General features: G+C 42.5%; 2 protein-coding genes and 2 long non-coding RNA genes across 10 annotated transcripts; 2 read left to right on the forward strand and 2 right to left on the reverse strand.

The window, feature by feature from the left end:
• The first annotated feature begins 44,598 nt into the window (after nt 1–44,598).
• Nucleotides 44,599–174,238, forward strand: HIVEP1 (HIVEP zinc finger 1). 7 transcript variants are annotated; one of them, XR_012623729.1, is made up of 10 exons: nt 85,625–88,054; nt 116,967–117,020; nt 136,916–142,869; nt 149,286–149,419; nt 150,771–150,946; nt 152,985–153,089; nt 162,244–162,761; nt 165,574–166,653; nt 169,531–169,637; nt 174,109–174,238. XR_012623729.1 is itself a non-coding variant. In XM_074828347.1 (9 exons), exons 2-9 carry the CDS (start codon nt 48,809–48,811, stop codon nt 166,747–166,749), a joined length of 8,157 nt encoding a protein of 2,718 aa, XP_074684448.1. In that variant the 5' UTR covers nt 44,599–44,669; nt 48,702–48,808; the 3' UTR covers nt 166,750–167,316. The 7 variants fall into 7 exon arrangements, 6 of the variants coding, with proteins under 6 accessions (XP_074684448.1, XP_074684443.1, XP_074684449.1 ...); XM_074828347.1 differs by lacking the exons at nt 85,625–88,054; nt 169,531–169,637; nt 174,109–174,238 and adding exons at nt 44,599–44,669; nt 48,702–48,848 and having other exon boundaries at nt 165,574–167,316; XM_074828342.1 differs by lacking the exons at nt 85,625–88,054; nt 169,531–169,637; nt 174,109–174,238 and adding exons at nt 45,247–45,306; nt 48,702–48,848 and having other exon boundaries at nt 165,574–167,316.
• On the reverse strand, nt 167,166–203,245 carry LOC141925016 (uncharacterized). Its single transcript, XR_012623730.1, has 4 exons — nt 203,169–203,245; nt 173,449–174,631; nt 172,760–173,022; nt 167,166–167,612 (listed from the first exon to the last, which is right to left on the reverse strand). It is a non-coding gene; the product is annotated as an uncharacterized LOC141925016 (long non-coding RNA).
• Nucleotides 203,246–203,573: 328 nt separating this feature from the next.
• On the forward strand, nt 203,574–208,319 carry EDN1 (endothelin 1). Its single transcript, XM_074828351.1, has 5 exons — nt 203,574–203,784; nt 203,985–204,126; nt 205,090–205,248; nt 205,546–205,653; nt 207,028–208,319. Exons 1-5 carry the CDS (start codon nt 203,721–203,723, stop codon nt 207,164–207,166), a joined length of 612 nt encoding a protein of 203 aa, XP_074684452.1. The 5' UTR covers nt 203,574–203,720; the 3' UTR covers nt 207,167–208,319.
• Nucleotides 208,320–274,336: 66,017 nt separating this feature from the next.
• LOC141933587 (uncharacterized) lies at nt 274,337–281,366 on the reverse strand. The gene is made up of 2 exons (XR_012626134.1): nt 281,086–281,366; nt 274,337–276,391 (listed from the first exon to the last, which is right to left on the reverse strand). It is a non-coding gene; the product is annotated as an uncharacterized LOC141933587 (long non-coding RNA).
• Nucleotides 281,367–288,358: the final 6,992 nt, after the last annotated feature.

A 288,358-nucleotide genomic window follows, 5' to 3' on the forward strand; every position in this document is an offset into this window, starting at 1 on the left:
CAGACCTGCTTGAGTGGGTCCAGAGGAGGCTACAAGCATGATCAGGGGGCTGGAACACCTATCCTATGAGGACAGGCTGAGAGAGTTGGGGTTGTTCAGCCCAGAGAAGAGAAGGCTCCAGGGAGACCTTACTGGGGCCTTTCAGTACTTAAAGGGGGCCTACAGGAAAGGTGGGGAGGGACCCTTTATCAGGAAGCATAGTGATAGGACAGGGGGTAATGGTTTTAAAGTGAAAGAGGGTAGACTTAGATTAGGTATAAGGAAAAAATTCTTTACTGTGAGGGTGGTGAGGCACTGGAACAAGTTGCCCAGAGAGGTGGTGGCTGCCCCCTCCCTGGCAGTGTTCAAGGCCAGGTTGGATGGGACTTTGAGCAACCTGGTCTAGTGGAAGGTGTCCCTGCCTATGGCAGGGGGTTAGAACTAGATGATCTTTTATGTCCCTTCCAACCCAAACCATTCTATGGTTCTATGAAACCAGAATTGTTCACACCTAATTATTTGCACAGAGTGGAACAGCTCCAACTGGAAATGCTGAACCTTAAGGCAGAATAGCCAGCAGCCCTGTGGTTCAGGCATCACTGGGGAAAGGCCCACATTAAAATCCCCCATTTGCCTCATTTGGAGTGGGAACTTGAAGTGGGTCTGTCTGCTGGGGTGCCCCTTTCTGCTAGGGTGAGGGCTGCTGTCCTCTGTGTTGAGGATGATAAGCTTTAGATCAGAAAAACAGGTAAATGCCCATATAATGCGTAGGAGGAAGAAATCACACCAAAGAAAGCCACAGAAAACATAGCTTCACTTTACCTCACCCCTACCCCATCCATGTCTGATCTGGCCAGTCTTTGGCTGCTGGGCTGGGTCATCCCGGGCATGTTTCCTCACTGAGCTGGGCTTCTGTTTTTGTCTCTCTATTTAGGTTCTGCTGTTCCTCAGAACAAGCATTACCTCTTATTATGGGGTTCTGTAGGGCCTACCACCATGGACACTGTTGTGAGACCTCTTAACAGCCCCCATAGAATCTGTCAGTCGCCTGTAGAGGCCTGGTGGTGTCTGAATAGGCTTGGAAGGAGATATGGTAGGAACTGCAGAAAAAAACTCTTGCTTCTTCCTGCACTGAATAGCCTTCTAGGTGTACGGGAGCTTTGCTGGCCTGGCAGGGAAATGTGATATTTGCCTTTTTCTCTTTACTGGATTTGGCCCCAAGGGGCAAGAGTTGGAGGCTGTGGTTTCTGCAGTTAATAATTAGTTTCCCAAATCACTGTCCCTGGCAAACAGGTATATCTACATATTTACTCTGAAATGTGGTGATGAGGTTCTGCTCTGTCAAGGTGCTCTCAAGGAGTAAAGACTTGCGAAATTCCATTTTTCATTTGACATTAAGGTTGGAGCAGAAATTTAATTTCCCCTTAGATGCAATCTCCATTTAAAACAAAATCTCTATGTACAAAACAAAATCCTCACGTCAGGTTCCAGAAGGAAAAAAAAAGAATAGTCACATAGTCATAGTTGTACAACACCATTAACTCTATTTTCTGCAACAGCTGAAACTTTCCAAGAGACAGCAGTTGAAGAGCTCAGCCAGATAAGCCTTCTCATTCTCAAGCATTAGATATCTTCTAGATATGTTAGAAAATAGAGTTCAAAGGTATAACTCTGTAATCCAAGAGGAAGGGAATTAGAAGACTTTCTTAGAAGGGCTAAACTTCATACATCATTATTCACCCCCCCACCATAGAGGGACGTGTGCTTATTAAATGCTTCCAGCATTGAGGGTGTTACTGTTGCTACTAAAAGGTTGAGACTTGCGTCAGAGTTTGCATATAAACCCCTTAACTAGGAGCAAGTGAAATGGTAAATTCAAAATGGCCAAACAAAATTCTTGGCAAAGCCACAGGATATTATTTTGTTTGGGAAAATTCAAGGGCACATGATCTCAGGGTGAAAGGAGCCAGAATTCCTCTTAGAGAAAGGGGCAGACCCCTAAAAGCTCCCATCACAAATACAGACAGCAGATGACTGAGCATCAAACAGCAGAAATAGTTTTCTGGACATGTTTCTATTCACAAGCTCTCCCACGATCTTTTTTTTTAATTGAAAATCTCCTGAAAAACCTGGATTACTTTCTAGTGCTTAGTCTAAAACCGCTCTGTAAGTCTACAGAGGACACGTTTGACTTTGCGAAATCGCAGCCTCGCACACACAAGGTCTCTCTCCCACCGTCACTGTGCAAACAGACGATGGAGGAGCCCGGCTGCTGGCCGCTGCTGAGTCACCACCAACGCACAAACAGGTTCTCTGTTCTCACGGGTGGGAAAATACTCGCCCCAGTGGTGTTTGGACTTTCTGTAGCTCCAAGGACACTTGCAGTGTTATAAATAGCAGCGGTGGGGCTATTAAAGAGCGTAGGGCTGTGACTAATGCTCTGTTTGAATAGCGCGCTCTCTGCGGCAGATTTATGTTTTTATTTCCAGTGTACATCCAGCATTTATAATTTTCCTTTCCTGGAGTTCATGATGGATTTGGAAGGGAGAAGATTTGCTTTCTTGTTTCGTGAACTGGAATGATCCTGGTACACTGGGCCTGTTACAGATCTCTGACCAAATGCACGGCACAGTACAAAGCGGCGTACTTTATCCCCCTCCTTTTTTTCTTGATTGCTTTAAAATGTGCATTTCACTAGACTAGCCTGAGTGCTAATTCTCTGCCAACTGTCTCTGAATCTCACCCTCCTACATGTCATTTCTGACAGCATATAGAGGAGTCTCCCTCCCTCCTGAGGTCTGGGAAAGAGGGAAGCTGAAGGGAAGAAAGCCTCTGCCGGAGGCTGTAGCTAAAGTTAAAGCAGGTGGTGTCTGATCTGCAACACGTGGCAGATCACGCTCAAGCATGGGAAGGTCTGAACTCAGCGTAGGATGTAGTGAAGCTGCTTGGTGTCTCCACAGCTGGCAGGGTGCAGGCACAGATGCTGTTGCCTGTGGCTGGGACACCTCCCTGCAGTGGCGTGCGGGGCTGCCATGGGAGAGGATTTCCCCGGCACAGTCAGGCACATGGGGGGAGGCTGGAACCCGACAGCAGGCAACACCAGCACCAGGCTGACACTGAAAAGGTAAAGCACCAGGGACATGCCAGCTCTCTGCCTCCACATACGGCTAATGTCCAAGATATCTCTTCTAACAATGAGCTCACTTGACAAGCAAAATTGGAAAAAACCCCACAAAATCCAAGGCAGAGGAGCTGATGCAGATTAGACCTCAGCATTAGGTAAAGTATTCAGCAAGAATACCCCCTGCTGGGTTAGCTTAAAAGAAGAAAAGAGGAACAAAAATTAAGTGCAAAGGAAGAGTACAGATTTCTAGATATGGATGCTTGGATTTGAAAGGCCTCTTTCTTATAGTAAGGAGGACTCTACGCTGATATGTACAGACTAAAATATAATGTGGAATACTACTCAGAAAGATATGCAGATGTTAAAGTACTTTTTAGGATTGAACTTTTTTTGTAAAAGTTTACTTATTTTTTGTAAATAAGTGGAGCTGAGAAGTCGTCCTGGCACAGACCTCATCTAGCGAGAAACAGTCTAAGGATTCCTCAAGGTTTAATGGCTTTTAATGAAGATCTCTGTCATGGTTTAAACCTGGTAGTCAAGCACCACGCAGCTGCCTCACCCTCCCCTGACCAGGGGATGGGGGAGGGAATTGGAGGCGTAAAGGTAAGGATACTTGTAGGTTGAGATAAAACAGTTTAACAATTGAAATAAAATAGACTAATAATAGAAAATACAAATAGGTAATGCACAATACGATTGCTCATGACCCACCAGTTGATGCCCAGGCTGTTCCCAGCTAGTGATCCCAGAGAGGAGAAGATCCTGAAAGCAAGAGCCGCTGCTTCCTGGCCAACCCTCATCTATGTACCAAGCATGACATTATATGATATATAATATTCCACTGGCCAATTTGAGTCCATTGTTCTGGCTGTGCTTCCTCCCAGCTTCTTGTTCACCTGCACATGGGCAGAACATGGGAAGTTGAAAAGTCCTTGATTTCTTAGCAACAACTGAAAACATCAGTGTATTATCAACATTCTTCTCATACCAAATCCCATACTGAATCCAAAACACAGCACTGTTGTCTTCCTCATCTGAGCGGGATGTGACAACTGTTCTAGCTACTAAGAAGAAAAATTAGCTCTATCACAGCTGAAACCAGGACAATCTTGAACTTCAGTAACAGGAGTGGAAATACCTGTTGGAAAACATATTCTTAACCCTCCCTAACTAATGTAGAAATCCTTGCTTCTTAGTGGGATTAAAACTATTAAAACTGGCCTTTGATGAACAACTGGAAGCAAATGGGAGTATTAGGAACATCTTTGAAAAAGCCAACAACATTTTGCCCCAGTTTTTCCCATGTGTTTCAGGTAGGCACTGTTTTATTAATGCATATGAGTGTTACCAATTGCACCTTAAGAAAGCATGTCCAGTCAAGCAGAAATCTAGTTTACATACCTTGCCTTCACCTCTCTGTGATTATTTTGCTCTCTATTAAACGGTTGGTTGGATTACTAATTAAAAGGCAAGAAAAGCCTTTCTATTTGCAATCATTTCAGAGCCTTAATTTCCTCAGAGTCTAACAGCGTGTACTGTTGACACCGCTCAAACATTCACAACTTGGTTATCCTGAAAAAGCATTGCAAATACAATAATGAACTTAACACGTGTATCAACGTGAGAAGTCAGAGAGGCCAACTCCAACCTGTTGCATTCCTCCAGCAGCAAACAGTGGAGGAACATGCCCAGCGTGGGAACATCTGTGTAAACAAACACCACCACAGCTATAGAGACATCCTGCCCCGCTTCAGCTCTCTGCTTTGTCACAAGGGGCTGCCACCAGCTTACATCGGGGCCCACAGCCTTGCAGGATGCTGAGCTCTGGGGATGCGTTGTAAGGTGGCAGCTGTTTTTCCCACAGACACAACAGGGTGGAGGAGGAAAGGAAAGCTCTGCAGTTACCCCAGTGAAACCAGCAGAAGATATTGGCAGGTGTGAGACCATTTGGTGTATGTGGCACAGAGGCTTCCCATTACATTTATCTTATTTTAAAGCACATTAGCAGCTCTGTGCATGTGTGTGAGCTCCTACCTGCTCAGCTTTCTTCCCAGTGAGCAGGCCTTGCCCAAAACACACCATCACTGCTCTGGGATATTTTATTTCCTTCTGCAGAGACCGTGATCCAGTGGCTGTGCCCACTCTTCAGGCAAACGAGTCAAGGGCTTGTAAAGTCTGGCAGAACTGAGCTTGCTATGGAGGTCAGAAGTGAAATGAAGTTGCAGGGGCAGGAAAGTGGAGTTCACCAAAGGACACTGCTCTCTGGTAAAAAAATTAGTATGCTTAATTGTGCCCTTACTCAGTCCTGGGGGTCCTCTGCCATCACACCAGAGGCTCCCAGCAAGGTACACCTGAGCTGGCTGCCCCTGAGGCCATGGGACACCCCAGCAGGGGAGGCTCAGTGGAGAAAAACAGCTGCCATTTAAAGTTCTCAGTTTCTCTGCCAGGTTCAAGCAGAGGTTGTGGGGAAGTGAGATAGGGACTGGCAACTTTGGGGGCAGACCCCAGCGCTGGGGGATTTCAGACAGGCAGCCAGCAACCTCTGCACCCCTTGTGTCCTTAAATGTGAAGGGTCCTGAAGGGGATGGGGAGTCTTTGCCAGTTACTGATCACAGTCCTCCAGCTTCTTCAGTGCAACCCATTTGTCTGACCCTGAGGCTGGAGAAAATAGATGTTTGCTCTCATGATGGAAGACAGGTGAGATCATTGCTCGGGGACTGCCAGACGGTGCTGTAATAGTCTCATATGTTCATCTTCCGAACGTGCTAGTTTTGCTCAAGCTTCAGAAGACAATCTTGTTGTCACCTCCAAGGCAGTATTTTTCCGGAGAAGCTGTTGCAAATGGCAATAAAATTTGTCTTTTGCTCTCTGCTTTCCAGATAAGTGATTCTTGGGTCAGGGCAGCACCCTATGGGCAGCCAAACACTGCAGTGCTGGACTGTGATTTCTGGCTTGAGGGCTGCCTGCCTGCCATTGCCACCAGTTCTTCCCAAGGAGGGCTGTGTAGCCCTTAAGTAACCTAGCTGCATTCAGAAAGCAACCCAAATCCAAGCTGCTCACATGCCTTCCTCACTCTCCAGCTTGGCAGGAGAAATGGAGGTGAATTATAAACAGAAAGGGAACGTATTCTGCCTACCAAGCTGTCAGAGCAGTTATCATGCTGCATGGAATAGTTATCTGCTGGCCTAGAGATAACTGTGCAAGTGTATTCACTTTTCCTGGAGAAAAATAGGCTTGTAGTCAATATTCCAGTTAATGTCCCAATATCCACGCTTCAGAGGGGAAGGCAGAAAGACCCCAGTGGTCACACGGTCACCTCTAAGCTGGTGGCTGTGGCTTCTTGGTGATGCTCACTCAGGTCCCCAAGGACTGTGCAGGTGTCCAAGATGGTGGCCAAATGCTCTAAGCCCCTGTGCAAATGAGGAGCAACAACACTCTTTCCCTGTGTGCAATGTTGAAGGGGTGGGAAGGAGTGGGAGAGATGGGATCTGCTGAAATGGGATCTGCTGTTGGAGAAACGGTCATGAGGGACCACAGTGCTGGCATGGCCCAGCCTAGCTCAGAGGCATCAGGAGTGACAGATGCTCATTTGTGAGTCCAGCCTCTATAGCATGTGCTTTTATAAATGCACATACTGCTCCCAAGTCATGGTGCTGATTTTCACCAAATTTCTGACAAAGGAAAAGGTCCTAATTGTGCCCAGTTCATCTCACATTGCTCTAGTTCTGTTTATTATTATTATACTGAAGTAATTTCTTTCACTAGATCAATTCACTTCTGCTTTCCCAAAAATTAAGAGCGTCCTGACCAGATCACACATTATTCAGCAAATAGTCTTGGTTTCGTTAGATAATTTATTTAGCATTTTTTTCATGCTCTTCAACCAGCTCCAAAATTTACATCAAGGAAATTAATTTCAAGAGCTTTTTTTCTCCCTATCTTTGAACTATTGAATGCAAATACAACTGCAGATTTCTGATTCATAAAAACAGATTAAAGGTGTAATGTGGAGTGTAACCTCCTTTGTCCTCCTAATGGAATTGTTTCATTCTCTTGTGTTTATAAAATTGCTGCCTTATACAGCAGTCTGCAAAAGCATAAATAAATCTGTGTATTTATACACATAGATGGTCACATAACTGTTTCAGAGGAAAGAATCTTCCAGGATTGCTCTGTCTGGGTACAGGAAATAACTTAATGAGTAATGCAAGTTGAAGAAGCAGCAAAATAGCAATTTTAACTACCCTACTATAAAATATCAAATGCATGTAGTAATGTGGGCAAGAAAGTAGAGTTTAATCAGTATTTGCTCCAGTGTCTTGCAATGGATGATGTTACAATATCTCAAAATATGATTGCTTTTGTCTCTGTTGGGACACATTTTATCATAGCACAAGCAGGAGTAAATAGGGCACTACAGATGATACCTTACTTTGAATTGCCAGTAACCAGCTTTACTAGGTACTTGGACATATGTGACTTCTGCTGGTCCCTGGTCAGGCAAAGGGTAAGCATAAGAATAACACTGCAGTCCTTCCGTCTGAGCTGATTTACTGCACGAGTAAGTCTAATAATAGAGCAACTGAAGCCAAGGAGAACTGTAAGGCAAAGCAGGGATTTACAGCATCCAGAAAGCAAGGATTTAAAGCAGCCAGGAAGAGAGATAATTGCAAGTCGCAGCATAATTAAATCTAATGTCGGGTGCAAAACATTAAGGAGCTAACCTAATGGCATGTGTCCATGCAGACTTGCATAAAACGCTTGCCTGTTTCTTAAGGGTTTTGTTGGCATCCACCTCAACGATCCCCAAATGCATTCTGAGCAGACATCTCATCCAGCAAGGCCCTGGATGTCCCCAAGGACATGCTTGGAGGTTGAGAGCTCTCGGCATCCTGCAGCGCCATTCTCCCATTTAGGATTGATTTGACTGCTCAAACTTCTGTTAAAAATGCTTTGTTAATAGATCCATTTGGATAGATGAGCTTTATTTACTAGGCAGACACTCCTCCTGTCATAGGCACTTTCTTAGTTTATGCATCTAAGCTATACTGGCACTGAAGAAAACCACACTTCGTGGAAGATTTTAAAACAGAAGAGTTATTAGTAACTTGGAAAAAAAGCGCCATTTCAACAGCCATTTGTCTTTCAGGACTCCATTGTCACCACTCCCTGTTACTTAGCATCAAGAGAGGACTCTCTTTGTAACTTTTATTCTGTATTATGAGCGCTGAATGCGGGTTTCTGATCTCTGGTGTGTCACTGCTTGAGGCCACTGGCTTTTCTGCTTTGGATGATCCATGCTTCAATTTGCTGTTGTGCTTGTAAAGAAACAGCCTTTAAATGTGTTCCCTTTTCTCCACCTATCTTTGGGTTTTCTCTGTTTCTTAACTATACATGTATAAAAGCAATAGCATTTAGCTTAATTTTCTATTAAGAAGCAAAAATTGTTGAGTTGTTGTTGCTATGCAGGGGCAATCTGGCTACTACAGACTGAGGCAAATTTAAAAAATATTTGCAGGTAACCTGGCTTGAAGAAGCATTCAGACAAAGAGTTAGAGAAAGAAAGAATAAAGACAACAGAATAACAATGTGTGGACTTAAAAGCACAAAATCTATCTCCTTAAAAATGTTTGCTACTTTTAGCACTAAAAAGATTGTTAAAATAACAACTCAACTGCTGTGCCACCGCTGGCCTCAGAGGATGGTGTGAAGGGCAGCATGCATCGTGGGGAACGACAGGGCACAGGACCAGGGCTGTCGTCCCCACTTGTATTCACTCTCTGAACTCAAGTGGGTCAGTCAAGCCTAAATGTACAAACCTGCCTTAGAGTCAAGCCCCTGCAGCCACACGTGAGAGGTTGATCTCCAGAAGAGCTGAGTCTTTGCAGCTTCTGTGGAAATCTGCTTTGTTCTGGTGTAAGGCAATCCTATACTTGCTCAGTGGGGCTGAAGTTACAGATCTATTTTTGTTGCTGCTTTGCGTCAATCCCTATAAACTATTGAGTAGGGTAGAAAAATTTTCTTCTTGGAAAAAATACTCAGTTGCCCATTTAGATGCATGAGAGCTGTGTCCTAATCTCTGATCTAGCGTAGTCCTGTTTTGCTAATACCAGGTCTAGTCATAAAAGCTGCTGAAATGAAATTCTTGCTCAGATGTATCAGGCCATGCATCAGCTGGTGATGCCCTAACCAAAACATATTTAAACGATTCTCTCTGTGTCTCAGAAATTATTAATTTTGTTAAATTAACCCCTCAGGCAGCATGCCATGTCAGCGTTTCTGGCCACACAGACTTTATCTAAATACCTTGGCAAACCAGTGCTTAAAATGTTGCTATGTCAAATCTTCACCTGGTTTAAATAGACATGATTTTACCTATTTTAAAACTATGCTATTTTACACCAGCCCAAACAATGTCTTGCTCTTTCCAGCAAGCAATCTTGAAAGCTTTATTAGATTGAATTTACCTGGGATGTACATCCCAGATGATTTTGCAAAATCATCCACTCTATCTTAATCCAGAAAGCAGTTTTACTGCCATTGTATTAAGTTCTTTTGTTTTTATCTTCTTAGAGCGATTATTTCACTTGATTATCATACAAGAATTTCATCTGACATTGAGTTTAGGTGTACCTGAATTCATTATGCTGTCTAATTTATATTTGATATAAAATGACAATAGCTTGAAACTGTATTGACAGATCTTTATTGAAGATAATTACTCAACAGGATTCATTCTGAATGAATTAATCAGATTGAAAATTCCCTTCAATTTTACAGCACTCCAGCGATAAGAAATGTAACTATACACATTTCCTTGGCTAAATTGTAGCTATAATTTGTTTAAAACTCTTTGAATTCTTTCAGGTAAATTTCAGCTCCCCAGAGAAACCTGTAACACCTAAGCTCAACTTCTGAGATTTGATTAATTCGCAATTCAAGATGATATTGCTACAGGCAGATGTCTCACTCGTTTCCCTGGGATGGCAGGTTGTCACTTGTTTCGGGGAGACAGTTTCGTGCGAAGGGTGGGAGAAGTGGCCACCTTCCCTGCTGTTACCAGGAAGAGGGTTTGATCCCCATTTGTGGAGCAGGTGGGAAACTTGCCACTGCCATGAGTGTGTGGTGGTGTCTTTCCCTCTGCCCAACCCCAGGAAGGAACTAGAGGACCCAGGTTGCACCCCTAGCCCCTCTCCTCTAATTATTTCACTCATCGACCTCCATGGGACCAGCCGTAGGCTCACATTTGAGCATATCTGCATAACTTGCTTTGGTATTTCAGAGGTCTTATGCTCAGCACTTTGCAGAATTGATCCATAGAAATGAGAAATATTGCTTGTAACTTCCGTGGCTACACACATTTTACCTCAATATTTTGCAATAATTTATTCTCTCAATTTTGATCTATGTCCACTAAAAAGAGTTGTCATAAATGGAAACCTAAAATATGCTTTCTGTTTTCTTAATCTATTAAAATTTATTTGGAAACGTAGGTCATATGTGTAATATAATGGTTGTTCTCCATCTTGTATCCTCTAGCTGGAAAATGGTATGTATGGAACTGACTTTCCGATAATTACCTTCTAGAGAAATTTTCTAGAAACTGTATTCAGCCAGGGTATAAAACAGCAGAAAGGAGAAAAAATTTAACAGTGAACCATAGCTGGGGAGGGAAGAAAGATGAAAAATTGGCAATGCATCTGAGATATAGCTATAGTGTGTTCACACAGAGAAGGCATTCGGCAGCCACAATAGCTTATATATATGCTTGACCTAGTAAGTGGTGTAACTGCCACTCAGACATATTGAACTAGTATTTATTTCATGTCATATTTAAAAATAAGTTGAGTCACAAAAGTGAGAAATGAAGAATAGTGAAGACAGGAATATAGATGTAGAAGACAGACAAAGAGGGAATGATCATGCTGAGAAATCATATTGAGAGTGAGTATGCTACGGATAAGTTAATTCTTTCATAGACTATTAATTAAAGGTTTATTTCCTTGTGTTGAAGCCTCACTGTCCTAATGCATTTCGACAGAGAGGAAGAAAAAGAAAGGATGGGGTGGATGTAATTCACCACCAGGAGAGGAAAGCCACTGCATGTAACGCAGTCCCTCCTTCCACATGTTCTGTCTCTCTCTCCTCTCCCAGTAAAATGTTTTTAGATTCTCCTTGGCATCTTGGAAATCATTTATATTATTGTGCTTCAGCTGGTTTATTTGTATTCATTTTCCTCTTAGCCAAATGGGATTGTTTATTGGGAAACATTACAGCACATCACTCTGTATTCGAGTTATTTTAGTTTGGCTGTGCTTGCTTCCTGCAGGTCTTGAAGTCTGCCAGCTGTTTGTTCTAAGGGTCTGAGCCAGCAAATTATCAGTATCCACCTTAACATTGATTGCTAGGACTTTATATGGTTCTTCACAGAAATGTGCACCAAAGGCTGCTGTACTTTTCATGTTGTTATTCATATCTACTGTACCAGCCCTGCAAGACTCTTCATGAGGGACTCTACATGCAAGGCCCTATCTATGCAAGGAAGAGAAAGTGGTCATTGCCTTAGAGGTCATGCAAATGCCCTTTTCTTGTTCTTCACCCCCAGGATGCTAATGGGACAGCTTCTCCTCTCTAGTTTTGGTCTGCTGGCTCAAGTGAGGTTCTCCTGATTCACTCCATTGTGAGAGACAAGAGGAACACTGTCTTTTAAATACACAGTGGTACTAATCCCCCTCTTGCTAGCACCACTTAGATGGCTGTATAATTCTGTTGATTTCAGCTGAATAAGTTGATTGATGTTGATTTAGGTGAGAAGAGAATCAGTCTCGCTACTGCAAAAGTTGCTAACGGGTTTGTATTACCTTATATCAGATTTATTTTCCTGTCCCTGTTATGACATTCCTTTCCTGATTTAATATGGTTTTGCAGAATTTCCAGTAAACCCTGGTAAACCACAACTGAATATACTGTGCAAATTTGCTTAGTCTTTCTAGGAAAATAAATAAAAATATTGTGTAGGATAATGTAAAGGATTTTTCCATATATGTAAGCTAAGCACAGGTGTAAAAAGTGGAGTCTGCTGTGAGAATCTGGCTCCCTGCTTTTGCTTGCTTTCACAACTCTAATTACAGACCTGTGAATTAGATGCAGGGGAAGCTAGATTTCTCAATTGCGCTGATGAACTCTGCATCAGGTTTTACTGCTAGTCAAGTATTTTCACAGAATCACAGAATCATTCAGGTTGGAAAAGACCCTTGGGATCATCGAGTCCAACCATCAGCCCTACTCTACAAAGTTCTCCCCTACACCATATCCCCCAACATCTCATCTAAATGACCCTTAAAGGTGGTGGAGTCACCGTCCCTGGGCAGCCTATTCCACTGTCTGACCACTCTTTCTGTGAAAAATTTTTTCCTAATGTCCAGTCTGAACCTCCCCTGTTGCAGTTTAAAGCCATTCCCTCTTGTTCTATCACTAATTACCTGTGAGAAGAGACCAGCACCAACCTCTCTACAATGTCCTTTCAGGTAGTTGTAGAGAGTGATGAGGTCTCCCCTCAGCCTTCTCTTCCTCAAACTAAACAGTCCCAGCTCCCTCAATCTCTCCTCATAGGATTTATTCTCCAGGCCCTTCACCAGCTTCGTTGCCTTCCTCTGCACTCACTCCAGCACCTCGATATCTCTCTCGTATTGAGGTGCCCAAAACTGGACACAATACTCAAGGTGTGGCCTCACCAGTGCAGAGTACAGGGCGACTATCACCTCCCTACTTCTGCTGGTCACACTATTTCTAATACAAGCCAGGATGCCGTTGGCTTTCTTGGCCACCTGGGCAGACTGCCGGCTCGTGTTCAGCTGTTTGTCAATTAGAACCCCCAGATCCTTCTCTTCCAGACAGCTCTCCAGCCACACCTCCCCAAGCCTGTAGCGATGCATGGGGTTGTTGTGACCCAAGTGCAGGACCTGGCACTTGTCCTTGTTGAAGCTCATCCCGTTGACGTTGGCCCACCAATCCAATCTATCCAAGTCTCTCTGTAGTACCTCCCTATCTTCATGCAGATCGACATTCCCGCTTAACTTGGTGTCATCTGTGAATTTACTGATAATACACTCTCTGTCCTTATCAAGGTCATCAATAAAGATGTTGAACAGAAATGGTCCCAACGCTGAGCCCTGAGGATCACCACCTGTGACCAGCCACCAGCTGGATTTAGCTCCATTGACCACCACTCTCTGGGACCGCCCATCCAGCCAGTGCTTGATCCAGCAGACTGTAAACTCATCCAGGCCATGAGCAGCCAGTTTTTCTATGAGAATCCTATGGGGAACTGTGTCTAATGCTTTTCGAAAATCCAGGTAGGATTTTCACACATGAGTTATTATATAAAACCCCTAAACCACCTGAAGGAGAAAGCAGAAGCCTCACTGGAAAAAGGTGCATGTGTGTCAGCCAGCTGTTGTCCCACCAGGAACCAATTTGCTTCTAGTACCAGTTTCCATTGTAAAAATTAATTTGGAAGCTGCTGAACTTTTTATTCATGTAGATTTTGTAAATAGAAGGTAAGAGCAAATGGCGCACAGTTCAGCAGATGGACTTAGTCTACTCTGTGGAAGACAGGAGCTGGTGGAGAAGTCTTAGACATCTTAAAGAATAAAAATAGTAGTCATAGTCAATTAAAATATTTGGCATTGCACAGATACAGTGTAAGTCTGGCTTCAGTAGATCTGCAGGCCCATAAACTAATTGTGTTCTACATCTTTGGGCAAGGAAATATATCCTGGCTTAGCCCGGTAACATGGTATTTTTAGAAGGATGATTTTAAAAAATGAGATAAAAAGCAAAGAAATTTAAATTTTTTTAGATCCTACAGAAGAGGAAAAAAAAACAAAAACAAAAAAACCCCCACCCAGAATAGAATCTTAGAATGTAGGAATATCACTGAATGAAAAAGGGAGCATGGATTCTAGGATGTCTAGTACACAAGGGCCAGGAGGTTATTTCAACTAAACTATCAGAAAATGAAAATTGAACTGTATTAAGCCAATAAAAATAAATTAAATTACAGTGGGAGATATGTAAGGAGGAAATCAGAAGAGCTAAAATGGAAAGGGCAAATGGTACAGATGTTTGAGAGGGGAGGAAAGAGCACAAAACTGAAAAACAATAGTAAGAAGTCCTTGGAGTGTATCAGGATGACAGAACTTGGAAAAGATTTGGATTACGGGTAGTTAAAAGGATCACTTCAGAGACATGGATGTCACTGAGCCATCGAGAAGGCACCTACTCAAAAGTGATTTATGTTTCTTTTTTTCTGATGGTGGCTAGAGGTACTATTCAAAACTGCAGAACAAAATGTGTTGAAAGAACTGGACAAGGTGAAGAGTAGAAAATCTCTAGAACTCTTAAGCCTGGTGAAACATAAAAATGACAAACGGGCTGAGTTAGTAGTAAGACCATTCATCCGTCATCCAAACAGGCATTATACTGGGGTGCTAGAAAGTGTTAAATGTCCCTGATGTTTGAAAGTCTCTTCTGAGGAGTAAGATGACTTCAAACCACGAAGTCTTATTTGTGAACTTGCTAAGTTAAACCACAACAGATCACAGAACAATTGGAAGATATGGTAATCAGATAATTTGACAACCAAGTAGTGAGATGGTATTGTAAGCGGTGTTCAACAGGAAAATCATAACTGGGTGTAAAAGGTAGATAGGCAAAATGGTGGAGAATAAGTGGAGAGAATGGATGGATAAATTTGTTCTTTGAGAAGACCTTTGCAAAACAGTTATCACTATTAGGGTCTAGAAGCTAGGCTTTTCAAATTGTCTTTCTTTGTCTCTCACTGTTTAAACCTTTGCTGATCTACCCTTGACAACTTCAACTGGTCTGAGGTGAAGAAGACTAAAAAGGAATATGGAACTGTAGTGAAAGAGAATTTGTAGAAAGACTGAAGAAAATCAGAACCAAGTTAAGGTGACATTCACAGATGGTGAAATTGTGCTGGTGGCTTCCCCTGGTTTTGGCGTTTGGTGAAAAGAAGCTCCAGAGAACCTAGAGTACTTCAAAAGATGGACAGGAGATCTTTTTTAAATAAATCTGTACTTGGAAGAGAAGACACAGCAGATGACTGCAGTTTTTCATTTTCCCCATGTCTTACATGTTTGTAATAGCATTCTATAATAAGTGAACAATTTTAAAAATTAGAGTGACTTTAGAACAATGTGAATGATGGATATGCCTTCACATGGGACATAACATTGAATTTTAGTTACCCCTTGTCTGAATGGATACAGCACATAGATTTCAGGGAGAGAAAGAAAACAGCTGAGTTTTGGCAAGAATATAGATTCTTCTTCAAGACGTGAGGGAACATCTGACTGCTGGAGCTTTAGAAAGAAATTCCTGTAGCAGGAAGGCATCCCTTAGTTGTCCACCACAGAATTTCTCGTGTGTCCTGTGACACTACTCATATCGTGGCAATACAACTTCCAGCAAAGGAATTTTGATGGAAACTTTTAACTCTGCATGTTCTCACTGAACAATAGCTTAGGCTGCAAAGAAAGTACCGTGTGACAAAAAGTAGAGATTCAGATTGTACCCTTTATTTTTATTGCTCAGTCTGTTCTACAGCACTGCCCAAGTCAAATTTGCAAGATTAGGCTCTGAGTTACTCACACTTTATGATAAATCCGAGACTAGCACTGAGGTTTAGGGCTTTCATCCTTTCGCTAACGTTCTTATCTTTCAAGGTCTGTGATAAAAAGTTGGACTTACCCAGGGTCCCTTGCATCACTATCTGTGTTTGAGGCAAGTTGTTCTTGGGAGTGCAGATATAATTCCACTTGGTTTCGGCATGAGTTTGTCTCTTGTTTTTATTGGAAAGAATGATGGAATTGGCTTATATTCTGAAACATTTTATCATGTGGTTGAAAACTGGACTTTTGAGTTGCATATATAGTTTTGCTTAAACTCATATCACACTGTACGTGGTCTTTCTGAACTAATTTTTGTGGATGTTTTTTAATTTACCACTTGAAACAACTAACAAGTTAAATCCATGAGATGCAAAATTATTTCAGATGTTGTCTCACAGATAAGGAAGCTCATACTGGAAGAATTAAAGGTAATTTGAGTAGTTTAATTCTAGAAAACTGTAACTGGCAACTAAGTCACTGGCGTTGATTTTATAGCGTGCTGGGCATGCAGTATTTCTCCAGATTGTTGTGGAAGTGTTTTCTCTTACCTTGACTTGTATAGAGATATTCCAGGAATTGGAGGGCTGAAGGCCAGATGCTGAGATCAGATAATATGAAAGATGTGTAGCTACTGCACAATAATGGCTTTCATATAAAATAGAGACTTATTAAGAGACTGAAGAACATCTGTGCTGGAAATGTCCCATGATCTGATCTTGGTTTATGGTACAGCATAACGGGTTAACCTGCAGCTTTTTTTCAATGCAATTATGCCAAATTATCAAAATGAAGTATACTGTTTAGTAGCAGTAGTCAGACAATGTACTAAAGATGTACCAGCACTGAGAAGTGTAGTCCATTTAAAAAAACCCAAACCCAACCAAACCTTCTCAGGGACCATCCCCCATGTTCCTTAAAGAGGTAAAGTCCTTTATTTGCCCTAACTGGAGTAAGGGCAAACTGCCTAAGTAAGAAATATGGGACTGGTTTATGTATATGTTATCAACCACTCCCCACCCTGCCTGAAATGATCCAGTATCTCAGCTCAGCTTGTCTGGTAGCAGAAACTTATGAGTCATTTTTGCACTACTTGACCCCGACACCAGCAAATAAATCCCACGGCTGTAAGGGACAGTTAGAGTGAGAAGAATAAGAAAACATGACCAGATCAAGAGATGTGTCTAGTTTGTAATCTGAAGAAACACACCTTCAGATTTTCCCTCTTGCTCTGAGAATGCAACTCCTAATCTTCCTGCTGCCACAGAAAAGCTTGGTCACCCTTCTCAGATAAAGCAGTCTACTTATCTCATCAATTCCCACTCACCCACTATTTATTTCACAAGTTAGAAAGCTGTCAGCATTGCGTAAGAACCATCAGCATGAATATTTGATGACCACAGCTGCCATAAGCGTAACAAATCTGATACACTGCTAGCAGCCATTAAATATTCTGTTTACTCCATAAATGTATCTTTTTAGAAATCTATTGAGAGACACTGTCCAAGGAGATTTGAAGCTGGGTATTTATTATGAATCTTAGTTTTGAATATAAATGATACACTTCCCTGAGAGTCTAGTCAACATTTACATCTTCAGTGCATATTTCTACGTTTAATGAATGCTTAGAACACAACATCATTTTTGCTTCTGACTATTCTGCGATGAAATGCAATAGCTTTTTAGTTTACACTCTACTGGGATCCATTTGAAAGCCACATGAATGAGCCCGTGCTTTAATAGGCACCAGTATTTTAAAAAGGTGGACTAATTTTAAATTGAATTTTATGCAATAATTTGTTGTAATTGCATATCATTGCAATTTTTAATCCCGTTAAAACTTTAGCAGCATTACCTTTATGCAAGAAAATCTCCCTGGATTTGTAAGCAGACTGCTTTGTGTTTCACTATCTCTGTTTAATGCAGCAGAGATTTCATTTATCTCTGCTGAAATGTACAGCTCCAGCTATTTATACTGTGAATAACACCAGCTCTTTCTCTGAAGTTTGGAGTTGCTTTTAGATATTAAAAAAATAAATTTGCAACCTGACTTGGATTATACTTATTTTTAATACAAAACTCAAAAATTGGTTAATGGTTCCAACTAGAAAGCCAGTCAGGCGTGTTTGTTAGGGACCAGTACTCAGCCTGTGGGATAATTAAGTGAAGATGTCAAACTGGGGCAATTGGGGGAAGAAAGTTTGTCACTCAGTAGTTCTCCCAGAGAGAATATGTTGAGCTTTTTTCAAAACCTAGCCATTTCTTTTAGTAAAGATGTTGGGTACTAAGTATTTCTGAAAATATTTTCATTCTGGCCCCAGTTTGCACAGGAGTCTGGGACAGCAGGGAATAAAAATGGGCAGCATACAGTAAGGGGGCCAAAGCAGGCAGAGATGGTTTTCCAGAAGTTACCAAAATGAGCACCACACACAAATTGGTGATTTAAGGTGATGTCCACCATTTCTATGCCCATGGAAAGGGCAATAGTATTCTCTGATGTTTCTACATTTTTTCCCAAAGGCTACAAGACAGAAAGGAAAATCAGTCTGGTGATTCTTAACTTGCAAGTTTTACCATAACAGATGAAAAGCCCCTTCAACCAATATTTTTGTATTTGCAGATTCCAGAAATTGTCAATTTTTCCAGAAACCTCTGCAAACATTTTAATTGTCCTCACTGCTTTGCATACTTTTACAGAATTTTGTGGCAGTATTTATGATAGACATTCTTCATCTGATATCACATATTTGCGTGACTTTTATGTGAAGTCTAATTTGACTAACTTGAAATTAGATGTACATAGTTTAACAGCCCCAAGCAATGAGCAGAATTACCTGCACCTTATTCTTAGCACTCAATAAGAAATAAAAAGTTCCCTGGTTCAATTATGTCTGTCAAAAACCAGGGCAGTGGTAGCAATCTGGATCTATCATGTTGTGTTGCCTCTCAGGAATGCAAGCCTTTTCTTCTTTGCAAAGACTATGGATCTGATTGAGCTGTATATTTTAAATCTGCATATTTAAAAAAACTATACATTGACACCATTTTAGTAGACAGGGAAAACAATGCAAAACATTCAGAAATAAAAGTGAAGTATCAGTTGTACCTTTTAAAATGTTTTTTCTCCTCCTTGCTAGTGTTTCTAACATCGCTCTTGGAATCTGAAATTAAACCATTTCCCTGTTGATTTGCGTTGGCTTTTTCCAACTGGAAAGAAAGAAAAGAATATGCTTTCCTTTTTTCTTCTTTTCCTAGCATTGCAAAAGCCCTGCAAGGATTCTCTTCAAAGAAATCTGACCAGTGATTTAACACTGTATAAAATGTTATGTAAAAGCACTAAGAAATATTCTCATAGAAGCCATTTGGGAACAAAAAAGAGACAAAACCAAACGTTTCAGCCAATGTTTCCAAAGGAAGATCTATCATTTTTATTATTATTATTTTTAGACTCAATTTTTTTCCTCATTCAAGCATGAGGAAAGTCTATGAAGAATAGACTTTTCATGTGTCTTGTGCCAGAGCCCAAGCTGGGAACAAGGTGTCTGTCTGCTCTTCAGCATTTGATATGGTGGAGTTGAGGATCCTGAGGGGAGGCAACAAGGCTAAAAGCAAGATTACAACCCTGGATTTCAGGAGAACAGACTTTGGACTCTTCAGGGATTTGCTAGGAAGAATTCCACAGGAGGTGTCCCTGGAGAGAAGAGGGATCTGGGATAACTGGTTGATTTTCAAGGATCACCTCCTCCCAGTTCCAGAATGGTCCATCCCAATGAGCAGAAAATCAAGCAAAGACAGCAGGAGGTCTGCATGGATAAACAAGGAGCTCCTGACAAAACTAAAATGTAAAAACAAAGTATGCAAGAGGTGGAAGTAGGTGTAGGTGACCCAGGAGGAATATAGAGACACTGTTTGAGAGTGCAGAGTTGGGGTAAGAAAAGTCAAAGCCCATCTGGAGTTGACCCTGGTGAGGGATGTGAAGAGCAACAAGAAGAGCTTCTCCAGGTACATTAGTAGGAAAAGGAAGACTAGGGGAAATATGGGCTTGATGCTGAATGGGGCAGGAGACCTGGTGACAAAGGACATGGAAAAGGACAAAGTTCTCAATGCCTTCTTCCCCTTTATTTTTACTATAAGACTGGACTTCAGCAATCCCAGTCCCCTGAGACCACAGGGAAAGTCCAGAACAAGGAAGACTTGCCCTCAGTGGAGGAGGACTGGGTTAGGAAGCACTTAAGCAAACTGAACACAATCAAGTCCATGGGACCTTATGGGATGCACTCAGGAGCACTGAGGGAGCTGGCTGATATAATTGTGAAGCCATTCTTGATAATCTTTGAAATGGCATTTAGGAGAGGTTCCTTATGACTGGAAGAAAATAAATGTCACCCCCTGTCTTCAGGAAGGAGGATCTGGGGAACTACAGGCCAGACAGCCTCACTTAGACCCCTGGGAAGATGATAGAAAAAATCCTACTGGAAATAATTTCCAAACATAGGAAGAACAAGAAGGTGACTGGTAGTAGTCATCATGGATTTAAGAAGGGGAAACTGTTCTTGACCAGCCTGATAGTCTTCTGCAATGAAATTACTGTCTCAGTGTGTTAGGTTATGTGATAAAGCTCATCTGCACACCCACAAAGGAGCTCAGGGAGACAATGGCAGTGGGGGAGCCTGAATAATATCCTGCTGTTTTAAACTCAGGGCCATTGGCCCATCAAAGGTCCATCTGCACAAGTCCAGAGGAACACAGGGGCACAATGGCAGGTGGGACCCCAAATTGAGGTCTCCTGAGGAACAATCAGCTTGTCTGGGCGCCTCCCAGGGCTGTACCATCAGAGTCCAGGCATGAAACCTATCATCAGGAGCACCTCTCTGGGTCACCTTTCAGACTCAGGGGGTTGCTATCTAGGGGTAGGACATTTTATGAGATACAATGGGAAAACAGTTTGGGATAACACAGGACTTTTTATGGAATGTTTGGGGGAGGAAAAAAAGACAAGGCAAGGGAGGTGTTTAGATGATTTTGGAAGGAACAAGAGTGGGAAAATAGGGGGATAAAGGTATAGAAAGGGCTGGTTGCTTGTAAACACTTGACTGGTCAGTATGGTTGTCTGGCTGTGCCCTGCACGTGCATTCTGTCCTGAGAGAGCTGGGACTGTTTCTTCCAGAGAAAAGGCAGCTCAAGGGGGATCTTATCAATGTGTATAAGTAACTGAAGGAAAGGTGTAAAGAGCCAGGCTCTTTTTAGTGATGCCCAGTGACAGGACAAGAGGTGATGGGCACAAATTGAAATACAGGAAAATCCGTTTAAGCCTAACTAAAAGTTTTTTCACTCTGAAGGCGGCTGAATACTGGGACAGGTGCCCAGGGACATTGTGAAGTCTCCACCTTGGACACATTCAAAACCCAACTGAACTTGATTCTCAAAAACTGGCTGTAGCTGCTCCTACTTTGAGTAGGGAGGTTGGACTGGATGATCTCCAGAAGTCCCTGCCCTTCTCAACGGTGTTGTAATTCAGTGACATCAATGTAGCTGTGGTGCAGCACAGTGCAAGCTGGGAATGCAAAACATCGTCTCCTGTACTGTCACCTACAGCTGCTCCACTATTGCCAAAGGAATTGGTGAGCAAGTCGCTTGCCTCCGAAGGAAGGAGTGGAAGGGGTAACAAGGAAGAGCTGCAGCCTGCCACCCTGCCTCAGCCAGTAAGCAGTGGCAGGGATGCTTCAGTTGTGCTCCCAGGCTTCTTGGCTTACGCATGGGTGCAAATCCCCTTGCTCTTGGATGGGTTAGGGCATCCAGGGGTGCTGCAGTAGAAATAAGACCCAGGTGCGAGCAGCTTCCCCACTTTGCAGAAAGTGATGCAGCTAGGAGTGTTTCCCAGACAGACGCCAGTGTGGCAGCTGCCCTTCCCTGGCCATGCTTCTTGCTCCAAAGGGGCAGGTCAGTTGTGAGGTTCTGGATGTCCTTCACACCCGCTTCCCAGACACAGGCCAGGCTCCTCTCTAGAGGCATCCCACTTTAGCACAGGGTAAATATTATTTAATCTAGTAAAATTCCTCAAGATAGCTCTAGACTGTTATAAAAAAAAAAAAAAAAAGGCTGCCAGCTAATTTTGGGTAGTCGTTACTGAGAGTTAAAACCGTGGGGAATTTTACTGGCCTGCTGTGATACAAGTTAAATATAGGGGCACCAGGAATTTCCCTCCAGGCCAGATAAGTCCCACATAAAATATTTGAACTTTGCAGGCATGCACACCCCATAAGGCAATGCTGAGAATTTCATCCAAGTAATAATATAAAGAGAGCCTGCTCTCCAGTATTGCAGCAGCCCTCTGTGAGAGGCTGGCTGATTCCTTTTGTCTGTGTTTTATTCTTATGCTGCTACGCATGAGGTCTGTACACCATCCTCCTTACTCCTGTCTGTGCATTCCTCTTCTTTGATCCTTCCCAGCACTGTGGAACCTAATTCACGCTTACTCCTTTGTGTGGAATTACTTCAACAATTTCACCTGGGTTACTCCAGCATTTTCACCAGCACACCTGAGAGAATTATCAGGTTATTCACCTATTTTTTAAAGTTCTGGAGTTTACTCTCTCATTCCTTAAAACTCCATGGGAGGTGTTTATTTTGCTTGGTGTAAAGTTAAATTAAAATAAAATAATAAAAAAGAAAGAAAATAAAAGAGAAATTAAAAGAGAAAAGAATGGCTAGCTACATATTCTGCTCCTTAATGAAGCAGCTAATTGGTCTGTCCTGGAAACACTTCTCTTTGGATAAATCACAGACCTTCACTCCCTGTGCAAACACCTAGAAGTTTGTGGAGAAACGTTACTGTTCCAGTGTAAGCTACGACTCATGTAAGTGCTCGTGGACAGCTTGCAGCCTAAAGAGGAAGGGAACAAAAGATGTCTGGTATGAAAGAGCAGGTCAATGGAATTATTCCTAGAAACTTTTCAGATGTTTTTAAAATGAGCTCACTGTGTTAATTTCTGCCTTTTTTTTTTTTTTTTTTTTTTTTTTTTTTTTTATGGCTGTGCATGCCATAGGTAGAGTAGAGGAGGGGTGTACTACAGCCAGGCACTTGCGTTTTTTGTGCCTTAAAACCTTGGCTAAAGAGAAACCAACTCCTGAATTTTTTAATAGGTTATTTAGGGGTTATCTGAGATCCCAGATTCCACTGAAAAGATATGTATTGCTCCAAACTGTACCTGTCTTGGTAGCAAGGTACTAAGTGGATTAAATATATAACGTTTCCCAAAGGAAGGAGTATGCTTGTAACAAATATGACTCTTAAAACCTGATATTTCTGGGGGATAAAGGAAGACAAACAGTTCCCATTAGTTTTCCTCCCTCCAACACATACATGTCACTGTGAATGAAAGTTTGCAAGTAATTAGATACCATAAGGATGAGGTGAAGTTCCCAGAGAATATTGATTTTTAAGTAGTGAACATATTTTCTTGCTTACATTATTCAACACAGATTTCCCCTTTTCTGACTGCACAAAATGTTGCTGGAAGCATATTTTTACTTGCCTTGGCCATACTGATGTGAATGGGGTGACACAGTAGAGAGGTTTATGCCTAATGCAAGTGCTCCATTTGAGGATGGGCTGCAGGGCTGGGGCTCTCAATATAAAACTGCATCCAGAAAAGGAGCGTTGGGGCGATGGAGAAGGGGGGCTGCTGTACTAATAAACACCTACAGATTGACAGATTTTAAACAATCTGGAACATTTTGTCATTTGGTGTCTCAAGAAGAATCTTAAAAGAATCTAAATTGTAGTGTGTTATTTAAATAAAACCTGTGGGAAATCTGTGCTCCCTGTGCTTGAGTAGCTCAGAGGAAGAGGTTGTGCTTCAGTTCCCTTAGATGGGGAATTCCTTCAAGGGGGACCCATTTCTGCTCTTCTTTGGGGTGAATGTTGTCCACTTTGTTGTCTCTGTTGGAGTTAAATGAATTAATAACATGAACAAATAAGGAAAATCATGGCAAGCTAGCAACACCTACAACAGAAAGGACAACATGTACATATAGTTAAACTTGGGATTTCTTCCAGAGGTGAATATACAAAAAAAGCCATGTTTGTTTTGTAAGCTGTATTTTTTTGAAACACATCACTTGAAGTTTATGCTTATTCTCTTTTAATCTTCTGGTAAAATAAAAAGTAAAAATATTTTAAAACTCTCCTTGTGCCTCCAGGTTTTGGTACTTTTAAACTTGGTGAGTTTAAAGTAATCACCTTGTACAACATAGGAAAAGTTGTATTGTCTCAATCACGTCTTGGAGCTTTTCTGTTTCAGAAATATTACTCTGCAGCATTCTTGTGTGCCTGCAGATATTAATAACACTGTGTTGTTCAGACCAGAGTATCAAACGAATTTACCAAACTAACTGCAAAGTAGCATTAATTGAACCTTCCTCACAGTTGAGTATCTTATCATCCATACGCAGTAGGTAAGTTGGGCAACTGCTGTAAAAACTGAAGCCATATGCGTGTGTTTAATGGTGATAAGCAGACATAATTATTGTGCAAAAACATTTGATGCAACGTTCCTTCATCTACAGAATTCCTCCATCCTCAGTTTATATTTCTTCTCCACCTTAAATCAGATACTTTTACTAGTGAAAATACCATGATTAAAAGAAATGAGTAGACTAGAAAAAAGCCTGCTAGCTGCCTTGCAGTCACCTTGCCTGCCTGCTTGCTGATCAGTGCAAGGGGACACATTGCAAACTTCCTGCAAAGTACGAAGCAATTGACTGCTCTGAGCTGAGCAGCAGCACGTGCTACCCAAAATTACTGCAGTATTGCTGGCTGCAGTGTGAAAAACCTCAGAGCCAAGCGAACCAGGTATGTGTACATGTGTTCAGTGGGAAATAGACTCTCACCACAGTTTAGTTGTATCGGACACACCAAAAAAGGGAAGGTGCAGCGTGTGAGAGTGACCTCTCCAGAGAAAGGGTCAGATCGGCATCAGCACCCACCACATCGTATGACGTTTTGCTGATGCTGTGCCCGACTCATTTTCTCTCTGCCTTCCTGCAAAACTGCAGACGTCAGTTTTGCAGTTAATTGTGTTCTTGGAAGTGACAGACCAGGAAATTCTGATTGAAACACCCGTTTAGGAGGCTCTTCTCAGTTACATGCAGTCTGTATCAATCAGTAAAGCTGTGCCATGAAAAGTCATTTCATTTCGCAGAGGATTTTGATATTGCAAAATCTGGTTTTGTTCCAATTTGGAATGAAACCTAAATTTCAGTATTTTCCATGAAAGGGAAAACCCTTGGGGTCACTGCATTTCTGGCAGGCTGCTGGAGAAGGGAGGGTGCTGGAAACCCTCATTCTCTCATCCCAGGGCTTTCCATGTGACTGGCAGGACTGGGACATGTGAGCCTGAAAACCACAGGGTCTCCCACATTCCCGGGGAGCTGCAAGGCTGTGAGCTGGTGATTCAATTCATCATTCTCCAGCTGTCTGCATGGAGATCTTTGAAGAGCTTGGTGCTGTAGCCCTAGCTCTGCTCACCCTCCTCTGTGTGTGAGTTGGTCCAGTCTGCTGCATCTGTTCGCTTCATCGCTTTGGATTTCTAGATGCATTCCCAAAGTGCAGACCCTCTCTGAGCATCCCCTTCTGAGAACTGAGACCTTGGTATCCAGCTCTGTAGGGGTTTTGGAGTTGAGTGCCAAGTTTACGTGCAAAAACATTGTAGCTGATTTGTCTTTGGTGCCAGCTCAAATCTTTGTCGGGGCTTAACTTGACCTCCATGTAATGGTTTGCTGTCACTGATGCAGATCCTGACACTGGTGTCAGGTCTCAGAAACTCCCTGATGGCTTAATCAAACCCTTTCCCAGAGCTCCAGTTCTGTGGGTATTCTGGCAGATTGCCTCCTCAGGGACACATGATAGCTGAAGTGTATACTGCAGCCTTTGCATGAGGTTTCCAACCACACCCCCGTCACCCCCTTACCACCCCCTCAACACTATTTTAGGCAGCACAAGAGAAACATGGACCTAGGCAAAACAATAACATATCTATGTGCCATATCATGCCTCAGTTTTCTCATCATACTGGACATTCTTGAGTGCTTTCTGGGGCCGTGCTCTTGGGAACGCAGAGCCTCTTCTCTCTGGACCTGACCCTACAACATGGACCACAGCAGTTTTCCTCTCCCTTTTATGAGCTCTAACTGTTTATTTCTTCCAGCATTAACAACAGACAGTCAAAATTATGTCATTTGGCACTATTTTCTTTAGCACCTACATCGCACTGTCTAAAACTATGGAAAATGTCAATGACCCATCTAGTCCCTTACCTAAGATAGACCTTCATCTCTTGATCACATATATACATGCACACTTCATCCATCCATTGCCTAAGCACTAGCCCCAGGAAAGGTCTCTGAAAGCAAGAGGTCACATAGCAATCAACAACTGGACATTTTCCGTAATCAGAGTCTCTTCAGAGGATTCAGAGTAGATGAGTCAACATTCTCCAATAGGCAGAAAATACTTCCTTCAGACAGTTTCTGACCGCAGAGAACTATTAAGTGCTGTACTTGTGATTCACTCCGAGAATGAGCATGCCAAGTTGAAGTGACTGGAAGAGGGAAAAAGGATTGTAAGGATGTGAAATGTTGCCACCATTCTCAATTTTAGATGTGCCCGAGGACATGAGGTGCCCTGTTAGAATATCGTGTGAACGCAGACATGTTCTACACCTACCTCAAGAGCCAAATCGTGCTTTTAAGGGCCTTGTCTGAGCATCTTCAGCTCCACCTGAAGTCGATGAGGGTTGATGGTGCTTAACATTTCTGAAAAATAGGCCTATCATGCACTGGGTTGTGTTCTTTTTAGCCAGGAGCTTAGGAAGTACAGTCTTTTCTCTCCCTCTGCAGCTTTTGGCCAATCTGTTTTCTTGCAACAACACAGAACAGTACTAAGAATTCATATGTTTTTTGAATGGTGGCAGACAGTTGATGGAAACCTCCATATGTAGGTCTGGATACAGGTCTGCTTTTTTGTTGTTTGTTTGACCATCTAGAAACTTTCTATGGGAGGAAACCAGAAGAGTTTGGCTTGTTTACCTTGTCAAAACCCAGGCTGCAAGAGGTTAAGGGAGTGGTGTATAAATACTGGGTAAACAGTGGAGAGATCATTGACACTGAAGGACAATGTTAGCTAAGAAAAGCTTGAGCTGGAAATGAGGTGTTTCTAAACGGACAGTATCTTTTTAGGGGAAATAATAGAAAGAGTTGTCTACCCCCTTCTTTTTATAGACAGAGCTTTATCATTTATTCAGATACAGTATGTCTGCCAGCCACAATAGGGAACAAAAATTGGACACCCAGAAAATCTTCCTGGCTCTAAGGTCCTATAAGTATCCTTTCTGCAAGAGCCTGTGCTATTGAACTGATAGAAAGCTGCCAGAAAAGGAATGCTATTTGAGCCTAAGCCTGCTCATGGTGAATTCATTTGAAAATTCAAGCAGATGATTTCAGGGTAATTATTATTATGTTGCTTGCTTAGCTGCAGCTGTGATTTCCTTTTTGCATAGTGTAGACAGAGCTTTACAGAATGTTTCCCATCACCTTCTGTGATAATTGACAGCTATATGTAAACCCTGCCTATTGTTTCAGATAGCACAACATGTTCTTAATTGCATGTTTCAGATTAGAAATGGATTGAAAAATGAAAAGACAAATAAAGCAATAAAATCTTTAGAATTTGCTTCACTCATTTACTTTTTATATATACTCTTGGGATATTCTCCTCCTGACACATGCATGTGAACCCAGTTGGTGTTTAATGGAAGCTTTGTGAAAAAGCTGAGAAAAGACCATACTTCTCCAAAATTCAAGTGGTACTTTGATATCGGGTTGTACAGGAGCATATGAGAGACTTTTTCTTTCCAGAGAAATATTCTCTGTCTTATTTCTTTTGCCCTATTATCTTTGGAGATTATTTATGTTTAATAAGCTGATAGCATCAAAAAAATGTAGGGCTAGATTGCACTACCTACACAGAACAGTGTGTAGAAGTCTAATGACTGTTTTTCCACAAAAAAAGGTCCCACAAGCATGTAACCTGCCCCCAGATGACCCTTGCTAGGATGAAGGCTGAAGACACATGAGACCTCTGCAGAAGGTTTGCTGTAGGAATGAGAAGGGCATGTAGTTGCTTAAGGCATTAAGCTATAGGAGCTAATGAAATCATGGCCTCTAGTGAAAGAGAGAGAGACCTACAAGACATAACAGCATTGACCAAGATCCATGCCCAAGCTACACCGCCTCAGCAGCAACTGCATAAGCTTACCTCACTGTCATGGCTAATCATCACCCCACTTAGCCACAATATATAGATGCATGGAAGTAGTGCAGAGAGGAGACATGAGGAGTGGGTGGAGATGGCAGAAAGAAAGATTTGGATGCTGAGTCCCTTTCTCCATCAAGAGAATTCTTGCAAAACAAGCTTGAACGGAGTATCGAAGGACTTATTTTTTTAAACTGGAAAACAAAACAAAATTTGAAGCACCATCAGTAACCCAGTAGACCAGCAATAATCAGAAAGCCAGAGAATACTGTATGACACTGGAAAGGATTTTATGCAGATGATGTCATTCTTTCTTTGAATGAATGCTATTAATCTGCATCTGAAGCATAAAACCATGAGGTAATGGAATACATTAATTGCTGCAAGCTGCCAGTGTCTCTAGGCCAGTCGTTACCAATGTTTTTGGAGGGAGCTTCTTAGCACTTTTCCTCCCAGCCCTTGTCCCCAGTGTATAACTTCCACCCTTGCCCACAGGTTCCCATTTCAGCTTTCCACCAGCCAGAGCCTTTGCTGCTACTTCCTCTCCCGAGCTCCTGCTGCTTTTTTTTACTGCCAGCTCCAAGGACAAGACCACAGACCCCAGCAGAAATTATTCACTTGCCCCCTGTGCTCTGCTGAGCCTCACCTTCAATGTGGACATACCTCACTAGTTGGGAAGGGAAGTTCTATTGTTGTCTGAATTGCTCCCCTAGCTCAAGGGCAGTGGTGAAAGGGAAGGTGAATGCAGAGAATCTGTGTAACCTTTTTTCCATCGCAAATTAAACAAGTGTGTGGGAGCTCTTTGGTTCAGGTGGGAGCTCATCATTGCGTTCTTCCAGGTACTTGGCTTTTGCTCAAGAGGGAACCTTGGGGGATTTTCAGAGCATTTGTGTAAATGACCTTGCAGAGCAAGTTATTAGCATTCACCAAGTATGTCCAGTAGTAGTAACTTATGCTAAGGCAATAGCACTTCCATTTGTGTTTGGGGTTTTTTTGGTTGGTTTGTTGGGGTTTTTTTGGTCTAATTAGATTGTACATCCTTTGGAGCAGATTCTTCCATGTCTAATATAAGTACAGGCAGATAACTGATACTCAATACAGGTTTTACAGTAACGTATTAGAAGGATAAAGATAGTCCTGGCTATATTTATAGTGGTAAAAGTGCCAGGTCTCTGACACCAACGTCTGGCCTGCCATTCCCTGAGGACCAGAGCTGAAACTCTGTATCTCAAGTTGTAAGCAAGTAAGAGAATTCTATTTGTGCAGCTGACATGCTAAGGTATTTAGGTGACTGAGATCAGGTTAAGATGAGCTGGGACTATCTGGGCAAGGAGGGAGGAGGCAGAGAATTCATCTGGGGCAGGGAGACTGTACAGTAAGGGGATGCCGGTGAAGAAGAAGCACCTAGAGGAGGAAGAAACTCAGCAAGGGGAAAGTGTAGTTGGGCAAGGAGACCGGGGGATTTGCAGCCCAAAGTAGGGAGGAAGGAAGGGAGGAAAGAAGGGAGGAAGGAAGGGATTTGACTGGCAAGGAGAAACGGATAGAGCTGAGAAGTGCACCGACAAAGAAGAATCAAAACAGGAACATCATAGTGGTGTGGAACAGAATCAATCAAACTTGGGAAGGAAAAGCAGAAGAGCATGTGCCTCTTGTAGCACGTATTTCTTTGGTTCATTCTTTCCAGTGTCAGCAAATAGCACTGAAACCCACTGGCAAACTCTGTGTGTGCATGTGTGTGGTACACACACACACACGTACACAAACATGCACACACAGAGAGATCCTGTCAGATATACAGGGCAATGGTCAAACACTGGTGGAAGTTGTCCTTTAGCTCATGTGGCAGATGTCTTCAAGACCACTATGCAGGTTCCTGTGTATTGGGGTACTGAGAGACAACAGAAGCACATTTCTGGGCTTTCAACGTGCTTTTATAAACCTAGGAAATAACAGTCATGTAATTTTTGTTTTTTCCTTCATTAACATTTAAAAAGTTCAAGTCCTTAGTCATTGGGCAATGCTGGAATGAAGGTTGCAAAATCCTCTCAGCCATGAGACTTATAGCTTTAACCGCATCATCATACATACTTTTTCCCTCAGGACTGTCCTTTGCTGACGGTGCAGGATAGATCTGCTCTGGGACAGATCCAGGGTTTACAGGGTGCCCTGCTTTGTTCATGATAGAAACTGGCAAATTTCTGAGACAAAGGACTGAGGAAGGAGACTAGAGATTGTCAGAGCTGCATCTTGCCCTGGAAAATAAAAATCTATCCTTGGTTCTGCTCTAATTCCTATATGATGTTAATCAAGTTTTGACAGTTTGACAGCTTATTTAAGAAAGTGTGTTTCTTATATTCTATATTCCAAATTTCAGGTGCTGATGCTTATGTTTGCAACAAAAGTCAATGTAAGATGTTCCCTGATCATGTAAAGTGCTGTATAATGCTAAAGCTTCTGAAAAAGTCAGACTGGGCATTTAAAATTAATGAACAAATGGGTATTTGTGATACTACAGTGGTGGGTGTTATAGATATTAGTAATTCTGTCTCCACCACAGGGTTTGAATGGCACCATTACTAAGGCTTTGGTACCATGCCTTGAGCAATATGGTGAAAAAGAAATATTGAACAGGAGCTCATTAATGGTGCAATCAGACACAATGTTCTGGCTGCAGCAGATCCTGTCTCATGGGTTGCTGACCCCTCAGATCTGCTGGCAGAATAGCACATCTCGCTGTTCCTCAGTTTTGCGAAAATGATCTTGCTTAGCGGGGGCACTGTTTTGCCTGCCCTTTAAATGCATATACACCCCTCCTCCCCCCTCCCAAAAAAAGATCATTTGACAGAATTTGAGTTAGGAAATGACTACAGATGGAGCTGTGCTGGCAGATCAGACAGTGTGATTATATCCCTGGCAGAGAAGGGGTGATGAGTAGCTAGTGGTAGGGCCAGGGCAGTAGACTCTTACTTGGGATGAGCTGTGATCAAAACATATCTGACCCTGCTTCATTGGAGTCCCACCTTCAGCAACACGCGGTGCATGGGGTGGTCTCACCCAGAGCACAGGAGCATGACGTTGGTCTCCAATACTCACTATACGGGACTAAACCTTTCTTGTGGTGCATCTTAACTACTGAGCAGTGAACTTTACAGCCTGAATAGTGTTTTCTGAGCACATTTTTGTGTGTAAGTGCACATGGAAATGCATGTTACATAAAATGTATGTGTATCATGCATATGTATGACTTTCCACAGAAAAATATATTTTTGCTACCTTTTCTTTGTGGTGCACTAGGAAATACTCAAGGGACAGATGAATCAGTCCTATGGCACAGCCAAAATCACAATGAGTCTATCAAGTGGACCTCACAGCGAACATTTAAATCCCGTAGGTATTTTAGAGACACTTAGTAACTTCTGGTGCTCCTTAAATATTAACAGCTGCTCTGAACTGTTGGTTGAATGATAGTTCGGAAAGCTTTCTGTGCAGATCCATGACATAACTGTGTCTCAGTCAAAGAGGAATGCTTCCTTTAATCAAATCATTGTGTAACATGCCTGATTCACCATGGAGTTGCTAAGTAGTGTGTCCATAGTCTCTGCAGCAGATACAAGGCATAATTTGAGGGGGGGAGTAGAAAGGGGAAATGCGTTTTTTTTAAGACATGCTCATACTCTGAATCTTAGGCCAGTGGTGGACAGAACCAGTTTCCCAACTTAAATTGGATTCTGAAAGGTTTGATTTGTGCCAACTGCTGGTGACCCCAAGAACAGTTTGAACGGAGAAGCAAACAGGCTGAGTGCAGCAACCAAACATTGACTGGCAGTGCGGATGAACTAGTCTTAATCCTTATGCCATCCTCAGAGGAGATATAAGGATATATAAGGTGATCTGCTAACTTTGCGATAGTGAGTTAGGCAACTCCCCCAGAGTGAAGCCCAATGGCTTTCAGGATATTTTGGGTTGTCTCTGTTATTCCAAAAGCCTGCAGAGCAGATACGTGGGCTGAGCTGGGAAACCTGCCCCTCTGCTGTGGTGTTTCTTGAGTGATATTTGTGTATAAAAATGCTTCTTTTCTGATTGAGGAGGATTTACCAGCTGAAAGGAGGTTTAACATTGTCAGAACTATAATTTCCACCAACTGGTACGGCTTTTCTGCACTGAAAGAAGGATTGAAAAGTAGTTACAGCTCAAGATCCATTTTATGGAAGTTTAAAAGACAAGAGGTGCAATGCTACACTGACATGGGTGTTGTATACAGGTCTTGAAATCGCTCACAAGACCAAGAGGGCCTGGGACACTTTACCAGCACCTAAACCTAACCTGAGCAAACTATTCTTCTTTGAAAGAGAAACAATTAATTTAAAAATGGAAATGGTCTCCTGATAAACAGTATCATAAAGCTGAAGAAAGCTTCCTGTGGCATGTTGGATGTGATAACCTGGAATAAATGTCAGTTGGTTGAAGGATCTATCCACATGGTAACCATTCATGCTATGTACACTGGTACAACTGATTTTTGTAATTCCAGACAAAAGTAGACTCTTCTGAAGCTTTGTCAGCCTGTGAAAAACTTCCAAAGACCAAAGCTGCTGCTGAAAAGCCAATGGGGTGGCCAGGTTCCAGCTTGGCATCTGCTGCTAATGTTCCATCTACCTAAAATTGTCATTATAACATAGTTAGAAAAGGCGTTTTTCGTTTCCTGCTCTGCACTGATGTGTAGAGTTACTGTGTGCTGTTAGCAACTAAGTGCTGGTTTTCACTTCAGAAACAGATGCCTTTTATTGAAGGCTGGATCCTGGCAGCCCCTCCATAACTACAGAGATGGAAAAGGGTGCTAGAAGCTGCCTGGACACAAACATGCATGTACGGTGCTCTTTTCGTCAAGCTCAGTTTTCTTTTTCCACTCTCCTCAGCTTTAGTTTCTCAGATGTGAGGCTTCTCTCCTGATATGACCACGCTCATGCAGTGTGAAGAGGAACACTCACTGCATCTCTCCAGCATGAGAGAGCACTCCTGGATGAGCTTAGCTGCAGTCCCTGCCTAGATCTTCTTCCTATGTGAAATTGTTGATGTAAAAGCTATGGGCTGCTCTGTAGTTTCTAAAATATTCCAGACCTCCTGCATTAAAACATGCTATGCAGCCACCAGTCTCTACAGATTCGAGCATGGTGGCCACTTGTGGTGGCCGGAGTTCAGTGTGAATCCAATTCACTTTCTCTGAAGCTGTTTCAGAAAATGAAACTGCCCTTGCCCTCTCCCTGGACAATCCCCTCCTGCCGGTAGTCGTGAATCACCCTTGAATAACTCTTCCACATAGATGGTTTTGAGGTTCTATGGAGTCATCTGTGCAATCTAGGAGGGTTTGCTGTACTCTGGCTCCACACCTGCGTTTTCCAGAACAACCCAGAGGGAACTGCCCTGTGCGACTGCTCGCAGTGTCCCACAATGCTCACATGCAGTACCATGCACCATTCTTCTTTGTCACCCCCACCTCTCTTTTCAAAGCTTAACACAGCTTTTGCAGCATTCTTGCTTTCCAGATTTTAGCTGAGTCAGGTCATAAGCACATGTTTACTTTACGACTATTTCTGCTGGTTGAAGATACTGTTACCCCAAGGTATTGGTTATTGTTCCTGTGCCCAACATCACCATTCCCACTGATCTGCCAGCAGGTGGAAATATGTTGCATACACTATTTGCTTCTTTACAGAATTAACTCAGTTAACTTAAAATGCTAAAGCAGGCAGTCTGAACTAGTCCACATGCAGTGGCTTATGGAGTGTCCATGCAACCTCTTCTGCTGGCAAAGCAGGAGCTGTAAACTCCATGTGGGATGCTAATGCACTCAATCGCAGCTGAAAAAGTAGAGCAAATAGAAGACATTTAGCCACAGCCTTGAAATTCAGCTGACTTCAACCTGGACCACTGGAGGTGATGCTAGGGCATGGATGGGATTTTAAATATTAAAAAATTCCAACATAAACTAAATTAAAATCTAATTACACAAATTTGCAATGAAGAGGGAAGAATAAATGTAATATCTGAACTCTGTTAAAGGATTTGCATTTGTATGGGAACATTTGCAAAATTAAATGTTTTAAAAATTGTTTCACATGATTTGGCCAGGAATAATTATGGCATAAAACCAGACTGTAAATACAGAGAAAACCAAATTAAGCTGGAACATGAAGTAAAGGAAGTTACTCATAATAATAATTGTTTTATATTTAATATACTTTTTTTTCAGAAGCCCTGAAATGTCTTACTGCAGGATAATTAGAATATAACCTTGTCCCAGGAAACCCAACAGTTGTGAGCCCAATCCTCTGTGGGTGCATGCATGTCTGCCTGTATACTGCTTCTAACAACCTGGCCAATGGCAAGGGCAAATCCTGGGGAATGGAAACTTTCCTGAAAATTCAGGCTATTTCAGGATTCGGTGTGAGGTCTAACCTGGTGTCAGATACTTGCTAGTGAGAGCAGAGAGAAGGCAAACAGCACATGAATTAATTTTTCAGTTGATTTTGAACTTAGGAGGGACTACAGGTGCCACCGAAGACCACAAATAATAGAGAGCAACTTGGAAAGGTTACCCTTGTGGAATGCAAAGACCAAAGAGAGAATCAATTTGGAGAAAATAGTCTAAAAAGTGAACATAACAGGTAGTAGTGGGAGTAGAAAGAAGTAATGCAAATAAAGAGAAAGGAGGTAGGAAGGATGTAGGAAGTGCAGAAGAATTCTTTCCAGCTTTATAATGATTTGTAGCCAGGCAAACTAAAAAGTCCTTGAAGAGATGGATGTAAATTTGAATGCAGGCCATATTATTTGCAGCTAGGAGTTTTTGTTTAAAAGTACGTGCAATCTCTTTATTGCAGCTGTGGCTTTCTTTAACTTTTTAATCTTCTGCTTGCTGTGAGGCATCAGATATATTTTTAGAGTTAAGGTCTATTCCAAGCCTTAGAGGATCTAAAATCATAAGCCAGATGCTGGGAAATGAAGCAAGGGGGCTTAAGAAAGAAAGTATTAATACAGAGACATATACATGTTATATATACAGACACATACATGTACACATATGTGTTATATATACACAAGTATGTTGTGCAATTTTTTTTGCTTATTCTCTCCATCTGCACCCTGAGAACACTAACAGTCCTTAACGGACCTGACCAGCCTCACCTAGGACCTCTACCCACTCACCTTAAAAGGGCCTGGAAACCCTTTTAAGATCAGCTGGGGAGCATTAGCCCCTGCCTGAGCTATTTAGAGATGTACTGGTCTCCAGCTCAGCCTGGTTAGGGCTGGTTATTGTGTTCTTTTCTCTAGAGCTCAGTGTGTGGACTGGTTTTCCAACCTGAACCTGGCTCTGTCTTGTCACTATATCCCTACCTAGACATCACTAGACCTGACCCACAAACTGGCTTCCTGGCTTGATCTTGGACCTGCCCTATCACTATGCTTTTGCCTTATGGTCTGGACTCTTGGTTGGACCTGGCCACCATTTCTGGGCCTGTCCTGTGTGGCTCACTTGGGGTTTTGGGGCAGGCTATGGGATCACCTCAGCTCCTGGATTGCCATCCCTTAGAGAAAAGACCTGCTGTTGCTGCTCTCTGATACTCTCTTCAAGTATGTATGTGAGTGTGTAGAGGTGAGCTACTGTGGCCACTGCTACCAAAATGACAGAAGATGGTGACTCCTGTCCACTCCGCAGAAGCACTCTAACTGAGGTCACCTTTTTGCCTAATGAAGAAGGAGCTCTCTCTAACTGGCTACTCTGCAAGCAGGATAGTAGCAAAAGGTGGCAGAGGTAAGGAAAAAGAAGTCTCGGGGAGCATAACTATAATATTTCCAGCACAGGAGAAAATCTAGATAACACTTGTCTAGGTAAGAAATGTGCACTGATGTAGTTCACGTGAGTGTTTCCAGAGCTTGGTGTTTAGGTCGTACTCACTGTTTCCTACCAGTCAGACCAATGCACTTGCATTTTATAGGTCAAGAGGACTGGTACTCTGCAGTTGATGGTATTTCTGCAGTAGACTTCCAGAATCAGCTTTTGTTCACTTTTTGTGGAGCTGACTGGATGCAGTGACAATATCAAGGAATGTTTTTGGTCTCAGTAGTGACAGGAGTGGGCAGCTGGTCCCAAATTTGAAAACAAGGAGCACCCATTTGCACCTCCATGTCCTCTCGTGCTTCAGCTGGGAGCTGCTTAAGAGGTATACACCAAACAGTCAGCCAAGGTGGAGGATGATAGAGGAGTGAGTGAAGTCCTTCAGTCCTTCCTCTCCTCACCTACAACTTCTCAAAAGATTCATTCAGGCTGGGAAAAATACACATAAAGGACACGACTCTTTATGCAACCTGGGTAGGGAAAAGTTGCTTTGAAGCTGAGAGAGAAGTAGTGTGAAGAACAACTGGATAAAGAGACAAAACACACAACAACAAGATGGGCCCTGGGAATGGGAGTAGGGAGTGAAGAAGTAATTAAAAAGTGTAAGGTGAAAAGGTATTAGAAAAACCCACAAAACCTCAAAACCCAAGCAAACAAAAAAACCAAACAAAAACTTACAGGCAGCTTGCAGGAAAAAGGGGAGATGCAAAGATGGGTACCATGAGTTTGGCCTCCATAAACCAGACTGAAATTATCATGCTTACTTCATTCTACAGTCCATAGCAGTGGAGCGAAGTGTTTCTGCATCTCTTGGTTTGTGTGATTAAAATGTTCTTGGCATCAGCTTTGGTTTTAATGTGATTGGTTTTTAAACATAATTAGAAGGGTTTTTACAGCTTTGTGTATTTCTATTTAAGAGACAACAAAAGTAATGCACAGTTGTGTTTTTTACCAGAGAAGGATATCTAAAGCATTACACCAGAATGGCCATACAGTCTTGATAATAAGATCATTCATGGTGAGGTATTGCAGAACTGATTATGAATTTTTGCAGACAATGTCTCTGACTCAACAAAAAGTGCAACGTGTGGTTTATTAGCCCCATTGATCTCGGTGCCTTGTTGTGCAAGCTGTTCACAGGGTCAGATACGCAAAACTGAGCCTTAGATGGGAGGAGGAGGGGTTCAGTTATGTTTCAATTCTCTACGAACTTTTTCGATTAAGTAACATTCACTTTCTTTTTCAGTTTGAAGTTTACTGCGGAGGCAACAGTAAGATCATCAGGGACGCTAGGCATGAGTAGTCCCCCTAAGCCAAGGGGATAACTCACGTGCTCAAATGGTGCCTGTAAAACTTGATACAAGAAGCCCTCAAGCATATGCTCTGGATTTCTGAGAGTGCACTAGTGGGACTTAACAGACATGCAAATTTTTTCCTGAAGATAGGCACAGGAGAAATTGCTTCACAAGGGAAATACCTCTCTAGAGACGGATTCACAGCTGTGCTATGTACTCTTCCCCCTCTCTGCACTCTGGTGCCTGAAGCCTTTGGGGAGCTGAGCTGTTCTTTGCAAACTGCTCTCCTATCTGTGCTCTGCATCTGCCTCATGTAGCTGGGTCTCTTTATCTCAGCAGGCCTGGCCCCCGTGCTGGATTTCTTCTGGTCAAGTATGGACCTGGGCTTTTGTCACCGCTGACAAAGTCAGTATTTTTAAGAAGTGAGTGCGTGCCATGTTTGGGGTTTTACGGGCTGGCCAGCCACTCCTCCTGTAAGATTTCTATGGCAATAATATAATTTACGTATCTCAGAGGAACTATGCCAATTTAAGCCAGTGGAGGATCTGATGCCTTAACTTTTGCTTTTCCTTGTTTTGCCATGAGCTTATCTGCAAGCTCAACTGTGCATCAGCATCAGATTCTCCTCTCCACAAATGCACGCGCATTTGATTCATCGGTATGACTGTTCCACAGTTTGATCAAAATAAGACATATGTCCTATTCTTGTAATGTAGAAAAGGCCTTAACACTTGCTGTGAAAACAGGGCTGAGGGAGGATTCACCTCTGAAGGAAATAGTGTGCTTTTTTTTGTTGTACTATTTCTTAAGCCAACAAACAGCTTTGAGGCATGCTGTTGTACCCTACAGAATGTTTGATGTTGCCTTTCAAGACATTACAGTGCTTAAATAAAAGATATAGTCAGTTGTGAAATCTCTTATCCCTTCTTGGTGAAAAGGGTCTTCAACTGGAATGCAATGAGCCCACGGCACAACTTTCTGGAAGGGGTACAATGTGCAGCTGGACCTGGAGAAGCCCAAGCAGAGGTTGCCAAGCCAGCCTGGAGCAACAGCTCAGCCGGTGGGAAACAGGACTGGATGTTGGCTCTCTGGGCTGCCTAGCAGCCTTTGGTCAATCTGTAAAAAATCAAACCCAAAATATTTCTCTCCTTACTGCAGTGAGAAGCCGGACTTAAACCAGGTCTCTTATTTATATTGCTGTTGCTCTCCTACACCTAGTTTTCCTCTGTCTTGTACACTGCATGGGTAATTGTTTACTGATGTGTGAAAATGGGTATAGGATGCAGTCATGCTGCTGTGATAGGATTTTGGAAAATGAGTTCCATGGCTTTTACAGTGTCGGCCTTGTGGAATTTTGGGACAGCTGCAAGACTGCAAGTGCCGTGTTTTTAGCTTGCATTGGTTCGCTAAAGCGTGTTTTGAAAATTTTCTACGCTCCTCATTGTTGGAGCCTGACACTTGTTAGCCTTAGTTTAAAAACATTTAATAAAATCACTGGCCACAGCTAGAGGAAATATTTTTTTCAGGAGACCTCACAAACAGAGATATTACATAGCAGGATTATTAACAGAAAGGCACCAAGATCATTCAAAGCAAACCCATATATTTAGTTATTGTTGTAGCCGTTTGGATTTAAGGGGGACTGAACATCTTTAAATGATAAAAATAGCACAGCTTACAAAAGGTGCTCTATGTCTGACTTGTGATGTACCACTGCAAATCCTCCATATATTCTTTGAATGTCACTTCATAGTCAGGGGGACAAAGCTAAAGGAACATGAAGTTTTGTTGTTGATCTGTGCCTAATGATCTGCAATATGCCTGGCAAAGTAAACATCCCAGTAATCAAAGAAATTTGAACTTGTTTGAGATTTTTCAATAGAATGGGGATTTTTTTTTTTTCCTCTTTGTGTATTTCTTATATTCACATCTGTACTGGGAAGGAGGAAAGGGAAAACATTTCCAGAGAAAATAATGAGGTTCTGCTTATTTCCTTTTAACCCTGCAACCTTTGAACTGCCAAGCTAACTTAATGTGCTCAGAACACGATATTTAAAACGCCTCTCTCATACATATCTGTGGCAAACATAATACTAGAGTGCCATTGAATGGCAAAAATACTTGGGGAAGAAGGCACAGGATGAAATGCTTTTTAGTCATTCAGATATGTTAAAAAGTTTATGGTCAAATCTAAAGAAGAAGCATACCACTGAAAACATCTTGGCAAGGTGCACTTGTGTTAAGTGCATATGTGTCTCTGTTTCTTTAACAGATAAAATAAAAGGCTTAGCAAAAGATGCTGGCAAACCACACCGTATTTAAATGAACAGTTCAGAACCTAGAGCTACTGAGAAAGAAAGATCAGAGTGAACTGGCGAGCTGAGGTGAAGGGAAGATGCAGTGGAAAATATGAGCAACTTCATGAAAGAGTTCAGAGATGGCAAGAAACCGGTCTAGCTCTGTTAAGAGTAAAAATACATGAGTGCAAGGGAGTAAAAGGGCTGTGAAAGCACAGAGCCTGCTGACTTACAGAGAAACAGTTCTTTCTGAAAAGATTGAAGCAGTTTTCAGTGGAAAGTGAAAAGCTCTGGGACTTTCTTTTCATGGCTACATCTACGCTAACTTCAGAGCACCGGCCCAAGCTCAAACTTGCCTCGTGTTTGGACACAAGATTGTGCTCAGGGCCTTGGGTGAGCTCCATCTCGGGGAGGAGGAAGGGAGTCTGAGCTGGCTCAGCCTTTTAATATAACCCCAGCAGTATCATATCCTGCACTGCAGTTGAGCCTTTGCCTTCTCCCAAATTCTCCATCCCAGATCTCATAATTCTATGTGGCAATTACCTCCCTCCCCGAAGAGCTTAGTGTCACATCTCACAAAGCCCCGCTAGATGTGCGGTGTGCTGAGTACAAGGCATTCATCACATGGTGGTGGTCCAGCCAGTTCCTCATCCTGCTCAGTGCAGGTTGGCAGCAGCATGGGCATGGCCTATGCCAGCCACGGGGGCTGCTTTTTGGAGAAAAAGGCAGCACTGGTTTAACCAGTCTGGTTTTAATTTTTTTTTTTTTTTTTCCTCCTTAGACTTTGGCATGCCATCATGGAAGGTTTGTCTGGGCAGGGAGTACGGCCAGACTGCAAAGTGCTGCGGATGAGTCTCTTGCTCTTGGCCTCGTCATGTGTCTCTGCAAGGAGGATGCTGCACGTGGTGTGGGCACAGCACTAGTCTCGCCAGAGCTTGCCGGCAGGAGGAGACTTCAAGAGGACTCTGCTAGAAGGCGTTCTCCTCAGCGGGTGCTTGGCTCTGTGGCCCGTCTCTCGTCCCATCTCTTGTCCTGTGACTAGACACGTGGTGCCTCGTGTGCTGGGAGGAAAGAAGGCTGATGTCAGGCTGTGGTGGTGGTTTACGTAGGGTGAGGGTTGCTTCCCCTGCCTGGAGGAGTTGATGCTGGGAAAGCTCTCCTGTGATTACCCCTGGGGGAGCACTGCAACAGCTGGGGCTCTTCCAAGGAGGGAGAAGGACAAATAGTCACCGAAACAGTTTTCAGCATAGCGTCTTAAACACAGGTATTCTTGTCTGAGATGCTCTGATATCAAGATGAACATGGTGTAAATAACTAGATAGCAGTGATCATGAAGTTCATAGAAACATCTGGTTAATAATACCTGGAAAAAAGGTGAAGCTCTGTCAGTGAATTGTGCCCTATATCACTTGATGAACCTGAAGCTGGACATATTTTCACCCCACGCAGGAGTCCACACCAGTGACCACCACACAGAGCTGCAGTGTATATATGCAAGTAAAAAGTAAGGTTGGGCCAAAATTCTTCAATGGAACATGTTTCCATTATATAATGCCAGTTTCTCCAAATCAGAAGGAACTGATTCAACTTATGGGACAACATAAAAGCGACCCCCCTTTAAGATATCCTGCAAGGGGAGGAGATGCAAGACATTGCCATGCAAAATGTCCCAACCAAGACCAGGTCGTTGCTCAGAGCAGCAGGCTGTGGGGAACGAGACACAGCCAGGTCCCTGGTGCCGTCTTTGCCTGCCTCCAGGAAAGCATCTGGTCGTGGTTGACAAGGGAGAGTGGCAAGTATCTGGGGCGACAGTTACTGCTGGAGAAAAGGGGAAAAATGACCTCCCCTTGCAGCAGCGGTTGCTGCCCTATCTCTCTGGCCCCACTGCAGGAGCAGCAAGCCCTGGAAACACTCTGAGCGCCAGGTAAGCCAAGATACTCTGACTTTCATCTGAATGGCGCTGAATGAGGAGCCTCAGAGCACAAGCTAATAGACAGCAGTTCTTTTAGCAAAAGCTTTATGTTAATTCAATACAGACTACTTACGGAATTTCCCTTCTCTAAGAAAATCTCAACTTCTGGAGAGAAATAGCGCTCAGTCTTGTTTTTTCTTTTCAGAACTTCAGAAGTTCCCTCAAAAATTCCCTGAAGCCTTAATAATAAAGATTCTCAGTTGCGTGTCAGGATGTAATGTACGATATGAAATTTTCACATTTGATGCTCGGTATAGTTAAATTTACCACACTGCTTCGCATTCAATATATACCAAGAATTCTAGCAAAATCACACGCTGTTCAACTACAGATTTATCATGGGGTGCTTAACAATGAATTATTTAAAAGAACCTAATGTATCATGGTTTCTTGAGAGCCTAATGTGTGTATGTGTATATATTTATACATAAAATACCTGTGAGCCAGTACAGAATACCAGTTTCTGAGCGTAGGGGTTTTGAGTGTAAATCTAGAGGATGTTTAAAAATAGGTGTCCTCCTGAAAATGCAGTGGAGTTTTAGAAAGAAAAAAGCCTTAATAATTTTCCCATTCAGATATACACACAGTCATTTAAAGGGAATCTGTATCCTATAGGGCTCCTTTTAGATGAAAATTTAAAAGTATCTACATTCTGCCATGAAGGATTTTTTTTTTTTTCAATGTGCATATTGATGTGGCATTTTAGATCTCGCTGAAAACTTTTAAAGAATTTCCCTCATTTGCAGGTTTGAGAAGCTTACTATGTGCCTCCTACTAGCAATCATCCACAGTACTTTGGGGAAAGTACTTTACTGAGTGGGTATGCACTTCCTTTTCACTGATGGAAAAACAGACAGAAAAAGATGAAGTGGTCTGCCTAGGATAAACAGCCTGGTATGCCACCTTTTCAGAGGCCTCAGAACTGTATTTTCTACCTGCCCAGGGTGGGAACCTGCTGGAGCGACACGGAGCTGGGCTGGAGGGGTCTCTGGCCCTTAGTCCGGCTCACTGGAGGTGAGCAGGCTGAGGAGCGTTGCCAGCATATTGCTGCTTCTTCGGACGCTTTTTCAGATGGCCGTGGGAATAACCTCACAGGGCCAGACTTTCAGTTCTGTGTTCTGCCCTCTGACCCAAACTGATTTTGAGATGACTGGTTTTATGTTCAAGGGTGGATCAGCTGGCACCATCTGACATGCCCCATGCCTCCCTGGGGACCTGCCTCCTCTTTGACACCTCATTGAGTCATTCTTGTAAAGACACTTGTGCTTGTTTGCAGAGGAAGGGCACCTATTATACTCCTGCGTGTATCCATGTGGTGAGAGGGCTGGATTTTCAGGCTGCTGGGTGGGACACAGTGTGACTGCTTTCAGTAGAAGAACAATTTTCTGCTGGCTCCGGGGGATTTGCAGTTGTCTTTCATTTCAACTTGCACATTGGAGCATCTGTCTTGAACTTATTCAGGTCCTTGCAAAGAGACGGGTGACCTAGGACTTCCTTTGGCACCAGGAGCAGCTGTGGTGGGTCCTTTTTTCTCAGGCTTCTTGTGAGGAAGGGCCAGCATGTGATGCTTCCTCCCTGATAACTCTGGTGACAATGACCTGGAGCTTTCAGACAGTGAGTGGCAGAAGGAGGAGCTGGACGCCATGTATCACAAAGGCCAGCAGGACAGACTTTCAGGGACAGCTGAACAGAACAAGTAGAGGTCCAGACCTAGTTTCAGAGGTCACTTGATCTCAGGTTTGTGACTGGTCAGACTTGGTACACTAATTTTAAGCTTATGGCACCTGCAGGATCAGGCTAGTGTGTTCAGGCTTATGGCAATTCTGCTCTTTAGCAAGTCAGAGCCCTAAGTCTGAAAGCCAGAGGAGGAAGACAAGCACAGTCTAAAACAAAAGAATCATCACTTTCTTGTCTAACTGGAGTGGTAGAATACCACGTTTCTCTTGAAGACACTCCTTGAGGGTCTGTTTTTTCCATAAATTGCTAATTCTGTGATGAATACCATCTCTCACCCTAACTGCCAGGTTGCAGACTAGCCAGGCAATGGAAAGGCAGGTCGTACACCTATTTTTGCCTTCGGTGTAGTGAATGCTTCTGTTGCTTCCAGGCAGGAGGCAGGACAGGTTACCCATGGCAGTGAACCTGCTGCCATTGTCAGCCATCAATGTTTTCAAGGTATAATTTAAGTGAACTCAAGAGGAAAAACAGCCCAGAGACAGCACCTGTGGCCAAAAGCTCAGACAGAAGCGGTTTCGTGTCAGTACACAGCTTTGCACTGAGCTACTCTGCATCTTCCCCGCCTTGGCTTCTCCCCTGTGAAATGGGGACGAGAGTACTCATCTGCCTTGTGAAAACCCGGTGTGATTAAACGTGGTTTGAAAGAAGGCCCTGTGAAAAAAAAGGAAGACTCTGGAAACGGTGGTCGTGTTCTCTTAGGGCAGGCCCTGGTCAGGGTCTGGTCTGGATGCTAAATTTACAAGGGAAGGATGTAGCATGGCCAGAGAGCTTCCAGCTGAGCCCCAGGGCTGCCAGGGGAGCGCAGGCAGAGGAGGAGGAGGAACAGTGAGGTGATGCAAGAAATATTTAATTGGGTTTATTTGCTAAAGACATCACGTGCTGGCTCCAAACGTAAAACCTGATGGAAAACCCAAGCGGTAACGAAAAGCAGCCAACACCTCTTTGTCAGGGAGTTTGGATTAAAAGAATTAAACCAGAGGAGCCCCCCTCCTCAGCGCCAAAAGCCCAGCCCAGGCCCCCTCCCCTCCACCTCGTCTTCTGAGGGGAGGCACGCCGGTTCCCGGCGGCGGCCGTGCCTCCCTGCCCGGGGGGGGGCAGCCCTTGGTCGGGCAGGGTGACCCCGCACGGAGCGCACCCCCCCCCCCCCCCCCCCCCCCCGAGCTGATGCAGGAAGCCGACCGCCGCGGCACAGCCCCCACCGGCAAAACCCGCGGCCCGGGCCAAAAAAGGGGCGCCGCGGCGGAGAGCACGACGCGCCTCCTCCTCGTATTTCCTCCCCCGCCCACTTCCAGCGGCGGAGGGGCTCGCTGCCGCCGGCTGCCGCCCGGCATGAAAAGTTGGCCGCGGCGGGATGCGCGGCGCGGCGGTGAGTTTCCCCGGAGGCGCCGGGCCGGGCGGGCGGCGGGGGCGCGGGGAAGCCCGGGCGGGGGAGGGGGGGGGGAACCTCCGGGATCTCCGCGTCAGCCCCGGCTCCCTGCCTCTGTGTGTGTGTGCGCGGCCGGGCGGCCGTGCCGGTGCCCCGGGGGCCGGGCCGCGGCAGGGGGGAGCGCGACGCGCACCGGCGCAGCGCCCCGAGCGGTGACGGGCCGGGCCGGGCCGGGCGGCGGTAACTTTTGCCCTCGGAAGAGGCGCCGCTTCGTGCCGGGCCCGGGCGCGGCCGCCGCGCAGGACCCCTCAGGAGACATCCTCCCCCCCGGGGCCGCGGCGGCGAGGGGCGCCCCCCCCGCCCCGGAGGGTGTCGTGGGGGTGGGGTGGGGTCCCGCCCGGGAGGCGGCGGCGGGGACACCGGCCCGCGGCGCGTCTGTTGTGCCTCGCGCTGCGCCGCCGTCCCTCCCCCACCGGGCCGCGAGGAAACCCCCTCGGTGACCCCTCCCCCGACCCCTCCCCCACCCCCGCCTCCCCCCTCCCCCCCGCCCGCCCCGGCCGGGGGAGGGGGGCGGGGCCGGGAGACCCGGTGACGTCACTGCTCCGGCCCCGCTTCCTGCAATAGAAAGTGAGAGAAGGTAAAACACCCCCCGCCCCCTCCCCCCGCGGCCCGCGCCGCGCCGCGTGCCCCTCCCCCCGCCAGTGACCGGGGCGCCGGGGGGGAGGGGCGGGGCGGGGCGGGCAGCGCGTCTCTCCCCGAGGGGAGCCCGGCGGATGCGCCGAGCCCGCCCGTGCCCGCCGGCCCTCCCCCGCCGGGCCCGCCCCGCCCCTCCCGCCTGTCAGGGGAGGCTCCCTGCCCCCCCCCCGGCCCCCGCTTTGTGTGTTCCCGGGGAGGGGGGGGTCCGCGGCCGGTCTGCTCCCGTGTGGGACATGGGGGAGGGCGCCCGGAGGAGGGGTCTGCCGCGGGGGGCGGGCGCGGCCGGGGGCCGGCCGGCACGGCGGCGGGGGGCTGCGGAGGGGGGGCCGTGCCGGGGGGCGGCGCCTTGGCCGGCCCGGGGGGACGGTGCATGGAGGAGGGGTGGGTGTCGGTGCCGGGCTGTGCGTGCGTGTGTGTGTGTGTGTGTGTGTGTGTGTGAGCGAGCGCGCGCGGGCGCGGCGGCGGCGCTGGGTCATGTTTGTGTTTGAGGTTGTCAAGTGAAGGAGGCTCCCGGCCCCCCCGCTCTCCCCCCTCACCCCCCTCCCGCCGCCGCTGCCGCCGCCGCGCAGGGGTCGCCGCGCTCCCCGCCGCCGCCATCAGCCGCCGCCGCCGCGCCGGCCCCTCCGCCAGGTTTGCAGCGGGCCCCGCAGGGGATTGGGGGGGGGGGGGGGGAGCGGGGGGGGGAGCGGGAGGGGGGCTGGGGAGGCGCCGAGGGGAGGGGGGGGTGCGGGGCGGGACGGGCGCTCCCCGCCGCCCCCCGCCGCCCCCCGCCGCGGCCGGCGCCCCCCTCTGCGCGGAGCTGCGGCAGCCACAACACAATGTGTCCTCCGCCGGCGGCGGGGGGGCGGGTGGGGACGGGGAGGACCGCAGGCCCCGCTCCCCCCCCCCCCCGCCTCCCCCGGCCGGGCTGCCGCGGCCCCTCCGGGACGCGCGGGGACTCCGCGCCCCGGCCGTGCTCCCCCCAGGGTTGCCGGCTGCCGCCCCCCTCCCCCGCCCTAGGCGGGCAGCGCTCGGGCGGTCTGTCCGTGTGCTCCCCCCGCTTCGCAGCTGGGGTTGGCGGGGGGGGAGTGGGGGCCGCGGAGCCCCGGCCCGACTCCTCCCGCCCCCGGGCCCCGCCGCCGTCCCCGCTGGGTGCCGGGCTGCGGCCGCCCCCCCTCCGCACACCCCCCCACCCCCCCGGCATGTGTGCAGCGCTTTGTTCGGTGCGGCGTTGCAGAGGGGTTTTCCCAGGCTCCTCCCTCTTTATTCATTCATGTTTTTTTTTCCTCTCTCCCTTCCCCTTCCCTTTGCAACCCTGCTCGCACATACCGACGGCTCCCCGGGCCCCGGGGCTGCCGCCTCCCCGCCCCGCTCCCTCATCTGCATTTTTTTGGCGGAGGAGGGGGGGGGGGTGGGGGGGTGAAGGATGTGACCGCTGCGTTTGCAAAGGCCCGTTTCTCCCTCTCCCTTTTTGTTCAAATTAAGGAGGGAATGACTTTCCGCGTGGGTCCTGCACGGTGTTTCTGCCGTGGCTTTCACACGGCCATCTCTTCCTCCGAAAGAATGAGTCCTGCTGGCGAGCGGGGGAAATTGGTGGTTTTAAAGCGTAAATAAGATGTCATTTGTGCTGCAGGGCAGCATCGGGAGGTGCTTATGATTTACGGATACCCGGGGGATTTCAAACTCCTGCTCCAAATAACTTGCGTAAAGAAGTGACGGTGTTTATTATAATCTTTAAAACCCTCAGCCCAGCAGCACCCGGAGTAGAGGGGGACTGGGGTTCAGGGAGTGCTTGTTGCTTCAAGCGATACAGCCACTTCTCTGCATTTACAGTTTGTGTCCAAGACCAGGAAAATGGACCTGTTAGCATAAGGTTTTATTTAATTCCTAAATCTTTCTGTTGTCCTTGAAGATAGAGTGGTACGAGCGAACGACTTGACAGGCTGTGTGCTCTGTTTTGGATTTTTCCTTGTTTTTCCTTTAACGTGCAGTTATACCCGAGTGAAGAACCATTAGTCAGAATAACATTTTCCAGCCCTCCTTTGTGTCAGTTGCAGTCAGTTTCTTCTCCTGTTTGGGTCCGTTTATGCAGCAACAGACAAAAGAAACATTAAAAATTGATGATTATCTTCCTCAACAGTCTGTAGACTGAAGGGGTGGTTGCAAGTAGTCTATTTTAAGTGGGCTTGAATTCCATTTTTACAAAACCATGGTTGTCTTAAAAACAAACCCCCTAAATTAATACTTACAACAAATGCTAAAAATTCTACATACTTCTTCCTTCAAGTAGCTATCCTTAACCAACTTTTTCATATTAGGGGCCATTCTGAACTTTATATGAATTTTAAAAATTTCTTCCTAGTGTTTACTAAAAAAAAAATAATCTGTTAACATGAGGTAGTATACCATTTAAAAAAGTGAAAAGTGGTTTAGTTTGATTAGCTGGAACAGTGGAATTACAGCAGTCATTTTCTTTTTTAACGTGTGTAAGTAGTTTGCCATAGTTCTGTGGGAGATTTCACATCCTGTAGAATTTCAGAAACTAAACAAAATGCTTTTGAAACTGGAAGCAAATCATAAAAAAGTTTGAAAAGTAAGAAAGTTTCATTAATCTTGAAAAAGATGTAGGTTTGGGGATGCAAAAATCAGGTTTGTGCCAGTTTAGCAGCAAATCTGTGTGTTAGGCTGTTAAAAGAATTCCTTGGGCTGTGGGGTTTATCCGTACTGGGGCTTTGCTGGCTGCAGCCTCCTGTAAACGCAGGGGCTGCTGCAGCCACGCAGAACCACGTCAGGGCAGAAATTTGCAGTGCAACAGCTTGCAGGTGGGTCAGGAGCTGGTGTGATTCTCTGCTGTACACTGATATTTCGGCCAAAGTATCCCATGGGGAGTTCTTCTGCGCTTGCGTGCTCCCTGTAAGGAACCCAGCGGTAGCTGATGTTACAGATAGGGTGGATTATTGCTGATTCAGTGTGTGTTTGCCCTCCACTCTGCTCTCCCCCTACCCTGAGATGAAGATCTGTATCTTAAAGCCTGATGTCAAGTTTTATTTAGTCTTCTGGTTTTATTTGCATGGGACACAAGTAGTTGGAAGACGTTTTCTGGCTAGAAAACAGCTGACAAATGTGGAAAAGTGTCTTAGTTTTCTCATGTTTCCTGAGTAATCCCAAAAGGAGTTTCACCCTCGTGTAGTTTTCTTAAGATATTGGAACATTTCAGTCCGTAAAAGGATAGGTACAGAAACATTTCTTGCTCATCGCTGGTTTCCATAGCCGGTTGAGGATGAAAGGGAGCAGATAGGTGTCTTTGTTTTCCTTACTAATGCATAGATCTCATAACTCTTCTTTCTCTTTTTTTAGCATACGGATTAACTGACCCCTTTGACAAGTTTATGGAGCTGCCATCTCTCTGCTTGCTGTACTTTCCATTTCTGAGAGGAGAAAGTGGTGTATGAGATTAGAGGAAAATGCCTCGGACAAAGCAGATACATCCCAGAAATCTGAGAGGTATGTAGCTCTCAGCTGAGAAAGAAAAGCTCTTGGGAAACTCGGTTGTAGTTTCGATTACGAGGTTAAATGAATATGTATTTAAGAAGTCTGTTTTGATCCATATATAGTTTGCAAGCAAGTTTTAGGAGTCGTCCGTGAGACAGCTCTAATTTTGAGAGAAATAAGTGGAATCTGTTCTTATTCCTGCCGTCTGTGTGCTTGACAGCATTCTTGATATCCTCCAGCTTACAGCAATAACCAGCATGAACTTTGAAAATGCAAAGGAAGATGTAGTTTCTTTACCAGAGAATTTACAGTTGAAATATACAGAGAGGTGGGAAATGTGTGTAACATAGAAGCAGCGTGAGATCTGACAGCCGGTAGTTGTTTTTCTTAATAGTAATCAGTTTGGCTTGCTTTCGAGGGCATCAAACTCTCCTCCCATGCATGCCTCCTCACTGTTTATCATCTGTCACACACGCTACCTCGGGCATTGCTAGGTTTGACCTTGGTCTCCTTGCTGTCCTGCCTTCACACAGCCAAATGGGAGCTTGTTGGCTATGGAAAGGAGCAAGCAGGCAAGCGACCTGCTCCACAAACTGGCAAGCTTACACGTTCAGGCGTTTCCTTGAACAAAATCCCAGTGCACTGAACCGAGCCCAGGACTGGCAGACGGACATGAGGAATCTGATCCTATGGTTATGTGTTGCTGTCTTGGTAAAAGTGGCCCTGGAGGATTTAAATGAGGGGAAAAATACAGGTCAGTTGATGAACAGACGTCTGTGTCAAGGGAGAACACGCTTCTATCCCCACCCTCATGCGCAGCTTTTGGGAGAACATGCTTCCACCTGCACCCTCACATGTAGCTGTCATCGGCTTTTTTAATGTGAATTTTACAGTTGTAGCATGGAGGCATCCCTTCAGAGAATAAACGTGATTATAAAACCACAAACATCAACATAAAGTTTTAGGGGCAGGAACAGCATTTGATTCCAGTTTTAACTTTTTATGCCAAAACCCAACAAACATCCTCATGTGTTTCAATTAGTTTACAGCTGAGAGGCTCTCAAGCGCTAGTGCATACAGCTGTATCCAAGACCTCGTGTTTGTGGACTGTTATCACTGCTACGGCTGACAGTCTCTGCTGGAGAAGACATTTTTGCAGTGTCTTTATTCAGGAAGTGCTGAGTAGCATTGTTCGGTGTGATGGATAAACCTCCATCACAGATCAGGAACTTCACGTTTAGGTGATGCTGTTTCCCCTTCTTACTGAACGTGAAGCAATTAATTAGAGCCCAATTTTAAATATTGCTGCTTACCAAGCTACTGACATAGCTGACTTATGTTTTCTGATCAAATATGACTGTGATCTAATTTTAGTAGTCTGTCTGATACCTGCTCTTGTATTGCTTGAAACTTAATAGGAGTGAAGTCTATTGTAAAGCTTTCTATTCACTTAAATAAATGCATTTAAAATAAATAATCTAATTAAACTCTTAATTGTGTAAGAAATTAATTGCCTTTTTTTTTCTTGCGTAATTTCCCCAGTCATTTAGCTTTTATCACCCCCTGTAACAGCAGTTTTCATCAGTTCCTATTTTTCCACAACTAATGGAGTTCTTGAATGAATTAAGATAGGCTTAAATGTTGAGAAGGGAAATAGAGGTATACTGTGAGCCCATAATTTGGAATGATGTTGGAATGGTTAAATGATTGTTAAAACTACACAGGTGCTGCAAACTTCAACACATTGTGAGCATATATTGCTACTATCATGGGTTATTAGAGGTGAAGTGATTTGAAAAATCAGTTTACTTCTCATTAGTTATGCCCTATTTCAATTTTTAGTCTAGATAATGAGAAAAACTGGATTTCAGTTTCTTTAGTCATTTGATCAGTCTCTGAGAATATTGCAGAAAATATTTCCTTAAACCCTCAATTTTTGCTGGAACTTGAGGAGGCTGAAAGATTTCACAGGTCTTTTTTCTGACAGCTTATTTTTATGTATGCAAGGTTAGACCCATCTTAAATTGATGCTCTTAACCATTAAAACTTTTAAAAATGTGGTTTTTAACACTGTGGTTTAATCCATGGTAATTAGTACCAATGATAACTAAACCTTCAAAAAGAATAAATGCCTGTGTTCGAAGGTGAAACTGCAAACTCATGTTTTATAACTTTTGGAAGACAAAGATGTAAGATTAAGTAATCTGTATTTTTAGGTTAAAAGGTATTTTTAACTTGTCTAAACCTGATTGTCACCTTATTATGCTATGTACGAAGAATGCTCCATGGCCCTACCCGGCTTGTCCCTCCCTTGTCCCAACTCCTCTCGTTGCACTGTAGCAATCAAATTGCCAACAGCTTTAACTGCACTTGTCTAGAGTACATCAATGTTTAACTTTTTTGAGAGATCACTGTTGAACAACCCTTGACACCATCTATCCTGTCATCCCACCAGATGAGTTACTTGGGTTGCACTTCCAGCCTAAGTCAGCCTGGAGAATAAACAACCAAGTCCAAGAACCTAAAGTATTTTCAGCTAGAAAAACCCTAACACAATCCCTCCCCTCCACCCCACCCCCCTCCCCAAAAAAACCCACACAGGAAAAAAAAAAAAACAAACACCATAAACACCCCACCCACACACTCCCATTCATTAATTTGAGGTTTGCTGCAGCATAGGAATATGGTTTTTTAATACCGCCTGTGTTTACCATAAGCAACCTTATTGTCTGGGGAAAATGAAGTAGCATTGTTTTATATAGAGAGCTAAATTTAAGATTTTGACAGGAAACTTTAAGGTGGTTCTTTTTGTGACATGGCTTGATTTTACTCATTTCGTATGCTTCTGGGAGAGCTGACAGCCTTTGGCACATTAGCAGTGGCCCTGAAGTATCAGGATCAGTGAAGATCAAATTTATTTTTTGTGGGGTTTCTCTTTGTGCTGAGGTCCTCTCCCCTCTCCCCCTTCTTGGCTTTTACTTTCTGTTTATAGATGAGTCAGTATAGTGCTATACTAACCTGATTTTACAGCAGGAAAACAAAACTGTATCAAGAGAACAGGATACGGGAAGCATTATTTTGTAAATAAAAAACCCCACCCTAAATCAGTTGGCCATTTGTTTTCCTGACTACATGTTAGTGACATGGTTTTAATGCCTGACTGTGGCTGAATGAGCATGTTGTATCTGAAGGGTACCAATAAGGCATCTGTTGTGCTGCTCTCGTTTCATTATGTTGTTTTGTCCCATCAGCCTTCCCTGCTTCTCACTGCAAATATGCCCTTACGTGAAAAACATTACCATCACCAGTAGATTGCTTTGGTAAGAGGAGTTGTGCACAGTGTCAGACTTAGTCTCCTGACTAACTTAACAGTCATGGTCATCCCCAGCAGCAGGGATGAGTGGATAAAATTTAAGAGAATTTACAGTTTTGCAGGTCTCAAAAGAATAAGGATTGGATGCGTGCAAGTTGTGGAAAATGCTTAGTAGTGTCAAAGGCGAAGGCCAAAGGTAGGCCTAGGAAAAGCCTGGCATGGATTACCTGTCAGCTGTGTGACTGGAAGTGAGTTTATAAGCAGGTGTTCCTGATGTTGTCTTAGTGTCTTGAATATTAAAGATGTGTATCATGTTGCTAATCAAAAGCATCATCACTCTCCCTCCAGAAAATAAGTGTGTTGCAAAAGAGGAAAATATCCGTCTTACACATCCAGAGATTGTCTTTTCTTAATTAACTTCATACAACAAATAAAGTTTTAGCTCACTAAAACTAATGAAAAGACTACTTTGCATGCAGTCACACGCTGTATTTACATGGCCAATTGATACACAGGTGTAACAAAACATTTCATAGAAGCTGTAATGTATTCCCAGAAGTACAGTTACATTAGAGAATCATGCTTTTAGCAGGGCTGAGTGGGCTTGGTTTGTTGTCAGATGGTTGTGAGGATATAGAAGGAAAAACAACTCATGTTTTTGTTTACTTAGAAGTACCCGGTTGTGGAGTTTAAAATGAAAACTTATTTATTATGTGTGCAGTGTTTAGCACAGTGCTCTGATTCACCAGTACAAAACTGTAACAGAAATATTTTGAACTTGGTCTCTTTCTAGATAAGCTCTCTGTTATTTTTAAGAAGACAAGTTGTTGCTGTTTCTGTTTTCCTTCGCACTCAAATATTTCTATTTGAAACAAATGGTGGACAGGCCCATAAAGTTCAACAGCTGTCTCCAAATTGTTTAACACTTTGCATTTGATAAGGAAATGCCAGTACAATATGAATAGCTTTGCTCAATAGCTTGATAGTTTTGCAGTAATCTGAAAAGCATGCTTAAGTGTGCTGCAAAGCTGGATACATTCTGGGCCTTACGATGTCCAGAAGAGCTAGGCATCTACTGTGTCTTAAGTGTGATTTAGCAAAGGCTCTTTGAGTTGTTTTAAAATTGTAATGTCCTTTCACTACTGAAATAGGCCTGTCTACAGTGAAAGCGGGCAGGTTGATACTTCTTATTAGTGTTGGTCGTGTAGTCTGTAGAACTTGAGGATCAATTGGTGTGCTGTGCTTTAGTTCATGATTTGCATCAAATAACTTAAAAAAACTGCTGAGATTTCTTAAGGCTTATTTCTGTGCTTGGTTCAAAAGAAATGTGCAAGCACGTTTGACTTCTGGGTCTTGGTTTCTGAGACAAAAATAATGCTCCATTTTAGGGTATTTCTGAGGGGCTGTTGATGCAGTATTGGTACATCAGGAGTGCTAGTGGTCCGTGCTCTGTGGCAAAGATGCTGCATATGTATCCTGCTTAAATTTCTGGAGCATGTGTGAGACATGGGTAGAACAAGAAGTCAGAGTTTTGACTCAGTGACTTTGTTATAGAAATATCCCTTGATTTGGCAGCAGTTCTTGTTTCTGTATATCAGATTGTTTTGTATAATTTCTTCTATAAACCAAATTTGAACCCAAAACCTCCCTCGTGAAGGTAGAGAGAATGCATGGCTCTGTTGGTGTATCATCAACTGGAGTATCACCAATGCAGTGAATAGACTGCATCTCTTGTAGACCATGGAAGTACTCTCTCTGTGCCTCATATTTCTCATCTGGGACGTGGAAAGTTTCTCCTTTTTTGTTTGCTTTTGTTGTTTAGAGTGTGAGATCTGTAGGCTGTTTCTTACCTTGCGTATGGTCCAACATTTTGTATGTCAGAGACCATCTTGGCTGCAGCCCTTAAATTTTATTATAATGTGAATAGTTTATATATTTACATGTGAAAAACTGTCTAAAATACTCTGCAGTGTAAGAAAGAGTGGATTTAAATATGTAATTTGCCACCCTTTCCCATCACCTGTCCTGCTCCTGTCTTGTTGTTCCATGTCCCTAATTTTGATGATGTCTTTTCAACAGGATCTAGTCCTGTTCACTGCACAGGACGGTTGGGACTTTTGTCAGCGGCCACAGGTGATGCACAAAAGCCTGTTGAGAGTGGATTGCAAGAGGGCAAAGGATGCTAGGGTGGATAATGCTGTTCAGTGTTGCCTTGAGACAACTGTGTTTAATTCCTGCCTCTACCACTGCGTTTCTTGTGTGAGACTGAGTGATTCTGTTACACCAAATCTTTGCAGCCAGCCGCTAATTGCATGTGCTGCATTTTGCCTGAGCTGAGATGCCTAGGAACAAATTCCGAGTTTTTGCAACTGCAGTCGGTCCACTATGGCTACAGTTTGGATGCAAAACACTGCAGAAGTGCTAAGTACCTTTAAAAAAAAAATCTAAAAAAATCAAGGTCTGAGTGACTTAAGGTGAAGATCCAATATTAGCCAACACTTTGGGCAGATCTTTTAATGTCTCTGTGCCTCTGTTTTCTTCCTGTAAATTAGAGGTACCAGTACTACGTCAGCTTGTAAGGGCTCGGAAGATGAAGTTGTTAGTGTTGTGAAGCAGACGCTTGGTGGCTAAATAATGGAAAACATGACGAAGATACTGATAGTAAACAGAGCCAAGCAGTGAGCACAGCCCGTTTTGCGCACTGGCTTAGTTTGCGTAAACAGCCTTACTTTTGGCATTCTCCAGCTTATTGCTGCTTCACTTCACAATCTTAACATTTGAAAGGTATTCTTAAAGGTTACTTCCTAGCTTTTAAAATACCAAACTGAAAAACCAAGAAATTCCACCGTATTGAATGACAGTGCTTCTCATATGAGTCATTGACGTGTTGGGACCTCATACTGCAAGGCCGGCTTTTGCTGCGCAAGCCGTGCAGCACGCTGACGTACCCCGCATGGACCAGGCATCGGAGAGCGGAGAAGGAAATCGCTCCCACTGGTGAGCGTTCATCATCATGTTGCAGGGTTTCGAGCTGTTGCTGAGAAAGCCCCTGCAGCCAGGAGGGAATACTCGCTGCAGGAAACATCCCTAGAGAGGAACATCTTTAATGTCATCATTTCCCAGTTGGTTTCGAGACTGATTTAAGCCATTGCTGCTGGAGGAGGAGGAGGAAGTGAAGCGGTCCTGCCTTCCCCCACCTCAGATGTTTGTTCCCCATGTTGCGTTGCCCTCCTTGCTTGTGTGTTCGTTGGCCCTGCAGTGGAAGAAATAGTGGTACCCAGAGTGAGATACGCTGGTGTCATGGACAGAGGGTAATTTTTGTGCTGGGGTGGTTGGTTCCTTGATGCTGTACCCCCTGCTGCTGCTGGAGCCGGTGGCAGTGGCAGTCTGGGAGGGACAGCATAGGGACGGGGCTGTCTTGAGCCTCTTGCTTGAACTCACTGCGAAACTATGTTGGAAATCTCTATTTGCCACGTGTAAGCAGCAGGCTTTTTGAGCTTCTTTAATTGCCCATAGACAGATACAGATTTTCATAAGGATAACAAAAGGCATTTTCCTAATTTCTTCTTTCTTTGCTTTTCCCTCCAGAACCCCTTTTCTGTTGACAAATTTCAAAACTGGGAAGTGATGGAGGTTCTTAATGGATGATTTGAAGAATTTTGTTGTACTGGTAAAACAGCAGGAAACTGAACTGGTCTCAGCTGACACCTTAATTAAAAATAAAACACTCCCTCTAAAATTTGGCATAGAACTTTCATTCAGAATAAACAAAATTTGGCTAAGATTTAAGCAATTAAAAAGAGGTCCAGAAAACTGAACTTGATTGTAGCTGGCACTGTCAGCTTTGAATATGTATTTATAGATTTCTGCATATGCATGCTAAATATTAGGAAAAGAAAATGGGGATAATGCAAAGAGAGTCTGCTGGATACAGACAGTGGCAAAAATAGGTGCTTTCAGAGGGAGTTAAAATAACATGGAGCAGAGGGATAAAAGAATGGTATTTCAACTAACAGGATTGCAAAGAAATACCTGCAAGAATGTTGATGAAAGACAAAGGATGGAGGAAGGTGCTTAGTTCTGTTCTCCTGATAGTAGAAAACAACAAATTGTATCTTATGGAGTATAAAATCATTATAATTGCAGTTAGAATCAGGCTTGAGCAGGGACAAATTGGTAAAGGGTAAGCTTAGAAAAAAATGAATTCATACAGAAATGAAAAAAGCAGCAATGAACTGGGGCTTGAAAGCTATGTATAAGCCAGTTAGATTTCTTTCAGAATACAGTGGAGTGGAAACAGTGCAGAGCTCTAATTCTGCCTCACCTTTACATCCTGTATCTTCTTTATTGCTAATTGAGTGTGGAGCAAGAAATGCTACAGAATCTGGCATTTGCTGAAGCATGAACTCCAGTGTGCTAGGAAGATCATGAAAAAAATTGGAGCTGTGAAAAGAGAAACAAAAAGTAAGATTTCAGCAGTTGCTCTTTCAAACATTTCTATTACAGCAGGCAGTTGGCTTTAGGATCAAACTGGGTCCAGTCTTTTGAGCCCAGGAACAATTACATTTTGTAAGAGTCCATCTTTCTTATGAGCATTTAGAAGAACATGACTTTTTTGTTTGTTTGTTTTTTAAAATCCTTGCATCTCAGAATAGATTTTGTTTTGCTGTGAGTATATATGTAATTTGTGTAAGATAACTGTTTTAATGGGGGAGTGGGGTGTGTGTATGTCTCTGTGTGTGAACTTAAAACAAACAAACAAAAACCCCAACGGCCACCTCTAATATGTAACAATTAGAAATTAACATGTAAATAGCAAAATCCTGGATAGACTTGAGAAACTTGGTTAAGAGAACCTCCTCGCAGGTGTATGGTCATCTACGTCTTTAATGACTGTTACGAAAAAGGTTAAGGCTTATGGTCACATGTTTTTCTTAACTGTCTTTTTACTGCTTTAAAACTACGCAAGTTTCTCTGTTGACACTCCTGTCACTATTTTCAAACTTTGAAGGCATCAGTCCACTAGATTTTGCAGTTGTGGGCTGTGTTACTGCACAGTCTTACATCTAGCCCAATAGACTTTCCAAGGACCATTGTTACCGTTTAAAAATACCTTGTTGAAATCAATTCTCTTTAATAAAAAAGATACCAAAGGAATTTGCAGCATAGTACTGTTTCCTTCAGACTTGCATTGTGCCTGTGTTATGGTGCTTGAAAGGGTTTGTGTGATAAATACTTACCTGCTGCTCCAGGCAAAGACTCTTGGGCCGGTGGGAAGAATTCCTGATGCTTGGCGGGGTGGACAGGCGTGCAAGACCTTGGGCAGGGAGCTCAGCAACAACACACAGTTGTCTGCATGTTAGGGGGTAGTGCATGACCTACAGTTTGCAAAATTGCTGAAGAGGTGAAAACTATTTTTTTCTAACCACAGACAGTTGTTATCACCAAAGCAGTCACCCTGTAGCGTACCTTGATGCACTCAGGAAGCTTAGAAAAAGACTGTTTTGGGGGTTATGTTGTTTTGGTTTCGGTTTTAATCCTGACATTATTCCCTTTTGTGGCATCTATTTTGAATTATTTCTTACAATCAGACAATTTGATCTCAAATTGCAAATTGCTGTCAATATTGATGCTGGAAAATGTAAAGGACATTTCCTAGAGCTACACATTTTCAAAGAGCTGGTTATAAAAGTATGTATTTCCTAGGCTTGTTCATTCTTTACTATGTTGAACTTCTGTAGTAAGCATTTTAATTTGGTAATGGCTTATGAAATTATGGAGAAACTCAGGCTCTTACTCATTGGAAAAGTAAGATTTTCCTTGCTATGTTAAAACAGATGAATAAACTGGACTTTAACTTTCCAAATTAGATGAGTTGGGCAAAATGCAGTCTTCCCCTCCACTTGTTTAAAGGTATCATAACTCAGAATATTTACATTAAGAAGTGGGGGGGGAAACCCCCTACAGCAGATGTTTGGAGCCTTCAGTGACGCATTTGTGGGGGAAGTGAGGAAGCTCTAGTTCAGTGGGCAAGGCAGTACTGTTTGTTTATATGCAAAAGCTTTTTTCAATGCCCTTAAAGCTTCTCTCAGAATGAGGCTGCTCAAAGAATATGCTGACTTAGTGATTCCCATATGACCTTTGATGGCAGACTGAAGAAGAAATGTCTTTGTAATGATCCACAGGTTGTGAAAAGCAGAAGGAGGATTTTTGTTAAGGCAAGGTTGAAAAAGTCCGTGTACTTGAAAATTTAATCTTTGACTTAAGACTTTGTTGATACTCCTATAATTGAATCTGGTTAATGCAGTAAACTGGATTTAACATCTTTGATTACTAGCAGAAGCAGCAAGTAGAGAATGCATGTTTGTATGTTAAATACCCTGTAAACTATTTTCCCCCTGAATTCCTGTGTGTTTAAAAGATAAGTTCCCACCAAGTCCCCTTCGTAAACCCCATGGCAGACCTCCCGGGCTGAAATTGCAAGAAGTTTGGAATGAGCTGCGGGGAGGAAAAGCAGCGGTTCAGCAGGAGCCTGTGGTGTAGCGTCGCTACAAAACAACTGTGTGTGTGTTCCTAGTTACCTATGAAATATGTGGCTTACACCCCGCCAGTGGTGGTAGTCATGGAATATCCAGAGCACACCACATGATTTCCTCTGATTTTTGGCCTAATGTCAGGGGGTGGGAAGTAGGGTAGGTTAATGTTGAATGGCATTGTTTTTAACTACTGAGCTCTGTTAAGTCAGATGGGAGATTGCACACTTGTTCTTACCCTAAAGGTTGCAATGCAGACACAATACAGAGCCAGGAAACACAAAGTGTTTAGAAATGGCACTTAAAATACAATTTCTGTGACGGTTTTGCTATTCCATTACCTATAAGGAATCTCTAGTCACTGTGCTTTTTGAAGAGGAGTGCATGTCTCGCACAGTAGATATACAGATTTTACCTTTCTCCCTGCTTCAGGGTCTCTTACAGCAAGACATATTTCTGTCCCAGATCTGTGAAGGAAGCACAATGGTGTATGTATTAATGGTGTTTAAAATATTTCATTCTATAATTTTTATTAGCAACATACCCAATATGCCAAAATGTTCCTGTAATTCTCAGTTGTCAAGAGGCAGAGCTAAGTATATACATTGTAATAGTTTAATGCCTTGAATCTTAAAAGAGAATAGCCTTCTTCAGTGTAAGGGCAATGCTTTTGTGGCTAAGAGGCAGATTAGGAACTGTGAAAACACAAAACTTTTATTACAGGAATGATTTAATAATTTTCAAACAAATCTTTATGTAGTGTACACAGCAGTCTTGCTGAATTTGTCTGAAGTATTGCATTTGTTAGGGGGCTGGGATAGTACCCGTTTTCGTGATAACAATTTATGGAACATTTAATTATGTTTTCCCTGGTGTTTTTTCTTTCTTTTAAACAAAGTATATTTCTGTGCTAATAAAATCTTACATTTATTTTAGAACACTGTGTATGTATGTTATGTCTAGGTATATGTGTTGATTAGCATGTTTTGAAATAGTGTTTTCTTTACATGCTTTTTCCTTTTTTTTTTTTCAAAATTCTAGAATATAAGCTGAAACAGTGATGTAATGTCTGGAGATAGCAAAGGAATTGCTGTTCTGGTACAGGATAATTTTGCTTTTGTCAGACTTGTGAAATGCAGTATGTTTTCAGTACCTCTTCAGCGAGGTTTGGTACCAGGATCACTGTAGAGCCTGACTGCTATCACTGTTCATGTACATGAAATCCATTGCCGCAGTGGTACAAAGCAAGCCAGTTTTTGCTGTTTGGCTGCTAAATGCAGATGTGCTCCCCTGCTGAAACGGTCAATCTTCCCTCTCTTAGGCTCATTAATTAGGCTAGTCGTTAGGCTTGCTCAGAAGCCCTGCAGTCTTAACAGTTTATGGTTTTTTGAAGCTTTGAGTTGTCTTGGTATGTCATCTGCATATGCAAGAGTGCTGTCAGGGCAAACTCTGAAATTCCCTGATGGAGCAGGTTGGGATCTCCTGCTTGGGGCCTTTGCCGGAGGGATCCCATATCCTAGAGTGAGCGGGCACCACAGGCAGATCGAGGCACGTCCCAGAGCTCGTGGGAAGTTTTCACAGGCATCCAGGCGAGATACGGCCTTGGCACAAAACAGGTTTTAATTATTAATGCTTTTCCAGTATCTTATGGCTGGCTTTTATCACACCTTTTCAAAAATAAATGAATAGCGCATTCCTTTTTTTTTTTTTTTTTTTTTTGCAAGTGGTGTTTCTCTGTCTTTTTTATTTCTCTGTGCTTTTTTTCTTTTCTCATTCTTTTTCTCCAGAGTGACTTCCAGTTCTCACTATCTATGGATATTGCTTTTCTACCATTCTGCCTGCTAATGCAAATATAACCAACAGTTCAGTGGGCATCTAGGAAACAGGCAAACTCACAGTGTCATCTTACTCGTCCCTGATTTTTCCTCCTGTTCTTAAGTCTTGCAAACCTTTGATATTGCTAACATCTTACATGCTTCAGTTTGCTTCCTGAACAAAGTTGTAGGTATAAAGGTATTTCTACTGAAGCAACCCAGAGTTTACGTGATGAGGCCTTTGAAAAATACAAAGTATGTTCTTCAGGAATAACATCTTCACGGTGCTTTGAGAAAGTAGAGCAAGAAGTTGGTTATAGAGAAGCATAGTGTATTAAGAATCAAGGTTCAGAGGTTTGAAGAATGTGATATCTGTCTGTAACACGCTCAGGAACCAATGCCAAGTAATGGATTTATATGTCTATCTGAATAATATATAATAAATAATAATAATGTATCGGTATAATATATATAATGTATATAATATATATAATAAGAATATATCTGTATAATATATGTATATCTGAAAACTGGCCCCATTACTTTAGGCAGTGTTTCTACAGTGTCTCCAAGATGAAGGAACAATTGTGTACATGGTTGCATTTCTCATAGGTCTATATAAACATGTTTAGGACTGTTTGGAAGTGCAAAAAAAGTTAATATTGAAATGTTTTGCCAACTTTTACAGAAATTTTTTGGCTTTTTTCCTTCTTTTTTTGGGAGTTGTTTAAAAGTTCTTGATTTCCCCATTCTGTAGGAAATTGACATTTTAGAAGCTTTTCTTTTGAATGCTCAATTTCCATGCTTTAGTAAAATGCTGTGACCAGATTTGCACAGTAGATCTCTTTACCGTCTTGGACAGTCAAAGGGAACTTCAGTAGAGAGAGTGTGTGATGAGCAGACTGGTGTGCCCCACATGCCTTGCAGCCTTCTTTCCTATGTGTGTTTGTAATATCAGGGGTAAAAGATAGATTGAACCCATTGAGATATTTTCTTCTGGAGCTTACTGTGTCACCTGTGGTCAGGTATTAAATGCTTATAAATGCAGCTTGTGAATTTCTGATTTTCAAATTGGCTGAGAAGTTGCAATTTGCACAGCATGGCTGATGACAGTCCTAGCTCACTGATGTTTGCCTTCTGTAGTTGGGATGTATTAATTATAAAAAACTCTTTAAAAATACTTAGAAACAGGGAGGAATCTGAGTGTTATTATATTATTGGTGGAAAAAAATGGCCTGGAAAGGATGTAGTGATAAGTGTTTTCTGTAGCTGAAAGTTTCTGGTTAACCATGTATTTCTGCAAGGACATTCAGAAATTTGAAATGCTTTAAAATCTACTGATGTGAGGAAAAGGGGCAGAGGAGACAAAGCCTGTTTTTTAAGCTAACAGAAAGGGTTAATGTAGAAGCACAATTATGTACCAGTTACCTGCACGTTAATTTCGGTCTCACATTTCTAGTAAACCCTGAGGAAACATGTCTCTTGAGCCAATGTTACAACTAATCAGCTTTTTCTCCAAGAGGCTTTAAAAACACAGTTTTGGCAACGGTAACTAAGACGATCTTTTACAGAAGAACCCCCAGTAAATAGAAAGAAAGCTTGTAATCAGTTTTGATTAACGGATCTGCATTCTGTTATTTAAATGTTTACGTCCTGATTAGCATGTATGCTGCATTTAAATATGCAATTTTACTTTAGCAAAATTTGAGGCATGGAAAATGGAGATAATCTTTCAGATGATAAAGTCTGGGGATGTGAGTTAAAAAACGTGCAGGAGATGCACCCACCTCCCTCAGTCTTGTAAAGTGATACTTACGTGACTGATATTTTCACTTAGTTGTGGGATTAGGGTGTTTCTTGATCAGATATGGATAAAGAAAAGTGGGGGGGCATTGGTGTTGTATTGGGTTTTTTGCAAATTCTACTTAGTCTACAACAGACTGAAATCTAAGTTTTAACTGAATTATTAAGGTTTTTGTTTGTGAATGAAATGTCTCCTGCTCCTCATTTTCTTAAAGGCAAAGTTGAGCATGTACGAAATTTTGTGAGATTTTTCTGGATTATATTAAGAATTGCTGATTTATGATAGCATCTGATCATTTAAATCTGCGTTTCCATTGTGATATTTGCTTCATGTATGTGTGCAGAATAGTTTCTTATGTTGTTCAAATTTTTTTTTTTTCATGTAAAAGCACTGATTTTGATAACAGTTGTTAGGTACCAGAACATAGTGGTTTGCTTTGCCGACTCACTTCTGTTGCAAAGTTCAGACTTTTGGCCAAAAGAGCATGTGCATCTTTCTGGGTTGCAGATCCTGGCTTTGTGAAAAACTGACTGATTCAACAGAAAGGTTGGCCTGCCACGTAAGCACACCATAAAAAACGAGCATCTGACAGCTCTGTGGCTTAAAGTAGTGGATCTGACACAGGCATATGGAAAATTCATGCAATGGGGATACTGTATCAAAACAGTTTCTGTGGAGAGGCAAAACTGAATCCTTTCCCTCCCTTCCTCCCTCCTTTGCTTTCCCGTGACTCTGTTTTTACATTGTTTGCTTCTCACCTTTAGACTTTTAAATGATTCCCCTTTAAAAATCAACATCTTACATGAGGATTGAACAGTTCCTCAAAGAATTTTTAGGTAGAACGATTGAACTTTGAAGGGGAATATTTACATGGAGATAACATCAGGAAGGTGGGACACTGTTGAAAAGCCATGGTTTTCTCTTCCACTTAATGTGACTGTCCAAAAGGAGAGACAGCATACTGCACTCATGCGTTGGAAAGGGAATTCCTGCGCAGAATAATTTGACTCTCTTCCAAAGGAAACTCGATATTCTTTCTGTGCCCTCTGATGACACAAACCTTTTCCCCGCTCTGACCAGTATATTTTTGTTGCATTAGTTTTGATATCTTCTGCAAAGTTTTCTATTAGTCTTCTACCTGGGCTTGCAGAGCAAAGATCGCTGTTTACACAGAAGGACCTCTTGTTGTTGTTAAACTGGCAGAGGCTTTGAGAACTGTGAAGGGATAGAAAGTAAACATAGGCAAGCAACAAATAGAACAAGCACCCTTCTCTCATAGCAAGCAAGCCTGTAACTGATCTTGCTGGCTTATTTTGTTTTGCATTTTCTTTTTTTTTCCTCTCCCCTCCTGCCTCAAAAGTTTTTAAAACTGTTAGACATAAGCAGTACCAAACCCAAGTAATTTGCAAGTGTCAGTTTTTCTGCATAGGTAATACCCAAACGACTTGGTACTCTGTGTTTTTACTATTGCATTGGTGTTGGAGTACCATTAATGTAGCCAGTTTTCTGCTCTCTGTGCTAGAAGAAAAATGAAGAAAATAGCTGGAACTGACTTAGGTGTTCATCCTGTCGTTTTTTGCTATCCTCCTTGAAGTTGTCCGATAGTAACTTTTCACTGTCATTGGGGCTTCCGTATTTTTTGTCACGCTTCTTTCAACAGAGCTTTCAAAATAAGGTATTGCTGTTACAACTACCACAAAGTCAAGAAGAGGAGGCACAGGAGGATTAAGAGACAGGTTAACCAAGGTGCATAAGCACCTACTCTCTACTAAGGCCAGAGGACCTATTGCTCCCAAGGCGGTTGCTGGAGCAGGCTCTGGAACAGTTGTTTAGGGTCATGCTGGGGGATGAAGCCAGGTCCTTCCTGGTTGCCCCAGGTAGCAATGGTCACCACTGACCCAGTGTTTTCCAGCAGAACCCTTTTCTAAAATTTTTGAGCCGTGTGGCTCTCTTCACAAGACTTCCCCCCGCCCCCCTCCCCTGTCATGTATTTGTTCCTAGCGCTACAGGGTGTAGATTAATGAGCTATAGATATATTTGTCCAGGGGCCCGTGCCATGCTGTGCTGGCAGGACATGATTCTGAACAGCACCAGTTCTAGGAGCTGCCCAGTCTGCTCTTCCGTCTTATGAGTTTCATCTGATGGAAGCTCTCCTCTGTGGTGAATGAATTATTGAAATGAAATGCCTGAAGATACAGTTCATCCTGAGAAGTAATTAACAGCTGGATGTCTCACCGCTGAGAATTAATTCCCTCCAGTAGTGGCCAAGTCCTCCTGTGTGCCCCTGCAACTACAGAATCACAGAATCATCTAGGTTGGAAGGGACCTTGAAGATCAACTAGTCCAACCGTTAACCTAGCACTGACAGATCCCAACTATACCAGATCCCTCAGCGCTATGTCAACCTGACTCTTAAACACCTCCAGGGATGGGGTCTCCACCACCTCCCTGGGCAGCCCATTCCAACACCCAACAACCCGTTCTGTAAAGAAATGCTTCCTAATATCTAGTCTAAACCTTCCCTGGCGCAACTTGAGGCCATTACCTCTCGTCCTATCACTTATTACTTGGTTAAAGAGACTCATCCCCAGCTCTCTGCAACCTCCTGTCAGGTAGCTGTAGAGGGCGATGAGGTCTCCCCTCAGCCTCCTCTTCTCCAGACTAAACAACCCCAGTTCCCTCAGCCGCTCCTCGTACGACATGTGCTCCAGACCCTTCACCAGCTTCGTTGCCCTTCTTTGGACACGCTCGAGTAATTCAATGTCCTTTTTGTAGTGAGGGGCCCAAAACTGAACACAGTAATCGAGGTGCAGCCTCACCAGTGCCGAGCACAGGGGTAAGATCACTTCCCTGTCCCTGCTGGCCACGCTATTTCTGACTACATTTGTGTGTCTTCAGCTGGGCTGTTGTAGTGAATATGGCAGACATGCCTCTGAACATGCAGATCCATATGTACGGCAAGCCTGTGCAGTGGACTGGGGCTCATACTCTTAATTTCTGAAGTGCTAGCCTAGCACATTCAGGGGAGTCTTGCCCCAATTATGTACAGGCTGTGGACTTCTGATCTGGCTGCAACCTCTGTGAAGCAGCAGACTTCATGCCTGGGGAACTGCACTAGCCTAGGAACCACAAAACATGAATCATGGGGATTAGAGCCTCATGGCAAGATAAAGGGAATAGACTTCTGGCTGTCCAAAGGTTGGAAAACTTACTCTCCATCACTGTTGCCATCTCTGTGCCCAGGAGTGCTGAGGAACTTGGCGTGACGATGTGTGGTGAAAGTTGACATGGGTTTATCCTTTATATGTGCCTGCGTGAGAAAAGTGTGATTGGTAAACAAATTTTAAAATGCCTGGTTTGTTCCTTCTGCTTCATATGTAAATCCCAATGTGGGAATTGCATATATGCTTACTTAACATTTTAAAGTTGTGGAAGGCTAATGATGCTGCAGCGTGGGTGCGTGAAGCCAGGCTGTAGCTTTTTGTGTTGTATCAGTGACCAGGTGTGTGCAAACCATTCAGGAATCTGCTAATGGGTGGAGGAAGAGTCTGTTGCTCTCCCTGCACGTCACTCCTTTGCTCCCCTGGTAAAGTTCTGCCTGGTACACACAGTGCTTTGCTTATTTTGGTGCTCTTGCAAGCTGTACTAAATAATTGTTACAATAACAACGCAGACTTCTAAGTAAAAAATCCATTGGAAAAAAGCTGATTTTTTTCCGGAGACTAATCCAATCGCCCCACCCGTTTTCTCTCTTCAGAAACTGGAGCTCAGGAATTGTTGCAGTGGTTGTTTCATCCCTACTGAGGAAGTACAGCAATGTCCCAAGCTCAGTGTGTACAAAATCCTCCATACAATCAAAAAAAAAAGTATTAGTTTGCAGTAAAGTGGATAAATATATTGCCCAAGGAAAACTTCGTCTGTACCTGTCAGTATCTGACACTAATGTTGGAGTATGCAGCTGAGAGGAACAGGGGGGTAAATATTCCAGCTGAGTCATCTTTGCTTCTTCCTGATTATCCCTTTCCATTCATGCTTGATGCCCATGGAAATATTTTTTCCTTTGAGGTTATTTTATTTGTTTTTCTTTTTTTTTTATCAAGAAAAATGGTATACAGAGTATCTTACCTTAAAAACTAGATTAAAAGAACATATTTGTGCAACTAAGACAAGAACTGGAATCAGAAAAGCTGTTTGTGGCTTTTCATTCAATATTGATTCATTTTACGTGTACTGTCCTGTATTGAGCTGAGGCTTTTACTTTGCAGAAAAAGAGAAGCATGTACTCATGTCAAGAGCATAATTCCTAGTTATTTTCAGCAGGTGCTTAAACACATTTGTAAATTCCAGCTTATAGCTGAGCAATTCACCCTCTAGCCCCTGTATGTAAATTCATAGCGGAGGACACAATGAGGGGTTTGAGTGTATAAATGATACCTTTTTTTCAGTGTGGAATTCCCATTGAGAGGCTAGGCCTAAAAATGCCAAATGTTTCCACAAACAATTCCTGCGCACTGTGTGTTGAGTAATACAGCTACAACCAAGGAGAGAGCTTGTGCTGACAGTTTCCCAAATGAATGCAGGAGTCCAAGCTGAGCTAGATTATATATAGTTTTTATTATTGGTCATATGTTCTTAACAGAAATCCAGATGTGCTTGAATCATGCAACAGGTTAATGACACAAAATGACTGTGGCTGCAGGATGAAGGGGTTTTTTGTGTACCATAGAGGATATGGTAACTTCCAGTTAATGACTTCAGATATTTTACAGAATGCAAATGAGCAAGTTAAGGCATGTAAACAGAAGTTGTCAGACTTCTTTTCAAGGTAAGCCTTTGAACTACATGCTATTGAAATGTGTGACTTGATTTAAGGAAATAATTTTGTGTCAGTGCTGTCCTTTTCCAATAACGTGTTTCAATAAATAAATATTTTTAAAAAACCAACCTCAAAACATTCTCGGTAAGTAAAAGGAAAATTCAAAAGGGAAAAGCCAAAGGGAGTAGAGGAACTTTAGAAGGCAGGCAACGGTCCTTCTAAAATAATAGAAAATCTTGTATAAGGAAACCTGAAGTGCTTCATTTTAGGAATGTTTCAACATAACAGAAATTTTTGAGTGGCTGCTAATTTGAAATATGAAGTTTCAGCATGAAAGTTAGTAAGCTTCTGAGTTCAGATATTTCTCAGTGCACATATGCAGTAGTTGTATAGACATGTTTATGCAGCATCAAAACCTTAATTTTTCTTTTTGTTGTTGCCATACTGTACTTTCCTTGTGAAAAATCGTGGTCCACTGATTGTGGAGTTTCATGTCAAAGTATTCTCTCTTCAAATTAAATCCCTGCAGAAGCAGGTGAATGGCATAGGGAACCTGTTCGTCATGGCTGCATTCACCAGCCACAATTTTTCTTGTTGCTTAGGGTGGTAGAGGCAGGTCTTTTCACTTACCTGCACCATTTACTCATTTGTTTGGCAAAGAAATTGATTACTGATGCTGTCACTGGACTCGTTTCACCAGTCTCTTCATTTATATCAGAATGGTTTCAAGTACAATATGTAATTGGAAGCAGTGTGGGAGAGCTCAGTAGCCCTTGTGGAGTTGCAGAGTTTTTATCTCAGTTTTGGACACAGTTGAGACCACCCCTGACAGTGACTGAGCAACCTCTGCAGACCCGTCAGCTCTGCCCATTGGCACTCAAGTCAGTAACTGTGACTCAGAGTCCACTCGGGTCTGGTATTTCTACTCTTAACAAATCTGGTTTGAAACTAGCATCAGGCACTACACCAGCAACTCTGGTAGTCCAACATGTGCCCACGAGTGGCTGTGTTTTTCATTCTGTGTATTTACAGTCTAAGCTGGAACTCTTTCTGAGCTTATTTCCAGCTATTTTTTGGTGGAGTATTTAGATTATTATCATAGACTGGGATGGGCTGCATGTTTCTTCTGTGTTGTGAAGCTTTCACATAGTGACTTTTTGCTCACCTCAACTTCTGTAGAAATCCACTTCTGAGAAGACGGTGGCATTTGCACCAAATTTTCTGCATCCTTTGGCAACACAGAAGGAGGAAAACATTTTTCCTGTTAGTGACTGGTCTAAGTATATTTCTGCTTGCATGAGAATATATCCTAAATTTATGGAGGGGAATGTAACCTGAGAAATCTCAATTCTTTTTTTTTTTTTTTTTTTTTCCTGGCAGTAGAATTACATTCACTGTTTCTCCTATTTCAAATCTAATTTCTAAACACTATGGGAACTGTAATGTAATCATCTCCATGAAATGTCAGGTTGCCATTCATAAGAGACACTTTTGGGGGTTTTTGGGTTGTTTTTTTAGCCAATGGCCCATCTAGGTTGGAGATGAGTGGGGCTTTTGAGCCAGAGGCACTGGTGGCGATGTTGGGGATGGTCAGGTACCCTTTAGCCTTTGATCATTGTGGTAGTTAACGCTATTCTGTTTAATCCTGATAAAACTTACTGAAAATAGTCAGACGTTTGTGCATAATAGCATTATATTTTTTTTCTAAAGGTAATAAGGATGCTGATAGGCATTTCTTTGTTCCTAAGGCAAGCTTAGTATTGATACAGAAGTGTTTTCTTTTGGGACATCAGAATCAAGTCTGGTTTAAGTTATTTCTGTATGCATACCTGTCCTTCTAGGCTTGTAATATTCTCTGGAATTCCCACAGTTTTCTGCAAACAGCTTTATTATTACATGTGTGCTTTCTGAAGTCTCCACTTAGGTTATCTTCAATATCATCATGATATTGAGGTCACACCTAGCAGCCAGACAGCCCAGGTCGTATATATATGTGGGGAAAAGGAGAGGCAGAGAGGGAGCAGGGGCAGAACAAGGGGTTATGAAGGAAACGGGACTGTATAATTTATTTACCTGTATGGGAAATGTCTACATCTAGATATAAATGAAACTTTCTTAGTTCTTTCCTCAAACTTGATTTTTTGTATTTGCCTGAAATAAAGATAGTCGAGAGAGAGAGGACATTACCAGAGACTGTGGAGCAGACTCTCATAGGAGTATAGATTATGCTGTTCTGGAGAAGATTAGTTTTTAATTTATTGATACGCTTGAACAGCAGCTCTGAAAATATGTAGAAGAAAAGGTAAGAATGAGGATAGATGGTTGGTGCAAAAAACACCAATGAAATTGGATCCAGATGGTGGAAGTGGGATCTATGTTCCTGAGCTATGGAAAGGCTCTCCCATGCTTTATCCCTGTTTCCCATTATTTTCAGCACAATGTGAGGAACTCTATGCTACATTTATGTATTGGAACCGAGAGTAAGAAAGTAGTAATGAGTCTGTTGTCGGCATGTTGTGCTTTCTTTAATTTACAGCATCATCACTGTGCTGTGCTACCATGAAGGACAGAATATAGCTTTTGTCCCTGCTCAACGTTAGCAGAACCAAGAATGATGCATGAAGTTGGCAAAGCCTTCAACAACAGAGTCCCCATTCATTGCTGCAGAGTAGTTTGTTTTAGCAGTGTTACGTAACCCATTTGTGGTATAACTCAGGACATTGCACAGAATAATATTGGGCATGGATATCCATCTGTTGTACTAGATATTGCGAAGGGGGAAAAGATACCTTATTGCAGTCAGTTGCTGGGATAGGCCTTCAAAAGCTGGCTGAATTGAAGTGTTATGACCCATTCCCTTAGCGACATCATATGATAAGTGCTAGAAGCAGTATTGAGCAACTGCAATAGATGTCCTACTTGCACAAAAATATTCAGTTTTACCCTCAATAAACGTAATGCCAGCTCATGTCTTTTGTGAGTTAGGCACAGACTGGACTGATAAGAGAAAGCATTTTCTGAAAACACTGCATGAGTTACAACCTCATAGTGTAACAGTGATGTGGGGCTGTAGGAACTATAAAGCCGATAAGATTTTTGTCACTGAGTTCTGCCATTAGATAGTGTTTCCTGAAGGTAAATCCACCTGTCTTTTGTAGTTAACATTCTGCCCAAGAGTATGTAAAATATTATTAAGTAGAATGTTTTTGCTTAAAATGGAAAGAAGGAAAAAGAGCAGCTGAAATACATCAGAAGTTGGAGATACTGAAAATATTGCCTTGACATCCTGAATATTGTCTGACAGAGAAGTAAAAGGCTGTATAAAAGTCTCTTCAGTTAAAGTGATGGGTCTCTACATTTTGTTTTGGAGGACTTTTTAAAAAAATAAATAAGTGAAAGCAGGCATTTCCCAGAGTCACGGATTGCCTTTGTCTTTGTTTTGTCTGCCCTGTGCCAGGGAGGCACTGGATATTACCTGCTTGGCAAAACATCTCGCTTTTTCTTGGCTTTTGATACCACTAATCCTCAGTGTGACCTTGCAAAGGGACTAGAGATGCTGAAGAAACTTCAAGCAAAAACTAGTTTTATTTCAGCCAGGTGGTGGGTTAAGTTCTTGATTACTGAGTTATCACAAAGAAAAAATGTAAAGTGTAACAGCAAAATACAGACTTGGAGACTGTTGTCATATATTGTTCAACCTGTTTCACTAGGATTTTGTCCAAGGTGTTTTATAGCTACAGAAAACTGAGGATCCAGCTCTGCGTAGGTGCTCCTTGCCTTTATAATGCTCCCTTTCTAAGGGGGAGCCCTTCCTAGAATTAAAGGAAGAAAATTTCACATCATGTTTCTGTTGATTTTTATGAAGCTCCTTTTTTTCTGTTTTATTGTCTTCAGTTAGGTGGCAACCAAGATGCTGGTCGTATCATATTCTTTAAGCTTATCTGGGAACAGGTCTTGCTGATGAGGAGGATCCTTAAAATTCCTGTGTTTTACCTCTTAATAATTCAGTTACATCATGAACTAGAAGAGTTTTATTGAATCATGTAGCACTTTGTCTTCTAGAGCTATAACACTTTATTGCAATTATGTATGATATTAACATGCACCGTTAGTTTTACTTAGAGACCAAACCTGATGTATTAAACTGATGACAGACTTGGCCTTGGGGGATGATATTTCTGAATTGTTTCCAACTACTAGCCTGTTCTAGAGTTTGTCAGTTTTTGGGGCTCTGGCCATCACAATTGAAAACAATTGAGAGTCTATTGTAACTATGGATTTTGGTACTCATAAATATATATGGGGAAGTGCTGATAAAAATGCTAGCTAATTTTTCATGGTTTTGGGGGCTTCTTTCAATTGGCTGTAAAATCAAAAATAGCCAGTTGAATCAGCTTATTAGAAGGCAGCATTCATTCTTTATACATATAAACAAGTCTTCTGTAGTTAGGCCATGCAAAAAAGAAAATGGGGACTTTTTTGCATTTGGAAACTAATTTGAATTTAAAGGAGGTATAAATGTAAAATTCAGGCAGTGTTCCAACTCTGTGGACATACTTATTCTGGGACAAAAAAAAATGCTCTGTGTCTGTTCAGCTTTACCCATTTTTAAAATAGAATACTTAATTGAGAATAGCTACTAGCTGTGCATAGCTACGCTTTGAGTGTATGAAATTTCTGTGTGTCTTATTTGGGTTCCTAAGGAGGCATTGCCCAAGTATTATTTCAGTATCGGATTTCAGGCTGAATATTTTCAGTCTGCTTGTTTTGCAAGCACCTAAAATTACTGTAACTGAGAGAAAGGAAAAAAGTGTAGTTTGTGCTTTTGATAACAATATGTATGTAATCAACACCTCCTGGTTAATGAATTAGTTGGCTGTTTCTTTCATACAGCAATAGGAGGGAAAACTGCTGGGATAATCAGCAACTATTGGCAAAGGGATTCAGCAACGTATATATCAGTATTTCCTTTAAATAGTTTAAAAGTAGACTAGATCAAAATTTTGAATACATCCCCCTATGTGTATAATTATTTTCCAGAAGCTGGGGAAAATGAAGTATTATAAACTGTACAGTATTTAATTACTTTTTTAAACCTCAAGAAAGCACAGTGAATGGTTTTATTTCCCTTTTATAATGCAATCACAGTCTGCAGAATAAACTCTTAATTTTGATTTTAAAACATTGAACATATTTGAAGGGTTTTTTTTCCCCCAAAGAGGTCTTCTGTATTATCAGTAAAAATATCTTTTTCTTTGTAAATGACGATAAGGCTATGTTCTTTGTACATTGCGATTGCAACGTATTAAGTACTTTGGGCCCAACTGTGCATGCAGAAGCCCTGTTACAATCTAGAGTTCACGGTTTACAGCCCTCCCAGAATTCAGGTATTAAGAAGTAGACGCATCACCAGAGAGTATCTTTGGTGATGGCTACTAAACCTGTACCCTCAACAGTGTTATGTTCCAGCATCCAGACTTGTCTTTAAATGTCTCTTACCAACTGGACTGAAAAACAAGCCAAAGTGGGCATGGGGCCATTCCCTGAGCAACAAAGAGAGGACAGTGTGTGGCTGGCCACCAAGTGATGGCCATCCCTTCTGCATGGCAAGAGGTGGAGCAGTTTTGAGAGAAGAAGCAGCGTAGGAAAAGTTACGGTTGAGGGGAGGTTGTGCTGCTGGCCTTGGCCTGGTGCTTCGCTTCCGAGCCCTGTGATGTTCTTCAACGCAGGTCTGCTTGTGTGCAATACCATATTTTTGCTTGAGGAGCTTGTGCTCGCCAAAGCAGGGGAGGGAAGCACTGGTGAGGAGGGGAACCACACAGCTCCTGGGACAGGCTGGACTTCAGTATGGATGGGGAAGCAGTCTTCTGGAGGGAACGCTTGCAGGGGATGTTTGGTGTGAGATTCCTCTTGTTATCCACATTTAGATAGATACTCCTGCTGATAGCAGAGGTGTAGTGGGTTTTTGGGGTTTTTTTTGTTTGGTTAGGGTCTCTCTTTTTTTTTTTTTTTTTTTTTTTTTTACAGAAGCAACAGTACATTTTTGTTTAAAATATGCCATAAGCTTAAACTGCAATTCTTTCATCTTGGCTATAACAAAACCAAAGAGAAAACCAATAAGGCAGTCACCTATCTTGGAGCAGATGCGTTTTTCCCAATTAGGAAGCCTCATCACTACCATAATAGCTTTGCAGAGTTTATTATTTGCCGTACATGAGTGTGAGATACAGATTGCTTGTTCAGTCATGGCCACTGTCACCTGAGGATGCCAGGGCTGGGGAGTGGAGGCTTCCCTGCTGACAGGTGGGCTTGTGCCTCCGCTGGGGTGCCCTGTCAGAAAGCTCATACCCGGCTGAGCAGGGAGCCAACGTTCATGAAGCGCAAGCAGCTTTGATGGCTGTGGCTTCTGGGAGGATCTGAGACCTCTGTGCCACTCTGATGTGTGAAGGTAATGTAAGTAATTTCAGCATGACCTCAGGGATCTCTGTCCCGCTTTCTGTTGGGTGGTAGAGACCAGGTCTCGATGTGTTTGGTTATTTGGTATGACCACTTTTCCCTCTCTTCTTTATTGGAAAGCCATTGATAACTCATCTATTATTTTCTGTTTACCAACCATACTGTCCTTCTGTAAGAGGTTTGGTAGCAATGTAGTGAATTACAACAGTATTTTTGTCAAATGTCCAGTAAAAATAAGTTTCTGGAAGCACTCAGAATTGTGGGAAGGTGTTTTGCAAACATCATTTTCTAGTACAGTAATGCTATAGCTAGAGGAAACCATGCTATGTGTTTTGTATTAAAAAATAAGGCCAATTTAAACTACAAATAACTGTAGAAGTTGGGATCACCAAGACAAAAGAAATGGCCCACACAAATGACTTAAAATTTTGAGTCTGACTGTGTTTGTACTCTTCTCATGTCTGAAGGCTGCCAAATTCTAGATGCTGTCTTTCCTGGGAACTAACCAATGCTCTCTGGCATGATTTTTACTTCCCCTTATGTCTATATTTGAAAAAGCATATGTGTAGTCCCTAAATGAATATAGTGGTTAACAAGCTATGGATTACAACCCACAGAACATATTTGCTAAAGTAAGTTTCATAATGCCTAATGGTAAACAAATACCAGAGCTACTAAAACAGGAATATTGCTATATATGCATATATTTCATATTTGAGAAGAGCTGAAGGAAAAATCCCCCTCTGAGTTTTTCTTGAGCATGCTTCTTCCTGTTGAATTTAAGTTACTGGAACTCTGGGGACAGAACTTGGTTCTTTGGTACTTATGAATGTTTTCCCTGGTAGGGCGGGACACCACTATACGGCAGGAACAGGTACTTACTGTCGTTACACAAGCAGTAGTTTCATCCTTCATAGTTACATCCTAAGGAAGTAAAGGCAGTAGTGTCCCCCTAAAGGAGCACTGTTAAGAAGTCATTCTGTAGTCAGTAGCATCTCTGTTCCTAGAATAAAAGAGGCCATGCAAACTTTTCAAGCCCTCTATGATGTCCGTTGTGCGCACGGGATGTGATGCTCGAGCAGCTTAGCAAAGGACTGCAGTGTTTGGGGAAAACCCTGCCTTGCAACTAGCAAATCACTCCCAGCTGATGAATGTTCTTGGGACAGGTGGGGAGCAGACCCCAGCTGGGAAGCAGTGGGCTAGGAAAGAGCAAATTTTCCCCCTGGTCTTCAATGGCAGGTTGCCACGGGTGCATGCAGCCCTTGCTGCCCAACTCGGGTAGCACTGAATTGGGGAGCTAATTCAGCTAGTAACTGCTAGCTTGAACACAGCACAAAATTAGAGGTTTTGATTACAAAGCACTAATGCTTAGTAGTGTTCTTAACCTTGGGTGCTTAGTCTTGAGCCAGAGCTTCCTGAAGTTGGCTTAAACTATTAGATTTTTTAAAATTAAAAAAGGAACTTGAAACGTATTTACTTGCCTTCTTTCATCTGGTGCTTCACATTGGCTTCTTCCACATGATTGCACTGCTGTGAAGGTTAGGAACGTAAGCAGAAAAACAGATTTCTGTAACCTTTTGCTTCCTCTATCAAATCCCTTAAGAAATTATCAAACACTGCCAAGGTTTATGATGTAATTAAAGACTTACTAACACCTTTTATAACTGCCTAATGCTCCGAGTAGAAGAAGAAACTCAGTTATAGCATGTTGTATAACCAAGCTCACTAGCTCATATCTTCAGAAACAGAATTTAAAGTCTGTTTTTTCAAATGAACTTTCAGATGCTTATATAAATACACTTAGTTCTGGTAAGATCAGTGGAAATTGTTAGATGGACAACACTTCTGATCTGAACTGCACCTTTGTTTTGGTTTTTTCCTTAATTTTGGTCATTAGTTTCTCAATAGTTTGTTGATACTACTGCACTTTTTATTTAGGAAACAGGAGGTAACTTCCATATTAGCTACCTGGTTTTGGGAAAGCAGCTGTTGCAGAATGTCCACCCTACTGCCTGAGTTTAGCCCATGAAGTTCTCTATTTTGTGTTTAAGAAAACAGCTTTGTACATGCATGTGTATCTAAATATATATATATATATAGTATTCCCCTAAGCATATTTGTTAGTTAGCTGCTGTGGGAACTTTCTGTGGTTTTCAGATAACCTTTATACAAACCAGGAAGAAGTGGCCTTTCTCATTTCAAACTGAGTTGAGGCATGGCTGCTAGGTACTTTCCAAATGAGTGCAGCATGAGATCCCCTGTGGCTAGCCCATAAGAACCTCGCTCAGTCCAGCTGTTGTTACCCTCTCACGTATGTCTCTTGAAGCCAGAGGCCGTATCTGCCGTGCACTTGCATAAGGTTTTGGCTAATTCAGAGAAAAGGAGGATTGCTGTGACCGGTATAAATAAAAGTATGACCACGGCTTAACTCTCTGTTTATTTTCCTTAGAGTTTGGAGCATATGTGCGTGTGTGGGATATATACACATATAGGAACTTTCCATCAAACAAAGCCCAGTATTACAACAATCCTAACACACCTCCATGGAACAACAAAAGGAAATAAACTTTTCAATTAAGCACCCTTGGTTCTGGCTATACAACAGAAAACTAAGTGTCTGCCCAGTAATGGTTCTGATAAATTGTCAACAGCTGCTATAGTTAAACTCAGCAGTTGCTTTGCATGAGATGTCACTCCAAAACAAGTTGCTGAAACTTAGTTATGCACGTGCTGTGGACAAGGCTTTGCTAAGGGAAGCGTGTGTTAGTAATGTAATTACCGAGGTGTTCAGCTCTGCCTGAATTGTTTTCTCAGAGAGCTTCAGTTCTTAAAACACTGCCACTTTCTGTGTTGCTGGTAAAAGGAAAAGCCAAAGGAACACGTTATGTGTGGTGTCTGAGATCTTCACCATGAGTGCAGTCCTGTCAATTTTCACAAAAAAATCTAGAATGGTTTTAACGGGATCATTCTCATCTCCCTGGCTTGGAGAACGTGCTTCAGCCCCTGGGCTCCTCTTGCAAAGCTGTGAGGTGGAAGTCAGGATGAGTGTGTCAGGGGGTTCCAGCCTTCAGGACACAGCAGTTCATACACAATGGTCAGCATAAGCCAGGTGGGCTGCAGGCATCCAGGTCAGGCCAGGGCCCCTCCAACCCCCACAGCAGTCCAGAGACAGGAGGACACAAAACGTTTTTGAAGCCACACCTGTGTTGTTCTCTGACCTGTGCTTTGTCCCATAGAGGCAGAGTGGTTTCTGTCCCCTCATTTTTAAGACATTATTGCAATGCCTTTGTTAAGTGTTTTCATTTACCCTTTTTTTTTTTCCCCAGCCCAAGGATTGAAGTTGATGGGGATAAAAAATCAGAGTAATTTTTCACATCCTTGCTATAGGGTGACTGTAACTGTAACTTTTCCATGGGTGCTTCTGTGCTACCCACAAGACTAGCCCAAATTGTGAACCTCTCTGCATCTTCAGTCAGTCCTTTGGGCTTTCTTCTTTTTTCCACCCTCTGTATATGAAATATTTCTTGATTTAGTCAACCTTGATATGAGAGCAAAATCTGATGTTGCCCTCGGTGTTTCAGTATTAGTCTGTAGTGTTATTGCTGATGGATCAGTGAAGGTTGGAAACCTTTGCTTTTAAATGTTTGGAGAAGGAGGGCACCAGGAGTGTCCCCATTTTACTGTAGCTCAATGTCCTTGTCCCACTGCTTTTCTTCCACTGCCTTCTACCCTGTGGTATGGTGTAGAGAAATTAGGAGCGGCAGTGGAGAAGAGCAGCTAGTAGAGAACAGAAAAGGTTGGAAGGAGGAAAGAAAGAGGAGAAGAAGAAAGAGGAAAAGAACAGATAAAAAAACATTCCAGAAACTTATAAGAAAGTTGTAGGAGAAGAGGGAAAAAAAGTTACTTCTTTAGATTGTAGCTGTAGCTAAATCACAGTGAGGTGGGAGATGCAACTTGTTTGTTTGGTCAGCTGATGGGTCGTCAGTGTTTATAATCAACTGAGAGACATCCCTGGTCTTGAGGGAGGGTGTAAATAAGTAAAATAGTTTTTACCCCAAACTACTAATAAGATACACATAGGGAAAAGCCATGTATTTTTTTTAGAAGCAGGCTGCAGGGAAGCTGATGTCCTCAAATAATACGCATCATGTGCTGGTACAGTATATAGAAGTGAAAGGTGGTGTTCCAGCAGATTTTTGCCCTTTCTTTTTTGTAGACCTCTTAGCATCTGACTGCAAACCCCTGCTTTTATTTTCTCTGTAGCTGATTGTATGGACTTTGGGTGTTTTGTGCAGTTCAGGTGACTTGCAGTACTTCCATGGCTATGTCATCTTTTATCATTCTGCCTTAGACTTACTGTTGAGGGGCAGGCTGTACCTGACCTTTGCTCAGGATTACCAGGGACAGCAAGACTAAAGCCCCTCTTCTTTCTGTATTTTAAAGTAAAGGGACTGCTCCTCTCATAGGCCTCAGTGGGCGCTTGATGCTGGGAAAAGGGTGAGGTGGTTTGCCTGCATGCAGAATCACATGGCTGAACTGGGTCCTTGAGAAATGATCTAACCCACTTACCCTAAGCCAGGGTTAGCAAAGTCTTGGTCATTTCCAACAGCAACTAGCATCTTTATACATATATGTTCTCATTCTACTAAAAAGATACAATATACATGAGATAGATATATATATGATGTATATGTATACATATATATCATATATTCTATTCAAGTGCTTTTCTTTCTGTCAGAAAGCTTTTCTTACTGTCTTGGTAAAGTCTTTCTTTTCATTTGAAAATAAGTTCCTTTCCTCTTTGCACCGTCCTTCTGAACAACTGAAGACTGTTACCATGTTTCCCTTCAGTTTCCTTTTGTTTAGATTAGATATGTAATCCGTCCTTTTTCTACTCTTCTCTGAATATCTTTCGACTTGTCCACGTTTCATGAAGTGCAGCAGTGAAACTTGACCAGAATGCTCCTGCTGGCATCCCAGTAATGGTGAGTACAGCAGAAGGCTTTCCTCACAGACCTCTGTTGCTGTCTGTCTGTTCCAGCACAACATTTGCTTTTTTTGCAAGGGTGCGATATTGTTGATGCATATCTAGCTTATTGTGTGCTGTAACCTCTAGTTCTCTTCCACAGAACTCCTGCTTGGCTGCGAGAGTGCAAGCTGGGCGGTTGATAAAAGATTGAAAACTGATGGTGAGGCTAGGATGGGATAATGAAATAGAATAAGGGAAAACAATGTCTTAGAGGAAATCTGCTTGACTAAAGAAACTGTAAAAACATTTCACTGGGGGAAAAAAAAAGGACAAAACTTGGAATATTTTTTCTACCGTTACTAAATCTGATGCCGAAAGGATTTTGGCAATAAATGTGCTGAAGTTCAGTTTGGGTGTCAAGGTTATAACCTGATTGAGGCTAGAGATAGCCAAATAAATCTGTTTTTCTTGTATATGCAAGACAGTGTTATTAATAGTATTGTTATTAATGCTAACATTTGCTTGCTTGCATTGGGGCATGCTGAAATCTGTCACTCTGCAGCCCAAGCTGCTTTTCTGTGTGACCTTTTCATATTCTTTGTGCAAAAAATTTCAGTTTAAGTGATTTCTATATAAAGCATTACATAAATTCAGTTGGTTTTGTTTGTATGTAATTTCTTGTAACAACAGTAATTTTGTAAGTTTGAAGAAGTGGTACTTTAAGCTTTTCCGTAGTCTTTTTATCCCATATTTCAAATGGCAGGGTTACTTGTGCAGTGTCCAGGGTGGACATCTATGCAGTTATGTAGGATGGTTATGTAGGATGTGCCACACATGCACAGTGAGTTTTTCCTGTCTGAAAAGAGGGGAAATCCTCACTCATTGAAACAATTTGTCTTCCAGATTGGACAAAAAACTGTGGGTCTTTGTAGTGGGCTAAAATCCTGCAAAATTTCACCACTGTATTTTTTCCAGTAATCCCAAGATTGTTTGTTCAGCTGCTTTTATTCAGTGTAGCACTTAATGTGAGTATTTGAAAAAAAGAGAGGTAGTTAAAGCATGGAACTTTTTTTTTTTTTTTAAAGTTCTTTGACATATACTTGTTTCAAACTCCTTTCCATGTTCACATTCTTGATTTTGCGTGCGTGTAAAGGAGTGTGCTCTGTGTGTGAGCACTCGGGGAAGGATGTCAGCAATCTGTAGTCCTGAGTCAGCAGAAGTTGCTGGAGAAAGGACAGAAGTGTAGTGACTAGTGCGTCGAATGCCGTGGTTCATGTTGTGTTGTCTGACCCTGATTATGGGCCTTAAGCCCCTACTGACAGCCGCAATCCCCTTGTTTATGAATCTGTTTCTAAATACTTTCTTTCGGAGAGTCACACAGCTATGACTGTACCCTGGTTCGTTTCAGCATTTCCTCATTAGCCTTAAGGGAACTCTCTTAAAACCTGCTGCCCCACGCGGCTTCCATCCTCAGCGTGAAAGGGGATGGTTTCACAGAGCTGTGCAAGGACTCGGTGCTCGGATGGATTTGGGAGCAGGAGGGAAGGGAGCTCTGTGGTGGCTGAAAAAACATGTCGTCAAATACCGGCTGTATTAATTTATAAATTCTGACCCAACTGTTACTGAGTTGGCCAAGGACTGGGTTGAAATCATACAGGAATCTGGGAGCCTTATTTCTCCTTTGGCCTTTCACTTTGGACTTTTTCAAACTAAAACTTCAAAATAAGAATAGAAATACATTATTTAATTTAACATATTTATTTTAACATATTTATTCCATTTACGCTGTGGTCTGGGTTAGGGGTTTTGGGTTATTTTTTTGTTTTGTTTTGTTGGGTTTTTTTTAAGAAACTAACCAGCTGAATCCACAAAGTAGTACACAGTAACCCTATGATGCTCCTATCCTTGAGCGTGTGTGCTTCTATGAAGTGACAGTGAGCTGTAGAATTGACCTGTGCTTCATCTCTCAAGGCCTGCACATCAATGACTACATTATTTGTTGTTTAGCATGTGCTGTGATTGGTGGTAAAATTTGAGTTGCACAGTTTGCAGAAATGCTGAGTAACTGCTGTTTTCCTTTTATTTTGTTTTAAATAATTCAAAAAGATGCTTATACAAAGCTGTGGGCGCCCTACTGCATAATTAATAATACAACAAAACCACAGCAGCATTAAAATAATTAGTCAAAAAGGAGCTCTGCCTGTCTGCTACCTACAGAGAAAATTCTGTCCTACCTTTTTATCACTCTGGAAATGTAGATCTAGGTCTCTACAAGCAGTCTAAAATAGATAGCTTTTGCTGAAGTCCCTTTGTTGAAATTTAAGGAGGAGTAAAAAGAGCAGGAGCAAAGAGCTGACATGCCCCTGGAGAACTCAAAGGAGAGCACTCCAAAAGGACCAGTGGATACGAGGGGAAATCAAGTCTTTGCTCTCAGGAAGGTGGGATCTGTATCCACAGGTTTTAATAAAGGTCCAGTAGGGTTTGAGCTGTGGGTGAAGCAGGGTGCGATAAGGCGGGTGTTGGGGCCACCCTGGCAAGTTACACAGCCACCATCTTTTCCCAGATCATTTTCAAAAGAACCCAACGTGAGCTCCGAATCGTGCCTGAATTGTGAACATTTTTGGATTGGTTCACTAAATACTTTTGATGCAGAAGTTGGAAGTTAATAATGATTCCTTTGTATAGCAGTCCCTTTTGAAGTAAAGAACCCTGTATCTACAAGAAAACATTATGCAGAGGGATAAATTCTGCTTTTAAGTCTGTATTTTATACATAAATGTCTTATGAATCTCTTTAGCACAATATATGTTAACATGAATATTTACATATGAAAAGGAAATAGGATTTAAAACTATTTAGTTGAATGTGTAAGTATCCCTGTCCTTGTTTGATATCCCCCCCCACAAAAAAAAAATCATCACAGAACTTCAAGGCTTTGGCATTTCACTCCCTTCTCACAGTAATTTCAGTCCTTCTTGAGTGCTGATACTTGGTTCTGTCTTAGCTATTTGATACTAAAGTTTCTCCAAAAGCTTTTACATCCATATCCACTGGTCAGAAATTCCTTGGCTGCTTTTTTGAAGTATCCATTTGAATTTCTATCACAACATTTCCTAAACCATTTCACATCTTGTTTTTTCAGATAGAAAACCAGTGGTGGTCTCAGCCCTGGCTGAAAACCCTGGTGCCATAGCCAGCAGCCCCGTGGCGGTGCTGTGACCTGGTGAGCAGCTCTGCCCGAGGCTGGGCCAAGGACGTCAATAATGGTGATGGTCACCTCTCTTGAACCCTGTTTAGCACCGAGCACAAGGGAAACACCCATGCTGTGCAACCGCAGCTGCCTCCAGCCCTTCGTGGGCTGCGTTGTCTCGTGTCATGCAATACTGTTGTTGCTTATTAAAGGCATCCTCTCATGTTGGCAGCCTACCGGACTATCTTCTTCTAGCTGAGCCTCAAGGCTTATTCCACCACAGCTCAAGAGAGACGAGCGTGCCTTAGCTGTGTGCTGATGCTGTCAGTCAGGCAGGGTGGTTTGGAGTAACAGGCCACTCTTGATCACATATTACGTGCCTGACTTAAGGGCTCCAGCAGGTCCTTGTTCAGGAGAACAATGTGTACGGCTGCCACTGGGCGACGCGGTGAAACCTCAGCCTGGTGACAGTGCAAAGAGGTACTGTTTGCTGGGTGCCCACAGTTGGACCCATGACAGTGGTACACCAAGACCTTGTAATGAATCCTATGAGTCATGCCATTACGTGTTGATGTATCCTTTAACTTTGTGCTCGGAGGGAGCCCAAACACCGCCCCAGAGCCTTCTCCCTTCTTCACCTTCACGTGGAAGGCCCCTCTGTGTGGTATGGGCAGGCAGGCCACTTGTGGGAAAGAACCTTGATTTGGACCACCTAAGGAGCAAGCAGCGTAGAAATCCATCCTGGAGAACTGGCATTAGTGTAGGGTGAGCAGCCGTTCTGTTGTCATCTTCCATGACAGCTGGAAAGTTGTGTCATAAATACTTGTGGCTCTGATCATCTCTGCAGAATATGCTGTGTGACAGACAGCCTTGCTTAGGGGTCTGTATCTTAGGGATTTTGTTGAGTCATACAGTTGATTATTTAAATGTAAATAATAATTGACACACGTTAAATTTTGAATTTCATTAGGTGGAGGTTTTTAGACTTAGGCAAATGACTTTTTTTTTTTTTATATATAACACTGCAACATGCTTACTAGCTTTGACAAAGAGTTTTTTCCCCCGACACAGAAATACCGGATAATAATAAGCAAGCAGACAAGGTTATGCAACAAGGGGATATTTTAATCATCTTTGTTTTGGAAAAGACAGGCCAGAGTGAGGTACCTCTTAGAAATAATCTATTTCACTGATACTTTGCTTCAGCAGATTGACAGCATCTCAGAAAAGAAAATAAGTGTTTGCTATTCCTGTCGTAGACTTCTTTCAATCACTGCGACAGATGTTCCAAGCATGTTGTTCCTCTGTTAGGTTTCTTCAGTAGTTACTGCAGTCTAAATATAGTTTAAATTGGTTGAGGTACCTTGTTTGAATATGATTCAAAATTGCATTATACCTGGTTTAAATCATAGTGTAACAGGACAAAACTATTGGAAAGACTATTTAAGTTTATTTCAAACCCAGGTAGGAACTTTTATTCAGTCATTTTTAAAGTGTTTCCAAAGGAGTGCTACCTTTTTCTGACATCTTGCAATCAGACTTGGGATGAACACTAGATAGCATAGTGAACTCTTCTCCCCCTGTTCATTATTTGGAATTACCTTAGATAAAAATGGAAAAAATACTTAGTTAAATAGTTGTCTTTTCCTGTGTCTGCAGTGTTGTCTCTTGTGATAGCTGTATGTTATAAATCAGGAATACACTGATTTTGTTTTCCTTGTTTTTTTCAGTTGAAACGAAGTTTAGCATTCAGGAATAGTTGGAGTGGCAGAGATTAGAGAGAGAACCAGTACTCATGCACAATGTACCCATTTTTCCTTAGGGGAATTTGGGAGGTGAGAAGGCTGTAGCCCTTATGAACCCCCCGCCCTGTGCCAGTGAGTTCCAGTTGAAAGCTCTTCTCTGTCATCTCTCCTGCTCATTTGCTCCTGGAGACCGGTGAGAGAGCTAACAGGATGATGCAGGCTGAGTTCTGCTGAATGTGTTGGTGGTACATAACTCCTCTTTTTTATTCTTTCTCCAACCCCCCATGCATCTAGATGACTGGTTGCTGTTCATGAGACCACTGGGTTGGGAGTGAGGCTGCCTGCCTGGAGTTGGGTCACAGTGGTATGCCAGTAACTGCCCTGGCGTCCCTTACGATTACAAGTGCGATTCTGGTCAGTGACATTGATCGGTGAACGCTCTCATTTGGACACTGGCTGGCTGAAGCTTTCTGCTCCCTCTTTTTGACATCAGGCATCAGGACACGTATACAGATAAGGTTGCTAAATTGTAGTGTCTGGGACGAGGTGCTCTTTTGTTTCCAAAAATGATGAGTAGGGCAACACTAGGACACAGTTCAAGGTTTATTTCGTCACTTGGACTTTCACTCCAGTGGAATAGATTGGGATTTCAACTTTAGAAAATGGAGATCGTCAGTTTGTAATCTATTTTTGTTTCATTACTAGTTAATTTTTTAATAGACTTAAAATACTCCTCCAAGAAGGAAGTGTAGGGAAATACAGGTGCTGTGATCTCCAGCCACTAATGACTGAAAACAGTTAGCATCCTTCATTTTGTGCTCCTTTTTGGGGGAGGAGAGAGAAGCTCGCATGGTAATCACATGCTGCCAGGTCATTGCTGTAAATTGGGTGGCAGTAGAAACAATCTCTTGAAGGTCCCGCTTCTGCAGGAAAACTCACTGGTAGTTGACTTGAGCATCCAATTTTGAGCCTTCACAGGAGAGAGCAGTTGTCTTTAAGCCATTTGGGCCCTGCTATGATCTCATGTAAGGAGACATTTTCTTCTAGGTTTGTTTTTAAAAATTTAGAGTTAGGATCATTCATACTGATCTTTCTTTTTCTTTGGTTTCAAGCTTCTCTGCACAGTGATGATTGTAGTTATTTACTTATTCATTTCTTCACGTTACTTGGGTTGATTTAGTGACCATAGGTATTTAAGCTGTGAGAACAATGGGACAGACTTTGAACATCTATTGTCTCCCCCTTTTTGCAGCATTGTTCTTGTGATTAAACAGAAGTCCTATAGCATTTACCTCAGGAGGCGCTTTATAAAGTTCACAGGTAATTTTCCTATCCATGGACAGCTGAATAATGCACTTTCATTTTTTTGCAGCATGGTCATGGCCTTCTCTTATTTGTTTTTATGAATGTTTGGTTTTTTTTTTTTTTTTTTTTAAATGAAGATCATTAACCTACCTCTTGGGTTTGCTTTTCTGTTTGAAGAGCTGAGTGGGACATAGGAGGACAGTTGTGGCATTTGGGCTTCAAACTTCATCTCTGTTGTCCAGCTTGCATGCCAAGGTATAGGAGCATGGTGAGACCTTTATTTCCTGAAAGATAAATCGGTCATTTAGGGGCAGACATCTGAGATTCTTCTTTATTTCTTTGTCCTTACCCATTTATAACAACAAGGTTTTGCAGTAAGATGGTGATGTCTTAGCTCAGGATTTAGCAGGGGAAATTACTGCAAGTGAGGAGAAGAGGTAAACTTTCTTGGAGGTGAATATAGTAAAGATGTTCCTCCCTGCCCATAGTATTTGGATATGGCTAATAAGGATGGGAAACACCTTGGCCTTAACATAACCTTCTGCCCTGGTACTTTGCCATCTGTCTCAAGACATGGAATAGATCTGACTGCCTCTCACAAGCTCTTCTACCAAGATTCTCTTCCCAAAAGGGAAACGAGTTACATGAAAATGTTTTCCTTCAGAACTCTGTGTTAGAGAACTCAACCAAGAGCCTGATTTTAGCTCCAGTAGAAGTCTAAAACTGGCACAAACCATATTCTAGCGTCCATTTTTCTGTGTGTATAAAGAAGGTAAATGAACCCATAGTTTAGTATGTAGGGCAGAATATTCCTAAATGACAGCAAGGAGAAAAGCTTTCAGAAAGAGCCACAACTGCCGATTCACAAGTTAGCGAGGTTTCTTCCTCCAACAGGGGATACAATTTCTTTGTAAGAAATCACCAGCTGAGAGCTCTGAGGAGAGGCGGTATGCTGGGAAACAGAAACTAAAGCAGTTGCAGACATGATACTTCCCTGTTGAACATTCATGAACTGTAGCATTTGTATGTAAGTTTTGTGGCTTGTTACATATGCTTAGCTTGTCAAAAGTTTCTCTGGGCATTAAGGGCAGGCAGTGTCATTTGTGCAGTAGGCAAAACCTTCTGCCTGGGGATGTAACAGTGACCTTACTTGAACTGATAAATAGCTGTCTTATCCATGACCTTTAATAGCTGAAATATGTTCACCATCTACAGTGTTTTAAGGTTTGCTTCCACAGAGATCACTGAATAAAGCATATGTATGTATGCATTGCTCTGTGTGATCCTTTCTGGCTTGTAACACTGCATCAAGGGAATTGCAGAGTTTAGGAGTAGCAGGGCAATCACTTTTCTGTGTGCTCACTTTCTTCCTCGTGAAGGGTGCTCGTTCATAGGGATGCATGGTTTTCTGCAGCCTGTTGATCTTAAAGAAAAAAAAACCACCCACGACAGAGTGTAAAGTTGGGTTTTATCCTCTTAATGTAAAATAAAACTCATTTTCTGTTTGCATTCTCCGATTTAATTTGAAAGAAGACAGAAATGATATTAATACATAATGAGGGCAATTCATTTTGTTGGTTCACAGTGGCTCAGATTTAGAAGAAAAAAAAAAAACCTTAATCAGCACAGTACTTAAGGGCTCCTGTGTAAGAACTTATGCTTAACCTTCAGCAAACGCTTATGGGCTGCCCTGAATAGTAATGGGTTTAAGCACATGCTTAAGTGTTTTCCTGAAGGAAGACCTAAGTATCTCAGCAAGTGTTCTATTATGGCTTCATTTACCTTTATCATAAATCCCAGCACCAGAGGCAAACTTTTCCTGCATCTCTTGGCAGATATCTGGGTGTATAGATTTTTCCACCTCCGTTTGGCTTGCTTTCTACAGCTCTCTTGGTGCAATCTGATCAGCCTAGGCTGACCTTCGGTGGTGCTCCACATGGGCTGGGGGGCCTGCCCGCATGGATCCGATTGCACGATCAAAGTCCACACCTTGCCTTTCATCTGCCTTCCCGGGGTTATTAATTTGAAGAAGTGAAAGCACACAACCATTTTCTGCTGCACCCAGTAACCAGCAGTAGAAATGGGAGTTGCATGTGGTTGAACGGCTTTGCCGTAGTCAGTTTTCCATGGTGGGAGAGGGGATTGGAGTGGGTTAAATCTGTTTAACAGCCAACGTTGGGTGTTGGTTGGCAGTGGGAAATGCAAAAAAAAAAAAAAAGGGGGGGGGGGAGGGGGGATTAAAAAAAACAAAAAAACAAACGAAAAACCAAACCAAAATATGCCCAAAACAAAACCTCAGAAAACCCCAATGCACACACGAAAAAAAAAAAACAAAACAAAACAAAAAAAAACCAAAAAAACACACCACAAAAACCCCTCACAAAACACAAAAAAACCCCACAGAACCTAACCCGCAGTCTTCTTCAAACTCTTGCCAGGGTAAGGGGGAGCGAGGGCCGCGCTGCGGGGCCCGCCGGGGCGGTGCGCGGATCGCGCTGTGGGGATGGCGTTGCGCGGCTGGCCTTGCCTTGCGCGGCTGGCGATGCGCGGCCGGCGGGGGGATCCGCGGGGGCCGTCGGCCTTTTGGCAGGGCTGGGCGCGCTCCTCTTGCGTAAGAGGCGGGGACCGTCTTCCCCGTAGCTGCCGTTGCCATGGCGAGATGGCGGGGGAGGATTCCTGGGATCCGTAAGCCGGGGAGAGAGATTACGTCTTAACCCGGCACTCCGCTGCGCCTAACGTGATGTGGCGGGGTCGTCCCAGGTGTCCCGGGGGGGGACCCGCCGGGTAACGGGAGCGAGCCAGCAGCCCCCAATTGTTGCAGGCATCATTTTAAATAAAATAAAGCTGGGAGGGGTGTGGGGGTGGTGGTGGCAGCTCTCAGGGTAAGAGGATTAGATGCACTTGCATGGGGGCTACGTTGAGAAAAATATAGCAAGACATTAGGGGGGGGTTGGTTTGAGTATGGGGCTGATTCCAAAGGAAAGGGGAGGCATACGTGTTTATCAGTATTTCTAGCGTCTGCTGAGAACCGACTGTCATGTACTAGAAGGGGATTCTTTTAATTTTCATCTGCATATTTTATTGCAGTTAGTTGTTACCGTTTTAATCGTAAACTGTGCATATAAGCCTATCCTGAAAATCTGTAAGCAGTAAGCAAGCAGCAAGTCTAAATATTAGCCCTATGCTGATATCTAGTCTAGATCGAGTCATTGACAGATGTCTTTAACATGAATGGAAAGAATGACGAGGAAGACATCAGTGTCTGCTTTGGTAAGTTTTCTTTCCGTTATCTTCAATTATTAGTGTTTTACTCCATCTCTTGCTTAGTGTCAGAATGGAAGCAGTGGCCACTGATGGGGTCTTTTTGTGCTTTTGAACTCTTTGCTACTCTTTGCTCGAATTCCTAGAAGCAGGTGAAAATTTATTGAGTCCTGTCACTGTGGTCACTTCCTTTGTCGCTGCAAGGGTATCATTAGTGCAGACAAAAACTTTATAAATTCTGATGTTTGGTTTTAAGTTTGGAAAAGATGATGTATTGCCTAGAAGAAAGTATGAAAAATACTGTGCTGCAAGATACTATGTTGTAAACATATTTCTTAAGAGAACAAACCCTACCTGCGTTAATAATAATAATCGTTGCCAGAAAACAAATGTGTGTGTGGAAAAAAATCGTAAGTAAATTTAACATTCTTAAACTGTTTTGCAGCAGTGGGCTAAGAAATGTGTTAGGATGTAAGAGAGTACGCTACTGGGAAATGAGCTTGCATTACACCCACAGAGCATTTACTGTACATTAGTTATAACCCTGTTGTTTTTGTTGTCTGCAATTAATTGAGTAATTTCTTCCATGACTGAAACTGCAGGTTAAGCACGTTTGCTTTGAAAGACAGTCTTCTGAATCGAGACGGCTTTTGCACTTACCAAATTAACAAGCTCTTGCAAAGTACATTTTGTGCACCGTGGTTATGAATTCCTGAAAGGTATCGGTAGGGGTTAATTCACTGTTACATAAACAGCCAATAACAGCATTTCATTGTACTGGAATTGCTCTAAAATAGTTATTAGCTTCCAGGCTATTACAGGGAAAAAGGCTCTGTTTCGTCTACCTGAACAAAGACATTTTGCTTTTGCAAATATTATTTGTCTGAAAAAGACAGAAATGGACTGCAAGAACTTTAAAGCATTAAAGTAAGGACACTGTTATATAAATAGGCAAAGCCTAACCTTGGGCTGTAGTGTAGCTTTATCATTGGGTTTTACAGTGGTGACAAGATCTTTATTTCCAAGTTGTACTGGGGGAAGGGGGGAGCCCAACAAAATCACAACCAAACCAGTTTTCCAGGAGCCAACTATTTACTGTATGAAGACATTTGAGAAGAGCATCGTTGCTTTAATTAGCAAATCGTACCTGCTACCTGTGCGTGTGCGCACAGATGTTCTAAAAACGTAGAAGTCGGAGCTGGCAACACATAAAGCTGAATAATAGAGCCATAGCCAACTGTGCAAGCACAGGGGTAGCACAGGGAGCCAGCAGGTGGGATTTATTGCAGCAGGGTTATGCAGTGGTTCAGCACACCCCAGGTGGTGCAGGAAGGAGCTGACAAATGGTTTCTGAGCGGCTGGGTGCCTGCCTGTTGCTGGAGGGTGGCAGATACGCCTGCAGCCATTTCTGGTGGCTTCTGGTTTTGAAACTTCCCATCAGGAATTTGCTAGATGCTTTTGTTGTTGGAGTGTTTATTGAGCCCAGCAGGCCTGGTACCTGTTGAAGGAGCCTGCAGACCTGGTGCTGTCTTCTTTGGATATGAGCAGCTGTTGTTTGCTCAGAGAAGTAGAAGTGTTTGGCTACGAGAACTCTGCTTGCGTTCAGCCGTCCTCGGTTGCCCCCGGACTAGCTTACAGCTGTTCTTTTCGGGAACTGGAAATATTGCTTCTGCTGCATTTCTATAAGTAAAGAGTACAGCGATGGGGTTTTTTTTGGTGTGTAATTCAGCTGTCTTTTGCATATGTCTGATGTTTATTAATATTGACAACTACTTTCCAAGAGATAAAGTAACTTACATTTTGGTTGTTTCAGCTACAGGGATTTGACTCTTGTTTATTTTAAAATGCAGTCTTGTTCTGCATCACCAGCAGTTATTTATTTAGGCTTGTAAAGGCAAACACATGACTTTGCATTAACCTTTCTTTCCCTCCTGTCTCCCCTGACCCCAGAGTAGTTCAGCCTGAAACCTGATAAGTTAATCACAGTTACCTTGGCAAAATTAAAAACAAATGAAGATGGATGAAGCTTGACCTTAAAATTATTTTGAATAGGCTAGGCATATGCAGCCAAAAGCATTAATTGCTGCTGTTTTGGCAGCTACCTTTGACAGTGTAGGGTTTCAGTAAATGCTTCCTCCCTGAAGGAAGTGAGACATGCCCTGTCGTCTGCTTCGCTTCTGGAGCCTTTCTGAAGCTCGCTGGATTTATGAGTAGTCTTAATCGATGTCGTGCAGATATGCCTTTCAGATATTTTCACTTCCCTGACATGGAACCAGTGTCAGCTTAGCTCTGTATCTTTATTTCGGTATGCGTATACTTGTCGCAGGGAATTAAGTGTTTGTGCACTGTTTAAAAATGGCAGACCTTTACTACAGTCAATATAATTATAATGGAATTAATGAGATTTTAAATTAAGAAGAATTTTTGCTCATTTGTCAGTTATGTACCATGATTTGATTATAAATCCCAGCAGTGCTGATGGCCCTGGAGATGATAGATGACAGGATACAGTACATACTGAAGGATCAGCTATTAATATTGGTTCATCCAGTCCTGGCTTGTACTGTGAAAAGACATTGAGGAGGCGCCTATAACTCAACCATGGAATTTATTTCGAGAGAGGCTCCAAAAAACCCAAGCACAAATCTTCTCATTAATATATTTGGAAATATTTTCGTGATATTAAATCCAACGATATAAGTTCTTGTAGCATATTTTACCAAAAGTGATCCTAAACCTTTGCAAGTTGTCTTTCATCTAGAAAGTGGATAGTACAGAGAGATTGAGAAGCAGGGATAAGGCTTTTGGATCTTAATGAATATCATTCTGCTAGCCCAACCAGAGAGGAAATGTCAGGTGGGAGGCTGAGCTGGTTTTAAAGTAACACATCTGGGTTTTTTGGTGTGGTCTAAGTGTCCATTTGAGACACTTTATGGATGTACCATACTGTTTCAGTCTTTACTGTTTGGGCTTTGTATGTTATAAAGTGTTCGGTCACAAACCAGTTCGTGCTGAGCACAGTAAGATTTTATTCTGGTTGAACATCCGTGCTTTATTATGCGTCTTTACTGCCATTGCAAGATAAGTAGCAGGTTTTTATTACTTATTAAGTTTTATCTTTAAAGATCATTTCCAAAAGATTGAAATGGGTTGTTACCTCACCTAGGAGTTATGAGTGTGATTGTCAGGAGCACTTGAAGGTTGAGTTAGATGAACACTGTTTTAATTGGCAGGAGTTTTGCCATCAGCTTCTGTGGGAAAGTTAGTCAAAACCCATCACCGACATCGTAGTGCCTTTGAAAATTCTCAACTACATTATGAAAATTTTTGACTTTGGCATTAATTGATACAAGTTGGAAGAAGAGGCTGTTTTCTAACTAGCCTAATTTTGCATTGTCCGTACAATAGTTAATTTACACTGTATTTAGGAGATGCATACAGAAGTCACGTGTGGTTTTGCTGAAGGGTTTTAGGCATCTAGCTTTGTGTGAGCCCTGTCTGAGACAATTTAGCAGGGTCTGATTTCCAGAAAGTCCCTTGCTGAAAACCAGGCTGATTTAAGAGAACTGTGGTTGAGGCTTTGACTCATTAGCTGCTTTTTAAGTCGTTGGTCTGACTATTTAGTATAACCTGTCAGAGTGTGTAAGGACAGGAGGAGTTTGTGTCCCCACCTTGGATGCAGTAGTAATATATGATGAAATAGCAACAAATCAAGCTGCCTTTAAATTTTTGTGCGCCATTGGAAAAGGCACCAGTAAATGAGAAGATATGCTCAGGAGGGCATCTAAGGGGTTAATTCAAGAGTATGTTCTGTGTAAGTAGCTGGCAATAAACCATCTAAATATCTCTGTAAGACTTAATGTGTACAGCAACTGTGTTCCTTAGGAATATAAATTATCGTTCCAATAAATCCTTGGACCAAGGAAACGTTGTTTTGTGGACTATAGCTAAGGCACGCAGGAAGGTTGTGGTGGGTGCCGGTACCGAACTGGTATATCCCACAAAAAGTTCCTTAACCCTGAGACCCGACTTTCCCCACCCTGTGTAAGTAATTCCCTGTGGAGTTTCACCTGCACCTCTCCAGCATCGTCCCACATATTCTCTTCTGCCTTCCTATCACTGAGCCATGTGGTTGAAAACAAGCATTCCCTTCCCTTTTCCCGCTCATCACAGAAGAGGGAATTTTGTGCTGCTGGTAGGCATCTTCCTACCTGCTTTTTTTTATTGCTCTGTGCCTGGATGCTTTCCAAGGCAGCCAGTCCTCACTTTCATCTACGCCCTGGGATTCCAGAGGAGCGACGAAGAAGCAAACCTTTGTGTGAGATTTGGCTGGTTTGCAGAGTCGCTTGCCACAGGGGAATGGAAGTCATAACAAGGGAGTTCCCACAGATAGGTGGGTGTTGTGGGGTTGTGCCAGGAAGTTTTGGTTTCCTAATAAAACTGTAAGATGAAATTCTGGTTCTTTTAAAAATCCTTAGGAGCTTTATAGTCAGCCTAAGCATGGTCTGAATTTTGGTGAAGAAGCATGGGGTTTTCTGGGTTAACCACTTTTTTATATTTAGGCTTTCCACTGCTCTGGAGGTGTTTAAATTCAGAGGTTGGGCTCTTCATCCCATGTCCTCTGTTGGGTAGCATATGGGTGGGGGAGTCAAATGCTCACCAGAGTTTGGAGCATGGGGTTGGGGAAGGCACTTCAGCTTCATGTAATTTCTTCCATGCAACAGAGAGAGATTCATCTGTGTGTGCCTGCATACCATTGTAAGGGATAGGTGTATATATAGCAAAGAAAAAGATCAGCATTTTGAGATCCATCATCAAATTTGTAGCTTTACAATGGATACAATGTTGTTTGTGCAAAAAGCAAAACATACCCCGATTGAAATTACCTAAACAGGAGTATTTTCAGAATGAGTCCTCTGAATGGTAGTAAATTTGTTCATAGATTTGAGTGAACAATAGATATTAAATCCATACTTAGTAAGTGTATGCCAAGCCATTCCTTGTGGGTATGTCAGATGATCTTCAGAGTAGATTTGTATTCTACTCAACCATCTGCAATTAAAGCTCATTGAAATTAGATTCATAGGTCATTGTTGACATTATTTTTAGAAGTGTGCCTTTGTTTTCCTTTATAACTTGTATTTAATATCAGAAAACTCAGAACATGTCAGATATCTGTAATTTTTCTGGAATGAAAGAGTGTATTAAATCAGAGTTTCATCATTATAAATTTTTAATACTTTGTTTGGAATTTGACTTTTCAAAGTCTGCATGGCTTTTCTTAGTGTAAATTAATAAAAAATTTGAAACAAAACTTTGAATATTTTTTTTTTTTTTTCTGAGAAAAGATGAATCTGACCGTGCTAGAAAAGATTTTGTAAAACTTGCTGAAACTCATCCGTTCCACAGGTGCCTTAGATTTTGGTAATGAACAATTTTCCCGGGGAAGCTAGGCATCAGTCCAACGCAGGACATTTTAAGCTATAGAAAATTAATCAACTAGTAGAGCCAAACAATGCTAGCTGTGCCCTTTGGTAATATTAGAATGGGAGAAATGGCCAATAGATCATTAAATAAAATTTAATTTAGGGTTTCAGAACACTGGAATATCTTAATGAGAGTCTCAGTATTGTCTCTGGTGTTAATAAGGCTCCATGTACCTTAACAGTACATTTCCTAACCGTGATGTGTTTCAATTTATTTTGCTCAGATTTTGTGGATATGCGTTACTTGTTTTGGGGATAATTGTGAGAATAATGCACCATATAATGCATTTTACTCTCCAGTACTAACAACCTCATTTCTTAAAACCTAGTTTTTATGTGGGGAATTTTAAAGGACAGTATGTGGTTTGATATGCTTCATCCACTTCTTGTTACACAGGATTTGCAGTATAATGCTTAAAGCCCCTTTGATAATACAGCACAGAGAGTCTTACCGGACTGTACAAGGTATTCCCAAAGTGCATTTACTGGTGTGGTTTACTGCAGCCTTCTCGTTTTCTTTGGCATTATGCCTTAAGGAAGCTTTACTGTTACATTGTTTGATTTCAAGTTTTACTTCTTAAATAGAAATTAGATGTGATAAATTTATAAAGCAAAAATTTGTAAATTAATGTGGCCGGCCATCTCAAATCTACTAGAAATGATGTATTACAAACAAAATTTTCGTTTGCTTTGCCTAAGTCTTGTTGAATAGTATGAGATGAGAGGTATCATTTCCCACTGCATATCTTCAGCAATCAACAGTGTAACAACAGTCTGATTGGTTATTTACTTTTTATTGTCTCTCCCATAGATCTTACATCAACAGCATTCAAGTGAAGTGTAGCATGGTTATTTTTAATGTATCTTTTTTGGTTGCATAGATCAAAACATGAACAGTTTTGTGGAGGTTGCATTTTTACATCCTGACAACTTCGTATTTGTTCTTGTTCCTATTAAAAGGTTTAATTTCCCTCAGACAACTTAACCATTTTCTTCCACTTGAAATAATGACAAGGACAAATATTTGTCAACATCCCTTCAACCTGATGGTTTCACTGCTCCTTCAGTGTCTTGGGAGGTCTGGAAAAGCCTTTCCGCCCCTTCCCGCAGTGGACAGGGGGCCAGATGTGGGAATGCTCCTGTCTGCCCCTGTCTCTGCATCAGCCCTGGTGGTGATGGGCAACTGCCGGAGTATCACCTCCTCAAAGGGCCACCTTGAGAGCTTTCCTTACTCACCCTTGCAAGGCCCCAGGTGGCTGAGGGAGCGTGGCGAAGAGCAGGCTGCGGGTCGGTTATGTATTGCATCTTCCTTTCTCCTAATGTGACACTATTGTACCAGACCTGTCAGCTGTAACGAGGTGTAACATGGCAATGAAGCGGGGAAATTTTACAGTACCTCCAAACACAATATGGTTGTGAAGTTCCACTATTTTGCTTTTGGATAATATGATTAAAAATGGTGTTTTGGGTGAAAGAATGAACGATACCTCAACTGCCACAATGACTTTGTCAGAATGTTTAGGACCTTGGGCAGGGGTACAGATTTTGGAAATCTGTAATGCTTGTGACATAGAATCAGTATTTTTTAATAGTATATTTAAGTTAAACTTCCTAGCTCTTTTCCCCCCTTTTTATATGTGTCTGTCACACTGCTCGGTGGACAGGGTCCTGATCCTTCACTAGCAGACTGTCATAGGAACACCAGGGGAAACCAGTGGTTTCCCCACGTCACCTTCAGACCTGTGTGATTATAATCCTATGTCAGCATCAGGGTGACTGGGATTCCTTCATGCTTTTAACTACTCGAGTTGCCAGATAAAAAGGCCCATTTCTACTTACAAGTGATCAAAGATCTCTGTCACACTCTGCCTGGCACAGATCTACTGATGATGGATGTGACTGGTACCTTCACAGCACATTCGTGCTGTGTCTTTTCCTGAATGTGTGCCCAAAGGGAAGGTTTCCACGGTTTTTGAATGGCCTTTACTGAAGACTTGTTCAGGAGGGAGAAGGTATTTTAAGGAAACTGTGGCAAGTACAAATCCTTATAATAAGGCTCTTGTGATCTCTATTTGACTTCACTGATGGCTATTCAAATGCAGAGTTCAATTTTCTAGATCTTACTGCAGCTGAGTGTGCCTTGACTGCAGGTATCTCCCCACACAATGTTCCATTGCCTTTTCATGGGCAAATACTCCCTTAATTGTTTGTATCCTGCTCTTTGCCACTGTCTTTCTCTTGTAAAATGAGTTAAAGTGTTTCATTTAGGAAGAATACAGTCAAATATTACTTGCTGTGAAATGGCAGAAAGGGCATTTGTTTCTGGTGGTGGGACTTGCTGACGTAGGTAGCTGTCTTCTGTGGCTTTGGGAGGAATGTTCAGCAGATACTTGATGACCCACCGTAGGAGGAAAAAGGTGCACAGGTGAAAATGGAGGAGGTTCTTGTGAATGTCAAGGTCTCTTGCAAGTCTGGAGCTCAGCCTACGTTCCTGTACATAGAGAGGGAGATGTGCTGCCAAGAAATTAACGTCTACTTTATTGGCATACTGAGGGTCTCGGTGCACCACATTCAGAGTGTTTCTGTGGCTTTGCTTGCAGACCTAAGTTTGAAAAAAAAAAAAAGGTTCCAGCTGGAAAGAAACTAATTTTTCTTCAAAAAAAAAAAAAAAAAAAGCGCGCCTTGGAGTGCCTTGGGTGTGTTGGGTAATTGTGTACTCAAGAAATGAAGTTACATAAGTGAAGACACTCCTGTAACCCTAGCCTGCCAGGAAGAGAGGCGCTGCAGAAAATCCACTCGTCGCAGAAGAACTCCAGTAGGTGCAAAAGGGGAGAAGCTTTATCCTTTGCACTGTATTTGTTCACAAAGAGAAGTTGTCTTTGGCATGTCTGTTTGGCACCAGAGGAATCCCGGTTTTTATCCTGTGGAGCTGCTTTTTCTTGTCGGTGTTGTGGTAGAAATTTCCTTTTCTGACGTGGAAGGGAAGAGGTGGGTATTTTCCGTAGTTCATCACAAGGCTTCGCCACTGCCAGTTGAAAGAGTCCAGGTAAGCTCCTTCTGGAGACAGGATGGGAGTCAGAATGGTTTGAGTTGGAAGGGACCTCAAAGATCATCTAGTTCCAACCCCCCTGCCATGGGCAGGGACACCTTCCACTAGACCAGGTTGCTCAAAGCCCCGTCGAGCCTGGCCTTGAACACTGCCAGGGAGGGGGCAGCCAACTTCTCTGGGCAAAGTCCTGGGCAGCAGCTCTGGTGGCTTCCATCCCAATGCTGTTTGATGAGAGAGGGGAAACATGTGGAGGGATGTAGAGGTGGCACACAGCAAGCAGAGCACAGTGTGTGGGACATTGGTCTGGGTTTCCCAGTTCAGTAAGAATGACCCATGCAAGTCCTAAACAGTGGACGATGCTGTCCAGATCTACCTTTCATGCTTATCAGTATGCCTTTAAGGGATGCTTTCTGGGCAAAACTAAGCTATACTGCATTTAATAAGTATGCACATTTTCAGTTAACGTAGTTTATGAAATGCATGAATGGGCCTTACTGTTTACTTACATTGCTTACAGTACAAATGTCAAATTTAAATGAATATGAAACTTTATTTCATATATTTATTTCAAATGTAATTTGAGTTTACTGTGAAAACATTTCATGAGTTGTTTGGGATGTGCAGCAGAACAGCAAAGATATTTAATACTCTGCTTAATTTAGAAAAATGACCTTTCAGAGGAAAACAGTGTGCTTGTCAAAAATATACTGATGAATTAATTTCTTATGATGCCACTGTGTTAGTTGACTTTTGAGAGCAACCTTATAGATAATGAGTTTTATTTTTATCTTAGATCTGCCTGATTGTAGTGCCTCTTGCAAGTCAAGTCACTTTACTGGTTTTTATGGTTATAAATACATAGCAAAATTTGAAAAAAACAAAAAAACAAGGAAAAAACCAAAACAACCCAGAGCTGTCTGACCAGTGTGGATACCTGGAATTTTAAACAATATTGCAGCTGTAAGATCAGTACCCCCTTTCACACACCCCACCACCCCCCCCAACTCTCCCCAAACCACCCTTGTACTATCTGGAAATACCATACTTTTATTTTGATTTTAAATGGCTCTAACAGAAGCTTTGTTGCATGTGATAGAAATGTTGTCTGGCATTAGAAAATATTAACTTTGTTTCCACAGACTAAGTCAACGACTTTCAATTTGTAAAAATCAGCAAGGAATTTGAAAGCAACTTCAGTACTCCTTGTAGGTTTCTGACTGCTTAAATTGATTTATGTTTAGAAGCTAATCTTGCTCACTTTGACAAAGCTGGCAACTTCAGTGGGTTTATTTGTGCAGATAGAGTGAGAAAGATTCAGCTTTTGATATAAATACTTTAGCTTTCTGGTTTCTGGGAACTATTTTCTTACAGTTAATTATGCATCCTTAAAAATGTGTACATTCATACGCATATGTAGAGGGAGAGATGGCAGTTTAGTTTGCAAACTATTGAGCTTCGTTTTGCCTATCAATGTTTTTAATTTTAGTTTGAGTCAGAACAATCTCCAAAATGTTAAGATAGACTCAGATCAAGAGAGTTGCAAGTCAGGTCACACATATTGTCACGTGTTAGCATCATATACTGTATATAGGTGGCTATTACTGGAACATCAGTATATTCCAATGTATTGCTTTAAAAGTTACTGCTGGGTTGGTTCAGAGTGGTCCTTTGAGGTTCATCTGGGCAGGGACAGATGTCAAAACAGGAAGTTTGAGTACTTACAGGCCATGGGCAGCTGTCAGGACTTGGGGCAGGTAGCGGGTAGAGTGCGGTAGATGGCTAGGCATGGGTGGGCTTGGGAACGGGTTTATGGAAGCTAAAATACTGCAAAACAAAAATCCCTTCCCATGCTTGGATTCTAACAATTAAGATGGTTTTAGATGGAGTGGTGCCAACTTCAAAGCAAACAGCTTGCAAGTTTAAAAGTCTGTGATGTTTAAAAGAAATATCAAAGAGTCAGTGGTCAGGTATGCTTATGACTAGGACTGAAGTGTCAGTATCAGCAAACAAGAGAATCTGAGTTCAGCAGCCTAAAAGGTTGCAATTTGAATGAAATGCCACAGTAAAGCTAAAATGCATGATAAAATCACGCAGTTTTAGCCTCATCATAAAGTTTTAGCAGTACTTTAATGTTGTTGTATTAGAAATGTCTTCTTAATGATTTGGGTTGAGTATTATATTTGCTGAAAATACGGTTAGCTTCAAGTTGCTGCTGAAAATAGAATGAATAGGAAATATTGCTATTTTGATTGCTGTGTTTTTGCTGGAGTCAGTGGGCAGTGAGTTACTGTCATGTTTTGGTGGTTACAGTCAGGCATTCCCAGCTAGGCTTGGCCGAACATTTTTTGTAATATCGCAAGTATACTCCAACTTTGCAACAGCAAACTTACTGTAAATCTGTGTTGATCTCCTTTTGGGTGGTAGTTTCTTAGAATAGCTTTAGTTATTGTTGGAATAGGGGCAAGTTTAAAGGGTATTGCATGCATGTAATGGTATTTCATCTCAACCAAAACAAAGGATGTTAGTTTCTAAAGCAACCAGAATTATTTTTAACTCTTTCCTCATTTCTTTAAAACAAACCCAGAGTGATTCATCAGTATCCTGTCTCGAAGTGGCCCTTGCAAAGTGTTTCAGGGGGAGAATAACAAGTGGTTCAGTGGGCAAATTTTGCAAGAACTGGCTGTGGACCATGGCGTTTTGTGGGTTTTTTTAACCTTTCACGCAGTGCAATTAGTAGCTGGGTGGTGTTCTGAAAATCACATTTGATCTTCATCAAGAACATCTGTTTGTCCATACTGGGGTGTGTTCTTCTTAATAATGTGAGTGTTGAGATTCCCCGGTACACAGCCTCAGTTATTTCATGCCAGAAGTCCAAGAACTAATATCTCAATGTGCTTAAAAGGATTTCTCTGAAATGTTTTCTAATGGAATTGATCAATGAATTCATTTGCAGTGGGAAAGCTAAATCTCAAACAGATACATTTTAAATATCTGCCCGAAATCAGGGAGGAAATGAGAGCTGAGATAAATCGGTAAAACAAAAGCAGTGACAAGTTCAGCTCTTAAGACCTACATCTTGATATTAGAAGTAAGAATTACGAGGTTTCAGTTTGGTCTTTTTTTCCAGCAGCGCTCAGTTTGACCTTCCCTATAATATTTATTATTTAATATACTGTATTAGGTCAAATATTTTCCACCTCTCTGTAAATTAAACTGCTGTAATCTTTTAGATTCTTCTCGTACAGAATCACCAGCAGGCTCCTAAGTATTTGTATTGCTCTTTGAACTTTTTCTGTTTCTGAAATAGTTGTACTATTATTGGCTATATTTTTCCTGAAGCAATGCAGTATTTTATCTGCAAACACTGCCCCCTCCCACAAAGAATTAAAAAAATAAATCAGCAAAGTGCCCAGGAATGAACCTTGTGCACTATGTGGTTATTTTCAGAGAATCATCGAGACCTGCAGGGTCAGTTCCTCAGTGCCGCACACCAACAGGTCATAAATTGAATGTATGAGTAGTTTAAACAGTTACAAGCATTTGACCTGTTTATTTCTTTCTGTATTTCACTGCTTTGATCATGGCTTTTTGCCTTAGCATGCTTGTCATAACACAGCATTCCAGGTACAAATGCTCTTCCATAGTCCACAATTTAGGCTGCCAATTTTACTGGTTGGGTTGCATTGCTCTTGCTGTCCTATGAGGAGGTGAATCCTAAGGTGTCATATGATAGACTGTAGTTAAACTGTGAATTAAGCCAGGAACTTAAACTATTTGCATGCTCAGAACTATATCCTGGTAATAATTTAAAAATGGTATTTTTTTTTCCATATTTCAATCCCAGTTTATAAGGGTTTTTTAATGAGCACATTGGGTTTGTCCCTGCCTTTGTGCTAAATTTGGAGTAACAATTTCCAAATCTTTTGTTTAGCATGTAAGGTAATGAAATTGCAGCCACCAAGATATTCAGAATTATCTACTAGGAGTGTGAATGTTTGAATTTTATCCAGTTGATAATTGGTAATTAAGGTCAAATTTGGTTACCAAATTCTGGCTTGAATTGTTAATGAATACTTGCCGAGTATTCAATTTGAGTAAAACTTAATTTCTGGAAGTTTTTAAAAATAAAGCTGTCACAGTTTAATACAATTGGAAGTAATTACTAAATGGGATAAAACAAATGAGAGCTAAGATATTTGAATACCCAAACCATAAGCATAACATGAATGGGGGGTGTTGCTGGCTTTCGGGGTGGGGTGGCTTTGGGGTTTTGTTTTGGTTTGATTTTTTTTTAAAGTGTTTTATCCTTAAAATTTATTCTGAATTATAAAGCTGAAAGCCAAATACCTGACTGCCTATAAAAAAATTGGTTAATCCTGCCTCAGGATTAACCTGAGGTTGTTTGGATTGTAATTATGAATTGTAACTACTACAGAGAATGAGAAGCTGGACAGAAAGACTGCCAAAGATATGAAAGCATCAGGCCATCTGCTGTATGAGTATATATTTTAATTAAACTTAGTCACCAATAAAATATTGTCCAACATTTATTTACAAGAGAAGAGACATGGGAAATCATGTGTTTAGTATTTTCCTACTTGCTGTGATTTCTCCTAAGTAGAGTCCTCAAAGAATGAACATATCTTCTCAGGAAGGGGAAAGCAAAAGGAGAAGAAAATCATTTCAGTGCATCATTTCTACAGCATAGACACTGTTTATTGGCTTTGCATTGTACTTCATGGTTTTCTTCCGTACTTTTATCCTGCCTTTGTTCTCCTGTGTCCACCCTCACCTTTTTCAACATGGAGCAAACTATTTGCCTCTATTTTTGAGAACCACAAAGAGAGGGAGAGAAATGCTGTCTGTGCTTTGTGCACAACCCGAAGTCTTCCCCAAGTCGGGGGCATCAGAAGCCTTTGACCTATTGCAGTTCACGTGGGGAATACCAGATATGTACATTTAGTGGATGCCCACGTTGTTCTACCACTCAAAACCTTAAATGTCAGCACCGGGTGAATCTGGTGACAGTAGAGGGGAGCAGGAAGGTCTTGCTGATGTGCTGATGTGATCCTTGGCATAGGAGGGATTGGCAAGAGAGAAAACCTGGGAGAGGTTGAGGAGCACCAAGCCCAGCCTTGCCTCTGGTTTTTCTGCACTGGAAAATCTAGTCATTACAGCAGTTCTGTGTGATGGTTTATAACAATGAACAAGTGAATCTGGAGAAGATATAAGCATTAGGGAGAAGAATAAGTATTCAAAGAAGATTAAGTATTAGGGAAGCAGCACTTGTTCCTTGGCAGGCGATCACTAATGATTTGTCAAGAAAGTCCAAGCAAAGAGCACCCAGAGAAGGTGAGCACCATGAGATCTGGCACTGACTGCCCTCCTGCTCCCCAGGTGGGTGCCCTGGTACATCACTGCAGGCCTGCCTGAGCTGTGTGCATCAGTGAAAAGTGATGCATCTCTGTCTTCCATTGCAGGATACCATCAGGAGAAAGTATCAGATTGACAGCTGTGGACCTGGTATTTCCTCTCACCCCACACCTTTCACTTTCCTTGTGTAATGCCCTTTCGTAGGGCTCTCATAACCTTTAGTGAGAAGTTGGCTGAGCCTTTCCCTTCAACACAACTCCAGGTGCCTACGTCAGGGAGACTCAGTGGTTTACTGAGAACTGTGAACCTCCTCAGAGAAGAGAAATTAGAGATCAAGAGGTGTTGTCCAGCTGGCCTCGTTCTCCTCCTTCCGTTCTTCGTGCATGCAAAGTTTCCAATGTTATTTTCCTTCCTATTAGCCATGCACAATTTGTCTCAGTTACCCTTTCTCTGGCTGGAAATGTGGAAACTTTGAGCAGAAATGTATTTTAGCTGAGCTGTTGAAAAAAAATTGAGAGAAATACTTCTGTAAATAGGTAAGATATTTAAAACTGAAATAAACAGATTAGGGTATATATGGGGAAAATGTCATTTAAAATCTTAATATTTTTGGAAATTTGGGGCTGATTTTTAAGTCATTCATTTTAGTGCTACCAAGAGAATGTCCAAGGCATGTTAAAAACAAAACCAGAAAGCAGTTCCAGGACGTTATACTGGGTTTGCATTTTCATTGTTTTAGTCAAGTAGCACATTCTAATGATTTCTTCTCCCACTCACATATTTTCCAGAAGTCATTGTTTCAACAAAACAAACCAGAAAAAAATCTTACTGTAAATGAGTTAATAAACTTGGATGCAAGTCTTTCTACTCTGTTGTGTCTTCGGGTCGATTTGTCTAAAATCTTTTTGTTAAAGGCAAAAAAAAAAAAATCTATTTGAGGACTTGAAGTCCCTGGATGCTCACTTCGGCACATCGCTATTGAAGTGGGCTCCCTCCAGGCTGAATTGTTCACTTCCAAATGCAGGATGGGATGGTGTGTGCAGCAGCTTGCTGTGTCTTTCTCCCACACGTTCCTCACCACCCCCTCATCTTCAATCAGACGATGCAAAATTGAGCATGAATTCTAAATAAAAAAGGAAAAAACACCAGGGTGATGTTCAGATTGCAGAGTGCCATCATTTTGTAGGTGTATAAGCAGCAGCTAGTTAATTATCTTCCGAAGCTTGCAAGTAGAGAGAGGAATTTCACCAGTGAATCTAAAAAAAGTGGGGAAGAGGGCTAGGTTTTGGGTTTGGTTTAGATTCTTTAAAGAAATCATAATAGTTTGCCATTCCACAGCAATAGGAACTGTACTTCTTGTGGGATGAGGTGAATGTGAACGGATCTATATAATTTTTGCCTTTTTTTTTTAAAACACTGTTTAGCATATTAATAATAAACTTAATTATCTGTATACTACAATATTTGTTTCTTATTCCTTATTTACTCAACAAAACTTTCTCAGAATCTTGTAATTACTATTTTTTTGTATAAAAATGAATGAACTAAATCTGCAGTGTCAACATTGCAGGATTTTTTTTTTTCAAGATCTTATTTGTTGTTCAGGGGTCTCTTACAGATAATCAAAAAAGGAATGCCAGTTAGATACTTCAGCCTACTTTCTTTTATTTCTTAGGGAGAAATTTATTATGTTTCTTGGAGTGGGGGAGGGGGGAGAGAGAGAGTGTGCATTTCAATTTGTATTCTTGAGATTTGATGCTGATTACCATCCAGGGCACACAGCAGATATTTAACAGCAACCCCCACAAATAAAGAAAAAGAAACAAATTTTGACCAGAACTCTACTTCGGAGGAGTCATTAAAGATTTCACTGTTTTACTCCAGTTCTCTGTAAATTCAACCCCACAAAAGACCTTCAGGGGCTCTCTTGCAACACATTTTTGTTTGTCAACGGTGCTTATAAATCATGCTGGGTTCTTCGTCTCTGCTCCCTCTTATTGTATTTGTGTGATCTGAGCAATTTTGTCTTTTTTACAGCGGTCAGGGACAGGGCAGTGCTGTCCTTTACAGGTGAACTGGGGTGGGGATGGTGCCTGCAGGTGGGACTGGGAGTGGGGACCCAGCAGCAGCGGTGTCCCCCGCAGCCAGAGCAGGCACGGAGGAGGAGAGAGACAAGATGGGAGCTGGCTGCGCTGGAGACAGGTTTTAACAAGTGCCTTGGGACCAGCACAGCCCTGCTCTGAGCGGAAATCCTTCGTTTTACGGGACTTGGGGAAGAGGAGCGGGGGAACTTGAAAATGGCTCGTGCGGTTTGCAGGGTAACCAGGTAGGTGCTTAAAGCTGAGCACAGCCTTAGCAGGCGGGTGTGTGGTTGTGACCAGAAAATAATCCCTTCATAATAATGTGGACGTTTGTCACTTGGCCTCCTGTGACAGAAGACTTCAAGTCCTCTATTTTTACTGAAGAAATGGATACCTGTTTAGATGGGAGGTTAATAGTTGGCAGGACATGGGCTCAATCTGGCTCCCAGGATGTTTTCCTCCCCTCCATCCCCTCTCCCTGGGGGGGGGGGGGGGGGGGGGAAGCAGTTGTTTTGTAGAGTCTTACCTTACAAAGCTTATCTGCCACTCAGCCCCTGAATAAGCAATCGAAATAGTGGGACATCTAGGTTTTTACAGTGCCAGAGGGTTCTGGTGTAGGACCTGTTGCTGTGTGCTGTGGGGCACACTGCAAGGTCAGGTCTCAGTTCCTACTTCAGTTGATGGTTAGCAACTTACTAACTCATGTTTAACAGTTCTTTAATAGTAGTAAAATAAGAAAACTGCAGCCCTGCTTGTAATTTCAGCTCATCCCAATTTGCTTGGGAGTGTGTTGGTGAATATATGATCCATTTTTATTTCCTTTTGGTACAGAACATCTCCCTTATGTGTCTGCTTTTCTCTTAAACCTGCCTGCTGAATGGCCTCTTCCTTCCCAAAGTAGTAGCTTGGGAAGTGCCTGGCAAATTTGGAATATTGCAGGTAATCAACTCGCAACTTCCTTTGTTTAGGGTTTGCCTAACCATGTGTAGGGTGTGCATGGTTTTCAGAGACATGGTTTGTCCTTGTTCCCACCGTCTTTGATGGGAACAGCTCAGGGGCTTGGAGCACACCAAGTGCTCAGTGAGATACTGGACACCTAGTTTTCATCTCAGGTCTTGGGGGAGGATGGGAGCAGGTAGAGGAGAACAGAAAAAGAATTCACTGAAGTGAGGTGTTGACTTAATATTTATGTTTTCCACCCTCAGTTTGTGTTTGCCTTGAGAAGAGAACATGAACTGCCTAGGGCTGTTTTGTTTGTAAGCCTCTTAGAGTGGCTAAGCCCCTGTTCATGGCTGGAGCACACTGTTAACAAGAAAATATCCTATCTTTATGCCTTTGCTTAAGTTTTGTGTTTCAGGTACACCTAGTCCCACATTAGCTTGGACTGACTAGTTTTTCAAAGATGTTTTTCTTTTCGTCAATCCAATTTCTGTTGTTGTTTTTCACTTTAAAGCTGCAGCTAGTGACATTTCATTCAGCGTATAAAAAAATGAGGGCAAAAATAGAAGATTACTGTGGAAAAATGAACTTGCAAAGTCCACAGAGCAAAGTTTAGCATAACAAGTTAATTGTGGATTTTTAGGGTCTTGTTTTTTTAGCACTAAGACCCACTGATGCCATTATGACTGTTCATATGTTGGACCGTGTTCACACGCTTTGGCTTGTAATATTAAGACCTATTAAGTTCTTGGAATAATCAGCAAGCAAAAAATGAGATGCCTGAGTTGAATTAATGAGAAGCTTTAATTTTGCATTTAATGTTTAGTTATACTAAAGAAGGATTTTGAATTTGAAGGCAAGTGTGATTTTCAGCCCTCTTCAAAGTGGATTTATCAAATAGCATAAAATGGCAGCTGACCATCAGTCTGGAAGAAGTCCTAAGATGTGTGCTAGGATCGGTCCTGTTACAAGGATGATACATGAGGATGCTCCAGCGCTGGCAGGAGCTGATGAGGAAGGAGTGGGCAGGGTGGCTGGAGGTGATGACCCAGAGGCACATTCTTCCTGCTACATGATGAAGGGACAGTGGTGTTTGGGAAGGCTGTGTTTTAAAGACAGGTTGAAAATAAGGACAGGGTTTCTAAGAAGAAAGACAGAGTATTGAATGAACTCCCCCAACACACCCCAGAAGAAAAATCTCTTGTGTGTAAATTTATTGAGAGACTGATATTTACACATTTTGCAGTCAATACCTGCTGCTTAGCAGACAAACACTGCCTGCCGTTTTACAGTTAATAAAAATGTGCCTCTGTCAATTCCCGTTCTTTTGAGTGATCCGTGAAAGAGCACGCATAGTGAAGTGGCAGTGTTGCTGATTTGATGGAGTTATCCACGGAGGTGAAGATGAAGATGCAAATGAAAATGCAAAGGATTTCAAAATGACATTAGGTTGCTGTGCAACCATATTATAAAATGACAAATGAAATTCAGTGCGGATAAATGCAAAGTGATGTCCACAGGAAAAATATTCTAACTTTTCATTTAGATTGAGTTGCTTCTTAACACTCGGGCATGAGATCTGGGGGTCATATATTTGTGTGAAGTCAACTGTATACTCAGTAGCTGTCAAAAAGCAAATAAAACATTAGGAATGTTTATGGCAGTAGTAAAGAGAAACATAACTGTCACAGCAGCATCTGTGGTGTGCCTTCATCTTGAACCACAGAGGGATCAATTCTGACATCTTCCTCCTAATTCTCTTTCCCTTCTTCACTTCCATCTCCAAAGAGGTTAAAATAGTACTGCAAAAGCTGCAAGAGGTCGTAAGTCTATTGAACAGCTTTTGTAGAAGGAATGACTAAGTAGATGGGGCCCTGCAGTTTGAAGAAGAGAGATGTGAAAAGCTCACACAGATTCAAAGCACATTTCGAGAAACTTGTGTAGGAATAATCTGTGGGACTCATGAGGTTCAAATACAGTTTCTGGGGCTTGCTTCAGAGCAGCATGGTTTTAGAGTCTGGGACTTACCGCGTGTCCTCTTCTGCTTTTTCCTCAACTTCTGCTCTTGGGTGCTGGAGGCAAGACGTTGGGCTGGACTTTTGGCTTGACTTGTAGGCTTTTGCTTTACTTCATTTTTTTGTTAATGTCATCAAAAAATACTTTTTTTTCTTAGTCAGCAGTACTATTGTCCATCTTAATATCAGGTAATTATAAGAGCTTCAGTATCTAGAGTCCTACTGAAGATCTAATCATTTAAAACATTTCTGTCAAGATTTTAGGATCTCAGTAAGGAGATAATTTTTAAGGTATATGCTAAGCTTAAGAAAATTAATCTGTGTTTACACAGGGTTGTTGGTGCTATAGGTTCCTAAGTGCTGAATGTATCTACTTGCGTGATTTGCACCTTGTAAACTCGGTAGCGTTTGAGGAACTCCAGAAATAGAAGAAATTACAGAGTAGTTTGACCCCTCAGAGAACTTGCAATAAGCCTCTGCTCTTGTCTCAGGTGATGAAACACCAGCTCTTGATGTTGTTCTACCTGCTGAACCAGTTTTGTGTCTTTCTGTGTTGGGTAAGCCCTCCCTCAGCAGCCTTACTGTTGAGGACGAGTGCTTTTGGAGTACCAGAAAGATGGATGGGAATTTTTTTCCTTGTTTGGCTGGGGAGTGGCTGGCCTGACTGTTCGCTGCTTTGGTATGGGATCTGTATTTGAGAAAATACAGACATTAAAGAATGTTTTGGGCCCCACATGTTGCTATTTTTACATATGTTTCTGGTGAGTGGAAAAGTTACTGGATTTTTTATAAAAAAATGCTTGCAGGTATTTCACTGGCATTTCTTTAATTTCTGTGTCAGGCTTTAAAAACAATGAATAAATGAAAGCCACGCTTTTTTCTAGTTTGGGGACATCCGATCAGAGGCCAATAAACCTACGAGGGGGAGGCAGCCAGTCTCAGTGCAGAAGGTGTGAAGGTGCTCACAGCAGCAGCTTGGAGAAGGGGGTGAACTAGAGCAGCTCACAGCTTTAATATTTTGCTTTAACTTTTAACCCTGATACTGGGTTAGGTATAGAAAAAAACAGAAAGCCAAAATTAAGCCTGGAACAGTGAATGCCCTAGAGGCTGTTAAATAATTATTAAGCAGATTTTAGTGATAATAATCACCGTCCTAGGTACACAGCTAGAATTTGGCAGTTGGGGCAGAACAAGGCTCTAGCCATCAGCATATCAATGGTGTAATTACTGTGCTAGGTGGCTGATTAGGAGCTATGCAAATGGAACTGCTATCAGTACCGTGTTTGTGCTTTGGTACAGGATAGGGGCAAGGTGTAAATGAATTATCTCTGGTGGCATAGTTCCCAGCTCTCAGAAGTACAGGTAGGATCTAGGATCGCCCTGCTTTGTGGGGCAGGTGGAAAAGGGACTAGCCGTGGAGAGTGCCACCCTTGTACAGTGGCTTACGCAGGGTGAAAACATGCCAAGCAGGAGGTGTTTCTGACGATACTTCACCTGCACTTCAGAACCTTTGTGCTTGGCAGCTACTGTACCTGTCCCCAGAGGCACAGTATATAGCTGTTTGCTACATCCTTCTGTAAGGCAACAGCCATCCAAACATCCTCTTCCCCTCTACCCCCTCCTGTGCTCAGTTTTTAGTGAGTTTAAAAGCCTTGTCATAAAAATGCAAATCATGTAAACAAAAAATTTGAAAGCTCCTCAATCATAAATTGATGACACAGTGACTGAGTTTGGGTTCATGTGCAAAGTGCTTATGTAATTTATGCACATACACCTTGTCAACCTCATCAAGAGCCCCTGACATGCTTAAGTAATACATGTGATGGCAAGGATAAACCTATTATATATTTAATTTATATACAGCCTCTCCATTGACTGTTTTGTTGCATATGCAGTATAGTTGTTCATTGCTGATACTAATTTAATCTGCAGATTACAGATTTTATTTTCAAATATGCAAGCCTCTTTTTTCTTAAAATGAAGAGTAGTAAGAGGAGGATTTTTACCTTTTGTTTTCAGCAGAGTTATGTAAAGTATTTTTAAATGCAAATAATTATATATGGCAGGGAGTATTTTGAGCATTCAGAGTTGACATTAAAAGGAAAATGCATAAAATTTTTATGAAATACTGATCAAACAGGTCATTAGTCAAGGTTATAATGAGTAGTAGAACATTTTAAGGTGTTTTAAATCTTAAGATGTTTAAAAAAGTAGTTGATAGTTTTTAAAATGACAACTGCTCCTGCATCATCCTAGTTGCGAAGAGCTTTGAATTCACATAATTCTTAAGAGGTCTTTTCTCCACCCCACCCCCCTTACAGCTGAATGAGCAATCTTCAAACTGGGTAGCATCTGACAGAGATTTAATGTGTTTGACCTTGCATTTTTGGTAGGCTGAGGACATCCTTGCTATCAGTTATCAGGCTCAGTGTTTGGCAACCCACTAAGCTGTGGTGCTGTGATTCTCTAAGCCCCAAACTGGAAAGGAGAAACCACAAAACAAACTGTACGCCAGAAAGCGTCAAGTTCCCACACTGTAAAATTACAGAGAAGATGCAGGGACTGTATTTCTTCATCTGATCCCTTCCTTTTAATCTTGAGCATTTCTCATTACATTAGAAAAGTAATGGGGACAGAAGAGTGGTTTCTAATTAAAAGTAGATTTAAATTTGAGTGAGAAGAGTGCCTCGTCCTATGGGTTTCATGAAATGGCTTTTTGCTGCTGTGAGCCAACTTTGTAGGTGTTCATTTTGCGCCAGGAAGGCAGCAGTGGGAACTCTGGGCCATCAAAGGTGTCTTCAGGTGCCTGGGTCTGCCAGCACTTGGACCTCCTGGCCGCAGGGTCCCCTCCTTCTGCAGCAAGGGATGCTGCCGCCGTCCCTCCTTCCCGCTGTGAGCCTGGGGTGCAGTTGGGACCCGCTCCCCCAGCTCTGCCGCTTGGGTTTCGGGTTTGGAGGCTCTCCCACCGTGCGGGGAAGCCTGCGTGCAGGGGCCTGCCGAGCTGCCGCTCTTCCTAAGGGACGGGCAAGAGGCAGCATCCTGCCGACTGCCCCACCAGCTGCGCCGCGCTCCCAATTAACCTAATGGGCTCCTTGTACAGACAAGACTCTTGCTTCCCCCCCCCCCCTTTTTTTTTTTTCCTAATTAGCTGGTTAAAGGAAGTCTTGGGATTCATCTCAGTTAACCAAAATGCATTAGGACTACGGCACTCTTGTTTTAGCAGGTTGTAAAGAGCCTTTCCTTCTCCTCATGAAAGGGAAAAGCCAAGCATCACAGCCCCCTTGCCATGGGGCTCGGGTGCTTCTGCATCCTCCCCAGCCCCTGGCGGGTACCCCCACTGCAGGCAGGGTGCCTAGGGATTAAAGGCTGCCTCTGGTGCCGAGGGAAGAGCTGGCAGGTGCCCCCTCTCAGGGCAGACCCGCCACCTTGGGAATTGCTCCCAGCTTGCACCGGCTTTGCGCCGTGTCTGCCCTTCCCGCCCTGCCGCTGCCTGTCGGAGCACGAGGCTTCCCTCAGGGGCAGGTGTGAAATGCCTCAAGTGGGACCTGCGGTGGGCTCAGGTCTCTCCGTGTCAAATCCGAGACCTCCTTCATATGCTGTGCCGCTCTGCACCGCCCATCTGATGCTTGGGATATTTTTATTTATTTGTTTGTTTTTTTAATTATTTAATAGTAAGTGCTTTCAGACACACTTCTCATCCAGTGAAATGCAAAGCACTTCGTTATTGGCACATTACTCTGGTGGGTTTCAGTAGTCAGAGATGGAGATTTCTACACAGGGTCACTTGTGCTCTGAATTTAAGAAGTGATGGAAAATCCAGTATTTTGAATTTTCATCAGTCTTCAAGCTGTGCATCCCCCTCCCCCCCCACACCTAAAAAAAAAACCCCACACCCCACCTACAGTTTTGTTTTCAGTAATACTGCCCAGTGCATATAGACTGATTGCATTAATGCACATCAGCTGAAGAATATTTTGTCACTGCAGTTCTCTACTAGTGATCTAGATGATCAGTGCAAGAAAAATAGTTAAAGTCTCTTTGTGTCCGTTGAGAAAACATACAAAGTGGTTTTTAAAATTACTTTTCAAATGTCTTCTGAGGCAGTAAGGTGAGAGTGCATTTTTTGAGAAAGCAAGAAGAAAAACTGTTGCCATCTGAAGCTGTTTTGCAGGAGGTATTTTTAGGATGACTCAGGCATAAGGCCTGAGAATTGTTCTTGTCTTTAACTGAAGGAAAAAAAATGGTGACATTTTCCTTCCAGCTGTTTTGGTTAAATATTTGAACATATAACCCTAGCCTTTCAGACAAGATATGAGCTTGTATTTTTTAAAGTTTTGATGAAGTAGCCTGTTCTTGACATGCAATGTGGTATAAATCTGCTAATTTTTCACTTACCTACAAACAGAGTACATGAGATTTAAAAAAAAAATAAAAACAAAGCCCTTTTTATTGTTTTAGAGCAGAAGATTTGCATCTTCAACAAGAAGCTAAAAAAACCCCTTTTTACAGTGATACAGACGTATGCAAATATGTAAAATTTAAAATACTCCTGTTTGGGCATTTTGCATAAGCGTAATGAACATTTCTCACCCATCACCCCCATGTAAGCTTTCCTAATGGTTTAAGAGTAATCCTCCTCAGTGACTGCTTCTTCATTCCTGTGTATGTCATCACTGTACAGGGCGACTTGTTCAGCAGGACGAAGTCATCTCATTACACTGGCATGGGGACTCTTGTGAGCAAAAAAGAGATGGAAAAAACAAGAACAAAACCCACAAATGGAAGATTTCTTTTGCTTCAGCTTAAATTGGTGTCAGAAGTCATATTTTGCAAACCTCATACTTTTCAGTATTTCTGCTTTCCTTGCGGAAATTCTTAAACCTTTATTTTCTTTCTTAACTGACCATATAAATAAGGCCTTTAAAGTTTTTCTTGAAAATGTCTAATACATGTAAACATGTTCAAGTTTGTATACTTTGATATGCTGATATCTTTAAAAAAAAAAGGTCTAAAGATCTTTATACCACAGATAAAATGTAGTTTATAATTAAAATCTTTGAGGTTATATCACTCAGTGAAGATCAAAAATAGAGAATGTAAAGCTGTTGAAAAATCTGGGTTATTTTTTCGTTTAAAAACCCACCGTATCTAACTCAAGAACTGTTGGTATCCATTTAATGATCTATCGCAGCAGGAGGCATGTAAAACAAGAAGCATATTTTACTGCATGCCAATCTCCTTCCTTGCGTTTCTAAAAAGCACAGTTACATTATATATTTAAAACCCCTAGGAATTTGATGGTATTTCCATGCAGCAGATAACCTGCTGGGAGAGCTGTATTGGACAATAACGTGAAAAGGTTTAAGACTGGAGTAAGAAAAGCCATTGCACCCATGTCGTTTCATTTTATTTATACACACATGCATGCATACATACATATATAAAAGACTATATATGTATAATATGTATTATATGATGTTACCTGTGGTTTGCTGTTTTGTGGTATGCACCTGCCTAGGCTAACCAAGAGCTGGCTCTGTGACTTGTGACAGTGCTGTCATATGGAGTCTCCTCTCTGTACAGCAGCATGTATGATGATTTCCTCTTTTACTGCTGCTCTGCCTTTTCCCCTCTAGTAAGCACTTAGTGAGAAGTGTCCAGTCTTAAATGAGAGTGAGTCTGTCACTGTCATCATTTGCTTCTAGATGTGTGCTACTCCAGAAGGCTGTCTGCCAAAGGTTGGGGACGTTAAGATAGGTCTTGCAGCAATCCAGTCATCAAGATATGTACTATTCTGTCATTTGATGGGAAATAAAGAGGGTGCTGTGCCTGCCATGTATTAGAAATTTCCATTAGTTAAATCATTTTGTCTTGTCCTAGTAAAAGTAAGTAATATCCCAGTGATAAAGAAATGTTTCCTTTGTAAAATTTCCAGATTAGACAGTATCTTCAGTATCACAGGTTTAAATCTGAAATAATACTAAATCAAGTGAGTATTGGATTAGATAATATTATTTGCAATTAATAGTGGACTTTGCAGTTTTCCGTTCCTCCTGGGTTTTGCAGATGATTTTTGTGTAATGCATTTTGCTCGTAAAGAGTTTTCGAAGGTGTGTACCGTTAGAGAATCTGTAATATAATTGTGAAAGAATAAGGTACATTATCTGAAATAATTTGCCTTAAAATGTTTCACATATGACTAATTTAATGAGACAAAGGAGAAGGAAATGACTGAATAATATAAATGTGATTTTAGTTAGCAAGTTATTGTTAGCGTACATGGGAGTTGTCAGAAGAAGCAGGGAGACTGCATTTCAGTGTCACTGGGGCGAGGGGTTCACAGCCTGCTCTTCCTGCCTGCTCTGTGGCGGCTCAGGGTTACCCGGTTCTTCCTTCCAGCCCGAAACGCAGCAGTTTGTAAGGTAGTTGCCCATATAGGGTCTATAGTTGTAAAATGCAGCAGGCTGGGAAGCAGCTGCCACAAGCTTCGTACGATGGTGTTAAATATGCCTCTGTGTAATCACAAGAGCAGGTAGCTGTGTGGTACAGGGGGTTACAAGGATGTGGTCCTCAATGAAACGTTTAGCAAGCAGACCCATGTTAATATGCATGCCTCATTTACGGTCAAAATCGGTGCACTGAGTTTCCAGAACCAATGCTGAAATGTATCGGTGTTCACAATGCTTGAATCTGTTCTGCCCAGAGATACCTCCATAGGTATGAGGACATATATGCAACAAATATATGTCGTTGGGGAAAAGAGATGCAGGAAGTGTAGGAGACTGTCTGGCTGTGTACCAAGCACATGTTTACCTACTTATTATTTCTGTTATCTGTGGTTCTTTGGGATTACAGTCTGACAAAGAAGTGGTTGGGAATTTCTGATAGGAACTCATTTTTTTAAAAAATAACAGCGAGAGAGAATTCAGCTAAGGAGATCAAAGCATTCAGTCTTTCTGGCAATCTAATGTAGCATGCTTCCAAAATACTTAAGTAATTTTTCTCTGTAAAATTGGATGATTGTGAATTTAAATGCATAAATTTCTTGTAGCATTTATGTGAAATATGCAGATAATTCTTTTAATAATGAAACTGCAGTTGTCTGTGTACTTAAGTGTAAATTTTCACAGAATCACAGAATCATCTAGGTTGGAAAGGACCTTGAAGATCATCTAGTCCAACCGTTAACCTAGCACTGACAGTTCCCAACTACACCAGATCCCTCAGTGCTATGTCGACCCTACTCTTAAACACCTCCAGGGATGGGGACTCCACCACCTCCCTGGGCAGCCCATTCCAACGCCTAACAACCTGTTCTGTAGAGAAATACTTCCTAATATCCAGTCTAAACCTTCCCTGGCACAACTTGAGGTCATTCCCTCTTGTCTTATCACTCATTACTTGGTTAAAGAGACTCATCCCCAGCTCTCTGCAACCTCCTGTCAGGTAGCTGTAGAGGGCGATGAGTTCTCCCCTCAGCCTCCTCTTCTCCAGACTAAACAACCCCAGTTCCCTCAGCCGCTCCTCGTACGACATGTGCTCCAGACCCTTCACCAGCTTTGTTGCCCTTCTCTGGACACGCTCAAGTAATCCAATGTCCTTTTTGTAGTGAGGGGCCCAAAACTGAACACAGTAATCGAGGTGCGGCCTCACCAGTGCCGAGTACAGGGGTAAGATCACTTCCCTGTCCCTGCTGGCCACGCTATTTCTGACACAAGCCAGGATGCCATTGGCCTTCTTGGCCACCTGGGCACTCTGCTGGCTCATGTTCAGTTTGTCACTCATTTTGGTGACAAATCTTTTAGATTCTCTCCAAAGATAAATACTGTATCTTGTGTGTTAGATATATTTCTAAACAGAGGGGGAATGAGTTTGATAGCCAATCTATAGTTTTGATTGCTTGTCGCTTTTTGGTGAATCTTGCGGCTCCATTTACAGGGTTAATTTGTTGGTGTTTACTTTTCCTGTGTTAATGTATTTCTTCAGCTGCCATGCTACTTGTAAATTGCTTATTCTATCTTCTTTCTGTAAAGCAATAATCTGGGAAAACAGTATTAGATACATTTTTCTCTAATAACATTAGTGGCACGAGTATATAAAAGATGCTTTGTTTATGTTTTCTCGTACTTTTATTAGAAATGGTTATTTGCAGCCTGTTGTATACAAAAATGTATAGATACATACAGTATTTCAGCTGTAGCTGAAATCCAGGAAGATGTTAAATATCAAGTCTTCAGTGTTTCAAATAAGTCTGCATAGCTGATTTGGTAAAGAGCTGGTGAAGGGTTGTTCTCTTTCTGAGTTGCTTGTGTTTGTCTTCAGCAGCCAGTAAGTCAGTACAAAAGAAACTGTATAAAACTTCATTTTAAATATGTATTTATGTCTTGCTAAACTCAGAGAAAGAAAGATGTTTGGCTTTTAAGGTTGTGGTGGTAATCTTTCTTGTTAGAAGCTTCATTTGCTCTGGCTCTGGGAGTCTGGGAGGTTAGCATCCTTGTGAGATGTTTTGGTGCACTCTCTGGGACAACAAACGGGAGAGAAATTATTAGGCTTTAGTGAGAAAGGAGACCTGGTACTAGTTTGAAAGGCCAAAATGCAGAACTGGAGCGAGCTGAACAAAACTTGGTCTTAAAACCTGCAAGAAAGGTTTGTTTCAGTTATTATTTTTTGATTCTACTGAGAAAATAATTGGAAAATGATGTCAGACTTCAACTCTGAACAAATGGTTCCAATGTACTTGAGTGGTTCAGCTTATAAATATTAGAGAAGTCATTTAAATCCACTGATTTAAGTCTGTTGAAGAAAGGACCATTTTCTAGAAACCTTATGTTGTATAGGAATGGTGAGAAAAAGTCAGACCAAGTAACAGCCTCCACACTCGTGAGGAAAGAGGTGGGGACTTTGCAGAGCTGTCCTCCTCCTTCTCTGTGTGGCAGCCATGAAGGCTGATATTTCTTGAGTTGAACTAGTAGAGTATGTTCTATTCTTTCAATTTAATTTTATAAAAACTGTCGCGTGTCCCGTGCCCCCCCCGCCCCGCCCCCCGAAAAAAAGAAGAAAAGCTTTCACAGATATTTTGGAAAATGATCGGTTATATCTGAAAGCCATGTTCCAAGCTCAGATCTTGGTCGGTCAGGGCATAGTTTAATGTACAGCTCAGCCTCTCTCAGTGCTGCAGCTTCTTATCAACACAACCTCTTATCCTGAAGCCACTCAGAAGACTGATACCAAAAAGAAATCGGTCTCAAGTTTTTATTCTTTCCAGTTGCCCCTTTTCTTGCTTATTTCTCTGCATGTGCAAACCCACACGAGTGCAGAACACGGTCCCCCCTTCCTGCGGGATCTTCTGTGCGACAGTGGCAGAAACACAGCTCCCTTCCCCACACCTGTGTGTTTGGGGGGCAGCAGGCCATCTGCAAAGGATGGAGTGAGAGTAAGGACTGGAGGCCTCTTTTTGCTCCTGCTGCGTGTGTGGGAATTTTGCGTCGTTTCACAGAGGAATAAGCACGGGGCTACCACTCACCCCAGCTACTCCTGTGTGACAGTATTTGCTCCATCACTTCACGTAGCAAATCCTGTTTGATGCTTCCATCGCCATGTTTTAATGCCGCATTGTCTTGTTCTAACAGCATTTTCCAAAAATGTATTAAAATACTCTGTAATGCACCATAATACCCCTCACTGCATAAATTATTATATATGGTACAAAACTATGGTGGGATTAGCAGTTGACTGCAGATCCAATGCCAGTGCTTTTCTTTCTGCAGTTCCGTGTAATTTAATATGTCAATAGCCTCGCTGGTAAAACATGATAAAATTTTGTACGGCTGTATTACTAATAATATACTACATATTTACATGTGAATGGTATAATTCCTAAATATAAACAGATAGTTCAAGAGAGATTTAAGTAAATGACTTTCTAAAATCTTGCTTTTTTAATATATGTATTTTAATAATGACTACTCTTTCTTGCAGACAAAATTGAAGAAGCACAGAAACAACTTAATGGAACGGAAGACCAACAGAGAGGTAATAAACCCAAAAAATGAAATAGAAAAAAACACACCGCGATGCTAGAGGCTGATCCAAAGCCTTTCTGCATCAGTGAAAAGACTCTATGCGCTGGATGAGGCCCCTGGCATTTCTGTCGGCAGATCAGGGGCTGTGTCTGTAACACCTCAATTTTGCTGAGACACAGGCTTTGTTTTAACCACTTGAGTAGCTGCCTTGACCTTGATGAGACTGCTGAAGCTGTAGTGTTAGGGATGTGCACAAGTTATTGACTACAGCCTGTGCTAACCATTGGTTCGTGATATGATTTCCCTAATCATTAATAACCAGATTTGGTTTATGGCAAGCAATATGTGATGATTTCTAACAGATGCTGAAGGGGGATTGATCATCACAGGTTATTTTAAGAAACAGATGACCTGTGACAGATTAAATCTGTGTGTTAGAGCTTAGAAAGCTGGTGGAAAGTTGTTGCACTTTAAGGCTGGCTGACTGCAGTGGTACCTGTTTGGTTGTGTGATAAAGCTCATCTACACACCCGCAGAGATGGCCAGAGAGACACTGCGGGGGGACCCCAAACATGACTTTGCTGGCCTACTACTGGGCCCATCACAGGAGAGCTGTGAAAAGTCCATCTCCACAAGCCCAGAGGAGCACAGGAGCAGACAGAAACCCAAATTAAGGGCTCACAGGAAGGGAGAGCCTGTCCGGTCCCCTCCCAGGGCTGTCCCCACAGAGTCTCAGCCCCAGTATCCAGGAGTGAAACCCGTCACCATGAGTGCTTGGGAGCAGCTCTCCAGGTCACTTTTTGGACTAACAGTGTTGCTAGCTGGGAGCGTGGGACACGTTGGGGGATGTAGGGGAGAAGCTTTTGGGGGATTACACGGGATTTATTATGGAATATCTGGGACATAAACCAAGGTGCAAAAAGTGAGGGATTTAGGTGATATGGGAAGGAGCAAATGTGGGAAGTAGAGGGATAACTAAATAAAAAGGTCTGTTTGCATGCTAGCAGGGGCTGGCCAGGACACTTGTCTGGCAGTGCCCTGCACCTGACCATGACAGTCTGCCCTGTCTTCTCATTAAACTCCACCTTCGACTGTTTTCCAGTAAGAGGCTCTTTACTCCCTGCATGTATGTGGGGGGGGTCTGTGGTGCAGCAACTGGAGCGAGTATGGGTGAGACTGCAAGCAAAGATCATGCCAGACAAACCAGCGAGTAGGTAAAGTGGGCTGGGGGCCAGGATGGGTCTGGAGGTCTCTAAGGGCCACCTCTGGGTCTGAGAGTGGCTGCTGGTCTGTAGCAGTGAGAGCACAGGAGGGTGGCTATAGGGACCAGGTGAGTCCTGGACAGCTCTGGCTGTGTCTGTGATGCTCTGTACCAGGAATTGGAGTGGGGCCGCAGCCTTGGGGGCTCTCATGTCCAGGTGCAGCAACTGGGGAGACTGGGTTCCAGGGGTGTCTACTGGGCAGGCTGAGTTTCTGAGCCCAGCTGCTTGTGGGGTCCACCTTGAACATGTAGATATATTCCCATTAATGGATCTCTGTCCTGCTCAGCCAGATCATGGGGCAGGATGAGGTAGTTAGTGTTGGTGTGAGTGCTCAGTGTCCATCTGTGATCTGTATGTCCAGCCATATGTATGTGTGTATGTGGTGTATATGTGTGCTCTGTGTGCATGTCCCTGTTGGGAAAACATTTTCAGCCTTGCTACTGGTTGTACCTGGTGGCGTGGGGCGGCAGCAGCAGCCTCATTTCTTTTGGGCTGCCAAATTTGGCATGAGATATTTTCCTCTAGCAGAATCCTATGAAAGTGCTTGTCTTGTTCTGGATAGGCATTCATCTTTCATGGTAGTGAACTGTCCTTCTGGCCTATGACACATCTGTGAACAGTGTTGTAAATTGTTAATGCTCTTACCTGGAAGCAAAGTTTGTTATCTTCTGTAACAATGAACTTCAAAACTTTTTGAAGATTAGAGAACAAGAAGAAATACCCAGGCAGATCTCAGCAGGGTCCATCTGGCCCAGCATTCAGCCTCCAACAGAGGAAATAGGACATACTGCTTAAGGACAGCATATAAGCCTGGCCACTTTCTTCAGTCCGTTCCCCTCATGCTGACCACAGACATTGGATTAGGGATGTCTGCCCTATCCCTTTACTATCTAGACATTTATGGAGCTCTTATCTATGAATCCTTTTGATTAAATGCTATCTGCATCCAGCATTCTCTGGCAGCAAACTGCAGAAGTTCACTACCAATCACATTAAAAAGTACATTATTTTATCTTTTCTCCCTCAATTTCCAGTTTTGCTTCAATTTTCAACAGGTGTCCCCTGATTCAAGCATTGTGCGATTTGTTAAATAGCAGTTCTACAGTCACCTTATCCCCTGCCTTTGTGATTTTATAAATCTTGTCCATATCTTGCTCAGCTTTCTTTTCTCCAGACTCATGCTAGTTCAGTTTTTCAAGGGAATGTTTGATACAAACTGTCTTGTATGGGCACCAGGACTGTGGTGGTGCTCTACATAATTGTACAAGGTGGAAGAGAAAAAAAAAGAAGTGGCTAGATGGTAATAGCAGTCCTTCAAGCATTTACAGAGACTTTTCAGCAAAACAGACCTTCTCCTAAATAGTTTTGACATATTTTTTTTAGTGGAGTGTAGATAAGTGGTATTGTCATCCAAACGTAAACAACGTGGCATGTAAAGTATGGCTGTCTGCTCTTCTTGATGTTGGTCTTGCAGAAGTAATGTTGCTCTGGATTATCTTTTGTGATGGACATGTTCAAGCTAAAGATGATCTAACCTCTGCTTTCAGGCGTTTGTTCTCACATGTGGCCCAGTAACATCTTTGTAGAAAGAGAAATTTTCTAGTGTAAACTTAACAATGTACTCTGAAAAGGGTGGGATTGCAAAGCTTTATGTGGTGGTAGCACTCAGTTTTCAGCATCTTGGAATCAAGGAGATCACTGCTTAATTTTTGGCTTCTAACCTAAATTCATATGGCTGGCAATTGAAAAATAAATTTTTACATAGAAAATTGATACAGAAATAACTGGGATAATAAGGTTACTCTTTTCTTTTCAAATGAAAAATGTCCTCTGCCATTTTTTTTTAGTTTCTTAAATGTCTGAATAGATAGATTTATTGGTAATATGAAGTAAACAAAATTATTTATTTGAATCTTTAGAGTCTGAAGGCCACTGAAAAAAAGAAAATATATGTTTTGAGCTCAACAAGTAAACAAAAATGTGCACATATTCACCTAAGTTATTTTAAATCACAGTCCAGTGTATACAGATTCGTGTGAAGTATGGTTATATATTTTTCCTCTTTGTTCATTTATTTTGTCTTTCAGCTCGTATAAATCACTTCAGATTTATTTCCTATCTGAAATGAATAAGAAATGTAATTTTGTGGAATTTTTCATAAGTTAACTACTGCTTTGTCAGTAGCAGACCTGTCAGTAACACAGCATATTTTTGCATATAACACAGGGAGAAATTTTTCAGAAGTTTCATCATGCTGGGTTTCTGCTGACTTGCATTGTGCATTGATCAGTCATAACTTTATACATGTGTGGGATTTAAGTTAAATGTAATTGACTACAAAAAGATATTTATTTAACACCTTATTTTGCCATTAGCTGTAGTAATCCAGTTTAGTGTAAATTGGAATAGGACTCTATTAAGCACAGAGGAGACAGTAAATGAGCAGACATAGTTTTCCAGTTTGTGGACTTTGGTTACTTAGTATAAAGTTGCAACTAGAAGACCTACTTTTTAATTTTTGGAGTGCCTTTCAGTACACCACAAAAGTCCACAAATACATTCAAATTCTGGATATTCAAATGGTCTGCCATTGGGACCAGAAACATGTTCATTAGGGACCATGCTCACCTTCCTGCTCAGGGAGTCTGTAAGGTGGATAATTCTTGTGTCATTTCATTTTCTCTCAACCGCCCGATTGCTGCTATGAATTTTCAGTAGGAGAAGCTGTGCTTCTCTTTAGCTTTGATGATATCTCCCAAGGCTGTTTTACACCCTGGGTGTGCCCCTACTTTGGGGTTGAATTTCATCTTCTGATGTATGTACAGGGTTTTGTTAGTGTGACAGAGAAGGCTTTGCTCCCAGCGATTGCTCCACATGGTGTTCTTTAAAACCTGGAAGGGATGGTGAGCTTGAACTACAGAAAATTTCTCCTTGAGAAGGCAGTGGAAGTTCCTCTGATGTGGGACCCAGTGGGTATCGTGGGCTGGAAAGCAGTCAACCAAATCCAACTGCTTTATCTTTGATCTACCGCTGGCCATCCTCCTAAGAAAGCCATCCCAAGAAAGTCTCTCTGTCTTCTCCCTTCCAGACTGGTAAAGTCAAGTCTTCTCAGATCCTTGTGATTACCACAGAGGCTTCTGATTTGGTCATCCCCCGAACCAGTTCAGCCACTGAAGGCCAATATGAAGCGCTGTAAGCATTTGTTTTCTTCTTTATCCGTTGCAGCGGTTCTCTGCCTGTCACAGCAGCCTGGGTCCTAGGTACATCAGCTCCACCAGCACGATCATTGCATTCTTTAGGACCAGTGGAACTAACTTGGTTATCTCCATACTTGGTACCAGCAATGCTAAGATTGCCACCTAAATCTCTGTCTGCTTCTGAAACTGTTCAGGGAACTAAAGTTGGTGACAACTCCAGCAACACCAAGATTTGCCATAAAAGGATAGCAGATCCCCAAAAGAACCATCTCATGGCGTGATGTATGTTCTGCATTGCCCACTGATCCTGGGGTCTCTCTGGCTGTTAGGAGTATTATCCTGGACTCAACCACATCATTGCAGGTAACTGCTTCTTGCCATGTCACAGCCAAAAGGATCAATGATAAATGGCTAAATCAGATGGAAGATGGATTTCCTCATTCTACTTCTCAGTTGTGGTGTTTGCTGTGTCCTCAGGGTATAGGGTGGTCTGGCCTCATTACAGTTTAGACTTGCAGACTGTCATGGTTGATGGTCAGGTGTGAATTCATCCCTCTGAATAAGCTGTTCTTGTTTGACCAAGTTTTTGACTTTCTGCGGTGTTGTGGTTTAACCCCAGCCAGCAACTAAGCCCCACACAGCCACTTGCTCACTCCAGTGGGATGAGGGAGACAATCAGAAGGGTAAAAGTAAGAAAACTCGTGGGTTGAGATAAAGACAGTTTAACAGGTAAAGCGAAAGCTGCACACGCAAGAAAAACAAAACAAGGAGTTCACCACTTCCCATCAGCAGGCAGATATTCAGCCATCTCCAGGAAAGCAGGGCTCCATCACCTGTAACGGTTACTTGAAGTCAAACGCCATCACTTTGATCTCCCCCTTCCTCCTTCTTTCCCAGCTTTATATACTGAGCATGACGTCATATGGTCTGGGACCCTTTGGTCAGTTGGGGTCAGCTGTCCCCACTGTGTCCCCTCCCAACTTCTTGTGCACCTCCAGCCTACTCCTTGTCAGGGTGGCATGAGAAGCAGAAAAGGCCTTGACTCTGTGTAAGCCCTGCTCAGCAATAAGAAAAACATCCCTGTATTATCAATACTGTTTTCAGCACAAATCCAAAACCCGGCCCCATACCAGCTACTGTGAGGAAAATTAACTCTATCCCAACCAAAACCAACACATGCAGGAGAGGAGCACGTGGGTAGACTGTACCTATTTCTTCAGTAGGTAAAATTTTAAAGTTTACTGATTGTCCCTGCAAGCTGTATGCAGTATGACAAATCCATCCTGAACTCAGACTTCCAGACCCTCTAACGGCATGCAGGCCTCTGCCAGTCTCCTCTCCTGATCTCTTCCCAGGACTGGCAGGTATCTCTCTGTCTAGCTTCAAGGAGAAGCCTGTTTTCAACCTATCTTATTAGGGATCAGAGGCTTTGTATTACCTGCTGCCTCAACAATTGCAGCTAACTTTACTCAGACAAAGCGTGGGAAGATTTACCTCTTGAATACCACCTTTCCTTCAAGATCTATACTCCATAGCATGGACCAGGAGGATCCATGTTCTGTTGGCTCTTTTTGTTACAGCACTCTTGGTCTCACCCCCAGAAAAGATGATGTTGTAAACAGCAGAAAGGAATAAGCTGTCAGTTAAGTTTCAGATCAGTATGTTATGTTGGTCCCCTCCAGTTTACCAGTTCTCATTTTGGAGTACCCACTTGAGTTGAAGGGAGCAGGTCTATCCTTAAACTGTGTTAAGGTCTATTTAGCACCTCTTTGAGTCTGTCATTTGCCTATCAACCAAGCTGCTATACTTTCTCACTCCATCATTTTCACATTCCTTAAAGAGCTTTTTCAGTTTCTTGCCTGCGGCTGGAGATGCTGCACATGGAATTTGAAGACAAAGCTGTGTATTATCCTGCATCCTCAGTTTCAGATCCTCAGCATAGCTGTTCACTTCTTGGTCTGTGAAGATGGATTTCTAAGTTGCTCTCACTTCTTTCAGAAGTCCAAGCAGTTGTGACAGATCTATCTTGATGATAGAGTTCCCTTCCAGAGGTACCACAAGTTTGTCTCTAAGACTGCATCAGAATTTCACCAGATCAGTTCTCTTTCCAGAGTCTCGTGCTTCGATATTAGTAGTACCCTCTTCATTTGCATCCTAAGATACAGAAACATTGTTGGCAGGTGCAAGAATTTTGTCTGACGTGATCAGTGGTTGTTTAAATGGCAGCAGGCTCTGCCAGTATTTACTGAGAAACCACCAAGACAGAACCATTCAAAGCCCTGGTTTGGACTCCAGCAAGGTCCAAACAACTTCTGGGGTGCTGTTGAAAATACCTTTATTTCCAGCCTCTGTCATGAGGCTATCTAAAGCCTCCATCTGCACTTTCAGTGGGTGCTGATCTGTCTCTGAAGCCTCAAGGTTGGCATGGCATTTGGTGGAGTGGCTCTATATATAGTCACTGCATGCACTGTAAGACTCTCCATTTGCTTGCATAGGTCCACGTATAGCTGTGGGGAACCACCCATTGCGTGAACGTACATTTGAGCTATCGTGGAAAGAAAGAGTAAAGAAAGGAGAAATTACATTCCAGCAGCAAATATTCTCTGAGATGCACAATCCACATGCACATATGTTCCCCTCCCACACTTGCAGTCCCTTCAAAGTAGCGTGTTGGCATTGAGGAGAGGCAACTGAAATTAAATGCCCTTTACCTTGTTTGCCCATCTGCTGTTTTTTTAAACAGAATATTATTTTTCTAGTAAATTGAACGGCAATGAGATTTAGGTGAGGGAGTTTGTCATTATAAATGGAAGCATGAAGACTTTAGTTCAGAAATGTAGGTTCTGCTGCAGATTCATGGTAGACATATTTTGTGTCTTCAGAGTCCTTCCAAACCCTCCCTACCTTATCATCCCTCTTGTTAAATGAATGCATGTTGCTGAAAAAATTATAGAGGGAGTCATACATTATTATAAATATGCCAGCATTCTCTCTAGATAAACAAAATATTGCATACATCTTGCCTTAAAGATTGATGCCCTTTTTGTGTTGCCATGTCCCAGCTTAGAGACGACTCTCATCGGCCCACCATCTGGCCTCAAAGGAGCAGCCAGGTCCCTTCCCTCCTCTCCCCTCCCTGCAGGCACTCCCAAACCCACTTCCTGCCACTGCACCTCTCTCTGCCAAAAAGCAGGTGGGAGCACTGCGTGCTGGTGGTGTACCCCGCTCCCTAGGTCATCAGCTGTGCTCAATACTGTATTCTTTCCTTCGAGGGAAATAGTAAATTGAATGAGAAGGGGAGAGATCAAACAAAAATCTGGAAATGTGATGCTAAACAATTTCAGCATTTTGATTTACCAGCTTAGAGTGATCTCATCTTCCACAGATGTTTCCCTGAATTTTTCCTGTAGGTTTGGAAGCATGTGAGCTTTCTGGATTCTTTGCTGCTCTGGTACCCACATTCTATCATTAGTCCAAAACACTTCCTTTCCATTTTGTATTTGTAGGAAACTGTGCCTTACTTTTTGGGCAAGACGTGTAACCAAGATCCAAAGTTTCATTTGATTCTTTTCATCTTTCTGGCCTTATCTTCAGCAACCATATGGGCTAGAAATACAGTTGCTCTAAATGGAAGTATATAATCTTCAAAAGTTACAAGTTACAGTAGTGGCCTGTTTGCTACTTAATGCTGGTGAGAGGATTAGCTTTCCATTTTATTTTTCTGTTGACATACACCAGAGCTACCTACCTTTTACTTCCCAAATGTTCAAACCTACAAGCTAGCGATGATATTTCATGCAATTCAGTTTGCATTTTCCTGATGTCTGATTTCATAAAGTGTTTGTATCTACATTAAAATATGTCAATACATGTGTCTGAGAGGTAATTTATTTAAATTGTTCTGTGTACGTCAAACTATAAGGATTTAAATCAAGACTGAATTATCTTCCTAAAATATTTACAGCAGCTCAGACAGCCATGATTGGCTTAATACAGGAACTATTCATGTCTGTAGCTCATGTCATACAAGATCTCACATTTTCATAAAGTCTCATCTATTCTTTAAATCTCTGGTGTTTTCCCATTGAGGGAACATTGCATGCTGCTAATAACAAGGGTGACTTGAAAGGTCCTTTTTGTCTTCAGGCATATTCAGTGCAGAGTTTTATGCCCATGATGGACAGTGAGAAAACTCTACTGACTTCTGTGGGAGCAGGAATAGTCTCTGATATCATTTAACCTCATTTTCCATTGCTTTAATCTTCAATAGTTAAGTACATTTTGATGTCCTCATTTTACCTCAGTGGGGGCAAACTGATAAATACGGAGATTTTTACATGTTCTTTGCTCTGAGAAACAATGTTAGAATATGGGCTTAACCCAGGGAACTTTTCTGGCTCCTAGGTTATGAGTCAATGTCTGTATCTGTTATTTCTATTTTAATTTTCTTTCGTTAGTACATTTAGTTTAGACTACTAGCAGCTGAAATCTGCTCAGTAAATCCACTGCTGGTGCTAGACACAGCAAGAGCTGGTATTGTTTTGACAGGCAGACAAACAGATTTACAGTTTTAAATTGAACATTTCATCCTTTGGAGCTATTATGAGAACTTGGTTAAAGCATTAATGGGATGTTAAAGTAATAGTATTTTGACTTTTCCTGACAAGTATAGCAAATTTTTTGAGTGACAGTTCAGCAAAAGAGATTCCAACCTGCAAGTAACATTTTCAAAGGGACATAATACAAATTAACTTTGTAAAACAATTGTTGAAAAAGCAACTTCCTGATGGTAAATGGAAAGTGGCTATTCCAAGTCACAGTACAGTGCATTGTTAAATCAGTGGCTGTGTTTTCAGACGCAGTAACATTTTGAGCTTGACCTCACTTTAGTGAATAGAAGGACTTCTTGCAAGTTTCTAAAATCTGAGGCCAGAACAAGCTCATTTTTGTGCTGGGAGGATGCTGAGCTAACGAACTAGCTAATTCGAGAGGCATACCTACGCGCGTGTAGTAAATGCAATAGGTTGCTAATTTTAGCTGATGTGAGCTGGGAGCGAGCCAGTTGTGGAAATGTGAGATTTTTTCACTTGTTAGCTTCCTTGTAGTCTGCCTTGCATATGAGTAATGAGTATTTTTTCCAGATACTCCTTTAACTCAGGGAGTTGTTAATTTCCTTTGACCTTCTTCTAAAAGGAAAATATAACATAAATGGATGGTGAGTTAGATACAGTGTACCACTCCCTGGCAGTTATATGCTATAGACTGACCTGGATGGAGTCTTTTCTAGGAATCTTTTTTAGGAATGGAGTCTTTTTTAGGAATCTCCTAAAAAAGTGCACGTGTCTATGTATGAGAGGGAGAAAAAAGAGACTGGGGACAACTGTGCAGAAGGGCAGGTGAGGATGGGGAGAGGAAAGAGCTGTGAGTAGCTCAGTGGGACCTCCCACTGATGCCATAGCAAACCTACCCTAGGGGAGATCCTCCTTCCCACCTTAAGCACACCAGACCAAGGTTCCATGATTAGGACATCCCCAGTGTCTAGATTTCAATCAAATCAACTTCTTCAGCTTTTGTCATGTTCACAGCGCCATTTAGTCCTAAAAAACAGACGTGCTGTGTAAGACTTTTCCTACTTGCTTTGCCAGAGCTCCTATTTCTTTCTCTATTTTTAAATAGTATGGTTGTTAGGTCTGAGCTCTTTGCTGCTCTTCGTTTCTCTTCAGTTACTACAGGCAGTATGGAAATTGCTCCATTTGATCCCCGTTTTTCAAATGGAAGATTATATTAAAGAAATGCAGAGGATATGACTAAGGAGCTTGTTCTGTTTGAACATCATTAGGTGCAAAGAGAGTTTAGTTAACATCTTGTTCCTTTCATTTCTGTTTTTTTTTTTCCCTGAGACTCATGTTTGGGGATTTTGTACTCAATATCTCATCAGACCAGATAGCAGTTGCTCATTGCTGATAACCCATGAGCCATTCCATAATTCTGTTTTAATGGCCTTTCTTCTTCTGTGTGTTAGGGGTAGAAGTTGTTCTAATGATTTACTAGTCAAATCCTAACTTTCCAGTAATAACTGATAATCCTTAAATTATAAACGGATAATTTAATCATGAAACTGTTCACAACATTTTCTGACATTCGAGGAAGATTCACAGATGTCCCTGAGGTATTTTAGTTAATTTCTGGCAACATACTTTCTCTAACTGGTTATGTTTAAACAGCTTTATTCTTACATGGGTAACTGGGCAGAACTGGTTTCTGATGAGACTTTGACTTGAGAGCTCATTAATTTGCCTTTGCGGACGCATCCTGTCTTTTTTCACGTCCTTGGAGTGCCCAGTGAGGAAGAACAACTCAGACTGGGCTGGCTGGTGATGTTAGCTGTCATAATGTTGTCTGTCCACCTGCTCATAGTCAACGTGCTTTATCTTAACAGCTCTTAAGCAATGACTTGTTTTCTTAGTTTAGTATTGAGGCTCCTGCGTAGATTAGAAATACAGTGTTGTTAAATGGCTGTAATGCAGAGCCAGTAGATAAACTCCATAGAGCTACATAATATAGTAAATATTTTTAATTTTTGAGCATGTTTATAAAACTGTACTGTACACCTTTGCTGAATGTTCATATATTGACATTTTGTGTGAGCAGTTAGGCATTAACCATAGACTGTGTGGTCGGTATTTGCCGTTCCTGTATTGCTTTTCCTCTGTCTTTCAATGAAATGCTCAAGTCCTGTGAAACTTTACAGTGGTTCAGTCTCTGCTGGTTTCTTACACATGTAATAGTGGGAAATCTCAATCAGTATTGAATGTCATGTTTCATTTTATATGTTTCATGCTGGGCAGGAAATTAACTCTTTTTGGGAAAAAAAATTCATTTCACTTTGGTCAGAGATTTTCAGATGTGCTGAAATGTTGCATTTGATTCCTGTTCACATATGGACATTGGCATTTCTCAGCTGAGGCTCTAGTGTTAGCTCAGTGGTCAAATGTTTATTGCTGTTTGATCTTCATGGTCTTCCTCATTAAGCACCTTGTTTTTATGGCTAAAAATCTGCTGGTTGTTACTTTCTTCACTCAAGCCAGGAAGCTAAATGCACAAAATTAGACCAAGCTCTTACAGAGATCTTTCTTGGCCTCACTAGTGTAGGCTAGTTATGTCCTTACAGCCCATCAGAAGTCTCACTCAAGGTTGTCTTGATGTGTAGTAGCCATAACTTGAAAAGAAGCTGTCAGAAAGACAGCCCGAGACTGCATCTTGTCATTTGCTCTTTACCTATCCCAAGGCCAAACAAGAGTTGGCAGCCTCTCATGTCTGGGATGAAACTGTATCACAAGGGAGCTTCCTGATAAGTCCAGGCTGTGTGCCTTGGGGCTAAGGTGTCTCGCTTACCTTATGCTAAGGTGTTATTGCACAATTTATAAAGCTAATCCTCTCTGCCCTCACTAATGGTGCAACAGTATGTCATCTAGTGCATGAGGAGTAGCCCAGGGTGCGCCTCTCTCTGTGGCTGAACGTTTGCTTTATTTCACTTAACGAGGTTGTAAATATTCTTGATTGTCGGGGAAGAAGCTTTTATATTTTGTTTTAATGAGTGCAGTATTTCTGTCTCTTCACCCTATCCTCGGTCAGTCCAGAAAGTTATTCTGTCCTTTCATCTTTTGTGTTGCAACTCAAACACCTCTTGCTCCCTCCCGCACCAGGTCTTGTCTCTCAAGCTAGTTTGAAATACAGGCAGGCCTATTCTTTCAGGACAATGTTACTCAAAGGCAAGAAATACTTCTTCCTTTCCCCAGTGTGACCTTCAAAATGACAATTCACTTAATACAGAATTAGTGGAAAATGTAGATTGTATAGTTTAAACTTTACCATTTGTACTTTATTAAGTAATGTTTGCCTGTTCTTAACTATTACTTCTGGTAACCAGCAATATGGGTATTTCTTGGAATGTATTTAGTTGAAAACCTATAAATTGCATACAAATAGATTTAGATATAAAGTAATGCCAGCCACATCTGTAGTGATGCTAGAGCATCCTGTGGAACAAACTGAATGCTTTTAGATTGCGTTGTTTTTGTTGAGGTGCTTGTTAGTTCTGCCGTCAGTGAGATGAAGTGTGTGCAGAATTTACTAGTGTGATGTGTTTGATGGTGGAAGTTGCAAATGGGAAAAAGAATTAAGTGGCAAGAAAAGTAGAAAAGCAGGATTCCTGGGGGATGCTATTCCCCTGTAGCCAGAGAGTATGTTATTGGTATGTTTTCTGATCCAGATGACTTAATAAGATGAAGACCTAAAGAAGCATGCAAACAGTGTATTGGTTATAAACGTGAGCAAAAGTACTTTGCAGACCTTCAGCTTTATATATTCCAGTCTCATAACAGTAGAAACTGATGAAAACTGTGATAAAATGACTATGATAAAATGGCTTCTATTATAGTGACTAGATTTGTGGACAAGGGGAAAGCAGTGGATGTCATTTTTTACCTTGACTTCAACAAGGTTTTTGACACTGTCTCCTACTATATTCTTGTATCCAAGTTAGGTGGTAAGGTCTGGATGGGTCGACAACCAGAGGAGTAATAAGTCTGGTTTCAACAGGTACAAATGCAAAGCCCTGCAGAGAGACTGTCTGGGGACTGACTGACCAGGGAGCAGCTCTGTGGAAAGGCCCTGGGGATGCAGTGGACATCGAGCTGGGCATGAGCCAACAGCACGCCTGGCAGCAAAGGAGGCCACATCCTGGGCTGTAGGAATGAAAGCATGACTGGGAGATCAAGGGAAGGGATTATCTTCCCCTACTCAGCAATCCTTAAATCACATTTAGATCCTGTGTCCAGTTTTGGGTCCTCCAGTGCAGGAGGAACATCAAAAACCTGGAGGGAGTTCAGCACTGGGACAGCACAACCGTCAGGGCTAGAGCACTTGTCCTGTGAGGAAAGGCTGAGGGACCAGGGCTCATTCAGCCTTGAGAAGAGGTGGTTTCGTGGGAGGTTGTTATGAAAGTGGAGCCAGGCTCTTCACAGTGGAACATGGTGGAAGAACGAGAGGCGGTAGGATTAAGTTGAAACGAGAGGCACGGACTGGCTTGTTCCCCACAAGGACAGTCAAGCAGTGGAAGATGTTGCTCACAGAGGCTGTGTAGAGTCTCTCCTTGGAGATTTCAAACACCCTACGGGACAATCCCTAAGGACCCTGCTCTGATCCCATAGCTGGCCCTGATTTGAGCAGGAGATTGGACTAGAGATTGCTGAGGTCCCTTCCCACCTGAATTACTTTGTGATGTTATGAAATACTAATTTTTAAATTTGAGAAACTTAGTGGTAGAGGTACTGGGTATGATTTCTTGGTGTGTATATCAATACACATTTTCTCTACAATTACCTTTAATATATGAACTTGAGATATACTGATTTTTATGGGCTTACCAGGGTATGATCGTAGAGAGCATTAAAATTTAATTTGACTTTACAAAAATGTATGCTATCATTTATGTTAATGGCACTACTCAAATGAGTGCTGATACCACATATTAACACAGGTGCACATTTTCTGGAGCTTGTGTTAGTAGGACTTTTGCTATTTTGGTTAATAATGAGAAATTATGCTAATAAAGTAGTCATTCCAGTATGAAAACCTGGTGTGAAATGACCCTTAAAAGGGGATTGGGGAACCTCTTTCTTGCTGACAGCCAATACAATACCTTTGATGGATCACACAGCAATGCAGAGCTTGGTGTTGTATGTTAAAGACACCAAGAAAAATAATCATGTGTTTACAGGCAATATGAAATCATGTAACCATACTTACCTCATCCATGCCTTATGGAATGGTCCAGTAATTGCTGATATGAACACAAAAACAGATGCTGGTATGGATGAACACTTGATCCAATCCCTATCAGACTGCTTCAGCCTTTGAAGTCAAAGCTCCCCCCCCCCGCTTTTTTTAATTAATGTCAAATTGTGCTTTACATATGGATCAGGTGGTTTTTAAGGGTCCACTCTGTCTATGTTTGGACTGGTGTTCTCAGCAATCAAAGCTTTTAAGCATAGGTTAAACCTACTGACAGAGGTTTTCAGATATTGCTGCTGACTTGGAGTGCCCCAAGTTCTTTGACTTTCCTTCTGACTTCTGAAACAGGGAGTGGCCACCCTGTGACCAACTCAAGAAATCTGAAGTTAGACACCTGAAATAAGACTGTTAAAATTGTCAGTGATTGACTTTAAAATCCTCTCTGTTTGTGCTTAAAATTAAGCACAGTGCTTGGGTTAATCTTGTTCAAATCTTTCTGTTGACTTTTGACTATGAACATTTTCATAGTTGTATGTGTGGTTTATGTTAATCAAGGCTTTTTTGTTTGGATTTTTTTCTACGCCTTGGGAAAACTATAATTTTAGGAAAAATATTTATGGTTGTATTTAACATGTAGGAGGCAGTATGAAGCTAAAGAGGTAATTTAATAAAAAATGAAAGTTTAGTTAGTCCCTACTGCATTTAATGTAAGTTCTGGTGGCCATACATTTGCTGGCCAGACATTTCTTTATCTCATAATTATGTTCTTTACTTATTCATGGAAACAGACCCAGTGGCATGATTCATGCGTATTTTCGATAGTTTCAGTGAAATCAAAATTAAATAAGTATCAGATGTCAAGAATTAGAATATTTTGAATATCTAAAGATACTGGGAAGCTCTAGCTTTAATCAGAATAAGATCCTTAGTGATGGTGTCTGTCTTTTGACAACCCTTCCATCTTTGGATCACGACCATTATTATGTATCAGAGCAACCTTTTAACTGTATGTTTAAGACATCGGTTAGTATTTGAACACTTTCAGAAGAGGCTTGATCTTATTTGCAGTGCCCTGGGAGCTGAAGTACAGATTTAGGAGCTAAAGTTTAGGCGCTTGGATTTGAAAATCTGGTCTCTGTAAGTAAGCCTACAGTGATTTTTTAAATTCTGCAACTTAAAGTGAGCACATGAAATGAAAATTGTTACGTACATTGGACTGTAGGGGCAGGTAGCGGTTGCTTGCTCCGTGTTTCACAGGGTAGCACCGAGGGAGAAGGGAGCTTGCTGCTTTGCTTCATTTCCCTCTTATTCTCTTCCTTTTTTTATAAGTGCAAGCACGTAGCTCTATTAGAAGGGAGAGAAAGAGAGTGGGTGTTATAATAACACGTAGGCTTTGAGACAGGCAGTTCTGGAAGTTACTTAAACAAAACCATTGAGATCATTTTGTCAAGACACTGTCTAGTTCACCAGTAAATGCTTCAGAAGAAAAAATCGGATCACTTATACCTTTCCTTTATTTGCTGCATGAGTTACTCTGCCAGATTGCTATCTATACCATCACCTCTGTGTTCTTTTGCTCGATTTCCTGTGCATAGAGCAAAGTGCAGCAGAGAAATTATAGGTGAACAAAGTCATGTTTAGAAACATAATTTTTTCTTGTTATGTTTTGAGTGCAGAATTCATACCGAAGCAAAAGAATTAAAGAGAGAATCTTGATAGCAAAGCAGGACAAAGCCAACCAGGCAAAACACAGAAGAGATGCTCCTGCATCCATGAGATGTGAAAAGTAAGGTGCTGAGCACAATGGCATTGTTACCTCTTCTCCTGGGCTGGGTAACTTAATCCTACTTGGTGTAAAACAACTTATGAAGAAGATACTTTTTAGACATCTGATTGAGGTGACAGCACTTCTCAACAGCACCACTCCACCACCTGAGAAAAAGGGGAAAATCACCACCAAACAATGGGAGGGGCTGTGAGATGAGGTGAGGTGAGCAGAGCACATGGAGTGGCAGGGAGAGAAAGAGAAGCAGATCAACTTTTTTTTTTTTTTTTTTTTTTCCTCCACAGGAGGTTGTTTTTACATTCTCTTTGTTCAGCGTCAGATTGTTGTTGTGGGTACATGGCCCTGGCGAGTTACTACACTTCTGAAAGTCTGTAGCCCTGAAAGGCAGAGGAGTGTTTAGCATTCTGGGACTGATGCTTGCCACCAGTTTTGTTGTTGCCTCTGGAAATACTGATGCAGTTGATCTTTGTGCAAGCACGTAGCTGTAGGTTAACAAACATGCAATGGAATAGCTTCAACGTAAACTGGGAATACAAAAAGAAGACTTATACAAAAGGAATGAAAAGCTAGAAATAAGTGAAACAAAGTTGCCAGGGTTTTCTTTCTTACCCAAATATGCTAGAAATTTGGTTGTTAGCAAACCTGAGGTGAATATTTCCATTAATAATGGAAATAATACTGCATTAAATTATCCAGGAGTAAAATAGAGCACAGGACTTAAACTATTGTTAAGCCTTGCAAAGCCATTGTCAAGAAAGAACATTGTACTAGATGGGTACACTAAAACAAGCCCGCGACTCCATCTCTGGAATCACGAAAGATGTAGAGTCGGAAATACAAATAAGAAGCTAGTTCTCATGATGTCTGTAGACTGGAATTTTATTGGTATAGAAGTAGCACAATTAGTGGTTGTGAAGACTAAAGAAAATGACTGTTTCTGTATGTAATGCAATGCATAACTTGCCTTTGTTTATTCTTTTTTCTTTCCTTTTCAATTTCCCAAACAATTTTTATCGCTTGGCATGTGTTGAACAAAAAAGTAAAGCGGTAAATAGATTATGGAAAATTCTGATCTTGTATTCATAATGAATTCATATTTTTAATTGCTTGATTGGTAGATTAGAGATACATTTTTACGTTCTTTAAGGCTTTTGTAAGCCACATTACATCTTTCAGCTGTGTTGGTTTCCAGTTTGCTAGCATAGTGCAGGTTGAGTATGCACTATATGGTTGAAACCCAGGAATAGTAGTTATTTAATATTCTGAGACATCAGGAAGCAGTACATCATTTGATTGTTCAATTACTGCAGTATAAAACACCTTAGTCTTTTTTCTGTATGTTTGTCTGCTTGGATGTTCACAATTCCTGGCACTCTTACCTTCCCAGCTATGTGTAATCTGCCCAGCTCTTCCCATAGCGCTCCAGTACAAACACCGGCAGTGTGATCCGTGTGGAGGCGTGATTGTGACGGGATAAAAGCTGCAGTGTGTGCATAAAAGGAACCAAATTACTTACACTCAATTAACGTGGCCATGCTTCAGAGAGATCACCAAACCATGGCTAAAAGCACCCTTTTATGTAATTAACTTGTTATTTTCTCTTTGATTTGTGTAAAATTGGTTTTTGTTGTTGTTGAAGAAAAAACAGTTGCAGTAGACTGAATTTTAAAGAAACCACCATTAATAATATTGATGATAACTTATTAGTGTAAGCCACTCATTTAATTGTGAAACAATGGAAAGTGCAAAACATTGTGATGGAAGACTGCTTGACTTTGAACGTGTTAAATCCAGTCTAATGTGAATAGGTTTTGGTGACAAAAGAAATAAATGCAAAGTTTGTTTAAAGGTTAAGTGAATGATTACTGCAGAAATTTCTTTCTGGATGCACAAGAGGAGCACGAAGTCCCTGTAACTAGGATTTGGAGCCAGTAGTTCTGGCAAGGGATTCAAGTGTCTCCTTCATGGGGCTGCTGAATGTGACAAAACAGCTTCTTACTCTTCACAGTTAAACTTCCTCTAGCAGGGCTGAGAAAGGAATAGATTGGGTTCTGCAGAACTTCCACATTTGCAATACATTATGTGCGATGTGTAGTCTTTAATCTTTCAGTTCACAAGGAAATCTCCTGAATATCCATTCACCTTAAATGAATATATGTATACATTAAGTTGGCATCAAGTTGGAAACAGGATTTTGAACTTCCAAGTATCTGGCAGTAGCACACATCCCAGTTGGGTTGTGCTCTGGCATGGAGAAATATAACATCTTGCCTTTCTTTTCCTACTGGCTACTTTGCATTCTCTTCTGCTAGACAAGCTTTAGGCATTGCTTGGATTTCCTTTACATGGAGCAGGATTTTCACCCTGGATTCATCAGCTCCAGTATCTCTTGTCAGATGCATACTATGCGTTGGCTTTCCTCCCACTGCAGTGTAGAGGCAGCTGGTGTTTCTGCAAGAGGATAGTCTTCATGCCACTCAAAGGGGGCCATAGGGTTGACGGGTACTGGGAAGTCTGAGCTTTCTCCACTTACCTTCTTGTGAAGTTGACTGTGAGAATTTTGTCTCTTTATACGTTGTCTTAAGGTTTTTCTTTACCTAGAAGTGCACATAAGCCTCTGTTCCTGAGTAGCTCAATGTGGAAGTAAACATACTATGTGGAGTTACTCAGTACTGCTTCACAAAATGTGTATGCAGCTGAACCTTTTCAGAGACGTCAGCCCTCTAGTCACATCAGATTCTTCCTTTGCTTTGAATATTGGCAATCAGACGAATATGGGTTTGGCTAACAGCCTAATTAATGAGTTTTATAAGAAAATGGATTTACATCCACTTAATATTTGGCTTCCTCTGCACTAGCAGTGATGGTAGCTGAGGCAGTGGCTATGACTGAGTGTATGTTAGGAAAGAAGTAAAAAAAAATTTAGCAAACAGATTAAACAAGGGTGTGTAACATCAGTATCTATTAAAGAAAAAGCCTGTAAGTATCAACACTGAAATTCAGTCTATATGTATTTTTTGTTATAAAGGAAATTGAACGCTGTAGAAATACAAGCACTTGCTACAAAATTACTCTGCTGAATAATACTCCAATTCATTTCCTCTTCACTACACCCCTAAAACTCTGCGTCCATACCTGCTTAAAATCAGCAACAAGTGTAGCTAGTAATGAAATAACTCAAATTTAGTTTATTTTGTTTCATGATGCACAAATAGAAAGTCATTTAAGTGTGACTGATTTTGTTCATCCACAGTAGTTGCTCATCTGAAATGCTATTGAAGTTCAGTAATTGGAGCTCTGAAATACAGTATTTGACAGATGGTGTGGGTGGTTGTGCCATTTCCATGATAAATCTACTTACAAATATAACCGTGAGGAAGTTGTCTTCATTCCTTGACTACGGCAACATATAGATGGAAAAAGTGACAAACACGACATGAAAATGAATTTGTGTCTTGGTTCTTCATTTTCCTGCTATAATGATTTGAATTTTTAAACAAGTAAAAGAGAGAGGTTTCTTTTTACTTTATCTGAAAAGGAGTTGCTATAAATGCTAAAATATTCCTTCAGTAGCCTTTCTTTTCTTACATTTCTTACATTTCTTTTGAAGCTTTTCCTAAGTGAATTACTTTTGTAATGTCTTACAGCATCACTTAGAAAGCATTGCTCCTTTTAGATAAAAACAAAATAGATCTTTGCTAAGATATGTTTACTGTTAAAAAAAATACTGGAGGCTGGAGAGATGGACAGGCCTGTTGCCCCCGGGCTTACTGTTGAAACTTAAAGATGGTAAAATGATATAAATAAAAATATACTGCCTTATCCAGTTTGAATATTCTTTTTTATTCTCTTTGTGTTTTAACAGAAATCACTGATGCTGGTACTAGAGGAACCCAAGATACAATTAAAGGTGTGAAAAGAAAAAAGATTGTGACTGAAAACCATCTAAAAAAAATACCAAAATCGCCTTTGAGGAGCCCTGCCGAAGCCAAGGTTAAGCAAAATGTAGACCCTTCACCACTAAAAGCTCTTCCGGATGCTTCTGAACACGCCACAGCACAGGATCACCTACCCATGCAGAATGGAAATCAATGTACCAAACAAAATGGGGGAGTGCTTAGTAGTGAGATAAATGTTGAAACAACCAAATCTGAGACATCAGTGCACACAAAGCTTTCATTGACGCATCAGTCCTTAGATTTGGGTAAACAGACAGGGGAGGATACTGATGCAAACCAACTGAACTCACCAGAGAAGAAGTGTCTCTCAAACTCCTCATCAAGTAAAACAAAGACTGACAGTAATGAATGTACTAATTTTGTTGATTGCAGTACGTCATCCCCATGTACACATACTGCATTCGATGTCTTATTAAAAGCTATGGAGCCTGAACTGAACACCTTAGCACAAGAGTGCCCCCCTTATGGGATGCAGATAGAGAAACTGAGACCAAATAAAACTGTAAGCACCTCTTCTAGTGTCACGTCCAATACAATGAGCGTCCAAAATCAGTCAGCTTTGTCACAGCATGAGTTTGCAGCTGGACCTCACTATTACCCACATACGTTAAACAATGTGCATGTAGCAGCAACAGCCAAGACTGGACAAGCGCAAGGCCAATCAGTTTCTCATTCACAAGACCTTATTACTAAAACCAGTCAACAAAATCACCAGGTTGTTATGTGTCCAAGTTTCACTAGATCGCTGGTGCAACAGCAGAGTCAAGAAAACCCCAAGCTCCAGCAGATTTACAGCATAGCAGTAACTTCATCTGTCGTTCACACCTCATCTTCCACTGTAACTCAGGTTTTTCCTCAAAACCAGTTAGTAGCTAGTTCATCTTCACCTTTGTCAATTAGCACATCGAGTTCAACACACTTGTCTATAGGTCCCATGTATAATTCAGCCCAGATAGCATCAGTTGTAAACCATGGTGTAGAACAAATATGTAACCTCTTGAAAGACCAGAAGCCTAAAAAGCTAGGGAAATATGTCTGTGAGTATTGCAATCGGGCCTGTGCCAAGCCCAGTGTTCTCCAAAAGCACATTCGATCCCATACTGGAGAGCGACCGTATCCTTGTGTGACATGTGGGTTTTCATTTAAAACCAAAAGCAATCTGTACAAGCACAAAAAATCTCATGCACATGCTATCAAACTTGGACTTGTCCTACAACCAGATTCGGGTGGCCTCTTCTTATCTCATGACTCGGACAAAGCACTTAGCATTCATTCAGATGTGGAAGAAAGTGGTGAAAGTGAAGATGAAGGCACTGCTGATGAAAGACAAGATGATCAAGAACTGGAACCCACACAAATAATGAAAGTCATTTCAAGTGCAGAAACGTTGCGAAAAGGAAGCCCTATTCCATTAAGCAACCCAGATTGTATACCAGGTGACTCTTCATTACATGATACAGAACCTCAAGTAAGGGCAGCTTTACCAAAAGTAGTAGTTCATCCTGTAAATGTTTCTCCATTAAGGGCCGATAGCCCAAAAGTAACAGAACCAGCACCCGAGCTTGCTGCAGCACAGAGAAAAGGAGATTTTAAAGTGACAACTCTTCCGTCAAATTTATCACATACAGCCTCATTCAAGGAGAATGACATAAAGCAACACCAGAAGGTAGAAATGGGCCTATTAGAGGAACAGCTAGGATCTGCAGTAGGAGCAGTGCATGCTCAGCTCCAGAGACAACAGGCAACCGATGGTTCCCAAGATCAGCAAGGAAAATGTCTTTTGAGTCCTAGAAGTTTAGGTAGTACTGATTCTGGTTATTTCTCTCGTTCTGAAAGTGCCGATCAAACAATGAGCCCACCAGCTCCTTTCGTAAGAGGATTGTTGACCTCTGAGAAAGATCCAAATAAAAACCTGCCCTGTGTGCCACGAGCAAGTGGCGTGGTAGCATCAGTAGTACAAACTGTTTGTGCCGAAAAAAATCTGATTCTCTCTGGCCAAATGCGACCTCCCATGGCAACAAAAACTCTTGAGGAGCGTATCTCAAAACTAATTTCTGATAATGAAGCTGTTGTGGATGACAAACAGTTAGATAGTGTGAAACCAAGAAGAACATCTCTTTCGAGGAGAGGAAGCATAGATTCACCAAAATCCTACATATTTAAGGATTCTTTCCAGTTTGATTTAAAGCCCATGGGAAGAAGAACTAGCTCAAGCTCTGATATACCAAAGTCTCCTTTCACACCCACTGAGAAATCAAAGCAAGTTTTTCTTCTTTCTGTACCGTCCCTTGACTGTTTACCTATAACACGAAGTAATTCCATGCCTACTACCAGTTACTCAGCAGTACCTCCAAATGTAATACCTCCCTCTCATCCTCTTCGAGGAAGTCAGTCATTTGATGATAAAATTGGCTCTTTATATGATGATGTTTTTGTATCAGGACCTGCTACTCCACTGAACCAAGGCGGACATCCTCGGACACTTGTTAGACAGGCAGCAATAGAAGATTCTTCTACTGGTGAAAGCCAAGTTCTTGGACCAGTGCGATCTGTAGAAGAAAGTTATCTGGGATGTAATTTATCAAATGAATCTTTATTACAAAGGAGCAAGTCCCTGGCACAGGGATCAAATTTAGAAAAAACAAAGAAGTCCCCTCAGGTGCGAGGAACAATGTTTGAGTGTGAAACCTGCAGAAACAGATATAGAAAACTGGAAAATTTTGAAAACCACAAGAAGTTTTATTGTTCAGAATTGCATGGACCTAAAACTAAAGCAGCAATCCGAGAGCCTGAACATAAAACTGTTCCAAACAGTACACAGCCTCAAATTCTACACTACAGAGTCACTACTTCAACTGGTGTCTGGGAGCAGACACCCCAGATAAGAAAAAGAAGGAAAATGAAAAGTGTTGGCGATGATGATGACCCACAGCAAAATGATACGAGCATACCATTAAAGAACACAGAAGGCCAAAGCAAGCCAGCAAATTCTTCCAGTCTGTCAAAACACAGTGCAACAGCAGTGGTAGGATCACAACAGCCAAGCAACCTTATACTTCAGAGTTCCCAAATTCAGCTTGTGGCTCGAGGCACAGATCAGACCACTGAGCCAAAGATGGCTCCACTCATTGAAAAGCAGGCAAGTTCAGCTGTGCAAGAAAAGGTGGAGTTGAAAAGACAAGGGACTGGCATTTCAGTAATACAGCACACCAATTCACTGAGCAGAAATAGTTCATTTGAGAAATCGGAATCGTTTGAAAGAGTATCACCCGTTTCTTCTCAAGAGCCCAACAAAGTTGCAAAGCACCGCTCTTTGAATACAGTTGTAATCCAAGAGGATAGACACTCTCATCTGAATACTCCCCAGCATCATCAACCCCTGTCATCAGAACCACCTAGAGGGGAAGTTCAGGGAAGCCAAATAGTTTCTAATGAGAGAAGTGTACCTCTTCAGCCGTCAAGACTTGTTCGCCAGCATAACATCCAGGTTCCTGAAATACTGGTCACAGAAGAACCAGACAGGGACCAAGAAAACCAATGCAGCGATCAGGAAAAGACAGAAAAGTTTAATTGGCCACAGCGCAGTGAAACACTGTCAAAATTGCCAACAGAAAAGCTTCCACCAAAGAAGAAAAGAATTCGCTTGGCTGAAATGGAGCATTCATCTGCTGAATCAAGCGTTGACTCCACGCTTTCCAGAAGCTTAAGTCGGGAGAGTAGCTTGTCTCATGCCTCCAGTTTCTCAGCTTCACTCGATAAAGATGAAGCTTTGAAGACTGAGAACCCTTCCAAAGCAGAGCCTGTCAGTAAGTCGTCAGAATTCCTCATGATTCCCGCTGGCTCGCATGCACTAGCTCTGCCTGGACCGCATTACCGGGAAATGAGACGTGCCGCCTCAGAGCAAATCAGCTGCACGCAGCCGTCAATGGAGGTTGTGGACTACAGGAGTAAGTCTTTTGACTGTGGAAGCATGTCTCCGTCAAAACCTGCCCCACTCGTAGAGGTAGCCGCTCCAAAAGTGTCATCTGCAAATGGAGTTACTGGACATGTGCCTCTGCTAGAAAGGAGGAGGGGGCCATTTGTAAGACAAATATCTTTAAATATTGCTCCAGAAAATCATCAGCCTCAAGTTAAATCGACTTCTTCGTTTCAGACAGCTCATGCTACGGATGTGCCCACAGTGCCATTGCACAGGCTGCAGACATCCGGCAAATCTTCGGTGGAGTTTCCTTCAAGTACTCAGCATTCACAGACTCACTCCAGGCCTCACTTGGCAATTCAAAATTGTAATCCTGTTAGCCTGTCTTTGGTTCAGCAGCCTCTAGATCATGTGTTGAATAATCAAGGACAGCCATCCTCAACTCACCAGCTTTCCCAGTCATCTACTAAAACATCAGCCCAAGGGGAGCAAGGGAGCACGTATGCACTTTCTTGTCATCCCGATGAAAAAAAGGATTGTTTTGCTCCAAAGTATCAACTTCAAGTTAAAACATTACATATAGGTCAGCCATACTCTTCTAAATTGCTAAAAAATACTCTATCAACTCAGACTGTTCCAAGTCAAGTTGGAGTAGACCAGAATACATCCTCCTTTGAATTGCAGACTAAACTGTCTGACATGTCTAATCCATACTCTGTGCCTCCTCTAAAGCAAATTGTCCCTAATAACTGCAGCAGTCAAATACATCAGATTTCTCCTTTTGTGGTTCCCGTCCGTATTCACAGCAGCATGCCATCCTATGGCTTTGCAACTGTTACACCCCTTCCTCACATTTTTGTGACCCAGGATCAGGTAAATCAATCTGTTTGCAAAACAAATGTTGCGACAGTGCCAATGCTTGAAGGCAAAACTCAGCTGCCAAAATCTCACAAAGATCATCAGAGGACTTTGCCAAATTCATTTGAATTTGAAAATTCACAGCTAGAAAGTGGAATCAGAAATTCACCTTTGTCGAGCTCTTTGAATATTATTCAGAAAGTGCCAGTTAGTGGACTCTTCCCTCAACCAGAAGCTACAGCTTCAAGTAAACGAATGCTTTCCCCAGCCAACAGTTTAGATATTGCCATGGAAAAACAGCAAAAACGTGTTAAAGATGAGAGTGGAGCTGCCTGCATGACAGATGCTAGACCACTGCATTCACTGAACGTTAGATCTAATGATCCTGCCAGTAAGCAAAAGAAACCAGTTTTGGTAAGACAGGTTTGCACCACAGAGCCTCTTGAAAATCACCTCTTAGATCCTGATGGTGTTGCACAGCATGAAAAAAGCATCAAAGCTAGTACTTCAGACCTGCTGTTGCCTGACCGTCATTCAGTTGACACTGGGGTTTCAGAAACCCTAAAGGAGTTACCAGAATCTGAAGACCTTAAGTCTTCAGCATTGCCGGTGTTTGTAGTTAGAAAACCGTCTGAATTGTCTCCAGTGAATAATCAGAGTTCTCTTCTCAATGCTGTAAGTAGCAGTCAAGAAAGAAAGTCCCCAAGTAACAGTAATGAGAGCAAGCACATCAATAGCCAGGGCCAAGCAAAGCCTGCAACTACATTGACTGCGATGAACGCAGGAGAAATGCAGAGATTGTCATTTCCAAGCCTCAAGACTACAACGAGTTTTACCTGGTGTTACCTTCTGAAGAGAAAACCATTGCATCTGCTGCAAAACGATCAGAAAATCTCAGCCTATTCTACATGGACCATTAGCCCCAACAATCCCAATCCACTTGGTTTGTCGACAAAGGTAGCTCTCTCCCTCCTCAATTCAAAACAAAAAGTTGAAAAACCGCTGTACACTCAAGCAAGAACTACTCATCCCAGATCTGATGTACTGGTCTATTCAAGCAAGTGGAAGAGCAGCTTAACCAAGGTACTTAAATTATGTTTGAGGTATACTGATCATTTACAGAGGAATTGCTTTGGAAATCATGCTTGTTCATATTTTAGAGAATGTAATATACCTGACATGTATAGTACATGTGCTTATGTATTTTAGTTATGCTGAATCAAACTGCTAAAAAGATCTTAAGTAATCCCATTAAGAAACCTGTTCAAAAGGAATTACTGCTTTTCATGGAAATTAGTGCCTAGATTTAAATTTGTATATGAAGTGTTTATCGTGGCAGGAATGTGTTTGGCTATTTTTTAAATGCAAAGGGTAGAACAAAAATAGTTCTGACATAAATATTTTTTAAACACTTAAACAGGTTAATTTAAGATCATAACTGCATATTTTGCCTTAAAAGTCAGCTGGTATTTTCTGTTACAAAAGAGTGCTCAGCCTGAACAGGTGTCCATGGATACACCATGAAAACATTTTTCACCATCACAGATCATCTAACTGTGAGCAGAGCAGCATGCCATTTCCCTTTCTCCCACCTAGGTTAATCGGTGGTGTGAAATAATGATAAAAATAGCGAAATTGCAGCTGCCATAAAACCACTGACAACTTCTTGGATCGATATGGCTCCAAAGATGACGTTAAATCTTGCGCAGTGGAATATACTCCGGGCAATGTTTGTGACCCACAGAAAACACTACATTATTTCAGAGTCAGATGTGGCAGAGCAAAGTAGTCACTTGTTATTTCCTTAGCTGTTTTGGGGCTGCACACGTGTGATCAGGATTTCACTCACTGGACAGTTTTGTTATGGACAGGACCAAAACTGTGCTGGTTTGCACTGGATTTGGTGTTCCTTGGTGACTGAACCATCTCTGTGAATAGGTAAAGGTGGCTCTCTGCCCTGTAGTATGGGAGCAGGTGTCCATGTCTATTTAATGGATCCAGTACTAGCTTTTAGTGTCCCATCTAGTGAAGCTGTAAAGCTTTCTGAAGCATACAGCACTCTTCTCTTTGCTGTGCACACCATGTCTTTGATGCCAGACTTCTCTTCGAAGCTGGCAAAAATGGGGGTGTTAGCTGCAGACATCCCTTTCTTCAGAATCCTTCAGGACATAGAAATGTTTTTGGGGGGGGGTAAAAGCAAATGTAACTTGTCCTAATCTTGCAGTCTGCCATCAGCAAAACTTCTCGGGCCTTGGGCTGGGAATTGGGGTCCGTGTGGCCAGCAGTCGCTCTAGAGGAGACATACCACAGCCTTTGGAAAAGACACGTATTTCTGCGGATGTTGAGTGACAGAGACTGTTGCTGTCAGAGGTCACCCTGGGATGTTTCTGTGTTTGCTAAATGTTTTGCTAAGATGTAAAGTTGTCAGCGGGGAAAAGAGCGATAGGATAACAAACTGTGTAAGAGGAAGAAATAGTTTCAGAATTACAGGGGTGGTCAGAAGATATGCTGAAACCCCAAAGACCAAAAGAGCATTAGAGTAAAACCTGGTCCTCCTGAAATCAGTGGGAGACTTTGTTAACATTTATAGTGGAGGTCAAAACTTTATCTGTAATGTTTCATGCAGAAAATACATACAGGCTGCTGGCCTTGTGCGAGTGCTGTAATTGAACTGAATTGTTGGTTCCATATTAGCATGCTGCCTTTGTTTAAACTCTTATTACCTTTTTCAGCCTGCTTCCTCATACATTTTATGAGATGTTGTAGTGCTAAATTAAAAAAAAAAGGAAAAGGATTCGAAGGTCTAGCTTTTTTCATTGTATGTAGTTGAGCAATTCTTGCTAAAGCAAGTCTCATCAGTTGTGTCATTGACTCATGTTTGGTTTATTTTTAAAGAACAGCCTATCAGAAGAAATTCTCTGATAACAAAGCTACTGCATGCCTTGTGAAGAACAAATTTTGTCTACAAACAAATTCTGTTTAGAATATAAATAATGGATAATAATATTTTGAAAAATATTTTGACAGCATCCTTTTAAACACCCTAGGAGTACTTAAATGCTGTAATAGGCAGCTGTCAGGTACATTTACAGTGCTTCTGCCACAAAAGAACCACAGTTACTAATCTTTCTTCAGTCTTTTTTGCTGATGTTTTGAATGAAGTGCACAGGCATGGTGAAAATGAAGAATTCTTAAGCTCTGCTTGCGGTTGATTTATAGGCTTTACCCAGAACCATTATGGAGGAAGAAGGTGCAGCAAGTAAGCACCAATTAAAGATTAATTGGCATCTCAGATTATACGAGCAAGGTATAGGATGGCAGAAATTAAAAATTTCAAAGACCTGATGGGTACTATGACCTCACACCTCCAGAGTTTGTCTGCTTTCCCTTCTAATGACTCAGGCAGCATGATTTCAGCCGCTTTCCAGGATGCTGATAATGCTGATGATGCTGTTACAATATAGCTCTGTCTTACCAGTCTCCAGTTAGACCTGGTGATGGAATAGCCAGTTCCAACTTGGAAACCTCCTTACAGAAGCCAGGTTTAAAGAAAGCAAAAACTGAAATTCCTCATTCAGTTCAGGCCTAGTAATTATACTGTTTTTTTCTGGTTGAGACTGAGGATGGAAAACATTGGAGGTCCTTTTGGAAATTAATATTCCATTAAAAAAAAAAACAAACAAAAAAACCCAACAAAAAAACCCCAAACAAAGCCAACAAAGATTAGCAAATAATTCTCAAAAAAAATGTGATTGTTTTTCTGCTTAAAAGCTTGATGGGGTCCTGAGTTCCTTCAGAAACCACAGGTTAGATTGCAAGTCTCTGGGGGTTGTGTTTGCTCAAGTGGTTTGCACCTTTTAACCCTGACCTAATGGAGAGCTTTAAGTGCCACTATAATCCAATTTATAAATAATAATAAAAATGCATCACTGCTATGCCTCACCTCTCTCAGTCGTGGGGCTTTAACTGCTGATCATCTCACCAAGATAGAGCAACTTGCTGAACTGAGGGGTTTGCCCCTAGAACTGAGTTGTGTTTACAGAGATCTCATGCTGCTGCATAACCACTACTAATCACTGTCACAAAAAAGGCAATTCTTTCAGCAATAGATACCATGGGAAATGAAGAGACATGTGAACAAAATACAAACAATAAGGAACCCCAGGACTTTGTTTGCTCTTCACAATTCACTGCTCAGAGGCAATAGGTGAAGTTGCCACGTTCCAGTGATTCAGAGAACAAACCGCAAAGTTATTGTGAAAGAAGCTACTGGAATGAGTACAGCACGTTAAAATGTAACAGGAGGTTCATGGAAAAGGGTTATTTTATCGCCCTGCTCTTTTTATTTTATTGTTCTATTTATTATTATTTTTCACCAGTTTTCCTCACCTAAAGTCACTGCTGTTGTATCAGGAGCCCTTTCTCAAGCCCACACATTGATCTTGGCTCTCCTCTCTAAAGTGAATCAGTAATGCATGCAGTATTCCAGGGTGAAGATTTTTTGGGCAAGAATAGGCTGAAGAATGGAAAGTTTTCCTGAGTGGAAAGCTTTCTTTGCTTGGATGATGTGCCACAACAGTCCAGCTCACCACTGGAAAGTAGTTAAATGCAGAAGATTTTTATGTGTAAACTAGTAAAAGTTTAAAGATATTAAAAACATTTTCCTCAAATGACTATATGCCAATGGGAAAAATGTTTAATGAATATTCTAATCTGAAATTTATAACTTCAGTGATTCAGGCTGCGAGCATGGTTTTTTTTTTCTGAGGGATGTTGTAAAGTACCAGAAGTATCTATTGAACTCTGGTCTCTGGGCAGCCCTAAGAGCAGGTTTTTTTCCAGTTTTATAACAGTAATTGAAGACAGTGGAGTTAAATTGCAGCAAAATGAGTAAAGTAGAAATGAATCATGGACCTTGTCTCTATGGGAGAAGAAAGAGAAGACTGTGTTAGAAACAGAAGGCATAATTTTTCCTACACTTTCCACTGGTACGTGTGGAGTTTTGGTGGATTTTAGGTACATTAAAGGATTTCCACACAAGAAACCCATGCTCCTTAAAGACTGGCTGCTCCTTAAAATTTACAGAGACCCAAGTCCTTTTCAGCATCAATTTGAAATTTTTCATAAAAGCTAAAAAGACTGCTTTTTTCATTGTCAGTGAGCATTTCTGTAGATTTCTGTGGCAGAAACTCAGGGTTTCTATTAGAGCATCTCTGTGATAGCAGGATTTTGCACATTTAAGACACTGAACCAACTGCTAAAATAGCATATAACCAGTAAAATAAAGTACATCAGTGGGAGGTAAATAGTAATTTGAACACCTATGTTGAGCTATCCTATGTCTGTACATAAACATGTGTGTTAAAAAAAAGAAGGGGGGGGGGAGAGAATCCAGAGGTATTTGGCCTTCTGTTAGTTTTTGCACTCTTATTTTTGTGAATATACAATTTAATATAACGCTGTTTCACTGTAGTTTGGATAACAGTGTGGGCCAAATACTTCTGGAATCTTTCTTTTGTCTTTTCATTCTTGAAAATTAAATCTAGAAAGAATACTTAGTATTTAGGATTGAAAGATCAGGCACTTAAAAATTGCATTGTTCCAGCTGCTGGGAATATTCATGTGGTATTGGGTTTATTGTATGCATTCTGTGTTTTCCACTACTCTTTTCTTGTTACATTACAAATGTCACCTTGTTACTCTTTGTTTGCAGTGGAAAACAACAGCAATTCATGTGCCAGGTAGTGTATAGGAGCTACAACATGGCTGAGTAGCAGTTACTGGAGTAGGCTCCACTTTTGATATTTCTCATCCAGAACATCTCCTTTCACCTTGTATGAATGCTGTTAAAACATGCAGGGTGAAATTTCTTTCTTCCTACACACAGACAGAGTTGTCATGTGTGCTTTGGTAGACCTACTCAGATATTTGAAAATCCAGCCCAATTCAATCGGAGGGCTGCATGAAGGCAGACAGATTGGAGCAGTACTTGCAGCCTGTGCCGACTGCTAGGGCTTTGAATTGAATAGGAAGATGCTTTTCCTCTGACCTATGTTAATTCCTCATCAGCCACATTCCTCATCAGGTGGGAAGTAAAGGCGGTGGCTGAGACTGTGTGGAGGACTTATGGGCAAGGACCAGGTGCCAGAATGATGTCACCCTTCAATATATGTAACGACCAGTGTAATTCATCAGTCATTTTAAGTCAGCCAGTGAAGTCATTCCTCTTGCCAAGAATTCGCAAGCTTACAGCATTAAATTTTATAATGAGTAGAAAACATAAGGCCAGACTTTTTTTTCTCTCATAATTTTATTCACTTATCAATATGAGCAAATGTGGTAAGTGTGCCAGCTACGTGGGTAGAACAGTTTATAAATACAGCAGTAATAATTGCTGGCTAATTGGATCATTGTTTCCTATTTTATAAATATCCTAGACTTGGAAGGAGTAGATTTTAATTGGTATATGTTGGGGGAACTCATCCTCCTTTTAAAGGAAAAAGAAAAATTCCTTAATTAATAATCAGGGAAAATGTATTTTTGTTCTGCTTGACAACTGGTATGCTTTTTCCTGTAATTTGATCTGATGGTGGGAATTAAGTGTGGAGTCCTGCTTTGGAAGGGTTCCGGAGCCCCTGTTAATAACCTCACCGAATTGGGAACAGTCAATTTCCACACCAAAAGAGGTTGTGGGGTTTTTTTTAATATTAGCAATCAGAAATGCTACCTGTTAGTATCTTCCCTTGGTACCCTCCTCCTTCCCACCCTTCTCCTCTTTGCTGTGCTGCAGGAAAGCAGCTCCTGCCAGTGATGAGGCGCTGCTGGCTGGTGGGTTGGCAGTTGGGAGTTGAAACCCACAGCTGTGGGACAGTGAATGACCAGGGAAGCCTTTCCCTCCCCCAGCCCCAGCCCTGGCCCCTGCCCTGCTGTGGTAGACACCAGGCAACTAGAGCTGGGAATGTGCTACTGAAACTTCAGGGCTTGAGCCGTGGGGGAAAAGCACGGGTAACTGGTTGTGCACAAAAGTTTCCCCCTTTTTGTCAAATTTTGGGGGGCAGTGTATCACGCAGCTACAGAGCCCTGTCGGCATGGTCCAGTTGCTGCGTCGAGGGCAGAGAAGCGAAGCTGTAGCCATTCAGGAAGCAATTGGGTTTGATTGTAAGCATCTTTTCTCTGTAGAAGGCTATCTGTGAGCTAAAAATCGTCACCTTCACCTTCCCAGAAGAAGAAAGAGGCATCTCCGACTGCAGATTCAAAGCATTCCTGGTTTCCTGCAGTGCCATAATCTCCACATAGATTTACCAGTCCACAAATAGTCAATGCATACTAGAAAAGAAGTTTAGCAAAAGATCTTTTTTGTTTCATGTATCTTAACATTTTTTTTAAAACCAGTTATTATAATTGTGGCTTTTATGATGCTTTTATTCATCATAACTTACAGGTTTGAATGGCACATGAAAGATACTAATTTTAATGATACACATCTCATTTTCTTTCAGCGAGCATTAAATAGAAAAAAAATGGCTGCAACTGAATTCAGCAATAAAGAAAACTCTGAATCAAGCACTGAGCATGATAAAGAAAATTCCTTTATCAAAACTGAACCAAGAAGAGTTAAAATATTTGATGGAGGGCAAGTATTGTACTTTGTATATTAGATATTGTTGGGAATATATTTTTTCCTTGATTCTAGACTTTGCAGAGATGTTGCTTCCTGTTTAATTTATTTTAAATAACAGTTCCCATACTGTGGTCTGTGGATGTTGGTTTATGTTTCCAGGAAAAATGGAAAGTCATCAGAAGTATGGAGCCATGAGAGTTACGAGGGGGGGTAATGAAATAAGGAACAGTAGGTGGTGCAATTCTTTTTTTTTCCCAAAGGACAGACATTAATCAGCAGTAAAGGCAGCTAGATACAGCCATAGATGTAACTTCTTCTCCTGTATTTCTCTTACATGATAAATAATACCCGTTCTGCAATAAGGCTGTGTAACTGTAGCCAGAGAGGATATAGTCCAGGGGCAAAGCAGCAGACTGCGGTACAGTCTCTGTCTGGCAGTCCGCTGTGGCATACGCAGGCTGGAGAACTCCTGATTTGAGAAGTGCCATGGAAATACTTACTGAGAGCCCTCATCCAGTCACTGTAAGACTTGAAATCGGTTGCCTGATATGAATAACAGTTGCTTTAGTCACAGGGTTGTGCTGCGTACAACATCTTATAAACCAGATTTTTTTAGTAGAAAAGTGCCAGTCACACTTCTAAAAATTTTGAGACCAAATGGTGCATGTTTTATTGTTCTTGTAATTGGCGGTGGGCTCTAGGGCTTTCCATTTATTGGTTCCTGGTTTGAATCCAGTGTAGGCCAGCAGTTAAGCCATCAGCTGCCCAGGTAAAACATTGCTACGTGTCTCTGCTCAGATCCAAACGTTGCAGGGACCAGGTCACAAAAGCTAAGCGCAACCTCTGGTGTCCGTGAGTGGAGATATGAAGGGTGTAATTGAATCTGCATGACTTTTTCCATCTAGAGACCATCCCAGTAGGCTGAGCCCAGAGCACATTGATAGGCAATTTCAAAGACTTTCCCATAACTAATGTTCCTTTCCTGCATCCAATGCAGAGCCTCAAAGATGCTCTTCCTCTTGGTGCCCAAACCTACTCCCAAGAACTGACACTTTTAAAATGTATGTTCCTGTGTTGCAAAAAGGAAATTTGAAATCTTTAAATGCTTAGTATCAAATGGTATCTTCATTAAAAATCATAGGCCATTATTCCCTAAACAAGTCCATGATTACCTAGTGAAAAATCTAGTTATGAGTTTAACAAATAAATGCAAAAGTTGAGCAGAAAAAGAGCATGATTTGTTTTGTCAGGCATTCATTTTCATCTATTATATTACTTTTAAAATTTGAACAGATTAGGGTTTCTAACTAGAATTATTTTGCCATTACAACTAATTGCCTTACTCTTATGGTACTGTTTCTAGGTACAAGTCAAATGAAGACTATGTGTATGTTCGGGGGAGAGGAAGAGGAAAGTATATCTGTGAAGAATGTGGAATACGTTGCAAGAAACCCAGCATGCTGAAGAAGCATATTCGCACACATACAGATGTCCGTCCTTACCACTGCAATTACTGCAACTTTTCTTTCAAAACTAAAGGTAGGGGTACTTTTCTGTGTACATTTTCCCCCTTTTTTCTTTCTACTTTAAAGTATAATTCTTTTCTTCTCACATTTGGCTGTTCGTAAGCTAAAGAAGTTGCCTCTCCATGGAGTTTTTTTGTCGAATGCTTCAAATATTTGTAGTTTCTGATTTCCTTCTTTTCCTTTGTCTTCTGTATGTTTATTCAGATAAACACATATTGGTATGAATGAACTTCATGGCATGCCACGGTGGGTGAGAAATTGGAGTGGAAGAGGGAAATCATATGGGAGTATCATGAAAGTTAGGTGAAGACAAGTGAGCTGCTTAGCTACTCATCCTAGATCGGGACGGGAACACAGAATTTTAAGTCCCTAGCTGTGATCTTTTGGAGGCATGACATTGACATATATTGTACTTCTATCAGCACTCAACTAATTGCTCTGGGAAAGAAATTGGCCTTTATTAAATTACTATATTAAATGTTTTTTATACCCTCAAAGGACAAGGTTCACTTTCTATTTGACCTCCTAAGACCCAGAGATGGACCCCTACTTTTTAAAGCCTTTTTACACCAGATACTTAAATGCATCCTAGTTTAAGCAGGCAGTATATTAAACAGTGGTAGATCCAGGACTCAAAATAAGAGAAACAGACAGGAGGAGTTCACAGCCAAAATACTTTCAGCGAAAAAATTCTAAGCAATAAAATTCTTCTTGGCTTTGAACATCATTTAGCAATAATTCCCCCCAGCTGTAACCTCAGAAACATTTGGTTTTAGGGGGTTCAAAACTGCTCAGCAGTTGGGTGGAAAACTTCCAAGAAATAACTCAGTGCTGCAGAAAGTGGGATGGATAGTCTTTAGATGTGTCAAAACTGCTGCATCCTGACACACTGGGTCATCATGCTGCCTTTCAGATGAAATGCCAGAGTGTGAACCCAGTAAACTCTGATGATGGTTTTTGCAGAGTAGGCATGCTGGCCAAGTTCAAGTAATTAAGTTCTGCCCATTTGAAATTCTCCCTGGTTTCAGTTGTAGCAGATACTTTTACTGGCTTCCTCTTCTGCAGTTGCTATGCCCAGCTGTTGCCATTGCTGCTGGCAGAGTCAGTCACACAGTTGGGTGCTCAATATTTGGTAAACCACCCTTCATGACAGGACAGTGTAGCCAGTAACTTCATGCAGTATGGAAAGCCGGGATATTTGCTATTTGTGAGTCAATATAGTCATACAGCTTCATAACAATTATTTCAAAACCTGGGGTGAATTACTAGCTTCGTTTCAAAGCAGGAACAAAGTGCTCCATAGCCATGTCACCATTTCACCCAGTATAATTTCTCCCATTGAAATACCTCAGAGAAACAGTTTTTTGAGAGACAATGAGTTTTAATTATAAAATGAGCAGTTACTTCTAATAACATCCATTTCACAAATACAATCATTTACAGATCTGTGTCTACTCTTAACCTTTTCTTGATGATATTTGCCATATTTTCTTTGGAAAGGAGAAGGAGAGAGCATCCTGTGGGGCCTCTCAGCAGTTATTCATTCACTTTTGAGATTCAGATCAAATAAGTTCATGCCCTGATTTTGAATAAAATTAATCTGTTTGTTTAGGTCGGCAGTGAAAATGATTACACTAAAAATAGAATCCATCAAATACTAAAAGAGCTGCAAGATATGAACTTTAGTTTCACACAGTAGTTTTCTGTCAACCTGACTTTGAAGGCTGAATCAGCCTTTTTTATACTTTACCATAAACAAATGGGGGATCTTTTATACCAGTGCAAAATATATCATCATCTAGGATTTCCACCCTATTCTATTTTATCTCAGTAAAGAACTTCATGAAATGTAGCCAGAGCTAGTAGCATTCTGGATGGTGAATATGCTGCAGCCGTTGACAGCTTGCATTGAGGGGCAAGGTTCTATCAAGTGTGAAATCAAATTACACAGGTGGTTGTAAATGTAGCTGAATAAGATAGACTTATTGAGCATATATTTGTATACATTTGTATAGTCACAGAGCAGTTACTTTTTTTCAATTTTTCTTAAGGAAATTTAACAAAACATATGAAGTCAAAGGCACATAGCAAGAAATGCATGGATTTGGGAGTCTCGGTAGGCTTAATAGATGACCAGGATGGAGAAGAAGAATTTGGTAAGAAATTAAAATCTTCTTTCTTTACTGCATTTTTGTATTTATTTTGTCATCCCAGTTTCTTACCCTTTCTTTTCCAGAGCTTTTAAATTATTGTACAGGGAAAAGATACAGAGATAAAAATCTTAGAAGCTAGTCCAAAGGAGCAAGAAATACTGGAAAAACTTTCACCAAAAGAAATTACAAGCATATGCTAATGATAAATTGCTGCTGAATTTTTCACAAAGTGTTATGCAGTTTATCAGTTTCACAGATAAATATGACAAGACTGAAAATACCAAAAAAGCCAGCTGTTTGCCTAGAAAAAAGGTGGTCAAATGTAGTGCTTCTTTGAAAATAGTTGTTCATGAAATTGTCAGTTTTGAAATGCACATTTCATAAAAATTGTATCACTAACATGCCACTCAAATCACAAATACGTTGCTTAGTGCTTAGCCAAGGAGGGTAATCATCTTCGAGTGTAGAGTTCTGTCGTCCTCCACAAATAATTGGGCATAAATCAGCAGATAGATATAATTTAGAAATTATGAACATTATTCATCTTGACCTGTTCTACTTCTCCATTAGTGATGAAAGCGTTATCAAAATGAATATATTTGCTAATGGGAATTCTGCACTGTCTGCATCCCAAGACGGCTCTGCTGAAGAGGAGATGGGATTGAGGACAGTCAAAGAGGGCCAAACCGTGTTCATATGGATTTTGCTCAACATGATAAGAAAGATGTAGCTGCACCAGACAGAGTGAGATGGAGAACAGGATTGTGCATTAGGACTGCTTCGGATCTCGGCATGTCTCAGTGCAGTGGTGGCAATTTCTTCTTCCTCCTGTTTCTCAGAAGGGAGATGAATCGTGTTGCCTTGCCTTGTTGTATTTTTCTTCTTTCAGCAGAATAGTTTATTAGATTGCGGGTGAGATTTTGAGAAAGTAAAGCAGTGGGGATCTTTATTTAAACAGTAAAGGGCAAGAAAGATGAATGCACTTGCTCCCATATGACAACGGCTAGCAGAATAAGCGAATCAGTTTGAATCTAATTCTAAATAATGCTGGGAATATGACTCAGCTGGTATGATTCAGTGGTGTGCTAGGTACAAAGAAACCTGCGTTTTCCCTTTTTTGGCATTCTTCAATATATTCTTTTTTGGTAAGCTAAAAACATGTCGCCCTTTGCAATTTGAGATACCAAATAAATAACACAGAAGATAAGCGGCAGTACAAATTACTGTCCTTTTCTCCCAGAGGAACAGTTTTCATTAACATTTTCAGCCTCCACATGACAAAAAAATCATCACAACTTTTTTAAGCAATGTTCTGTAGCTTTTGGCATTTTATTTAGCTTTATAAACTACAGCTGAACAGGTATTTCCATTTACTAGGAGCTGAAAATATTTTATTGATCGATAAATCGATATTCCAAATTGCATACATTAAAAACTGCATTTGTGGTTATAATGTAATGGGAAATGTTTCAAATGTTAACAGAGTTATCAGTAATGCCCAGTAGAAGTAAGGCATTTTAAACATTTGTTGAAAGATTGCTTTTCTTTGGCTCTAAGACAATTTAATTGAGAGAGAGACTCTCTCTTTTTACATACCATGTACAGGTGTGTGTAATAATATAATAAATACATATTCCTGAAATATGTTCTTTGTTTCAGCACAGTAATTACTTAATAAAATAAATATTCTGTTTTGGAAAAAGGGCAAGACAAACATTCAATAGGATTTGCTCTATAATCCATGAAATTCTTCCAGAAATTTAAGACCTCAGTGTTCTGGGTCACGCATCTTTCTTTAACTAAGAACCCCAAAGCAAAAACCAACTTGGTGATAAAATCCCTACCTTTTCTAAACGATCTGGCTCAGGTACTCATAGCAAAACCAGCTGTGCATCCCAGAGCTCAGCACAAGTCCCATCCAAGAAGCAGGTTAATTAAGCCCATGATAAACACGTGTTTGCTGCAGCCAAACCAGTCTAGCCTCTCCAGTTGCTGCATAACACAGGGCATTTACAATTATCCATGTAAATTCAGTGAGTAACTGTACACTTTAAAAGGGTGATTTCATCTCTCAGCTCACCTAGCCACGCTTGAAGGTATTTCTCGTGATAGTTCAAAAACTTGCTGGTTGGCCCATTTTTAAGGCAAAGAGTCAGGAGGAAAGAAGAAAGGTGTGAAGTATTTGCTTTTTAAAATGTAGGTGGATCTGTTGGCCTCTCCAAAATCCTGTGCATGCTAATATTTTGGCTACCTTTGAATGTGATTGAATTTATTTTTTTGAGGTGTCTAGGCAGTCTCAGTTAACAAAATGACTTCGACCTCCTCTTTGGCTGCCCTTTCCCAAGGGCAGCACAGCCCAGCTCGCATTCGGGGCCAGCACCCCTTGTGCCAGGCCTGGACTCTAGGGACAGCCCTGTCAGCAGTATATCACCCACAAAGGAAAACGTGATGGGCCTTCAGTATTGAGCTGCACTGGTGACGTTACATCTTTCACCCCTCCTCCCTCTGAGGAGGGAGCTGGTGGGTTTGTGGTGTGTTTCCCTTTGGTGCTTTAAAAATCATCATCTTTAAAGGTGTACATTTTTTACTTGAGGAGTTGTGGTGTTGTTAAAAATGATCTCTCTCTTGGAGAGTGGTCTGCCCACTCCCATCTCTTTCCTCAGCTGGAAGGCAATGTGAGATACTGTAGAGGAAGGTGCAGAAAATCTGATAAGAAATAATTATGACCTCAGAAAAAAAATTTCTTCCTCCCCTAGGCCTTGTGAGATTGGCCTGTTTCCTGACCCGTAGAATGTCTGTCTGTCTCTAACTAATTTGTTATCCGGACATTTGGAGTACTGGTTATTCTTATGGCAATAAAAATGTCTGCACCTTTGCTTAAAATAACCAAGCTGTATGTCTTCCACCAGACTTTGGATTAGAGAATCAGCCAGAAGTTTTAACAAAGCCACCAACCTTTTATTTACTAAGGAATTTGCTGGTTCTATTTTTATGTAGTTTTTTTAAAGCATAGGCAATCGTGATTATTTGAATATATCATTTTTTAGATTCATATGAGAGGTCAGCTTTGACCTGATAGCAGTTCAGATTAATAGTGCATGCAGATTGAATAAGGAGTGCAAAATTGTGCACAATCCTGAACTCAGGCATGCACGCGCGTGCACACACGCACACACACACAGAGCCTGTTTTTTCAGTAATCTGAGAAGCTGAAATTTTGTTGTGCTGTAGTGTCTAGGGAAAAAAGGAAGAGATGCTCTCTGGCTGTTTGAGACTATATGTGATTAGAGCTTTTAACACAGCATTCTTTGTATTTGGACTTGTCATCATTTGGGTATTAGTAAATACTTTCTGGCCTGGCTTTTTGTATTCAAAACTGTTCCCTCATCCATTTATCTTTCATCTTCTGCTCTGTGGAATGTTCTTATCACCAAAATGCAGGGTTACAATGTAAGGAATGTTAATATCTGAATTAAATTGTCAGAGGTGAACTGTTTAGTGTGACAGACTGCAACTGGGGATATCCTCTTTGGCCATGTTGCCTTAAAAACAACAATAATTTGTCTTCAAATTAAAACAGTTATGAACGTTAAACCTGTAATATTTCATATGTAAACTAATGTATGAGTTGTATGGTACGCCTCAGTAAACTTGCACAAGATAGTTATTTAATAATGAAATCAGTAGATGGACAGAACTTATTTAAATTGTCTCTGGAGACATTTTATCCCAAAGTGTTCTTTACCAATCAAAAGACCTAATTGTAAGTTTCAGATATGTATTTATATGTATACATGCACACACATACATATATATAAAACCACTTTCACTTTCTGCAGTATTAAATAAACCCTTCTAAAGATACAATGGTTCTAAGTTAATTAGCTATGTATTACTTATAGTAGATCTTAAGTGAGTTTCCATGGCTCTTCATTAGCTTAATCATGACTCAGCCTGTGTTTTCATTGCACCTACATTTAAGGAGAGAAAATAAATGAAAATCCTTTCAGTAATATCCTCCTTTTGCAAATAGAATGGAAGGCTGCATCTGTATAGCTTACAAGAAATTTTTTTTTTTTTATATCAGTGTCTAATCTTCAACTAGGTGTACATTAAGCATGCTGGAGCCCTACACCTACAGCCTGGGAATAGACTACCTAGTGCTAGGGTTGATATACAATATACAGGTTACTCAAGAAGGCTTAGGTGTAAATAATTTCTTTAAACAGAGGGTACTCTTACTTTTTTGGTTAGTTTTACTTTGTTACTTCCCATACTCCTAGGAATGAAAGTCAAAAACCCACAGTTTTTTTCCTCGTTTCTCCAGAGCACTGGCTATTACCAGTCTGAATTTAACCCAGTAGATGTCACTGTGAGTCCTGTTTGATGGTGGTGAGCAGTGGACAGTAGCTGAAGCAAGACTGGTATCAGTCAAGTAAATCCTATGAACAGACTTAGAAAGACAAGGAGACAGCAAGTTTGGGTATAGATGCTAGTGTTATCTCACAGTCCTTTGTTTTACTCTTTTTAAAATTTGTTTGAATGGTTGTGGAACCCCCTATTACAAGACTAATTCAACAGGTGAAAGGCAAGTCTAAGCTTGTAATTATTCAGAAAAATAGAGAGTGCATTGATGACATACAGACCTTACTTTCAAGTTTATGATAATATGATGACATACTAAAAAGTATTTATGCCTTTATTGCCATAGTATATATTTTTTCTTGAGTTTGGAGAATATATAATACAGAACAGATGCTTTATATTTAAACACTTTTATGTAGATATTAAACCTGAAGATACTTCCACAGTTTGAGGCAATAAACACTGCTTTGTATTACTCAGATGCTAAAAGCCAATAAATTTAGTAAATTTAAATTTAGATGGGAACAGACCAATGGATACTTAGTAAGCTATGTCTTTAATCTGTATAAGTAGAGCTAATAGCAGTCCTACAGTTACCTACATAACTGTCCATTTGCTTAGGAACGTGTAAAACTTCAGCAGTCTGGACTTACATTTTCAGGTCTTTCTTGTCTTGCTGACAATGAAAGACCAAAAGTGAACATTTTGCTCTTTATGTGAAAATCTACCTGAATATGATTAAGTTATAATCAAATATGGCTAAGTTACAAGCCGTTGAACTTTATCACTAGATTTGGTGCAGAAATTGCTAAGTCTGTAGCAGGGCCTGATAAGTCAGGTCATGTGATGGACTAATTGGTGATAATGTCGCAATTAAAATTAAAAGCTGTAAATTGAGATTCTGAAGATCCTTTCTTTCAGTACTTTGCAGTACGATGATAATTAGATGGCCATTGTTAAAACCATGTACAGTAAGGATTCCGGTAGGAGAAACTTAAAATAAAGAACTTTAAAGTACTTAGGGAGACCTATTTCAGTTACCTAATTCATAGCATCACAACTGGAAGCAGCAGTGTGTGGACTTAACAGCCCCAGGCACTTCTCTAATGGACATATTAGGATGCTGATAATTCCAAGTTAATGCTGTTGTGCAAAAGAACTTGAAGCTTTTTCTTTCCTGCTTTGGGGTAAAATGTCAGTGTAACAGAGCCCTAGCCAACAAACTCATTAACACCAGGAACACAACACAATACAGAGCTGATTAACTAACTGAGGACTCACAGTAAAATAAATGAAGGACTAAGCTGATTTTTGCTTATGATTTGTATATGCTTACTTCAAGACATAGGATTAAAACCTCAGTTTTATTAAATATAATTATAGCTCGTGTGCGAGCAAAATCTCCAATCAAAAGTTGCGTCCATGTTGCTATTACACCTTTATTTCCAGCTGTTCCTGATTTTTGCAGAATTCAGGTCTGTAGCCAAAAGTTCCACTTTCTCCTGTGAAGTCCAGGAAGAAAAAAGAGTTTTTCTAAGTGTTTAAAAGAAAAGATTGCAGCAGTTGACAGAGGATGAGAGACATCCCCTACTCTTCCAAAAACACTCTTTATAAAAAATGGAGGCAGTCTTGAACAGTCTTTCCGTTAAAATGGTGAGAGTTACAAATTTGAAAGAGAAGTAGCTTTCATAAAGCCTTCACTTAATAGTGTGAAACTTTTTTCCTGTTTTCTTTTTTTAAAAAAATCCTGTGAACTTTCATGCCAAAAGTCATTTCCCCATATGCTAGTGGCCTTTAAATTTATGACACATCCTTCATTCTAAAATATCCCACAGTGCTTTACAACCTCATACAAAGTTAAACACAGAAGTCATTTTGTTCCCTTTGGAAATTGAGTCAGTTCTAGTTTTATATATATATATATATATATATATCAGCTACATAAGCATATGGTTATAATTGTGCATAGTTTAAGATAGGAAGCGAAGAATTAATTTTTCCCCAATTAAAACTGCAAGGGAACTTTAGTAGGCAGCGTACCATTACCAAAATGGATTGGGGCCAATACTACTTGGTTAACAAGACAGTGCTTGGAAAAGAGTCTTTCACCACAAGGAGTGGTCACGGCCTCAGCTTGACGCCTCATTCGGAGAAGACCCATAACCTGCCTGGGTCTTCCGCCAATTAAAACTCCAGCATCTGATTCTCTCACAACTCTACTGATTTACAGTGATGCTTAACGCGAACACTAATTATGAAAGCTCAGGCACCTCTTCTTTCAGCAAACATGCACGCAGGTATAAAAGCCAGAGCAGAGCGTTCCTTTGTGCATTACCAGAGGAAGCAAGTCAGGAATAGTTTTTTCTCGTCTGATGTTTCAAAGCAGTGTGGGAGTGAGGGAACCACATTCATTGCTGTCACCTCGCCTACACTGCAGGCTCTGGCTCCAGGTAACCACACTTAAATAGAAGCTGGCAAATGCACAAAGGGTGGAGGTAAACAGGGAAACAATAGAGGGAAATGTGTCCTGCATGTAAGGAATCTGTGTCCCACACATGGTTCTCCTTTCCCTTTTCATGGCTTTATTCTAGAAGGTCAAGATGTATGCAGAAGATTTCTACATAAGCAGCATTTGCTAGTAAATCCTGTAGTGTTTTTAACTGTTGATTTGAAAAAAAGATATTTTCTTATTATAAATCAGGGCATTGTTTGAGCATATGTTTTCCTTGCTTTACAAATGTGACAAGTCAGTCTAATCACTTCAGGTAGTTTCTCTTGCCAGTGGAGACAGTCGTTCGTGATTGGCATCAACTTTCATAGAAAATGTGATTCATGTGGAGAGAGGGAGGAAAAAAGAAAAGAAACAGTAGGATTTCCCAGAAAATAGTTACGTGAAGTTGGTAAATAAACCAAAATTAAGAGGGAGTCCAGACTGAAGCCTGAGACTTTGCAATGCGCCATGCATTATTTAAAGAGTTGCAGGAAATGTATGGGTCACCCTTTAGATGTAACACATGGCAAAGTCTTTGAGATCTGTTACAGAGGCATTGAGGGAAGTTATTTCCATTCAGAAAGGTAACATATGTAGAGCTTCTAACGTTTTAGATTTGTTTGCTTTGCAAATTAATGATGAAGAAACTTACTCTTTGTGTGAAGAAGAGAAATGACAGGAGGATAGAGGAAAAAAAAAGTTGAATAAGTCCATGTGGTTTTCTTAATAATATTTTTAACAATCCTACTTGCCGTATTTTTGGAATGGGTCTTACTGAATTAATTTTTCCACTAAAATGTATTTTCTTTGTTGAACAGCTTTGTCAGTAGATGAGAATTATAAATTAAGAGTATTTAAAATTCTAAAAAATATTTTTGTTAGCTTCGTTCCAATGACCTCGAGGATTTAGGGTATTTTTAATAACATTTCAGTTTCATGTCTGCTGTAGTAAATGTAGAAAATCTATAGTTTCCATATTTAGTTAATGTACAAATTACTGTGTAGGCAAAGAGGGGCAAAGTCATTATAGAGGGATTTTTTCAAAGAAGCTATTAGTCTTGTTCCTAATTGCACTGCTCATTTGAAACCATAAAGGCTTATAATAGTGGGTAACTTATTATTGAGAGATTGCTCAAATAAACCCATTTATTCTACCTGGAGTTCAGGATGCTTATTTTGGTTTTGGTAATGTAGCAGCTGAAGCATTGGTAGCACATTCAAATTCTTTTAAGGGTCTGGTTTTTTTTTCAGAATTGTTTATTTTGCTCTTAAGTTGCCATGTGGGTTTCCTTAGAACAGGATCTCTGAGATTTTAACTAACCGGTCTTCGTTGGTTTTGCAGAGCCAAATGATTTTTACACTGTTATTTTTTTTGGAGAGCTCAGCAGACAGACCTTTAATCGAATATGAAATATTAGTGCATTCAAAGCATTTTGTCTTTTATAAAATATGATCCCAGACAGTCTGGCTTGGAATCAGGTACAGCAGATGGGATTTTCTGTCTCTTTATTAAAGACGATTCTTTCTTTCCAAGTTATGATATAAAAGAAGGTGAAAAGCTGCAGTAGAGCTGTATTTTGTAGAGAAATTCACCACTAGACTGCAGTTTGGCTTTAAGACTTGAAGTCAGGAGGGGTTCTTCATGTGAGCAAAGTTTCATGCATAGGTAAGTTTTGATAGGATTAGGCCTTTCTTGCTCCTAGGACATCTTGGGTGATTTGTTAATAAACCTTTCAAAACATTAGCAAAGTGAAGAAATCTGGTAAGGTCTAATTTTGGTCTCTTTTGCTTGTTAACAAGACAGATTCCTGACTAACAGCCTCCAGTCTTTCTGTTTGCATCCTTCAAAAACCTTTGCAGCAGTGATTCATATTAGGTACAAGGACACCCACTTATGAGTCAGAACCAGCTAGAGAATATCCCATCGCTAAGGTTGGCAGACCAGCTTCATGTGTCGTCACTGGGGGCTTAATGAACCGGGAATCTGCTTGCTTCTCCCCAAGCGAAAGAGTGAAGGGTGACTTTGAGCGAATGGTTATAAATGGCTTAAAAGAAAACATCCAAATCCAGAAGGTTAAAAACAAAACAGAAGATGAAAGATTATGTAGCTATATAATTAAATACATACGCTGGAAAATAAAAACAAAACTGGAAGTCTTCCCTTTGCTTTGATGCAATAAGGTGTGACTGAAAGATGCACGTGCCATGTGGTTTTCCGGTGGTTTTAATTACTCCCTCCCACCTCCTTCCCAATCAGTTAGGGACCTTCATTGGCTTACCTTCTACTTCCCACTTTTGCAGGTGAGAAGCAAAGATTCGGCTATGACCGGTCAGGATATGATGTGGAGGAGTCTGATGGTGCGGATGAAGATGAAAATGACAATGAAGATGATGATGAAGACAGCCAGGCTGAGTCAGTCCTATCCACAACCCCCTCAGTGACGGCCAGCCCCCAGCATCACCCCTCTCGACACGGCCTGCAAGATGCTGCCAGCACTGATGAAGACATCAGACTTCCAGACTGTTTTGCCGGGGTTCACACGGACTCTATGGATGGTCTGCCAAAAGCTCTGCTGACAAAGATGACGGTCCTTAGCACGGTGCAGTCGGTTAGCAGGACCTCCAGGTCACCAGCAGAATTCACCCATCAGGAAGCACATGAGGATAAAGCCCAGGAGAGAGGAGCAGGTCCCCGCGCTGCTAGTGCAGCACTGGCCGACGTCGCTCCCACATCTCCAGGTCGCCAGATGTCTGTGGATTACCCCGATCCAGAAGCAGCCTTGGGCCGCTCCTTAATATCAACTGCAGCTCTTACAAAGGTAGGAGTGTCTGACTCTGGGGGAGAGAGCGGGATTTTAAATCCTCCTTTTAAAGATCTTTTTGGAGATTTTTCAAAGGTCAAAATGTTTGCCTTTCCCTTCATTCTTAGAGTTGTTGGCTGATGAGTCTTTAAGAAGAGTTGAAAGTAATCGAGGCACAGATGTGTAGGACTCTAGAAACAGCAATGTTGTAGGAGCACTGCTTTTCAAATTCTTAGTTTTGACTGTATTCTCCCTGAAAGGATTAATTGTAATATGGTCATTTCAGCTGAATTTTGGAGCTGCTACATTGTATTACAAATAAGAAGGGATATAGCAGATATGTAAGAATGAACATATGGTGGTGGTTATGAAGTTTTCAGAAGAAAGTGATAGAATTCAGAAGTCATTTCACTCTGAAATATGATGATAGAATCATTGGTAATCCCCAAGGAAATCAATCTAGTCCCAAAGGGGTTTTTTTAATCACTATAAAAAAAATGTGCAGTTGCTTATCTCTCCTCCAAATATGCTTAGTAGCAGAATTAGAAAGAGCACCAGATGTTCAAGGAAACTAGAAGATTGCCCTTGCACAATAACAAAAGGAGAGATGAGCGCAGAACTGAGACCTGAGTTCCCAGCACTCCCAGTTTTTCTCCAGGCTGAAAGAACCTTTTAATCAGAGAAGCATCAATTTTGCCCATGCCTATTCTAGACACACAGCTCTTCAGAGCAGTTTGCAGAAAGATGAGGTCAGTCTGCGTGCAAGGCTGCAGAAGCATTCCCTAATTTTGGCGACTGCTGTCTTTAAAACTCTGTGGAGGAAATCACAGAGGGGAACTGGCAGGTGTTAAGCCTTTTATAATTCAGCAATATTTTAATGGACTTTAATGGGGATGGTACAAGTCACGTACCTGATGGACCCTAAGGCTAGCTCTTGAAAGTTTTGCATTCTTACTACAGACTGTGAAGGGTTAGATCTTTCCAGATAACACTCAGAAAAGTGTGATGCAAAATGTATTTTATTACTGCCTTCTCTGTGAAGAATGCAGTATTTACAAATAGTATATGCATGCAGTTGTAGAAAAATAAGCAGCAGGAAATTTTCAAAAGCATAAACAGTAAGTAAAAATTTCATTCTGGTTTAAGTACTTACTGGCTTGTTTTTTCTTTGAAAATCTGTACTACTGGATTTATTTTTTACAAAATTTAAGATAATGAACTGTTGACAAGGAGAAACAGTAAAAATTATTGCTGCATTTCATTGTTTGACAAAGGTTCATTCTTGCTTGTAAGAACTGTGAGTCCATGTGGTAAATGCAAATTGGAGCAATTTTGTAATATGTCAGGGAGTAAAATGTAGTGGTCTGTGATCGTTGTATATACCTGCCACAAAAGGGGTAGGATCTTAATATTTGGATTTTGGGTTTCAGTTGTTGCCAATAGATACTAGAAGGACATTTGACTGAGTTTACTCCCTCATCGAACAGAACCACTGAAGCCTCAAGATAATATTCACATAATTAAAAATGTTGAAAGGTCTTAGCTTTATTAATTGTCTACATTAACATGCATTTTTTAAAAAGCACGTAAATAATACAAGTAATTCCTTTCCAGACTACCTCCTCCTTTCGCAGACCAAAAGAATTGGCAGCTGTGTGCCTGATGGTTAATCTACAGTCTGTTTCTATTGTGAATGGTTGTGGATCCCACTACTTGCAGTTGAGACAAGGGGTCAAGCCAGCTCAGGAAGGCTGTTGTATGTTCCTTCAAAAGCATCCATACCAGTTTATCAGGATTTCTGGTGAGGTGTCAGACAGGACTTAATTCTGAGAAAGATGTTGGCTTCCTTCTCACACCCGTCTTCCCTTTTAGACTGGTCAGCACCGTGTAGTCAGTAAATCATATTCTCCTTTAACCAGTACATTTCCTACCAGCAGTTTTCAAAAGCATTTCTGTTAGTGCTTTGGTTTTGTGCCTGCTCTAGAGACTTCTTGAGAGTTTTGGTCAAAACCACAGAGTTACTGTTTAGGACTATATAAACTAAATAATGTTGTACCATGCTTTATGTGTTACGAATATGCCTAAAACTAAAAGATACTGCAAGATTGCAATTGCAGTTTTAAGATTCTTGGTTTAGAAGTTTTTAGGAAAGGAGTTGCCAGCCTTGGTTGGTAACACAGGCTATATGAGAAGAAATGGGAGCATATAAATACAATTATTGGTCCAGGTTTGAGCACCAAATCACGGTAAGCTGAGGCAGCAGTGGGATGTGGGTCCTATGTCTCACTCTGGTATCTGCCCATCACCTCCGCTTCTGTGGGCACTGTAGTTGTCATCCATCTCTTGTCATTGCTTATTACTCATCTTCCACATTAGAAGCACCTACAGACAAATGTGCTGCGATGCTGCCTCTGCCTGCCGGAGGCTGTAAGGGCTCCAGGAGAGCATCAAAACTGCCAGTTTATGCTTATTTAACCTATTTGCCTGAGGTAATTTCCACAGAAAACAGTTCTCCAAAGCCGTCTTGCTCCTTAAAAAACACATACAAAGGATATTCAGCAATATTTTCAAGTACTAGTGTTCAAGAGAAATTAGCCAGGGTAATTAGGAGGGGAAAATTCAATTAGTGGGTGAGGAAGGAGCTGGAAAAAGAAAGAAAGGAAATTAGTTCATTGTTCAAGCTGGGCAGTATACACTGTGAACCAGTTTGTTGTTGTTTTTTCTTAAAAGGGAGTGTGGGAAGCACTCCCAGCTACCTCGCATTTTCATTTCACTCAAGGATAGCAGTGGCCACCGCGTTAACACGCCTGTGTGTGTTGTTCTCTCCCAGAGCACGCCCTCCGTCAGCTCTCCCTCCCCGCCGGTGGACCGCAGCATGCAGACGACAGCACCGCCACCCTATGCCGAAATCCCAGAGGAGAAGCTGGCCGGGTGCCCGCAGCGCGCCGCCGAGCCGAGGGCTCCCCAGACTCACCTCTTCAGCCACCTCCCCCTGCACTCGCAGCGGCAAGCCAAGGCACCCTACGGCACGGTACCGGTGGGGGGCATTCAGGTGGTCCCCGCTGGCCTGGCCACCTACTCCACCTTCGTTCCCATCCAGGCGGGGCCGGTGCAGCTCACCATCCCTGCCGTTAGCGTGATTCACAGAACTACCAGCGCCCTCGGCGAGACGGGCGGCACGGCCGCCGGCGCCACCGCAAATCCCATGGGAGTCGCCGAGGTGAACAGCGTCGTGCCGTGCATTCCCATAGGCCAGGTGAGCGTGCCGGGCATCCAGGGACTCGGCACGCCCGGCCTGCAGCCTCTGCCGCCGCTGGGCATGGAGACGGTGAACATCTTGGGCCTGGCAAACACAAACATCGCCCCGCAGATGCGCCCTTCGGGAATTACCCTGAATGCCGTTGGCCTCCAGGTTTTGACCGCCGGCGCGGCCCCGCAGGGCAACCCCAGCCCGCAGGCCCACATTCCCGGCTTGCAGATACTGAACATCGCCCTGCCAACCCTCATCCCTTCCGTCAGCCCCGTCGGCGCCGAGGGGCAAGGAGCCTCGGAGGCGCCCGCCTCGAGCAGCAAAGCCTGCGAGGCTCAGCCGGAACCGGCTCCTGTCAGCTTCCCCGCGGCCGAGGTCGGCCAGGCCGGCAGGGCCGCTTCTCCTCAGGCAGCGGCCGGCGGCCAGCGGTACGGTGGGAAGAGCCATGCCGAGCCCGCCCCGCTGACCGACTACGAGCAACCCAACGGTCCGGGGAAAGCAGATCCCGAAAAAACTGACCTCGCGAACCCCTCCAAGCCAAAGCGCGACGTCCCTTCCCTCCAGGCGAGGAGGGCTGCCCCGGCAGAGCCCCGCTCCAAGGCGAATCCCGACGCGTTAACCAAGTCCCCGGTCCACCGAACTGTCTCCCCGGACAGACAGGTACACAGGCCAGCCGCCTTGCCCCGGCGGCAAAACACGGTGCAGTTTAGCGATGGCAGCAGTGACGATGAGGATAGACTTGTAATAGCAACCTAGTTTTTGTTTTTCATTGTGTTTTTATTTTTTTGGGTTTTTTTTATAACACTTACAGGTTTCTTTGCAAACCTTCCTTTCCTTAAAGCACATTTTTCTGACACAAACCCATTACTAATCTTCGTGCAATCATGAACTCTTGACCAATAATTGTTGTTTCTTGTCAGCTCCAGCCATTTTTGTACATGTTGTATAGACGATTGTGCCTTTTTGGAGTTTTATGTTTAGAAACCTGTACAGATTGTTGAATATATATATATAAAATATATATATATAAAATATGTATATTAAAACCAGGTAGTTGCTTGTGTTTAGTAAGTAAACATCCTATGTCAGATAAATAAAGGATTAAATTATATGTTGCACTGTTAAATGTAAATTTTTATGGCTGTGGGACAAAGTTTCTGTGTACAGATCTAGTATGTAAAACTCCATATTTATTGTATCCATATTAGTCTTGGAAAAGGGTCTGTCCATCTTTCTTGTGTAAGACAGTAGCTTTACACTCAAAAGAGAAATACAGTATCTGTGTTATGAAATATTACAGTAAAATTTTGTTTACTGACTTTACCATTGCTTATGTTGTGCCTTCTTGATGCAGCCCGCTAGTTGGAGAGGCGCTTGACTCGTCCCTTTTAGTACCCTTCCAGCTGCGTTCAGCTTGAAAGGATCCGGTGGTGGTATATGCCCCCGTGGTTTCACCTGCCACGAGAGGGAGAGTACGCTCTGCAGGCTTCCTTGGAGCAAAACCTTCCATTTCAAAACATCCAGTGATGGCAAAGCAGGGAGTCCTTCAGCTATTTGTAGAGCGAGCAACCATCCACCTCGTGTTTTTAACACTTCCTAACTAAAATTTGAAGACTTCCCTGAGGGAAAATAGCAAAAGGGTCAAGATGAAGTATTTTTTTATTTGTAATCTTGAACTATAAAACCACTTTTTATTGACATTAAAATGTTGTTACACAAGAAAGGAATAATTCTTTGTGTGTTCTTAGTTGCACAATCTGCCATACAGTTGGTGAAAATGCCACTGCTGTAATGAGGATTTGGCATTACCAATTACCATCAGCTTCGTATGACACTGCATTTCAGGTGATTTTCGTTTACAGGTAGACAAAGCGGATTTCTCCCTACATATGGCTTTGTCTTACTCATGCAGGGAAAAAAAAGGGACTAGAGGCTTTACATATACAGTTAATGTGCCCTTATACCAACGAACTCATCATTATGGGCATACAAGACATGGGTGGATCCTAGAACTATGAAATTTATTAAAATTCTGTTTGCACATAGTAAAAACAATTTAAAGTTACCAATATAGTAAAAACAATTTAAAGTTAACCAATAATTTTTTTTAAGGGGTTCAACTACTGCAGGAGACAAGTGTCACATGTTACAGGGCTACACATTCCTGAGAGTTTCAAATTGACCTGCGATTCGTGCTGTAATTTTTAGAGTTGGTTTTCTGCTGTGTCCTTGTATCACATTCTTGCAGAATTTTATCAAACCATTTTAACAATGAAATTCCAGTAGAAAACTGGAAGATGTAAATAAAAGCATGATCACCTTTATGGAAATAACAGGGATGAGCGCATATAAAACAACTGGAAGTAAAGGGTGGGAAGCAAATCTTGAAAAAATACCAGGAGTCAACCCGAATGTGAGCTGGGCTGCGTTGTTCACAGATTAACTCCTGTACCCAACTCAAAGAAGTAATTCATACCTTGTACTGCTCGTATTCAGGAACAGCCCTATCCTAGATCCATTTTTAACTTTACATTGGCTTTTGTACTATACTCGCATTGTGCTCATTACATTATTCCATTACGGTGTGTTGTAAAACTGTAGGCGATGTTGAGTGAGCTTTATTAACTTTCAGAAAGAGCACTTCACTACTAGAAAATCATTTATATTACTGTGATTATCAGCCAATTGTACTAATCCAGCAATTAGAAACGCACGTACTAGAAAGGAGAAATTACTCTTGGCTCAGACATGAATGTTGGTATAATTCCTTACTGTGCAGAGCCTCACTGAGGGCCTGAGCACCCGAACCACAAAGCACTCTCAACTCACATTGAACTTAATGAGAGTTAAGAGTACTTGGCACCCCACTGCGCCGGACTTCAAGTTTGTGAGTGTCTTATGTGCAACCATTGTGTAACATGTCACTGTGCATTTGTATGTTCCTTTTATGAACATGTAGTGATGTCAGTGTGTCTTATATCATTACCATTTATACTGAACATGTGAAATTACCTGAACCAGCCAAAGTTGAAAAAAAAAAAACATTGCTGCATTACATATGCTTCGAAAGCCTGAAACTTTTGCTAGTGGAATCAGGTGAAGGTTTATTGTTAATGAACTCAAGAAACTTTGCATTAGTTTCAGCTTCTTTAAAATGGACACTTACCAGTAAACTAGAACTATGCTATTTAATTTGACCATATTTGTCTACAGCATGCCAAAAAAAGATGACTGGATCAAATAGGTTTACAGCAAAGTAAAACTTATGTCAAAATTTTGAATGCTATCACAAGTATTACTATTTATCCGAATTTTATAAGGAAGAAGTGAGTAATAAGTTGCTGTTCCATATGGCCCGAAGTCCTGATTTTGCTAACCATTTAGCAACTCCAGAGATTTACTGTATACACATCTTTACTTGACTAGCAATTTGTGGTGTGCTCATGTTCTAAGGATTAATTCCAGGAAGTCACTAATTTAAAAGAAAATTCAACCTGGTGAATCAGGTGATCTACATGTGTCTCTTTTCTATTCTAGGTGTTTTAAAGCATCAAGGTCAAAATACGGAAGTGGTATCTTCAAGAATAAGAATGACAAGACAACAGATATGTCATAAAGAGAAATGTTGAGACATGTGTCATTTGGTAAGTTATTAGTAGGACAATAAAGGACCAAGAGAATGGGTACTGTTGAGTAGTGAGTAATCATCACACTTAGCCAGGCAAAGCAGATGAGCATTGTTTGAAGCAGGATCTCCGCTAACAATGAAAAAATTAGCAGGTAGTTGCAGATATATCTAACCTTGTTCAAATGGAGTTGGGAGGAAAATCAGAGGAAATCACACCCTTCTAGAAGACAGGTATTTGTGGTCCTGAACATTACACTGTTTCCGTTCCCATGTTTCCAAATGGATATTCCTTGAGGTGCCTCTACAGCTTGTGCAACATGAAAAAAAACCAAACTAGGAGCATGACCAGACCTGAGAGAAGGCCAAACTCCATACCTCTCCTCTGTTAGTGTCTATCAGTTTCATTTTAATCATGCGTGTAACCAACATCTATATTATATGTGAGTGTCCTGCATCAGCACAAGCCTGTCACCACTGTTGACAACTATGTTTTCATTCTGAATTATTTTTATTTTAAATTGTATCTTTATTCTCTTGTCCAGAGTCATTAGTGATGGAACAACTGCACTCTTCTTGCCACAAGGTTCCTTCTGTTCAAGTCAGTAGCAAATACCTCAAGAGATTTGCCAGTGCAGGATTAGGCTGCATTTCAGATGGTATAAATTATCGCAGCTGAATTGGGGTAAATAGCACCGTGGCTGTTTACTCAGGGATCAATTTTTAACTGTCAGACACCCTCTGGCAAATCCAGCACAGCTGTTTAAACATTAAAAAGCCAGGGCAAGTGTTGCTCCTCAGTGCACCCAGGCATAGTCTGGCATCTTTCACACAACCTCACTGAGGGGGTGCAAGCAGGTGCTAGCTAAAGGCTGGGTACAAATGCAGCTACAGTAAGGACGTGGCATGGTCAACTTCCGTGAGACCCATGCAGATGCTTCCCTGTTATCTGCCAAAAGCCCTCACTAGAAAAAGAATCAACCAGTAGCCTGTAGCTCTTCTCTTTCAACTCAAGACCTCAACTGATTTCTCACTGCAATCCATGATGTTTCCTGGTGATGTGGGTATCTGATTTTGCAGGCAGCATTTTCCCCTGCTGTCCATATAACATTGGGTTTGGAATGTGGACTCTATTAAATGTGTCTGTGTTCCCTGTTTGGGCTTTAATAAGCTACGGCATGACCTACCTGTCACTTCTTAGGCCAAGACCTAAACCAGAGACAACCATTTTTGTTGTAAACAGGCCTCAGATCTCTTGATCTGTAGCATTACATCCCCAGACGCAACTCCCAGCTTCTGGGCCATAGCTGAAATAAAACAAACTTCCTAGGTTCAGGGATGCCCTGTCCTGCATTGATTACTGCTGCTGTTCACACTTCAGCTCCTTTCACTTCTCAAGTAACTCACTGTAGCTTCAGGTTGCTGTAAATTATGTTCTGAGCCCACAGTTGGTCCGTATGGGCCAGTCCCCCACCAGAAAGTCTGCCAGCAGTGTTTTGCATACAAGCACATTCAAATGCACATCACATGTGTTTCATCTCAGACAATGTACTGAGGCTGAACACAGTCTGGCCCACCCCAAATACAAAGATATACCATAAAACAAAGACATACCATGCTTTACACTTAGCTAAACATTCTGTATGGGTTCTTAATAAACAGCTTTATCTTGCCTCGAGTTTACTGACACGTATGTTAAACAGAATATAAAATGAATTTGTCACTATACAGCTTATTCCAGAAGTCCTCATTTTTGCAGGATAATCCTCGCTGAGGTTTTATAAACACTTTAGTTTAAAACCTGTAAACTGCCCTTCAAACGTGTTTAATATGGGGATGGTTTCATCAAAACAGAATAAAAAATGCTCAGCTCTTGTGTGACTTGCCAAAAGCCAGGCAAACCAAACAATCTACAAGTAAGAGTGCTTGCTCAAGATAGCAGCCTTCAGCTGATCTATCTGACCAGGCACTGCTGCTGTTGCTTTTGAAAGATCCTCTGAGAAAAGCTACATCTCATAGCAGAGAATCCTTACCTCGCTGTCATGGTTTATAATACGAACACTAGGTGTCATCCGTCCTAGGTGACCGTTGTGGTCAGTCTCTAGTTGTGAATGTTAAATTATTAATGTCTTAAAAAAACGTGTCTAGAATTGTCTTTCCATGTCTTAAGGAATTTTCCTTTGCTTATAAGGGGTCTCAGCACCTACAGATGACCATTTTTAATGACACATAATATACCAGAGACTTACACCACATAGAAACCATTTATGGTTTATGTCTTTGAGGGTGAGACCACTGTCTTAGGTCTAGACACGAGCTTGTTAACTCAGTTGCTGGCTTAGGATAAAAACAAGCTACTTTAAAAGACTTCAAATTGATTATTAGGTAATTTTATGTGGAACGTCTGTGGGTGGATGAGCAAACAGCAACAAGGATGTAACAGCATGTACTTAATTGATTTGATGTTCATATTTTGCTCCAGAAATGCTGAATCAAAAAAAAAAAAAAAATCCTTATGGCAAAGGTGCTGCTGGTGTTATGTTTGTCCCTTCACTTCTCCTCTCTATTCTGGCCAGACTACTCAAAATGTTAAGAGGTAGCTGGTGATTTTCAGGTATTGCATGTGTGGTCTGAGGAGACCATGCTGGCTGAAAGATGCCAAGGCTTTACATTCCTACGGTTCAGTCATGGAAACGAAACTTGTCCTAAGATGAGTCAATTAGCCAGGGACGCTTAGCTTTCTTTGGTAATAGTAGGCTTGTTTTTCCCAATAAGGTCAAATGTTAAGGCCTGTTTGGTTTTGTGGCTGTACTCTTCAGTGTATTTGAAATCCATTACCATGCATGAGGCATTCGTGCTGGAAACAGGCCAAAGGAAGGCTGTTTGTAAAGTCAAATACCCCTAGCATTTCCTCTTTTTGTTAAGTTAACATGGTTACAACATCCCTTTGGGCTTCAGAAGTTCTATTTGTGGTTCATTCAGGTCTAAGGTGCTTTGGTGTTGGTACCTGAATACCTTACAGTTGGATTCCTCCCTCTAAGAGACAAAACATTTGACATAGGTGACAGCGGCATCTCATATAGAGGAGGCCTCCAGTAAAATCATGGACTGTTAAGAGTTGTTCCCCACCCATCAGCTCACCGCTCCAGATGCAGCCATGGAAGTGAGTTCGCAGCCCACTCACAGCACAGGGCTCGTTCCCATCGCAGCAGCAGCGGTGGCCCTGCTTTTGTGAGGGGCTTTCCTGGGGACACGGGTCCGAGGCAGGAGTGATTGCTGAACGTGCACACGCAGTGACAGACTAGCACGGAGGGAGCATCACCGTGAACATCCACCTGTGTCCCAGGGCCATGGCACACCAGTAAGGATTTTGCTCATCACCAGGCCTTGTGCAGGTGCAAATTCTGAAAAAGGAGTTAGGCATCATCAACCTGAAGCAGCTAAGTGGAAAGCTACTATCTTGAGACTTCCCCTTTCCCATCCCTTATGACCAAGGAAGGATTAAAGCAAAACAAAGGATTAAAAGGCACCTTTTGACATAAATTTTTGACAAACCAGAAGGAATTTTGACTTAAAGCCAAAATTCCCTGTTCAACAGAAAATTGCTACAGCTCTGTTCCTGCTAAGACTCAAAAACTCCCTAGCCTGCTCTGCTGCCTTTCTGGCACCCAGCTCTCCTCCACAGGATCTAGCAACAAGGTAGTTTGTTCCTGTGAGGCACTCCATGCCTCAGGCACACTGTGTGCAGAGAGATCGTATTTTTATACAATGTAATTACAAGGGCTTAGTTCTGAAAATGTGTGTGAGAAAAAGGAAATTATGATACCCACCTCTTATACGCTCGGGCACCAATACTGCAGCAGTGGCACCCTCTGCCACTCATCTCGAGGAGTGCAAGGAAGGATGCAGTCACCATCCCCTCATGGAAGACTTGAAGTGCACTAGTGCTGCACCAGCTCCCTCCTCATCAGCCAGGGACTACGTAGCAAGGGAGGTGATGCCCCTCAGCTCCCCTGTAAGTGGGCACCTTCATTAGTTACGCCTCCTTCCCAGGAGGCTGCTCCAAGCTCCTGTGCTCGAGCGTAGGCCAGTTGCAGGCACTCGCTGGCAAAATGAGGCCACAATACAGGAGAGAGAGAAACTGGGCTGCAAGACAGAGCAAGCCGGCAAGAGTACCGCACTGTAACCAGGCTGTTAGGTTCTTCAGGCACAGGAAGGCAGCGTCTTGTATTTCAGCCCTGTTACCCAGTGTTAGGTGTGTCCCTGGCTTGCAAAAACAGTCGAGGAGCCAGAACAGAAGCAAATGTTGAAACAGTGCCTCTCTGCAAAACAGAAGTCATGTTTTCATCTGGACACCAGACAGTTTTGCTCCACCACAAATCAAGTGGGTGGTTCAGAAACCATTTTTGACACTTAGAGATTTAAAGTGTGTTTCTTTCTTTGTTTATTCCCATACCTATAATCATCTGTGACTCTTTTATTATTTACAGTGTTTCAGAGCAAGAGCTCACACACCTAATGCTGATTAATTCCGCTGGACTGGGTAACTGGCTCCCCTGTGGATATCCTGTTTTCCTGTGAATCATCATTCCTCCTTGAGACATCCTCCAACTCAGATCAAAGATTCAGAATGTATTAGATATGAAGACATCAGACAGCTCAAACAGATTAGAAAAGACACACGAAGAAATGCATCCCAGCTTCTCCCTCCTGTCCTGCTGAAAATTGACATGGTGAACACAATTCTAAACACTTGTTATACAAGAAACAGTAGAAAGACAAAAAGAAGAAAAAATGAAAGAGACTTTGGAAATTTAGTTTACCCAGAGTCTTCTACAAATCACCTTTTCTAAGTATTTGCACTTTTGTACTTACTTACTTCTCCCCTGCAGTTGGAAACTTTTCAGGCTAGATCCCCATCTGATGGAAATAACATCCATAAGCTTCAGCAAGAGCTGCACTAACAGCATCAGTGGAGGACTTGGTACTGTCCATTTAAGTATTGAGCCTTGCCTACAAACACACAAATTAAAGGAACATAAAAACAAGTGGTCTGTTTTTTCAAGTCTATGCAGTCTGTTGTGTTCTTGATGGTTTTATTCAATTTTCCATTTAGCTATATGAAGAACTGAAAAAGTTCTGTACCAGTGAAATGCCAAAGCCTAAGGTCATAAGGTCAAACTAGATTATCTTAATAGTCTCTTCTCCCCTTGCAATCTTTGAACACAGGTTTTATCGGACAGAGCAGTTAAAGTCTTTATTTCAGCAGTGTTTGATCTTCAGGATTGCACAAATAACTAGTCTTTTAAGATTCTGAACTTTTTTTTAAAATAGAATTTTAAACTCTCCTTTTAAGGATGCCTTTTAATCCTTAAGAACAAGAGCTGTGTTTGATCTAAGACAATGGACAATGTGTTTGGATAGTCAGAGAGACCATTTTTATGGGAGTGTTTGAACAATATATTGTGTTTTTTCATGAAGGACCAAAGGACTATCCTTTTTCTGTCATTAAGCTCATATAAAAGGAAGATAAAATGTGCTGCTCTTACACCTTAGAGTGGACTGCATCAGGCTTTTAGTCCTAGTCTTCTAAATCTTCTGTTAGCCTTCTGCACTTGGAAGGGAAAAGAAACACTTTTAACCCTACGCACTGTGAACACTCACTTGAAGGCAATGGAAGAAGGAACACCCTGCAGGAATACACTCTGCAAATACTCAGCAAAATCATTAGATCTGCATATTCTTAATCAATGAGGTTTTGGCAGAATTAAGGGTGTTTTTTTAAGCCAGACTATAGTTTGTCCAAGTCCCAGTGTGGAGTTCAGCTGATTATGTTTTCTTTGAGGAAAAATATCAGCAAGGTCTGATGATGAGTTGTTCTCTGCCTCAAAAAAAGCCCAGATGTGGCAGTATCAACATGCAGCACAGTTGTGAGAAGCATGTGAACTGAGCCCAAAGTTTGCCCCTTGCTGCAGCTTCCCCAGCTGGGGCAGCCGTCAGGGCCATCACAGCTGTCCAAGGGAGGTGGAACTGGGTTTGAAGGAACGAGGGCCAAATATCATGAAAATTATTTGCCTTCTGCACAGAGAGAGAAACCTCGTTGTCCAGTCCTCGGGACAAACGGATAATCTTTTTGATTTCATAATCCGTGGTATTTCTGTTGTTTTCATGACCCTTCCCCCCTTTAATTGGACCCATGTATGCAATACACACGTAATTAGCAATGCACTGGAAATGATGACCGATAACATCATTTTCCAACATTTGAGAGAAAGAGGAGGGGGCAATTGTTGGTCTGTCCAATCTGGAACGTGGTCTGTAGGTGCCAGGTAGGCATGCCAGAGCATACGCTTGAAACTTCACTGGGCATGTCCAACATTATACCTGATGCTTTGCCTCCTCAGGATTCCTCCCTGTCAGTTCACCCAGGGCAGTGGTGAGGGAGCTGAAGACTGCTGGCTTTTGAACCAGATGCTAGCTAGTGCCTCGAAGGAGTGCAAACTCCTACTTCATTCTGTTAGGGACCATTTACTGACCACATTTTGTGTTTTGTGTGTGTATGATAATGCAGTTTTGTCAGTCCCATGCTGGAGTACTGACCAGACAATAAAGCTGTCTGCATAATGACCGTGCCAAACAGGGGGAGGGGGGCAAATCGAGCTAAAGCTAGGTTTGTGCGTTGTCCCTCTAGGAATTATTTTGTGAGTTTCTGGCACCAGCATAAAAAAGGAAGCCGTCTGAGAAGGGACTGGACTTTGGTACTTTGGAGGGTGAGGGAGAATGCTTTTAAAGTAAGTGTTTGGTCCAGAAAAATTAAGACAAAGCCTGGCCTCAGTGTTATCACAAGCAGTCTCCTACGGCCTTCAGGAGGGCCAGGATTTCACTCACGTATATTTAAGGCTAGAGCATGGAGAGTATCTTACAACAGAGCATGGGTATTTCTGGCACAATGGGGATTGCTGTTAATGACACCAGAAAGTGATTTTTTTTCTTTTTTTTTTAACCTGGCATTGCTCCTTCAAGCAAATTAAAGTCTGATACATTTGCATTTCTATGTGTCATTAACCCAGACACCTACTGCAGGGCCTAAAGCTTGTGTCTGCTGGCAAGACTAAATCCTACTAATGCGCTTTTCCTAACGCACTGAGGGAATCTGGAGTCTCTCCTTTTGAAGCTGACTTGCTATTTTGACTAATTGCTTCTGGTAACAGTTAATAGCATTTTGCAAAGGCACTTCATCTGCTGACAGCAGATTGATGTAAGGAAGGGACACAGTTCACATTTCCAAAGGGAGCATTGGGAAACCCATTACCAGCTTCATTAATCTGTTAATAATAAAATTAAAGTACAAATAAAATGTGACAAATTGGGTTCTGTTGTGAAAGTCACTTTAACAGGAGGCTCTGAATAAAGGTCAAAACAGACTCTGATTTCTGCTGTGTTTTAATAGTAGAATCAGAGGAGAGCATTGTAGAAACACTGTAATTAATCTGGCAATACTATAATTGTCCCCAAACGATACAGAGAGTATGACAAGTGATTTTTTTTTTTCCTTGAGAGCATTTACAAAACCTGGAACACAAAGCTTTGTCACACAACATTTAAGTGCTAATCCAATTTCACAGGAAGCTTTCAACAACGTGGGTACAGTAGATAGCCTTACTTTCGCTTGCCTGCATACTTGCGGCTGCTACCTCAGTCAAAAATCAGGTTCACCCAGCACAGGGGCAAAAGAGAGAAGAAAAGCCCTGCAGGTGTAGATCTTCTAGCAGCAGTCACAGAAATGAGCCTGACATTGGAAAAAGGCTTCATCGAAGAGTCAATAAGCCAGATCAAACATCCCTTTTCTGGCAAGGATGGGGCTGGCTTGCCAGAAGCCCTTGTTTAAAATGAAAACCATATAAAATCAGCTTACTGTCCACCCCTTCTTTTAGGACTATCCCCCTAACCTATTGGTCCCCCCTGCATCTCTAACATTAGCCTTCCTAGCCACATCCTAGGTTGGTGGGATATCTTAGTCTAGCCTCTACACTTAAATAATCCTCCTGCTGTGATCTTCAGCTAATACCACAGAAACAAAACTGCAAAGAGTGAGACCGATTTCAGCCTTTCCGAGGCACGGTGTTAATGGGTTCGGTAGAAAAACGTCCAATTTATCTAAGTTCCTGCTTATTACAGTTGAGCAATTGCCCCAAAAGCAATCAGTCGCAGAGCATAATTTGGGGACACAGCTGCAACGAATGGAGGGCTTCCTGCAGCCTGGCAAAGCAGCCGTCTGCTGGGAGCACCTGAACCAAAGGCACACTTATTAGAGAACCCAGCCAGGCAAACAAATATATAAACATGTTAATGTGAAGTATTTGAAGAGAATGGCTCATTAAGTCAGGCAGGATGACTATATGGAAAACTGATAGCTCTATTTTAAAAATCAGCGGGAGGAAAAGGAGACGGCTGTCCTTTTGGTTTATGCAAGCCAAAAGGAGTCTGTACAGCCTTCCCCGCCTCCAGTCATTTTAGGGATAATCTCACACCCTGAAGAGACCACATTTCCAGTTTGAGAAGCACCATGTGGAGTTAGTTATGTCAGGAAAGAAGCAAGGGAAGGGGGAGAATAAAGAGGAGGGGAAGGAAGACATGCTTGTCACCTGGTCCCCAAGAAGAGTTCACAGTTACTTGAAGGAGGTGTGAAGTGTGGTGAGGAACTGCCCCAGTGTTGATGGGCTGGGGGCCTGGGAAAGGCAAGAAGCCTGGAGCAGATGCCCATCAGTGTGAAAACATTGATAGACTGGAAATCAGATGTAAACTGGGTCTAGAGGCCAGGAACTGTGTGGGTTGTGTGACAAGCTACTAAGCAGAGAGGCAGAGTATGGGAGGGAGAGAGGGGAGCAAGAAAGAAGCCAGTTCTGGATGGAGTAACCTTTCACTAGTGCAGCACCCTCTCAGAGGAAGGAGCGGGACAGAAACTCACACAGATGAACAGAATTTTTGATACAACATGTAGCGAGAGTCCTTCTTGTACTCAGCCTGACTTTAGCTGCTTGCTTTATGCTCAGTTTCTCATTTAAGATCTATTTGTTAATAATGTCAAGTCAGATCTCTAATTCTTGTTCTAGGGATTTGAGCTCTAGAAGTGCATCTATCAATCCAGTTCAGTTTGTGTTCATGGAGAGCTAAATTGTCTGTGCCTGAGGGAAGGTTTTGGGCAAATCGATGACAGGCAGGTCTAGGACGGCAGCTGCTTTGGGAGCTAGGTGGTTGCTCGATTTTAGTTAGTTGAGGACTCTCTGCTGCCTTTTGTCCGCTCAGCCAGAACTCACGGAGCACTGCTCCTGCTAACAGAGTGCTATTTCCTACCTCCTTTGTCCCATTTCCTATGACTGTCCCTTTTCCTATCCTCTGAAATGGGCCCTCTCATGCAGTGTTTGTACAAGGGGAGGAAGCAAGCTCCACTTGGTTTCTCTCTTTCCTCCTGCTTCTATCTCTTCTGTCCAGCAGAAATTTGTGTGTACTTGACCCAGCATGAGCCTGAGGAGGATGGTCACAACAATTGTAAAAGATCAGTCCCAGGGCTGTTTGATACCAACCAGGTTGCTGAGTCTTCCTCGAAGTCTTTGCTAGCCCCATCTGCTGCATCACAAGTCAAGGAGCTTCAAACTGCTATTGTTTATGTATAGGACTCTGCAGCTGCCTGTTGTAAACGCAATCATGCCCCAGGCTTTTCTTCTGTTCCTTTCTGTATAGTATACGCCTCTCTCATAATTGCTTTCTCTTTCTCCTCCTCAAAGAGTTCTCCCTTGTAAAATATTAGAGAGAACAATCCTATGCAGAGAATATCAAATAGGGATGACCTCAGGCCGGAATGCCCAAACACAGCTGCTGTAGTCCAGTCAGTACAGTGTAACTCTGGGATCAGCGTTTGCTCTAGGTAATTCCAGCTCTGTATTTTAATTCTTCAAAGGCAGCAATTGTAATAGCAAAACCCTGGCCCTGATTTTTGGGGTGCCTCTACTCTTTTGAACAGATCTGTTAGAATGTCAGGAAAACAGGATGAGCTATAACCAACCCAAGAGAAATCTGGCATTAACGGTTTCATTGCCACCTTCTTTGTCTTCCTCCTTGGACTGTAAATGTTGACTAAAAGGCATTTTTAATCAAGGTTTATGTATCCTGTCACCCTCTAAAATACATTTTTGCATAAAGATACAAGAAGATGCCAGGGAAAAACTCTGCCTTTGTGTTCAAATCCTCGTTGCTCATGGCCAACAGCGCTGAACCTCATTTCTTGTTGTCTCTTCAGACAGTGAATAACAGAGCACATGTACCATTCTGCACGGAGGATTGGGATTAGTATAAACAAAACAAAGAAACATTTATTTCATATTGAAAAAATAGGGATCAGAGTGTCTATTTAGAAAGTTAATTGCTTTTTTTGGTTTTTTGGTTTTTTGGTTTTTTTAGCAGTAGTAGGGTCTCAGCACTGTGCCCATAATGCACTTACAGTTTCTCTCTGTTGCTCCACACATACGCTCTACATAAAACCAGATCCTTCCTGCTCTCCAGATTTCTCTTTCAACTGTGCCATGGAACAGCAAGGGACAGCAAGGTGACATCAGGTCTGGTGGGGTTAGGGCTTCGCGGATGGGCAAGAGGTCCACTCTCACAGCCCCAGGCACGGACAGCAGGGCAGGCCCAGGGGGGCAGCCCAGATTCCAGGTCACTGGACAAGTCCACAGCATCCAGACAGGTCCAAGTTCAACCCAAAACATCAGCCCATGGGTTGGAGTCAGGATCAAAATGGTCCATGGTCAGGCAGGAGCACAGCTGCAACCTGTGCAAGTGGGGCCGAGCACCAGAGCCTCAGCTGAAGATCAATGTCCAACCTAAGCATTTACATGCACAGCTGTTGTGCCAGGCTCATCTATAGGACCAACCATCACAAAAATTCCCATACAGTCTAAATGTCTGCTGTCTCTCCTCTGAGAGGCTCTTTTTCAGCTCTCCAGGGCCTCTCATGATTAAACAAAATAGTGGGAATAGTAAATAAATAAGCTTTTAGCAACAAAATAGTAGCCTGCTCAAGGAAGAGTAGAGAGAAGTATAGCTGTTGGGAGTTTGAAAAACCAAGGAAGAGCTCAAATGAGGGATTTGGGGGGGTGGGGACACACAGCTATTGAATCTGGCAAAGAACAAAGAAGCAGCAAGAGTAAAAGCTGGAAGCTTAAGCAAGACATGTGCATTGCTACAAAGATAGAAGGCAAATGAGGATACATAGCCAATATGAGAACAGTTTAATATGGGATGTTCCCCATTCCTTTCAGTCTTATGTCAATATTTGGATAACTTTCTCCATGGCTCAATCAGAACTTCTGAGCCTGATGCAGAATTTGTTCAATGAGACTCTTTGGCCTGTATTAAACAAAAGACAGAGTAGACAGTCCTAATGCTCCCTGTGGCTGCAAAATTTATGAGCATATGAATTTATGGGACTGGAGTTTACTTTTAAGATCCCAGTCACTGGCTGGTTGCCTGGCGGGGGGGGGGGGGGGGGGGGGGGGGAGGACCTATCACCTGAAAGCGTACGCATTGGACACCAAGTCATTACTGCTCTCAGGGCACTTAATCTGTCACCAGTATCCTCAGCCGAGAGCTGGATGCAACTGAGTATTTTCAACACATTTTCTAGGGGAGAGCTTCTATCCAAGCCTGAAACCTCCCATGACTTATGTGCTTGACACACTACAAGTAGTGCCACTGAGAGGCACTTGGGGAACGGTCACCAAGTCAATCGCAAACCATAAAATCAGGTGTATATCAAGTCAAAGGGACAACTCACTGCTGCTAAGATGAAAATTCAGCAATATGAGTGAGTCTTTGAAGTTTCAAGGCCTAGAAGGATCAGAACAAGTATAGACGAGAAAATAGCATTGAGCCCTGTTTTGCAGTGGTGGGCACTGCTGTCTCATAACCAGTTTAAAAACATACATTATACCTTGATGTTGGAGGCTTAAGGGGAGATACATTGTGAGGAAAGATACTAGTAACTGCTGGATGGGCTTCCTCTTCATGAGTGGAAGGTAGCATCTCCCAGGCTTGGCAGGAGCCCCTGTTGATTTCCCCCAGGCAGTAACACAAAGCTATCAACTGGGACATGGGGACAGGCCTGTGAGGAGGGGACCTCCTCAGAGGCCTGAAATGCCGGTGTCCTTGTGCCTGGAAGAAGGAAGGTGTCGTAAGAGCCAGGAGTGTGGCCAGAGGATGGAAAGAAAGGTGGGACCTCTTGGGTCAAGAGCCCAGGGGTCAGCAAGCCTGGACATTTCAGTGTGAAGGAAATAAAGGCCTTGCATGTTCAGGGAAGCAGGACTTTATAACCTGTCTCCTCTCTGTAAGCAAGGTCACACCAGAGACGTATGTGTATTTATATATACAGGTCTCTGCCTCAGCTGTCTCCTCTAAGAAGGAAGCAAGCCAGGCAGGCCCCCAGATTAACAAGTGCTTTGGCAGCCCAACGTCTGCAAGAAACATACGGCTGGGATCCAACTATTAAGCCTTCGCTGGGACTGTGAGACCATCCCTAATGGGATTCTCTTCCCTCTTCCCTTCCCTCTCCTCTTACACTTGCCAGTCTTAATTTCATTTTAGCTATAAGAGTCTCTTTGCTCCTGACATTTCTTCATGTCTTCCCTAAGTAAACCTATGTTTATGACATTAAATACATTCACTGTGTATTGGTATCAAGCAATCGCTTTTAAAAGATAATCTTCCCCTTTCTGTTATTACCCCTTTATTTCCTTTGCTATTTTTCTTGGCAAGTTATATGGGGAAGAAATTACTGCTATTTTGTCTCGAGGTTTCCCTGAGGAACCTTGTCAAAATGAACAGTCCTTTTACTAAGCTTTCCTATACAGATTGAGCAGAAATAAAACAAAATAATTAAATGGCTCCTGAAAGAATTCAGTGCCTAAAACCCTGGGGAAAAATAATGGTTCCATCTATGCCATTGTGAAAGCCTTTATTGCAGCACAGCGTTTATGTTCTGCATAGGGTCTTACAGTGTCATCACCATCACCATCAGATCTGAGTGCTTTACAGGCATGCAGTTAAGTGACATGACTAACAAGTGTCATCTATTTGTTCTCGCAGCCTCTCCCCGCTGGGAGAAACCTGTGTGGTTGAGAGCCTTGTTTTGGAAGTATATTGCTTTTGTTTGAGGCATATTTTTATTCTTGTTTTACTATACTTGTTATCATCTGTTTGTGTTAAAGAAGTTTAGCGGCACCCAGGGAAGGAGCATGCCTCCTAGCTGCCCGTTCCCCTGAGTGCTCTGTTCTTCAATAGGAGATTGAGAAAAAAATGAGTATTTGGAAAGTTTTTCTCAAGTTAGAAATAAGAGGCTGAAGGTCACACTAGTGATACACATAATTTGTGCCTACAAACTGGCATGATGAATAATGTCTTGGCTCGTTCTGCTGTGCAAAACTATCCTGCATCCATGCAAAGTTATGGTTACCACAGCCCCAAGCATGGTTGCGGCACAGAAACCCTGAACTCTCCACTTTGTCTTTTTTTTTTTTTCCTTACAAAATGCATGAGGGTCCCTTGACTTTGGAATTTGCCCTCCTTGTTGGATCAAACAGTCCGAAGCTGTTTAGTTTTCTGGCTCGTCTGTTTCCCCCCTACTTCTCAGAGAGTGAGAATTAATGGGCTCAGTCCTGCAAGAGACTGATCTTTCTGGCACCGGTTCAGCAAACCACTTATGCAAGTGTTTAAATTTTAACCACGCATAGGAGCTGAGTCGCTGAGGTTAATGGGACTGTAGAGGGGACTGCAGTGGGATCATCTTCCCTGACCCCGTGGCCTGACCTGCCGACATCCCTCTGACTCCCGCGCTGCCATAACTTGGAGGTGACCTCAGTACATGTTTGTTTATCCTGGAGTTAAGTGAGTATATGGGGACTTTGCTGGATCTGCCTTAGACTGCCCAGCCCTGAAGTTCAGATTTCTACAGAGCAGTCACCAGGGAAAAGCAGATGGGTGGGATTGGTTCCATGATTTTGTCCAGTTGCATCCAACTACCTTGGCCATGAACCCCTGCAGGCACCTATGACATGGGCAACCTCCTGGGACAGCACCATCTTTCTCACTGACCCACTATATTTTCTGAGGGTTTTTTTGCCTTCCAAATGGGTTTTGTGGCACAAGGAAGGGAGGCTGGCACTGTGGTTTGGGTTTATGGGGACCCAGACCTCAGTGGTTTCCTCCAGTGCCATGCTGTAATGGTGAGAGGAGAGGCCACTACCCTGAGCAATGCCTGTGGCATGAACAGGGGCTCTCACGAGTTCTTTGTCCTCTATAGAAACAACAAAATTCATCTTAGGCATGATCACTCACAAAACTTACACCTTAAGAGGCAGCCAAAATTGACCCATCCTTTTTCTCGATAGGGGTGGGGGAAACAAGCTCCAGTGGTCCCAATTACTCTGTTCGCTAAAAAGAATATTTTCGTGTAATGACCTCAGTAGGGAGTAAGCAGCTCCTTTTGTGTATTAAATTAAAATCTCGGGGGGGACATTAGGCCCTGTAATTCGTATTTCTGAGATGCAATTTAAGTCTTTCATCAAAAAACTCCGTAATAACCGAGCTCTGTGATACCCAGTAGATTCATTTTCATGTGAAGGATGAAAATAGCCAGCAACGTGTTAGCAAATTCCACGGGGACACCAATTGTAATGACAAAAATAATCTGACGTGGGCATGAATTTGCAAATATGCTGTTTTATGGTTTGCTGAAAAAGAAAAGGCTGTCTTAAACACTTTCTTTATATTAAGATACAGGTGGGGAAAAACTCCCTAACCTGCTCATTAAGAATGGAGTACATAAGCAGTTTCCAAAGAACAGAGGCCCAAAATGATGCACCTCTATATCTTATTTAGAAAAAAATCCCATGTACCAGGAAGACTGCTTGCGTAAATAGTCATCACTACTGCTGCATTAAATTGACTGAGGAAAGGAGAGGTCTGCATGAGTAACAACTTTCATATACCGGTAACTGCAGTGCAAATAGTTTCCTGTGCAAATAACTGATGTTGGATGAAACCTCATGTTTTGAGGCGCACATGTGTAATTTCCAAGGTTTTGGGGCTTTTCCAAGAGTTGCCTGTGAGTGTAGGAGAGCCCCAAGCCTCAAGATGCTTCCTCTGCTTGCATACCGGGAGAGCGCTGGTATGTTAGGAAATGTCAGCAGAAATGGGCCTTAAGACACAACTTATCCCCTGGGGTGGGTAGGCATTTTCTAGTAGGAAAAGCAGCATTCCTCCCCCTCCAGCTGGAAACTTTATCTCACACCCCTGCCTATTAAAGCACATTGATGGATGCATGCCTCTGCAGTGGTTCACCTCCTAAGGAGAAGCAGAGCCTTTGTAAGACTCTCAGCAATACCACTCAGAGTGGGGGGGTGTTTCTGTGCAGCCATGGTCTGAATGTAAAGCTACAGGCTGATAGCCCAGGTCAAGGAGAGGGGGGATTATGGCTGGACATAAAGAGGGAGGTGGGAGAACAGAAGAAAATACAACACATTATTTATCAAAATAACAGATATAGTCTTCACACTACATTGCAGTTCAAGTGACAGTAAAACATCTGGCAGCCTCAGAGAAGGATAGTGGCTTTGCCAGTATAATAGCAGCTTTGCCTAAAATAATTTTACTTATTACTTTAAGCATAAAAACTGTTTTAGCAGGATTCATCATCTGTTGTTGAAACATTTTCCGCTGGAACCCTTGGTTTTTGCATTCCCTAGATATTTACTGCTATTAAAGTAACACATGAAAAGATGCTTATCAGTCCCATCCAAAACATATTTTATTGCATACAAATGCTTTAGTCTATTTTTGTATATAATCATTTATAAATAAGCAAACTAAGACCTAGTCCCATAGTACACACGCAAGTCGTGTATGTACATCAGGTACTAATTTTCAGCACACACTTAATTTGTCAAAAAAAAAAAAAAGAGCAGAATAAGCTTCCTAAGCCCTGGTTAGTTAGTAGGAAATCAGACTGAGGCAGAGTACAGTTACAGCAGCCTATGAAAAGCAGAGCAGGAGATCAGACCCTTGTATATTTTTCCTGATGGAGCTGTGAAGGACAGAGTTTGCAAGGAGATATGTCTGATGAATGATACAGCTACACTAGAAAAATTACCTGGAGTAGACATAGCTGTAGAGCATGGGCTGCAGCCAACAGGTACAGCTTATTTTCCTGAGATAAGTTATACTGGCAGAAAAAAAATTGTGCCTCTGCTAAAAGTGTTTTCCAGAGATAGTACAGACCGAGAAGACCTAACACACACACAGGCAAGGCCAAAGTTATGCAGTTAACCCTTTAAAGAGAGACCACGACTCACCATCATTCACTCCTTATCTTTCACAAGGTAGGGAGTGAAATTATTTGTTTTACCAAATCCTGTCAAATGACTTTATACCCAGAAAGCTGTATGGAAAACCACAGAGGAAGTGTAACGGGCATGTCCACAGGCAGGGGAGAAGCCGGCTCCTGCCTGCTCAGGCCAGGCCAGCTGAAGCCACCAGAGAAATAAGGGGCAGATTGTTGTCACACTGCTAGTACTGATAACAAGTTCTCATCTTCATCATTGCAAGGGATATTAGCCCTTTCCTCTTCTACCTTAATGTTGAGTTTATACAACTCAGTTTATGCAGAGCTGATCAACAGGCTGTTCCTGCTGTCATTCCCTCCACCAGCTTGTACTGTGAGAGCACCAAGGAAGAAGCCCAAAGACCAAGAAGGAGGTCAACTGGCAGAGAAAAAGGCCAGTGTGTTATATAGGAATTTCTCTGGAAGCAAGAATATTAAAAGGATGAAAATCGATTCATAATGAATTCAGGAGGCGCTCTCTACGTATTTTAACTGCTGGGTATTATCTCACTGAAGAGGCACTCCAGGCTCACTAATGTACGTTGTTACATAAGCAAAGTACTCCAGCATTGATTTTATTCTTGCAGAGGATTATGAATCATGATTTAAGCAACTCTATGGCTGAGAGTAATGACCAGCCCCTGAAAGTTTACCCAAGCCCAGGAACTTTCTGGACAGAAGTGGTTTTGTATCAGTGCTTTTAATTATATTTGAAGACATGGATTGTCCCTTAATATTTGACCTCTAATTATGTTTTTAAGAGGTGGCTCTATTGAAAAACACTTATATCACGAAGATGTGTGCAGAGGCTTAAACCAAAGCAATTTGTTTCTTTTCCCTCTGAAGCCCTTTCAGGAACCTTTGCTTGAATAAGCAGATCTGCTTTTACCAGAAGGCCAGCGGGGCCTAGCACATGCACCATCACTCAAGTCTTGGGGGCTTGTGAACCCGATGGGGATGTTGTAGTTATATGTGCTACAAAGGTCTAAACTAAAAAGCAAGTAGCTGCTGCCCTGGCTTGCATCTGGAGACACTGAAAGGATGAAATTGCAAAGTGGTAGCTGTGAGGTGCAACAGCCGCAGCAGGCTCCGCTCCGCCTGCACGCTGCACCCCACCGCTTTCCTATCAGCAGGACTGAGCAGAAGTTGCTCCAAGGCATCCAGCACCTGCCTGTTGTGCAATACTTCTTACTTAAGCAAGAAGGGGAAAAAATCCTCCCTCCACAGATCCCCGAGGGCATAAATACAAACTGTAGCTATGGAGTGAGCATTTAGTGCTGGAATCACAAACAAATTTCCTTGGCCTTGCACTTCCCGCTGCGGCAATCAGCAGCTATTTGCTGTCTGTGATGACTGCCAAATTCAGTGACCGTTTGGACAGCAGAGAGCCAGGCAGGGCTCTCCTGGGGCTGGCGGAGTTTGTAGTTCTCTCTCCAGGATCCCACTACCTGCCCCAAGCCCAGAAAACCCTGAGTTTCTTTTCTGTTTGTCTCCTGTTTCCTCAAAACTCCCCAGTCTCCGAGCTGTCCAGATGTGCTGATATCATCCAGCGGGCCTTGCATAACTTCCCTCTTGAACAAAAAAAAAAAAAAAAAAAAAAGTGCTGCAGTAGCAGTTCCTATGGAAATTTATTATTTTAATAAGATCCTCTGAAGCACTCAAAACCAAACTAACAGCTGTTCAGAGACCAGTTGTTTCCCCTGAATTCATTGAATTTCTGGGTGAGCATGGACATTTGGGATATAAATTTGAACATTTCTAAAACTGAAGCTCAGAAAATATCCAAACCAGAAACAGTATTCTGATGAAGTTGAAAACTGAATTTAGCATTCAGGTCCCTGTTTTCTTTTCCCTCTGCTTTATTGCTCTGTTACTAATGGCACCAAATAGCTTTAGATGTAACGTAAGGAAATCTCTTGTGTGCTATTTAGGGCCAAATTGTGGGGGTACGCCAGAGGTTGCATTAAGAAACCGCACAGCCATATTCTCTTCTGCGTTTCCTGTACAGGCTCTGTATACTTCACCATGTTACTTCTGACTTACACCAGCACAGCAGAAAGAGAAACCAGTCCCAGTATGGCAGACAGGAGTCTATAAAGTCCTGCATGTCAGGAAGGAGGTGTGTAAGGGTCCTCCATGGCAGGAACTAAGGATCATACATCAACAACCAGGCAGCAGATTTGAAATGAACTAAAGGATATGTTTTCTTCACACAAAATACAAGCGAACCATATAAATTGGCCATGAGAAGTTGTGAACACTAAAGCTCATCTGTTTTCAGAAAACTCGGTAACTTGGTGGAATGGGGATTCCATGGAGGACCACTAAATTCAAAAGCACCACCTCTGGCTTAGGAAGCCTTTGAGTCACAGATTCATGGGGGTGTCTCAAGCCATTACTTTCCCTGTTCTTATACTCTTTCCTAGGATTCTGCCTGGGGCTGATGTTGGTGGCTTTTGGTCTGACGCAGCACAGCTGTCCCTGTATGTGGCAGCACGATACTCTTCCCTTAACAAAAAATCCAGGCCAGAACAGGATGCACAAGGGATCTGAACGGCTGCACAAGGGATTTGAAGAGGATGCAGTGTAGCATCTGGACCCAGGGAGAGGGTGAGCAAGGTGAGACAACCCTTTGAGGCAGGAGTTGACCCAAAATCTCACGCACCTTTTTGGTTTCCCAACTGCTAGTTGACACAGACTCTCCAAGATCCCACTGAGGACCCCTATGGCAGCTCAGCCCTTCTCGGGTTTTGACTTCGATGTACAAGCTTCAAAGACTTGCCAAAATTTCAGATTTTTTTAAAAATGCAAACAGTGCTTAACTGTATTTGGTGCAGAGACTGTGGAAGTTTTTTTCATACACAGACACCCTTAAGAATTAATCAGGTTATTTCCCCTACTGCCTGGAAAGAGCAAGAAGCATCCTGTCTTAGGACCTTTTAGTGAAGATTTTTTCATGTTGTTCTTTGTTTTGTTTTTCAATAAGGCAAGTTGCTGGACAGCATGACAGACATGAAGAGGCTGTTTCCTTTACACTGTACTTTCAGATGGAATTCATTTCCCTATGTATCACATGTGATTAAGCCCAAAACCTTGGTCTTACAGCAGGTCTGCAGTATAGTTGCCATAGATCTGTGCCATCGTCCTTCACAGGTATGCAAAGGAGTGTGAGAAGTGGCTACTGCCCTTGCTCACATAGAAAGTGACTAGTGAGAGCGTATCTATTCAGAAACGGTGACCCTGACAGCTTTATTTGTAGAAGGAAAGTGGGCAAACTTTCTGGGCTGTGTAGGGAAATATCTGTGCCTTTTCAAGTCTGGCAGTGGTGTCCTTGTGCAGGGGTGTGGGATGAGCTACTGAGATAACTGCTCGTCTGTGTTCCCTTGGGTGGCTGTCCCTGTTTTGGGTTGGATTGGGCATTGCCTTTCTCCTTCTCCATGTTCGGCTATTGCACCATCACACACTGAATACAGAGCTGTGCAGCTGCTGTCCTCAGCTTTCCAACTCCCTTTCTGGGTGTTCCCTGTTCAACAAACTTTCCCTAGAGAATCGGAGAAAGCCAACAGTCCCCAAAATGCTGACGGAGTGCCACCCTTGTCTTATCTAGAGCCAAGAAAACACCTCAGTATATTTTGCCATCTAGTAGTCAGCCTACCAGGAAGTCACTCTGTTTTGGATACGGTAATTGTGAGTGATGGGGGAAAAAAGACTTTTCCAATTCCAGTATGCTCAAGCCATCTTTCTTGAGAGAAAAACTTGAGTATATACTTAACTTTAAAGGCAACGTTCATTCCCAAGGACCTCAGATAACTATAAGCCTTGCATGAATTTAAGCAAGGCACTGCACAATTTTCTTAGTAGTCCCTGCATTTCCTCCACACAGGAGTTTGAAGATGAACTGCAGAAGGAAGCATATCAATCTGTCTATGTAAAGACCTAAGCCCAGAAGAGTAAGTATGGACTAATTATTCCTCTCCTGCACCAGTGTGAAATGCTTTCAAAGAGCCACTTAAGGTCCTCTTGTTTCAGCCACCAATGGCAGAGGAAGCCAAGGAGACAGCAGGACCCGGCTGGAGACAGAGCATGTACCCATCTTTGGGAAAAAACACAGCATGTGCTCATCCTCTGGCTGAAGCCAACTGAACCTCCCTATGGATGTGCCATTACTAGGGTTGCTTCCTTCAGGGCCTCAAAATTATGTAGCTGAATCAGGGCCTGTAAAAGACACCTTCACGCAGCTTTTAGTGGCCATATTTGCAGTGGTTTTAGGACGTTTGGCATCTCCCCCACACTCCAGATCTTTAATATTTCATCTCAGTTACGTGACCACCTCCGCAGCCATCTCCCCCCCAGGGCCCTCTCCAGCTTTCTTTTTTTCCTCCCTGTCCCATCTGCACCACAGCTATATCTGGTCTCAGTTACCAGCTGTAATTTTCTTTTTTTCCAGGTTTCTTTTCTTCCTCTTTTAGAACTGCGTAATCCTTTGGGTCTGCCAGCTACAGTGAGGGATGAAGAAATTAATATAAGGGAAAAGAAGTCAGAGACATTCCTTATTATTTATCATAAAAGCCTAAGTTTGGATTTAGCCCTGAAAAACTTTCAAATTGCAAGTCTAACACACTCGTCAAGCAGCACCCTGAAATAAGCATAGCCCCAGGTACAGCCCCGCGGGAGGAAAGAGCCGGAGCTGCCAGCTAATTACCCAGCCCACCAGAAAAGCTGCTGCAAGCTCTCAAAACATGTCCGAGGAGAAAAACAACAAAAGACGATCTGGTGGGATGGGGAGGAGGGGAAGGAACAGGTTATTTCAGAAGGATTAGAAGGTCAAAGGACTCGATGTGGGGAAGTCTGCCCAAATCCACCCAAAGCTGTTAGCATGGGATCATCTGAAAAACAAATCCAAGGGCTAATCCTTTTAGCCTGTTCAGGAGAGCAGTGCCTGTCAGAGAACATGTTCCCCCTCCTCCCGCTGGGCATGTCCTGCTTCAGGGATGAACTCATGTGATGACCCTCCTCAGATGGCCCTCCAGCTGTGACACCACCTCCTCCTTTGTCCCAGGTTTGCTCCCTCCTTAAATGTAAGTACATGGAAACGTGTAGGGGCAAGGAGGAAGCCCAAGGGCAAATTCTTCTTCCCCATACCATATACAGGGCACTGTCATTCCTCTCAAGAGGAGGATACAGCGGGAAAGAAAATAGCAAGCCTTCCAAGATAGCTCCCATCTTCCCAAGTAGGAGTCAGGGAGCTGTGTCATTCCAGTGTGAGCGGGACGTAGATAAATGCACCCCAAGTAGGTGGGAGCTGGGGTGTCTCGGCCATGTCAGGGCTGATTTGGACTTTGCACGGCTATGCGTCTAAATAGTTTGCTCCAAAACAGAAGGTGTGTTCTGTTTCCTAGCTGCGTAGTTGAAAAAGAGGAGACATGATGAAGAGTTGTGCTGCCATCACCCCAAGGCTGTGAACATCCCTGGTGGATGTCCCTCACCTCAGAGTTGTAAAGAGAAATACCAAGAATTGCTTTCTCCACACCTAACAAACCCAGTGTATCTTTCCAATTCCAATCCCTAATATTGCTCTTCCTCACAGCTGAGGATAGGGAACAGCTCTATACCATCTACTGGCATCCTTTGCTCCACAGGTGTTCCCAAGAGTTGCTCCTGCCCCACACACAGACTTGTCACACAGCCCAGGTTAGCAAAATAGGCTACAGAGTGGGAAAAAAATAGGCACCCGTTCCCACTGATGACCCACGAGCCTGCCCATTTCATTTTTCTCTTCTAACACTTCCTTCTGAAGGGTATAAAATTGGTTACATCTCCTTACAGACAGCAGTTCTCTAGACAACAGGGCTTTCCAGCAGCCTAAAAGCAAAGCAACTGAGTTTTCTTTGGGATTAGGGGCCTGACCCACAGCGGCTTTAAATGAAGGTGTGTCAGTCAGCTCTGGATGAAGTCAGTATGTGGAGTCTGGATGAACTGCAGATATGTCTGTTGCTATGGGGGATCCCTCTAGTTCTAGCTGTGGCTCCTTTGCCTAAAGCAAGTACACTTTTCTAGCAATACTTTGGTGAAAGCAAAGTGATTCTAGCAATACTTTGGTGAAAGCAAAGCAGGCAGTCCTGCTGAGCCCCCTCTGCCCCCCCCGGGAAGGGCACGGTGGGTGTTGTGACGGCTGGTATCACTTGCTGGGCAAAACCCAGCCTGAGGCTGCTGCTCCCCAGCTCCTGGCATTAAACTTTAGAGCGAGGCACCACCTAGAGGCATGAGGGCTGTAGTAAAGCTGAAGGAGACAAGCACGGTCAGGCTCCAGCTCTTTTCGGTGACAGTAACAGTGTAGTACGATGCGTATCAGAAACTAAAAGCCTCAGCGTTCCCATTTTCCTGTTTTTATCAAAACAAGTTGATTAGTTTGAACAATAAATGCAAACCTGGAAGCCCTCTGAGAGAGCAAGTTGTGGTCAGATGGTCTGGGAGGGGAAATTCAGCCAACGGCACAAGGAGTCCAGCGGGATGCTTTAATTGGGGTATCTACATAATCCAGGCAAGATGTGCCCAGTTTACTAGAAATTTGGTTTAGGCTTTTTTCTAGTGAAAGTCCCAGCCTCAACTTTTAGCTATTAAACAAATGCAGTTTTTTTGCAGTTGCTTGTTGTCATCATCCACAGTATCACAACTTTTTAGTCTTGAGTAGCTGAGCCTCTCCAGGCCAGGATGGACCAGGATTATAGCACTACTGAGGGAAAGAGCTACTTCTCTCTTCTCCTCCAATTTCCTTTAGGACCTTGATGCTGAGTTGAGGTATCAATTCCCTGCGCTGAACCACCTGTGCTTCCCTCCTTCCATTCAGATCCACCCTGCCGAACCTGGGGAAGAAGTTCCTTCAGAAAACAGATCCATATGCCTTAACTTTCTACAACATTCTCATCTTCTTCTGTCCAGGTTGTCCTTGTCCTTTTTGCAGCCTCTTTTCCCACTATAAACCTGTTGCTGGCCTCCCCCAGGTGGGAACTTAAAAAATAATTGCTAGGTCCATGAAGGGAGAGTTGGTTTTGTTTGTTTTATGCCATAGGGTATGCGTCACAGAGTTTATTGCACCACTGAAGTCTGTTATTATAATGAAGTAGGTCTCCATAATAGTAACTGTATCACAACTGGAGACTAGCCCTGGATCTTTCTGTGCCTCCAAGTTGGTATTTTCCTACACTTGGTCTCCCTGTCCAGGGAGGAACTTTGAAAGAAATGTCAACGGCCACTTTTAAAATCCAGAATAGTGGCCTGTGGTAATATTTCTAATATGCCCAGACATGTGGAAAACATCACTAAATCCTTGTGGTGAGAGAACCACACCTCTGACAGAGCTGAATGGGGAAAAATCCCACAATATTCCCTGAAGCCCCTTAGACTAAGAGCAAGCCTCCTAAAAAGAGAAATGTCCTCTGCTCAGCGAAGCTCCTGAGGTTTGGCTTTTATATGCCAGGGGCGCACTCCACAAGAGGTAGGTGACCACAGCAGGGTGACCGTATGCACCCGTGAGCCCAGAAACATGAATTTCCTTTCTTAGTAGTATTCACAGGGATGCAATACCTCCAGAGATGTTTGAAATACTTCTGTCACCTGCACTCTGCCGTGTGCTGGCACCCATCAAAAGGAGACACATCTGACACTCACTCTGCAAACACTTGATACCAATGTGACCAGTGGAATTGGTCACATAGTTAACACCTGAGCACAGGTTACATGTTCAAATGAGCCCAGCAGTGGGGACCCTGCAATTTTGGCAGTTGCATGGATCTTCTGTTGGAAATGTCTCTCTTGAATGGCCCCCAAAAATGCGTATTTCTTCCTCGTGCCCTGCCTTAGGCTTGACCCCCTGAGATTTTCATCTTTCATGCCTCTTACATGGTTCGTGCTGCTGTGGGACTAAGTTAAACGTCAATGTTACATTGCATAGAGGATGCAGCACTTTGTCGTTCCTTCATTGCTTAGCTGTATTTCTTATGCAGTGGGCCAACACATCTGCTTCAAGACTCTGGGCTGCCAAATAACCTTCGAGAAAACCATGCCCTTGGTGATAAGACCAAAGAAAGGAAAAAAAAAAATTTTACTTTTACAGAACAGCAGTTTAGATTGCATGCAACTAATCAGCACCTTCTTTTGCTACAGTGTACTTTGCTACAAGGAAATGTATGGCAGGTTCCCTATCTCAAAGCAGCAGTTCACCGTAACTGTTCTTCAGGAGGAGGACAAGGAGACGGGGCACCAACTCCAAGGGCTCCTCTGAACAGCTTGCACAGCTGCCCTCCTCTGGGGAGCCTTGCACTGCGGCCCTTCGCCATACAGGTTTCTCTGCACTCCCAACAGCATCTTTGGAAACGGGCAATGCTGGCCCCACTTACTTATTTCCCAGAATTTCTCCTAGCACAGTGCCATTTGCAAGGTCTGAGAAGTCAGCCAATTCACCCCAAGTGAGTTTCCACCATTTATTTTCTGTACAGCACATGTGCCTACCGCAGCACACGCATAGCACGCAAGGTCTTAGCTGAAGATGACTGTTTCCAGTAAAAATATCTCTTTCCTAAGAGTCTTAGAAACCCCACCTTCTCATTATAAGGAGTATCTTACACAATTCTGAACAAACTGCAAGGAAAACAGGATGCTATTTTCATTCAAGTATCACAACTGGTATTTATGGAGAGAGAAGTGACAGAATGGAAAAAGCTGCCTCCTTTTCTCATAACAAGGGCAGTGAAAGAAAATGAAACAGGCAGACGCTAATTAACAGATAGTGTAACTTCTCTAGAAAAAGGAAGTGGGGATTTCTGGTTTGCCTAATCCTGAACTGGTTTCCTCTGAAGATAAGTGAGTTTTGAGAGGGTTACTTTGCCTTGTTGCTTTTGACTTCCACTTTGCCAGGGAAGCAAGCAAGCTGCAAATAAACAAAGCTTTAAGCTGCGTCATATGGCCCCATTCAAAGAGCAAGTATCAGCAAAGGAAGCAAGGTGTTTTATTTCTTTTTGCCATTATGCAAAATAAAACATTTTCAAATTTAGTGCCAGCTCTTCTTCTGGGAAAAGATACAGTTCTGGTCAATGGTGGCTGGAGAAAGGATAAAAAACCTGGTGTCAGGAGAAGAGCTCTTGAGAATTGAGGCCTTTGAATCATACCCTTGCTGTTCCTTGTGTTCAGCCTGGACTTTTAAGTAAGTTTCATTGTTCTAGAGAAAAGTGTGATTCTAAAGCCATTTTAGAAACTAGGAACAAACCATATGGATAACTCACTGCTGAAATGTACTGAAAACACAATGCTAAACTTTGTTTCAATCAGGTTTGGACTATTCTGCCCTCCTAAACTAAAATTAAACCACTTCCACTCAGTTTCAGCTGGTGTGAAACTAGCTTAGGTTTTCAGAAAGAGCCTTTTTACTGGAAAAAAAAAAAAATATCTGCAAGAATTCGAGGAAAGCTGGTCTGCTCTGTTAGCTGATGGCTAGAACTCTACTGTGTGATATACACAGTTCTTATTTTCAGAAGACTCATCCTAAACCCTGTGTAAGAAACAGCTGTTTGTGGCTGTGTCTGTTTAAATTGAAACTAATACTACAGTTTTACACCATAATCCTGTTAGGAAAGGTGGAATATGTTTGTCTTTAAAGAAGAAAAAGATGTCATTAAAAACTGTGAAGAAATGATAAATGTTGAGAAAATGACATTAGGGAGCAATTCTTAAGGCACTAGCTGCTCACATACAGTGACACCAATGGTAGCAGGGTAACTACAACTCAGAGTTAGCTAATCTGAACAGGATTAGTCAAAGGACCATAAGTACGTTTCTGCATGTGCAGTACTAACGGTGGAAGAAGTCTTCATCATCCACAAACTATTTTTGTCAAAAGCACAGCCCTGCATTTGTTCTGCACTGTGCTATACCAGTCCATCAGAGCAAAGGTCCTGCATGATACCTTTCCCACTGAGGCTTCCACCACTTCAGCTGAATGTCTCCAACTATAATGCTGAACACATACAGGAAACTGAGGAATTTGCATCGCCTTTTTTTGTCATAGCAAGCAAATCTGCTTGGAATAGCAAAACCAGAAGGCTCTGGCTGCAGGCATCAAGCCTGCAGAGGGGTTCACAGTGGTACCAGCTCAGGTTCTGCTGAGTAGCCAAAATGGAAACAGCTGGTGAAAAATTCCTAATAGAGACATGCCTCAAGGATGCTTAGTGAAAGCAGCCAGAAAAGCTGGCCTCATTCCTGTATGTTGTGTGTCATACATGGCAAGTGTCGACATACAGCCCTGTTAGGCATCCTGGATTTTTAGCTGCTCACAGGAACCTGGAGTCATATATAGCCACTTCTCTTCCAGTGGTTCCTCACCCCCTCGCATTTCCCAGGCACATCGTTGTGTGCTGGAGGCAGTGCCGACGCTGCAGGCTGCATGCCCACTTGAGAACAGGCTCGTTCTTGCAAGTGAATGCAGGGGGTGGTGGACGTAAGGTGATCTTAGCCCAGTGCTAGGGCATCGGCAATTCTCAAGCTGCTGTTCCTGTTTTCCTGGCCCTCACAGGTAACAAAATCTCCTTCTTGTCAGTGTCACCAGTGAGGAATTGCCATAACAACCCCTGGATCTGTGTGGTCTGTGTTCTACCTCAGACACAGAGTAGATATCTTAACCTGTATATGTCCCTTGAAAAATAAGAGGGTGTCCCTCCTATTGCCCCTTTAAAACTAAGAAGGAGAGCTTCTAAATTTTATTTCTTTTTTACTTGCTGTGTCTACAGCTTCTCTCCTCTGACAGCTTTTGGTGTAACTTGTTCAAGCTGAGACTGGGTGCAAGGAACAGCTGGAGCATGTTTAATGCAATGCTTCCTCACAAAGCTGCCTTGTCCTGGGAGAAACAAGGGCAGATGAAGACTAGGAACTGCAGCTGGAGAGAGGCGGTCAGCATTTCTTTGGTCAAAAAAAAGACAGACACAAGCATCTGCCCAAATGGACAATGAGTAGGTCTTTAATGCTAGGAGCATTGGTTCATATGTGGCTGCTTTCCTATACACCTTCCAGGCAATGACACATGGAAGCGTAGTGCTAACGAATTTAGGAGCAAAGCAAGTATCTGGAATAAGTAACCAAAGAAAAACAAACTCATACCTATGGCTCAGGCCGCATCTAAACCCATGGTTTTTCTCATCTAACCCCAGGCCCAAAACAGAGGTGGCAAAACAGTCACAGGGGGGTACATGTGGTAGCAAAAGGGCTGTGCTGTAAAGAAAGTTCAACACTGTTCTTAGAACAATGCGTTGGCTAATTACCTTCATTTCAGCAAGGCTTTTATGCACTCAGGAAAGGGTAGAGCCATGTAGCTCTCAGCCATCTACTAACTTCAGTCTTTGGAGACAGTCTCATTCAAAGGCGGAGCAAGCCACATTGTAGGTGAAAAAACTAGGCATGAAAAGTCAGTTAAATTCATTAATTCGAAGAAGTGTCTCTGAGCGAGCTGCATGAAATGAAGATCTCACAAGTACCTTTTCTGAGCAAAGCAACATAAAACCCAAGAGATGGACAAATCAAAAAAGCTAAAAAATCAGTTTTGATAAGCAAACCTCTGTATACTGGAGAGGGCTGATAATGTAGCAGGCAGGTTTGAGGAACTCAACTAATTTCTCCACCCTCCCCAGCAATTCCTCACAGACCCTGGGCAAGTCACCGGCTTGGATTCATCCCCAGCTAACTCTAGATGTTAAAAAGAGGACGGTACCTAAATTTAGGTCTGTCAACACTTTAGGCCCCTTTCCAAAGTCTAGAGGGCAATTCAGACACTAGGTGAGCTAAGACGTTCATCTAATTTAGAAACCGTCACAGAGTATCTACTGTTAGCCAGGATGTGTACTGACCTCCTTGCTTCAGTTTCCAACTCTGGGCACTGGGATGGCATCGTTGATTCTTTGCCAAGACTATGGGAAAGTGGCATTTACTAAAGAACATGAAACTCTGAAATGCGCTGTTGATAGGAGCAAGATGATCAGTCAGAGCTGTGTGCTGCTCTCAGTGATTTGCTTTGGAAGATTTTCTAATTGGATGTGTTGGGTTTGACTTCCTTGCAAGCCAGACTTGCCAAGAAGTAAACAAACCTGATAAAGCACATTTTCCACTAACTGTTATTGGCAAATAAGTATTCTATCATATGCTGCTGTATTCCTAGAAAAGGTTGTATACAGAACCAGATCTGGTTTTCTACAAGTGACACTTTCTGTTCCGTATTTTCCTTTTCTTCACCAAACCCTTCTGTTGCAGCCTTTGCACTAATCTCTTGTATTTATTGATGGTAATCTTTGTTAAACTCTTACTTGCTCAACCCATTCTTAAAAGGCTGATTGTACATGTGATTGACACACGTAACCTTTTACCATCTTTTCACACTTCTAGAAGATGTAATTCATACTGCTTGTATTTGGAACTTAACTGATGGAATGGAGCTGAAGACCATGCAGAAATACTTTTTTTTTCAAAACAAACTTGGAGTCCAAGCATAGCTATGAGAATATATCACAGTCCCATGGGATCAGACTATCCAGCCCAGCATTTTGTGGCTGAGGTGGCGGATGGTGGATGTGTCTGCAAGAGCACAGGGATAAGACACATTGCTCCTTCTCCAGAATTTCCCCAGGCTTCACAATTTGAGATTTTCTGGGCCAGAAGGGAGGTCTTTGCCTTATAACATCTACTAATATTGCCAGTGACATGAGAAAAACTCAGGTCAATTAAGAAATGAAATCCAATTTAAGCACCACAGGAGAAACTGTCTATAACACCAAAGGGCTAGGGATCTAAATCCTTCGGGGTGTCTGCGTGCAGGATCCTGAGCTACCTGGCCGAAATAACGATCTGCCTGAGCCTGCTGGTGAGGGCGCCATCCTGGCACCACGCAGGGCACTCCCTCGGCAGTCCAGGTCACCCCTGTCACTCACACAAAGCCTGGGAGGGAGGGCTCCAGTCGCCTGCCCCGTGTTACACGCACAGAGCTTAACCTTTTGCCTTGCTCCTGATCCTCCGCTTGCGGCTCCTGCACAAGAGCAAACGGAGAGTAAAAGATGGGAACAGGAGAAGCTGCTATGGCCAGCTGGAACAGGGGATGGCCAGGTATCTCCAGCACCCCCGTGGCTTGCTGCAGTGGGAAGGGGACACTGTCTCCCATGACAGCCAGGCAGAGATGGGCAGTAAAAGAAAGGGAGAAGTTCCTGTTAACTCTCACCTAAAAGTTAGGTGGATTCTTTATTCCCAGACGATTTAAGCCTTTTCCCTTTTCCTACCTGATGTTTCCCCTCATTTAAAAATTGGCTTGGCTTCCAGCGAAATGTTTCCCTGATGCTTCCAGTTCTTTGTTGTGGAAAGTACAAGCAGGGGGAAGGTTTCACAACAGTACCTCTGGAACTCGAGTCTTTGCAAACCGTCCTTCTTCTGTTTCCGGTAATAACAATTTTAGCCCTGGGAGAAACTGTGAACTTTGCTCAGTGAAGTTGATTTTCTCCTCTATTTAAGCTCTAAGCTGGGTTTGATTTCTGTGTTTTAAATGGTATCTAGTCACTGCCACCTGGTGCCAGGACACGCATGGCCTGCAAGAGCTTTCTTTCCTCATCTGATGGTGGCTCTTCTGTGCCAAGCATCATATAGCTGCCACCTTCCTCCCTAGTTTAACCAGGGGTTTGTATGTGGAGTGAATTTTGGAAGGAAAATGACTGCTGGTGGTATTGGGCTGGGGAGACGATCCATCTGCGTGCTACAAGCAGGTGGGGCAGAGGCTGCTGGGGAGCAGCTGACCTTCCTCCTCTCCTCAGCACTTCAAGAGGTCCACAAGTGCAATGTGAGGCAGGCACTTTAACAAATGTCACTAACCGGAGATGGGGCGAAATGGAGAAAGTTGGCTTGCAAGAAATCATGCTTCTGCCCAAGGACCCTCATATCCGTAAGGGGAATTCAAACCATTGTGGGCTGGTTACTGACAGACAACAGTAAGGTAATTTCCAAGAAGCTTTAAACTAGTTAGTTCTTTAATTTGTGTGTTATGTAAATATAATCTCCCCCCCTCCTCTTGTGTAAGAAGGGGAACATGCGGACTGGATGGCCCCTAAGAGGAAAGTAAGGTGCAAGAGGGGCAGCGAGCAAGAGGGAGAAGTTATGCAACTTTCACTTAATTGAGAATTGTGTTTCAAATCTGCAGAAAACAGCATGTTGCTCCCCTTGTTCCTTAGACAGAAAGGCACAGTTTTACAATCTCCTTTTATTGTTTTGCTGATAAGCAGGCATTTCACATTTCTGACACTATACAAAATGTCCTTTAGAAAACTCAGTCAGTGCCATGGCCTTTTCCAGCTGGAACACTAAAACCAGAGCCTGGCTGGCCAGCTAAGTTTTCACCCCATCACGCAGTGCCTCAGCTGCGGCTGGCCAAGGTACTCCGGCTCAAAAGGGAAGGAGCCCACTGCAGGAGCAGTCAGCCTCAACGCCTGCTTCCACCCTCGCCCAAACAGGCAGCCTTGCAACCCCAGCGTAAACTTCCCGGCCCTTGGGGCAAGCCAGCTTGGCGTGCGCCGGGGCGACTTGTTGAGTACATGACTTTGTGCGATCGCCCACGACTTTGTATTTCCACTCTGCAAACACTGACTGCTAGCCAAAGTTTAGTCCTGTTCTGCTTATTTTATAAGAACTCTACTGTGACCCACACTGTTACAGACTCCTGCTATAAACAGCTACAGAGTGAGCAAATCTTCCTTCTTTGGCAAACCTCCCAAAGGGTATTTCTGCATGGCACAGACCTGCCCGCTACCTCCCAGTGTCCAAGGAAGGGTCAGGGGGTTACCCCTTCCCGGAGAAACTCACCTTCTGGCCTGGCAATCCCCACGGCCTGAAATGACCCACCCGGGCCACTGGCAAACGAACATAAATTTGTTTTTGCATTACTCGAACAAGCAACAGGAATAGCTTGATTCTGGTTAGTCTCAAGATCTGTAAGTAGAGCTATCAGAAATCGCTGAATCAGAGGATATGGATCTCTGACAACAATAATATTTGTGAATCCTTACCAAAAATTGCTGAAGATGTTTTTGTTTTTTCAGGAAAAAAAAAAAAAAAAAGCACCTTCAGAGGTCCCTGCGATATGTTTGTGCTTTGTTACTCAAAGGAAACATGCATGACATTTTTGCCAGCTAACAAAATACCTTCTAACAAGGCATTTTGACAAAGCTGAAAATATCTTACACCGATGTGAGTCATTTTGGCTTCAAATGCACATCTTTGAAAAAGGAATCTCAGAAAAATATCTCTTTTAAGTAAGTGCTGGCATGAAATACAGTCTTTAAGTGACCAGCCTGGAAAGACTATGTATATTTGTATTCTATACAGAAATGATAGCTATCTTTCGACCCACACAACTCCTTTGTGTTTCTTTTTTTTTTTTTTAACCACCAAGAAGCCAAGGAAAAAAAAAGAGAATCTAATTTTTTTCTCAACTTTTGGATACTGATAAAGTCTATCACTTCGGTGGGCTACGATTACTTTTAATGTGTAGCTAGGTGACCTCTGCTGGTAGATTCTTATCATAACGGCAACAATTCACACACAACAGGTACAGGTACATTGGTATTCTGATAAGTGCTGCCCTACATACACAAGAAAACATAATACACAAGAAGATACAATCCCTGCTCTGAAAAATACTCCCACGCTGGAAAGGTGTGAAAAAAACCACTGTATAACCCAGCTTTCTCCACTCACAGATGTTTTATAGGGCAGTTTTTAGAGAGCCTTTGATAAAAAGGTACGACCACCTCAGAATGGGGCCACTGGCATTTATTCAACCTAACGGTCTGAATACTTGCTGTTGCTCGGAAAGCCCCCACACTCTATCCTGTTAGAAGCAGAGAGGTTAAACCGAGGAAAGGCTTAGTCTCCACTTGCATTCCTTTCCTGTACTCTTTCTCGTACCATCTGCCAACAGCCATTGTGGGAGAAACGATACCAGCTAAATGGACCTTTATTCTGACTCAGCACGCTTGCAGACAGTCTGTCCAGTATGATACAGCAGCACAGTAATTCGATACTTTAAAAAAATGGCCATTCACCTGCGAGATTACAATGCAACTTGCAGTTAACAGCCTTGGTCTTTGTGATATCCAAGGTCATTTCTATTATTACAGCACAGTGCACGGAAATACCACAAATACCATGAGAGTCTTATCTATTTATCATAGGTGAAATTGGCACGCTTTGCAGCAGGACGGCTCCACATCGGATCACAGGCATTTGAGTTCACTTGAGTTTATATTCAGAGCCTGGCTTTCTCAGTTAGGAGCTCAGCGGATTTCGTGCATGCATACATTTGTGATGGCATTGCCGCGGCCATTTCTCGACCGTCCAGCTTCCACGCTGACAGCTACCGCGCCTCGACACAAGGCAGCAAATATAAACGTGCCGGAAAAAAACCTCACCCTGACCTTGCCAGAGGTAGCGGTAGGAGCCAAAGGCAAAGGCCAGACACGGGTCTTTCCTCCTCCTGCCCGAACATCCCCGGCTTTACGCGCCTGCTGCTGCCGCTCGCCCGGCCCGCACCCCAAAAGGCGCTGTGGCGCGGCGCCCTGCCTTGCCACGGAAGAAAAGGGGGGTCATACCCCGTCTCACCGCTGCTGCCAAACCCACACCCCCCCCCCCCCCCGGAGCACACTCGGTTGGGCCCGCGGAGCGCGGGCCGGGCACACCAGGCCGCGCTCACCCCCGCCGCTCCCGGGCACCCCCTCGGCGCGGCCCCGGCCCTCCGGCCGCCGCCGGCAGCCCCCGGCGCCCCTCTGCCGGCTGCCTCGTCGGCTGGGGACGGGCAGGAAGGGCAGCTCGCCAAAGCCTTTCCCCGGGGCGGCGGCGGCGGGAGCAGCGGGCAGAGCCCAGAGGAGCCCGCGCCGGGCGGCGCAGCCGCTCCAACGGCCGCCGCCAGCCTGAAGGGCGGCCGCGACACCTCCACCGCGGGCGGCACCGCGCCTGCCGCCGCCCGGCCCGCCCCGCTGTTATAATACCAGCACCAACAACAACACCACCACCACCACCAACAACAACGCTGACAATAATCACAATAATTACTGTTGTTGCGGCGAGGGCGATGCTGCCCCGCCGGGCCCCGCGCGCCGCCGCCAGGCGGCTCAGCCCGCCGGTCGCCCTCAGGTGCGAGGCGCGGGCCAGCAGGGCGCCCCCTGGCGGTCCGCTGGCGGCGCGGCCCGCGGCGCCCCCCCGCCCCGCCCCGCCCCGCCCCGCCCCGGGTCGCCCCCGGCCCCCCCCGGCCCCCCCGCCGCCGCTCTGAAGTTTGCAGGCGATTTCCTTTCCAGCCCGGCCTTATCTCGACCCGCACGTTGCCGCGCGGTGACTAATAGCAGAACAACATTGTCTCGGGATAAAATAGCGCCGGGGCTGTTTACCCGCTCCATGGGGGTTCGCTATAAAAGGGCGCCGGGGACCGCCGCGCCAGCCAGACGCGCCGGGGCGCACCGAGCCGCTGCCTGCCCCCGCGCCGCGCCCCGCCGGGGACGGGACACCGCTCTGCCTCCCGACGCCGGGAGAGATTTTTCCCCCTTTTTTCTCTTTTATTAATTTTTTCCCTTTTCCCTGCCCCGTTCCTTTTGCTCTCCGCTGCCTGCTATGGATTATACCCAGATGATCGTCTCGCTGCTCTTCGTGCTCTGCCCGGGGCTGCTGCCGGCAGGTACGTGCCGGCCCCCAGCCGCTCGCCGCCGCCCGGGTCCGGCCCCGCGGGGGGCTGCCGGGTGGCAACCGGGCTCCCTGGGGGGCGGGGGGGGAAGCGACCCGAGGAGGCTGAAGGATGCGTCGGGAGGGGCTGCCGGCCGAGCTTGCGCGGGGTGCGTGGTTGCCGCGGGTGCTGACCTCTGCCGCTCCCTCCCGCAGCCCCCGGAGCCGAGGCGGGCGCCGCGCCGCCCCCCGCCACCACTGCGCACCGCCGCGCCCGGCGCTGCTCCTGCTCCTCGCTGCTGGACGAGGAGTGCGTCTACTTCTGCCACCTCGACATCATCTGGATCAACACCCCCGAGTGAGTGAGTGTACCGGGGGGGGGGCTTCGGCAGGTGCCGAGCGCTGGGTTCCGCTTTGGTTGAAAAAAGGAGAAGGAGGGGGTAGAAGGAGAAAAATTAAGAACCGCAGTCCCCCCTGCAGCAATGGGACGGGGAGGAAGGAATAGTTATTTGCACAGCCTCTCCTGTTACCTTTCTGCCGAGTTTAGCAGCGAGAGTGTTCACTGGGAGAAAGCAAGCAGGGTTTGGTTATCTAGACTGAGCAGATAACTCCTAATAGCCCTAATGCACCTGCCTTCCTAAAATCTGGATAGGAGTATTTCCTTTGGGTGCTGCTCAGCAAAGGCTGTGGGATACTTTTCACTATGAATCAGAAGCAGACAAAATGCCAAAACCACGGTTTTGCCAGCCTGATTTTGTCTGGTTTTCTTTCCAACAAGTTAGGAGGCTGGAAGGCTTACTTTGACATGGGGTGGCTCCTCACCGCCTCTTGCTGCTCTCTGTGCAAATTAATGCATCCCATGTGTTAATAGGGTTATACACAGTGTCCATTTCAACGCTCTCCCCACCAAAAAAGTAGTGAGCCAGAGCCTCACCTAATGCTACAAACACTGACTTTGTGATTTGTTCTGCTGCTGGGTTTCCTTGGAGCTGAGAGGATCTGTTCCTCACTTCTATTGCTTCTTTCTCTGTTGCCAAAGTTCAAAGTGATGAGGTTTTATTGCTTTCTATCATACAGGGAGGCACAGCAGCTTTATGAAATCACAATTAAAAGGTCATTAGCTTTGTCAGTAGCCATGCTAATGAATATGTTACAGGATCATCAGAAACATTTTCATGGAAACTATGACCAACGAGGCATTCCCAGTCCCACAGCCTTTACTCATGCAATCAATCCCATTGATAAGATTGCCCAAAATACCTTGCTGTTTTGAAGCCACAGAATTATTTGAATGACTTTCATGTTGTCTCTTTGATCATAGGAAGACTGTTCCGTATGGTCTCGGAGGCCCTTCTCGATCCAGAAGATCGCTTAAGGACATGGTGCCAGAGATGCTCGCTGAACCTAGCAGCAGATGCCGATGTGCCAACCAGAAGGACAAGAAATGTCTGAACTTCTGCCAGATGGGAAAAGATCTCTGGTGCGTCTATTGTTGCTACTCTTTAAAAGGCAGTGCATGTAAAAGGGATGGATTGTGGTAGACTTACTCATTCTGGCACTTGCTGAGTGAATAATCTCCCCAAAGCCTTGCCTCCTACCTGAGTGCTCCCACTGCTGTGATACATACTATGGTTTGGCCCCGAAAGATCTCTTATTACATGCCTTGAGAAGTGGTTGATGAGATGCCTCACCTTGTGGACTGCAGACTTGTTGGGTTTTTTGGTTTTTTGTTTTTTTTTTTTTTTTTCTAACAGCAGCACCTTTTCACTTTTAACAGGGCTCAGTCCACCATGGAGAAAACCTCACGTCACCGCAACAAAGCTGGTAATTGCATTGGTCCTAAATGCATGAACCGACAGCTTGTTGACAGCAAGAAAATGAAGCGGTGAGTTTCTTCTCATCCTGTTGTAGTTCCCCGGAGTAGCAATAGAGAGCACAGTTCACCTGCCTTCGGGCCAGTGTGGGCTTAGCTGGTGATTTCAGTTTAAGAGTTACAGAGGAATCAGTGAGGATATCTTGAGGGCTTTTCTTCATGCAGTGGGTTTTTAGCTTGTGAAGACATGGGTGCTGAGCTCTGCCTAGCATCCTCCATTTACTTAGAAGAAGCAGGCTTAGTACACCAAGCTTCAAAAGAGTATGAAATCATGAAATACTGACAGAAAGAAATAGAGCCTGTCATTTTAGTGTGCTCATGCACTATCTTAACTACACAAAAATACAATGTCCCAGCTATTCTGATATGAACTTGAATCAGAATGCCTTTTTCTTAGATACTTTACTCCATTTTACTGGAGGGGAAAATAAAGAAGATTATTGATCTATCTGGATTTTGAATATATCATTTCTCCTGACAGGTGTGGCTGGCTTTTTAGAATGCAGGAGGTGGATTTCTACCTGCCTTATCTCTTACATTGCTCAATAAACCTCTGTTAAAATGAGTACAGGATGTTAGTGATGGAAATGACTGCAAAAAGGCTGAGGAAAGGGAAAATGAAGACTAAATTAATATTTGAGCCCAATTTAATGTTTGAGAGTAGGACTAAATTTCAGAACTGCCCTTTGAGGTCCATGCATAGTAAATTGAGCAGCAGTAGGCAGCAATATCACTCCACAGTGCAGTTCAGGGATGCATGCATGAACTTGGTGCAGCTACAAACCCCACAGAGGTGAAGTCAGCTTTGAAGCTGAGTGTTAGTACAGCTAAATCGGCTCCAGCGTTCAGTGTTTGGCCTGTGTAAAAAAGTATGGTATACAGAAGTTTGCCCATACAAAAGACGACTCTTTAGTGCTACTTTCACAAGCAGAACAAGATTTATGGGAGCAGTCAGCCTGATGATTTTGAGTGAGACTTAGGCCCTGGAAATCTTTAAACCATTTTTTTAAATGAAGCTTGCTTGCTTACTTACTTGAAAAACGCACCCATTCATTGGAACCAGGAAGAGGTTTACCTAAAAGAAACAAAACAGCCAAAAAGAATAACACTGAAGACCTCTTGACTCGATATGTGCTATTTAAGGAACTCTAGAGCATCTATATTTGAATATTTTAGCTTACTTCAATGTTTGCATTTAAATTCTGAATCCAATATTTCAAGTGGCTTTAGTTAGTGTAATTCTGACAGAGTTATAGCAATCAGCAGTTACTGAGGCCCATGGCAGAAATCTAGGCTGAGGCTTGTTTAATCAAAAACTTAATGTCTGCACAGTGGAGATGCATCTTGATTATTGTAACCATAAATGTATATTTCTTGGGTTTGCAGGCTGGAAGCCATTGGTAACAGTATCAAAGCTTCCTTCAGTATTGCAAAGCTGAAGGCTGAGCTCCAGAAAGGGCGGAAGCTGAAACATAACAGGGCGAACAAAAAGCAAAGCATCTGGGAAAGCCTGAAAGCATCTTAGTGGGAAGATCACCTGAATGTTTCTCCATCAAACTTGCTGACAAAGTGTCACCAAAACTCTCTCTTGACTTCTAACATTCCACGGCAGCGAAGGGCCTCTCCGTCCAAGTGTTTGTGCAGCAAAGTAAATCACTAAGAAAGTCCCGTGTTTGGAGGTATAAAAGCAAAGGATTTCATCATTCTAGAATTCAGATGGATTGGTAGAGGAGGTGAAGAGGAATCCACAGTAACGTACATGAAAAGCCATCTTTCTGAAGAAACATTTGAATATTACTTCTGGAACGTTACCTATCAATTGAGCAGCTTTCAGGGTCTACATCAAAAGCATCTTGCAAGGAAGACCTCACAGGTGTGCTTAGAAAGGACAGAAGGCAAGATCTTAGTGGACAAACTTCAAAGCAAAAAACTCTGCCTTTTGATTAAAATGCAAAAATGAAAGCCACGGAGCTACTTTAATCAGGACTTACTGCATATATACATGTCTACCTCGCGTACTGTTTGTTGCACTCCTGCTAGAGTATTTTTACACCTTGTTATTGCCTTTACTAATCAGCTGCAACCCTTTGCCTATTTTCAGAAGTCTAGTTTACTTGTACAACCAGAGTTATCTGAATGTGGGTTAGACACTGTGGTTTGTTTGCATAGTCGAAGTCCTTTGGTTTTGGATACCAAAGGACTCTTCAACATAAGATAAAAGTTAAGAGGACACTACTAGGTTTCCCATAACAAGGATATTTGGCTAACTGAAGTTCTAATAATAGAGGTTGTTGTGTCTTACATGCCACCAAAAATGCACTGAAGTGGGGATGTACCAGCGGCTGTTGTAAGATTTATTCAGTGCCTTGTTTGGTGGAAATTCATTGAGACAAAGGGTTGTTTTGAATTATGTCAAAAGGCTAATATTGGGTGAATGTTTATAGCAGTAAATTTGTTCACATTGTTGAATCTGCTGACAGGTTGAATCTTACATGCTTATTTTTTGTGTTTTGTATTTATATTCACACAAGTTCTTCATTATATTTACCATGTTGAATACACATTGAAGTAGGCCATATTGGTCTATGCATGTTTTATGTATTTCTGTATGAAATTGGGAAATGCTTTATGCCTATCAAGGTAAATATCTTCAGAAATAAATATTTTTAATTTCTGTATGGGCTTGTTTTTCATATATCCTGCTTTTCCATGGGCTATGGCTCCATGATCATGGTGGTAGATTGCCCCATGTTCAAAGCTGACCTAGATGAAGTGTAATTACTTTTCTGTCAGATTAGCCAGATCACAACGTGGAGGTTTGTGCCAAGTATGAGACAACAGATAATACTTGTTCTAGCTTCAAGCTTGCTCGTCAAAACTTCACGGCAAAATTTGATTTGGCCAAATGAATTTATCCTGGAGCAGCATTCTTACATAGCTGATGTCTTTTTCATCCAATAGTACAAATTCTAATGCTGGATTTACTGTACAATTAAAAAATGGCCAATAAGGGGTTGGATATAGATGAACTAGAGGAGAAAATGTGTACAATGGGTGCTTTGTGAGCTATATTGAACTAGGCAGTGTTATGTTACTTACTACCATGCTATCTTAAAAGTCTCAGTCCAGCCCATGCAAGTTAAAGATGAACACCTCAATGGAGCCTGGCCCAAGCCCTGAAAAGAGCTAGAGCAATAGTCAAACTTTGCATGTCTCCAAACATTGGCCTGAAGTGGTTATAGCTGGAAAGCTGCTTAAAGCAAAGAAAGGGATTTAATCATATCTGATCCTATAGCAAAAAAAAAAAAAAGCACAAGAGTTAGTCCATGGATAAAACTGAGTGTTTGGGGTTTGCTTTTAAAAACAGACTTTCACAAACAAATGCAATACAAGGTGTGTGACACTTAAAAACACTGACAGCAGTCACCATTAAGAATATCTGAAGTTGAACTGGATTTCTTGTCAATATTCATTTGTTTGCAGCATTTTTCACACCCAAACATCAGAAGGCTAAAAAAAAGCCTATATCATGTTTCTTTCACACTGTTCCACTATGTTTTAAGGCAGTAATTCAGGTGAGAGATGGCAGTGCTGGCAGCCAGGATCCAACAGGAGAGCCTGGCCCAGGCAGCAGGAAGGAACCCGGAGCCCCTGTGCTTCTGCAGGGCAGGATGCGCCCCCCGGAGCCGCCATTTGATCTCTGCATCATCTGCTCTAACTGCTTGGGATGTGCATGGATCAGTGACCTCTGTCAGGTGTGAAGAGACCTCACTAACACTTACTGGTTTTCTATTTCTTTCCTTACTGGTGGTTGCCTTTGGCAGGTAAAATAAACAAGCAAGTCACTGAGGCACTGCATCTCTCCCAGCCGAAGCGTTGGGAGCGGGTGGTGTGGGCCCCTGCTAGGGAAGGGGCTGTGCATTGACATCCCTGTCCCAGTTGCTCCTGTTTTCTCTCCCAGGAGAGAGCGGGAGGAGAGGAGCGCAACAGCAGCACTTGTGCTGTTATTGAGGCTGGCTACCTGGATTTTGTAGGTGATCAGGCTAAATGGTGCTGTGGGTGGGCTTTAGTAGCCAAATTCCTGGCCAGCTGCTTAAGGATTCTTGAGAGACCATCCTAAAAATAAACCTGTTCCTTCCAGGGTTTACTCTGCTCATGCCTGGACTCAAAAGCTGGCTTTCATCCTCCTTTCCTTCCCCCTAAACTGAGCCTGCTGCTTGCTCGTGCTGCTGCTTTGTGTAGTGATGGTCATCCACTGGCCTTTGGGGGAAGGCATGGTCCCCAGAGCTGTGCAAGGTCGTCCTGCACACCACTGAGCCTGAGCGGCAGTGCAAAGAGCACAAGCAGGGTGAGATGCCCTGATGCCAGGGGCTTGAAGGCTTTGGGAAGAGTGGCTGAAGCCATTTTGTGCCGCCCAGCCTGCTCCAGGGGCCTGTTCACGTGCAGCAGGGACAGAAGGGGATGAGCTCCTGCCCCTGACCCCATGCTATTTACCTTCTGGCATAGGATCATAAACTGCAGCTTACCCTGGTTTGCATTAATGAGCTGGACTGAAAACCGGAATTTAACAGTCTGTTTGTCTCACTGAATAAGCAAAAGGGAACATGAAGCATTTTATCTTAAGACTGGCTCACATACAAGTACCAGGGTCTGTCCCAGAGGTTTGCTCCTTCTCAAAGCAAGGTCCACGGCAGAAAGAGATTCAATAACTCAGGCCAGAACCCCCAGTGAAAATAGAGAGGCATGGTATGTGCTGGAATTTATGGCACTGAACACAGAGCAGTGTAAAAGTACATTCTTACTTATAATAAACGACCTGAGCAAAAAAATATTCTACCTGAAGCCAATGGAAACATTGTGCTGACTGCAGAGGCAAGGCTGCAGAGTCAGGGCTCTCATTCTTCTACCTAGAACTAATCTCACTTCTTCTCTTAAAAAGTAAACTTTTCATGGCCGTGTTCTATCTCGTTTTAAGTGAGAGTTTCTTCTCATCCAGGATGAAATCTGAGAAGGTCAAAGGAAACCATATAGAGAAGAGGGCCATCACTTTCCAGCCTCGACATAGTCTAATGGTCCCTAAATACACCTGACATATGGCTGAAATTCCAGCTTGGACCAAGAGCAAGGAAAGGCCCCATTCCCTTATCTGTATCTCCCTCCTCTGATTTTTCTGGGTTTGGCATGGCCATTTCTGAAATTGCGAAAAGTTTCACAGGAAAAGACAACTATTTCCCTCCAAAATTAAACTTGCTGTACTTATTTTTATTCAGTGCTGTGTGTAATTCTTTCTTCTCAGCTGGTTTATTTTTACTTTCTCTGGATAAAGGCCGTTTTGACTATATATCAAAACAACATATACAATAAAACAAAGCTTCAACATGTGAGTCAGGCTTCAGGTCAGGAAAATACTACAATGCTACTGAAATTCTTTCCATCTTATCTACATAATTCTGACCTAATTTTTCCAGAAATGGCAACTCTAATCTGTATCATGTTATCATGAACTGCCCCAAAATAATTGACACAGGATGTCCTAATGTTGCTTATAGAAGTTACCAAATACCAGCCTCTTTGTTCATGTTTCCTTACATTAGGATAAATTTAGCCACCACAACACACTTCTATATTTACAAACACAGAATGAGCTGGATAATCTGCTGTTTGTATGCTATCTGATGTTTACTTTCTTCACACTCAACTGTTTGCCTCTGTGTATATAAAACCATATCAATTTCGACTTTGCCTGCATCATGGCGCTATTATTAGGTTCCTTGGGTAGAAATCCAGCTTCCATGCTCAGCAGATATCTTTATTTAATTTACTGTTCTTCTTTCGTGACCTAGGAAATAAAGGGACAGAGTTTTTGATTAATTAGAGGAGAATGGTTGGAAGCTGCGATGGTGAGTGTAAGTATGCAAAGAGACAGAGAGCCACAGATAAAGTACAAAGATAGCGGCAGGATCGTTTTTCCTGAGGTAAACATCGTACGAATGACATTTTTGAAATTTAGCCAGAATGGGTGTTCATGTCTTTCTTTATTTTATATCTCTGATCAAATCTGATCTAGGTGAAAAATGATAGGGAAGCCTATTTTGCTATTTCTCAATATGGTTAAACAATCGGTTGGTATGTCTTAGCGGTGTGCCTGGGACAAGTTCCTCTGCTCTGATCAGGTCAAGGAGACCTGAATTCTGCCTGAAGTCCACCGGGTCAGTTGGTCAGCCAACAATTCCCTCAGCTTTAGAGGCATCGTTTATGCCAGTGAAAATGAGAGCAGAGTTTGACCCAAAAGGCTTTGTTCTTTCTGATATTGCCATGATGGGGCAAATGGACACTGGTTTGCTGATGCTGGCACAGGGCTCCAGAGGCTTTTGCTGCTCTTGGTCTGGGTTTGGTTTTTTGTTTTTTTTTTTTTTCTCCCCGCAGGCGTTTGCTAGTAACAAATTAGATAAATATCACTTTGGTAAGCAATGGGGCAGTTTGACTCTGGCTCAAGAAAGCTGTGTTAAGAAATGGATGAGCCCCATGGAGTTTGTGGTTTCATTGACCTCTCCAACTATTTTGGGGGCTGCAGGAATGATTTGAGTTCACCAACTGTAATTCAAGCCCACACTGTTGTTGTTGTGTTTTTTCCCCCAAGGAAATAATAAAAAAATCCAACCTTAAACCTAACTTTTTTTCTAGCTAAAGGAAAAATGTATGCTATGTGCCAGTCACTAGAAACAAAGCCAGCCTATAGTCTGGCAAGAAGAAAGCAGCACTGTATTTTGGTCATATATATTGGATTTACATTTTCCTCTGCTTTCTCCATCTCTTTTCACAGACACAATTCAGCCAAGCACTTAGTGAAGTGTCCATTATGAAAAATTGTCCAATGCCCTAAGAACTTCTTGTGCAAAGGTAGCCACATGCACTGAATGTTTTGATGGACCAGAGCTTCTCCTCTTGTCATCTTTCTTGTCTCCATTTCAGTCCTATTGTTTCCAGAGGTCTGTTTTTCTTTTGCTTCTTATTTTCCTCTTATTTCTAACAGGAGTATAAAGCAGTGATATTCACAAACTAGACAGCAGACTGAAGTGGACAGAAAAATTGGGCAAATGGTGTATTCTTATCAGAAATCTGCAGGCCTTTAAGTTGTGTATTTGCCTGTGGAAGGATTTCCAACTAGATAAGACCTCTTACAAGTGATTTAACCAACAAGTCTCAGCCCTGCAAAGAGTTAAACTCTGTGGGTGTCAGCTGCTCGTGAAAATGGGATCATGTAAATGTGCACAGACTGCCTGGGAGCTTCAAAGGATCCAGGGTGCTTGATGCTTTGCAGGACCAAACTGCCTCCTCAAGGAAGTAAGAACCTCTCCTGTACTTTCTCATACCCTGAACTTGCTCACCTGCTTTGATGAGCATCTCTCAAGTAGCATAAGTGAGCACAAGACAAGAACCATGATATTATCTGCAGGAGAGGTGCCTTGAGAGTGCCCTCTCGGTTCTTCTCGCATGACTGTACATCTTATCTGGCCTCAAGGGAGACATTGCTTTCCTCACACATGGGCTGCCCAGCACATCCATCAGGCAGCTGACTTCATTATACAGCAAGGCAAGCAGGGATCAAAGAACCCATGCTGCTGAAAAGAGTGATCATTGCTGGGCTGTGCAGAGCCTACCCTGCGCGATGCTGCTGCCAGCAGTTCCTCGGAGGATGGGAGAGAGGGTGGCTGCAAGTCACAAGTCACAGCAGCAGCCCTGTTCAGTCCCCTGGAAATGTAAACCACCCTTTCCAGGTGGCTGCGGGTTCACCCTGGGTAATGCCATGCTGGCTGCTTTGCAGTGGCAGAGGCTCTTCCGATAGGTGTCATCTCAAAATGACCCTGCAGATTTTATCAGTCTTTTATAGCAGATTTTTCTCAGAAAGCATCTCAGTTGGGAGAGCTGTCCACTCATCCCAGTTTCCCTATGGTTGGACAAAGCTGGCATCATTCTGGTGAGTTTGGAGGAACACCACAGATTTCACCAGCCCAGAGGTTTTTCAGCGTATCAGTCATGCAGCAATAGCATATGGCTGTGAAATCCACATACACCTTTACAGAGGTCCACGTTTCTTCCATCTAATCATAAGAAGAATCTTTTAATAATTTTTCCAGAAATTTTACTCCCCTATCTTTCTAAAATCTTACTGACTTGGCCTGCAGTTTTTCCTCCTGGGCCTCTGCTAACCATTACATCATTCTCTTTATACATCCAGCTGGATGCTTTGCAGAGATGTGCTTTCCAGTGGCTTCCAAATAATGTGCACTAAGGCTGTTAATTTCATTTTACTTCACCCTGAGTCTGCTTCATCATAAGCACAAGGATGTCTTTCACCTGGCTGAAAAGCGAAGTGCCTGTGAGTGCCATCCTTTGCCCTGAACTGGCAATGGATTATGGATTGCTTGTTCCGGTGCTGACCCTTTAAGCAAGTCAGAAAGTTGGCTAGCTATTACTATACAGTAAAAATTTATTCTTTGAACTAACCACTTTCTGCTGAGTAATTATTTTTCTCCACAAACATTTCTATAAAAGTCTATACATGCACAGGGGTCAACTTTCTAAGCAAAGTACAGCTTTTCCTTCCCCACCCCCTTATTTTTCTTCTCTCAAGCATTTATGTGCTGTTTCAGTGACCAAACTGAGATTTTGTGAGCTGCTTCTGTATGAAGCTGTGATCATAGCTGTTTTTTAGCCTGTGATCAGTGAACATCTGAAGAGTCATGAAACATGGTTAAGGGATGCAAATTCATATGTGCTTTACAACAACCTGCATATGTGAAATTCCTGGAACAGTTTGCACTCCCACTGGAAAATTTTTGGTGGTCCACATTACAAATTAATTAAGCTTGTGTTTTATACATGGAAAGTAGGTTTGAAAAAAAGTTGCAAAACGAAGTTGTCAACATAGGAAAGTGCAGAATTGAGTCCAGCCACATAGCAAATAAGAAAGGTAGCGTTCTGATAAAAAAGGATGTGATTGTATAACAACATTACCAGGTACTGCAAAGTGTGTGTGCAGCAGGGTACATCGGGGAAAAATTGAAGCATTTACCAACTCTGCATGTGTACTTGTAAACGTGGAAGTGTGTGCACAGGTAATGTTGTCTGATGTTGTACAACACATTTTGGATCAACTTTCCATTGTCAGAAGACTCAAGGGGCTCTCTGCCTTGATATGTCTTTTTTATTCCCATTTAATGTGGTAGAGCTCTGGTCAAGGCAGCCAAATTCTATAGGTGCCCTTGCAAAAGATGAAAGCAAAGGGTGCTGCTGTTCATATTACCCTGCCCAGGCACTGCTATGCAGAACAATTGCTTTTGCCCAGGCTTCTAGTCCCTTCAAATAAGCTCATGTTGTTTACACAGATTTTTTTACTATGAGGTCTACAAGAAGAGAGTATATTTGCTGTTAGTTTTCCCTCTCTGAACAGCGGAGTTGGAGAACTCTGAATGGTTTACAGGCTAATTAAAAACAGACCACAGGTTTTGGTTGGGTTTTTTTTTCTTCTTTTTGCTGCATTCCAGTTTGTTTAGCTGCTCAGCAGGGATTTGACAGGGGCATTGTTAAGGAGACAAAGATCCTCTGGCTTGGGTGACATTAGTGTGCTAAGAGATGCCTTCTTTTCACCTGACAACCTAACCAAATTGGATCAGGTATCGGAAAGACTGACAAAACATTGAAGGACATGAAATATTTAGCAAATGGCTGACCTGCACATCCTACCTGGCTCTGGCTACAGTAACAACTTTGCAGGAGAGCTGATGCAGAACTGCCCTTCTCTCTCCACCTGACAAACTCAAACAGCTGATAAATTACCAGAACTAATTGTTGCCCTGACAGGCCTTTGATCCCTGGAAGAGTCAATTTATAAATGATGAGCTCCTTTTACATGCCACCACTGATGGAGCTGTTGAAATAGTTATAAAATCAATAATCCCTGCAGTCTGGGGATCCTTTAGTTTTCTCCCATTTATTCAGGACAACAGTTCAAAGTGTCTGCAAATGCTCATTTCCATCTCTTCCCAGCGCCCTGCCCAGAAAAAGTCAGGCATTGCTCTAGGAGTGAGGCTGGGTAAGGAGAGAGGGAGAGAGAGCATCTGAAAAGCAGACCAGTCCAGATGAATATTGAGTAGGAAGCCAGACAGTCTCCAGATCTTACTCTCAGCCACTTGGCATAGTCTCTCCAGGAAGAGAAAACTGTCGAAAACAAGGGCAGAAAGACAAGGTGAGAAAATTTTGGATGATAAGCAGCATCATGGGGAGCAGCAGCACCTTCAGGGTGACAGTGGAACAGAAATCCCATTTATGGCTCCCAGTGTCCAGACTCTACAGGGAGTCCAGCCGGCCTGTTCCCAGGGACACACTACCTCTCCCAGAGGCAGAGCTCCCGACAGTCTGCTGGCACATGTCTCCTTCACCCATGGCCATCTGGTTACAGCTCAGCAGAGCGCCAAGAGCTGGGATACAAAATTCTTCTATGGCCTCATCTGCATATGGCTTTAAGTGGCCAGAGTCCACTCTACCCAGCAATGACGGTACTTTCTGGTTTTGTTCAATGTGAGCCTGGCTTCTCCAATCTGAAGGAACAAGCCAATATTTAGCCTAATATAGTCCCTATGGGTGTGATCTCATGTGCAGAATTTGGTCCTAGATCTGTATTGCAAGAGCATATTGTGACCACCACATGATGGAGAACCCAGTGAAAACTTGTTCTTGGGCTGTTTGAGCAAGTTGCTAGCTCTTTTATAACAGACCCCTTTACAGAGCAGTCAGGATACTCTAGAGGTCATGTTTCTCTTACACAGTCATTTGATGGCTTCCTTTTTCTCTTTTTTTTTTTTTTTTCCGTGGAAAAATTATACCTAAGTATAGAAGGTTACTTAAATTAAGAGGGGATCTAGGAAAGCTGTGTCCTCAGCTCTCACAAGTCAGCATAGCATCAGTGATTGGAGCTTGATGGACCTCTAGCAAGAGGCAGCACCAGAGCAGAAACAGTCCTCCCATTCAACAGGCCTTCCCTGAGCAAGAGGCTCCCCTGAGGCCTGCAGGTGTGAGAGGGACAATGGCTGCCAGCAGCGGTGGCCATGCAGAGACAGAGGCCATGTTTCATTTCAACTGGAAGAAAAATTTAACTGAATTCTGGTGGGGCCCTTCACAGTAATGCCTGTCACTTTTAAACAGGAGACAGAAAAGGTGACACTCACTGCTCAGTACCCAGGATTATGAGGACTTGACTTCCAGCAGCCCAGCTCCCAGGAGTGTCAGCATCACCACCAGTGTCACCTGGGACACCATTTTCCTTGGGCCATTAGAAGCAAAGGACAACTTAGAAGAAGAGTGCAATAATTGCACTTGGATTTGAAAGAAAGTCCTTGGCCAGTTCTTGCTGGTGTTTGCTCATTTTCCAGCTGTGATAACAAAACAGGAGCAGTCCAACAAGTACTAGCTTACTCCTGGGAACACAGTTTGCAGGCTTGGACCCAGCATCGTTACCACTCACCGATTTTTGAAAACACAGCCTAGAAGCCATGAGTCTACCTCGTATCTGGAAACCTTATTTACACACAATCCTGTCTTTCAGTACAATCACTTTTCCTGTGCCTGATTATTCTGATGAGAGAGCGCTCATTAGAAAAATGAAACACCACAACCCAAGTGCATGCATGAGGCTGGAACAACAGGAGGTGCTGAATGATGCTTCACTTCCCAGTCTCCGCTGAAAGCTGGTACACAAATGGGAGGTTTTGTAATGCAGTTCAAAGTGGTTACTCCAAAGCTGTCTGGAGCCTGGCCAACAAGGCTTGTCCTCACCACAGGCAGAAGAGGTGCTCCCTAAGAGTGAAATTCCCCTCTAGTGTCCTCCAGACTGAGGAACACTTGGACTGAATCACAGCATCCATTACAGAAAGAAATAACTGAGATGTTATTAACTGTTACTAACTGAGTGAAGGAAATGGCACATGCACATGGTTTACACAGTGAGATCCTGCTCTTGCCCAACTTAGTTCTTCACTGTCTTATCAACCTTGGAAGTTCTCCAGACCTTCAGTGTGGGTAGTGCACACTTGATCCACAGGGATCTTTTTCTTCAGGCCACAGGAAGGCCTTAGGGCCGGGAAATAAACATGTCAAAGTTCCTTAGTTAATGTTGAATGGAGTTAGATGCAATGTGCAGCCTTCCACTGGAGGGAGAACTGAAACTTTTTGTAAAGTGAAACGGAGTTTGGGGATAACTTAGCAGCACCAGCTTCTGTATAAACTGACAGGAAGCTTGTGTAAGTTGACAGACCCAAGGGAAAAGAGGAATCTACCACAAAAACACAGCTTCTGAAACTAGGTCTGGAGGACAGCCTTAATCACTGTGCACTCTAAGGAGCTACATCTTGAAGAGGCAACAAGACAGAGGTAGGAACAATGCAAGAGAGAAATGAGACTGAAGAGACTCTGTCTGTACAACCTTTTGTTGCAAGTTACTTTCTGACCCTAAAGAGTCGCATGGGACTCCCAATGAGAAATTGTCTTCCAAAACAGGAAGGGCAACAAGAATGCACCAAGATGAGCAGAGCAGGGTGATCAGCTCGAAGTTCTCAGCCTACTACTAATTTAGTGGCAATTCAATACTGAGCAATTTATTCTCATGATGCTATTCACCCTGAAGTACCAGTATGCTTCCCAGCTGAGTAAACAGTTCAGAAGCAGACACTTTTTCAGATTAGTTAGCATCCGCTAAGAAAGCAATGAGGGTGGAGTAAATAAAAGGTACAGCTGGCCTAATTTTAGGACAAATGGTTAAGTGCAAAGAGTCTAGGGGATCTTCTCCAAGGAAATGAGATTGCTGCCAGGACATTATGCCATGTGTAGAAGATGAAAGAGGTGAATATGGGCCAGGAGGACAAGTTGATATGAAGAGGCAGAAATAGGACAGTGGGGTAAATGTGCAGGAAGGATCTACTGGCAATGTGGAGAGACAGTGGGTAAGAACTGCCTAGTTTAATCCTACCCAATTTACATAGCTCACTGATACACCTGAACGGAGAGGAGTTTTCCTCTGGAGGCATCTGACTTTCTCCCTTGACCTTGTGGAGGAGCCTACCACGGTATGGCAGTCACAGAGATGAAGTTAGGCCACATCCACCTTATCTTCTTGATATAACAGCTATGCAATAAACTGAAGGTGTGGTGAAGAAAATAGCATAAAGAAAGCTCTTGGCAGGAGAAACTCATCTTCTTAAACTGGGTTTCTAGGATAGGCTTAATTACCATGAATTAACTCTAGGACATCCTGAAGAGACAACAAGACAGAGGGAAGAAAGAAGCAAGAGAGAAGTTAGGCTGAAAAGAATTTGATTCCCATGAAATGTTGAATGAGGCTAGCTCCTGCAGCCTGGCCTACGTCACATAGCTGGGCTGACTCAAGAGGAGGAGATGACTAGTTCTGATTATCATACTGCGAAGAAAAAAAAAAAGAAAATTTCTTTGTGCTCTTTTCTGACTTAGTCAGCTATTTGGAGAGCCTGTCACACCAGGAGATGTTATTTATATCGTATACTTCCAGGATTATCTTTCACTGGGAAATCTTCTGCCCTGAAAAAAGGGGAAGGGTAAAATAATTAAAGGACGCAGTTCAAAAGTAGAATTATTGTGAAGGGGTAATTTCAGTGTCATTAGAAAGGATGTAGAAACAGCACTGAAACTGTTGCTCTCAATAGCATCGGAGTACATGCCAGGATCTCAGTGAAGATCAGTTCTCACAGTACTCGCTCCCAGTTTGAAGAAAACTTGTGAATGCATGCCATGTGTGACTACAATCAGGAAGTCAGATCATTTAGACAGCACTGGCAGTCCTTGACAGAACTAGTTTAAGCCCTGTTTCTCAATGTGAGTTTGACTGGTGAGAAAGTCAAAGTCAGGATGGGTCAGCTGAAATTTCCAGAGTGGTAGCAAACATGAGGACTGAGCAGGTCCAGGCCCACTACACTTTGCCCTGAAATATCTAGGTGACCTCAGCAAACAGTTCCCAGAATCACAGAACCACAGAATTGTCTAGGTTGGAAAAGACCTTGAAGATCAACCCAACATTAACAGTTCCCATCTACACCATATCCCTCAGCGCTATGTCGACCCAACTCTTAAACACCTCCAGGGATGGGGACTCCACCACCTCCCTGGGCAGCCCATTCCAACGCCTAACAACCCATTCTGTAAAGAAATGCTTCCTAATGTCTAGTCTAAACCTTCCCTGGCACAACTTGAGGCCATTCCCTCTTGTCCTATCGCTTGTTACTTGGTTAAAGAGGCTCATCCCCAGCTCTCTGCAACCTCCTGTCAGGTAGCTGTAGAGGGCGATGAGGTCTCCCCTCAGCCTCCTCTTCTCCAGACTAAACAACCCCAGTTCCCTCAGCCGCTCCTCACACGACCTGTGCTCCAGACCCTTCACCAGCTTCGTTGCCCTTCTCTGGACACGCTCGAGTAATTCAATGTCCTTTTTGTAGTGAGGGGCCCAAAACCGAACACAGGAATCGAGGTGCGGCCTCACCAGTGCCAAGTACAGGGGTAAGATCACTTCCCTGTCCCTGCTGGCCACTCTATTTCTGCTGCAAGCCAGGATGCCATTGGCCTTCATGGCCACCTGGGCACACTGCTGGCTCATGTTTAGCCAGCTGTCAATCAACACCCCCAGGTCCCTCTCTGACTGGCAGCTCTCCAGCCACTCCTCCCCAAGCCTGTAGCGCTGCTGGGGGTTGTTGTGGCCCAAGTGCAGCACCCGGCATTTGGCCTTATTGAAACTCCTACAGTTGGCCTTAGCCCATCGCTCCAGCCTGTCCAGATCTCTCTGCAGAGCCTCCCTGCCCTCGAGCAGATCAACACTCCCACCCAACCTGGTGTCATCTGCAAACTTACTGAGGGTGCACTCTATCCCCTCATCTAGATCATCAATAAAGATGTTAAACAGGAGTGGCCCCAAAACCGAGCCCTGGGGGACACCACTCGTGACCGGCTGCCAACTGGATTTAACTCCGTTCACCACAACTCTTTGGGCCCGGCCATCCAGCCAGTTTTTTACCCAGCAAAGCGTGTGCCCATCCAAGCCACGAGCAGCCAGTTTTGCCAGGAGAATCCTGTGGGAAATGGTGTCAAAGGCAAGGTAGACAACATCCACATCCTTTCCCTCATCCAATAAGCAGGTCACCCTGTTGTAGAAGGAGATCAGGTTTGTCAAGCAGGACCTGCCTTTCATAAACCCATGCTGACTGGGCCTGATCATCTGGTTGTCCCGCACGTGTTGTATGATGGTACTCAGGATGAGCTGCTCCATCAGCTTCCCGGGCACCGAAGTCAAGCTGACAGGCCTGAAATTTTCCAGATCATCCTTCCGACCCTTCTTATATATGGGCATCACATTGGCCAATTTCCAATCTGTCGGGACCTCCCCGGTCAGCCAGGACTGCTGGTAAATGATGGAAAGCGGCTTGGCGAGCACCCCAGCCAGCTCCTTCAGCACCCTCGGGTGTATTCCATCTGGTCCCATAGACCTGTGATGCAGTAGGTCACTGACTATCTCCTCCTGGATTGCAGGGGGGGTTGTTCTCTGACTCTCTGTCTTCTGGCTGAAGAGGCTGGATTCCCTCAGTACAACTAGTCTTGCTATTAAAGACTGAGGCAAAGAAGGCATTAAGCACCTCAGCCTTTTCCTCATCACTTGTTACCATGTTTCCTCCTGCATCTAGCAGGGGATGGAGGCTCTCCCTGGTCTTTCTTTTGCTGTTGACATACTTATAGAAACATTCCTTGTTATCCTTGATTGCTGAAGCCAGATTAATTTCCAGCTGGGCTTTAGACCTCCTGATTTCCGCCCTGCATAGCCCACCCTGCTAGTTATGCTAGCTTTGATCCAGGTGGGTACTCAAGTGAAACCTGATGAAGCGACTTTCTGTGCTGAAGATAGAGAACAAAGTTGTGAGATGAGCCACCTTGATTTGAATCGATTTCTCATTCATGTTTGACAGCAGAGGGTACTGCCAGCTGCTGCAAAGAACTATTGTAATGGCAAAAAAGTGTTCTTCTCAGGTCTCTAATATTCACAGCCAATCACATGTGAGATGTGTGTCTACTGTTACTTTAGATAAGCAGAAATGTTGTTTTTCTCTTCACTGGATGAGATGATCAAAATACAGATAACTTCTAAAGTGATGTTGACCTTTCACTGCAGATGAAAACAAGGGAGAGGACAATGGTCTTGCACTCTTATGAACAAGTACACATAAAATTTTGTTGACTTGTCTCCTAATACAGAGACCTCTACACAGATGGAGCAAGCTTAGCTTATCTCCTGTTTATTTAATGAGCAGTTTACCTGGTAGAGATGCTGCCCTCAAGTCACAGGGAGTTGTGTTTCGCAGCATTGCAATGACACAAAGAGCTCTGCTGAGGTACAGGGAACTGAGTTATTCATTGTTGGTGGCTGTTGTTGAAAAAGTTGAGGCAATGCCCATAGACTTGAATGAAGAATAACAGTAAGGGTGGTATCTGCTAGAATTGAGTTTTCTGGTCAGGCATCATCTTCTAGCACCTCCCAGATTAGTGGTGGCACTAACACTAAAAGCAACAGAAGGTGGTTAGAGGAATAAAAACCATGGTCAGTATTCATGTCTAACCAACCCAATTTCCAAATGTTTATGTCTATGGGAAAGAGCAGAAGAGAAAGGTAGACAGGGAGGGCATGAGAGTTACACACTGAGATACCAGAGGAGTTATGAGACGTCCAAGGTACAAGGGATATATGCTGGCTGTAAATAATGGGACTAAAGCACCACATTATACAGAAAATATATCAGTCTGGAAATCTTGCGGGAAGCATGTTTCTTTTGAGGTTCAGAGCAATGCCTTCAAGTTCTCATTCTTCCTCTAGGGTTTCACTGGGTTGCGTCACAACAGATATATTTCATTATGTAATTTTGCATTCAGACATAGATGAAAACTGATGTGCAAAGCTGAATGAACTGAAATGCTTCTGCGTTGCATCTCCAACACATGATTCTATTATAGGAAAAAGAGAACTGGTGAGAAATGGACGCTATCATAAAAGAAAGATTTCAATACCACAGTCCTTAATTTGGAACAAAGTAGTGCTGACATAAGACATAAAAATATTTTCCATTGAGAATCAGGTGCCTTGGCCAAGTCTGGAAAGATCTGAATACTTTTTCTCTTTATATTTGAAAATGAAAAAATGTACTGTTATCAGGACTTGACATAAAAATAGAGGCATTTTATTTAATGTGTCAGCACTCACTTCTACAGCTTTGCAGTGTTCTGAATGTGTTTTTTTCTGACTTGCTAACTAAGTTTCCAGTGCAAATGAGTTACAACTCAAGAACTTGATATTCAGGGTTGCTAAAATTTTGCAATTTTGTGATATATGAATGCACTATCTCTTCTTCCTAATAAGTAGTTATTTTAGAATTATATTTTATATGGTTTCTGCTATTCTTTGACAAAGAGCCTAGGAAACAGTTTAGTAAACTCTGACACACCAGACAGAAATAACTTCAAAAGAATTTTGATGTATGTTTCCCTCCAAATACAGGAGTACTCAGTCACACTGAGTTATTCATAATATATGTTGTTTAGCAGATACTCACATATTTAGAAAGTACAGAGCTTATTTTCAGTGGTTTATTTAACATGCATGATTTTCAAACAAAATACTTTTCATTAGATACTGAATTTGGAGGAAATAAAAAAATATGCCCCAAGGTTTAGTTTCCAAAATATTTTGGGATTTTTTGATGACATGGAAGAAACAGGCCTTTTTCTTTCAGGAACTCCCCCTATGTCATTTGTTTCCTCTATATTCTTTTGCTACTATTTTCCTGCTTTTTCAATAATGAAATGATTAAATGTGGGAACAGTAAAAGGAAAGAATAACAGTTGGAAACAAAGAAGAGAGAAAAGTTTCAGTCCTGGTTTGTTGTTAAAAATAGGCCAGTCTGTTACAATGATCATCTCCCTTGTTGCAATTACTGTTGTAGCAACAACAAGCTTTTAGAGAACTGATAGGAAAAAGTCGCTCTATTGCTACTGTGCCTCAAGGACTCTACTCCTATTTTAGGTCATCTTGATAATTTTGCTTAAGTAACCAGAGAGACTTGGGAAGTTTGATTTGGAATAGCTATGCAAAATTCATCTTTCTGAAGATCTCAGTTTTCTGAGAAAATGAAACAAACTAAGGATTCGGTTTTGCCTCACCCTTTTTTTTTCAGCTGGCTGTGTCTCTCTCTCTTGCAGTCTTTGGGAGGGTACCATCTCTCCCCTACTGCAGTCTTCATCCTGTGCTTGTCCGTCTGTTTGGGACAGAGGAGGCAACATATGACTGGCTTCCACCTTGAGAAACACTCTTGCCCACAGGCCCTCAGGGTTGCTCACAGCTGGCAGGACCTGCAGGCAGCCCACCACACCAGCAATAGGAACTGCTGAGGTCACACTTCAGGGACATCAGTGGGCTGGGAGGTGTGTAGAGGAATAAATCAACAGAGCTCAGAGAACTGGAGAAGTGAGGCAGGGATGCAACATACCCATCTGCAGATTGAGTTGCAACACTGATGGGAACCGGAGATGAGACACTTAGGAAAATGAGGGCATGGAGCATCTATCAGTCTTTCTCCAGCTTGCCTGGAATATGTCATTTCCTACTCAGCCTGCCATTTCACAGCTGTGACTTTTTCATCATGTTCTTTTCAAAAGAAAACAGGTCTGGTCCCTAAAGAAGACTTACCACAGTCCAGCCCCAAGTGCCCCCCTCTAGCTGCTCTCTCTCTCTTCCAGCTGTCCATCTCTTGGTTTTAATGAACTGAAGCCATAACAAAGTCCGGACAACACAAGGGCAATTCAGTACTGGATTTCTTTCAACAGCGCTAATTCCTCTGGCCTTTACAGGAGCATTGAACCAGAAACACACCTCAAATGGGTAGAGGGTAAAACAGCCCAAACAAACAAGTAGGGGAAACAAACTGGAAGGTTAAAGAAAAGATAACCTGTGCCTGTCCTTGGGAAAGTAGAGTGTTTTCTTCCAGCTCAATTCACCCTGTGGACAGGCAGGTCAGGACTGCTGGTACTGGGTAGCTCACCTATGAAAACAAATATTCCCCTGTTGGATAAAGTGCCACACTGTTGATTTTCAATGCCTTTTCAGGTTTTAAGGCTCTCCAGACCAAGTAAAAATCAGTCAGGCTAATTAGGTTGTGCAAGTCTTTTGTCTTGGTTGTGTTTTGTGTACCAACGTACATGTAAGAAAGCAGGACCTCCAGGAGGGTGCAAGAACATGCAAAAGAGAGAGAAGAGGAAATGAGTTTGTGAATGCACAGCAGACAGATGAGTGTATGTATATGAGAGACAGAGAGACCAAGGAGCCTTTGCTTATCATTGAAGATATATTAGAATATTTCTTCTTTTTGAGGAATGACCAGAATGACACATGAGAAAGAAACAGGGATAACGAGGCATTTCATTTATGTAACTCATTCCACTGAACTATATAAATCACGTTGCCTGTGCATGACTTCGTCTGGAAATGATGAAGAGAGATAACAGATAAGAGCACAAATCAGCAGCTTCTGCAAAATGATACGCAGGGCTGTAGATTTCCTTCCAGGCTGGAAGTCAGGTATGCCAAGAGACACTGCATGTGCAGCCAGAGTTGTTGTCTTACCTGGAGGAAAAATGTCACCAAACACAGCACAGTTTGAGATTTAGCAGCAAAAGTGCACTGTCTCCCTATGTGCAGCAGCTCCTGGCTCTCACCAAATCCAAAACTGAGCAGAAGAGGGGAGGTAAAAGCTGCCATCTCTTACAGACATCAGTCAGAAAATACAGTGACTCACAGCTGATTGCTGGCCCTGCTGGGTGTTCTCCAAAATCTGGCCATCTTTGGCAGTCCTTGTGGCAGGTTGTCTGCTACAGCAGGGAGTTAGCTTTGGACTACCCATAATTTTTGGACAAGAAGTGACTCAATGTTAAGAGATGCCTCTATAATCTGTAGGAAATAAAGTGTGAGATATTGTCCTTGCCTGACATCATCAATCCTGTCTACGTAGTCCGACGAAGAGCTATTGGGATAACAGTTTAATTCTTTCTCAGTTCAGTTTGGACCTGACATAGTATCATGTAAGGAAATTATTTCTAATGCCACTGCTGGGTTTCTATTATACTCTTTCTTGCCAAAAGAGGACTCTTTCAGATATACAGGCACAGATTATTTTACGTGGATCAGCAGTTTTTTGGAAGACACCACATCTCTTCACCAGCGATAAAAATCTATGAGCTTGTCTACAGACTTTTTAGGTGAGTCAGTGAATCTAGAGAGCTTGAGAGCCAGTCTACATACAAAATAGAAGGAAATAGAAAACAAAATCAGGTTATTATAGAGCAAGTCTATAGCTGAAGAAAGGCTCTAAGTTCACAGGCAGGGTTATTCCCTCATGCCACTTACTGCATTTCTGAAAGGCATACACTGACCAAGGAAAAAGAATACATCTAAAAATAGGAAGGAAGCTCTTATTCCAGAATGAAATACACTATTTTGATGCACCTGAAATAAATATAAAAAGTCAAACCGAGTGCGGAGAATCACTGAGGCAAAACAGCATCCATGTAGTTTCTGAGAGAAACAACTCAAGATGTTAGTTAAAATGGCTTGATTTCTATCAGTGATAAAATCCTTAAAAAGGTGTGTGTGCTGGACTTGTGACCCCCATGACATTCCAGTCTTACACATTGCATGCTGACATAAGCCTGCTCAAGCAGGGTGAAAAATAAAGCTTTTCATACCCAGCCCCAGGTTTCTACACAGTTGGCTCAGACGTATGATACCACAAAATAGTAAGGGCCATAGCAGGGGAGACTCAGACCTGTTTCTCTCCACTGTTTCTCTGGGATGTGTTTGATGGGCATGTCCCAGATGAGTTTGGACTGAAACACCAGGGCTGGTTGAAGGCCCAGCTGTTTCCTTGCCTTTTGCTGGCTGAAGTGAGGCTGATGAAATTACTTGGCCGTGCCAATCAGTTGAGCTGCGAGCCTGCTTACCATCAGGACAGCCAAACACAGATATGAGATCTGCCTGGAAGACAACTCATTACAACTTCCTCCTGTCAGAAGCCTCAAACCTGAAAATCTTCTTGCTAGGGGAAGTGAGGAGGAGTAGCTTTTGGTTTTATTTCCCTTCCTATGCAACAGTGACTTGACTCTCCATAACAAGATAATTATACTTTGTTGAAATGCTGCCCTTAAGTGGAAGCCAGTGCTGTCAAGACGTACAGGGCATGTACCTAACCACAAACACATGCATAAATACATTTGTATGTATTTATACATACTTAAGTGCATACATATATATATGTATGTATATATATTTTGGGTTAACATAGCATTTAGGGATATGGTGTAGTTGAGAATGGTCAGTGTTAGGTTAATGGTTGGATTAGATGATCTTCAAGGTCTTTTCCAACCTAAATGATTCTGTGATTCTGTGTGTAAAAACTGTATGCATTGGACCTGACCATCCATTTACTGAAGGAAAAAGTTCTGTGTCTCAGAATGTTACTTGCAGTTATTCTTTAGACTACATCTGGACCAGGATTCAGGCACTTTCCCAGCTGTAGCATGAATTTACTAGTGACCAAGGGTTTATAAAATAGCTAAGACAGAGGAGATGAAGTGCAAAAGACAGAAATAAACCTGTGATCCATAGTATTAGCTTCATTTTTAGAAGGAAAATTAAGGCTTCTTCATCAGAAACATATTTTGCCATTCCTGTCCATCAGTCCAAAAGCAACAATGAGGTTATTTAAAATTTACCCTGTTTTAGGGGTCTGCTGTTTGCCAAGGATTCAACCATGTCTCCCTGCTTTGTACACAGTAACAGTGGGACACTTAAATAAACTAACATCAGACTTGTTTAGCTTCTGCAAGCAGACAGTATGATGGCCACAGCTATTTACTAGGAACACCAGTACTAATACAGTTGTTTCCCCTCTTGAAGGCCCTGCTCCACTGTTTGTATGGATTCAGTCTTTAGCAGAAGTCATGGTGAAATCAATGGATGCTTTCCTGGAGCAAGAAATGTAGTAACAAAAGAAAGGGCCTATTGATGCTTAGTTATCCAGTTATTTCTGCTCTGTAGAAAACCTGGCATAACTTAAGCATCAGCTAAGCACATACCTGGCCCACACTGTAAAAGGTCACTTGTGCCCTGCACCACAAACATAGTAAGAATGCTTATATCTTCCTGTATCCAAACTGGGTTTATCCTAGTAGAAAATAAGTACACAAAAAAAGAAGCGGAGAAGAAGTAGAAAAGAATTGGAACAAGGTACTAACTGGGAGAGCAGAGATTTGCATAGTTTACGCCCTTCTGGGGCCTCCTAGCTGCTTTCTTATCTTACTACTTTTTTCCCCTGTATTGTTGCTAAAAACTAAAAGTTGCATGCTAAAAGCTCAGCCAGGGCCCTATTAATGGCATTGAGCAATTTTGGCTCTGCTTAAACTTCAAATTCTTCACCAGAGGAATTTTGTTCATTTTCAGACGTGACAAAATGTCATTCCTGATCAAGGATACAAGTTTCAACAAATGTTGGCAGGAGTGTTATCCCATGCGAATGGCATACGAGAGCCTTGCACACTTTCAGTGCTTTCTTGTCATTCTGCTCTATTGTGCTGTTTCTAAGAAATTTGTTAGCTGTCAATACGGAGCTCAGGTACCTTGTTAGTCTCACCTGCGTGGTTGAAAGAGCTGCTGTATATGGTCTTCTGCAGGAAAGCAGCACATCCGTTGGTATTTTTTTCCTACTTTGCCAGAAATTGAGACTTTTCACCAGCTAACAGTCCCTCCCAAGAAATGTTGTCACAATTTCCTTGTGGATAGCTTATACATACAACCAGTGACCTAGTCAAAGCTTTCTAGTTCTGTTTCACACCCTCCCCCCCCCGCCCCCCAAGTATCCTCAACCCTGTTCTAAATTATACCAGTTAGCAAAACCCGCTGCTACTATGTTTCCAGGTAGTTTGACCCTTCCTTCAACACTTCCTTTCTCCCCATGCTGCATAAGGCTCACAACACAGAAATATCTTTCACATCTCCTTTGAGGAATCCCCATTTCAGGAAGGTCCCCAGAAAATTGCTTTCTTAGCTGGTGTTGCCAGAAGAGCCTCATGGTACAAAAAGGGAAAAGCAGAGGTGGGATTCTTCTGTGTTTCTGGCTTTTAATGCAAGAAGTCATGGTCAAGTGACTCAGACATCACTTTGTACGATCACCTTTTAGATAACTTCTGCCTTACAGTAATTTAAAAAAAAAAAAAAATTCTTTGTCCAACAAGCAACAGACTTCCACAAGACTTGGTAATCTGGGAAATATTTGTGACTGTCATGTATGACCTCAGCAGAAAGCCTTGGGGAAAGTTACCCAAAGTTATTATGCTGGGACTTGCACAGGTAAAGAGCCATCTCTTCTCTCTGTGGGAGGTCTGAAATGTGTTGACTCAAAGTCTGTGATGCAACAGCCTTGAGGAGGAGCAGAAAGCATCCTGCTCGCCTCCACCTCCCTGCTCTCACACGGATCACATTCCACTTAGAGAGCTGAATCCAGAAAGGCACATAGTTACCCTCAGACCAATGCGGAAAAAACCTTATTAGCTGGGACAGCCTGAATTTGAGTGTGAGCCTTTTGGCATACATTCATCATAATAACTGTCTGGTTTTCTGGCTTTTTCTGTGCTGCTTCCAAAATAACACAGGTGACGTGTATATACAGAGCTGACTGCCTATCATTGCACTCAGTGATTTACTCTGAACAGGACATGGTAGCTAACCTGCTACTTAACAGAGTAATGTGAAGCACTTTTTTCAGTTGAACTTACTAGGGGAAACTTGGTATATACAGGCAAAGCATGGTTGCTCGAGTTAATATTTAGCTTAAACCCCAACAGGACCAGAGGGCATCCCTGTATACCACTGCAGTTCTGTTGGCTTCACACACAGATCACCCTCAAGGCAAGTAATGAGATATCAGCAACAACAAGGAGTCAGAATCCATTCTGTGTTGTATTTTACCTGGAAGATGGCTATAAAATAAGAACATAAACTTGTCTCATGCAGTTAGTCTATCCACTCAGTGTGGCCAGCAGCAAATGTTCAGGGAAAGAGTATAGAACCAGGTAAGTACACGGCTATCTGCCTTCCACAGTGGGATGCTCCTACCTTCAATCAAATCAGTTTATGGTTAAATAGCAGGATGCATCTTCCAAGACTTCAGTATTTTGTGAACTAGTTTATACCTTTGGCTGTCACAAATTCTGGAGAGGCAAGGAGCTCTAGAGCTTGGTTATGCTTGTGTGAGAAAAGCATTTTTATTTGTCTTAAAACTCCTGCTCGGTAAATTGGTGTAATATCTGATAGTGTGTCAGATACAAGCTCATCAAGGAGTCTCTTATGGTGGTTTAAACATCATAGACCATTCTTCTAGGTTCTACCCACAGACAGGTTTTGCAATCTGCAGAGTACATGTTGGATGCTAGAAGTCGGTTTGTTAACGTGCACACACGTGACTGCATCTGCTACACTGACTCATGAGTGAAAGAACAATCAAAATCCATTGTATAGTAAACATTGTGTAAAACAGAGGTGAACATAGCCAGTCTTTTGTCCAATATAATTCCTTGCATGAATCCCTACTCCAAGCTGCTGTGTCACTGTGCTTTGGAGCCTGGATGTGGTTGGGATAAATTTAATTTCCTGGGAATGGCAGACAATAGGATAGAGTCCACACCTGGGAGGTTTTGGTAAAAAGAGCAAAGGCAAGCTTGCTGAGGTGAGTGCTCTGCTCTGAAAAAGTATTTTTCCCTGTCCTTAGACATCACTACCCCTAAACACAGTGGTTGATAGCTTGTCAAATACAAGATAGGTACACCCAGTTAATCATTGGTTGGTACAAATATTACAAAATACAAAAATAGCTGAGACAGCTCCATTAATTGTTATAGACTAACAATTTCAGAGAGCTAGGGTAGGGAGTCCAACGAAAGCCTAGCACAGCAAAAAATACCCACCAAAGTCTGGGGAGATCCTAGTGCACAGGCAGAGAAACAATGTTGTCATTAAAACAAATGCCGTGGTGCTTATGACTTACATGGTGTCTGTCCTCACTTTGCTAACTGCCAGTGCCTTGTGCACCAGGGCTAGGGAAAGAGGGGTGGGTGAGAGCTGATTTGTATTTCCTATCTTGTCAGATACATCCTGAGTGCCTAGATATGTATTTTTTTTATTTGTGCTGCCTATGCAATGCTCATCTCCCCAGTGAGAGGGAAGGAGTGCTCACCTTCATTAGGTGCCATTTCCAGGGCCCGTGAAGACAAGGCATGCACTCAGTAGTCCTCTCACTGGTATTATCAGGATCTCCTGTAGCAGAGCTCATCAAAGACTTTTGTGCTGGAGGATAGAGAGTGCTGCTGTGAGGCTGTGTGCTCTCAGGCTAAGCTGCTCCTCACTACAAACGAGGAGTGGTGCCGACAGGGCTGGTTTCCCAGCTGCTGAAATGCAGAGCTTTGCCAGTTTACATAGGAAGAGAAGACCAGCCAGGTCCCTGTCGTCACAGACAAGCCAAGCAGTAACTGTTTAATCTCGACAGGGCCCTAGAGCATCACCTCCATATGCCACTGATTGTTAGAGGCTTCAAAATAGTTTCCCAATATTCTCTGACAAATTAAGACCTATGGTAAAGACTAAGAGCCAGTACAAATAATACGGTATGTAAAGGGAGAAGAAGAGACCCATGGGGAGCCCATGTCCAGAAACAGTGATGCAGTAGGAAAATTGTTACTTAAAATCTGAAATAGCCCTAGGAAGCAGGTTGCATCTCACACACTACAGAAGAAAGCAATAGTCCTCTCCTTGGCCCCAAATCAAGTGATTGGCTTAACTTGGACATCATGAACAAATACTCCACAAGACTGATGTTTACATGCTGCCATGTCAGTATTTTACCTAGGACCTCAGCAGTTTCATATGTTTTCCCAGTATTTATTTTCAGCACTTCTCTAGCACCCTACTGACAGCATTTATGATCTGAGAGAAGTGGAGATGCAGCATGTCTGGAAGGGCTCAGACTGCCTGGGCAACAGGCGTGTGAACAATTCAGCCCTTGAAAAGCCACTTCTGTTGGCATTGCATAATCCTAGGGAGCTAATCCAAAATTAATCTGAACAACATACTAGGTCTCTGTTTCCAGTCCTGGAGAATCATGGCAGGGCAGTATGTGGTCCAGTGCTTTCGCAGGTGGATGTTCTTACAGGTGGACATCCCTCTTTGAAACCTCTGCTGACTATCTGGCAGGTCTTTATAGTTTTATTCACACTCTTGGAGGTGGTTTAAAAAACAGGTCCAACAAAAGCAAAAAAACCACACAGATGCATGACTTGGTTGCATGGCAGCATTATACACCCCCTGTCTGTCCCCCTCACTTAGAGCATGGGGCAGAGGACCTGCCCATGGATCTTGCATTTAGTGGTCATGGCTCAATTTTCTGCAGTGAGTGATCAATACACCGTGTCTGTGAGGCCATGAAGGTGAAAACATAAAGGTGACCCATGAAGGTGTCCCCACCACAGATGCCTCGCAGTAGTAGCCCAGGATGGGTTTAGTCTGTTACTTCCCAACTTTTAATAAAGAGCTATTCTGGAAACTAAGACTTTCCATATGCTTAGCCCAGGAGCACCTTGCAGGACACTGACCTTTGCAATGGCTTCCTCTCCACAGTCTTTCTACAGCTGTACCTTCCTTGACTTCAGGTGTACCTAACACTGCAATCCATGTCTTTACACCCAGAAAAAACTATCACTGAGCCAAGAGAAATCAGGTCTCTAACTCTGCCTCATCTATTTTCAGCACTTTTCCTTTTTTTTTTCAATTATGTGAGACCAAAGTTAACACAGGCAAAAAATCTGCTGACATCTGGGAGGGGTTTGACTGCTGTGTTGGATCTTCATCTCCTACTGGGATTGCTTCACTGAGCGCAGTGTTTCCATGAAGCTGAAGACAGGGCAGCTCTGCTAACTCACACCCACTGTATATTAGATTTACACAATGACAGCTTACAAGCTGGCAGGTGGCTAACTTCACTGTACCTGCAATTAAATCCGGAGTTCATTAGTATTACAAATGATTTCATAGATATACTTAGGCAATTTCACTCACTTGCCTTTTAAGACAGATTTTCTTTGCTTTCTATGTGTATATCCATCTGAGAACATCTTTATTTCTTAAATGTAGAATCAAAGTCTAGATTTTAATTTGAAGTAAACCTTAATTCATCTCTCAATTGGAGCAAAAAAATATCAAACCAGCATATTTTCTCACATATTGTTTGTGGGGTTTTTTTTCCAGTCACAGAATTTGCTTTCTAACCCTGGGGTACAATCACTGTGTGGAAGTCTACTGCTCGTTACTGGTGAGGTTGTTGGCCACTGACTTTGTCCAGTATGCATAACCATTATGCAAAGTGGTGCAGCATGTGGCAAATACAAGTTAATCTCAAGTGCAATCCTCAGAAGGACACTTGGTTCCTGTGACTGTGGACTCTCCTGACTAAATTTCTCTTTTCAAATAGTGATTGAATGAACAAGACTAAATCACTTCAGTCTGTCATCTTCTGCAGTCATTTGCCTCTGGGAAAGTTGATGTCTTCTTCATCACAAGCCATTTCTAGTGCACACCAGGAAACAGCCCATGTCAGGAGACACCTCACTTTACTTTTTATGGTTACTTAACTCCAGACTTAGGTCTGGACATTTCAATGGAGGAGACAGGGTATGTGGGTAAAATGGACCACTGTGTCATCTATATGCTGTTGCTTATGACAGAGAAGAATCATGGGTGCAGTATACCTATACAGAGTATAAATGTTAGAGAAACAGTTCAGAGGCTGTGCTAACTTTCCTCAAAGGCATGCATTGCTACAGCTGCTGCAGAGCATGGGGCTCACTGTGGTGAAATACAACTATTCTTGCTCTGTCCTGAACTAAGAGAAGGACAGAGTAATCCATACTTGCAGGATTGAAAACAAAACAGAGGGAAAATATGACAGAATCAAAATTCCCTGTTCATTTTCCTTGAGTGAAACCAGTATGTCCTCATTAACAGCTGATATTATTTTGCACAGCAACAGGTACAATAAAATGGACCGAGGCAAAGGAGAAGCCAAGTACCATGTAATGATGTTTCTGTGGATCACATGCAGATTTGATTCCATCATGCTAATTATTAAAGCTGCTAAATGGCTCCGCATGCCGGCATTGGCAAAACACTGTTGTTTCTTTCAAAACAGTGTCTAGCAATTGGTGGTACTTGCAGTGAAGCACTGTCCAAAGACTCTTCTTGGGACATGGTTCAGTACCTCTCCACATGTGCTTGGTATCTTGGCTGCAGAACAGCAGCTGGGGACATGTGCACTGCACAGCAGGAGGCATTGTTTCACAAGACAGATTCCAGCCTATAAGGAACTTCTCCCATGTTGGTTAAAAGAGTATTCCTACAAGGCAATCTTCATCTGCAGGGGCAATTTTGTGTTGGAAAAAGCAAAGAATGGCGATGGTCTCCCCAGGACTCCTGTGCCATCTGCTGTATTTCTCTGCTCCTGCTCTTCCTCAGCTGGCCAGGGCCGATGAGTAAGTTAACCTAGGGAATGGTATGTACTGTATGCCAACCAAGTCCTCTTCTGCATCAACACCTTTCACTGAAATAATATCTATGAGGAAGAGAGACGCAGTCATAGAGTTGATATAAGTCTTTGTAAGGATACTCAAAAAGAATAGAAATTTTACAGTTTTATTTACAAAATGCCTGAGCTGGGAGAAAGTCGCAAGTAGTACTTTTCTTTTTTAGATGGGAAGAGAGAGAACAAGTATTCCCTTTTGTGCTGTATTCACAGTCCATCTAGATTATCCTATAGTCCCTGCCTGTTAAATTCAGCTTTGGCTACAGCAATCCCAGACCACAGTGATGGGCCAGCAAAGGGCTTGAAGACAGAAGGCAGGGTATGGACACCACCTCCCACAGCTGATGTTAAACCCATGCCTCATCCAGCTCCTACTGAGTCCTCTCTCTGCCTGCCCTTTTGAAGATACTGGGGTCCATGACAACTCCATGACTGCTTGAGAGTAAATAGTCAGTCATCCCCAGCCCATCATGTTGGCTCCTCCCCAGAGGTGTTAAAAAAAACAAGTCAGTCTTAACCATGATACATTGCTGTGGAATAAATATCTTTAGAGTGAAACCAAGACACAGTGGAAACCATTATACAACATTTGTTTCAATGGAAGGCTGTTTGCCATCTGCCTACTGAAGCATGCCTTAACTTGCTCCATGTTTGACCTGGACCTGCATAAAATTCTTATAATGGTGGATTTTCAGATATGCTGGAACCTAGAGGCCAGAGGGAAAAGCTGACCAGTGGCAAAGCCTGAAAGGGACCTGGAAATCTTTTAAAAGATATTTTTTGTCTTTGAAGTGATCTTTGCAGTGAAAAGGATATTTTTTTTTCTTTTGGTCCAGACAATTTAGAGATCTTTCACAATGCTGGGCATTTTTGAAAATATGTCTTATACTACTTTACAAAAGTGACATTTCCACCTCAGCCATAAAACAACAGGGAGGATCCTCAGACCACTGGATCCTCTGGGACATCTCATCACAGTGCACGGTCTGAGGGTAGGTATCACTTTGCTCCATATCCATATGGACACCAGATTATGTTAAATCACAAGTATGATTTTTTTTTTACCTTAGTTGATGGCCTTTCACATTTTAGAGTGACCTTCATTTTTAAAAAATCATAAAACCTGGCACAAGATCAGTTGCAAATAAATCAGAACAAATCTGAACAATTACTTTAGAACCATTACTTTTAATACAAAAATAGGACCAAAAAGAGTCTAAATGCCCAATTGTATACTTTCACAGTGAATATCTGTAAGATATTTTGTACTACAAGTTCTCTCAAATGCCTTTTCCAGTGTGCTTTTCCAGTGTACTGACCTGTCATTTTTGATAATTTACTGGTTCATCCCAAGATCTTTCTTTCATCTTTTAATATATATGTGAATTTCCTGGATAAAGGCAAATCACTATTAGATCATTGTCTATCTCCACATCATGAAAGTAAATTCCTTGCCAATGCTAAGCCAGCATTAGTTGTCCACAAGCCATTAATCCAAAAAGCTTAGAAAAGGTCAATTTTTTAAGCTAATAGAATAAAACCCACATAATATAACATTCGGATAGAAAGTTTAGGAAGTCTCTTTTGCAACTTAATTTAAATCCCCTGTAGACCAAAATGTCTGGATAAAGCCCACAAAAGATTAAAGACACTGGAGGACCTGATTTTCTAACCCATTGCATTTTCTATCCCCGTGCAAATCCACACAAATCTTTACCTCTTTGAAGTCGCTAGCAAATCTCTTGGTCTTTTCAATAGGACTTACAACTTCACTTCTGGTAATTACATCAGCCTGCCACTGTGGAACATCACTCCTGGGAAATGTTAATAATATAAAGCTGGCCACTGCCAGATCCTCTTTGTACCAAAGCCATTTAATTTTAAGTATTTTTTTCTTTTCCTTGTTGAAGACGCGAGGATGTTACAAGCTTCACAAATGCACAAATCATCTCAGAAAGGGACAGGCTGATCCTTTTAATAAGAGTTTGAACCCTGACAATATGTTTCAGAGAGCAGATCGTGGCTGGGCAGTCAGCTCTCAGTGGATCTTCCTTCTCCAAGGCATGGCTTTCCTCCACCTGATGCTCTCTCTGTGAACATGCCTGTCATAAAGCTGTTCTGCGAATTGCTGCTATTGGCTACCTATCTCTCCCTACTTTGCCCTAGGACCCATGTTTGTGCCCAATGAGTCCATGGGGGCTCATCAAACCTGCCAGTCTGTGCCCTTCCCCCACCTGGCTCAGACACTGTCTACATCTGACACGCTCCTGGGGAAGCTTTGCCTCTTTCTGTGCACCCTGATGGCTCAGCAATAAATGGAATACAAATATGGCTGGGTAAGAAAGTAGGTCACCTTTTGTCAGGAGCCTGGGCACCCTGATAAATCTTTCCTTTGTGAACCTCTGCAAGTTAATATGTTGCAGTGGCAGATTATGCTGGTTGAGGAGCTCATGCCTGTCCAGGGGTACTTCCCATTGCTCACTACTCTGTGTCCACATAATGAAAGGCCATCTTCTAATGGCTGCCTGAAGGGCAAGGAAAGGGAAACAAGATGAAAAACAAGCTGCAAGGAAGAGAAACACACTGTTGAGTCCCCTTGTTTTACTGATTAAGCTTCCAGCCAACATATTCCAATAATGGAAGCATTGTGCTTTGCTTTTTGCTTGTTAGTTTTGTTATATTTCTCCCTTAATTTAGATACAGACACAAATGCACAACAGAAAATCAAGCAAAATGAACCAAAATGTTTGACTAAAATTCTGGAGTTCCTGCTGGATCTTGAGAAAGTTAGATTGCAATCACTGAACTCTGCCATGTCTGTATCACCAAATTGTTGTCCAAGGTGGAATTCACTGTAATCTCATTGCTGAAAATTGCCCAGAGACTCTCTTCTTCAGTAACAATGTGCCTTCCTATTTAAAGTGGCACGTTTTTATGCCCTGGCAGGTTGCTAAAGCAAAAAGCTTCTTGTGCGCTGCAGGCTGCTGTAACTATTGCTGTTGCCATTTCTTTTCTCTATGGGGGAACTGTTGACAGAGCAGATGAGAAGTCAAAGCCCAGATGATGATCTGGGTGTTGACAGATAAGATCAATGGGTTTGTTGTCTCAACCCAGGCGCTGTTTATCCAGTACAATGGTGGGCTAATTTCACTGGCACTGGCTCTATGCTAATTCCCCGCCATAAAGGAGTTATTACAGTTCCACCTGAAAGCCGACGCTGCTCCTCACTTTCCCTCTCCCTCCCACCATTCCTCCCCCTCCCTGCCAGGTAAATGTCAGCTGAAATGCCAGATGCAGAGATTGCAGGCTCCATGGTTTGTTTTGACCCATGTGGATTTGCTTGGAGTATTAAAATTATGCAAGTCTGCTATTGTATCAGCTGCAGGTACTCCTCAATGAACGAGAATCTCTGTTTGCAAGATTTAAGGCATATCGCTCCCTAGGCATCAGGAAAAGCATACGGTGACAAAGTAGTATAATTTGAGGCTGGAATTACTCTCAATTACATATTAAATCCTGTCTTATTCCAACACCTTTGATGACTTTACAGTGGAGGTAGGCTTGTGCTACTGAAGGTAAAATCTGGCCTGTTTTCTTCTCTTTAATCACAAACACAATCTTTTGGGAACAGCAAATCATTTGCATGTCTGCATGACAAAGAATTATTGCACAGAAGAGATAATTAAAAGCATCACTTCATAGTTCTCATTTGAGTCACTTAATTAGTTTTGTTCCCAGGTGCTAAATGAGAGCTTTGCCAGGAAGGAAACAGTGTTTTCTTACTCATCACCATTTGCTGAATTATGTCAAATCTCTTACAACTATCTTCTTTGACAAGTGCTTGTAATTTCTTTACTTCCCCAAAAGATATCTCCCTGAAATCATCATCACGAGATAAAGTCTATTCCTCAAGTGCCTCCCTCACACCTCTCCATTTATCACATGTCTCTGAGATTTATGCCCTTGGCAATAATCCCAGAAAGATGCTCACTTCTTAATCTCAGCATCAGAAATACATCTGAAGCAACGTCCAATCACATCAGTGGTGACATTGATTAGGAAGTAGTTGCTGGAAAGTGATGAATATGTAGACGTACTTTCTGTAATGATTACAAATCATAATTAGAGCTGAATGGAAAATGTAAGTAGCTTGCCGAGAAGATGAATTTGCATTTTCTTAATGAATTCCCTCTGATGGTATCTATGCTTCTTTCTAATGTTTGTGTTGCACAAACACTTGATTGATAAGGATTTTTTTTACCCACACAGGCCTAGGGTTGGTGAACCAGGTTCAGCGTTGCTCCTAATGTCCAAAGAGGCTGAAGGGGAGGTGAGAAAAGTGTCTACCTCTCAGTGATCAACCCCGCTGAAGGGGACTGGGCTTCCAGCCACTGTGGTGGCAAGTGGCAGCTCCAGACAAGGTACAGCAGTGAGTTACATATAATCTAGCAGCCTTTAGGGCTCCTCTAAATTACGCAGGACAATCACCTGGGCAATTGCTCTAACAGGTGAGATGCAGCTCTCCTGCATTAGGTCCTGTGTCCGTTCTTGTGAACATTACGATAAGCAGAGCAGCCTAATTTTATGGGAATTATGTCCTTTAACTTGTGCCATCCTGTTTTAGATTCTATGAGGCATAATTGTTTTAAACTCCTAGGATAAGATGTAATGAATGCTTGTTACTGCATGGTTATCATTAATGCTTGCTATTTTATTTATAGAATTATTTTGGTGTAACTTCTGGTAAACCATTTCCCCTCTTTTTATGAAAAAAATGGAAGTTGAGTCTGCCTATGCTAAAAATCGTAATGTCCAGCTGTGTTGGTTTTTTGTTAATAAACATTGCTAACTGGAAACTTAAACTTCTTTTATTTATCAGATTGAGTCAGAACTTTAAAGCAGAAACTAGCTTTGAAGTAGGGCCCAAAGTAAGAAAAAAACACAACAAAACCTTTAATGTTTTATCTGCAGGTTTGCTGACCAAATCCATCTGCTTTATTTGACAACTGATAAAGACTGGCAGGTGCTCTAATGAGCCGGCTTTGGCTGCACTTGCAGATCATCCTTTTGAAACCTGCAGCAATGTCGTTCTCCAAATAGCTGAAAGACATGATTGACCTCAATGTCAAATGTCTCAGTGGATGTGTGCATGACCATTCTTGCGAGTATGTGTAAAACACCCTTCTGCACCCCTCTTGCTGCTTCTCCCTGACCCCTGCTCCCGTTTGCCCTACACACACGCATGCCCTGCCACTGTATTTTGGGTTTTCCCTCTTCCATTTTGGGTCCAGTCTTCCCAGCAACAGGAACTCATCTGTAACAGTCCACATCAGAATGAAAACTTGCAAAATGGCCCGTGCCACCCCCGGGTCTGTGCTACAAGGGGAGAAAGGAGTTGGCCCGTGCCCTGGTCTCTGGCTGTCGTTCTTGTTTAGGCAACAGAGCTTTATCATTAAAAAAGCAAGATTTATGGGAAGAGGCAACATAAAATCACAGATCCCTAAGAATAACTGAGGTTGGAAGGGACCTCTGAAGGCCATCTGCTCTATCCCTTGCTCAAAGCAGGCCCAGTTAGTGTCTTCAGTATCAATATTGTCTGAGACCAACTCATACACCTTCATCTCTCTGCTTTGTAGGTACCAGCTGGGAATATCTTCTCTTTCTCATAGTCTAAGTGGACAGCATAATCAGGTTAAATTTAGAGCAATTGTTTCCAATTTGTATCTAGCTTTTCAGCTTCTTCTATTTTTGACTTGAAGAAGGACTTCTGTACCCAGACGTTTGTTTGCTTTTTCAGCTATATCAGCTAGTCCGATAAAAATATTACCTCCTCCTGCAAATCTTGCTGGTATTCTTAGACTCTCACAGCAAGAACATTATCTTCAATGAGAGTTTTGTCTCAGCAGTGACCAGAGAATTTTTGTCCCTGAGATTACATACATTTTATCTCACACAGCTGCTAAAGCTGTTATTGTAATAAGCAGACTAATCCTTGATTCAGTAATGCTGTCATCTGAAGACTTAAATGGTATACAAACTAAAAGAGAAACTGAAGTAAAATGGCCAGTGCAAAACCAGTGATTCTTTGTTTTGAACATAGTTTGAATTCATTTGTCCCACTTATCCAGCCCTTTTTTTGATGGGGTAATAAAACTTCACACTTTTTTGTTGCTAAAGTTGACAGCATGTTTGGTGTGCCATTTCAAGTGATAGGGGGGAAAAATTAGGAGAGCAGACTGAAAGAAACGAGGTTGGGTAGACATGTCAGTGGTAAGATGTGCTTTGCCTAAAGTTCACTTAATTATGGTAAACTATTAAAGGACATTACTTCATTCTAATCCCTAAACTGACAGTTTCCTCTTAAAAGTAAAAGCTAAACAGCTGACACAAGGGTAATGCAATTATCTTTAAATTAGTCTTCACAACCAAAAATAAAATAGGAAAACCTTGTCAGTTGTTAATTTTTACTGGGAATATTATGAGAAGCCTGGAGTAGACATTTTGCTATGTAGTCCTGCTGTTCGTGACATGACTGGGCACACACCCCAAATTTTTCACTGTAGTATGATCTTGTTGTGTAGAATCAAGTCAGAAACTTTAAAAAGCTCCAACCGTATCACCCTGAGCAATCCTTGACCCTCACAATTACATTTTCAAATGCTTGGGGAAAGAAAAAAAAATGAGGATGAGCTGTTCAGGCTGCCCCGAAAGGAATGCAGATTCCATCAGTGTCCATTTGCATCAGTCAGTGGAAATGACCCCAAAAAAATGTTCTCAGAATTAATTGCTCGAGCTTCACTTACTGGATTAACCACACTCCTTCCTGGTGCCATGTTACTATTGGTTATGATTTAGACCAGTGGATCCATTCATCATGAGCACGAGTCCATCCTCCAAGGAGCTCTCAGTGTGAGCACAAGGCAAATAAAGGACAGGAGAAAGGACATGTTATTGTCATTTGTAGAGGGGGACGTAAGGCAGAGGGGGAGATTGATATCTTGAGGGGCAGCTTGTGACGGATTGGAAAAAGCACAGCATTAAACAGGCTTGTGTCACAGAAGGAGAATATGATAGGGCAGAAATCCCAACTTCTAGACCTCTGTCCTGTGCCTTGCACTGCGAGTAGCTGAAGCAGCATCCCTGCTCCTGGAGAGAATCTGGTGCACTGGGCAAAGTTACTTCTCAGCCACAGACCTTCCCTCAGGACAATATCTCTTGAAATATCCCATCACAAAGGCATGAACACCAGCAAGGAAATGTTTTAGGGGCTGCAGCAAGCCTAAAGAGCAGGCAACCTGCAAGTTCATGGCAGGATTGTCAAATAGCGTTTTATTGCATATGCTACCAGGTACCATCCTGCTTCATGGTGATGGTTGCCTGTAGCCTCTCTTCCTTCCTCTCCTTTTTGCCCTAACTCCTCCCAACTAATGCTGACAGGGCGGCTTAGACTGAAGAAACAGGAAAGGAATTGTTATTTGCCAGATTAATGCTGGAGAATTTAGTGAGTTGCCTCTTGGACATTAGAGTTCACAATCTGAAATGCTGAGGGACAAGTAAGAGCAAGCAGGGGAATGGAATTTCTTCCCCTAGTTTCCCCTCCCAAATATTAAATTTAAATATGCCAAATAAATGGAAAATTTATAATGCAAACTCAGTTACAATCCTGAAGGACAAGGGAAAACAAAACACAGTGTTGTTCCTGGAAAACTTATGTCTGAGGTCTGGCCAGATAACCTAACAACTTCCACTAAGCCATTTGAGCAGTCACATTCAATGTCTAGAAAATTCATCAGCTGTAAGGTGAAGAGGGGTCCCATCCATGAAAAATAATTCATCTCAGGCAAACAAAGCAACCAATGAGGAAATGGGTGGCTGAAATCCCACTGCAATAAAAGTGTGATTATACTGCTATGGCTTTAATATCTATGAATATGATCATAGACTGTATTTGTCCAAACAATGGTTGTGTTCTTCCCTTCAGGTTTTGACTGAAAAATCTGCTGCAGGCCATTACTGTTTTGTGGTTAAAAGACTCCAGCAATAATGGCTTGGTGTGAGCAGGAGGTACAGACACAAGGCACAGCCACCAAGCATTTGCAACACTTCTTTGAGCAAATGCAGCACGGGCTGTGGGATCTCAGTGCAGATCCCACTGACAGTACTGACCTAGGATTGAAAAGGTGTTGTCTGCAGTGGGTTGAGCACTGCACATTTCTCAACTGCACACAGGGTACCATAAAAAGGGTTACTACTTAAAGTCATATAAGGTCAGTACATCAGGCGTATGTGGAAACAGCAGTATGCTCATGTTCAAAGCATTCCTCTAACCAAGCGCTTCCTATAGACTTTCTGCTACAGAGACTTGCTCACACCTCTAACCAAGAGCATATGGGATGTCCTGCTGAATTCAGAGGATGGATCATAAGTGTCATGTGTTGATAAGGTCAGAGACCATTGTTTGGTCTCCAAGCAAAATCTTTGGAAAAGGTGAATGAAATAAAAGAGACAGAAGAATATGCAGGGGCAGGGTGAGGAGGCAAATCTTTCCATAGATCACAGAAGATCTCATAGCCATACCTTTTGGAAGACATGTAGAACCTGAGGGTGCAAGGATGATATATTCCAAGCTCAGATTGCAGATGAGGCCTGACGTACACCCAGATTTCCCTTATACACCTCATATCCTACCAAATTGCAACACCCAGAGGTATGTATCTCAGTACTTCAGGCATTTGGGGTTCTTGCCAACTCTGTCCCAAATAGAGTTAACCTCTATTATTATCACACATTTGCTAGAAGTACTGAGATTATTTAACCTGAAGTCTTTGTTTTAAGTCTGCATTTCTTCTAAGTTGGGTCCTTTGCAATTCAGAGAGAGCAACAGCTGCAGCCATGGAGCAACCATCTTGTAGCTTCCTGGTTTGGTTTTGGAGAACACAGTTTTGGAAAATAGAGCATGAAATGCAATGTGGAAGAAACCCTCAAAAAATCACTTTTCTAATATTGGCTTGGCTTTGCTAATGGTTTCTTGGGGTTTTTGAGTACAAAAGTTTGGTGTTGACAAGTATGTTCCATCAGACAACCGTGGGCTCATCATGTAAAATGGACGCATTAAATCTGCCAGTGGGGATTGAAATATGCACTTACTGTGAGTCATATATATTAATTTTAGGAAGCTCGGTTGCTACAGGTAGCAGAGCTCATCAGATGCTGCACAGAAAGCTGCACAGATCTGGGTGGCAGAGCCTGCGAGTTTAGCCACAGGGTTTGTGGATTCCTCAAGCAAAGCCTTTCAGACTTCCCAAACAGAGCAGCTGTAAGAGAAAAGGAGCCCACATTTTCTTGTGGCAGACTCATGGCTACTTGACAGCTCTGGATTTCCTTGTTTTCTACCTCTCCTCCCTGCTTAACTTTTCCTTTAAAAATTAAGAAAGCTCAACATTGGAAAAAATCAATCCTTGTGGCCCACTACTAGGTTTAAAATGTAAGTGCTGTCTATAAGGATGAGGGATCTCTCTTCTGTTCTGGTGTGGATCAGCGGGGGATTCCTTTAACAAGCCTGGTCACAGTGAGCCACTGCCCTTTGGCCCTATTACAGCATCCTATTGCCCTACATCCTCTGGTCCCTACTTTACTCAAGTACAAGTAGTACTGTACTTTCCCACACACACACCTCAGATCCTCTACTCCTCTCTTAGAGAAGCTACTTTTGAAAAGAAAGCTTGCAACTACTCAGGCAAGTTCAGAACAAGGTGGGAGGGAAAAATTAGGGCTAGAGTGGCTATCTTGGAGTAGGAAGCAGGCTTGGGGGGTATCCTCAGACAGGAAACAAATTCAATTATGTGTCAGACATAAGCCTGCAACTGAGGTCATGCACAGAGGTTAATGAAATAAATGACAGGGGAGGGTCTTTGCTGATAGAGTTCTGTGGGTGAAGCATCTAGTACCAGCCCTCTCCCAGCTCAGGGCACTGGTGCTCCACCGTCCTGGGGTCCCTTGAGCAAGGCATGGTAGTGATCCCCAGACTCTGCCTGGGTTGTCTCCTCACTGGACCCTGGGGCGGGCAGAGAGCCAGCAACGCCTGGTGCTCTGCACAAGTCTATACCTCCATTCTCCAAACCACTCCATTAATGAAAACTGAGAGCAAAATGCCTACATTTATAACAGGGCCTTTTGATTTGCTTTGGCACTAGTGGTAACAGTGTACAATTTTTTTCTTAGAAACGGGTATGTATGTTTTTTGCGACCAATCCTGTTCCATGTGCATCAGTCCTGAGAAATGAATGTGATAATGGGAGGATCAGTGGAAGCGGCCTAGATTTTCAAACCTGAGTCTATCCGCAGGGAAGATTCACAGATGTTGGGGCCCCACATCCTAACTGTCCAATAAACCAGCCCAGAAGATCCTATCACAGGCTTTGACTGAGGTTTATTTCATAGCTGGGCACTTTCATCCTGACAGGTAAAATGGTCTTGAAGGAAGAAAACAATGACTAAGCATGGACTTCCACAGGAAGAAATGCCCAGACCTTTATGCAAAAGCTGAAGCTTATTTTTTTCTTTTTTAAAAGTACCTTCAAGTCAGAACAACACAGTTGTTCTACACACTGATTCAGACTTTAAATGCTCTCCTGGTGATGACTGCATTGTCACAACTGACCCTACTAAATTAAGGGACTTTATTTAATGTGTCCCTCAATAAGTACTGTACTGTGTCCTCAAATGACAGAACTGTATTACAAGTCTCTTGCTAGTTAGCCTCATTTTTCATCTAAAGATGGCAGTATACTAAACCTCACATCTGTTAAGTTGGTGAGATACTCTCCTATTTTATATAAAACCTGTGTTTTAGGAGAATTAGGCTCCACAGTCCAGCTGCACCTCATGAGCAAGAAAATGATACATTATGTAAACCTTTATCCGAACAAATAGGTAAACCAAATTAACCTACTTCTCTTTAATTGAGTAGGCAAACTGCAGAAAGAAGGTAGCAGTGATAATAGGGTAAAGGTAGCAGAAGGAAAGGTGCCTGCTAAGTATACCTTGTCAACCAAAGGAGACGACCTGTGAGTGACTGTATTTAGAGTTATGAGAATTGGATATACATGTCTGCACACATACATGGAGGAGTAATGTGAACAGCGGTGAGGTCCATTTACTTTGATGTCTACTGGAACCCTGAGTAAAAAGCAAAACAAACACGAGATGCAAATCTGAATTTTTATACTCCAAAGTAACCTGTTACTATAGGATTTGAGCCTCCTGTGGTGTAATTCTGGCTGTAATTACATAGGAACAGCATTTGTGGTAGCGTCAGGACAAATATTACCTGCATTAGGTCTTGAACAAACATGAATCGAGAAGTGTAGGTGTTCTCCAACTTACCACGTCCACATAACACCAGTTAATTGATTTTATTGGGTGCTATAGGCACCCAACAATTTGGAAAACTTGTGTTTTGAATGCCCTCTAGTGGCTCTTGCCGCTGCAGTTTTCCTTGCCCAGAAACCCTCCGTGGTCCCAGAGGCCTGAGGAGCAGGGCTGCGAAGGCAGGGAGGGTTGGCAAGAGGCAGTGCCAGGGCAGCCATCATGCTGAAGGCACAGAGAGGGTCTTGGGCTAGGTTTTGTTTAAAGAAGTTATAGCTCACATTATGATTTTTAATAACTTGTTTAATGCTTGTAGTCATTAACTTTTTTGGAATGTGATTTGTCATAGAGGAGTGTAAACTCTCTGGCTCCTGAAGGGAGGAGTGGGGCAGAGGGGGAAATACTATGGGCTGTGCTTGAATACGTCCAGCCATGGTATTTACTCCTACACCCCTTTATGTCATTTGCCTTGCGGCAATTCTCTTTGGATTTTGTACAGATCCAATTTAAAGCTTATGCTAGCAAATTACCATTTTGGGGGCAAGAAACATACTCAGCGAAAATTGCTCCTCTCTGGGTTGCACTTGCGTGCAAAGGCAAACCCAGCCTGACTCTGTGCTACATGCTGGGCGTCTTTACCGCACAGAGGAGCCAAGCTATCTGGGAGAGCTGTGTACAGGCCTTGAAGCTTTCCAGAGCTGGCCCTATCAGTTCCTTCCAGCAGCAGATGCAGAATTAGTCTATATGTTTTAATAATTAATGGCAGTGATAAAAGTCTACAAGGTATCTCTAAGTTAATGTAAGACCTTGTCTGCTTAAATAAAGTTTGTAAACTAGACCTCTGTTTTTCCATCTGCTTTTTGATCTGACACCTATCTTAACATAGTAATCAGCAACAAGCAGGAGGGTGTGTTAACATGTTCCATTTGTTAGCATTGCTACAGGCGAGAAAATACTTGAACTTTGAGAAAAGAAGCAAAACCAAAACAATAGAGTAAGATCAAAGTGAAATCTCTGATGATTTTTCTTTTACAGAGAGCTTCCTTCTTTTCCTCCTCATATTTTCCAAGATGTTTCTGCTCTTAGAGGTCACCCTTAGCTATTTTTTGGAGAAAGATGACATGGAAACATTGATACAAGCATTAAAGTGATGCCAAAAGAAAGTTAATACAGGACCAGATCTGAGGACAAAATTTCTGCTTCAATCAACATCATCTGTTCCACTGAACTTATTTCACGTACAGAAGCTCCAGCTGTGAAGCCAGACGCAGCTCTGCAGGTAAGGCATGGAAGGCATCTGCAATGCACACTGAAGAGGAGCACTTCGCTGAGGGTTCAGCTTTTTCTTCTTTCAGATACCACGTGGCAACACAAATGAATCAAAGTTCTTAGAACACATCGTTCTCCCCTAGCAAAGTGGATTAATCCAGCAAAGCAACAATTTCCACTAAAGCCAGTCGTTTACATGCGCCTGGACTGAGTGTGTAATCTTTCTGAAACTGAGTCCACAGGCAGAAGCACTCACCAAATCAGCGAATCTGAAGTGAGTACCACACACTAGCCATCAATGGTCCATCTTGATTTTATTGGAAAAATGGAACCAGTGAAGTAAATGTTATAATTATGTACAAAATTTTAAGGTATAAGAAGCTGGTGGTACTTTTAGCTGGGGTGCTGGATTGGCAATAAGAAATCAGAGTTCTTTGTTCTCTGATATCAGCCTGACACAAAGGCAAGTCATTCTACTTCTATGCATCAGACAGGAGTCCTGTTCTAAAAATGCATGTAATGAAACTGTCTCCTTCAGGAAAGGGCATGGAAAGTTGCTGAGGGGGAGGCCAGTATCTAAATGCTAAAGAATATTATGAACATGCAGTAATATGAGGGCAGGACATAGGCTGATGTCCTGGGAAACACAAAACATGCTGTTGGTCCCAGGTTTCTGATCAAAATGTTTTGGTGTTTAAATACCAAACACTTGAAGTGCACACAAGTACTTTCAAATGAGCTGCAGCCTGAGAAGTTATAAAGCAAATAACTGCAGTAAAATTCCAAGAAGAAATACACTACAGAATCCAGCAATCTGGTCAAACTATTCTAGAAGAGAACAAGGTAAAAATAAATTAAGTGGGCTGTTAATTACCAGGTGCATGTTTAACTCCAGCTGCAAAATAATGACTATGGAATAGCAAATGTAACCCATGTGTGGGTCTTGAGCAGCACCCAGCTCAGGTGACTCACATCATGCCACATTACATTAAGTCTTCAGATAAGTGTGGTTGCTGATAAGTGGTTGACTAGTAGAGTATGTGGAGAATGGCTCTGCCTGGAAAATTGGGGTTGGACTTGGTGGAATTTATGAGAAGTAACTCTTGCCCCTCAGCTCTCTGATGGGTTGTGTGCTGAAACTCTAAGGTATGTGAAAGACTTGCTATGGTCTCTGACAGATCAGAAAGGTTGATAATGCATTTTTATTAACCACAAGGTGTTAGTTGCTGTAGGCTGTGATGAATGAGCTGGTGGTATTACTATTCTTGTGCTGTGGATGGAAGCTTGAGGGTCTGTACCCAAGAAAGGGAGCTGCACAGGTAGGAGTTATCCTGGTGATCCACTAATGGAAGTTGCTGCTGGAAGACTTGTACATGGTATGGCTCTCTTTGTGGTTTCACCTGCATGGCCACAGGCCTGTATGTGTATGTTGGAGCTGATGACCACAGTCATCTGTTTTACGGAACAGATACGGTTACCTGGATCCTGCTAAGATGAAAATTCAAGTTTTTTCCTGAGCTGAGGGTTCTGTGTGATTTGGGGACTGCAAGAGACCCCTGAGATATAGGGACCATGTATCTTAAACCTATACCCTTTCTTACTTCCTTTAGCCATTTTCTCTGGTTCATTCATATTTAGATTGACATGGAGATTTTTTTCTTTTCTATCACTTATGTGTTTATCTAATGTACATTGCAAAGAAAAGCTGTTTTACTTAACTGTAACTTTAAAAAAAAAAATCCCCCAATATTGCATCATGCAGTTAATCTCAAAGTTGTCTTCCAGAATTTCACTATCTCCTCACCTATCATGGTGAGATTTTGATTCCCTTGTTAAAATCTAGTTTGCTAGTAACTGCCATCTGTCTAACTTTTACAACTTCTTGTTCAGATACGCTTTATTTCAGTGTTCATTTTAATTGTAGTCTGAGGTTACCTGATAATCGTTGTTTGACTTGTCCTGGCACCTACACAAAGGCCCCACCCAGGGCTGAGGTATGAGAGAAAATAAAGTATAACCTGATTCCATTGCAATGGGCTCATGTGAAAATGGTACCACTGCTTTGTAAGCTTTGGCAAAACATGAGCTACATGAAGGGGAAAGTCAGGTCTTTCGCTCTTTTTGTGGAACAACATAGGACAAAGACTTGAGAAAGAGATAGGGAGAGCACTATACTATATTGTAAGCTCTGTGTCCTTTATCACTGACAGAGAAACCTATATTCTCATTTTTGGGTACCCACAGTAATTGCAAAATGAAGAATTAATCAACAAATCAACTTGACTTCACGTAGCATTTTGATGGCAAGCGTAGCCTGCGGCTTTATTTTGCAGGGTCTTTTCCTTCTAGTGAATATCAGTTTTCCCTTGTTTAGGTTCAATAGCTGTTGGAGTTACCTGCTGCCCACAAACTGAGTTAATCTCAGAGTAACCCATCTTCCTACAAGCCTGCCTCTGTTTCTTGGAGCCTCAGTAGAGGACTCACCCAGTTCTCAGAAAATCCAAAATCTCTCATCTCTCAGGTACCAAATCATGATAAAGAAAAAGTAGGTATACTGTACTGAAAACACTAGGCGCCACAAATAGTATTTTGTCTCTTAGTCTCTCAGCCCTTAAAACACCCCTTGGTTGTGTTTTCAAGCTTTGTGCCTCACTGTGAGGGCAAGACATTAAATTCTTTGTTTTGAAGTGCAATTAGCACTTTGAAAATAATACCTGACTCCAAGTTTCTATGAAAAATAAGTCCACAAGCATTGTGTAACTTCATAGGATGATTATAGCCAGTGAAACTGGCTATTTGTAACACAGTCAAAATATCTCCAAGTGCAATATGGGCCCTTCAAATCTACCCACCTCTAACCTGTGGGTAGTTTTCATGCTTTTTGCATTGTGTGATAGGTAGAAGAAAGAGAAAGTTTAGAAAATGTTATTGCTTCATGCAATATCTTAATACACATCTACCACCCACTGTGCATATCTAATGCACTATCTACCACCTAGTAGAGCCTGATGTTGCACCATAACAAAATTTAACAGCAGTTTGGAAGAAGGAAAATAACTTCTCATCTCATTAGTAGGCCTAATTCTCCCTCTTCTCTCTGTCAGGCAGATCCACTGGAGTCCTACTTACCCTGCCAGGTCTGAGGTGTTCACTTTTTGTTGATTTATACTTATGATTACTGGACTGATCCATTCTGATATGTTTTGCGTCATCTCTGGAAAACTAAGGTTTTGTTTTCCCTAAGTCACCTGCATTCCCTAGACCTCAACTGATTTCGGCACAATAGCAGCTGTATGACTGAAAAGATGCTGTATACAACTGGTAAAAATGAAATTAGGCTGTGCAAACTAACCTTTGTGCTGTTAGGTTTACTGTTTATGCTTACAGTTGCCCTGATAAACCATAGGTTAGGAACAACCATCAGTTGTTCCAAAATTAAGCATAATACTTTGCTCCAGGTAGCAACTTGACGTAAAAGGCTTGGCAGGTGATTAGTTAATAATATCACTTGATCTGTTTCAGTAATTTAAATACTGAAAAAGTGCCTATTGCAAAGTAGCTGCTCTAAGGATGCTTAATCTCTTTATAAAGTGCTTTTGAGATCTACTGATGAAAGTTAGGTGGTATTACTATTATTATTGTTGTTGTGTCATAAAATCTGGGCGTATACTATGAAATATTTTCTATGAGTACTCATTTGAATTTGGATTTTAAACAGACTGCTCTAGCCAACTTGTATTTCTTTCAAGCTTCCTTTCACGAATTTTGCTGGCTGGTAAGGTTACAGGGTATACATTTTAAGTCTCAATTTTACAAGCATTTGCTTTGTAAGTCTGATAGTTGAGATGAATGTTGTGCAACCAGAAGACAACAACAATGCCATTGAAAGTGTGACAGAGCAAAGGAAGATTGGTCTTCATACAGTGACGTAGTAGCTAACAAACAGGGTGAATAAACCCATCTGTTGAGCTTTCCAGTCAGGAACAAACCCAAGCATCTCTCCTAGGTTAAAGGTGGGTAAGCTCTGCTTGCCAATATTTGTTAGATTACCCCACCAATGGGCCATGGCTGTTATCCTTCCTGGAGCAGAGCTCACGAGATGCCTCAGGTCCTTACCACGCTTTGTGCTTTGCATGACTAGGAAAGAGGATCCCTGTCTGCTCAGTGAAACATTTCAAATCCTGCACACGCAAACACAGTGAAACATCATCATCATTACTCACATATTTTAAGTCTTTTGCTCTTCAGGCAACAAAGTCTGCGTGGAGAAACCACAAAGGCTTGGTCAGATCCAAGTAGCTGTGTTTACTGAATATACACAAATGTAGGAGGCTAGAAATCTGCACTGATGAGCCAGTTGGTTTCTGGCACCTTCAGCAGCAGAGAGATGCAGAGGGCCCAACCAGCCGTTTAAAGGCAGAGTGCATGAGTAAGAATGTTATGTATGGGATCTTAGTAATGTTTTTGAAACCCATAGCAGTAGGACACCAACGTAATTTAGTCCCATTTTGAAGCTCCCTTGAGCTTCCAGAACTACACAAACCAGCCACCTTGTGTGCACCCAGAGGGTCAGTCTGACTTCTGGTTTTCATTAGGAATGTTTGCTCTGCTCTTGTCTGGTAATACAGGTCTGCCACAGAAGACCCTTACTGTGCCTTCTTGGACAAACTGTCTGCCTTCTGCTTGTGATTTTTATTATCCTGACCTGAACAGCTCTAAATGGACAAGGATACTGTGGGAAAATAGGGGACATTGTGTTGGGTATGGGTGATTGTGTGCGGGTACCACTTCATGGCTGGATCCAGGAGTGGATCTCTCTGGGGTTGCTGAAACAGGTCCTCGCTGATGGGTGAGCCTTCAGCTCTGCTTTTAGTGATGTTATTAAGGTATGAATGACCGAATGATATCCATGTACTACAACAATATATACAGTAACAGAACACATATACCATAACTGCAGCACTTGAATAGTCCCAGGTGCCCTATATTACTGTGCTATCTGGGGAGGCACTGCAGGTTAAGGAAGCTGCATGTGAGGTGATTGGGAGCAATGGCCAAACCTCAGCAGAAGAATCACCTCAGTGGTGTTGCAGGTACAGGGTTGTTTTCTCATCATTTTGTGTTGTCCCATGGCTCCAAGACAAGCCCTGAACATGGGTGAGCATTTTCCAAGGGTTTATGATGAACGTGTGGAGTAGAGCACGGAAATGCACAGGGTGCAAAACTGAATCTGTACATGTCTGTGACTGTTAAGTGTGTCTGTGTTGACTGCTGAGCTTTGCTGTAGGGATATACATGCTGACAGGACTCAGCCCCTTCTCTATGCAAAGCAGCCCAGCAAAACATCTAACGCTTGCCCAAGTGGGGACAAGCTGACCTTGGGCTTACCAGCTCTCCATGCAGAGCAGCCCAGCAGTCCTGTGCAGTCTGGCTGGAAGGGTAGGGTGAAGAACAGGCTGGGGTTGCACTGAGCAACGCTTCCCCAGGGAAGGCTCTGGTTACCCAGCATGACGTGTCTCTAATGATGTCTGGAGGGTGAAAGCATCTGTTGCCCGAACCCCACCTTGAGAATTCCCCCTGCCTCCCAGGCTCTTCTCTTTCTGTCCACAGAGGCTTTTGGAGCCTCCTGGTAATGAAAAGTCATGGTCTATCAAGTAAAAATGAGAACAACAAAGCCAAGAGGATGTCTCAGCGCTTACTCTCCTCTCTGTGGCTCTTCTGAGCTGTGGCTGACTCTGTGAAAGAGCCTCACTCCATTCCGTGGAACCAAAGGCTGTTTATGTGAGGGGAGAAAAAAATGTGCTAGTAAAGGATTAAAGATTTAATAGTCATAAAGGAAAAGATGCTCTCTAATGAAATATCAACACCAATTGACTAGTTTCTGCTGTTTTGACAATTGCCAGGTGTTCTGCAGTAGCATGATCTGCACCTGCCTGTGTTGTTTCAGCAGCACCAAGGTGCTCTCCTCCCCACTGAGCTGTGTCTTGCCTTGCAAATCTCCCCTGAGAAGGGTGGGAGCAGTTCTTGTTTGGTATGTTGTCATGGAACCAGAAACCCCTTTAGGCAGATAGTTGTCATCTTTGCCTGTTTGGACAATGCAGAGGTGTCCCTTGGCAGCTTTTGCCAGGGAACTGGTGGCCATCTGGGGGTGCTCAAGGCTGTGCGGGGATCTGTGTGGGGCTCCCCCCTGCCCACGCTGCACTCCCTGGTGCCAGGGGCTCAGCAGACCTGGAGCTGGGCCAGCTCCCCGAAGACCTGTGTGTGCCTGCTGGACCTTGGCCCAGTCTAATCTCTCCCACAGGAAGCAGCGTGTTCCCGCTGGGGTCAGCGTGCCGGGCTGGCCTGGGGAGCAGGCACACAGCCTTTGGCTTGTGGGTCTCCTCAGCAGAGAGGAGCCTTGCTGCTAGTGCTGCTGGCTGGGCTTTAGGAGTGACCGTGGCTCAAGTTCAGGAGCGTATTTGAGTCTGAATGTCCCTCATGTTCAGAAAATGAATCCTTTAACACAAGCATCCTTTCTTTCTGGCACTGACTTCTGTCTACCAGACCCTAAGCACTTTTGACAAACTTTTCATAGAGTTTTCACCCTTTTATCCCTGATTCTGTTAAATAGCCCATCAGCTCAGTTTGCTTCAAGGTGCTGGTCAGTGCTGGGACATCAATAAGAAAGAATGAGGAAAGCAGCTGATGCTGAGTCTGGATTTGGCTGTTTGTATGCCTGTAATAGTGCTGTCTTCAGGCAAATTTCATTACCTCATTTGTCTTTCCTTATGCCTAATCTCTTGCTCCAAGCCTGATGCTTTCCTGGAGCACAGTGCACCCCCTGTATTTCAGTACACTGACACCCATACATGCTGTACTACTGAAGGCTGGAGGAAGAAGCTGTCATCCCCAATGTACTTCAAGTCGCTGTTCCTAGAAGCTGAGGGTGAGGTCAGACAGCAGTGCGAGACCAACATTGTGGCTCGCTGCCGGTGCAGGGACTGTCTCCCCATCCCTTCCAGCAACGCCATTTCACTCCTTTGCTGCCCCAGGTCCGGCGTGAGTCTGTTTGCACTGACTTATTCAGCCCTCTAGACTGGCTGTGGGTTGTTTCCCCCCCTCCCTGGGTTAGTTTCCTGCTGGATTACTGGCTTGAATTGGTTTATCGGCCCATCAGCCAGGAACCAGTGCCAGCAGGAGGGAGCAGGGAGGGGAGGTGGGCTGGGGTGGATCCCCTCTCCTGAGGCGTCTGTGAGCCGAGCATTGGTACCAGCCCAGCCCTATCATTTCACCACACCCTCAGACAGAAAAGTGAAGGACACTTCAGCTATTCCCAAGATAGATGTCTAGATAGATAATAACAATAGACAATAAGAGCTGTGTACTGCACACAAGCATTTTTGGCAGATAACAGCAATTCGGATATCAGTGTCTGAAGAGCAATGCTAGGTCCAGCTGTAACTGCAAACCCACTGACACAAAGGCCTGCATATCGAAGTACTTTCCCCCACCCCTGCTCTGCTTTCTGTTGCACTTTACCTTGAAGGATAGAGACTTGTCTGAATTAATTGCATCCTATTATCAGAGAGGTAGCTACTTTGTAACTGCTTGTAATTAGACTTCAGAAATATTCTACAGAAAGATTGACACATCTGTTAGAATTACTGCTCCTCCCATCATTGCATTTCAAAAATACATGTGTGTATATTCATATTTTTTCTGTTTTTGAAATCATATTAATCTGCTGTGTTCTTGAGTCTTGGCCCTAAATTCAGAAAGATGCACATGTTCTCAGAGATGTATTTTTAAGGAATAAATTTACCTATTAAAAATTCAGCTTATCCTTTTGTTCTTTTCCTTCCTTGCTGAGCTGGACCAAATCTAGACTTTCAAAGGTGCAGGTCTAAGCAAGCTTCAACTAAACTTCTGTCAGTGAATACAGCAGTAAATGGGATTATGATTACTAGAGAACCTAAGTCTGCCTAGGTTTTTAGAGACACTAAAATTTCCAGAGAAGTGCCCAGTTTCTATGAAGATATGTGAACTGCAGTGACTCTTTGAGAGTCCATAAAAATTGGAGCCTCTCTAATAGTTGCTTTGGCAAATTAAAAGCTGGATATACTTTCTTGCTCAGTCCTTGGTACAGGAAACTTTTGAACAAATGTGTAATGTTATTTCTATTCAGCAGGGCATTTAATTTCAGTAGTGCCAAAGGAAAAAAGGCTTTATCCTATGGTTGGTCTTAGTATGGCTGAGAACTGGAGGACATTATGAATTGCAGTTTAAAATCTCTCATGTAATGAACTGCTTTCAGGTTTGACTCTAGTGGGCATAAAACCAAAGTTGATTCTCATTTAATCTTAATAGTTAACTCTAAGTTCCTAAAACCTAAGCATCTTTAGGATGAACCTTCACCACAATTTTCACAGATGGTCAAGTTTTCACAGGTGCCGAGTATCTGCTCCTGTCAGAACTGAGTGGCACAGGCACCCCGTAGAAGAACAAAAAGGCCTTTATAGCCTATTCCTGGCAACCTCTCTTGCAGTGTTTCCAGTGGGTTATGGGACAATAAAATAAAGCTTGTTACTAAAGGGCTAAAGGCATGCTCTGATCTTTTAGAGAGCCTGCCTGAATTGTCCATAATCTTCTGTTTATCAACTATTGCTAAAGTTCATTTATTTATAACCATGACAAATAACCCTGATGTACATTCCTCCAGTGATTTATTGTGCAATTGTTTTGCATTCCTGAAATGTAAAACAAACCATTAAAGTAAGACACGATACAAGATATTAATTTTCAAGAAACGGAGGAGAATGATTCGTTGAAATGGACACTGCAAAACATAAGCCAGATGCTCATACGCTATGATAAGATTTAAACTAAAAAGTTACAGCTCTGATGAGGTCTCCATGAGAAGTGAAAGCTGTTTTATTGTAGAGTAGATAATGATTATGCCATTTCATCACAATGTCACTTAGCTCTCCAATAATTCACTGTACTGCCTTAAAGACTGGGCTGTTGCTGGGCAGCCTTGCTCTGGAGCCTGTGTACCTCATTGACCTGTAGTTGCAGAAAATGGCTCATGCAACCTGATCCAGTTTCCGTTACGGAAAGAGAGGGCTGGATCAGGCGTTTTGTGCGTGATGTCAATGGTCATGTTCGTATCTCATCTTGTAATAGTGCATGTGCCAGGAAGTTGAGTTGCAATTAGGATACCACAGGAAAGATGTGGAGGTTGTACTCCCCTCTCTTGAGGTCTTGGGACACACATAAGATTGGGGCTGTCCAAAGAGTGTCCACTGTGCAAGGAGGTGGTGTTTTCTTTACTGGCTCTCTTATCTTGTCTGTCCCAATTAAACTCATGAGGCAAGAAAAAGCCCTCAAGTTGCTTAGGGCTTCTGTGTATAAACAGGCACATTGTGTTCACCCAGAAACCTATGGGCACCCAGTGCATTGCACAGACTGATTTATCTAAGACAAGGTTGGGAACTTCTTCACAAGTATTAGTATTGAGGACCCTTTAATTAGCATGACTCCCTCAGTCAGACCTATGTTATTTGACCATTATGTCATATGGACGGGTATCAGATATCATATGGGCAGTACTGTTATATGTTCTCCTGGGTAATCCAGGTCCTGACCATCAGGACAAGCAAGCAAGCATGTGGTGCTGACTGTATTACTGTTGACTGTACCACTGGTTTATCTGGCTCCATCCCAATCCATCCCCAAGCCACAGTAGAGCATGGACACACTGCGAAGTCTTCTGGGGTTACTGGGATCTGCCTGTGAGTTCCTTGGTTTGTGACCACTCACAGTGGGACCCAAATGAAGCTTTTCTTGCTCTGTCATGTGCATTCTCCAGGGAGTTCACCCTGCAGTCTTTCCCTTGAGCAGCCCTTTTCTGAGGTGTCTCTCCTATTTGACTGTCCCATTTGCAGGACCTTAGTTATCCTTGTAACCTATGTCCCTCCATCAGGCTGTCTGAGATTGATCAGTGGGTCCAAGAGCTACTGGAGAACGACACACCTACATCTCTGCCAGTAAATACAGGCACACACCCATAGGAAAATACACATAAACAGGCACATTGTGATCATACACACCTATTTTCCCAGAAGCCATATGAAAACCCTACAGACACTCTTTGCCCACCCTTGCTATTGCAAGCAGATTCAGTCTCTCAAGATCCAGGAAGCCTGTAAGTGAAAGTGCCTCTGAGTTAAATTAAATGGCTGGCTAACATTAACATAATCAAGCTTCATCTCAGCTAGAGCTGAAACAATGTACAGAGCTCTAACATTACTGGAAATTTGTGAAATGAGCATGCTGTTTCTTGGTTGTTTTGTTCTGTTTAATACCAATTGTTTAGAAAAGAAAACTCTTCTGAAAAAGGAAATCAAGAGCGTTTCTCCATCCCTACCGTTGCTGCAATAACAGGAAGCAAAATTCACATATACAGAGCTTGGCAGATAAGAGCTGAAAGGTAGTTTGTTTTTCACAGCCGGTGGCAAGTGATCCAAAAGCAAATCAAATCACTTGCCCTTCTAATTCACAGTGAGCACTGAGTCCCTGGGACTTGTGCAGGCACCAGGATGGATCTCTCCAGGGACAAGAGATGCAGGAGACCTCTCTTTTGAACTGGCAAAGTGGCTCCAAGCCAACCAGTTCATGGGCATGGGTTGGCAGCTGTAGCACCATCTGTGTGAGGTAACCTGGCCACTGGCAGATGGAAGGCAAAGGTATTCCTAAGCAGCTGGCTGTGCCTCACCCAGGGGTTTCTCCAACTTCGGATCTGATAAAAGGAAATGATCACCTGCTTTGCAACTTATTTACTTATAGAACTCATAATGATTTCTGAATATCGCTTAATAATCCTGCTTGCCCTGACTGTTCTGTGGAAGCTTACCAAGGACTATTGTGTTCATCAAAACAAAGCAGTTTTCTGTGAAAACTTACCAAGAATTACTGTGTTCATCAAAAATATGTTTCTTGTCCTTGGAAAGCAGATGTGCTCTAACTGGTTTAGTCTTTTAATTAATAGATAGCCATATATGGATGGTAGAAATTGATACACTGGTACTTTTAGATAAGATAGAATAAGTAAACTGGCTGAAACCACTCTTGTTGTTCAAGAAATTGGCTAAGAGAATCTGAGCATGCTCCGAGGAAAAGTACAAGGTGAGAGACTACGAGCCTTCCTCCAAAAGAGCCCTGAAGACGACCCCCAGGAGGGAATGCGCAGGTGCAAAGATAACATAAACTGCTGACACCAGCCTTTCGAACTAACCCAGCCTTACTCATGCATATGTATATTTGTATTATGTAATCCAATGAATATGTATATCAACACTCTAAGTTTTTGGTAAAATGTGCTGGGGGGTGCAAGCTTTGTGGAGAAATCCCCTTGCACCTCGGCACCAGAGTAAACATACCTGCTTTATAATTCTCTGAGTTGTAGGGTCTGTTTTCCGCAAATCAGATCCTCCACAATTGGAGGAGGGAAATTTTCAACTGACCGGCTGGTTTCAATCCAGGTAGCCTGTCTGCTCATTGCCTTGGCAGGAAGATCAGCTGGTGGTCTTCTTCCCTCACTGGCAAAACTCAGCAGCATCTCAAACTCTGCAGCCGGCACCACAGGGTTGCCTTGTAAAGCGCTTTGGCTGTGAGGTGAAGGTTTTTGCAGCAGCAGTGCAGGGAGTAGCTGAGGGCACTACTACAATTTGAGGCTTTGGGACAAATGCAGCAGCTGCATGGTTCTACTAATGCTCTCAGCAGCAAAGTAGTTAATGGACTTTACCACTTTACATGTCCTTTTGGGGAAGTCAGACTGGGTTCTCCCTATTAGGAGACTTGCATCTCTCAGGTAGTTTCAGGCTGTCTGCAGAGTTAGAACAAAGGTACTCTGCTCACATATTCCGGTTTATATGTATAACTTCTGGATGAGAAAAATGAGGGTTTAAGATGCTAGAGCCATATTTTGCAGCACACCAAGGACTGTGCTCCTCAAGTCTCCCTGTCAGGAGCTATGCAATACTTAGCAGTTTTCCTTTAGGCTCCTGCATCTTGTCGCTTCCCTTATATTTTCCATCTAGTTACTTAGGTTAGCATGTAATGTTTTGTTCCACATTTATGTTCACAGAGCCTGAAATAATATCAGTGGATTTCATTCAATCCTTCTTTTTCATCCAACCTGAGAACTGATCCAGTTTTCTGACAGCATGTTACTGTCAGCTAAAGCTGGCGCTGCTAAAGCATACACTTTCTGAGTTGGGACTTGCTCACTGGCTGGTATCGTTTGGTGTACATATATATGTATGATATCATGTCAGTAAAAGAAATGCAAGATTACATCTTTAGCAGTAAAAACCAAAGCATTTTAAACAACTGAAATGCACTCTGACCATTGTGTCTTCTGTCAAGTGTGGACCCACGAGGCAAGCACTTACACATTTCTGGGGTTGTAATAGTGGAGGGAGCCTTGAACAAGGCCTCTGCAAATAAGGACCTGTAGGAACTTGGGATTCCTGCACTGAAGAATTTACTATTTCAGAAATAATGTACTTCTATAATGCATGTGTCTCACCCAAAGGTCCAATCACGCAAAGTGTTTTAAGGGCTGAAATTAAACTTGATGGGGTAGCCTTATTAAACCTTTTGCCTGTTGTTGCCTTTAGGCTGGGCTGCATTGCAGACGTGTTTGCTGGCTTAACTGCTTTGAACAGTTTGCCTGTCTTGACACAGCAGAAAAAGACTACTGGGGTTTTTTTTGGGGGGTGGAATATTTTGAATAGCATCCACCGAGATGGGATTCCTATGCATATGAATTGCACTGTTGCTTAAAACACAGAGAAAGAAAACTTGTCTGTGTTTAGAACGGGTTGTGTGTGTATATATGTATAGATGGGCTGGCAGCTCCCTGTCACTGTCCCTGACACTCTGTTCTGTTCACTTGTCTCCCATGCTCCCAGTTTCCTCCATGGTGTCCTCTATCCAATGTGTTTCCTACCTGGGAATGTGTCTTTTACCTACCTGTCATTTACCACCATGGGATAAAATGTTTTTTTTCCTCTCTCATGAACTATAGAAATAAGCTCCATTTAAATGTAAAGATAATGCAATGAGCAGCTTTATTACTAATGTTACTAGCACATTGGATCTTTGACCTCTTGTGAAATGATGACTAATGCTCTGCTTGACACCTGGGTCATTTGAATTTTGATCAGGTGGGGTGTAACTAGAAAGCTTCATGTTGCCGTGACACATGGCATAGCAATTCTCATTGCATCTTATCAGGGAAGTACCTACAGCCCGGCCATTTAATCACTGTTACTTTTTAAAGTTAACTAGGAAACGTGTCATCTTTAAATAATCTGTAGGAAGTATCTAAGCAGGCAGTATTGCTTGTGGAAGGCAACCACTGCAAATGTTTGACATCTTCAGTATTCATGTTTATTGCTTGTATATGGACGGCGACGTGTAAGTGCAAATAGCTGTAGCAAATTGGAACACAACAATATATATCCTAGATGGCTTCTGAAAGCATATGAGTTTGCAGGGATTTTCACACAGTCAAGTGTCTAGACATCCACTGCAAGAAAATAAGAAATAAGCCCAAATCCTTACCATGGGCCTCAGCACACAGCTTTAGAACAATACTTCTCTACTAGTGAATTGTTCTTCTAGAGTGACCAGTTTCTACTCATAACCACCAAGTACATGCTCCTTGCTGTCTGTTGGCTAACTGTAAGCTTCAGATGACACCTTCACTGAGACAAGTGCAATTAAATTGTCTTTTATAGATCTGGATGGCTGAAACCTGACTGGAACTGAGTCAGCACTTCTGTGGTGATGCACAAGCTGGGCAAGACCCCTTGACACTTACCACAGTGTTAAGAAACCTCAGCCAAAAAATCCAGGTGTTGACAAGGCTGGAGAATCCTCACTGCAAGTAATGAGAAGCTCCACAAAAACAATTCTTGATTAATAAATCATTGGAAGCTTTCGTAATGCCCAGTTTAATAGAATTTAAAGATGAGAGAGGATTAAGTGAATAACAGAAAGCATTCTGCAAGAATTTCCCCCAGAGCACTGCGGGTGAGAGAATGAAGGGAGAGAGGGAGTGCAGTTGAGTTGTGCTTGCAGTTGAGGAATGCATGCCTCTGAGGGGTGGTGCACGCTCCTGCTCGCTGCATCACACACAAGCACTGCTGGGAGAAACTGGGGCTCGCTGGGGAGCGGGTGGGCAAATCCCACCTTGCATTTGATTCGTGAGTCACTGAGATGTGTTTTGTCTCGCATCGTTCTTTTTCCCTCTCCACTCCCTGCAAAAAAAACCCTCCTCTGCAACTCTGAAAGTAAGGCGCCGTTTGCTGGGTAGCTGCTGCAAGGGGGCAGGATTTTCAGAGTAATGCTCAGAAGTGACATAACCCAGCAACAAATGTCTTTTATAAAATACCGCATTTTCCTGACCTACTTGAAATCAGCTTAGTGACAGCACAGCTACCCAGAAAAAAAGGACTGTTTTTCTTCACAAGCTAGATTAGCATTTTTATTTGAAGCACAAAACATTGATGAGAAACAACAGCTGTAGATATAAAAGGTAGTTAACCAGAGAAAACAAGTGCATTACTTAAATAGGGAGGCTCAACAGAGAATAAGTTATCAAAAGCACAATGATGCTTGAAAAACGCTGTGAGACAATCACGTTCTGTCACGTAAGTGGAAGTATGATTCTCCTGAGCCACAGACTATAATAATCTGGAGTAAATCATTCCATCCCTTTTCAAACAAGTACTTTTTACTGCTAAAGAGAGACAACTGTACCACGGACAGGGGAAAATAGTTACTCTGTGAAACTCTGAATAGCACTTAGTCTCCTGATATCAAATTTAAATTGCCATATCAAAGAAGAGTCACAGAATCACACAGAATCAGTCCTCTATTAACATCTTTTTAATTAATGGCCATTAATCTTGTGGCCCTACTGATAATGTCAAAACAAATAAGTGTATTTTTTTCATTCCCAAGGCAAGAGTGTTGTTACAAGAGCAGTATAGCAGCTATGCACAAGGTCCCAAAGGCGTAGGAATGGATAGAATTGCCCTGTGAATTTGGGAATGTAACTGGCATGTCGGTGGGAAAAGGAATGGGAAAGTGTTTGAATTCTCTTCCCAGCCTCTAAAATGCTGCAAAATAATGTTAATACTCCATTATATTAATGTGACAGAAACATGGAAAAGGCTCAACTTGCGAACAGCAGTATAGACACGTGGCCCAGGCCTTGATAAAGTGCTAGTATATGTTTGCCAAGCAGTAGCACAGTCCAGTTTTTTGTCTGTCTCCTGTGCACCTCTAGCTTCTGTCACTGTATTAAATTGAGTAATCTGGGGGGTGGGGGGTGTGTTAGTGTTTATCCTTGAAATACCCCTTAGGATAAGAGAGTGCTAGTCTCTACAGTCTACAGGAAAACCACAAAGACTAAAGGAGCGATGTTATGGTGGAGCAGGGAACTGAACTCATACTTACTGTGTTTCCAACTACTGCCTCACTTGCCAGATTGCCTTTCTCTTTCCTCTACTTATTCCTTTGTGGCAGCTTTTCTTTCCTTGTAGGTGTGGGAACTGGAAGCTAGCAGTGCTTCTGGTTTCAGCAAGCCTTGGAGAGAAAGAAAAGGTCATAACACTGTGAAGTGGGTCTGGGCACACTTGGTATCCAAGATGTGCCCAGTTCCTTCCTATGTTCGCCCCCGACAGCCTGGGGCACATCCCACAGCAGAACAAGTAACCAAACCATTTACTATGGGAATGTCAGAGAAGGATAGGACTAATTCCTCAAACTCCTCCACTCTCCCCCCCATCAGACTATTATACTCACGCACATGTTAATAGCCACAAGTTAATTTTTCACCAGCTGGTAAAGTTATTATGTTCATTGAAATGCCAGAAATCAGCAAAACATTTGGTGAAAAATTGGAAAATCTGAGGTACCATAGTAGAAAAGCAAAATATCTCTGCAGTGACATAATTTGGTGCTGTGAGCTGTAGTGTGTGTGTTTCATGCTACCAATCTTTCTTATATGTCCTGTGAGGTACCACAGCACAGCGCCTCAGTAGCAGTCATATGTCATCCTGGGGTGTGAAGAGCAACTAGGGAAAGAAACCTAAGTTAAAATGCCAGTATGGATTTAAAATCATAGCATTTCATCATCAAGATCCCTTTTTTCTGGGTGAGAAAAGAAAGGGGTGAAATATTTTGCTTTTCAATCAAAGATCTTTGGCAATTTTCAAGTGTAGAGGTTTTCAGTGAAAAAGAAAAAAATCGCTATGGATTACTTTTATGGAAAAAAACCCAACAACTATATTTTGCAAACAAAACTTCTTAACTTCTTGCCCCCGTCCCGTCCCCATCCCCCCATCAGATAACGTTTGTGATCACCTTTAGCTGCAAGAGAACTTCCTGTTCCCGGTACCCCAACTCAAAGGTGAGTTGATATCAATGTGAGGTTTTGTTTATTCGGAGATGTCAGGATCAGGCTTTAAGTCTGTAGAAACAAGAGGCCCTATTACTCTTTTACTTGTAGATGTGCAACTGATGGGTGTTCAGCCTCTAGGAGTTTAGATGACTGAGATAAGGTTTCAGATAAACATCCAAATGTTTAGATTTTTATCTAAGCCAAAGCTCTGAACCTTTAAAGGATTACCCACCTCCAGGGATAATCCTGTAGTGATTTCAACACCTGTACTGAGTCAAAATCAGTTCAGAGTCTCCTGGCCACAAGAAATCGTTTGAGCCCACCCTATCATTTGTTTTGGATGGCTAAAACAGTCCATGTCAGATCTGAACACGATTAGCTGGGCACTCAGATTTTAAATGACTCCATCACAGGAAAGCCCCAAATAGTCATCAATAGGATCAGTTATTACCACAGAAAAACAACCTGTGACACTATGCTTCTGTGGTCTACAGAGTGGATATGCCCTGAATGTTTTTATGGTGAATCAGAAGCTCTGAATACCTCACAGTTTTATAGATATTTTAAATGAGCTGCTTTTGTGTCAGCATTTTACTTTGGAAGAAGACTTTGCTCCCCTTTCTTGCAGTTGTCATAAAAATGTGTTCATGTTGGCACATAGCAAAGCTCCACTGGAGGTTTGCAGGACTGATCATAAAAAAGTGCTGTCCCCAGATAAAGAGCAAGATATCTCATGAGTGTGCATTTCCATTTGTTACCCCAAGTGTATTGACATACTTAGAGGGAAACTTTTTTGGTCCTGTTCCAACATCTGTGCAGAACCCATGGCAGGATAGGCTGTATGCTCTTCTCCTTCCCAAGCAGCAGCTTGTCCAGGTGCCCTGAGGAGCAATTGGACTTTGAGCTTCATTCAGGCTTCTTCTAAACGAAGCAGTAACTCTTATCAGGATTTATGGAATTCTTCCAGCATATCTGACAAATTATTCTGGGTTTAGTTTCAGTTTTAGATGCTGTGATCATGCTTCTCAAGCAACCAGGAATTGGGAGGAAATGAAAAGAATTATGCCTAACATTTTATACATACCTATGCACATGCATGTGTATATGATGCACATTATTTCACCATGGATCTGAAAGTCCTTTACAAGTGTGAACTGATCATGCCACAAAAACCTCCTTTTCCTTATTAAAAAAAAAGTCAATGGGTATTATTCTGACAACAAAATTATAGGCAGAACACAATCTTCCCTGAGGCCTTTTGGCAAATCCTTTAGCTTTATTTGGACTGAGTCCCCTGTTAGCCTGAAAGGAAGGCAAAGGTTTTTTAATAGAAGGATTGCCCAGTAAACTGAACTGTTGTTTTCATGTTGGGTTTTGTTTTGGTTTGGTTTTTAAATCTAAGCAAGAAAAAGAGGGTTCACTATTCTTCACTTAAGAAGTTCATCTGCTGTAAGCTAACGTAACTCTGGAAGTAACTACTGGCTTTGATCACTTTCCTGAAGTACAATGGTATTTAAGGAAAAGCTGATCTTATTTTAATCACTGGTTCTTCAGCTCATCTTTGTAATTAGAAAGAAAGCTTGCCTCAACAGTGCTCAGGTGGAATGCATAGGAAACATATGATTAACTGGTGATTCTAAGTTTAGCATTTCACCTCCAGAAAGCAAAACAAGTATTGGGTGCAAAGTGGTTTCCATAAAGTCAAGAGACATTTGAAAGATGAAGTTAATTAACAATGGCCTATGTAATAAGCAAAAACAAAGGATGAAATTATAGTGAATTAAAGCCAGCTGGGATCTTGCTGTTGCATTCAACAGGGCTAGACTTTCAACCTTCCATTTTCGCACTGGGTCTTCTCTACGGATTTCATTTGACGTTCATGGTGAGGTGAGTTGCAGAGAAATTTATCAATAAGGAAAACAAGTACAGATTGGGTTTGCTTTTCTATGACAGTCCTATCTGATCAGCCTGAAATAGAAGCTTCTCACTGCCCTGTTGTGCATCCTACTGCTTGGTAACTTCAGACAAATGTTTTTAACAGAGTTCTGGTGATTAAGTTCTCCTTAATGTGTTGTAAATCCCTGGAAGTGGAGAAGGATGTTTTCCTGGAGAGAACAAACTTGTTTTTCCTTTTAAATGGAGCTGTTCTCTAGTAACTATGATGATGTGGCTACTGGCAAGTAGGCCTCTGCAAATGTATGTGTTAGGAATGCTTGGACTTAGGTAAAATAAAGATATGTTGCACCACAAGGTCAATATCTAGCTTATATGCAGATGATGGTCTGGGGAGTATTTTCATCCACATCACTGTATTATTGTAGGATACCTAGTATTTGCATCTCTGATTCATTGGTTATTCCCCCACCATCCCAAGAAAGACTTATCCCTGGTAGGAATTTAGCAAAAGTAAGGGAAGAGTTTACTGCATGAACAGGCAATGCTGTTCTCATTATAGTGCATACTAGGCAACCAAAATAAAACTAGGGGTTCCCAGGAGTTCCTTCAGTTTCTTCAGCCAATGCTTTCCATATCTCTGTGATATTCTCACCAACCTGTTTCACCCTAGAATTTAATGTCAAATTAAGTAAAATCCAGTGTGTACAATCTGAAGAGTGCAAATGCACAGAGAACTAGATATGAAGCCATTCACAGCTCTCTCTTCTGAAATTATATTGAGCACAGTCTTGTCTCTTGCTTATCTGTGTTTGTAATTGTAGCTCAAAGGATCATCAGAAAAAAGGTCATTTGCTAAAGTAGATTTTAGAGTCTACGCTACAAAATATAACACACTTAGAGTCAGAACAGGCTTTCTGGAATCTGACAGATATTCAAGTCTGGAATATTTTCTTTCCCTACTGAAATGAGTAACATGTGCAGTCTCAGTTTTTACCTGTGGAAAATATGATTGGTCCATGATAATGGTCTCCAATGCCAAAGCATTGATAGGAAATCAAATACTAGATTTTTTTTTTCCCAACTCTTTTCAAAAGCAGTTCAGAGTAGAAAGTGTTATTAACAGCAAATCCCCTGAACAATTAATTTAGGCACTTGATAGATCATTTGAAATCTCTAGAGAGATACAGAGAAAAATTAAAAGTTTCTTTAACTCAGAAGTTTTGGACTAGATGCAGAAGCTGTCTGATTTGAGGGAAGAGATCACGTACATAGGAGACAGACCAGCTATCTGGATTTAAATGTAATGTAGACTATTTTTCAGAATAGTTTCTCCTATTTGGTTTCTTGATTTCAAACTTTGATGCTGGTGTGACAATTTCTTTTAAAGACAAGAATCTTTATAAAAGTCCCTTTGATTCCATTTATTTCTATTTGCAGAAGAGCTAAGCAAGGGTCAAAAGGCCCCAGGAGTGCCTGACTCCTGGTAAAAGACAGTTAGCATTTCCTGAGCACAGTAAGCTTGAGATTACAGTTTGAAAAAGTGAGGAAGAAAGAAATCTATGAACCCACAGAAGGAGCAGAAACAACTTCCCTCCTACCACCTTGCTGAGATTTCATTTCACTGCACTCATCCCACATCACTGTGACTCTTGTGAAAACATGAAGTTACATCAGCCAGGTGCCTCAGTAAAAGGACTGGAGATACAAGGCCAGGTCTGCAAGGTAAAGTAGTGGCTATTTACCTGAACATGCCATGAAACAACACAGCAAACATACGTATTATAAATTTTATGAACCAAGCCTCAGGCTGCATGGTGAATAGGTTTGGATGATAAAGTAGTCTGTTGTTGTTACATGGGTATTTATTACCTGGTGAAACCTCTACAGCTGTTAATTGCATAAGAATGCTTATTTTAAACCTGCTGATCAGCAGGGACCAACTACCTCAATGATTATATTGCTGCAGCGTGTTCTTTATCTGACGTTTAATTGGGGGGGGGGAGGTTTGTAATAACGATTTCTCTTTCTGCTACACTCTGGCCATTTACCCATTATGTTACTGTCTGTTCCTCAGAGAGGACTGTCATAGTAGTGTAGACACATCTACTTGCCCAGTAAGTGATAAAATATACTAAGTTTTGCACGCTAGTCAGGAAAATCTAAGCTTCCCGATGCAAAATGTTAAGAAAGTTGCTTTGATATCTGCAGTTCCTTGGCAAGTCTCATTTGAAACACTTTGATATATAGAACATAATATTTTACAGATGAGTAAAAGGAGTCTCAGAGAGGCCAGACCGTGGCAAAAGCAACGGTCTTGATTTTTCATTCTCCAGAGTCGAACAGCCAAAGCAAATACAGATGCCACTCTTTTTCAGAATGGGTGTTTGCAGAGTTGACCTGCTCCTGGGCCATTTGAGTGTAAGACAACAGCTTACACATGATCAATTGCACATTCTTAGGGGACATATGAGACACCAATAAGCAAATAAAATATTGAAAAGGGAGGTGCAGCTGTGAGTCCCTCATACCTGACTAGTGAAGCCAGCAGTCTGGCTATCTCTACGCCAGTACAACAATACTGTCTCTTACAGCTTTTCATATTATGAATGGAGTCTGAAATATGCCCGGCTGAGAGGGGAAATTAAGAGAGGAAGACAGGGAAATGGACAGGAATGGGAGGAAAAGAAGAATAACAATGCATTGCTTTGAAAAGGTAGGCTTGACTCCAGTTCAACTTCAAACACTGCTGAGCTGCGCAGCGGCTCAGCAGCTGGGAGGTTTTCCTAGTGATACTGTGCTGGAGTGGCTTCTACTGCTGTGACACAGCCATGCTGCTGAAGACTCTGGGGAATTACCTTGGTATTTAATTTGTTGTTATGAAAACAGTGAGTTTGACTGCAGCAAGAATAGTTTCTTCCCAAACAGTTACCAGAATCCTATTGTTGTTCTCCTTCTTGTTGACCTTTTTGCTGGTTTTGCGATTATAATAATGATTTTCCCGGCTTTGCTATCTTGAATTTGTTTGATTTATATTGTGCCAGGAATTCAGAAGGGGAAAAAGCAGCCCATCTCAGGCAGAAGTTTTGCTAAATGAAGGATTTTAGAGAAGTAATTTTTTTGAATGGAATTGTGATGCAAAGAGAAAAATTTTCCTTGCTTTAAGCATTTTAGTTATATATGGCCATTAGAAGCATAGGGCCCATCTTCAGCTCCACCGTTATACTGCTACCACACAAGCTGTTCAATTGTGTTTTTTAAAAATTACATTAAAAGCAAATGCTACTTCTTTTGGAGTGTAAAGGCTGTGAAAAAGTCTTATAATGATTTTTGCATCTGTAACTTTGCTGAGATCAATTACTTCCCCGCTTAGTTTTGTTCTTTTCTAGGGGTATTTACTGGGCTTTCTACTCTAACTGACCCTCACGTAAAATTCTGAAGTTAAGAGAGAAGCCCTCAAAGAGCAGGTCACAAGTCTGCTCTGGATAGCTATAAATAGGCTTTACTCAGGATCCTGTTTGCAGCATCTCTGTGTGAAACCTTTCATTGACCTCCCATCAAGGTAAGGGTCAGGTAAGTCTGTTTTAGGCCATGCTTTACCCACTTGTGGTTCAGGGGACAACAGCATGACAAAATCATTTCCAGTTCTATTCTCCTGTGTCTCCAGAGACCCAGAGTTTAATTTCTCAAAGTGCCCAAGACATGGCAATCTTAAGAAGGTGTTGTCTTGGCTGGTGCAGAAATTGAATTATTGTAAAATTATCTGGCTATGAAATATGGCACCAGGACAGCTGCATGAGCTCCCCCTTGCCCTCTGCTAGTGGCCCATGACATTGTCACGAGTGAATATGTAATTATGCCTCTGTCTCCATTCAGCCCGTGTCTCTTGTTGTATTTTTAACAAATCTTGCATGATATCCAAGATACGAGCAGCAAGCTAAAAGCTAGCGAAAGTTTCTGTTAACTTAGACACAGATTTGTGTAAATTTATGATGCTCTTTTGAAAGCCAATTATAATAATGAAAGAATATAAAATTATTCTTACATTTCCTACAATAAATGCTCTTTATTGTAGATAACTGACTGTATTTGAGGTAACATTTGCATACAAAACTATGCACCACTATAATAAGATAACATAGTCATTATGATGCTATTTGCTGTGTTTATACAGTATGCTGATTCAGTTCCTGCACATTACTTTTCCTTTACTACTTACAGCTGTATTTAAAAAAAAAAAAAAAAAACAAAAAAAAAAAAAACAAAAACAAAAACCAACAACCAAACCACCAAACAACAAACCACAGAAAAGTACTACATTTTTTTGGAATTTGCGTATGAAACTGTATGTTATCTGTGCTCTGCAAAGCTTGCATTTTAATTGACATTTCTTATCTGCAAGGACGTACTTTTTTCAATAAGGGCGGTATGCCATAAGCTACTTATGAAAGTCCCATTAGGAGACAATTATTTTAATTATTATATAAAGAGTACTGTTAAAAACATCCTATCAACTTCAGGAGTACAAAAGAGACCTCTCCATTTTACACTCAGTTCTCCCAAGAGAGCTTGCAATCCACAGAGAGAAAGCTAGTAAGGAACAACCGGAGAAGCATGCAGGAGCTGGGACAACAGCATGGCTTCAAGAAAACACAAACACAGTCTTGAACATGTTTTATTAGGACCTAGATGAACGAACTATAGAACTATCCTGTCTACTGTATGTATTTTGTTCTTAAATGACAGTAATGAAAGTAAAAGAAGGCAAGCATTAATTGCTGGTTTGCTACCACCTCTTCCAGCAATGTGTCATTTGCACATATTTCTGTAAAAAACAATGCTCTTTATAGCTTTTTTCTTGAATTCTGCATGTAGTATTCATATATACTGTGCCCACAGACCCTGTAAAGATGGATTTTATGTGCCCCATTAAAGACTTTTTATTAGTTTGTTACCAAAGGTACCAGCTCACATTAGCCTCTTTTTTCCACATGGTTATTTGCATAGATATTTGCAGTAGTAGATTTTAGCATAAGGCAGGGAAATAGTTCAAGAAGAGCAACGTGCTGCTGCAGTTTAATGAAAGAGTCCAAGCTCCACGTGAAGAGGCCACAGAACTGTGCTCACCCTCATTTGTTATTTTTCTCCATTTTCCTCGGCAGCACTGTCTAATACTCATCCTCGCAGCACAGATGGAAATGACTCAATAAATCTCCACCTGGGGAATATCAAAACCTAGACAGAGTTGAAATATTGCTGAAAAAGAGAGAGAGACATTCAACATAAAATCAGGCAAATTAGTCCAATGCTGGAACAGAGTTAGTACACTGGTCTTCCTCCTTGTCCCTTGCCCTCCCCTGGGTTTCCTGAAATCCATGTCGAGCATGGGTGTTCGCTTATTTCAGACTCCTGGAATTTAAGTTCATGCACTGGAAAGGGAGAATGGGTTTATGGAGCCATGACTCATCCCAAGGCACAGAAGAAAACACTTTGACCAGTGCTCTGGCCTCGCTCAAAGTCCATTTCTCAAGGGTGGTCTTGCAATCAATGGCTTGGAGAAAGCATGTGGATCCCTGCTGCCAGACCCAGATAGGTGGACACTGACCCAACCAAACCTCTTCTGGCTAAAAGCTTCATCCTGCAAGACCACTGAGACTTCAGACCTCGATGTGGTAAATGGTGAGATTAAACCAAACACTACCCTTCCTAATGGCCTTTTGGATGCTGTCCTCAAGCAGTAAGAAAGGGCCGAAAATATTGTCAGAGCAGAAGGCTACTCTATGTCCGTTGCCAAACAAAATGTTCTCAGGACTCCAGTAAGATTTCTGGGAAAGGATTTTTCTCTTCACAGAAAGGTCTTCTTAACACTTTGCAGGGCAACTGTCAGGTGAGTGACTGCTTTGATTTTCAGGTTTTTCAGCATTTTCTTCCTGTGTGCCCACTGGCACTTGTGGAAAGCAGATGCAGATGATCTTCTTAAACATCAGGTGCCACAAGAGGAAAGAACTAGGAGATAGGAAGCTCTTCTCACCACCCTTTGTTGCCTTTCAACTGGGCTTTTGGTACAGCGGTGCACAAGTTAAATGAGATGGGGCAAAGACACTTGCTCTAGATTGCACAAGTGGTCAAGGGAAGCAAATCCTGAGCCCTTAGCCCAGCCTTCAGCTGCTGTTTTCCTCCTCATGTGCCAGCACTCAATTTAGGAGCTGCTTAGCAGCACAGATCAAGGCAAGAGTTATCTTTCAGTTGTGTGTTTGTACAGCACCTAACACAGTGAAGCCCTTCTCCTTAACTGCAGCTTGGAGACATTAGCACAACACAAATAGTAAATAATAATCAGGTTAAAGATAGCACTGAATTAAACCAGAGCAATACATCTATTGGAGGCCAAATGGCACACTAGTGCCAGCTCAGGCAACTGGTTTTCAAAACTGGAAGAGAACATTCCTCTGCAGTAAAATAAACACTATTCTTTCTCATGAGCTAGATAAAGCATTGTGTGTTTCTGATAAATCCATATGGTTTGCTTGCTTGCAGAGAAAAGCATGAAGAACAACAATTCCCCATATTTCTTCCTCAGAAGTTGCATTATCAATAAATGCCTGTGATATCAGTCGGGTTCTTTAGCCCACACATCCGGCCAGTATCTTAATTGCAATAACTTCACGTCCCAAAAAGCCAATGCAGTGATATACAAAGGACCTGATTCCAACCCCTAACCTCTCAGAGCCCGGAAAGTCTTTCAGCATTCCTGCAAACTTACATAAGAGAGAAAGAGCAGATAACATTGTATGCTTGCAGTTAAACATGCAGGATGCTTGTGCCCTCTTGCAGAAAGGAGTGAAAGAATGGCCTCTTGGGAAGTTGTTCTGAATTAGAAAATGGCCTTACAACTGAAGAATTTGGAGTGCAAAACCAAGGACCCCTGGGATTGTCCAAATTGTTTTTTCAACTCTCCAAAATGACTTCATTGCACTTTTTTCTACGGTCTATGACAACCCAAAACCTACTGAATAAACAGACAAAATACTGTATGTGGTGTTTATATATATACTGAGCTAGGCCTTACGGGCAGCATCATATGAAGTGGACAGAGGACAGGCCTGACTTATTCTTAAGTGGAGAAGGAAATTCTCTCAACTTAAAATGTTTCCTTTAATTTAATTTGTCTTTAGAATTGGGAACTACAGACCAGAACTGGGAAGCCAGACAGGTCTGACTTCCATCCCTGGGAAGGCAATAAATGGCCCCGCACATCTCTTGGGCAGGAGTGACCTTTGGGGAAGGGAGTGCCTGTCTCTGGGTCTCTAGGAGGGTGTAGGTAGCATAAGGGTGAAAGGAATCCTATCAGCATAATTTTTGAAACATCTGACTCGTCAAAAGACTTTTACAAGGTGCCACACTAAAGGTTATTGAAGAAACTAACTGTCCAGAGCATTACAGCCAGCAGTGGAGAGTCCCCAGGGAAGGGTGCTGCATCTTTATTGATAATAGAGAAGAGAAGGGAGTGAATGGTAAAATGCGCAAGTTTGCAGATAATACTAAACATTTCTCCGTAGGCAAATGCCATGTCAGGTTCAGAAGGACCACATAAGTATACAAAAATGTGGCAGATGAGGTCCAGGTAGGTAAATGAAAGGTAATGCATCTTTGGAGAAATAATCTAAACCAGGCCTTCATAATGCTGAACTCTAGTAGTTCCAGCACAGGAAAGAGATCTCGGCGTTGTCAGTGGCAGTTCTCAGAGATCATCTGCTTGGTGAGCAACAGCAGCCAGAAAAGCCAGCAAAGCATTGGCCATCACAAGGAGAGGGGTATGGATAATGAGAGAAAGAGTGCCATTTTCTGTTCTTCATCTCGAGGAGGATATAGTGGAGCTAGACAAGATCCAGAGACAGGCAAGGAAAACTGCTCAGAGACTGCTGATGGGATGCTATTTTATGAAGACAGACTAAAAAGTTTGAATCACTTCAATTTGGAGAGAAGGAAGATGGGGGTGTGAGGGAGGGGATGGTAAAAACTTATGGAATCACAAAAGTTGATGGATTAGGTGAAGGTAAAAGGGTTATTTACCAAATTCCTTAATGCTGGAACTGGGGGACATTTGTTGAAACTAGTAAGAAATCAGTTTAACGCAGATAAAAGAGTATACTTCTCTTACATGGCTGGCAATGAAGTTCTGGGATTTGTTGCCACAAAGTTTCAGGCAGAGAGTGTCTGCTGGTTCAGAGTGAGATCAGACAAACTCAGTGACATCAGGTCCACAAGTAAAGGCCAAAGGAAACTGTCTCCTATCATCCCTAATACATCCATGTGGGTCTTGGAGGAGAACAAACAGTAGAGACCACAGAAAGTGGTCAGGTCCACTTGCTGTCTTTGAATAGTGTGACCTATTTTTTGCCACTGTTTGAGATGCAATATTGGGCTAGATGAACTACTGGTCTGATCCAGTATATCTCTATAGAGACAAATAAGTAGTGATTTTCAAAGCTGTGGAGGGTAAACAGACATGTCTTTCACTGATGTTTTATCTAAATCTTTTAGGCTGGTTAAAAAAGCTCTGCTTAGCTTCACACACCTGGTAACTCTTCAGTACTGGATCCACTGGGAGCAGCCAGTGCCATTTACTGCCAGGTGAGCATGGTTTGCTCTCCTTTCTCTTATTCTTTTGTTTCCACTTGCTCTTTCATTGTCAACAAGAGCTGCACAGAATGCTTCACTGTCAGCTAGCAGCCAGAACAGCTCCTTTTGGGGTTAAGTGGATATGAAACAATTCAAAATTTGATTTATTGTTTTTCAGGGATAAGGGAAGTAGAAAGGTGTCAATCTGCTGATCTCCAGCAGTACTGTTATATAAGGTATGGACTTGTATCAAAGACTTTCTGTTTAGGAGTAATGAGGAAGAGTACTGCTGCACTCAGATAGGTGTCCTTTTGGTTATATTTTATTCTAAATTACTTTTACATGTGTTAATGCAACTGAATTTCATGGGTATGCAAAAGAATGGAGAAGTGAGATGGCATTGCTGTACTTCAGATAGTAATGAAGGTAGTTAATTATGACACAATTTAAGGGTAAGCAATTCTTACTTGAGAAATTTTTGGAAGGGGTCAGGGTGACCCCCTGCAAGGTGTTAAAAAAAAAAAGTTCTTTCCCAGAATAGTCTGACCTTTTGTCCAAAGCCATATGGGCAATGTATCTGGGACATATGTATGAATATGAGACAAAATAGAAGATTCAATGTGACGGTTACCAGGCCAGGTCTGAGTGCATGCAAGAAGTACAAGACAGGCAAATTTGTGGGCTGCATTAAGTCTTTAGTTTGTACACTTCTGAAAATCTAAGCAATACTTCTACTAGTTGTTAAGAAGGAATTTGCTTCTTCCTGGCAGTTACTCTGATCTACCAGGTGTGTGTGGTCTCTTTCCTTTCTGCTGCTGCCCTTTTGTTCTGACTTCTTTAGACAAAAAAAAAAAAAAAAAAGGCAGCTGGACAGCTTTAGTCTGTTAAATAGTCCACATTACTTACAAGGCTACTCTCCTCGCTGACCCTTAACAGTTTAGTAGCTATGAACGTTAAGAGGCTCAGTCTTAATCTTCTGTCTTCAAAGGAGCCAGAGCTGCTGCAGAATGTGGCCTTTTGATTGTGGCTTTCCCTGAATTTTAGAAACCCACCTTTGACAGCTGGTCACTTCCATGCTTTTATCTAGATGCCAACAACAGTAAAATTAACGTAAATTACATAGACTTGTCTGAGGGCTTTCATTACTCCTTGATGCTTTGCTCTCCTCCTGGCACAAGCTCTCTCAAATAGTGTGTTAAATAGCAGACTGCTACCTAAGGGACAAAATGTTCAGAATCCTTGGATGTACAGCCCAGAGAAAATATGCTGGCCAAGGAGCGCTCTGGCTCAAGAGTATGGCTTTTGTGTCTTTACTCTGAACTGAGGAAACATGGCACACAAGTGATGTGATGAAACTGTCTCACCATGTGGTGTCAGGGACTGTCTTTCTGTAATCTGCACAGATGTCAAGACTGGACCCAAAAGGAAGCTCAATATTTGGGGAAAACAGTGTTTTTCAGCAAGAGAGAGTTGTTGGGCTGGTGCTGTCAGTAGATTTTTTTTGTTTATATTTTTTTTCCCCCAGGGATAGTAGTGTTCTGCCATGGTTCAAACAGGTAGTATTTCCCATTTCTTACTCTCCTTGATTTCTTTGGAGCACTGTGCTCTGGGCAATAAGCATAGAGGAGAACTGTGGACATGCTTGTGAACCTGGGCTGATTCAAAGAGCATGCACAACACTAATATTTAAGGGTTATGAATTTGATCCTTTCCTATCATTCCAAGATGCACCTGGGCGTCTCTATGGCATAAGACACCTGCATGCCTGATGTGCATGAGAGCTCAGTACCACAGAGAGTATTTTTCTCTCTGGGGACAGATACATGTAAATTTCTTCGGGCTTCCCTGGAGGTTTTGTTGCTCTTTCCCACTTCTGTTACAGACTGCAACAACCATCAGACATGGGACAAGCACAGGGATGTTCACTCTCATCATTCTGGGACAATGGCTAAGATGTCAGCTTACAAAAAACTTTAGAAAAAAAAAAAAAAGGAAGAAAATAAAAAGGGAGCAGTGAGGTGATCACATTGTAAAAACAGTTTCCTTGCTGTATCTAGAATCCAGAAGTGTAAGACCAAGGTGTTAACTATTGGCAATGTACTGCGCTGGAATCACATATGGATGCTGCTGTGCTCCTGTCTCCGGGAGCACCAGTGATGCATGTGGGCCTGCTGGTTTCCCTCGGATGCTTGCACAAACACCAGCGACTGCTGTTGGGGAAGGCTTGCAGGATTGAGCCACAAGGGCCTGGGTAGGGTTTCTGTACACTCGAAGGTCTTGACTTGGTTGTGCGACATTCCTTCATATCCTGTTCTCTCTTGCTGACCTTTCTTCCTTGTTTTCCATGTGACTGACAGCCCTTTAAAATACAAAGCAACAGGATAGTGTCGGATGGTGGGAGGAAACATTGTCATCAGTTTGGGATATCATTATTGAAACAGCTTCAAGTTATCAACAGCTTTAAGGGGGAAAAATGCTGATATTTGTTTTTTGCCATGCATACTATTCCCCATTCATTAATTGCTTTCTTGGCTCTCTGACCCACTTTCCTGCAATAAGAGTTCTATGGAAAATCTAATATTTCTTATCCTGATGTCTGTATCCTTGGGCTGAAGATTTTCAGTTCTGCTTGCTGGCAAACCCTTCTAAGACTCTTTTGACTATAACTAGACAAGACCTTTCCTTCCTAACAGTTTGGAAATCATGTCCTAATCTTCCCTTTTTACTGAGTTTTCTTTGTTACTCATCACAGCTGCTAAAAGAACTAAAACATAATTCTGGAGGAATTATTTGATTTTGCTGAACTCTTAGGGGCCACAGGGGTAACACTGTACCAGATCCCTTGTCTCCAGGATCATCACACTAATTCCCTGTATAAAACACCACTAAAAGAGGTTTGACTGTAGTAATTAGTGTCCCCAAACCTGCCATTTATCTAACAATCACAGAGTTTTGCAAACATTCATTAACTACATTCTCAGCAGCCTGGTCCCTTTAATTTTGCTGCTCTAACTTAGTGCCACAATAGCCACTGTTTTTAATAAGGTAATTACTAGCCTCGCTTTAGCATCGTATAAATTGATAGACAAAAAATTGCATTAGGTGGCTGCCTGATTAAACACTGCATATGTAGTAGAGGAATTAGGTCTGCATCTGACTCCGTGAATTCTATTTTGACAACTAGGGTAATCTTGTTTTCTGATTCTGTAAAGTTCATCTAGGGTCTCCCCTAGTGCGTCCATATGGTAATAGGGAAGAAAATAACAAAAGATGGGAACAAGCGGTTGATAGGCGAATAATAACTTCATTTTTTTAAACCCCAAAGAGCAGAATGCTAACTGATGACAAATTTCTCACTGAAGGAGTTGAGCTGCCTTAAAATGTTGCCAAGACCATAGGGAGTAAGAAGTGTTTGTGGGTAGTCCTGATGTAGAGAGAAACTAACTTTAGGGGCATGGAGCAGTGGAGAGGACAGCTCACCCAGGAGCAGGGACCTTCTCTGTGTGACAAATGCAGCGGTGAATATGGGTGCTACAATTGCAACAGCTATAGTCATTGCCAGCTAGAGCTACACGGGTGAGCTATTTACAATTAATAAGCTTTGTGTACTTTGAAGATCAGAGAATCCACCTGGTGTAACCTGTGGTTGACAATATGGACCATGGACAGTCCTGCCCTGAGATCAGTAACCCATGGTGCAATTTCACAGTCGCTGTGGGCCAGTCTGAGGCCACTATGCTCCCACTCACTCTCCCCTTCCAGCACCTCTCTGCACTTCTGTTCATGCTCCATCCTTTGCGCTAGCTCTAGTGTCTGTGAAACCAATTTGAAACTACCAAAAAAAGTGTAGTTTTCAGTCTGCTCCATAACTGCAGTGTTGAATGAGGTGGGATGACATAGCTAGGGGATGAGAAGGCTGTCCTTGGTTTGAGAGGGTGAAACCACCAGATTATAGTTGGGATCATCTAAAGCATCTCTTTTGGAGATCCCATATGGTCCTGAATCAGAAATATTAATGTTTGGAAACTCCCATTGTTGCCCTTTATTTTGTACCTGGGATAAATTAGCATTTTCTGGAGCACAGTACTGCCTTCAGCGATGTCACTAGAACATCCTTTTCTTTGACAGAAAAGGGTTTTTTCCCCACTTATCATATTGGAAGTTGAAAACCTTGAAGAAATCTATAACCTGCCCATGAGATTCCAGTGACTTGATACAAGGGCAGGATTTCAAAGTGCAGGATGCAAGGGTAGGGTTTCAAATAAAATGGCATTTGCATAACTTGCCCTCCTGTGATATTCTGTAAAAGTCATAGTCTAACTAGCATTTATGACTTCTAAAACCTTTATCACGGGGCCACAGTGGTGGCAGCAAGCTCAGTGTTTGAATAACTACAGCATGTAGTATGTTAAAAACAAGGCTCGAATTCTAGTCACAGATGGGCAACATTCAAATGGCAGGGGCAAGGGAAAAAGTTATTTGCTAAGATGTGATGCATATATTTGAAGATTAGAAAAAGGAAATAATATGGAAGTAACAATTAAAAAAACCCAACCTTTTAGGCAAGAATTGCTTATGCATTATATTTTTTTTAAAGGGAAAAACAGTATCTCTACAGGCTAAGGTACAAATGCGTGAAACTGGCTGATGAGGACTAGTAGTAGGTCAGTTGTAAATCAGTTAGTGAAAAGCAGGGTTAAGGTATGGTAGGATATACAGATGGTGCTTCTTGAAGCAATTAATTTTCACCTGTCCCTATGTAAACAGGTTTTTTTGGCTACATGTGAATTGTCTAAATCCTACTGAAACCAATGAAAAATTGGTTTCTGATATGCCACTGAAAAAAATCTTTTCTCCTCCAAATGTTCTGCTCTATTCCCATTTTATCCTGTCTTTTACTACCTGAAAATCTTCTGGCTGATGACTTTTTTTTTTTTAAAGTGTTGGATCTTGTGCCTGTATTCTGCTACTATTCGCAGCACCTGATATTTCTTTTGTTGCTCAGGCTGTGTTAGAGTCTTCAACCCTATGGTGATCACAGCCTAGAGATGAGCCCTTACATTCAACAAGGCCTGGTCCCCTCTTCAAGCTCGCAGATTTGTGCAGGTATTGAGTGTAATCTTGGCCTGTACATTTTGTGATCTTACGATGAAGATGACAAACAAGATGCTGCGGGCAAATAATTGCTTTAAAGGCCTAAAAGGCAAAATAATCCTAATAGTGTGTGAATTTACTAGCTTCTAGTATTGACATGCTGGATGGGAGCAGAGAACTTTGCTTCCTAAATGCTGCATGAAAGCTGAAACTATGGTAGAAAAGCAAATTGGAAAGCCTTGGAAGAGCCACTGAGAAGAACCCATAAGTATGCTGGAACAGAGAGTGCATTGGCCAGGAGCTCTTGGAAAAAGTTAGGCTGGGGGGGTGATGACATGATGATAGCAATATAAATAAGTGAAAGGAAATTGTATGAAAGAAAGGAAGAGGGTTATCTGGATTATCTAGAAAGTGGCTGAACAGAGTTTGGCCTAAAATTAAAAATGGAAAAAGAATCAGGCTAGACATAAGGAAAAAATTTATAACCTTAAGCATGCCTAGAATAGACTGTCAGACTGTAGCAGAGGCAATGACATGGGTGGGCGAGACTAGATAGGATAAGACAATAGCAAGAATAAAGTAAGGAAATAATCTTTGTGGTGTGGATGACTGGAGTGGACGACACAATTTGTGTTTTTCCAGGCCTGGCTGTCTATTTATAGTTCAAGGGAGGCAGTAAGTAAAGCTCCTGCACTTGTCAGTGGTGGTTGGCTACGATGGCACATCATGATAAGCTTCCTGTGCCTCTGCTTGGTTTCGTGGAGATGCAGCTGTGAAGGAGGATCACCAGCCCAACACTTGCCAGAGTTCAGGTTGCACAAAGTGACATGAAAAGGAAGAGATGAGCCATCAGCCACAGCTGCGGTGCTCAAATCTTCTAGGCTTTGGAAGTTTCAAACTGCAGCTGGGACAGTTGTCTTGGATGCCTAAATTGGCTTGAACTGCCCAGGTCTGTTACTCAAAGGTCTGTCATCCTTGCACCAACTTAATTATTCATACATCTGCCGCCTTTAAACAAATCTCACTCGATCTCCAGTGTGGTGACGTGGACTGTGCACCCCAGCAGATTATAATAACAGGGTGGCTACAGGCTCCACTAGTATCAGTTTCCCACAAAAAAAATCACATCTGCACCTATTTCTATTTTTTTTTATACTCCCTACAGTGGAATGAGAAAGAATAATATGAAAAAATGAAGGTTATGAGAAGCATGAATTTGCCATGCTGGGTTTTTGGTTTGCTCATGATGTCAGGGTTTGGGAATTTTAATTTTTTTTTCCTGACTTATGTGTTAATGCAAGCTTAGTCTGCTTCAGAAGGACACCAAAGGAAAATGTCCATTAGGAGACCTTTTGGCCCTTTCTGTTTGTTCTGTGTGGGAATTTTTTTGTTTAATTTTGTAGCGATAGGCCCATACTAGGCTAAAATGAATGTTTAAAGGAAGTAACCCTAAATGTGCCTTCAGGTCCATTCTCTCAGCCCAGACAGGAATGGAAGGGAGATCTTTAAACTCTTCTTCTTGCAAAGTGAAGGGATCTGCATTTCTAACCTAGAGAGTCATTTTTCCCATACTTGGTGTTCAGTAAGCTCTTCACAGAGTTGCAGTTACATGCCAGAGACATACCAAAAGGAAAGAAACAAGATTCTGAAGTACTGCCAAATACTGCACATTGTTACGCACTAAGGCGCTCCTTGCGCACCTGTTGGGCAGCTGGCATTGGTGTGCAAATATTCAGGTGGCAATCATCTTACATTTACATGGCTCTGTCCCGATCCAATATCGGAGCGGGTTCTTAAACAATCCCAAGAGCGAGATTAAGACACAAACGAGGTCAGATGCCATACAACCTTGTGAACTTTATTTTCTGTAACAATTAATAATAGCGATAGGACAGAGAGAAAAAGAAAGGGAAAGTCAGAATCCCTAAGCAAGAAAACCGTAGAGATGCAGCTAATTACCACCACCACCAGGGATCCAGCGATGTTCCGTTGGCTCGGGCTCGGTGTAGGTCATGGTGCTCCAAGCTCCGCCAAGGTCCCAGCGCCAAGTAACAAGCATAACAAGCATCGAAGAAGGATGCACACCGAGGGAGGAGTACGCAGTCCTTTTATTGTCCCAGTCCCCACGATTTCTCCGAAGAGTCCGCCCATTTCCACGGAGCTCATTGTAATATGTGCCGCTCCGTGGTCCTCCATGCGTACATGCCCAGGTGTTCATGGTGATCGTGCTGGCGGAGGAGGGGGGGGTCGACCTGCGGTCCCTTATCTTCCTCGCCCTGACTTCCTCTTCACCCAGCTTGTGCGCAGGTACAGCTTGGCAGGCACTGCCAAGGCTGTCGTTGTTCTAGCTTTGAGCAGATGTCGTGGTTTCGTCTGGGACTCTGTGTCTCCTCCAAAGCGTACTCCTTCAGAGCCACAGGATGCTGCAGCCAGAAAGTGGTAGTTGCCAAGCAGCAATGTTGAGACAAGCAAAGTCTAACACAGTTCCTTACAGGCTCTTTATGTGGGAAATACTGATCCTGTCCCCCAGTAAAGGCAGTGAGAGTTTTGCTGCTGATTGCTGCTCAGAACAGACACTGCAGATTTGGAGGAGTTTCTCAGGAGAGCAAAGAAAATTGAGGGTTGTCTGCAAACCCTGAGGAGGAAGAGGTTGAAAAGGTGGCAAATACTTCCTTAAAATCAGAAAGTAAAAGGACTGAATGTCATGACACTGGGCCAAAAGTTGCTGGATTTAGGTGGCAAGGGAGGGAGGAAATGCTGTAGTCTTTTGTCAGGGCAGGGAAACACGTTTTCCAAATGTTCTGCAAAAGGGGAATTCCACAAAAATTTCAAAACTGAAACACATTATCCAGGAAAATTTTAAACTTCCTTTGAGGAGTGAGATCTAACCTCCAAGACATCTAGAGGAGCCAGTGTTCCTGAGGTCTTTGGTCTCCTAGCTGTGGCCAGCCCAGCAATGACCTGCCCTGGAGCAGGGTTCCCTGCAGCCCTCAGCAGTATGTCAGACAACCCAGCAGGAAACACCTCCAGGACCCAGTCCTGTCTGTGCTTTATCAGAAGATTGTCAAACAGACCTATTTCCCGAAGACATTTTCACTCTGAATTACCCTTTTCCAATCTGTTTCACTGGAAAATTCCTAACATGGCCTAGCTGCTAACCAAGGACACTGAAAGAAACTGAAAGGTAGCAAGTTCAAAGCTGAGAAAAGGAACTATAATTCAGCTATGAAACTCATTATTGCAGGCTGTCACTGAGGTCAGGAATTTATCAAGATTCAGAGAGGGCTGGGAATGTATGCTGATGGTGAGCATATTTGTAATTCTATTACGTAATGCTACAAAAGTAGGTTTGGGGAGGGCAGTTTAGGATGAGGCCTCTATTGATCTCTCATGTTATAATGGGATGAAGTGTAATTATATTTCATATAGGTATATACTGCAGAGGCTGTTCCTTGTGGTTCTCCCATATACACATTCAACAGGTTTTGGTGCTGGTCATTATAAGAGCAACTGTACTGGCTTACTGGGATGTCATCCTGATTTGATGGGAGAGGCCTAAATATTAGGCCTCCATATTAAAAGTTAAGCCTCAACTTTGATGCATTGAAGGCGTTAAATCTGAGGGTCTATTCTCTTGACTTTCTGAGTTGCCTTAATTCCCATTGGAAACGTATAGGAAATTAGGATTGTTCCCTTCATAAGGATTTGGGCCCATGTTGTTGAAACAAAGGAGACAGGGAAGGGACAGCAAAGGTTTCTGGGGTGTCAAATCTATGCAGGGCAATTGTGGGTACAATAGGTGCCGGAAAGGGAGGGAAGTCTGTAGGAGGAATTGGATGTTTGGCAGATGATACTTCAAATTCCTGAGCTGCAAAGACATGGGCCAGGTTCACACTGACAGACATTGCTGCCTCACCAATTTTGCTAGGTGGGTAACGTCTGTGCTTCTAGCATAGGAAAATCACCTTTGGGCATGATTCACCTCATCTAATTTTAGCTGCTTAAGACTAAGTCTAGTCATCTAGAGTCCCTATATCCTCAGCAGAGAGCGAAGCTTGTCTATAGCGTGATTCATCCCTCTTGTCTCTGATATCTGTGATAAAATGGGTTGAATCATCATCGAAAGAGCTCATCCCTTTCCACTGACTGCAGTGGGAGCCCAGATACACCAGGTCATGCCAGATGCTTAAAACTGAGATGGCTCATGTGAGTTGAAATAACTCTCCCTCCCTGGGTAGCTGTGCTCATACCAGCAACAACAAAAAGCACAAATAAACCTATTTTTTACCACCATGATGTAAAATGTACAGGTACCAGGGGAGAGGAGGTTGCCTTCAGAGGTACCCAGCTGAGATCAGCAAGGTCCCACAGTTATATTCCTCTCCCTTTCAGCTCTCAGACTTTAATCTGTACCTGTGAAGTCCTCATCTGCTTCTCTCTTTAGAGAAGCAAGTAGCATCAGATAGAGCTGAGAAAAATGTAAGAACATAGGAGTGTATCAACCCTGGTGTGCCCCAAAGCTTGCTTGCTTTGTCTCCTGCTGTATCTGTCAGTGTAATGAAAGACATTAAGTCTGCCTATAAACTTTGTCTGACTCCTATCCTCACACCATCAAGGCAGCTACAAAGCCGCCATTACCTTGCCCTCAGCTGATCTTTGGTGAAGAACACGTGCTAAGCCTGTAATGAGATAAACTTGTGTTTTTAACACAGGCACTTGTCCACTGGTACCTCAAGCCAGCAGGACTGCTCCCATCTTTTAAAATTAGAACATGCATAAGCATCTCATAGTGAATCTCATTTTCATCTGAAAATGGCAACCTTTGTGGGTTTTTCACTTAAGAACTTGAGAGGCTATGCATCTGTGAAAGAGGCACTTTGTGTGCAAATCCTTTTCCAGAAGCCTGGAAGTTTCTCTGGTAAGAAAATCATAGGAAGTAGAAATGAATGACAACAAAAATACATGGGACAATATTACTCATACAATGACTCTGTCACTTAAAGCAAGAAAAAAATTACCCACAAAACCTCAGAGGAGAAGCATGCAGGGAATTTCTGTATTTCGCAAATCCCTTGTTTTGGGTACATATGTAACAATGTTCGCTGTCCGGGAGGCTTCTAAGGCTTAGGTAGATGCTCATTGTCCTTCTATGGAAATATACAGTAAGTTGTGCAAATAGAGGCTGTGAGGAGACATCCGTCTCCCACCGGCGAGGAATGTGGGTGTGGATCGTGCCGGGCTCCAGCCCGGCCCCTCTGGGGCACTGCCCTTGTGTGGCCTCAAGAACAACAACCACCAGAACATGCTCAGAGACCTTCGGGGAGGGGAAAAAGAAAAGCAGGGGAAAAAAATTAAATAAATCCCAGCACGGACTTTAACGTGCCAGTGCATCGCTCAGTGCTATTTCCGAAGATAAACAACACGTGGGGATGGCGACACGTGCATGCGGCATTTGCTCACCTGCACTGGATGCTTGCTGCAGCGAGCAGCTGACATTGCAGCACAGAGCAGCGGCTCTGGTGCATCCCCAGGGCAAATTGTCCTGGGACAAGCTGTGAGAGCCCCTTTGACCTGTCGCTTGATGGGGCATCCCTGAGCTGGGGGAAAGCAGAGGGCTGGAAACGCTGCCATTTAGGGAGCACGTAGTGGAGAGACTGAGAGATCGGCAGTGGCTGAAGCACAATAATGTCTTAAAATAGATAGTTATGTATTTACTGCCATCTGTCTCTGTTTTGCTAGCCCACTCACTTAGAGTCCATGCGTACCAAAGTGATTAAATGGTGTGGCTTGTTTTCTTGTTGTGTGTGGTGTGTGTGCATGCATCCCACACACGTAGAGGTGCGCACGTATTCCCCACGCTGTGTTTTGGAACAAACAGCTCCTGTGATATCTTCTTGTGCAACGCCTTCTCCTCACTGGCAATTTCTAAATCCAGACTGTATGTTTTCTTAAAACACAGGCCTTTCTCATTTTAAAAAAAAAATCAGTGTCAGACAGCCCTTGCAGAGGGATCACTGCACTAATCCATCTTTCAGTATCTGCAACGCATGCACCCATGCTGTGTTCCACCTGGCACAGCTGCTGGGCACAGGCAGCCTGCTCTGATGGCCAGGACTGCCAATTGCAGCTATGGCAAGAGAAACACCACCTGGTTTGATTGGTGGGATCTTATCACGGGCAATAACAAGGAGGAAAACATAGGTTACGAGAAAGGATCTGTTGGTGTAGGGGTCAGGCAATGATGTTAATCAATATTTGAAGAACAGGTTGCCTGGCTGCTGGTCCTCACATCACTGCTTGGTAATGGATGCAAATAACAGGTTGGATGTTTTCAGGCATTGGACACTGCTTGACTGCAGCAACTGATGCTGCAACCTTGAAAAAATCAGGGCAGTCATTTAGATGTTTTTATCTGGTAGATAACATCTGCCTGTGGGTATCCATGTCTGAAAATATTTGACTTTTGACAAATGTCTCTCAGCCACTACAAACAGACATTGCTTTTCTTTTTTTGCTCTAGTTTCCCCAGAAGCAATCACAGTGGAAGTCAGCAAATTGTGATTTCCTTTAGCTCTGGGTCTATACTTCAGACCACAGCAAATGCAGTGTAAGTAAAGCCATTTTCCACTGTAGATCTTCTTAACTACCAGTTCTTTATGTGACCCAAAGCAAGCTGTATCACAAGTATGCTTTTTAGGCTTCTTGTTAGTGTACATTATATTAAAAAAAAAAAAAAGTAATGCAGAGGCTTGTTGTAGGTGATGAGTCTGAAAAATTATGTTTGAAGAAAGAAAAAGTCATTGAAAAAATAGACTAGAATATAGCCAAAGCCAATGACTTGTTGCTAGGTTTACTTATAGCTGTTGTACTGCTGTAAATACAGGGTAAGGAGTGAGAGTTTACAGAACCAGGGGATTAGTGCATCCTCCTGCATAGTGAACCTCTGGCTGGTCGGTTAGTTTTGGAGGGGGAGAATTATTAGCTATGCCCAAGATAGATGTGTTTCACTCATCATATATAGTAAATGTTACTTAATGTAGAAACAAATAGTAAACACTGCTCTTGGTGCATTGGGTCAGGTTACAAAGTTTGGGAATAGTTCATAGCAGGGATTTCTGGGGCACGCCTCAGGTGCCAGTGACTGCTTTTCATACCAGGGACTACCCAGGTCTCCTTGGCAGAAGCAGAGCTCAGCTGTGGTGGGAGTTTTTTTTGTTCCCCAGCTGGAGGCTGGATTGCATGCCCAAAGCCATCTTCGCAGGGAAAAAGATGAGATGGGCTAATCAGAAAGCATGAGGAAACAGCATTCAAAATGTTACCCTTATAGAAGAAAAGTGTTAAGTTTCTGCCAGCTCCGGCTAAGGATGAGCTTTTCATTTCTGGTTTCAGCTCAGTTGTGGCAGTGGGGGGAGCAGGGACTTAGTGGGGTCTCTCAGCTCCCTCCGGGGAGGGTACCTATGCTGGCATCAGCATGACTGTACTGCCAGGGGCAGTTTGGCTCCATGGTTCACTCCAGGGACTGCACCCTGCCTTCCTTCATTTCCCAGGTTCTTTGGGGCTTGGTGTTTTGTCTTAGTCTGCTGGCTTTATCTGATGTCTTTGCCATTACCCCAGGCTCCCTTGATCCTGTTTTCTTTTTCCAAACTCCCCCAACTAGCAACTCAACAACCGCAGTGAGAGTTTTGGGAAAGAGAGTCAGACAACAAAACATTGCCCCGGGACCTGCATATTTATTTAACGCTTGCTTTTTGAGGCATGCAACTTGCTGACACCCTTCAAAGTGAGTGACTGCATTTCTCCCGTGCTGGCAGCCTGGAATGAAGAAGCCACCTTGCCTGGGGCAACACCCGTGGCTCTGAGTGACAGGCCTCTGCACAGCAATTAATCTGCCAGCCGGCTTTGGCCACCATGCTGGAATGTGGGACAAACGGATGGACACCTGCTCTTGGCAGGGACAGGGCAGCGGGGGCCTCACATGGCCGGGTTATGGGAGCTGCGAGCAGCCCTGGGAGCTGGCCACAGAGAGCCAGCAGCAGGCTGCCTAGCTTGAAAAACATTCAAAGTCCGCCAGATCCTCGCTGGCGGCTGGAGCTTAGCATAGGCATGAAAAGGTAACCTCCAGCCAAATGCAAGCACAGCCCAGATGTTGTTATACAGCTAGTGCTGCCTGACTTTACCAGTTAAATTTGGCCGTTCTCCTATTTGTTTATTTGCTTGTTTATTTGTTTTGAAAGGAGAGGGAAACTTCTTTGTTGTATTTTGTAGTTGCAATTTGGTTTGTCCTAGCTTTTCATGTGCTGTTGAAACAAGCTGAGTGGAAATTCCAGTTGCATGCTTTCATTTGTTCCCCCGTGGCATGCAGGTTACGGGAACAGGGCTACAGGGCCCGTTGGCCTACATGTCATTAATCTTCTGGGAACAATGAAAGGAGAGCATTTGAATGTGTCTTGGCTTTTCCGGCAGGCTCTGTCTGAAGGACTTCTCATTTATGTGGTGAGAATAACAAAACAAAACAAAATAAAAGGGGGGGGGGGAGAAGAACAATAAAAGGAATCATTGAGAGGAGACTGTGTGTGTCCCTGGGTATCCATCAACCTCACTGGATGGGGGCTGCATCCCAATACTAGGAATGAAAGCCTGTCATCACAGCAAGGGGCAGGAAAGAGGGCTCACATTCAGGCATCCAGAACCCAGAAGGTTGAATAGATGCAGCTTTTGATGAAGAGTTGTAGATGTAGACAACTGTGCCCCTCCCCTAAAAGTTTCCTGAAGGCAAGGCAGAAGGCTGGATCTGCAAACAGGCGGATTGCAGCCCACTGTAGCTCTTGCTAGAGGGCAACCTTTAAGCTTAGTGGATGAGGGAAAGGCTGTGGATATTGTCTACTGAGACTTTAGTAAAGCCTTTGACATGGTTTCCCACAGCATTCTCCTGGAGAAACTGGCTGCTTATGGCTTGGACAGGTGTACTCTTTGCTGGGTAAAAAACTCGCTGGATGGCTGGGCCCAAAGAGTTGTGGTGAATGGAGTTAAATCCAGTTGGAAGCTGATCACAAGTGGTGTTCCCCAGGGCTCAGTATTGGGGCCAGTTCTATTTAATATCTTTATCAATGATCTGGATGAGGGGATCGAGTGCATCCTCAGTAAGTTTGCAGATGACACCAAGTTGGATGGGAGTGTTGATCTGCTTGAGGGTAGGAAGACTCCACAGAGGGATCTGGACAGGCCGGATTGA

The sequence above is a fragment of the Strix aluco genome, chromosome 1, assembly GCF_031877795.1.
Source record: "Strix aluco isolate bStrAlu1 chromosome 1, bStrAlu1.hap1, whole genome shotgun sequence".
Classification (NCBI taxonomy): Eukaryota; Metazoa; Chordata; class Aves; order Strigiformes; family Strigidae; genus Strix; species Strix aluco.

Coding starts and splice junctions, on each gene's coding strand:
- HIVEP1 (XM_074828327.1), top strand. CDS start 88,012: ATGAATGGAAAGAATGACGAGGAAGACATCAGTGTCTGCTTTG. Junction 117,021..136,915: donor AACGGAAGACCAACAGAGAG/GTAATAAACCCA, acceptor GTGTTTTAACAG/AAATCACTGATGCTGGTACT. Junction 149,420..150,770: donor GTTAAAATATTTGATGGAGG/GCAAGTATTGTA, acceptor TACTGTTTCTAG/GTACAAGTCAAATGAAGACT.
- EDN1 (XM_074828351.1), top strand. CDS start 203,721: ATGGATTATACCCAGATGATCGTCTCGCTGCTCTTCGTGCTCTGCCCG. Junction 203,785..203,984: donor CCCGGGGCTGCTGCCGGCAG/GTACGTGCCGGC, acceptor TCCCTCCCGCAG/CCCCCGGAGCCGAGGCGGGC. Junction 205,654..207,027: donor GACAGCAAGAAAATGAAGCG/GTGAGTTTCTTC, acceptor TTGGGTTTGCAG/GCTGGAAGCCATTGGTAACA.